Raw genomic sequence first — 240,108 nt, forward strand, 5'->3', positions numbered from 1 at the left:
AATTATATTAGGTTTGATTTTCTCTTTTTCACTTCAAACTTTTCTTTTAAAATAAAAAAATAAAAAAATATATTAGATAAGATGAAGATTTAAAGATAAAAATAAAAAATTTAAATTAAAAGATGATAAAGATAAAAAATAATAAGATAAGAAAATTAAAAGATAACAGAAATAAAAGATTAAGATAAAAAAGATAAATAATAACATGCTAAAAATATTTCTTTTTAATATTTTCTCAATCTTTTTTTCTTTTAATCTATCATTTTCATATTTGCAAACAATAAATAATAAAAATATCAATTCTTATCATTTAAACTAAAGATAATTGTTAAATAAATATTTTTAAAGATATTTCAATATACTTTTATTATAAAAATATAGCTCGCATCATATTTAGTAATTATCATTATCATTGTAGCAGATTAAAAACACTTTTTCTCCTCGCGATTTTTCTCCACCACGCAGTCACACGACACACCATAGTGACACAGCCTCGACCCACCACCGCAAAACAAAACACGACTACACGACTCACACTCACACAGTCACGCTACACACCATAACGGCACAGCCTCGGCCCACCACACAAAGTACATCTCTTCTCTCCCTAGAATTTATTTTTATCTTATTTTTATTGAGACTGATGAAGAAGACTCAAGTTACTTCAAATATGAAATCATTTGTTTTTGGAGATGTTTAAATTTCATATTTTAGATTTATTGCTTGAATTTTCTTTTGTTAAAACATTATATATTTTATTGATATAATTGACTAATTATTGAGATCTTATTTACATTTGTATTGAACTTAATTTGATTATATTGTATTTTTATTAAAATTGAAATTCTTTTAAAACTAGACCCACGGACCGGCCCATTTGATTCGTGGAGTCCGTGGGGTGAGGGCGAACCAATTTATTTAATCCGTGTAAGAAGCGAGACAGACTGGCCTGGTCCGCTACCAATGCAGGTTTATGCGGACAGACCTTACGCAAGGTAAGCCGACTCGCTTACCCACCCCTATCCAAGTGGGCATTACCCAGCCCACAGGTAGCTCTTTATGAGTTTAATAGGTTTTCCAACAAGTTCTTATAGAAGGAAAAAAAAAACTAATTTAGAAATTTCTCAATTCCCAAATAAAATTTTCAAAGGTTAAGGTGTATAAATCAAGTTTATATGGAAGGAACTTGATTTATTTTTCTCTTGTAAATGTCTGAAAATTTACCCAAAATTCTGAAAAAAATAAATTACCCAAATTGTATCTTACAGCTTGCAATAAAAATACCAATCATCCTTACTTGTAGTGTTTAGTTAGAGAGAAAAAAAAGTGAAAAGGAGGTTTTATAAATTTTTCATGTTTGGTTCAAAACTTAGGTACAAGGGAGATATAAACCCTCTTACTCAATATTGAATCAAACAGGGCATTCATTACCATGCTGGATGTCTTTATTTTATTCGATTGGTAGCAAGAGTTACAAGGATAACGGGGTATTAATCTTGATTTTGTTTTTTAACTGAAACTTTAGGAGTGAAACTAATGAAATCGAAGATGTACACCGGTCAAATTTATCATCAGTGTAAACAGTATCGATTGCACACCAATTACCAAATATCTTCGTATCACCACCCGTTAGAAATCATGATTATGAATTCAAAGCAATACATTTACACACCAAATTATAAACTAAATTTATTGAAAAGACATTGTAGTCTCTAGAATTATTATTCATCAATCATTTTATCTTTTGTTTTTAATTTCAAGACTAAAATTACTATCATTTAATCACATAAAGAATTAAAACAACAGTCACTTGGTAAATTCAGGACTAAATTGATAGAAGCTTGTTCGGTCCTATTTATTTTGAAAAAAATAATTATAAATTTTTATCAGTTTTCTTGGATAACTTTCAAAAAATAAGTGATTTTTCTCGTAATCAATCCCTACCTATTCTAGTGCATTTTGGTTCAACATACTTTTTTAAAGCAATGAGTGATTATTTCCCAATCCCAAACATTAACAAGCACTTATATAGTGCATTACTCAATTCAAATGACTTGATACCAGCAATATCTGACTCTAAATGATCTTCATATAAAATTCAATATGCTATCAAACGAGGTTTTGAAACCTAGTTTCATGGAATTATCTCAATCATACAATCTTGACTCTAGATGATCTCTCTAAATTGTTTGCAGTTTCCGGCTTTAAACTTTTGGAAAACTCAGTACTGCAGCTATATCAGTCTTGAAGTAGGAAAGCTCTGATGGTTAGCCCTCTTCAAATCTTATTCAAATGAAACCCCTTTTTGTGGTACAACCCGAAGGAAAAACAGAAACAGCTTTAAAAAAAACAAACTTCATCTTTCTTCTAATCAATGAAGAAGCACAAACCCCCAATTTGGCCTCGAAAGATTACCATATGACCTCAATTTGGTACTGGTAAATGGTAATTTCAGGGCTATTTTGAAGCAAAAAATCACTATCAAATTAATGCAGTAGTAATAATCCTTACCAAATTCAAATTCTGAAAATCATCAAGGCACCAGAATAGCTTTTTTTTTTCTTCCTAAGAAACCCAGTCAATCTTACGCATCAAGCAGAATTTCAAAATTCAATATCCTAAAGTACAGAACACAGTAATTTTCCAACAGCTCAACCAAACATAAACACATGAACTGAAAAAACAGAGCAACCCAAAATCACATTTCATTCATCCATTCATCAACCCATTACCATCCATCAAAATCATAAAAATCACAATCCATCAAGATAAACAAACCAAAACTCGGGAACGATATTCGAACATTGTAATCATAAAAAAAACGGATTATTTACTACCGCGTCTTTCAAAACTATCCAAACACACAGACAAGCTAATCGACTTTGAACACACCATGCCACATGAGATGTGCAAGTGAAAATTGATCCATAAAGAAACTTACAAATGTAGAAAGGGGGCAAAAGAAAAGAAAAAAACGAGGTCGCGTTGATGGTGGAAGAAATGAAGAGGTAGATCAGACGGGGCTGAGAAGCTGGGAAAGTGGGGGCTTGGGGTCAGAGTTCATACCGATGATGATGACCAAAGGGATGAAACCATAGTGAGTGATGACCTTCGCTTTTCGCATTGCCCATGTCGTCCACTCCTTCAGGCACTCGCTCGCAGATCGATCTTCCGCGGCCTTCGATCCCTTTGAACTCTTACCCTTCGCCTTCAGAGAAACCCTTGACGCCATTGAAATTTCCCCCCCTTTTTTTTCTCTCCCTCCAAAATGGTCTATTTGGTGGAAACCATAAACCCTAATTATAGCCGCTGTGTCGTATACGTCGCACGACTTGTCGGTTTACCGTGATTATTTTAAACCAAGCATAACCCTTTGATAAACGACAATAGGAATTGCCTCGTTTAAAAGCTTAATTTTTTTTTTATATTAAAAAACTTGCACTTTTTTTAGACGAAAAAACACATTTGCACTAAACTCTCTCTCCCGGAAATATACATCTATAATTCTGTATCAAATTTTCTACTCCTATAAACTAATAATTCTAAATTTTTTTAAGTAATAATTCTAAATCCTGTAACACTTTTTTGTGTGTATGAAAGTAACACTCTCCTACTAATTTTTCTATTTGTGGTGAATATGAAATATGTTTTATATTTTTAATACATTCAATATCTTTACTTTTTACTTACATTTTATTTCTAAAGTGGAAAATTGACAATATAAAAGTGTCTCATGTATTGTGAAAGTAATCAATTTTAACATCATTAATCAACAAAAAAAAAAGTTGTTGTTGATATAACTTTTAAAATAATTAAAGAATGACCACATGTTTTATAACTATTAATTATTATAAAAATAAAAAAATTATTATAGATGATAATTTATGCTCAAATAATAATTTATATTCGTTTACTTTGCACATACAATATGTCAACCACCAACTATTTACTCTAGATTAAATTTCTTGTTGTTATTATAAGTTTAGTGATGAGTTGTTTTATTTGATCGACAAATGACAAGTTGATTTTGGTAGTTATTTTTCGCACTCCAATGATAATCCAAAATGCAAAATTACATTCCTTTACATTTTGTAGAAGTTTCTCCAAAATATAAAGATATACATTTTGGGAAAGACCTTTAATTTTACATTTCAGATTAGATGCATGAATCAATATGGGAGGTAGAGGAAGTAATTGCCGTTGATCTGATAGAGTGGGCTGCAACGGAGTCCAATAGAAGGGAATAGTATTTTATTAAAGGGCTGCAACGTAAGGGTATTTTCGGTTTTCTCTGAATATGTTGGGTGTAGGAAGAAAATGGCTTTGTTACAAATGATGTTTCAGCTAATGGCTGGGATGGGTTGTTTGGTAAAATGAGAGAGATATTTCTCTTTCTTCCATAAAACCCAAAACCCTACTTCTCCTGTCATATTATCTTCATCTCTACTTCCTTTCACTTCTCCAACTTACTTCCTCTCCTAAACTTCATTTCATTTCATTTCCAGAAGCTCTAATTGCGGTACGTTTCTCACATCTATATCCAATCACTCTTCTCTTTCCCTTCCATTTTTCTCCTTTCACACTTTCTTCACAGACCGCCACAACACTTAACTTTCGTCCGAATTCAACGAATTCCAGCGTTTGATTGATCGCCATAACAACCAATTACATCTTCTCCGCAAATTCATTTCAGCGTCAGTTCCGAACTCTAATTTCGACTCTCTTCCTATTTTTCTTTTGGCGCAGATGAGGAGCACTGAACACTGAGGGTGATGGAAGACTATGATAGTTACATAGCACAGAGTGATAGAGGTGAAAATGGAGTGATAGTGGCATCGCGTGCTTTCCCGCACGACGAATTTCGCCCCCGTGGTGGAAAAGTACTGTCGCGAGTTGCTGCTGTTGCGGCTGCAAGAAATGGTTCTTCGACTTCAAGTTACGATATAGCTGTGACGAGGAATGTTAAGAAAAAGCAAAAGCGTAAGGGTCTTCGGGAACTGTTTACAACCGATTACATTGTGAACAGCGTGTTACGGAAGGATGGTCCTACACTTGGTCAGGAATTTGATTTTCTTCCTTCAGGTGCGTTTCGAATGGTTTATAGTTATTCTACTTAGCGCTGAACACTAATTCCTCTGTTTCTTTTATTGTATAAGATAGTTGTGGAACCATGGTATTAGATAGGGGCAAAAGGTAGTAGTCCTTTTTGGTGTTGAATGCTGATCGGATTCAGTGGATTTTTTTAGTTGTTAAAAATACTGTGCATTACAACACGAGCAGTGCAGTATGCAGTTTAAAAAGTCTAGAAATCAAGTTTTTAGAATAGATTACATTTGACCTTCTTAGAGGTTTACGAAGCCTATGCAAACAACCCTTCCAGTCTCAAATTTAAACTTGGCCATTCTAGGATTTTTTGGTTGGCAAATACTCATTCCTCTTCTTCCATTTCTATTATTATTCTGAGAATTTCTTTAATTCATTTTAGTCTTTTGCTTCTCACTGTTATAATTTTTATAACTAGCCTTATTTTGTCCATTTCCTCTTTTGATTGATTAGGACCCAAATATTTCACTTCTGCTTGTCAAGAGGACCAAGGATCCTTCAAAAGGAGGAAGGTGACTTTTAGTGTTCCACAAGAAAGTTTTTTTATGTTTCTTTTTACATTCCTTTGCATTTGTCACAAGTCCTCTTTCTTCAGGTTCCCAACAGTGCATTTCAAAGTCTCGCCAATTGTAATATGAAAGCACCTGTGAAGAAACATGGCATTGGCAAAGGCCTGATGACAGTTTGGAGGGAAACAAATCCTGATGCTGGAGACCTTCCATTTGGTTTTGGCGTTTCTGGCCAAGAAGTTCCTCTAATCTCAAATTCTATAGGACAGAAACCAGTCCGTAAGAACAACAGGTCATGGAAAACCGTAAACAGGAATGTAAGTTATCGAAACCCATAATATTATGCACACTTTTATCTTCTTCCTATTTATAATACATGAATGAGCATGGTAGTTTTTGTTTATGATAGTAGATCTCATTTTTTTCCCCGAACAGGGAATGCCAAAAAATAAAACGCAGAATAAGAGAAATAAGTCGCAGGACAAGAGGAAACTTACCATGCAAAGAAGAGTGGTAATTGAAAATTTTGAATGTGCATTTTTGTGCTTACTGTTGAATGGTTTGGCAAGTTTTTTGAGTTTCTCTTATCTGGCAGGGGGAATTGAACCTAAATGTGACTCAGAATCAGTCACCAAAGGAAAAATGTGAACTAGCTTTGGATAGTGCAATATCTGAGGAGGGGGTTGATCGATTTTCAATGTTATTTGATGATGAAGAGCTAGAGCTGAGGGAGTTACAAGAAGGAACCAATCTGTTTATGTGTTCTGATCATCTTGCTGGCAGTGGAATGGTTGGCTGCTCACTTTGTAAAGGTAATTTTGGAAGGGACCAAAATTGACCTGTATTCTGTGTTATATTCAAATGAGTAATGTTTGTGAAGCTCAAATGTTCTGATTAATGTCAGTCATTGTTGTATGTGGCTTTTTACAGATGTGCTAGTGAAGTTTCCGCCAGATATTGTCAAGATGAAGAAACCTATCCATTTGCAACCTTGGGACTCGTCTCCGGAAATTGTGAAGAAATTATTTAAGGTGCATATAACCAATCAGTTATGACTTGGAAGATCTGACTATGTTAATGACATGTATTTGCTCATTGTTATATATTGGTACTTGCCTTATGTGCATATGTGTTTCTACACTCATCGACTAAAGTTTCTCTTCTATAACATAAATTTTTACTACTCAAATAGCTTAAAGTTTCACCTATGTTGTTCTTTGTCAGTATTATATGGTGACAGACCCAAAATCCAGCATAGCTTCTTGTGGATTGCATACTGGTCAATGCAGAGGAAAGGTTGCCATGCTAGAAAAAATGTAAAATTTAATCAACACACTTGTAAAAGTAAAGTAAATGAAAGACGTAGTAGTTTATACAAAAAAAATATAAATATAATAATTTGTCAAGCAAATTTGCACAGCATTGGTTTGCTTTCTTTATGATTCTCCTGGTGATGGTTTCTCTCATAGCTCAACCTTCCCATCACCATCTCATTCTCTGCCTCCTTTTGAAAGTTCCATTGCAGCCATGGATAAAAAGGTAAAATCACTAATCACATGAAATGCAACAAGCCATGATCTGTTAATAATTTGGATGGTACGAAGACAAAAGGGAATTTTGGAGAGGTATGTGAATATTTCAAGTGAGTTCGAAACTCATTGGAGTTGGGCACCCTACACCTCTGTTGCAGCCTGTCTTTGAAAGATGTGACAGGTGTTGTAGGTGGAACTAAACTGTTTTCAGACACGGACATGACCAAAACACATAGAACACCTAAAAAAAGTACAAGGCTATTGATGGTAAAGGAGGGGATATGAGGGATTCCACTACTAGGATCACATGGTGTGTTTTGCTCCTGCCACTGAAAACTAGCCATGCCTGGAAATTTTTATGCTGGGGAGCATCAAATCCGCCGTAGGAGGAGGTTTTGCTCACCTCCTGTTATTGTACTCTCTTATGTGCTGTATGAGACCATGACTAGTTCTCCTCTTTTGAATCCCTCCTACCATTATTGTTTTAGCAGAACCTGCCTAAGGTTAGAGGTCAACATTCTTGCTTTTTATATTTTGTTTAGGCTTCTGGAATTTAAACACGTGACTAATATAATAGGTTATATAATGTGAAAGTGAAGGAAATTCTTCCTAATTCTAGCACTCTGTTATTTTTCGGACAAATCATTACGGGTTTTTGTTTTAACTTGGACAAATTATTACTGATGTTTGGATTTTCTTAGTTACCCTGCTGGATTTATTGTTATGGGACAGAAAGAAGTTATTTCTTAGATTAGCTAACATTATCATTGTGAAGCTGTACTGAAGTTACTATCTTGCTTAATTTGTTATTCTTTGGAAACCTTTTTTTCTATTGCAAAGAACTTCAAATTGACATAGAACTACTTTATTTTGGCAGGTTTTCCACTTCATTTATACATATGCTATAATTGTTGATATTTGCCCGTTCACTCTTGATGAGTTTGTTCAAGCATTTCATGATAAGGTAATATGCCATCTTTGACCCATGCTTGTATTTTGGAAGCATTTCCAGTTTTCTTGTTTAATTTTAATCTTATCTGAGTCATGTCAAATTGTAAGTTACATCCAAAATGTCTCTCACCTTACTGCATGTGTTTTCCAGGACTCAATGTTACTTGGCAAGATTCATGTGGCCCTTCTCACACTTCTTCTATCCGACATTGAAGTGGAGATTACTAATGGGTTTTCACCTCATTTAAATAAATCGTGTAACTTTCTTGCATTGCTTCACTCGGTGAGTTGCTGGGTTTCCTTACCTCATTTTGGGAGGTTATGGATTATTACATGCTTCTTGTCTTCTACATTTAATACAGAATGACCAACAATCTAACATTTATCTATTTTAGCTGAGGTACAAATTCATTGCATGTTTATTTTAATAATGATTTGTCAGGTTGAAAGTCAAGAATATTCCCTGGACTTCTGGAGAAGATCTTTAAATTCTCTTACTTGGATTGAAATACTCCGTCAAGTGCTGGTTGCTTCTGGATTTGGTTCAAAACAAGGTTCCTTACGTAGAGAGGTCCTTAACAAGGTATTCTGAAGTCCAAACAAGCCTATTCTAGATCTGACTTGACTTGAACATGTTTATATTATTACGTGTGTATGTATTTACATAAGATCAAAAATTGTAGATGCTTTTGATTAGTGTATATTTTTGTATAAGCTGCCTTGTGATATGACATATCGTAAGTGGTGCACATCTGTTTTCTTGTATGTCTACTTTGGCAGATTTTGAGGTAAAATAATATTTGAATCATATATGTCATTCTCATGTAACTGAAGGCGTATGCAAGATATTTACTTAGTCATGGCAAAAGTAGGTTTAAAAAATGTCAGTGATGTTACACTGAGATAGTTAGAAGAAATAACTATAAATAGGAAGAGGGGTTGAGAGGAGTTAGTCAGTAGGTGAGTTATCATTGTGGTCAGGGGGGTCCTGAATCTCTCGAACATCCAGGGAATTTTTTTTATTTAATAACACTACGTTTTTTGTGTGCTTAATCTGAACCAGTTTCTATCCGATTACCATATTTCTCTGTTTGGATTTAATTCTGATCCATTGACAGTGTAAAAAGTTCCTATTTTATCACTGAAACATTTAGTGTGACCTTTTTTTTAAAAAAAAAAAACTGTTAACAATGAAGGCATGTATCTTTATCTCAAAAAATGCAACCATGTATATAGACGTAGGTAGTTATTAGGAATGAGAATAAATAGTCAGCATTTTCTAGTGCAAAATTTAATCTTAAATGACAAGAGATGCTCGAAGGAGATCTTGTTAATTTTTGTTGTTCAGTTACTTTCAATATGCTTTTCTTGGATGTCAGTCCAAGTTTTCAGTTATTCCATGTTTTGGTTTTAAGGTTTAGCCTTATATGCTTTTTTTCTATAGGAATTGAATCTTCTTGTAAACTATGGTCTATGCCCTGGCACCTTGAAGAGTGAGTTGTTTAACATCTTGTCAGAGAGAGGAAACATTGGATGCAAAGTAGCTGAGATGGCAAAGTCAATGCAGGTAACTAACTAACTGTTGTTATCTGAATCATTTTATTTGGATTATAATCTTTCTCTATATATCACTGGTGAAATTAACTGTATTTTTATACTATGTAGATTGCTGAATTAAACCTTGCGAGCACAACAGAGGGACTCGAGTCTTTAATATGTTCCACGCTTTCAAGTGATATTACTTTATTTGAAAAGATTTCATCAACTGCATACCGATTGCGTATGAGCAGTGTTACGAAGGATGGTGACGAATCTGATTCAGATACAGAGGACTCTGGTAGTGTTGATGATGAATTTAATGTTGCTGATACATGTAGCAGTGGTGATGATTTTGAAAGTGATTCAATAAACTCCAGTAAAAGAAAATTGAAGCGTGCAAACAGTCATAAAAATAATATGCTGAAAGTATACACTGAAATTGATGAGAGCCATCCAGGAGAAGCGTGGTTATTAGGACTGATGGAGAGTGAATATTCAGACTTGAACATTGAAGAAAAATTGAATGCATTGGCATCTTTAACTGATCTTGTTTCATCTGGATCTAGCATCAGGATGAAGGTAAAATACAAAACTTCTAGGCGAAGGTTGGCCTTAAGTTATATCCCCCCCCCCCCTTTCTCTCTTAAATTATAGTGGAATCTTGAATTGATAAAAATAAAGTTAAAGGCCTTGGATTGTCTCCGTTCCTCTTGATTCCCCTGCCAACTCCCAAACATCCCCTAAGATGTTTTATGAAGTGGTCTTATCATATTAAGTTCCAAATTATCTTTTTTGTACAGGATTCAACCAAAGTTACAGCTGATTGCAATTCTGGCATCCAATTACGAGGGTCTGGAGCTAAAATAAAGAGATCAGCAGTAAAGAAACCTGGGCCACTTTGGAACCAGAAAGTACACTTGAATTCTGATCCCTGTGCAGTTGATTCCTCATCATTAATCTCAAGATTCCATACTCATGAAGCTTCCTTTGGAAAGGGAAAAGTTTCCTTTATTTCACACCCCATTCAATCAGTGTTTTTGGGATCTGATCGTCGGTACAATAGATACTGGCTTTTCTTGGGTCCTTGTAATGTAGATGATCCAGGCCACAGGAGGATATACTTTGAATCTTCTGAAGATGGTCACTGGGAGGTTATTGATACTGAGGAGGTGAATTTCTTTGGTTTTCTTATTTTGTGTAAGAGAAGATATTTAGTTACATATATTGGAAACATGGAAGAGTAAACAATCAAAAATGCATATGTAATATGTTTATTGGTCTAGTGTGTCTATTTTATGCATTACTGTTTTAGTGTTAATAATTTTTTGCATATGGTTAACCTGTATGTATGCAGGCCTTGTGTGCCTTGTTGTCAGTTCTGGATGATAGAGGAAAAAGGGAGGCTCTTCTTATTGAATCTTTGGAAAGGAGACGGACATCACTATGCAGATCTATGTCCAGGATTAATGCTAATAGTACTGGAATGGGTTCTATGTCACATTCTGATCAATCTGAACTGGATATGGTCAAAGATGACAGTTATTCTCCCGCATCTGATGTAGACAACCTGAACCTGACTGAGACTGCAGAAGACTCGCTGCCGTCTGCTGGGGCTGTGGTAATTGAAGCTGGAAAGAAAGGAGAGGAACAAATTCAAAAATGGATCCGTGTTCAAGAATATGATTCTTGGATTTGGAATTCCTTTTATTTAGATCTCAATGTTGTAAAATATGGTAAAAGGTCTTATCTGGACTCTCTTGCCAGATGTAAGAGTTGTCATGATCTATACTGGAGAGATGAGAGACACTGTAAAATTTGCCATATGACATTTGAGCTTGATTTTGATCTAGAAGAAAGATATGCAATCCACATAGCCACATGCAGGGAGAAAGAAGACAGCAATACATTTCCTGATCATAAAGTGCTATCATCACAGATTCAATCACTGAAAGCTGCAGTTTATGCTATTGAGGTGAGTTGTTATTCATTTGCTTCAATTTTCGTCATGCATTGCATACTGGCATTGATGTCTTATTTTGTTATATTAGTCCTTTTAGGGCACAAATGCAATGCTAGGGGTTTGTGCGGGGAAATTGATACTTCATTCTTTGCGCCACTTGGTTTTGTTTGAACAGGGATGCTCTGTTCTAGAAAAATATTTTACTTATGTTTCTTCTAATCCAATATAAGCATGATATTAAATTGACACTTGTTGAAGATCAAAATATAATATTCTGATTCTATTAATAATAGTGGTTTATAGGAGAACATAATCTTTGATTTAGAGGAAACAAAATATCCTCTATTTATGTATAATTAATGTAATTCACCTATATAAACACACATCCGCCATGTACTCTGACAAAGTTTTCAGTCCAATTATCCCTCTATTTCTCCTATTTTAAACATACTTAAATGTGATACCCTATCTCTTTATCTGCTCCAACTTTCTGATATTTTATGTTGCAAACTTAGCGTGGTTTACATGGTTATTTTTAAGCATGTGGGCATTTTGAAGATTAATTAACTTTTCCATGACGTATACCACTGTTTGTACAGTCTGTTATGCCTGAAGATGCCATGGTTGGTGCTTGGAGGAAATCTGCTCATAAGCTATGGGTAAAACGGCTCAGACGCACCTCAACTTTAGTGGAGCTTTTGCAGGTTTTTGTTTTAACTTTCTGTTTTAAGTGTTTGAAATTCTATTGGTCTTAATTAACTCAATCTATTTTCTTATGAATTTGTAATTTTATAGGTTCTTACTGATTTTGTTGGTGCCATCAATAAGGATTGGTTGTATCAATGCAAATTTCTGGATGGGGTGGTTGAAGAAATCATTGCATCTTTTGCATCTATGCCCCATACACCATCTGCCCTTGCTCTGTGGTTAGTGAAGTTAGATGCCATAATTGCTCCCTACCTGGACAGAGTCCATCTTCAGAAGAAACAGGGAACCAGTAAGAGTTTAAGAAATAATAAATCACATGGCATGAGATACTTATTCAGGCTGTTATAGTTTGTTTTGGTTACAGAGTTTCACTTAGTTTAGTTTTTTGGTCATCTGCTTGAAAATTAAGGATATATGCCCAACGGTCTTCTGATTGTTGTTTTTATCCCTCTCCGCCCACTATCCTGATATTTTAAAGGCGGTAAACTATAACAGGATGAAACCTCCTTTAAAATTGTCAAGTTCCAATTGTGTACCCTTTCGGTGTGATTTTTTTTTTACTTGGAAAAATTACTGACTCGACTATATTCCAAGTTGCCAAATTGTTTTTGGTTGTTTGGAGCTTAAAAATAAGAAGTTAGGTGATAATTGTGTGCTTTCATGTTTTCAACTTAGCGTGGTCTTAAGATATATACTTGGTTCTCTCTTTCAGGTCAACATGGTGCTTGGCGATAGGTGCACTTTTACGTTTGTTGAAGGGCATGCGAATTGAAATGAAGGAACTACCTGTTCCGCTCCTTGATCAGAGATTCATGTGCTGGCTTCACTTGGTTCTGAATTTCTAGAACGACTACAATTTGGCCGAGGCTTTTTTTTTAATCCTCCCCTCCCCGATTTATACAGGCAATCTTGTTGGTCAGATGTATAGGTTTACATTTTTTCTATATAAAAAAATACTAGGTAGCTCGAGTTTTTTGGTGCGTAATGCCACTTGGTTTCTACAAGGTCGCCCATTTTTCTTGCTTCATGATGTCTGGTCTTCTCGTTCGAGAAATCAATTTTGTCTTTGTATCTTACAGAATAATAATGTCGTACTGATTGAAAATAATTTGTATTATGAGAGGATAGAGTTTTAGGCCGTCTATAAAGTTAAACTGACTGGCAATGTACAATTTGCTTTGCTTTAAATACCCTAAAAATAGAGCAAGTAAACTGCCTACCTTTCGGATTGTTTGACCGGGATCCAGTTTTGTTAGTAGTAGTAATTTAATTTTGTACAGTTTGCATTATAAAATAAGATTAAATGTAAATGATCTCTCAAGAAAAAAATATTCAAATCAATGAGAAAACATTATAAAGCTAAGTGAAAAAGTAATGTAAACAAGCAAAAAAAAAAAAGTGGAGAAAAATTATTTAATGAGTGGGGGAAAATTATGTGCATGAGCGAGAAAATGATAGAAAAATCATTCGAATAAGCAAAAAAAAAATAAAATTCAAATAACCAAGTTAATTGGTAAAAAAAAATGGTGAGTGAAGAATTCGGTAAAAAGATAATTTAAATTAGTGAAAAATCATTTAAATTGACAAAAAAAATAAAGCAATAAAAAACCATAAATATGCAAAGAAACTTAAATGATTCAATTATTATAAGGACAGCAAAATATCCTAGTAAACTTATATATGAATTATAATAAATTTATTTTGATTAATGATTACTATTAATACAAAGATTTTTGTTAATTAAAAGTATAAATAATACTGATAGTAATTAATAGTATATAAAAAAGTAATTATTATATTTAAATTATTTTATATCATTGCAGTCATTTTTCTCAATTATTAATCACAAATCTCCACATGTAATAGTAAGATTGTTAAGCTTTTATAATAACAATCCTATTTTTTTATCTATTAAACTTCAATTAAAAATGATCCTAAATAACTTTTGAAACAATTATTACAAAAATAATTTTCATTATATGACAATTCATAATTAAATAAAGTTTAAATTTTTTTATATTGCCAATATATTCTGATTAAATTTATAATTTATGAGTAGCAGTTTTAAAAAGAAGAGGTTGTAGATGGAGAATGCTTAATTATAATATAAAGATCATTATTTGATTTGCTGACATAGACCCAACAGTATCTACCCTTACAGAATTCGATCTACGTCCGACGCCCTCCTTCCTTTCCACCGTATTTTTAAAAGAAAAATGATACATGAATACCTCATGCTAGTAAACATTTAGAGAGAAAGGAATAAAATGAAAAGAAATATAAATGTAATTTTCAATATAATACAACAATTCTTCAAAAAAAAAAAAGGAAAAGAAAATAACGAAGAGAAAGAAAAAATGAGAAGGGTTAATAGAATATTTGCACCGTGCTAGTGTGCAAAAATCAGAACTCAAAAGAGGCTGTCCAAAATTCACAACTCATAAAAGGGCATGTTGATGAAGCTTTTCTATCATTATTCATAAATACTCTGAAATCACGTGTATGGATGAATATTCTCAAAGCAATAATTTTAAGTACTTTAATATGCCCACGAACCATGATAAGGTCAACAGCCAATACCAAAACAAAAATGTGGCTAATATTAATGTAGATTGACAGCTATTTCAATCCTTACTGCATTTACAGCAAACGTGGCACGTGTGCCCCCAAGTTGATAATTAACAAGGAAAAAGCCCTTACATTAAAAACAAAAAAGAATAGCGAAATTCAATAGTTTCTATATTTCTCTATCAAAGCCTACTGAAATAATACCCAGAAGAATATACGTCCCAAGTCAAGAAACATCAACATCTGCCAGCATGAGCTTTAGACAGTCTGCTTCCTCGTTTTCAAAATGGAACAAAGAAAGGGAAAAGATGAAAAGAGCCATCAGCATATCAGTGCAACTGCCTCACTGTGACACTGCATCCATGCCTGCAACACAAACAGACTGGTATTTTAAGAAAGTTTTATTAAGTATACGAATATTAATTGAAATACACTATTATAAGTACTTTCCCTTCCCATTCTTAAAAAAGATAATCAGAAAAAGCAACGCTATATTAATATACAACTCTTGCATAGGAATATATGATTAAAAATACAATCCAGATTTAGACTAGCAATATGACAACTTTTCTCTAACAAATGACTCGGCCAACTAAGCTGCTTGATAAGATCAATCAATGTTTGAAGGGCCAAAAACAACTAATAAGTTTCACCATTTAGCTTAGTCAAATAAATTTACCAATACCACTACCAGTAATGATTAAACACTAAGCAAACTATAGCAAGTCCATAGTATGAAACTATACTAAAAAAGCTTAAATGATTTGAAAATTTTTATTATCATACTAATTAAATGAAATGCTCAGAATTTGGAATAGGCCTTTCAAAACTGAACGTGAATGGATTTTACCAGCAGGTAGTGCACCTCAACTCACTCTACGTTGAAAATGTTTTTCTGCTCCTTATTCGTACTGATGATATTGAGACTAATGTTGATGCATTGAGATTCAAAGTTTAAAGAGTTTCTTATCTTCCAGGATTTTACTACCGAGAAAGCCATATATCTGTAAGCAATTACAATTTGAATTCATAAAGCATTAAGCAATAAAAGAATATTTGATTGCTAAATGCCTCCCTATTCTTAACAATGCAAGCAAAATGCTAAACCATTAGATGGATGGATACAAGAATGACTTCACTAATAATAATTAATACCACATTTACATCCCTACGGTCAGAAGCTGCTATTCTTAGCCATAGAAAAGTACAAAATCTTGTTGCCTAGAAACATGCTTTGTTCTAAGGCAGGTTAAATAATCAAAATGAAATTATATCCAGTTTCCACAAAGATATTATTCAACTACAGCTTCCAGCAGTGAAACAATCAAATTTCCCAAACTCATCCTTATGGAAGAAAGTTCCATTAGATGCAATTACTGAATGTCAGCCCATGCAATACTGTCATCTGGGTATGGAGCAAGAACCAAAATCAAAACAGAATGAATAAAAATTTCAAATTAACATGAAAATAAAATATATCTATGACCAGCGCAAATGATTACACCTTATGATGTATCTCACTACTACCGTTAAGAATTTTTTGTTCATTTCACCAAATTTATATACCGTCAATTCCCAATTATGCTCTTGAAAGGGATACTCATGTAAATATTAACAACATGAAAGTGAATTTAAACTGAAACAAGGACAGAAACACTTAAGTCAGAATAGATACCGATACTAGCTGTATTATGTTAAAGCAGAGACTGCTTCATATCCATCTGACTCAATAGCTTCTACCACTGATATGTCGCCTGTCCTTGCAATTTTCCCTTTGTCCTGATTTTTTTAAGAAGAAAAAGAGAAGTCCATTCATGTTATTTCATATCATATACATAATACATATACACATTCAGTTTCCCATACACTGTCTAGAGCTGCTTTCTAAGAAAGAAAAACAATATTCTATCAGAAGGCTTATAAATGTCTATACATATACAGAAATGGGATGACATCAACAAAGACTTTTACACTAGAGCTCAGCTTGAATAAACTTCTTCACAAATCACAAATCACAAATCCATAATACTTATAGCAGAAGACATTGTGAGGTAAAATGAGTTAAACTTCTCTGATAAATTAACACCAAGTTATGCCTTTTAGCTTTTGGAAAAGTTAGATGAGATGAGAGAGCATGTTAGTGTCAACTACTTTCTTTAGGAAATCTACTTCTTCAAGCTCATCCTTCACTTGAATTGATAGGACTAGCACCTTAATTCCAGTAATGAAAAGTGAAAACCCATGTATCATACATATTACAAATTCAAAACTTGCAATGATATTGAAGATCAACAGTAAGTTACCATAACATGGACATGTGTAGGATTCAAAAGATCCAGAATCCGTCTATAATGAGTTATCATCAACAAGGACTTTTCTGGGGTGAGAATCCTATTAACTGCATTCGCAACATCCCTGAGCGCATCAACATCCAAACCAGAATCAATTTCATCCAAAATAGCCAAGTCCGCCCCCAAAACCGCAAGCTGCAAGATTTCATTGCGCTTGCGTTCACCGCCACTAAACCCTTGGTTCACATTCCTATTGAGAAAGTCAGGCTTCATGTTAACAAGCTGAAGCTTCTCCATCAGGTAAGGTAAAAACTGCACCGCAAAACAATCCCAATCATAACATGCAATGACGAGGAGATATAAGGTTGCAGTCATGGATTCGAATCCCCTAATGACATTTCTAACAAAACTAACAAACTAACATTTACCGATTTAAAAAAAAAAACACGCAATGACGAAAAATGACCTCATAACGATAGATGAGAAACATACTAAAGTCCTATTTGGATAAACTTCTTCACAACACTTAAATGACTTGAATTTATCCCATCAACTTATATAATACCTCGATTGGTCCAACCTCATCTCGACCAAGTTTTTTCATTCGAGCATTGTAGGCCATGGCGAGAAACAGATCAATGGAAACACCGGGGATTTCAACAGGGGATTGAAAACTCATGAAGAGACCCGCAAGAGACCTTTCTTCAGGTTCCATCTCAAGCAAATTCTCCCCCTTGAAAACAACACTGCCTCCGGTTACTTCATAATCTGGGTGCCCCACAAGAACCTGCATGCAGTTCAATTACTTAAAAATCCTTTTTTTTTCTTTTCAATTGAATGAGAGAGGATAGGGTAAGTGAGTGAGAAACCTTGGCGAAAGTGCTTTTGCCGGAACCGTTTTTCCCCATGATGGCGTGGACCTCTCCTTGGTTGATGGTGAGGTTAACGCCGTGGAGAATGTCAACGTTGGATTCGACAATCTTGGCCCTCAAGTCATTGACTTGGAGGAGGGGAGTGGCGGCGCTGGCCACGCAAACGCGGTGGTTGACGCGGCGGAGGGTGGGTTTTGGGGATCGTCGGAGAGGATTAACGGTGGGAGAAGGGTGGGTGGGAAGGGATAACGCCATCGCTGCACTGATACGTAGAAAATCCCTTTTCTTTTGCTATGATTGTTTTCAATGTTTTTGTTTTCGTTCTACTCATTCCTCCCATTTTATTTTCTTCAAGTAGTCTTTCACCCATTCCAATTAATTTTAATTGGGTTGGACTAGATTTATCTTTTAATTTTTAGTAATCATTTTAATTGGGTTAAAATTAAGTTGCATCATCAAGTTGAGTAATTAAAAAAAATACTTATTTTGGTGTGAAAGTATAATATGATAATAAATTGATGAAAAATTTAAATTTAATATTTAAATGTGAAAAATTAAAAAAAAAGCGTCTTAGTTGTATGTTTTGTATATTTAAAGATTAAATTTAATTTTTTTATATATTAATTTATCATCTTTTCATATTTTTAAAGACTAAAATGAGTATTAATTAAAAAAGTTATCATTTCTTTGATTTTTAATTAGAAAATACTGACTCAATTAGTTGGATTATCGGGTTGAATAATTAAATTTTTAATTATTGTTTCGTTTAATTTTAATTTAACCTGATTAAATTTAATTGAGTATGGTTGAATTTATCTTTTAATTTTTAACAATCTAATCTTAATTGATGGGCTTATTTGGTTGAATAATTATAAATTTGTGTTATTTAAAATATTTTTTTTAATAATCTAACATATTTATTGATTTTGTTGATAATTAATTTTTATAAAAAAATATTAGTCATTTTTAATAAAATTTTCCTATGGATCAATTTTTTTATCTACACAACTTAATCTAAAACTTTGTTTAAAAAATTTAAACATACTTTTACTCATATCAATGAAATGTTAGTCTTCAAAATGCAATTGTTTACCCTAAAGAAATGTATCTGTTAACGTTCAAAATAAATTATATCTCTATATCAAAGGTGCAAGAGTTAAATTCTTTAATAATTAACTTTTTTTAAAATTCAATTATGCTTTAAACTACTCAGCAACGTGATCAACTTGAGCCGCTCAATAAAATTTAGAAATACAAAGCGGATCTACTCAGCGTTGGCTTATAACAGGTTTTAAAATGTAAACGTTATAACTAATAATTCTTAAAAATCACATTCGAAACATAAAATATCATATTCAAAACATAGAACCAAATTCTGTTAAATATTTAGTCCATAAAATATCATATTCAAAACGTTATATTTCTTTCGTCCTAAATGTAAGACAGTTTTTTGAAGTTTCATTTTTCTAATTATTTCTTGCATTAATTCTTTTTATTTATCCAAATTATGTTTAATACTTAGTCCATAAATAATAAATAATATGAATTGTCATTTTCTTTCTCTTATATGAGAATTTGAGAAGATGACTAATAAAAAAATTGTTTTAAAACTCCATTTTTATTGTTTTCTTTCCATACAATAATTACACAAGTAGAAAAGTAATTAGATGAAAAAAGTTATATAATTAGTCCTTGTAATTTATAAAATATTACAATTACAAATAAATTTGATATCATTAACTAAATTTTCTAAATTTGTTATAAATTCCTTACTTTTAGCGACACGGGGGAGTAAAACTAATTTGAAGATGTCCTAATTAAAGGCCCTGCATCTTCATCCCACTTCATTTTAGTACTATTTTTATTAATCAGTACTCCAAACACATTTAAATCTCAGAGAAATTAATTTATGAATTTTTCTAAAACGAATGTTTTTCTTACCAGGCTACAACTTTGTAAAAAACAACAATATCAAATAAAAATTACTAATAAAGTAAATAGAATTCCGTTTAAGCGTAGAATAGATAAATATCATATAATATAATTTTTAAGTTAAAAAATATTTTTTTGTGCTTATAAAATTACAAAAGTATAAATTTGGTTCGTATAAAAAAATTTGTTTATTTTTTATGTGTCACTTTCTCGTAAACTTGGTTGTTTCAGTCTTAGAGGGTTATAAATCCCCACAAAATGAAAAAAAAGAGCCGCCGCCGCAAATTTTCAAATTTCTCTTGGATGCTTAAACTGGTGAGGTTGCAGTTGCCTATGTGATTCGTTCACTCAATAGTTAGAGTAAGATATTCAAAAAATTATTGCTACGCAAGTAAGAAAAATAAACAACGAGCATGAACAAATTATAAGATCCTTGACCCAAACTAAATGGGGTTCTAAAAATAAAGTTCTAAGATTTAAAAAAAATGCATGTTTTCACCGCAGGTCCATTGATCAGTATTAAACGATTTCCTATGTTTATCAGAAGCAAATAAGCATGTTTGGGTCTTGTCTTATGAATTGTGATTAATTATGGAAGAAATTAAATCAGTGATGAGTGGTGTTACTTATATGGCCTGGATGGGGCATCAACGTTCAAGATTAGAGAAAAAGGAAGAGAGGTTTGAAACTTCGCCGCAGTTTTTTTTGTAATTTATGGGTTTTTTTTTTAACTCCCACAAATTGAAAGAAAAGTAACAAATAATTGGACTAATAAGAAAGTCACACCTAGATAAGAGAATTAACCAAATCTAACTCCAAATAAAAAAATAATATATTTTAATTTTACATAGAAAAAACTAAATACAAAATTTTACAAAAATAAATTTCATACTTTAGTAGTTTTATAAATATGAAAACATATTTTAGTAAAATTTATATATTTATACTTTTTAGTAATATAAAAATATTTATATTGGAATCTATTATTTATTGTTATTTAGGGTTTAGGGAGAATGTGATGTAAAAGGAATTTGATTAATATAAAAGTATTTCATATTGGTATTCAACTACAATATACTATATAATTGAAAATAATTAAATTTAAAGTTGAATTTTGACTGATTTCTAATTAGTTAATAATGTAAATATTCATAATAATATATCAAAATTAAATTCATATAAACATACGTAAGAAACAAGATATACATATAAATAGGATTTTAATAAATAATATTTTTAGGACATTAATTGAGAAATTAAAAGAAAAAATATTTATTTTATAAATCATAAAAGAGGATAAAAAAAATCATGAACAACATAATAAAATCTCATAGTTTTTAGTAAATTTTAATTAATAAAAAAAGTGTATTTCATTAAAAAAAAGTGTAATTAGTATGATATTATTATTCCTCTGAATATAATCATCACAAATATTTGTAAATATTACGTATGATATGGAGATGTAGAATGAGTGTAATAGTATCACTAATGTGTAAACAGGAGAATGGCTGAATCGGCGACAGTAGGGTTTATGATTCTGCTGAATAAATTGGCAACTACACGGCTTTTATGCCAATGGAATATATATTGTGGGATAAACACAGTGCTGTGCAAGCTATTCATGATGTCAGATATGTTCTCAATCTCAGACCAACTAGGAGCAACCCTCTCTTCAGAGGATGTTATCAAATCTACTTACGAAAAGCATGATTTGGTGTACTAAATAATAATATATCATGTATTAACATTATTGATATGCTGCTATTGAATATTTTAATTGTACTGCCAAAATACAATTAATATGAACATTGTGTTTAGTTTAGGAAGAAAAAATGAAATAGAAAAAAGTAAAGAGAAAAAGGGAGGAAAAAGTAAAAAGAGACATTTTTTTAAATTGTTTGGTAGGAAAAAAAGAAGAAGAAAGAAAAGCAAAACTTTTCTTTGTTTAGTTAAATAGAAAGTGAAAAGATAGAAAACAAGCATCAATATAACATATGATTATCCCTGATTAGGGAAAGAAATGTGACAAATAATCTGTTTGTAAAAATATATCCTTATCTATCTATCTATATATATATATATATATATATATATATATATATATTTATATTTATATTTGGAAGGCTATGCTTTTGTGTTTAATTTTTATGCAATGTGAATATAAAAAATATATATTTTCAACCAATAAAATATTATTGAATATATTTTTTAAAATAATTATTAAAAAATTAATAAACTCATTTATGGATCTAGTATGGTTTGAAACTTATAATAATTTGAAAGAATTTTTTGTCACAGTGAACTAAAATCATTGAATGATTGATTTCTTCGAGAGTAATAATATATGAATTATCATTTATTTTAAATATCTCATTAATATCTTTTATTTATTTATTTCTTCTTATCATATTATAAATTCTATTAAATTTTGTATTTTTATGGATGTCCAAATATCTTTCTTTAGGGTTTAAGGGTTATAAGATTTTTTGTATATAAGAAATTCTTTTTACTTACAAAAATCAGGTATCATCATTAAAATTAATATTTGATTTAGTGATTGAGGGACATTGTATCTCCTACAAAATTAAATAAATGTATAGGCTTGAGAAGTAGATTTTGTTTTTCAAACGTGTGCATGAGAATGGATAGTCTATTATCCTATTTGAATCTTTCTCATCATTCTCAAACCAAACTAATTTGTTTTTATCAGATAGGACTTGACTTTGACGAGACAAAATACTTCTAAAAAGTTAAATAGTTTGTTTTTAATGAATTCATTTTTCTTTAAAATTGAAAGAAAGTGACTTCTAACCATCCTTATTACCGAGCATTTGAAAAGTTTTAGTCATGAACATTGAAAAATGTTTTTGATTACTTTAATACATAAATACTACTTTTTATACTTTTAACGCAATAAAACTTTTTAAATTATTGTTTCTTTAAGATATTGATTAACATTTATTTGAAATAAAAAACTCTCTTAATGATATTTTTCAAATACATAACTTTTGATTGAAACTCCTGACAAAATTGGCTCAAGTGAGTTGATTCGTTTTATTTTAACTAATTTCTATGTATTGTTATTATAATTTTTTTTTACATTATCAAACAGATAAAATATTTCATTGATATAATTATTATAAAATTTAACTAACATAACATAAATGATATTTTATGATTAATTAATAATGTAGATTTTTTTTTACATTATCAATATATACCATTTACTATTTAGTCATATTACCACATTTGTGGTGCACTTAAATGTTCTAATTTAGACCATACCTTTTTTTCACATAGGAGATAATTTTATTTAAGTTGAAAAAATTATAACATGGTAGTAAATTGTGTTCTCCTTACAAATATAATATCTTGAAGGAGAAAACTAATCCGTTTTGTTAGGTTAAGTGAGAGACGAATGCACTAATTTAATAATTCATTAATTTTGTATAGAAGGTTTTTCACAACAAGTAAAGGGCAAGCACGCAATTGGTGTTGTCCCATAAATATAGATTCTGACGCAACAGGGAGGGTCCATTGGTGGTGGGACAAATACTCAAATCAGATACTACTGCTGTGCTGATATTTTCATTTGTAATTAATTGTGTTATTTTTTCATTGATAATAATGAATTCTATTTTGTTTCTAGAACAATAGTAATACTATTCGTAGGAGTAGTAAAAGAGTCTCCGCCTTTTATAATTGACTAGTAAGATTGTGATATTCTTTCATTTCACCTATTTTTATTCCGTGTTTCAAAAGAGGGACTCCTATTTTGTTTCAGACAAAGTTTTGTTGCAAAGCAAAAAACTACGAGGAGCTTTCCTCCATACGAATCCAAGGAGGAGAGAGGAGACACAGACACAAAGGAAACGGAAAAAGCAACACACACAAAAAAGGTTCAGATTCGATCTCTTGTTTTTTTCTTCCATTCATATCTGTTTTATTTATTTTTTCTTTCTTTCGGCAATTGCATCTCATCAAACTCTTTTTTTCCTTCTTACCATCTTCATTTCCGCACTTGCTTACTCCTCAATTCTCTTTTTTTCTTCGGGATCTCAGGTGGGTTTCCGTTATTTCTCAATTTGGACGCATATTTTTGCTTTATTCTCTTGAATCTGCACGCTCTATTGAAGATTCGTTCTAACTCTTAATTTCATTGCAGCAAAGCTGCATTTTTTTTCATGTTATTAGCTAGATCAGAAACATGTCAATGCCCCAATTGTTAATTTTCTTGTTTTCCTTCTGGATTTTGCATGCAAGTGGTTGTTTAATTTGGTTGTGGTGGCTATTCAACTTTTTTTTCTCTGCATTTCTGAAGCATTATTTTCTTATTTGAGATGTTTGTGGGAATTGAGCTTGAAAATAATGTTATATGCTAGGTTGAATTTTGGTGAGAATAAAATGCATTTGATTCTCTTTTAACATGATGGTTGGTTGCAGGTCTGTGCCTCCTCTTATATGTAATAGATAGTTTCTGAAACAAAAGAAAAAAATAAAATAAAAATAAAAGGACCACATGGATTATGAAAACAACAGTTGGATTTGGGAGGGGGTAAACTACTACCCGCGTGTGTTTGGTGGTCTAATGGTTACAGCAGCCTTGCTGGGCTTGTCAACCAGCTACTTTGGTGGGATTGGGGTTCCATATTTGTCACTGCCATGTTCCTGGTCTAATTTGGGGATTTTTCACAAGAAGAAATCGGGGAAGAGGCGCATTCGGGTGTACATGGATGGCTGTTTTGATCTGATGCATTATGGCCATGCCAATGCACTCAGGCAAGCCAAGGCTCTAGGAGATGAACTGGTTGTGGGTCTTGTGAGTGATGAGGAGATCGTGGCCAATAAAGGGCCACCCGTTTTGTCCATGGAGGAGAGGTATAGATATTTGATGTTGTATAGACTTTTTTATTCTAAAGTGATGTATATTTGCCTCTTCTCTTGTATTACCGATTCTGAAAACTGAATTATGGAAGTGAAGTTTTTATATGAAAATCTATTTATCTTCCAGGCTGGCCCTTGTCAGTGGATTGAAGTGGGTGGATGAGGTCATAACTGATGCTCCTTATGCAATTACCGAGCAATTCTTGAATCGTCTCTTTCATGAATACAAGATTGACTATGTCATACATGGCGATGATCCTTGCCTGCTTCCAGATGGAACAGATGCATATGCTGCAGCAAAGAAAGCTGGTCGTTACAAGCAAATTAAACGTACTGAAGGAGTTTCCAGTACAGATATCGTAGGTACTAAGCTTCCATGTTGATAATTGATACCTTGATACTCCCCAATGATTTTCATAAATCATTGTCAAGCTAATAATATGCATTTGATCTAACTATGTATCAATACAGGAAGAATACTGTCTTCTTTAAGAGATCAAAAAAATTGTGACGATCATAATGGCACTGAGGTAAAACCTCAAGAAGAAAACCAGTCACAGGCTTCCCACATAGCCCAATTCCTACCAACTTCTCGACGTATTGTCCAGTTTTCAAATGGCAAGGTATATTTTGGTTGCTTGTGTCATGTCTATTCTTTTAAAGAAATGGTGTATATTTGGTTCATAATTCTAGAAACCAACTTATTCTCTGGTGAATATTTATTTAGATATATTATTGATGTTTCTTTAAGAGCTATGCTAAGCCATGCCAAGATTTACATGGCTTTGCTTAATGCAACAAACAATGGTTCAAAATTTATGGGACAATTAGTGGGTTCCAGTTGAAAATAGTTAGAGGCAATTTGTCTTCTTCATTACAGTTTGCAGAACTTTTTCATGCGATGATCCATTGTCACTTCATCTTATTTTAGGGTCCTGGACCAAATTCACGTATTGTATACATTGATGGAGCATTTGATCTCTTCCATGCAGGCCATGTTGAGGTACACTGTTAAGTTTTGTATTGGGTCATTTGGGTGTGATTTATTATCTACTCAGTTGAATGCTAAAGTTCATGATCAAACAGGCGGGCCACGTTTTACTTATTTGTTGTGCTATAATTGTGTTTCATTTATTTTTCCATGTTCTTTCAGATACTTAAGAGGGCTAGGGAGCTTGGAGACTTTCTTCTAGTTGGTATCCACTCAGATGAGACAGTGAGGTATATGATTTATTATTGTGCAAAGTTGATTTTATGGGTATTATCCAGTGGTATTAACCACAGATAAGAAACTAACAACTCTTCTGCAGTGAGCATAGAGGAAATCACTATCCAATTATGCATCTGCATGAGCGTAGCCTTAGTGTGTTAGCTTGCCGTTATGTTGATGAAGTTATTATTGGTTCACCTTGGGAAATTACAAACGATATGGTAAGTCTCTGATTCTACATTTTTTTGGGTTTCATTGAAGTAACTTCGCCATTTAATTTGAAATTGTTCTTGGTGCATTGGCTAATATTAACTGTGGTTTCATGAAACTTCATCTCCACCTTTTCTCTTGTATATTTGTTGAACGCATACATTGCAAATACATCTTTTTTTTGGATAATTTGAATCGATTGGATATTTTCATTATCATGAGGTTTAATTTTTTTAACACGTTTGTTGCTTCATCTTAAGTGTTCTTGATCATAATTTGAATCCATTGGATATTTTCTTTATGATGAGGTTTATTTTTTGGAATCAAACAGATCACCACTTTCAATATCTCAGTAGTTGTGCATGGTACTGTTTCTGAGAAGTCATTAAATGTAAGCGTGCTGTACTTTTACTGTTTACTTGGGATACAATATCATTTTCCTATTTTTGGCATATTACTGAACAAGTTGTAATATGCAGTGTGAACTAGATCCATATGAGATCCCTAAGAGCATGGGAATATTCCGCTTGCTCGAAAGCCCAAAAGATATTACTACTGCCACAGTTGCCCAAAGGATAATGGCTAATCATGAAGCTTATGTGGTAATTTCTTTAACGCAACCTTTTTTTTTTCTTCCGTTTTTGCTTTCTCAATATTTGAGCAACCTTCAAATTTTGTTGATATGGTTAATCGGTTATTCTAATATCTAAGGCCAATATCAAATTTGTCAAAGGTGCTGTTAATTTTATAATCCTTCACAATTTACATAGTTTCCCTATCAAGTTAAAGATTTATTAAACATCTATATCTGAAAGTGTACTCCACTTGCTGGAATCTGATGTGATCAACCCAAGAGTTATTCCATACTGCTGAAGCATTTGAAAGGGTTATATGTATGCTTTACATTCACCCTTTTGGATCTTTTTTTCTTTTATCTTTTCAGTCAAAATTGTGATAGATTTTTCAGCTGTAAAGATGAAATAATTGTCTGCTTCCTATTACTGTCTGATGCAGAAACGCAATGCTAAGAAAACTAGGAGTGAGCAGAGATACTATGAAGAGAAAAAATACGTCTCTGGAGACTAGAGTGTATATAATGATCTTTTACATTAGTTCGGTACTGCTCTTCAAGCTTGACCCTGTCACAGAGATGCTACCACTATAGTATTAATTGAATCTATACACCCTTTGTGAAGGACATTAGTACAGGGTATGTATAACATAGGAGTGGCGATAACTCGGGAATACCGATGTACTTTAATGTCCTGACGTTTTATTTCTGTTTTCTGAAAGGCAACCATGTGGTTTGCTCACCAGTTTTATGCCATTTGGTTTTTGCTGTGGTTTTGATGTTTTTAGTGTACTCCAATTAGAGATTCCTTACTCTTATAGTATGTATTGTGACTATCAGAAGTTATACGCATCAGAAGTACTTTAATTGTTTTGACGTTTTATTTGATTTGGAGTGTGGATCTATTCTGAAGCTTTTGTTTTTGACATGAAAATCACACGCTAACATGCATACAAAAGGCACGAACCAACACATACACGGCGATAATAACAATAGCAATGACAGAGTTACTGATGATAATAGCAATGATAATATATAATATATAACAATGACAATTAATCATAGTGGAAGCGAGAACATTAATATTTATTGGTAAAAATAACAACATAAAATGACAAAACAAGGAAAAACAGAATTTAAATAGAGTTCCTTATGGTTATCTTTTTTCCTTTTACCAAAGCCTAAAATCTCTCTCAATAATTTCAGTCTAGTGATCTGTGTCATCGTAATTTCAATCATGGATTTAGTAGTTTACAGTTTAGCACACTAAAAACAAAACAGAGCTCCACTTCGGCACAATGACAGTTACTGTAGTAATAAATTGGCTTTTCTTATCCAGATCATTCCTTTGCAGCAATTCAAAGATGGCGACAACAAGACATTATATACATTAATTTCTTTTCTTTGTTACACTTGGATGGCCTCTTCCAAGTAGAGATTCCCATACCGCAAAAGCAAGCTAAATACTAGTTTGGTCCACTAGGTTCTAGTCTAGTACCCCTTTATCCCAAATAGGAGAAAACCTCGCTTAACAGCAAAGAAAATAGTGGTATATACTATCAAAATAAAAAACAAAACAAATTTCAGCGGGTCCATGTAATGGGAGTTGAGGTGTTGTGAGGAAGCTTTGGTAACAAGCAGTGTTGCTGGAACCCCTCTGTTATTCCATCGTGTGTCGTTGGGTAGTGAATGCTTGATGTTGAAGTTTTAGCGTCAGTGTCAGTGTCAGTGTCAGTGTCATCTTCTTGTTCAATATCCATCATCATGGATCCCACACCTTCTCCTTCTCCCATTTCATCAGCTTCCATCAACTCGACATTTGTGTTGAGAGAATCATCAACAGCGGAGAACTGGTAAGAAGGTGAAGGTACCCAAGGCACAAGAGCCAATTCATCATCATTTTCCTCCTCACGTGATTCTAACTCTGTCACGCGCTCACATTGTTTGGACCACAGATATTGATCTGCAATTAGAATCATGCTATCTCAATTAAGAAGACTAATAATAAATAAGATGACACAAGTAAATTAGATAAAAATGAGTTTTACATCCTCAATTTTCGGTCAAAAAATAACCCTAATCACTGTATTTTAAACGATATCTTTGGTATTCATGGTCCTCTTGGAAAATTAGGTCAGTCTTCCGCAACTCACGTTCAAGTTAAATAAGGTTGTCATACAATTCCGACAAAATAAACAACGTCAGAAACATCAATTGGGTAACAATTCTCGCTAGAACAAATAATTACGGTCCTTGTATTTTTCATAATTGGTGAATTTCTGTTACGATCCATCTAATATATTTGGCCCCCAAGAGGATCATTTCAGTAGCTAAGAAATGGAACGGTTATGATGTTTACAAATAGACCTTTTTTGGTTGTTAGAATAAATATCTCAGGTAGATTCTAGAATATTATTTTTAGAATTCTGTTAGCAATTGCTGGTGCTCTGCTTATATATCCCTGTAATTCCATTGAGAGAGTAATGAAGAAACAGAAATATTTTTTTCATCTCTTTATAGTCATAGAATGATAGGAGTAAAAGTAGAGTTTCACCTATCAATTTCATCCCTCAGTCTAGTATGCTAAGTATCAAATTAATCTATTATAAAGAGTGGACCTAACTACAATAGGAATTAAGATAAATTTTAAGTGAAAATTTAGAAACGTAAAACACATTTGATTTGATGGAATAAAAGACTTACTGTTCCTAATTCCTTTCATAAGGTCAGAATCGAGAGTGAGAGAGAAAGAGGAAGGGGAATGGACGAGAGGCTTGAAGAGAACGAGAGCTCTCTCCTCGTTAGGTAACGGTTCGTCCTCTTCCAAAATTGGCGGCAACTCAGCGTCCTGAAACGGTAACAAACGGAATCGATTAGTAAATAATGACAAACAAGTTTGGTTGGTTGTTGATGGCGAAGAATAGAGAGAGGAAGTACTAACGAGACGGCGAATCTTGGTTGCCGGAGAAGCGAGAGGGAAATCGTCGTTAAGTTCATCGACGCCTCCTTTCCTCTTCAGTAACCGGTGCAGCGCCATGGAGATGTGAAGCTAAGGAATCGAATGAGCCAACGAAGACGATGGAGAAGTTGGTGTGTGTTGTGATTTTTATGTTGAATTGAAGAAAGAAGGGAAGGAGTATTTATTGAGTGGGGTCTAGATTTTTCTGGAATTCTTCAGTGCTAAATCTTGCATCCCCAAACCTTCCACACACCTCTTAAACCACGTGTCATAATCTTCACTAATTCTTTTGAAAATTTTATTAACCCGTGCATTTTACCTTATCTATCTATAACAATTAATAAAAATAATTATTCTCTTGTGTATAGATTTCTTATTCTTAAATTATCCTTTAATATATATAAAAAGTTTTGAAAAAAATTTAGATAATTTTATATATATTTAATTTTCTATTTATTAAATCTTTTAGTGATTAAATAAAATTATAATTTGAATTTAAAATATTTATATATCTTTCATTTTAATTTGATGGGATCAATCATTTTCATATAAGCCTCATATATATATATATATATAAAGATAACGATGATCATAATGATAATAAATTTAAGATATATTAATCATTTTCATATATATATATATATATATTTAGAAATAATTCATCTAAATATTTTTTAATAAAATATATAAGAATAATTATGTAATTTAACTTTTCTTAGTTTATCGTTACATATTAATTATTAATATTATCATGTATGTAAATGAGTAACATCAATTTTTGTTTTGTATTATCAATAAAAAAATATTTTATGTTGTGATAAAAAAATATTTTCATATTTTGATTATATTTTTTCATTATTTTGTAAAAAAGAAATATAACTTAATAATAAATTATAAGGATGTGAGTCTTTTTGTGGGACGAACACAGACAAAGGTGTTGGATTGGAAAGAATAAGTGTTTTATTAGGTGCTTGTAGAGGGAAGACTAGAGTGAAAATGAATCTTATGTATAATGGATTTGCAGTTAAAATCATTGTGATGCGCATTCCAATGCATATCTAAAGAATAAAAGTAAAATTAAGAATTTACTCTTGGTTGCTAGTAGGAATAGGTGGCCACAGGAGGCTTACCTGAAGGTGCCCAGACACCAGGTTCATACCTTGTTCCCTCACTCCACACACACAAAAACGTGGAGCAAACTCACATCTAAATTGCTCAAATACAACTGAGCCACTTTTCCATCATCGTGTCATTACATCACTAATGCAGCTTCTTTTTTCTACTTCTTATTCTTTCCTAGGTAAAGGTAAAAGAAAATTTTCAATGCATTTTTTATTTTTTATTTACTGATCAAACGATTTCTTTTCCAGCATACTAGGAACAGGATTATATATATAGCTGATAATAACAAGGAAGCAGGATTTTCATCTGGAATGCGCAAGAGGATAATGGAAGAATAACTAAGCATGGGATACATATTGGCGTCCAGAAACTGAGCATACTGTTGTATTGCAATATCTCTTCCAGGGAGGTCAGGAGTGAGAAAATCATATGGTGAAGGCTTGCTGGTGTCTACAAGAGGCTCCCATCTGTATCCAGGACAATCCGGCAAGGTAACTCTGAAAGGTAAATGACTCATATTCAAAGCAATGTAAATTTCTCCCTTCACTGAGTCTACCTGGGTTCAAGTTCATGCCAAACAAGGGTATTAGTCACTAATGGAGAGTACTCGATAATAGAACGTACAGGATCTAACATTTTCGTTAAGACAAAAGAACTCAAAGTAAATGAAGCAACTGAGGATTAAAAGTTCTCTACTGATGCTAATCTGAGCGTTGCATTGACAACTTTGCATGAGAAGGTATTGGTTTATGTCTAGGAGCAGCTAAACCTATATTTTATACCATAGGGCAATATATATATATATATATATATCATATTTAATTATTTGGCCTTTCAAATTCAAAACCCAGGCTTAGAATAAATGCTTCTTTACTTGTGTTCAAATTGGTACCAGGGACGTAACAAACAATCATAATGGGAATTCTAACTTTTCTTGACTCAACATATATATTCTGCCAATCTTAATGTCCAGGAGACTGCTAACCTTAAAATCTTTGTCGTTATAACAACAACCCCATAATGCTTATTCCTCAACCTAGCTAGGATGCACATGCTACCACTGTCAGATGCAGAGTTTCTTGGTTTAAGTAGAGGCTCAAAGTTTAGTTACTGGTAATTCCATATTTTTAGGCGAACATTATAAGAAATGGAACCTAACATGTGATTCTTGTAGCTTTTCAACAGGAAAAGAATTCTTATATCCACATGGAAATATGGGCAACAAAATTATTGTACCATGGTAAAAGCCACAAAACGGCTGGTTTCAGACCACAAGAAAACACAAGGTACTTACCGGTGGAACTTAGTCATAAGGCGACAAAATCTGAAGAAGTCTGATGAGGATTCTTCCTTTTTGTCCCATCGGAAGTAATTAAGCTGCAAAATGGTTGAAGTTAATAGAATTGACAATGTGGTGGGATGTGCAATGGAACTTTCTAGTAGATAAGAGGATCACATAATTATCGTGGCAATAGGTATTGTTATTTCCCCCTTTTGTGTGTCCATATTCATCGCCCATATATATCATTGGAACTCCCTGATATGATAAACTAAAAGTCAGTAAACAGAACTCTTGCTGTTAAATCTTTAAATAAAGAATAATTTGATCAATTTAACAATGCCAACACAGCACAACAGCATTGAACTAAAGTAGTTTTACATATTCATTGCTTCTCCGTCTGCCTAATAAAAGTCACATTATAGTTAAAAGTCCAACTGATGACCAGTGTTAATTGGACTCTACCTGGGAAACCATGAGAGAAAGAAAAAAATTTCGCATTTGTGGTTTCCTCAATTTCTTCACTGAGGTACTGACAAACTCCCCCTCCTACATTAGTAACGGAAATGGGATTAAAATTCAATACGAAGGTCTTGTTAACTCATTTAACTTTACATAACAATTCTAATACTTTGGGTGAAAACAATTTTAAGGAATCAGAAAGTGCTCCATGTCCCCCATAAAGACTAAGCCCAGGAATGCATACACACACACATGGGAGAAAATAGAAGAAAACTGACAACGACAGTCAAGGCTCTACAGAATATGATGTACAAGACAAAGATATCAGGCAGGAAATGAGGTGAATGCAAGTATGTTGGACTAAAGCCTAGCGCACAATCTAAAAATATTTTTCTTTCAAGAAGCCAGTAGCCACGTTATACTTTTCATAATTTTTTTTTTATCAGCAGAAGTATATATATAGAACATTAAAATTAGTACAAGGGGTACTGTTGTATATACATCCTAGCATTTGCAAGGTGCAGAACTATGGTGACCTAATACAAGCTAACCAACCTGAATCAGCAAACCAAAGATCTGGCTAACCGCTAGGTACCCAACCAGCCAAAATTCTATAACCTGAATTATACTTTTCATAATAATGTCGGTGAGTGAAAAAGAGGAAATAATCATGAAAAAGTTTGGAGGATTCCGGTGAAGTTTTATAATGAAGGGAGCACACTGGACAAGTTTGTGTCAGTGAGTGTGAAATTTGTGACTTAAAAGAAAAAGTTCTCTTAGCTCCATAAATTCTTTTTATTCATTCCCTGTGAACAGTTTTGACTTACATATTACCATCTACATGAATCTAGCACGTCCAATTCATAACCATTGAATATTTGGGTGTAGATATTGCCATGAATATTATAATATTAATGATATTCAGGTTGGAGAAAAGAAATAATCATGAAAGGAAGTACTTCCATTCAGTAGAAAGAAAACTGAAAGGGAAATAACTTTAAATGCAACTCTGAAGCAGGTTTCTAAACATCTACCTGTCCGCAGTTCCAGCTATTATTATGATTTTCTCCATCATTATTGTCTTCTCCATTTGACAAATTATTCTTGTTGTTATAGGTCACCAAATCAGCTAGAGTGAACCCATCATGAGCACATATAAAGTTAATACTATGCCATGGTTTTCTTCCTCCTCCCTGTGCCAAAGATATAGAATAAAGTCATGTCTACTAAAATAAAGAATGAAGTAGAAGAAAATATGATATCAACAAAAGACCTAAAGCTTCATAATTAGCTGAAACAAATATTAATATCCTGAGAATAAAATATAATTGAGCAAGCTCAAAAGCAGTCAAACAGGATGTTCACTGTATAAAGTTGAAGTCAACAACAGGACCCATTCAGACAATTAATGATTTTGACAATAAAAATGATAGCATTAATAAGAATAGATGTGGGAGTTTATACATAAAAAAAACTACTATTGTAGTATAACATGAGACGGAAGATAACCCTGATATAAATTAGGACTCCCACAAAGGCATTCAGCAAAAGCTCCAGCAAAGCCATCTGTACCCTTGATAAACTGGCGCACCGTGTCTCTATACTGCAAAATGCAAGAATTGCACATTAGATTTTGATAGTTCATGCACATCACCACCAGTGCATGTTATATTCAGAAAATTGGTGAGCATACAACAGTCAATATTTAGTTGAAGAGATTAACATACATTGAAAGCAGAAGAAGGGAGCATGTAGAGGGGGGAAAACATTTAGTCGAAGGTAAACAGTTCATAGACTTTGGTTAAATTCTGAACAATTTAGCTTGCATGAAGGGAATCAAGAAAAATTTAGTTACATGTGTACATATGACCACTTGTCTAGTTGTCCTAGTAACTACAAACATTGCAGACTGGTCAAGAAAAGGAGAAAATTCATTGCAGTTTAGTCAGACAAATTAATTGACTGCTTTTATGCCAAGTCCATAGTCCAACAGTTCTTTTCAAGATTGAACATTTGAAGAAGTCACCACTACCATGTAGTTTACAGTGATCCACTTATTAAATAGCAGATCCCATCATAAATTACAATTCTAGAAAGAAATAGTGAAGACAAATATAAACTACATGCAAAGTTTAACTCCATTCCAATGTTGACAAGTTTATATAATTCAAAACCAGGTAATTTTCAATAAAAATGAAACCTGATGCAATTATTCTTACACTTTCACTTAAATAGACTACAGGATACATATGATATGCTGATGTCAAACGGAAGCAATTTTGATATTTCAGTGTTGTGTTATCGAGTTCTCTTTTTCCAAATCACAGTTCCATTTCAAACTGCGTTACTACATCCTCTTGTCGCAGAATAATAATGGGGTTAAGAATCCAACAGTTATGTCTGCACTGACCTTCCCATTCCATTCTGACCAAATACCCCAGTGAGGGAAAGTGCCAACTTGATAGAGGCCACCAGCATCCCAGGCTTCAGCTATAAGCTATAAAGAGATAAATTAAGAAACTCTGCATATTAGCTAACTGCTTCCAAATGAGGGAAAAACTAATCTATATAACATATAATGATTACAATGACCAATCAAAATATTTTTAAGGGAAGTCGAAGTCAAGCCGGCGACTTGTGTTAGGCACTCAATCTGAGGCAGATAGTAAACAGCACCTAGAAGGAAATACCACCTTAAAAATTTACTTGTGACTATTCAAGTTCCAAAGGTGAGATAAGGCAATAAACACCAAAACTAAGCACCTATTGCAAATAATAACAGCTCAATAACCTAAATAACTTCTATGACCGTTTACCCATCTCTTTTAAAATTACTCAATCAAGCATATACATCAATTCAGATCAGTGGACTTTTACTTGTAACTATCCAAGTTCCAAAGGTGATGTAAATAGCCACTGAATGTAAGTGCCATTGCAAAACACAGCTCTATCACCTAATTAACTTTTCTGACCAAGTTTAGTCCATCTTTTTAAATTATTTAATCATCTATTTAGATTAGAAGAATCTTTAAGCAACTATTGAAATTAAATTGTTTAAAATTTTCCTTACCAAATCTTTGGGGTACTTGATGAATTTCTTCCATTAGCATAATGATTCTGCTGTTTCCCGTACTTCTTTTCTCCTAAGTGACCTTATTCCTTGTATTGTCTACTGCCCCTTAACAATGCCAACTTTTTTCGTTGTTTCACTGAAAACAATTTATACTAATCACATAATTTAACCATAAAACATGGACATGACCAACAAGGCACACTGATCTTTCCTTTCATTATTTCTTTCAACAGAAATGTCAGAATTCATCTTTTCTTTTTAGAAACGAGAATTATCAAAGCAATCTAGCCACTCTACCGTTGAAAGTTTCAATCCCAGATCAAACCCCAAAATCAAGCCTCACTTATATAGAAGAAAACTTAATGCATATGCTTTAAACCCCTTTATCTGCCAGGTAAACAGACAAATCATATATGATGTACAATCCCGTTTAACTTACAGAAGATCTCAATTTCCAACAAAGTTTGTACTATCATTTTCGTGAAATTTGTTTATTTCATGAAAATTGCCATAAAAAATTCTTTCATTTCAAAATTTACTTTGATATACTTTGAAAATTATTCAATGTATGTCCTCAAACTGATAACAGATAAAGCTTCACAAATGATTTAAAAGAATTAAGTTGAAATACCTTCACTCCACAAAGTATAGGATCGTTACTGATCAAGTCAATCAATGGTGGGCTGCTTAGAGGGGCTCCTGTTGTCAGCAAGTCACCTTCTATTGGAGCACCAAATGCATTAGCTCCATCCCAGAGACTGATAACAACCAGGGAGAGGAAATAAGAACAGTAAGATGTATCAGTCTACAGAAAAAATTGAGAAATAATGAGGGGGTTGGGGTAGGGGTGCCATTCTAGTGAGGGATAGTTCTGTCCATTCAAGTCATTTGGAAGGTGCAGGAAGCAATTGAGGAAGTGCAGGAAGTAAAAGTCATGGTTCTAATGCAACCCAAGCCCATTGTTTTTATGTTCACTTGTTATCAAAGAGAGGCATCTTCTTGCGGGCATTTTTGTTAGGACACCCAACAGATTTTCAAAATGCTAAAAATATCCTTATGGGTATTTTTGGTTATAAATAACAGGTTTCGTTTTTCATTTCTGAAGGATCTTTTTTTCCTTAAAATCTCACTCCCTTAGTATAATTTGTTTCCATTAGTCTCCTATCTCAAGCACTTGTTGTCTCTTACAATGTATGTCAAAAAATTATGCTTGAAATAGGAGACTATCCGTATATCGATAATAACACACATACCCTTATGTCGAATACTCATATGTTTTTTTTTTTAAATTATGCATCTCTTTTTCTCCGACAATGAAAACCTACCCAACTTCACCGTATATTTATAAATAACACACATACACTATCAGAGACAACAAATGCTTGAAATAGGAGACTAACAGAAGCAAATTACACCAAGGGAGTGGGATTTTAAGGAAAAAAAAAATCCTGCAAAAATGAAAAAACAAAACCTGTTATTTATAATCAAAAAGGGTATTTTTGATATTTTAAAAATCTGTTAGGTGTTTCAACAAAAAATACTAGGTGCCCCAAGCAGATGCCCCTATTTGATAGCAACTGAACATGAAAACAAAGGTTTTTTTTTTGCATATGCCCCCCTATTTGAAATAGGAGACTAACGGCATTTTTTTTTTTTTGATGAGTTTGAACGATCCCATGTCACCACGACGAAAGGAGTTTTTAATGCATTGTGTCCCATTTCTATGTTCCTAATGAATCTTCACGTGAAAACTTATCCCTCTCTCAATTCTATTCTATAATTTTATTTTTTTTGAAGCAACCAAAGGTCACATTTTATATATTTCTTAACATGTGAAAAAGTTTAGCAACACCTGAGTTTTATTCAATTCTGTAGCTAATACAAATAAGAAATGATATTCTCTTACGAAGTTATTATCCTCTCAATATTCAAATCCGTATAATATGTTTCTATTCAAATATAAATTAGTTTTTAAAAAATAACTGACATATTTTTTATCTTTGATTTTAATTTCGAACGTGACAGACTTTTCACACCAAAAGACTAAAAATATGTTTACTCATATAATATTTAAACAATTTTATACAGATACTTTTATTTTACTTTTACACATCTCTATAAAATATTTTTTAATCAATCATTTCACTTTTATTTTATTTTCTTAAACCAAAGATATCATAATATTAAAACCGCTTTATTATTATTCCAGCAATTTGCAGACAAACGAGACGGAACAGATCTGGAAATAAAGAAGGAGGAACAATGTGAAACCTCCCACCAATACAACATGACATAATTAATATATAATCTTATTATTTATGTAATTACGGGTTGAATTTCTGACTCTTATAGTTGAAAAAATATTTACTAAGAAAAAATATTAATTTCTTAAACAAATCTTAATAACTCCAAAGATTAGTGATTAACTTTTTTTGTTAACGAAAAAAAGAAAAAGAAAGTGAAGTCTCCCCTAGCGTGGATGATCATAGTTATTAATTTGTGATCCTCTGGTGTGGTGCACCAAACTGATGAGGGATGGATGAGTTATCATAGCATGACGCGCAGATCGAGCAGCGTGTTACCGAAACAGCCCACTCCTCCGGTGGTGGTGCACCGTGCACCACACGTATCTACACAACAGTGGGTCCACGAATCTGTACTTGCTGAGCGTCCTTCCATTTTTTACCCGACACTAACCTCTGCTCTCTGCATGCTCCGTGCTCTCCTGCGCAAAACTACTATCTTTTCTTCTGCATGCCATCACACTTTTTCATTTTCTATTAAAGTCATATTTCTTAATTATATAAAAAAAAACAAGTATAATTCTCTGTAATAATTCAATATAAAAATAATTCATGACGTGAATTAATCAGAAATTATTATTTTTATAATCTTTAAGGGAAATATTTTAAAATTAATAAACTTAATATGCATGATATTTTATTATTGGACCATGGTGTAAAAATTATTTTTTACTCTGTATGTATTATTTATTTTTTGTTTCATTTTTGTATGTATTATAAAAATAATAAATAGTAGTAGTATTTACGTAATAGATCTTATTGTTAAAAACAAACCGAATCCTTTGTTGATCCTCATATTCAAATCAACTTAGTGGTGGGAAATGCTGCGTAATCACGGATTAAGAGATTATTCTTATACATGTAAACATAGAAATATAACATTCTTATATTGGTTATAAGTTTTAAAAATTTATTTTCATGTATTTTTTATTCCTGTGATATCATAATTTTCTTTTTAATATATTTTTTCATGTTTCTATTCCCATAAAAACATGAAAAGTCATTCTCTAATATGCATGTAACTTCTATTTTTTTATTTATTTCATTTAAATTTTTTTAATTAGAAAAAAATAACCCTAGGAATATTAAAAGAAAAAAATATTATGTACTAATAGTCATTCAATCAAAAATTATCATAATAAATTTAATGGCTTTTAAATGAATTATTTTAAAATAATTAAATCAATAATTTATAATTAAATATTTATACATGTCATAGACATTAAACTTATGTTAAAATATAACCAAACCATTTTTAAATATATCAAAGAATAATATGATTCCTGAAAATATAATTTCTAAAATGCAATATCATATCATCATGTGAAATAAATGTTTCCCGCAAATAAAAAAGTTTTCACGTGGTGAGTATTGTAATGTATTTTGGTAAGTGATAAGAGAGTGATTTGCGGCAGCGGATCCGTAAAAAAAGAAGAGTAAGGTTTAATTTGAAGCAATGGAAAAGTAAAGTTTTTGAGAGAGGAGCGGGTGAAGAAATCACGGATCCCATGTGAAGTGACTTAGAAGACTTGACCGGTAAATCCGAATATTTTTCTCCCACTTTTTAAACTTGAGTTGCTTTCTCAACAGGTCTAGAAATAATAATCACTGTTCTACTTCTAGCATAAAATTAAATTTCATAGAAACTCGTGTGGTAGAAATTGTGTTAAAAAACCCGACAAGCCAACCAAAACAGAATATGTTATTATGAATCCATGTGAGAATGGCCATTTTTTCAGTATCCGCATGCATACGGAAAAGTACTACGGCGTTTTCAGAGAAACTCCGGCCGTGCACTAACTTTCTTTTGCTTTTGTACGGTCACAGTATCTTTCCTTTTTAATTTTCAGCTAAACTAATTACTTTTGGTTGAATAAAAGTTTAATTTCTTTTTTAAAAATTTATTTCAATATACATTTCTGTATTTTAAGACACGAAATAAAAAGGAAAATATTATTATTTTAAAATTAAAAATATTTGTGTTTAATATATATGGTCTTTGTAAAATAATTTTATATTATATTTCAATCATAAATCCTATTTGATAAAACTTTTAAAATAATTTTAAGAAAAACTAATAAATTTATTATTCAATATAAGGTATAACAGAATAAAGTATAAATTACTTTACAATATCATTGTACTAGTATTGAATCAAATCTTTGAAATAAGGTCTTGAATTAAGAGGGAAAATCCCACCAATACTTTTTGACGTAAATTAATTATTAATAAAATTAATAAATATTTATATTAATATGATGGCAATAAAAAAATTAAAGACTCAAATTTTACTGATTTTTTTTTATGAATAAAAAGTTCAAGTGTGTTGGATGTAGCGACTTCATTCATATTAGAGTAGGTCTCAAAACATCAATCTCATATCACAGGTCGATCGCCTACATGCCCCTGTTAATATGAACATCATCCGTACCAACTGAACTATTTGTAAGCAAATCCAACAATACTAAATTTTGTTTTTATATGTACAATGTATCGAATTTCTCACCAACAAAAATATACTAATTTTACCCTTTAAAGTGGAGCAAAATTTAGAGGAGTCAGCTCTATATATTATTATCTTACTTATTGTTGTTGGAAAATATTAAGATTGTGATTTAACATAATCATACAGAGAAATTGAATATACATTTTGGAGCTAATCTTTGGATATGCTTTAAATAGCATAGTATTGTTAATCCTTGAATTTTTTTTAATTTTTACTTATCTTTCTGTGGAAATCTAAATTAGTCAGAATCTTTTTTACTAATAAATTGAAGGGTAAGAAAAAAAATATTATTTACGGGTAATAATTACAAAGTTATATGAATATACATTACTTGTAATTTAATGTAATTAATAGTATTATTTTACACATCGAAATGAACGCGTATGTAACTAATATTATTGAGTGTGTACTAATGTTATATTAAACTTCGACAGTTTTTTTTTTTTTGTATTTTTTCCCAACTTGAACAAAGGTTTTCACAGTATTTTTGCTATTTTTTTTTTTTACTTTTTTGTATGATATTTTTAATTTGAGTGTGATGTTTGAAGTATAAATTAAAACTATTAGAATTTTATTTTATTTAAACTAAATGTTTTACTTACTCATGAGCTAAAATGGTGAAAATAATTAAAATAATTAAATATTCTAGGATAAAAAGAATTATTGGGAAGATAATATGTGACATGAGATTAAATAGAAAAAATATATGTTCTAAAAAAACAAAAAAAATGAAAAGATATAGAGATTATCATCTGAAAAATAATTAACATATTTATCGATACAAATTTATTGGATTTAATGATGTATAAAATCTAAAAAATATTATGTGTAAACATAATTTTACATACCAGGAATTTAGGATTTTTTTATACATACTATAGGAAATTAATATTTTTAGTATAATTTGTTTGGAGAAATAAGATCGATCTATTTCAGTAATTTTTATGTCTAAGTGTTAGTCTCATGAAATTTAATTATGAGAATAGCTTTGCAGAAGAAAAAAAATTTAGGATACATATGTAAAGTAATTTATACAGTAACTTTTTTCTCTCTCTCAAACTATTTTTTAAAAGTAATTTTCTTTATCTTACCAACTAAAAATATGAAAGTTACATGTATATATTATGAATCCTTTGTATTTCTTTTTAAATCCTTACAATAAAACTATTGACAAAATCTGGAGGTAAAATAGGGTAATAGATAGAGATGAATAATTTAAAAAATTATATTTGTAGATAAAAATAAAAGGGTAATAATTTAGATTATTAAGAATATTGATCATGTGATCGTGTTCCAGTGACAATGAAATTGGAATCATACTACAAGGATGCTCGGAGAAGTGACAAAACATTGAAAATTGTTCAATTCAATTTGTTTGTTGAGAAACAAAGTAATTCGCTCATTGTTTAACAAGGATATTTAAGTTTTATACTAGCCAACATGTATTTGATTTGATTCCCAATTTTTTTTTTTCGTTTTCTGATTATAAATGATATAATATAAGCATGTTTTCAGTTTTAAAAAAAAATTAATCATGCTTAATAGAGATTGTGAAAATCTCATTCACTAAATTATTTATTTTACTTTTATCATATAAAAGTAGATACACAATTGATAATTAATTAAAATTATATAAAAATACACATTTAAAAGTAATTATTATTACCATAGTAGGAAAAGTACGGTATATTTTACATAAAGATTGATTTTTATTTATTTTATGGTTAAAGTGAATTTCCGTTGTTTGATATAAATTGAATACAATAAAAAAAAACTTAATTTAAACGATTGAAATTATTTATCTTTGATTGTTATTATTAATAAAAAAAAAAACCTTGTACGCAGACACTTTATTATTTAATTTTAGGAATAAAAAAATATTGAGATTTTGGGAAAGATAAAGGCAGTTAAGGTTAGTGATTGGGTTGGGGAAAAAGACAATAATTCTTTCTTTCTCCTAACCTAAGCGGAGGAGTAGTAGTAGTAGTATTAGTATCAATTCCCATTCTCATTCATTTCTCCCACACTGTTCTATTTTCAAAACTCTTTCCATAGCACTTGCTTCACTCTCTCTCTCTCTCTCTCGCGACCAGCAGGAGGTGCCATGGCGGGTGCGATGGGTATGAAGGTCGACAAGATTCGCCAAATCGTGCGTCTCAAGCAGCTGATGACTCGCTGGAAGCACATCAGCCTCCGCCGCCGCTCCTCCGACGAGCCCTCCGCCGTGCGACGCCCTCCCTCCGGCTTCATCTTCGTGTACGTGGGCCCCGAACGCACTCGCTTCGCCATCCCCGCGCGCTTCCTCAACCTTGCTCTCTTCGAGGGCCTCCTCAAACAAACCGAAGAAGAGTTCGGACTCCGAGGTAACGGCGGTTTGGTCCTCCCTTGCCAAGTCCCGTTCTTCTCTAACGTCGTCAAGTACCTCCACAAGGACGAACACAAGTACGGAAGTCTCTCTCTTCAAGACTTCGTTAACATGCTTTCCGCCTCCTCCTCCGATTCCTGTAAGGAAAACGTCGCCGTTTTTGCTCCTCTGCTCCAGAAAGCAGAGGTTTGACATTCTCGATTGCCATTCCGATTCAGATTTCCCCTGTTTTCGTTTCTTAGCCTCTCTGAATTTTGTAAATGAACTCAGGAATTTGTAAAATCTCTTTTTTGCCCCCTTGTAATGGAATGGGTTTTTTTGGTTCTACTCATCCTTGGATCCATTCCCCCAAAAATTTTAGTGGGTGGGTTTCAGTGAGATGTCTTTGAACTAGTCCTTAGGCTTTTTGGGTTATCTTTCACTATTTGTTACAACGGATGCCCAGTTTCATGATGATGATCAATTTTTAGTGATCAATGAAGAATTTTACGGTAACTATGGATCTGTGTTTATACTTATACTCTCCATTTGTGTTTGTTTTTTTAAATGTTGTATATCATTTGTTTGCAATTTATTTCAGCTTAATTGATGGTATCAGTTTTGAATCTTGAATACGCAGTTATAATAAATATTTAGGAGAAAAATTTGGTCATATATAGTTTTTTTTTTACTCGAGTAAATTTTGTTTTGTTGTTGAGATTCTGGAGAATAGTCGTGGCCTCTTGGGTAATATTGTCTTGCATGAAGAATAGAGATTTATTTTTGGAACATAGATGTGGTCTCAACAAAATGAAATTACAAAAATATTAGTCGTTCTAACTAACATTGTTATAGTTTTAGATATTAAATTGATTGATGCCTTTATTTTTGAAGAACACAAGTTTTTTGTTCTATCGTTCACAATGATTCAATCGAATTCAAATAAGATTGGCTTTTTATGAAGAATAGTTTTATCCGATTATTTCAATAAAATTTATCTTCTCTGGAAAATACAAATGTGGTATTCATTATCTTCTCTGGAGAATACAAATGTGGTGTTCAGAGATGGTGGTATCAGCAAAAAGTTTTACAAAAACTTGTAACAACGAAAAAAAGTTTTAGAAAATAAAATTTCTAACCAACATTTTTGTGGTTTTAGAAATTAAATTGATTAATACTTTTACTTTCAAGAACACGCAATTTTTTCCTCTCTTGAGTGACATTTGCTGCGTCAGTATACCATTTGTGGGTAGAGAAACTATAGATGTTTTTGCAATTAGAATAAATAGTCATGGAGTTAGCAAAGTAAACACGTTTCTTTCTCTAATCTAACGTGCATTTTGAAAATTAGAAGAGGAAGAGCCTTGTTTTAGTGAAGTGAATAAAATCAAAATGAGCTGTACATGGAAAAGTCTAATCTGTCATTCTGTATGATATTTGAGCAACTAGACCCACTTTCGTGTTTTTTAATACTACTCAACCTGATTTGTTGCCATTCTTATTATTAGAGTCTAAACAGGCACAAAGAGATTCTGTGAAAAATTTCACATTGAATTTTAGCAATGGAATCTCATCTTTCTGTTATTTTATCTAATTTTAGAATTGTATACTGAGGCCTATTCAACCTTACCTATCAACCCTTAGATTCCGCAGATATCAACGAAACACCGCTACTTTATTTTTTTCCCTTTTCTTTTTGTTTCTTATAAGAGAAAATGTTGGGCATGTGTCAGTCGTTGGCGTGAGAGATTCCAATGATCTTTCTAGTTTTAAAATAAAAGTGTTTTCTTCTCCTTTAGCTTAAATTGATCAGATTCCAATTAAGTTTTTTCCACATGATTACACAGGTGATGAATTTGATCAGATTCTCATTCTTTTGTTTGGGCTCTTGAAATTTGTTGGCCCTTGCAAGATAGGGATATGGATTTTGAGCCAGTTCTCATTTACAACCCTCAAAATTTGTATTTTATCAATGGGTCTTGTCATTGCATGTAGATATGGCAAGAAAATCCGTATTCGTGGATATCCATCCGAATTCGTTCTGATTTTAACTGATAATATCCGAGTTGACCAGTTATAAGTTTGGGTTCAGATTTTTCCATATAACCAAAAGTCGGATATTACATATGGTTATCTTAATTTATACAAAATTGGTTTGTTTTAATTTAATCGGTTAACATTTTGAATATGCTAGTGTATTACATGTTTGGAGAAACAAACTTATCACTCTTAATAATTTTTATCTAACTCAAATAAAGTTCTTTCATAAAAAGTAAATTGTTAAAAAAAAACAATAAGAACATATGAGACCATACACAATCCGAAAGTAGCTAATGATGCAAATTGTATAATTTTACTAAAATGACATTATGTTAGGTATCATCTTAACAATTATTGGTGTATTTAAAAATATAGTATCTAATATTGACATAATTTAGTAATTAATTTTTTTTAAGAGGATGAGTTAGACGATCATATCAAATTGTTCTTTATTAAATCTAACGCGTGTCCAGCCTAATTCTTGATCATAATATGAACTTTTAATTAAAAAAAATAGTTTAACAATAAAAATATACTATACATATGTTTAAAGCATATATTTATATCATTTCTTTTTTCAAAAATAATTTTCTTTTGAAATGCAAGAAAAGAAAACAGACAAACAGTTGCAAAATCTTCAACCGAACAAAAGCAAAATATTAGAAAAATATCATAAAATCCAAACCCATAATTAAGCCTTATTAATATTGTTAAGCTACCAAATCAGCCCTAAATATATTTTAAGTTCTTGTAAATATAAAAGTTTCTTTTGTTCGTTATAAAATTTCTCCTAATTAATTTCTATAACATTTTAAAACAATTTTTTTTTTAGTTTTTCTCTTCTTTTCTTCTTCATGACATTTTTTTTTAAACAAAACTCGAATCCAAAATCTTATTTATCAAAATTGAACTCATGAACAATTGAATAAATAACTTGTTGGTTTAGTCTTTTCCTTTAGTAGGTATATAATATATATTTTATGTTAAAGTGACTAACTCAAAATCAAATCATCTTTTACCATCTCAATTAAATGACATCAAGTGCGAACAATCCTTTTATCTATTTTTTCTTTGTTTTTTTTTTCTTCCTTTCAGAAAACCTTCACCAACCTAAAACCCTTATTTGCTAATTTAGAAGTGATATTTAGTCTTTTCCACATCTATTTGATGCTGACTTTTCATCTAGGGTACGAGGAGTCTAAGGAGAGTGTATATGCGATAAGTCTATTTTGTAATGCCACGATATTGATGACCATCAGTCTATCACCTTTAGTTTGAGTGCAATTGATGCAATACTGTGCCTGGTGTGGGATTTTACACATTTATTCATTAAGCCTTTTCATATGGGTATGCGCACAAACTGCAGGGCTATGTTTCACTTGGCTTTTGCCTTTGACAAGAACATAACGCTCACAAAATATAGGGAATTAAGCCTTTCAATGTCTCTTTTTGTATTTATGTGTTTTGGTTGTTCTTAACCACTCTACTGCTAGGGGAGTTGGGCTTTTATATTTTGCATCTTTTATTTTTTACCACTCCTGTATTTTTTTTTCTGTGGATTTTAGTGACAAACATATTAAATTTTGTTGCAATTGCTAACATGACTCCTCTTAGTCACGTTAGTAGTTTTGTTATTGTTGATAGCCAGAGCTAAGAAACTAAAATTGTATTTTTTTATTCAAATTTGAAAAAATAAAATATTTTCTTCTATGAATTTGGGGGACCAAAATCAAATTCATCCCAAATTTCTGGGACTAAAATCAAAATTTGACCAAAAATATACATATTTCAATTGGTATGATCAGACTAGGATAATGTTTACTAAGAGGGTTGAGGATATTGTCAAGGAATTGAGAGCAAGAAAATTCTAACATCTCAAATTTGTAAAAAAATTCAAAGAAAAATTATAAAAAAAGGAAAAAACGGATTGAGGTGAAAATGAAAAAGAAAAACACCATAATCCTATTTAGACATCTAATGCTAATTTAAGGCCCAAGTTAACTTAGGACTACCCGACATTGAGGAGGTCCAATTCAAGTTAAGGTTCTGATTACAAAATGGTAGTTGTTATTCTCATCTCATAGATTGCATTCTCACCTCCCACATGCTTCTAAATTTTTATTATTTCAAAACTATCCTTTTAATGAAAATACTTTTTCATTATTTAAAATGGATGCAAAACAATACACAAGGGAAATATGTATTTCCCTTATATATTTTATACGATGAAAACATATTTTCGTGGTGTAGCTTTTTTATCTTTACTTACACAACAAAAATATATTTCCATTTTGTTAAATTTTTAGGAATAGAAAAAATTAATTAATTGTAGGTGTAAATTATTTTTTAAGCTAATCAAATTAATGGTGACACACGTTACCTTTTTAATTGAAATTTGAATTAATGACGACATAAGTTATCTTTTTTAATCATAATCAAATCAATTATGATATAAATTTAGTGTCATGTTTAATTTGGTTACCATTAATAAATTTATTTTTTTATAATAATTAATTTAATTACTTTTATAAATGATAATGTATATGATACTTATTACAATTAAAAAGGACAAATTGTATCTTAACTAATTTATTTTTTAGTTTAAAAAAATATAATTCATATCACCATTAATTTGATTAGTTTAACTTATATCTATAATTAATTGTATTTTTCTGCAAAATTAACAAAACAGAAATGTATTTTGTCGTGTAAAAGGAGGTGGAATAAAATACTCATTATAAATATGTTTCTGTTGCATAAAGTATACAATTAAAACGTATTTATGTTGTATAAATATATAACAAAAACTATTTCTGTTAAAAAAATATTTTTAGAATGAATTTTTTATTTTACATACATGGGGTGAGAATAGAAAATTTGGGAGTGAGAATAACATTTCCCTTACACAATTCCAGATTGCTACCACTAATAACGGATGAGGGAGACGAGAAATTTGGATAATAGACAATTGATATCCACTTTTTATATGAAGACTTATGCTCATAAATGATATCATATCCTTTCATTATTAAAGGACAATAGGAAGTTGAATTATCCCATCAACAAGTCATCTTTTAAAAAAAAATAGAAAGTGATATGTCAACCGTTATTGTTAAGTAACGAGAGTAGAAAAACTTTTGTATATTTTGAGAAAGAAAAGACAAATTTTATAATCATACTTTCATATGATATAGATATTTTGTTGAATTAATCTTTGATTTCTTCTTACCCACATTAAATATATTTTTGTGTAAAAATTCTGGTATCGTTTTTCTTTTTGCTACATTTAACTTTTTTGCCTAAACAATGTTTATTGTGTTTAAAAAATAAAACAAAATTTAGTCTATTAATTCCCAACCTACGATTTAAAACACTTGATCAAAAGTTAAAGAAGAGACATTTTAAAATTTTATTATTCTTATTGATTACTATTAAACAATTATTTTGGTGGCAATTACTAACAAACAAGTACAAATACAAATAATTATATTGTACCAAGAAACACAAACAATCATACGCTTTTATTGAGCACCAAAAAAATCACACGCTTTTATTAATATTAAATAATTTGACAGATAAGGAATTCCGTTGTTCTTAAATAAGGTACTATATAATTCAAAACTGTAAATAAAAAGAATTAAATATGAGGATTTAGGAGAAAGTAATCAATGTGATCATTCCGACCTTGATTCCCGTCATCTTTATCATATACTGATCAAACTTAAGAGCAAAGCATGGAAGGTTGGATAGTGCTGTCATAATTATTTGGCAAAGACTAATTTTTAAGGATGAATAAAATAACATAGACTAAAGAATAATTAGGGCAGTGGGCAACTCCCCTTCCTTTTTTTTTTTTTTTCTAAAAACAAAAATATTTTTTTCCGCATCAAAATATGATCAGTAACACCGTGATGGAAAATCAACATATATATATATATTGAGGAGACCAACAAAAGAATCAATTCCTCTAGTTAAGTTATGAACAATAGAATTTGCTTGTCACAGTGCAAGATTTGTTAAACTAAGTAAATGTTTTTGGCACTGAGATGGAAATACTTGAAACACACTAAAAGGGGGAAAATTAAATAGTATAATAGAAAAAAATTTAGTCTTTTAAAAGTTTTTCACAAACAAATATTAATGGAATATGAATTTCGTCCAAGGGATTCAAAATCATGTTGTGCTTCAAAATTTGTTCATAAAACTTGAATACAGTAATGTAGAAGTAACTTACAAAAAAAAAATACAAAGATTTTACATTGGTTTACTCTAACTCTTGGGTTACATTTAGTTGTCCTTCAAACCTTAAAGAGTTCCACTAATAAATTCTTTGATTACAATTAAGTATTTTTCTATATCACTTCTTGCTATGAGGAGTACTCTCTAGGTCACTCCTAATACTATCCTTAATTTCCCCTAATATTAAAACTCAAGTATCCTTTATTATTAAGTCACTTTTGACTCTTACAAACAATAAATGTTTGATAGAAAATATATTATAATCACTCAAAGAGTGATTACACAATAGACTCAAATATAGTGAAACTCGCTAACTTAGCAAAGCTAAGATTCACTTAATTTGCTCAAGTTTTCTTCGTCCGGTAAACTAACAACGTTACAACACTTTATTTGTTTTATCTCATATTATTCTCTTGTGTTTCAACAACTTTAATACGAACATCAATCTTCAAGTTTTATGTAGACTTCAGAGCTTTGATCCGTTGAGAGATCCCAACTGAATGCTATCGTGCAAAGATAGATTGGAGACCATAAACACTTTATGTAGCATATCTTCAGAGAAGTACAATATGTTAGTGTCGTCTAGTGTTTAAAGCTGACTTTCAGCATACAAATTGAAAGAAACGTTAACATCATGAGACTAAAGGAATTAAGAATGTTAAGACAAGACAATTTAAATCTTCCTTTTTGTGTGCTATGCCACGAGTTTCTTACTGAACCTATTGACATTATTTTCTGATGATTATTTTTAGTATTTGATAATTGAGTAACTGTTCCATTGCTTTTGTACTACGAGCCAAGTGCTAAAACACTTGTCTTCTCATGATTGGACATTAAGCAATATCATCCAAAGTCTTTTTGTTTATGATTTTCTGTTTGTATCTCATAGAGATAGATGAACCTGTAGCTTAAGCATGAAAGGTTAATACATAAAATTTATACTTTGTTAACATCAAAATCTTAGGAATTTAATTGTTTAGTTTAGTCCAATGTGACTTGGACGCAACCAAACTTAATAATCTCCCACTTCTCGATGATTACAAACAATATAAATTTTGATGCCTAAAGAGTAAGACGATGAGATAAAGATTAGAGTATAAGAGCAGTTTAGATTGTACTTTGCACACCACTTACTGTTGGTTTGTGTATTTGAGGAATATAACTTTGATATACAACAAACTTGTTAAACATCACAACATGAGGAGATCTTTCAAAGACATAATTCGAGCAGATATTGCATAATTAGGACAAATACGTCATCAGAATGAATGGGCAAATTATGTGAGGATAAATGAGACTTTGCTTGAGTTCATTATCTTACGCATGTATTAGAGAATATGTATTAATCAAAAAATACATAGTATATGTAGAGAAATAAAAAAAACATGAAAAACACACATATGTGAACACCAAAGCACCTGTTTTATAAAAAAACATATAAGTACAAGTGTTGTATAAATCAAAATTCCTATTCTACTTTCTCCCCTTTTGTCATTATCAAGAGACATGGGTTTGAAGAGAAAAAGGAAATGACTTTGGACATCATGGTCAACCTTCAATGGACGGAGGTTGATGGATAACTAGTGGTGACTTTTGTGGTGAAGGTAGAGGCACATGCCCAAGATTTGCAATGGTTGAAGGTGCAGGAGTAGTGGTTGGAGGAGGCGAAAGTGGTTGGACAGAGGGAGGCAACCTCTGTTGTATTAGCATGTTTATGTTAAAGAGCACAAAGTCGTTGAAGGACTTGAGTGAGAACTCTAGTGTGTTCTTGATCGGTAGATTGATTTCCATGCTTTTAGCAAGGAACCTTTCTTTCATAGTTTTTTCCCAGGTTGGCTTGTTGAAAATGCAACAATTCTTGTATTCTCTCTTCGGATACACCCGTAGGAGCAAAGACAGTCAAGAGAGTTATCTCACGAAGAGTGTTGAAAGTATTGACTGTGGCCAAGGCATCTTCAATGATGGGTTGAGGTTGTGAAGTGACTTCAACAAAGTTAGATTTTTTAATTATGTATGTTATATAATCACTAAATTAATAAGCAATTAATACAATATATTAATGTGAAAATAATGCACTAAAATTAAATTTTATTTGTTAAATGCTTTTTTTAACTTTCTTTTAATTTCAGTTTAAGATCATAATATATGTATCTCTAAAAGACAATCTTGTTAAGAGAACATCTTTGGTACAATATATCCTTCCAACATTAATTTTTCATACACTATATTTAAATTTGAAATCTTACTTTTAAAAAAATAAAATTTGGATATTTATAATAGGTAAAAAAATAAAAACCAAAATCAAGTATTTCTTATTTACCATTGTTATAGACTAGTTGGAAACAAAACATTTTTTTTAGTTTTAAATTAAAAATAAAAATAGTTAAAAGAGGTAAATAACTACCACACTGAAAGAGTTATCTTTCCCTTCTAATAACTATATTTGAGTAGTTCTTTTTTCTAATAACGGTTTGATTGAAAGGTGATTTTTAGAATTAATTAAGATAAATTAAATATTCTATTTCCATTATTAAACAATAATTTTAAATAAGTTTGTTTTACCGATTCTCCTACTTTTTTGACATGATAAATATAAAATGTGTTTTGTACTTTCAAAATTTTAAATAATAAAATATTAAGAAAAATATAACATATATTATTATTAAATTTATGACCTATTACTAATAGACATGTGTCACTATCTTTTATTTTTTTATGAATTATTTTTTGATAAGTTGGACCCCAGAACTCATCATAACTAAAATATACTTTAAGAGTGAAAATATGTTTTTAAAAAGACTTACAAATTATTAACAAGATGCTTACATTAATTAAAAAAAATTAAACCCACATCTTGAAATATGAGCACGCATTTTCCATTTTTCATTTCCCTGCCTAGAATATATTGTCTCAATGAAAACGTGAAAAGTGGCTTCGTAGGTATGATTCGGAGATACGGAATCGGGTCCCACACCTATACACTGTACTGGGGAGAGACTGAGATATTACATGCAACAGATCATATACCCTTCATTTAGATGACTTTAAAAGTCTTCTTAGATCATCCAACGACGGGAAACAATTATATTTCCCAAGTGTCATTTGACGCAAGAAAACAACCGACCTTAAAAAATTTCACACTGCTGCATACAGCCAAGGCTTAGTAGACAATCTTATCCGATTTGTCCTCTAGTTTGGAATATTTTTTTAAGAGATTTTGCATTTCTTAATTATTGTATTTTTAGTAAATTTTCAAAAACATTTTTCTGATATTTCTCCATTACAAAATATTAATAAAAAATATACCACCACGTGTTATTATTTTTACATAATATAATTTTAAAATATAGAGACATTGATTGTCAAACTTAGTGAGATGGCTTACAGGTAAATGATTTAGGTAATTTACACGGGATCCTAACTTTATTTTTTTTTATTAAATAAATATACTGTATAATAATAATAACTCAATGGATGCAATTTTGAGAAAAGACTTAAATTCTATTTTTCATATAATACATCTTTAAAAGAAAATAAGAAACTTTAAATAAGATTAATCGATAATTAATTTTAAAATCAAAATCTCACGATCCGATTGAGAAACCAAAAACTCTAAAAATTAAAAAAATAATAAATACAGTCTATAATGGTATGTTTAGATGGAAGAAGAAAAAAAATTAGGAAGGAAGAAAACAGGATGTATTTTTTTTTATTAGATCGGAGAGAAAGAAAAAAAATTAAAAAAAAGATCGACTTGTAGAAATAAAATTTTGAAATTTTTTATTTCCTCTCAGTTTTTCTCTCAAGCATGGTTTAGACTGTGTGCTAATTTGTCCTGAGCAGAGGGTTCGTATGATCAATAAAATATCATGTCATACAAAAAATAAATGCGTTTTCTACTGCGAGTTGTCTGATATTGCACCTTCACCAACCGTTGATCGTTTTCATTTGTATATTTATATGTATATGTATATGCGCCAAAGTGCACCGCTTCATCACTATCACCATCCCAAAAACTGCATGTGCTTCTGTTCGTTTTCCAAATCTCCTCTTTGTTTCTGAATCTTCCCTTCGCTGTTGCAGAGATGGCTTCGCGGTGCTGGCCTTCTGATGCTGAGGTGCTTGTTTTGTGCTTATTTATATTCTGATCTGCTCCTTAAATTAATTCGTCCTCATTTTTGCGTAACTTAATTTTCTTCTACGCCCTGAAGCTGTTTCTGTTTCTTCACTGAACTCTGTTTCTTGTTTTTGCATCGTTTAGTTTGCATATTGCAATTGGCATATTCAGCTGGAAGTTTATATTTGTGTTGTACGCATCATTAAATCAATGATAACGTACTTGCCTGTCTTTTCCCACTCAATGTTTCTTTAGTTGCGTAGGGATCGGTAACTGCACATCATTTCCGCATTTACCTTGGTCTAGATGGCAAGAGTGTTTGGATCGGTTTTGGATATTATATTATTCTATTAATAATAAAATTGATTGATCGTGAGCAAGGGATTTCTGGTGAATCCTCTCCATTGTGGCTCAACCTAGGATCATGTGTAGCATGACTGTATTGTGCTAACAACTTATTTAATTCATAATGTTTTGAGCCTTTCGAAAGTTGACGAATGGAATGTTACAATGGAAGTGGAAAATAACTGACAAATGTTAAAGAGAACCTGAACAGTTGGAGTGGAAGAAGAATTGCCTTTTGATCAACTATTCCTCTTTCCAATACTGTTTGATACTCTTGTGATTGATCTACTTGTAATCTACAGCTAAATGAATTGAGAGAGAGAGTTTCGAAAATAGTGGATCTGAATAAAGAGGAAGTTCGAGTTGTGGTATCTCCCTATCGAATATGTCCTTTGGGGGCACACATTGATCATCAGGTATTTTAATATCTCTTTCTGTTATGTTATTGCAAAAGAAACTCAATGGGTTGGTCTTGAGCAATATGTACTAGATCGGTGGTGCTGGGCAGATAAATTTCACCTTTTCAGTTGCCAGGCATTATTCTCACAATTTTCATTTGAAATTTGAAGGAGTTCTCTTGCAATTTCTTTTGGTATTTGCAGGGTGGGACCGTTGCAGCTATGACAATCAATAAGGGAATACTTCTGGGGTTTGCTCCTTCTGGCAGTAATCAGGTAAAGTTGACTTCTTTCATGCTCATAAAGTCATAATTAACTTCTTTCCTGTTTTCACTTTATATGCTTCCTACGCTCACAGACTCATTATTCATGATACCTTCATTTGTCTGATGAATGATCTCTGGGACTTTTATTTTAGGTTGTAATTCGTTCTGGACAGTTTGAGGGAGAAGTTAAGTTCAGGTCTGTGGTCAATGATTATAGAGCTTGCTGTTTCTTAATTTTTTTAAAAATTTCTATTCCATTTCTTATAAAATTATCTTGAGTGAATGCATGCCAGATGCATTTATTTAGATTTGTTGTTAGGAACCAAGAATTGAAATGGCAAAGAAAAGAAAGAATTTTATTAAATAGGATGAAAAGAACAAAAAATAGGAGAGAAAATTCTCCTCCAAGGGTTTCCCCTTCACAAAGGATTTCTCCTTTCTCCTATCCTTCTTCCCCTATTTATATTTAATAAACCCCTCTGACAAACTAACCCCTTAACTAACTAATCAATATCCTAACTGTAGTAATCCCCTCTTCCTCACAGTCCTAACATGTGTGCCACCTCTGACCAAATCATTAGGATTACAATACATGCTTCATAATGGTTAATGAAGATGAAATATAAATGCTAACTCTTACTAATTGACAAATGATGTGAAGTTTCACCATCATTACGTATATGGCTGAATGATGGGCTCTCTAAGTAGTAGTTGGTATATGATTTCAACTGCCATTCTTTATTTCTTCTTTGAGTTACATAGTAGGTGCGAGTACCTGGGTAGGGGAGGGGATAGCCAGTCTGATGGAGGATCAAACCTCCAATGTCATCATCACACCCAAATCTTCAAGATTTAGGGCTAGTGTCGATTGAGCTATGACATGCATTTCTAATGTCATTCTGATCTTGGGCTATTCTTGTTTTTATTGCAAAATTTTGTTATCTAGAACATTATATAATTTGCCCAGTTTTGAGTTATAAAGTGATTGATATTTGATAGAGTTGATGAGATTCAGCAGCCAAAAGATAAGAGTTTGGACAAAGATTCATCAGAGCTACAGGAACAATGTAACTGGGGGCGTTATGCTAGAGGAGCCGTATATGCACTACAGAGTAGAGGAAACAATCTTTCTAAGGTCAGATATAATGCCAGAGGTTCACCTTTCTGTTCATCACTTGATTATGCTGAGTTTGTGCTATATGTATATCAGATGGATAGCAGCTCTATATGATAATATAGTTTAACTTGCACTTTCACTTTGATTATGAGAATGATGGTACAAGACAACTTTTAAGTTGAATATTTATGCTCTGCAGTTTAGTTTACTTAGGGCTTAAAAATTGTTAACTAAAAGGCATAATTACCCCCAAGTTCGATGTTCTGTACATTTTGGGGAAAGGGATCCATCCATTCTGTATTGATATTATCTAAGTATGAACCTTAGTAGCAAGAGGTTATTGTCAACTTCCCTATGAGTTCTTTGGTGAAACTCTAAAATCAACTAGCAAATCAGACTGAAGCTATTTTTTCATAATTATTATTTTTACTGTGCTTATAATTTTAAAAATTCGTTATGTTTGTAGTTAAAATTAATTCTGTGAAATTTTATTATTCAACAATCCAAAAACAGTGAAATTTGGATGATTAGACTTTCTATGCTAATCCTTAAATTTGGGACACCACTACAAGCAAAAAAGACTTGGTAGAGAAAACTGAAGAGGCAATAGTCTGCCCACTTTAGGCTCCCTCGCTATCACTTTCCCTAATGCCTGATCTTGCATAAAACAACCAACATGAAAGAAGTTAACATTACAATTGTTGTCCATCAGTTGTCCTATTGAAATTAACTTCAAAACAAGTCCAAGGAACACTAACACGTCTCAAAAGGAGGGATTAATGTCTTCAACAGAAGTAATAGAAAGAGTATTACCATCAACAATTTGAATATTTTGGTGTCATTGTAAGTGCGAACATTGTTCAAATGTTCAGGGAACTAGTCATGTGATTAAAGACCACAGAATCAACAAATCAGTGTCGAGATAAGATGGCATTGGACTTACCTCGAATGCCAAGGCAGAAAGAGCAGATAGTACCAGTTGCTGCACACTCTCCACAGTCAAAGTTCCTGCACTGGAGGTTGCATGAGTAGAGGTTGGGCCCATTGAAGTAGTAGTGGTCTGAAAGGTTCTCCTTTGAACAAAAAAGCTTCATTAGAAATTGATCTTGTTTGCTGAATTCATAGAATTGTTGAACAACAATAAGAGAGTTTTGGAAACATCAACATGTAAAATAGTGGAACGATCAACCTACAATTATAATCCTAAATAGAGAGACTTCCTTGATGGTAAGTAGCTATGCCCCTATTTGGATAAACTTCTTCATAAGCACTTATAGAAGAAGAAATTAAGACGATAAAATGTATTAAACTCCTCCCATAAGTTAAAATCAACTTATACATGTTAGCTTTTGGAGAAGTTAGATGAGAAAACTTTTATAAATGTTTAAGTGCATAAGTTGATTTTAACTTATAGGAAAAACTTGATTCATTTTACCTTATTATTTTCTTTTTCGATAAGTGTTTATGAAGAAGTTTATCCAAATAGAGCCATGTCAAGCTCCAATTGAATTCGTTTTGCAGCATTGTCCTGGTTGTAAGTGCTTTTGGTAATCCCACATATCTTTAGAGGTAGAAAAAGGACCCAAGGGTGCTTCAATGGAAGTGAGGATCCAAGTTACAATCTAGGCATCCTTGATCTGCCATGCCTCTAGTGTATTGTCTGCTGGAGCAGTTGAAGTCCCATCTAGATGGCCCCACAAGCCTTTTCCTTTCACAAACATCTTGAATTGAAACTTCAAGGCTCCATAGTTTTTGCCACTAAAGTGGACACAAGGGTTCTCTGTTGCCATAAGGAACCTACAACAACAAACAAGAATCGGGATCAAAACCAGAAAACCACGAATAGCAAGAACTAGAAATTGTCCCCATTGAGCACAAGACGAGTTGTATCAAGAACCACAAACCACAACTAGGAATCACGAACTAAACAATAAACGAGAATTAGGGATTGCGAACCAGATAACCAAGACACTGTTGAACGACAAAAAACCAAAAAATTGCAAACGAACAACATCATTGTTGTCACAAAACCAAAAATGCACAAGATAGTAGGCAAGGAACAAGGAAGAGTGATACCCGTTGCTGGAAGGTGTACAACTCTGTCATAGAAGGAGGGCTAAAGTCTCAAGGTAGGAGATCCGTGATACCATGTCGAGAAATTTTGGCTTGATGCCTTCTTTGATTCTATTCTCCTCTATAAATAGTCCAGATTGATTTTCAACTCTTAATGACAAATTCATTCTAATCCCTGATTCGGACAACCTAATTAGGAATTCTAAATGTATAAAATTAATAGGCTGATTATATTTCTAATTGTTACAACATATAATATAAACAAGAATAATAATGGGTTCCCTGGCTAACAATGTGATCTACTCTCCTCATTTGTGCCTCCGGCTCCATTAGTCTTCTTTGCACATATCCAAACCATCTTAACTAATTTTCAGATATCAATATCTCCTTGTACACAATCATTTGTATTCTATCCTTTCTTGAACGACCACTTATCCATCTTATTTTTTGCTACTCCCACTTTTTTCTCTTATCCTTTTAAAGTATGACATTCACTATTATAGAGTATAGTTGGTTGTATAGCTGGCCAACTGAATTATACAAAAGAAAGAAAATAGCTTGAAATAACCAAGGGATTATTAAGATTTTCTGTAATCAGAAAGTACTGGAAGATGTATTATGTTTGTAGGTTGCTTATTTTTGTTCAGGACTTCATGGAAGCAATACAGTTTGTGATATTTTAGTTGGCTGCTTTTTCAACATGCTTTCAGATTTTAAGCATTGCACAAGGTTGTCATGTTTAGCAAAGTTTGGGGTCATTAGATCCTATGTCTGGGGTCCTGTTATGAGATGTTATTTTGGCACATCCCATTTTTTTTTAATTGTTTTAAAGTTTAGATTAGTTTTTTTTTTTTTTTTTTAAAACATCAGCCGTAGCAACTAAAAGTTAAATTATTGGGGAAAGAATATTTATTGCACTTTTGTATTTCTGATGTAATAAATACTTTCCTTCCCAATAAAACCTTTTTGTTGTTGTTGTTCTTCAAGTAAGATTATTGATGATGACATTTGATTTACTAGAAAACAAAATGGAACTTACCTCTGTCATCTTGATCTTGTATAGGACTGGTTCTCGGGTAAATGTTAGATGGGTGCAACTGTAAATATCTTTTCTCCAATCTCATGGCCAGAAAATAAGAAACTGCTTGTGTTGTATTTCTGGTTTTCTTGCAATGAAGATCACTGCATGCAATTTCTTTCTGTTATTTCAAAATGTATTCCCACCCATCCTTTTTACAATGTTTCCAGGGTATCATTGGATACATATGTGGTTCTGAAGGTCTGGACAGTTCGGGTTTAAGCTCTTCTGCTGCAGTAAGATAGTGACTTCTCCCTGTCTACTTTCTCTTAATTCGGTCGTTAAAATTATGAGTATGACGGACTTGTAATAATTGAAAAAAAATTCATCAGAAGAAGATCTAGCTAGTTTAGCTTCTTGAGCAAAATTCACTTTCAAGCATGGTATGGGGATATTGGAACAGAAGATGAACTAGGAGAGGAGAGCAATTTTTGTTGTCAATGTTATCTGCTTTCTTTTGTGCATCCATGTGCACTTTAATTCCTAGTAGTAACAAAATAAATGATGATTGAAGAAATGATTATTATTTATTTATTTGACTGTAGCTTTATTAAAAATAAAAATACTTTTATAACCCTGAATTACTAATAATACCTTAATTACAGCCAGATCCCAATATATTATTCGACTCTCCAAATAATGTTAATATCTGTTAATCTGATCCTATGCTCATTTTCTTTTTGTTGTTTTTTAATAAGCTGTTCATTTTGGTTTCTTTTGAAAAACACCTTGATAGATCCTTGTTGGCAACTGCCCATGTCTTCTGACTTTCTCTGGGTATTTCAACTTTCATTGTTTGGCAGGTTGGAGTAGCTTGCCTCATGGCTTTGCAATATGCAAATGATTTAGTAATATCTCCCACAGAAAATATTGATTATGATAGGTAAGTCTATCCAAGTCCTTGGAGACAGTCACTATGCATTCTTCTTGAACCATGGGCAAATGTATTTTTTTTATCGGCCAATGTTAGTTGCTAGTTTGTTAGTTTTTGTCAATGGGAGGGATTCAAACCCACGACCTCTCCCTGCCCCCTTTTCCCTTCAACCACCAAGTCAATCACCACGGACAAATGTATGAATCAGTGCTGTCAAAGGCATCAGAATTTCTTAAGTAATTGAAAGCATTTGATAAGGTGTACTAAATGCTCCTTAACCAATATCCAGTGCACTCTTTAGCATTGCCCCTTTTAATTTTACTTTGAATGTCACGTCTTCATCAATACAAAACAGTCAAATATTTTAACAGTCTTCATCCCCCCTGCCCCCCAACATTATTGTTTGCATATTTCTGTTATCAAGGCTTTGGTGCTTTTCAGCTGTTTGTAAGAAAAAGGGAAATATTTTCCTTCTAATCTCTGCTTCTCACAATCTTGTTACACGTCTTTGCAAGCTAGTTACTCACTATGCTGGAGAGTAAAATGATTCTAAAATGTTACTATTGAAGTTGAAAAGTTAAGATGCTACCAAAGCTCAAAATCGAAGTTGAAAAGTTAAGATGCCACCAAAGCTTAAAAGGAATTAGATCCTCATCCTTTCATTCATTGCGATCATAGATATGCTACTGAGTCATTTCTTAATTGTCTGGTGATATTAGATCAGTCCTCTAATGTTACTTTTGTCTTTATAGGTTGATTGAGAACGAATATTTGGGTCTGAAAAATGGCATAATGGACCAATCAGCTATATTACTTTCAAGCCATGGTTGTTTGATGTGCATGAATTGCAAGGTAATACCTGGATTAATGTGTTGTTATCACAAGTTCTTAATGTATTTTGATTTTTTGAAGCATACCCATCAGTAACAGAACTAGATTTGGTATCTGGCATGTTGATCATGTGCCCTTTTGTCACTCAAGCTTCTTATTGTGTCCATATATTTGTTTATGCATCTTTTTCACCTATATGGAGGGTGGTAATGAGAGAGTATGTGTTTGAAAAGCAATCGAACAGTGTAGGTCATTGTAAAATATACAAGGGAAACTAGACTGGCTCACCTCCCCACTTTCCCCCAAGAAATAAATTGCCGATGATATCATTTACCAAATCCTCAGTGGCAATGTTTATATATTCCTCTAAGTTCCTTGACCCTAAAGCCTTCTATTTTTTTGGAAGAGTAGGGGACTTGCTAAATGATGGGGCAATTGAATTTATCAGCCAAAACACTTCAAAATTCTGCCACTAACTTGTAGCATAAGTTGTCATCTTACAAATATAAAGAATTGCTTGTTCCACAAACTTGTATTAATTGCTAGATCTGTTTCATGTAGGCATTGATTTTTGATACGTCCTTAATTCAGATACATGAAAGTTGAAAAATATTTTTGTTTGCTTGGATAAGGATGAGCTGGATATCTTTGAAGATGTAAATAACTAGTTTATTTTGTTGATTTTGTTTTACTGTTGTTTTGCTTAAAACTTTTCTGTGGCATTTAGCTTGTCATATTAAGCTGTTTTAGGAAAAAAAAAAATGTTGCACTGAGGTTTAAATCTATGATGCCATGCATACTAGCCTCCACCCCCCCCCCCCCCCCCCCCCACTAGGCTGACCCTAGTGGGTTTATTTCTATCCTACTTTAGATAGGGGGACATGTCAGCATAATTAATAAATTAAATATTTAGCACAATTATTAATTAACGCCATTATTAAATAATGGTGTTAATTAATAATTATGCTACAAATAATTTCTCCCTGTTATTGTTGTCCTTCCTCTATTTTCATGTGTTAGTTTGCACATGCAGACCAAAGATTATAAGCTTGTTTACCGACCAAAGGTTCTAGAATACAACGAGAGTGGGGAACCAAAAGCAACCAGAATATTGTTGGCACTTTCAGGGTTGAAGCAAGCTTTGATGAATAACCCTGGATATAACAAGCGAGTTGCAGAGTGTCGAGAGGCTGCACAAATTCTTCTTGAGTAAGTTTTTCTTTTTTCTTCTTTTGCAAATTTATTACTATTGTCATTCATTTTTTTTTAATAAGAACTTGTCTTTACATGCATTGCAAAATATTTGACATTTCTAAATTTTTAGTGTCTAACTCTAAAGAGCTGTTGCCAAATGCCAAACTTTACACTTACAAAAGGGTGTCAATAAACTGAGCAAGAGGATGGAAGTGGTATTACCAAAATGGATAAAATAACTTTTACTCCTCATTAATCTCAATTAGATCTCTCACGAATCAATTTTTGATGTTGTCAAATTTGCATCAGTTTAGTTTATTAAAAGATGAGGCTGAGCCTTGACGCAATGGTAAGGTTGCTGCCTTGTGACCTAAAAGTCACGAGTTCAAATCCTAGAACAGTCTTTCTGTTTGTGGGGGCAAGGCTGCATACATTTACCTTACCCAAACCCCACTACGTTGGAGCATTGTGTACTGGGTCGCTTAGTTTATTAAAGGATGCATGGTAGAAATTTTAATTGCAATAATAACTAAATCCACATATAAGACATTAGCAAGGTAATCAAGTTAGCTCTTCTGTGATTGATATTTCAAGAAGATATTTGGTAAAGAGAAGGAAAATAATTATAAAACAAGCAAAATAAGTTGGGTTTAATATTTTTAAAACAAGCTAAACCAAAACTTAAAATTTGGCTCATTTAAATAAATGAGTTAAGCTTGAACATCATTTTTTATTTTTATGCAAGTCAAACTAGACTTTTAAATTTTGTCTTAGTAATTTTTACTCATTTGGGTTTTGGTCCCTATACTCCCCCTCCCCAAGGTATAGGTCCATACAGTTTCCTATTATTAAGGTTTTGCTCCCTTTGAAACCAATTTACAATTAGAACTAAATTGATGTATATGAATTTGGAGAGATAATCAACGCCCAGGAAGTTTATATTATTTTTTATTCATTCTGCAGAGCATCTGGAGATTACAAAACAGAGCCCATCCTATCTAATGGTCAGTATCTTTCCTTCTCACTGTGAACCTAGTTATATCTTTTTTCAAATAGCTAACTGATCTAAGATATTTTTTTTTCCACTGAGCAGTTGATCCAGAAGTATATGAGGCTCACAAGGTATAAAGCATTGGCATGTTAAATTGATAAGTATGCAGATCTTTACAAAATTTGTGATATAATAATGCACAATTTATATTTTGGGTGATGGCACAATAAACATGAAATGTATAGCTAAATAAATAAGTTTCTTTGTTCAAGGAATATGATTTTGAAAATTGTATAACTGTAGAAAAGTAATAAATGCACTGATATTTTCTTTCTATGAATCTATGCACTACAACAACAACATCAAAAGCCTTGTCCTAGTAGGTGAGTCTGGCTACATGGATTACCCAATGTTATTTTGCTCGGTCAAAGACTAAAAATTTAGAAATATTATTTACCATGAGATCTATCCCAACCAATTCCTCCGAAGTCCTTATTGGCCTCCCTCTTCTCTTCTTCACTGGGCTATAATCATACAGTCCATTATTCTCATTGGTGCTTCCCTTGGCCTTCTTTGCATATGTCCAAACCACCTTAATCTACTTTTTGTCATCTTTTCTTCTATTGGTGCTACACCATTCACCAACCACTTCCCATATACAATCATTCCGTATCTTGTCTTTTATTGTATGTCCACACATCCATCTTAACATTCTCATTTCTGTCACTCCGATCTTTTTCTCTTGTGCATGTTATATCAACATTTGTAAGAAAGTATTATAGATTTTTTGCTATGCTAGTTAATTGAACCTGTTTACTTGTTCCAGCTTATTTACTGATGTTTAATGCTTCTTTCATATGTTGTATATTATAAATCCCGACTATGATTTTAGCATAATCAAGTACTCCTACATTTTGTTTGTGCAGCACAAATTAGAACCTGATCTAGCCAAAAGAGCAGAGCATTATTTCTCTGAGAATATGCGAGTTTTGAAAGGTATAATCAGTTGAATAGCTTAGATAGATCTCATCTTGAGGGTTTATGCCCTGCTCATTTAACCTTTTTTTTTTTTTCTATAAACATAATTTATTTAATTTTTAACCCAGGAGTTGAGGCTTGGGCGATGGGCAGGTTAAATGATTTTGGAATGCTTATTACAGCTTCTGGTCGGAGTTCCATTCAAAATTATGAATGTGGTATAACCTAAATCCCCAAATTCATTATTGGAATGTTTTGAAATTTCATCTTCTTGCTCTTCTAATATGAAAGTGACATGAAGTACAGGAAACCAAAATGGGGTAGAAAAACATATTTCTTATGCAGTTTTATAATTTTCCAATATCTGGCTGCACATATTTAAGTATATAGCCCTGAAAATTTACACACATGCACACACACAAAAAAAAATTGAGCGTGAAAACCAATAACATTTTACAGGGCTATATACTTAAATAGTGTTGAATTTTAAACTTGTGTTGTTCCCTTTAGTACTCCGAAACATTTTTCGTTCTGTCGTTTCCTTTTCTACGGCTCTATATTTTCCTCTGAACCTTTTCTTACTTGCTTTCCTAAAGCTTCCTTCCAAGCCCTTGGTACATGATGGAATGTTCACTATTGAATCCAGATTCTCTGCAAAGCAAAATATTTATTTTCTATTTTAGTTCTCCAAATTTAATTTTACCTTACCCCAAACTTTAGATTGGAGCTGTTGGTGTCCTATCATTTGCAGTATATCTGGATTGTATCGATAAACAGAAGACCATAATGAAACAGCTGATTTTTTAAGAGGAATCTAATAATTTAATCAAACGCATCATGAATAATTTTTCATCAGCTTTGATTTAAATCAATTGAAAATTTTTCATCAGTTTTTATTGTATGCGTGCTTTGAAAATAACATCTCCTAATACTTATGAGACACGAAACTTAACTTACACGTTATCCTTGGATAATTAGATGTTAGAGTAACTATTGATGATCATGTTGAATGATGATGTGTCTACAAGGTTGTGAACCACTGATTCAACTGTATGAGATCCTTTTGAGGGCTCCCGGTGTATTGGGAGCGCGCTTCAGTGGTGCTGGGTTTAGAGGGTGTTGCCTTGCATTTGTGGAGGCTGACCTTGCAACTGAAGCTGCATCATTTGTCAGGAGTGAATATCTCAAGGTACAGCCAGAGTTAGCAAGCCAAATAAGCAAAGACACTGCAGTTTTGATATGTGAATCTGGTGATTGTGCACGTGTAATTTAAACAGCATTGTTGCCGTTAATACTTCTATTTCATCATCTTTCTTATAAATAGCAATCGCAGCTGTCAATATCATTGTAATTCATCAAATCTTTTAGTTCTGTCCTTGTATTTCATGGCCTGGAATAAACTCACGTTACATTATTAGATTTGAAAGAGGTGTATTTTAGATGGTGAAATGTAGTTATAATCCTTAGATTATAAAATTAATATAATGGACCTTTAATAATTTTATAACTTATTATATATTTTAGAGTTTACTTTTGATATATTATCAGTGTAAAGCTCGGTTGGCTCTTAGGGCAGAAAAGTGCCAGAAACTTATTAAGAATTATATGGATTCTTTGAAGGGGTTCAACCCCGATGTTTCTTTATTAAAAAGGATGGAGAGGTATTGTGTGAAAGGTATGGTTGTATGAAGAGGGTGAGGTAGTGGTCCAGCAGAGACCTGAGGCCTCTAAGTAAAAGCAACCTAGAAAAAAAAAAATTTGTAGTCTAATAGATGATGGTACGCAATTCACAACTTTATATGTCGTAGATGTGTGACAAAATTAATGTAATCCATATTTTCTATATATATCTTAATTATTTTACTAATTTATTTTAAGGGTAGTATTGTAATTTAAGTTTTAATTTAATAAAATAAAATAAAAGTATGCATTTAATTAGCTTTTTTAAGTTATATTTTTCATTCTTTAGTTCTTTGAAAAATTGTAGCACTTGCGTACATGTTTACAAAATCTTTTCTAGAAGTCTATCACGTAAAAATCACATCTTTAGTTTTTTTTTATTTAATAAAACTTAATTGACTTAACTACCAAGCACGATCAACTAACAAGACATGATTGCTCCAATTTAACGAGTGATTTCAAGCAAAATTATCTTCTTGAGAATTTTATACTCAACTCAAGAGAAGAAATAATTCACTGAAAACTACAATAACATTTAAATTATTAGAGAGAAACTAAACTTCTTTAATTTATTGTTATAACAGTTTAAATATAAATAAAATAAAATCTTGCTTATTAACATGTGACTAAAGTAATATATTGAATATGTTATATTATCTATCATGGAATGAATATTTTCTTATGAAATGAAGCAGGGAATTTTTTTTCCTCTGTGAAGTAGGAGAATTTACAAAAATATATACTTGATGCATGATTTATTGTAAAAATTGAAATGGTAGGAGAATGTTATTTTATCTACCATGACATCTTCATCTACAACACCATAAAAGAATCCTATTTGAACATATTTCAATGGATAAATCAAGTCTCTGGTTAATGTACCAATATACTCTAAATTTTAGTCTCTCTATCTTTTTAAGCTAGCCTGTAATTCATTAAATATGAACTTCACTTATGACTATTATTATTGTGCATGGTATCATGTTAATTTCTAATATAAAAGTTTGCATCGCATTTGCTCTTTTACATAGGTTTTCATCTTATTATTTCATAAGTTATCAGGAAAAAAAAGTATAAACCAAAATGACTTGTGCCTACGCAGGGTTCCTTACTAGTTTCTTCAAAAGAAGGGCCAACCATCAATCTCACCAAAGATGTGAGATTTTATAGTTCTTTGACACTCATCGAAATAATAATAAAAACCAACTTGTATTTCATTTGTCATTTAACAGCCTAATGATCCGTGAAAACCCAAACTATTGATCATTATATTCAAGCAATGGAACAAGGTAAATTCATTAGTTATTCCACTTAAAGTAGAAACACCTCACTGTTATATATATTGTTCTCTCATCGGGTTAGCATATAGTAAAATACTCCGCTCTTATTTGACGGTTCAAGTTAGGAAAGGCTATCCTGATTAGATATGAGGAGAACTATTGTGACAGTCTGATTAATTAGTGGAGAACCTTGGTTGGTTTATGGTCGATCTGTGAGAAATTGATAATCATCGTGTAGGTTCTAATGAGTCCAAGATTGGCCAGAATGTACCAAATCTAGTTAATTTTTTTATCAGAAAATGTTATTTGTTGTTAGAATACTAGTTTTGTTTTTTGTTAGTAGAGTGCTATGATAAAGAAAAAACAATTAAAATTGATTGGTTGGAACTTGGAATGGTGAAAGGTATGCACCCATGAAAGTTCTCTGCTAGATGCCTAGATCTATACCTAGCCCTATCTTTCATTCCTTTTGACCTGCCTTTATCTACGATGTAACTTCAACATTCAAGTGATTTTTGATCTTATGAATTTCCCTACCATTGTCTCTCCATCCTTATTATGCTTGTAATTTATATGCATAGATCAGTCTTATCTCTTACATTATTAAGTAGTCTTGAATCATATGATCTCTATTAATTTTTACATAACAAACAATTAATTATCATGAACTTTTTTAAAATTTAAAAATCTAAATAGATATCAAGTAAAAATTGACAAGAATTATAAACAAGTTATAATCTTGAACTATTTAATAGTTTCTTGTTCCTGATATAGTTTTATTTTGTGTTTAGGCATTTTTGGCCTCCCACTCCCACCCATTAATAAAATAAAAATAAAAATGGAATGGAATGCAGCTAATTATAGCAAGAACAGAGCGACAAGAAAATAGTATAAGAGAATATTTGAAATAATGATGAAATTACAGGTCACGTGCTACTACAACACAAACCCTCCCATCTTTCTTTCTGAGCTCTGCCAACTTCTCATATTTCTGAGTTCTCTTCCTTACTTGTCAGTTGGCACTGTAGTATCTCATATAAATCAGAGCCTTAAAGCAAAACCACCCTTCATTAATCTCAGTTTTCTCTCTACCTTTTCTTCTTTCCACAAAAATGGTTCCATCCCAGTTATCCAAGTAGGGACTCCTGTTCTTTTCTTGCACCTTTGTCCTCAACTTGTTAACATTCCCGTTTCTCCCTCAACATAGGAGTTGAAACCACTGGAATCACTGTCTCTGTGGTTCGCTTCTTGCTTCATCTTTTTAATTCCAAACACTTTATTTAACAACACACTCTCTAATTCCTCTTTATTTGCAATTGCAGAACAAAGAGTGCAGCAGAACATAGAACATGTGAGTCAAGCTTCTGTTCAGGTACTATTGCTTTTCACATTTATATATGATGTGTTTGGGAGAAATAAAAAAAAAAATGTAATGAAATTTTGGAATGACAGTGCCTCTATTGAGATATGGCAAGTACTGTGGACTTCTGTATAGTGGGTGCCCCGGGGAAAAACCTTGTGATGGCCTTGATGCTTGTTGTATATATCATGATAAATGTGTCCAAGCCAAAAACAGTGAGTCCTATTTTTATACTTCCTTATTTATTGTATTCAAACATTTTACACTAAATCACATCTGATATCTAATAAATAATTTACCTGATGTGGTTAAATTTTATCAAACATATTTGTGAAAATAAACACACACACATATATATATATATATGTATATATATATATATATATAAAATTTAAACTCTTTACTTAGATGAAACGTTTTAGTTGGATGTAGCAGTCAGTGGTTCAGAAAAGGACATATGTACAGCTCTGACTTAGGAGCAAAGGAAGGAAGTCATGTGGATGTGGTCTTATTTACCGTGTTTCTCTTGTGATTCTTCCAATAATTTTCATTAAATTTCGGTCATTATTAACAAAGAAAGAAGTGTGTTAAAGAATATTTTCCTGCCACTCCTCTTGGCTGAAACGGAGATGAAACCTAGGTCTAGAGTTAAAAAAACTTCAAATTTGTAAATTCTGACCGGAATTATTATATTAAAAATATATATAAGTGTTAAAAAAACTTTAGAAAACTATCCATCGATCCTTGGGTATGCGCTGTAAATGTTAATTTTTTTCCCAAGTGACATATGATAAGTGTCTCACTTATCAAAGACAAATCTCATTTGATAACTATCTTTCATTGATTTTTTTATTTATTATAAGCTGAAAATCAAACATGAATTCTATAATATTAATTTATTTACTCAGCAATGACCTTTGTCACAACAAAACATTATCTTTTTTTCTTACTTTCTAATATTTTGATGAAATCAAATTCTTCTTCAATAATTGTTAACTACTGTTATTCTAAAAAATAATAAAGTGAGTAACTTGATTCATTTCAGTTCAATAATATTTTATAACATAACTAATACAACATTTTTGTAAAATTTTTAGATTATTTATCAATTTTTATTATATTTTTTAAGGGCCATTTTTATTATAAACTAATGGTTATTAGTGATATGTAATATGACAATCGACATTTATATATAATTTTAGATCTTTTAAAAAAAGAATGATCAGTTTATCTTCTGTGTTAATATACTTGTACTGAATGTTCTTGATTTGTTTTGAAAACACTTAATTATAGATATTTATATTTTTAAAGTAAATTTTAATTTTGAAAAATCCCCCGCCTCCATCAGGTATCCTCGGTTTGGATTGAAGAAAAAAAAAACAGGAAAGAAAAATTTAAAAATTTGAATTGAGAAAAAAAATGAAATACAAGAAAATTTTCAATTTTTTGTCTCTATAAACTATTTTTTTTTCTTCAATCAAATAAAAAAAAACATTAGTATTTATATTTCTTTTTCCATACTTCCGTCCAAACATACCATAATATCATGTCGTGTTTGGAGTTTTTGGTCAACAAATTTGGTGTATTTGGTGAGTTTTTGGCAAATCCATCTCCATTTCAATAGCTTAATTTTTTAATCATTAAACCTCATGTTATTGTTTACAATAATCTTTTTTTGAACAACAATGTTTAGAATAAATTAGTTTTTCCTTTTAATATTATGGGACATGAAAATTTAGTAAAAAAAGTTAAAAAAAACGATTCCATTGAAGACTGATGTTAAATATCTAAAGTAAAAACATTTATGAAAAAGAATATTTACTTGTTAATAATTTTAATTTTCTATTCTTAAGCCTAAATATCATTGAATTTTGGTAGGCTGTTGTCCATTGATGATTGGCACGATGTGGTCCTTCCTTAGTTTTTCAGCATCTTCTAAACATTGTCTTCTCTACTCTGAAACCGATCCTTCTCCAACCAACACTTTCACAGGACTACGCTCCAATTGAATTAGATCTTACTCAAGCTTCTCTCTTTTCTACCTAATCTCTCTCTTCCGAGCTTCCCTTAACCACAACCTCGGAAGAAACCAGCAACATTAGTACATAGAACACCAACATGGGTTCCAATCCCTTGTCTGCATTGACTTCAACAAAGCCCACACCAATCCCAACCCAAGACCACGACGACCAAGACTCTCCTTCATCAAAATGTCTTCTTTCCTTCAACACCGACTCTTGTTCTTCAACCCCATCTTCCTCTTCCCACAAAGCCCTCTTCATCACTCTCATCCTCATCACCTCTATTGCCTTATCAACATCCTTCGCCTTCGCCTTTCTCTACTTCTCTTCAAAACCACCACCTTCTCCTCTCCTCGTGGCTCGTCCTCTGTCCAAACTCAAACGCCCCGTCGTCCTCTTAGTCTCCTCCGACGGCTTCCGATTCGGTTACCAATTCAAAACCCCAACACCCCACATTTCCCGTTTGATCGCTAACGGAACCGAAGCCGAAGCCGGTTTGATTCCCGTTTTTCCCTCTCTCACTTTCCCCAACCACTACTCCATCGCCACTGGCCTCTACCCTGCTTACCACGGCATCATTAATAACCACTTCACCGATCCACTCTCTGGGGAACCCTTTTACATGGGTAACAGCCATGACCCCAAGTGGTGGCTCGGGGAACCCTTGTGGGAAACTGTGGTAAAAAACGGCTTAAAGGCTGCAACTTATTTCTGGCCTGGTTCTGAGGTAAATAAGGGTCCTTGGTCTTGTCCTTTCAATTATTGCAGGCACTATAATTCTTCTGTTGCGTTTGAGGATAGGGTTGATGCGGTTTTGGGGTACTTTGATTTGCCTAGTGATCAGATTCCTGATTTCATGACTCTTTACTTTGAGGACCCTGATCATCAGGGTCATAAGGTTGGTGCTGATGATCCTCAGATCACTGAGGCTGTTGCTAGGATTGATAGAATGATGGGGAGGTTGATTAGGGGTTTGGAGGAAAGAGGGGTTTTTGAGGATGTTAGTGTTATTATGGTTGGTGATCATGGAATGGTTGGTACTTGTGATAAGAAGTTGATCTTCCTTGATGATTTGGCTCCTTGGATTGATGTTCCTAAAGATTGGGTTGTGACGCATACTCCTGTGCTTGCAATTCGTCCACCTTCTGGTAATGATCCGGCTGATGTTGTCGCTAAGATGAATGAAGGGTTGAGCTCGGGGAAGGTTGACAATGGGAAGTTTTTGAGGGTGTATTTGAAGGAGGATCTGCCTAGTCGGCTTCATTATGCCGCGAGTGATCGGATTGCGCCGATAATTGGGTTGATTGAGGAAGGTTTCAAGGTTGAGCAGAAGAGAACCAAGCGCCAAGAGTGTGGCGGTTCGCACGGTTATGACAATGCGGTTTTCTCCATGAGGACTATTTTTATTGGACATGGTCCTCGATTTGCTAGAGGGAGGAAGATACCGTCGTTTGAGAATGTTGAGATTTATAATTTGATTACTTCTATTCTCAAGATAAAGGGAGCACCTAATAATGGCTCTGCCTCATTTGCTGAGTCCGTTCTACTATCTGCTGCATAAGCGACAAGACCGTGAGCTTTTATTGGTGGACAGCATTGCAGATGTCGAACTCTAGTGAGTAAAATATTTGATCGCTAAGCTGTATGATAAATAATGTGCTCTCTAGGAGTGACGCTCGGATCAGAAAGTATAGGTGTCATATACCTTTGCATGCGATCGCTGAAATTAGTCTATATGTAATAAAGGTAGTTCCATTTTTGTTTGTTATGAGCAGCACAAGTAGAGGGAAAGCTTAGCTTTAACAATGTGTATTTTGGGTCTGTAAGTAGTATACGATCACATGATATATATGTTCTTGAGATTGAGTGAGATCCCCATTTGGATCTCTAATCACATATCATAAATTGCCTACCAACAAGGATCCATGGATTTGAACACTACGCTGTTTCCATCTTTCAGTTGTTTTAATTTCTCGATTCTCATATTTGCTGGTTGATCTTTTTTTCTTATAACTTCATTTGCACATCAATGCACATTGTCTTTATTAAGTTTAAAATTCATTAACTCCTGTCTGCATAAATTTCTGAAATAGGCGTGTAGCTCTGATAGCTAATGTAGACCGTGTACTGCTACACTAGCCTGCGGCTGCGAGTCCATTTTTCTTTGTTCATTTAAAATATTAGGGAATCCTCTGTTTGTTTCCATCAAACCTCATCCAAGTTGTTTTCTAACTCGTGTATTTAAGTGCTAGTTTCTGCATTGGCAGACCACCTTAGTAGAAAAGGAGAGAACATTTGAACTTGGCAGTATATGGTTTTTGAGTTGACTCTCATTCTCAACATCATTGTCACTGTGCATATAGAGGGTGAAGCTTTGGTTGCTTATCAAAATTGATTATATAGATATGGATATTGACTTATTTCCTGCTTAATAAACAAAGCCTTAACTTCAGTCATTATCAGCAAAGCTGAACTTTCATGCAGATGCAGAAAACAGACCTTCCTAATGGATCGTGAGACCTAGAATTAACTGGGATGTAAATGGAGTGTCCCTTTATCATCTTCTACACGTGGCTCCCTTATCAACTTTGGCATTTGTTCAATAAATAGTGTTTCTAATATAGCATAGCATATCACTGAATAACAGAACATTCTTTCTGGTTCAGTTAAATATATATTTCATAACTTGAATGGAAATCTCGGACATGGTATGTTAGGCATTAGCTATGGGATGTGGTGATCAAATGTAGGAATTGAATGATATGGGAATCAAATTTCTCTCTGGGTTTAGGCTTGATGGCAATGATTGCCGAATAGAGGATTATACATAAAGAGGTTGAGACGATTAAAAATTGTATGCTTTGTTATGAATTGTTTTGATCAGTAAATTTCTGGGGTGCGTAGCTTCTGGTCATAGTATTGGTGGTGTCAACATAGTTGAGATTACGTCTATTATGTTCTAGTTTGGCTACTCCTTTTGATTTAAAAAAAATTGTGATCGAAGTCATTACTATTCTAAAATCACACAGGATAAGGCTATTAGGCACAATCAGGTCCTAAAGTTAGGTGAAGTGTAAAACATTAATCAATTTAATCCTTAAAATCAACATTATTGGTTAATTTTGTACTGATTTAGTTTAGCGATAATTGATTTTGAACTGTTACATGTTATTACGGTGTGTGTTTAAATTGATTTAAATGACATATTTACATTGAAATGTGCATTTTGCATTGAAAAGTACAAGAATATATTTTCTAACTTTAAAACAAATAGAAGCTGAATTATTGATATAACACAAGCAAATTTAGTGTCTAAACTACGTCGGTGTAGAACCAAAATCATGCCAAAGGCTTCTTTTGATGCTGAAGCTAATAGTACAGTAGTAGTATTTATTTACGCCAGTATTGACTTCTTGGACGCAGGAGCCAAACATAAGCTTAGTTTCCAACTTTAATAATTATCAATAAATTTGGTCTTTTAAATAAGCACTACGGATCAATTTAGTTCTTAATATCGTTAAATCAATCAAATTAATTCCTGAATTTGATAATTATCAATATATTTGATTCGTGGTGTTAAGAATTAGATTGATGAATATATATCTAATTGACTGATAATTGTTAAAAGAAAAGGTTAAATTACTTTTTAGCAACGTTAAAGGAAAAAATAGATTGATAGTTATATTAAAAGAGTTTAATAAGTATGTATTGTAAGTACAAAAGTTTTTATACTATCAGTCAATTAAAGTCATTATTTGTACATTAATAAATTTATTATATATAATAGTTTGTAATAAAATAACAGTATAAAAAATATCGTAAATATATATACTATTTTCTCTTATCAAAATTGAAGATTCATTTTGCTTTTTTCACGGCATGAAGGATCAAAATGAGTAATGATATTAATTTCGGGACGAAATGATTGCTTACTGTTTATGTAAATGATAAAGCTATCAGATACATTAATTTACTCATACTTGTCTACTCGCAACATGTGAACCACGTGTTTCTAGAATATTATATAGTATAACGATCAAAATCAAATTACAGCTGCTATGTACTTCTTTTAATATTAGTGTCTGCCCAGTTAATTTCTCTCCCCTTGAGTTTGCTGATTGTTGATTCCACAATCTGCACCACAAAACTGAGAGGTCAGCAATGCATACACGCGGGTTCCAAGTACAGAAATGGCAGCCTGTGATATCATATCATTTGAGTTAGAGTTATTTTATTTTTATAATTTTTTACTATTATATTATTCATCTTATTTTATATTTTCTTCTCTGATATTCTTAATCTTTTTTAATTGCGGAAAAAAGTCTAACAGATCTTAATAAAAAAAATCTCTTTCAATAATTTTTTAGTACACATAATCTATGCCTTGTATCTTTTAAAATAAATCACTTAGGATCTATTTTTTGTGAAAGTAAAATGGTAGAAACAAATAAAAGGAAACAAATAAATTGACAATTTTTTTAATTATGATAGAAATGTGAAAAAAAATATTATATATATAAAAGAATGTAGTTAAGAAACTATTATTTATATAATTTTGCTAGTGCCTACACAATGGGTACTATAAAGGTGTTTAGGTTTTTTTTTTCTTTCAAAAAATACTTTCTCTACTATTTTTTTTCCTGAGCATGAGAGGAAAGCATTTTTAGATGGGTTTTAATAAAATATATCTTTCCTTCTCATTTTGGAACAATCCCAAAATATCACTTTTCCTTCTATGAGAGAAAACCCAACTTTTGGTCTTCCGTTCCTTCTCCTTTCATGTCTTTCCTTACCTTTTCAATAAAAATAAACACAAAAAAATATTGGTACTTTAATTTATTGTTTGTGTGATTTTAGTTTTTTTTTTAACTAAATAGGAATGTTTTCTTAAAATTATTTATAAAAAAAATGTAAAATGCTTTATTAGTTTGGAATAACTTTTACCATCTGACGCATCATCTTATTTTTAGGGTAAACATAATTTTCTCTCAGTTATAGAAGCAAATATTTTCTCTGTTCTTCATAATCTCGGGGCACAACTCCAATCGCATTTTTTTAATTATTTAATGGACTCAACTTTTTGTATTTGTGTTTATAGCCGGCGTGTGATACAGGTATACGATAATATACAGGTGAACTTAATTCAGTTAAGCTTGATCTGTGTTGGCCTGCAAAACATAAATGGATTAGATTGGAATTGTTGGCACGCAAAGTTGACACGTTAAAAATTAAGATAGGTTGCGTGTTTTTTAGAGATCACATTTTCTTTATGAAAAATAACTTAAGTACCCTGTTTAATTACTTAATAAGACCCATGTAAAATTCACTTATTACGGTTTATTTGTTTAAGCCTACAGGTGATTTTGAAAAGAGAGAAATAGGTGAGAAAGATATTAGAACATAAGTGTGATGAAATTTTCATTAAAAATTAAAAAAAATTAAGTATTATATAATTGAAAAATATTTATAAATTTAAGTATTAAGATTTTAAATTAAATTGTGATGTTAAATTCACTTATATAATTATTTGTGATTTATTAATAAAAATATTTTTAATATTTACTCTCTTAATTTTTTTTAAAAAAATGATTTTTGTAGGAAAAACAGAGAAAAGAAGACAATTATAAATAATTATAAAAGATAAAATAAATAATAAATTGATACTAATTTTATTTATTTTATTCTTTTAAATTTTATTATTTTTTATTATCATTTTTAATAAAGTTGATATAATTTTCTGTTCGAGAAAATATTAGATTATTTTTTATCTCACTAAAAAAAATTATAGATCTGCCACTAATTATAAAAATTCACTTATTTTTTTACTAATTCTCTCTTCTACTCTTAAAGACAAATATATCTTTATAATATGATATTGATATTTTTTTTATCCAAATAACTTAAAAATGTACTTATTTTTTTACTCGTTCTCTCTTCTACTCTATTTTCTTCTCAAAATCTTTCATAATCTAAAAGTGTTAATTATGAAAAATCTGTAGGAAAGACAGTAACAAGTTAGAGATAATGTGATGCAGACCTTCCTTTTCCTACTGCAAGTATTAATTTGTTGGTTTCTTTTGTTGTTGGACACCATAGGTTTGCTTTTATTCTTACCAATGTAACACTGTATAAAATGCGGCAGTGCCTGGGTATCTCTGTTGGGCTAATGATTGTATTGGTCCATGCTGTAATCATAGAGACTGTGTCAGTTCAATCACCATGGATTAAGTCATGCAGTAGGGATCTAACAAGAAATACTACAATAAAATCTCTCTTGTCCTCTTCTTTTACTTATCTTAATACTGCATTCAGAACTGACCCACCACCTCGAGTCACAATCTAGCCAGGATCACTATATTTCATATTTCTTTTTACTTCCCTTGGCTGATTGATCAATAGGTTAATTCAGCAATATAGGGTATTATTCCTCTAAACTCGAATGATTTTGTTTTCCTTTCTCTAAGAATATCTTAATCTTGATCAGAATCTAGTCTCTTAGCATACTATTGTTTTTAATTTCTTTGTTGATACTTTGTTAACCGATTGGTAAGTGTATCAATTTTATTATAAGTAGTAAAGTATTCAAAAGTTTGAGTGTTGAATTCATACAGACTTTAATTGTACTTAAGTGATGCAAATCCAATTATTAAACAATAAAAAAAAAGAAAACAAAGACAATGAATTGTAAATGTCAAATTTTGAATAAGGTAGAGCAAAAAGATAATAAGAAAAAATAAATAATAGTTTAAATGTGAAAAGATATAATCAGAATGCAATAATGTTGGGGGCCTAGTATGCCAAAACTACTTATAATATAATTGATTTTCTCTATTTTATGAAATTCTTGTTTGCACCTGCATCTACTGAATTATCTTATCTCTGGTTTCCTGCATGAAAGGCCTAGTTTATTTATCCTTTTTCCCAAATTTCTTTGCAAAGATCAAATAACAAACCGCATTAAGATAAGAGATGCAAAAATTCGTGGGCAAAATAAATGTCAATCTATTTCTAGCAATGAATTCACTAAGATATATTTTCCAATTCTTTAGAAAATAATCATTTTTCAATGCATTACCCTCTAAATATTATATGAGTGATCAGACCATAATAGCATGAAAGCACAGAGAAGAATAATAGAAACAAGATTGCATTAAATAGATAATAGGAAAGAATTACATTACAAAATTTTTGGTCTCTAGACTCCCAACAAAAGGGGTTTTAGCTTCTCATAGCCATACGAGACTTTACACTTTAGAGTTAATGGAAGAAGGTGATAGATGACTAATAACAAGAAAAGGAGAAATAGCTAAGGAAAGAGGATTTCCCCTAAGGGGTAGACTCAATGTGTGGGTTCTGAGATTGTCTGTCTTTTCCTTCTGCTTTCTCTTCCTTATATAGGCACTAGGTAGCTTACTTTTTACGCTGATTTCACACTAAGAGCGTCTTTGGGCTTCTTCGTGGGCCTTATGCGCGCTAAGCTTGCGGTGCAGGCTAAGCCTGCATTGCGCGCTAAGCTTGTAGTGTGCGCTTAGCCTATAGTGTGCTAAGCCTGCAGTGTGGGCTAAGCCTATGAAGTGTGCGCTTAGCGAGCGTCCGATTCTTCCAACTTTTTCTTTAAAAATTTTTTCTTCTAGTTTTTGCATTATTTTTTCTTCAAAACACTTGAAATCTTTTTTTTTTGAATTCTGTTAATAAAAAATAATAAAGATATTAATTTCTTCATTATTTCATTAAAAATAATAATAAAATAAAGAAATTATGATCATTTTTAATCAAAATTAACTATCAAATTAACTTATATTTCACGGTTATCATACTTCTCATGCAACTGAGAGTGTAATTGAGAATATTATATTAGCTTACGGAGGCCAAACCAAGATTTCAAATATATCTTGACGGTGATTCTAAGCATTATGTAATTTTCTGAAGCACATCATTTCCTGATACTAATAGTTGCGTCATAATTGAAACTCTTGTTACCCGTCGTCCACACATGTAAAAGTAGAGTGGCAATTAATTTACATGATACTCGAGCTTTTACCATTTCAGGACCAAGTTCGGCATCATACCGTGCTAATTGAAAGTACCAAAAGTGGGTTTCAAGTGATAATTCAATCCATTCGAGCTGCATGCCCCACCATTCAATTTGCATACAGAGCACCTAGTTCTGTTTGATAATTAAGCCAGCAATGTTCTTTACAAAGTGAACTGTGCTTAGTCGAGTAGGATAAAGGAAAATGTTATTGTGATGAATGATGATAACAACCTTACAGTTTGATCAAAGTTCCTTAAATTAAAATGGGGTTTCTTTACTCTTTGTTTTCTATCCTTCTTTTGTAGTTTTAGGTGGGGGCTATTCAATGAAACTGCCCATTAAAAAAGCGTTTTATAATAGCTTGTGCACTAAGAAAGGTTATTGATGATGTACCCTCCGGGTCATATGTTGACCAACTCCTTTTTCATATGTGGACCGACTCCGTAAGGTAAAAATGATCCACACTTTGATTTTATCTTAAAATCACTCTAATATTATAATGTAATTATTTAGGGTGTAGATTGAAGATCTCGGGATAATACTTACGTCAATTACGGAAAATCATCTCTAAAATATCACAATCCAATTGAATGTCATAAAAAATATATAACTTAACACTTGACCTAGACATCGGACTTATTACACTTAACACTTGAATGCTCTGGATTAAGATTCTTGTGTGGCACGATCTAATTACAATAACATAAGACAAAAAAGAAAGATGGCTTTGATGCTATGGGAACTTGTATGAAATTATTCAGGGTTTTTGGCTATGATTGATAATGATAGCATAGTTGATTAAACTTAGAGAGTGTCTTGAAAAGATTCAATAATGTTGGAGGGTGATCTACCAAATCATACTCCACAAAGCCACCAATTGGAAGACAAAGGAACGTGGGCCAAAAAGTATAAGTGCCACTTACTTGGCTGCGATATACAGGACAAAACACCATGCATGCTTTTGAGTTTTGACAGGATGACACTGAAATCAAATACTACGTCCCTAAAGTACTGTTTAAAGAACGCCTTAATCCTTTACGTACGTGACATATAATTTTTTTTCCCTTTCCATGTCTCTCTTCTTTTGTCAAAGTATATACATATCTTGAAGTGTGAAATCATTATTTTTGTTTTAAAAATTAGTACGTAGGCCTTTTTATTTCCAACTAATTAATACATACGTGCAATATTTCGTATAACAAAAACATTGGGAGCCTTATCCGGTTATCCCCATGTGTAATAATCCCAAAAGAAAAATGAATTAAGTGATAATATTAATATATGTTTAGAATTAAAATGTCGGTATGTAATTAAATTTAGGAATGGAATGAAACAACTAAAAATTTCTTAGACTTTGTTTGATATTTTCTTAGTATCAAGTATTAATATTACAGCCCTATATACTTTTAGAAACTAAAATGGTATTTTACCTAATTTTAGGGTGATTAAGTATAAGAAAGAAAAAGGAAAGAATATTAAGAAAGTAAAAAAAATAATAAAATATAGCAAATGATGTGATAGGAAAAAAATTAAAAAAGATTAATTCCTGCACCTAAGTAGAAGGGTATTGATCCGCAACTTTTGTTTTATTTGTTTTAATATGAACAAAAGTGAGTACATCAAGAAGGAGGCGCGTTTGGACGGTCCTGTACACGTTTGATTGGTGCTTATTAATCTACCCAACTCAATTGACACGGAAGAAAAACTAGAGAACAATGTGATTGGGGGGATTAGTTAATATTAAACGAAAAAAACAATGGAATTGACTAGGTTAAAAATACGGCATAATTGTGAACAGATTACATATAGCTGATATAGGTGGTCACATGTAGATTCGAAAAGCATGGAGCTATATATACTGGTCTTGTTGTTTTGTTTGAATGGTTTCCAGACGCAGTATTAAAAAGATGATTAACACGTGATCAAGTTTAAAGCCAAATTGAAGCATATCCTCAGCCTTCCAGATATATTAATTACTTGAAGCAGGTGCAGTCCAATTAAATATGTAAAGGATTTGATTAAAATGCACTAGTACTTCATTATTGAATTAATTATTCGAACCACTTCCAAAGACGTAACAAGGGATTCAATATTCATTATTGTTGTTGTTGTGGCAAAGGAATGTGTCGAATTGGCAATTGGGGGAAATGGAGTGAATCAACAGCCTCGCCGTGTGCTCCTGTTTAACGACGGCACCGTCCATCTCCACCAAAGCAGCACCCACAATCCGGTCGTAGTCGCCGCCGCCGCCGGCGACGAAGGCGACGAGGGCTGCCTGGACGGGGCCCAAGCTGGGATTAAACGCGGCGGATTCCATGTAGGAGCCTTTAAAAACATTACCATGGCAGTCGAGAAGGGCGACGCCGGAGGGGGACCCACTGTAGGGTGCATGGGATTTGTTGGCGGCCTCGAGAGCCGCAATTTTCAACTTGTGATTGGGCACGTGGGCGTTGAGATAGTGTTGGAGGGTTAGGGTGTTGTGGTGGGGTTCCAAGAGAAGGGGAGCTTCAAGGGGGAGAAGGTCGTGGGGACCGAACCTGTGAGGGAGGAAGTCAGAGAGTGCCCTGAATTCTGCTGTGGCCTCCGAGGTTACCAGGATTTTCACGTCGGCGGCGGCGCGGAGTTCTTGGAGGAATTGGCGGCAGTGCCCGCAGGGGGCGGCGGAGACGGCCAGGGACACCAGGTGGGGCTCCGCATTCAGGGAGAGGTTGGTGATGAGGAACTGTTCGGCGTGGACGGAGTGGTGGAGGGGGAGCCCAGGGAACTCCAGGTTGACGCCGACGAAGATGCGGCCGGAGGGGGCCAGGCCCACGGCGGCCACGGAGAACTTGGAGATGGGGGGTCGGGCGAGGGGCTGGGCGGCGGGGACCAGGGTGGGGAGGAGTTCCGGGAGGGTCACGGCGGCGGACTCCGCCAGGGCAAGGGCTTCCGATGCTTCGATTACGAACTTAGAGGGTGGTGGATCCATTGAAAAATGAAGTCTGAGCCCAACCAACAACAATCATTCCATTTATACTAGATAGGGATCCTTTTGCTACCGACAAGGGGGTAACACACGCTTCGCTACCCATCCCATGCCCAAACACATTCTTAATTTTTGGTTAGTCATTATATTTTCACAATCAAAAATTTTAAAATTCAATTAATAACTTTTTTAATTATATTATATCATCAATCAAATTAATTACTTATTTTTTCTCTCTCTCAAATTATAAATAATTCAATGTTGTCTAAAAATTATTTTTCTTTCTTCATTATTTTACTAATCACGGTAATAAATGATTCGTGAATTACTTATAATTCTAACATATTTTTAACATCTATCATTTCTCGCTTTATAAATCTTATTATATGTATATTTTTTTCTCTTTTTTTTTTTTATTCTCATTAGGTGGTTAACATATTAAGTATTTCACCAAGTATTTTCCTTTTACTTTCGCCCGTTTAACACTTCTAGCTCTCTCCCTATTATAAATATTATATACATTCACAATGTAATTTTTTTATACTATTATCTAAATACAAATGGTTATAAAAAAATGTTGTTTTTCATACTATTTAATATATAATATAATTAATAAAATATATTTATTATTTCGTTGCAAAGAACTCATTAAATTTACAACTTATTTGAATTAAATTTATGACATAAACATCTGTTAAAATTTGAAAGAGATTGTTAAAATAACTTATAATATGTCTATAATTTTGTTTTCGGTTTATTTCAATAAGCTCTCCATCATAATTTATAAAAAGACTTAATTACAACTTATATAAAAACAATTTAATTTTCTTTCCTCTTCAATTATAAAGATACTTATACGTAATTGCTTACATGATAATGAGCTTGATCTCTCAAAACACATTTTACCTGTTTTTTGTTACTAGCTCTATTTTAAAAAAGAAAATGTAGTGGTATCCCCAATAAAAAATATCGAAATGTGTTGACGAAGCATGTGCTCCAGCTATGCGTTTAACTTACAATCGAATGGACTTGACACTCATTTCGTGCATGTGGTAAGTAAAGGAATCTTAAAGGAAGTGTTCGTGAAAACGATAGGAGCAAAATGTTCTAATATGAACATAATATTTTAGTAGAAAAAATTATCTAATATGTCAAATACTTTGGGGTTATAATGTTTGTTTTGGTGGTGAGTGAAGAAGGCAAAATAGAAAGGTTATGGATTTCAATTTTCATACAAACAAAAAATTAATAATTAATAGTTAACATTTTTTCACGAAAAAACATGTCAAATACTTTTAGTGATCTGATTGAGTGAGTCTTAGTGTAAATGTGCAAGCTTTACATCAACTGTAATCAAGATTATATTATTTTCTTATCAACTGAAAGCTTAAAATATGTGCTATGTTCATAAAATGTATTTTTTTTTTATAGAAAAGATGTTCATGTGGAAATGTGGTGTACCCAATAAAAGTATTAAAAAGTGATGAGATGATGTGTCACTGCTAGCATATGCATTAAACTTATAATCTTATAATCAAGTAGGAGTTGACATTCATTTGATGTGGTTAGGTAAAGGAATCTTAGAAGTATTCATGTACTTACACGATTGAAGAAAAATATTATCGTAATAAAGTTATTTTGACGCGATTACTTTATTGTATGGTGAAAAAGGCCAAGCCCAATCAAGAGATTTCCAAGCCCATTCTTACTGGGACTGAAATGTCAGTGTCTTGACACTTTTAAGGATTCAAATGAATATTTATCTTAAAAAAAATTTAAGAGCAAATAAAAGGTTGTATGAAGAAAAGACACCATGTAAAAGCTTATTATATAAAAAATGATTCCTAGAAACTCATGATACCTGGGAAGACAAAGGGAGAGAAGAAAAAACTATGAGCCATGATATTTTGTGATAAGAAAAAAAAAAGATAACGAGCTTTAATAAAATATATAAAATTGTGAGATGTCTAGATATATCATTACCCTTAATTTTTCTATTTGTGGAATCAAAGAACACGTGTATCTTCGTTACTTGTACGGCCAAAGCCATAGACCAACAAAGAAAAAGAAAAGAAAATATTACTATTCCAAATCTAAACATAATAACTTGTAAATTTAGATATCCCAAGGGTAATAATGCGACGTTATTCCAAGTCTCAAGCTGGAATAATTTTATGGCCATTGATCATGTTCTTCATGGATTCAAATCGAGGAGCCTTTTCACCGAACTTGGTGCTGCCATAGAGCTTCAAATAGTCCCCATAACGGAAATTGCTTGGGTACAAGAGCTTAGGAGCTGGTGAAATAATGGCATCTCCAATGGGGTTATAGAAGGTGGCAATGGAGATTCTGCTTCCATTATTGTCAGGCATGACCCTATGCACAACACTTCTATATAAGCCATTGCTCAACACTTCCACTTGATCACCCGTGTTCACAAAAATGGCATTGTTCTTGGAAGGTGGAATCTCTACCCATTTGCCATCTTTGAAGAATTCCAGACCCGGCACCTCGTCATCTTGGAGCAGTAGAATGATGCCACCCGCATCTGTGTGCTCTCTAAGTCCCCTCACAAGTTCTGGACGTGGACATTGAGGGTACTTGGCCACTTTTGTTCCCACAGCTGGACCCTCACCATTTCCAGAAAATGCTTTCTTAATGTAATCCTTCTCCAAACCAAGATTTTCACTCATGAGCTCAGATAACTTCTCTCCCAGCTTCAGGAGCTGTGCAATGTACTCATCCATTGTTTGGCTGCATTTAATTACATACACACTTACATATCAGTTCAAAATATGTTAACAACACACTCTCTAATAAAACATTCTTTCTTGTACGGTGAAATTCATGTGGGTTTATTCGTTCCTAGACTAGTGAAACTCACATGATTTTCAACCAATACAAGAAAGTGGATCGGAAAGAGGATGTTAATGACCGTGTTGCCAGGATTCCTAATTAATATAAGTTTTGTATGTCTTAGGACTTGTAGTTTGCTTGTGTGTGAGAAATAAAGAGGTCTAGTACTGCTATTCTATAGGTGCCACACATGAATCAACAAGGGTTGGGTCTAGCAGAACCGCATAAGGGGTTAGTTTCCACCACATGGTAAATCAAAGTTTGAATTTATGTTTGGAGAAATATTCACATTTAGTGTTTAACTGTGTCTCAATCAAAATTATCTCTAAAGGAGAATACATGTAGGTAAAAAAAAAGAAAAAGGAACATATATGGATTGACTTACCAAAGCTCCTGAGAGATGTTTGAAATTTCATTGATGTTAGAGGTGGGGCGATGCCAAATGAAGAAGGTACTTTCCCAATCTATATCAGAGGTGTTCTGCTGTTTCTCCAACCTCTTGGCTATCTCAGACTGGTAGAAGCTTTCCTTCAGGTTTTCCTCATAGTATGCATTGATCAACTGCTTCACCTTCCCCATCAGTTGTGTGTCAATTTCATGGTTCTCAACCTGCATATGCAAATGCGTTAAGGAAGAAAATTAATTGAGAAATGATGAAGAAGAAAAACAAAGGGACAACATATATAATTTTTATTCTCTATACCATACCATAAAGCAGCCCCATTTTTCACAAGCTTCGTGCAATAGGGCCATTGTGTCACCCCTCTTGTCCCCATTGAGCTTACTAAAATCTATCACAGGGATCTCCATCTTTGTACTAGACTAGATACTTAGTGTTTCTTTGTTGAAGGTTTGTTACAGAGGATGGGTATATATAGGGCGAGAAAGATCTAAATCCACGTCAAAAATTGTAAGAGAAAAGGCTAGCTAGCTAGAATGGCGCAAAAGCTATTTCACTGCCATAATGTGATCATGTACAATTTTTTATTCTTATGTTCCAATGGTCAACCGAATTTCCCTTGTACACAAAGTTTTTTTTTTTCTTTTCTCCACCTTACTTTAAGTCCAATTTTAGTCGTGATAATTGATTTACATATAAAAATATCTTAACTAACTAATACTTTCAACTAAAAGCCAATTTAAGCCATTATGGGTCGCCTGCTTCTTTCTCTGGTAAATCAATAAATCCACTGTATATACATTACAAAAACTAGGGGCAGTATCATCGAAAAGGTTGCATTCAAAGAGGAAAAATGTAGAAAAGGGAATGTGGGTCGAGCGAATCGAACCAGTGGGCGGTTTTGGCTGGATGCTGTTGGAACATGATTATGATGAATTACTCACTCACTCAAGCGCCCATGTACCTTATTTTATTCAGAGTTTTCGATTCAAGGTAGTTTAACTATCCCTGTACATGCATCATGCATGACATAATAACTGAAAGATCCAATTAGTAGTTCCAGGACTTTTTGTTTACTAACTTAAAAGACAAACATGTTAATTTAATTATGAGAGTTTTGTCTGCAACTTTTGGCTGGCGCCGCACATAGAAAATGAAGATAATTATATAAGAAATTAAGAACCAGGTTTCCAAATTCCATCTTCAATCTCGACAGGAACTGCGGATATACAAATTTTTAAAAAACTCTCGAGAAAATGATGAATTTTGTACTTTGATATAAGGTACACTTATTGATGAACCAGGGGAGAGAAGGAAGGTCACTCTTATGTTTGAATACCCGCTAACAAACTAAAAACTAAAAATTCACATATATTCACTGCTCTAAAGATCACAATAGAGAGATCTCGAGAGAGTATTCAGTTTTACAATTGTATGAAATTGTTTGCACTCGAGTATGAACATTATTTATAACTATTTCACATCGTGTTACTGTTAATAACACCAATTAAAATGAGTGTTACAATGTTGAATAGACTACAAAAGAAGTATCATTTTGACTTTCTGGTATTATAACACTAATAAGCATCTGTTTGATTCAGTTTTTGGTTTTAAAAACTGATTTCTCAAACAGTTTTATGCTACTTGTCGGTTATTTTCTCATCCAAACTCAATTTTAATTTTTTAGTTTTTAAAAATTGAAAACTGTTTTTAAAAAGGCAAAACTAACAGACCCTAATTAAGTCTTGGCATCCATAACATTGGAATCACTTCTTACAAACCTTCACTTAGAGCTTTTCTAAAATTCATGATTATACAAAGTGAGTTTAAGCACTAAATTCATCAAGAATATTTAACACAATCTACACTATACTTCAATCATGCTCTTACAACACTACAAAAACACAAAAGTTTCAAGCAGTGAATTTGCACGAAATATGCTCAACTAAATTAGTTTATTTTGTCAATAAAACCTAGAAACGCGGCACCATAATTTTAAAAGCTAGTCAATGGCAAGTTTTCGATATTATATTGAGGATAAAATATAAATATGTTGAGTAGCTTTAAACTCGATCCGTTTATCATCTATCCTTGAACTTTGTTCAATTCTGGGTTAGTGTCTTTGCAAGTAATGTTTTTCTTTATCCGTAGTCAAACTTTGAATTGGATAACTTGTTTATGACCAACTATAGTTAATCTCGTGATTAATATTCCCACGCAAGGAAGGAAAAACTAGCAAACTTGAGAGTTTGTTTAAGGATTTATCCTGGAAGTATCATCTACTAATCATAATCTTATTTAAGTAGAATATAATTATCATGAACGATAAAATTTTATTTTTGTACCAATTTATTCATACACTTTTGTGATAAAATTTGTCTAAGGATTACATAAAATTATTTTGTGCATTGATGAATAAAATAATTTCCGTTTGGTACAATAAAATTATTCATGCATGCATTTTTCCCCTTCTAGAATCCTTGAAATAACATTGTGCAGGCTCCACTGGTGTCCCTTGACAGTTGCTGTGAGCAATGCCTACAAATGGAATCCGCTGGAACTGCTCATCGTTTAGGCAACCTCTCTCCAGCTTAATGTCAGTCTTAAATCCAACAAGCGCAACAAATCGGTGTTTGGTTTTCTCATCAAATGTTGTAAAGCCAGTCTAAGTCAAGTTAGCAACTCGTCTTTCAAATCATTCATGATTCTACGTATCAGTATTTTGATTATCATTTAATTGATATAAGCTTCATCCTTTAAAAAACCCCTGACTTATTCATTATTGGATGAGATTTTAATCATTAAAATTATCTAATTTACTATATTAAAAATACTATACTCTAATATTTAAAAATAATGGATGGATGAGATATATTTAAGGGCACTCTCATGTTAAATTTCGTAAATACATATAGATATTCTAACTATTGTCAGCGACAGAAATAGTAAATCAACAATTACATCATAAATCCAAAATCAATAAAACATGTGACTCTAATGATAATGTTGACATATGTTTAAGAATAATAACAGTTAGTAATTAAATTTAAAAGCTTATTTGATTGTTTAGGAGTAATTTATACTTTGTTAACAAATTATCTGTCACGTATTTCTAATATTTTTTATTAATGGAGTTTAGTTTAGTTTATATACACTATTATTTTTCTTATTTATAGAATTTTGACTTGCCATCCCATTACATTAATGAATAAGATAGTTTATATATCTTTAATAATAACGATGGTAATCATTATTTCCCCCCGAATAAAACTCAACTTTGGAATTTATGTTAAAGGGGAATTTTTGAATATACAGTAAATCCGAAAATATTAAGCAAAAAAGCGCAGTGTACGTGTGTCCTTGCATTATTTAGACACATCTGGGCTTTTCAGTGACACACACAGGATTGTGCATGGCACTTGGCCATCCTTTCCTTGCGTTCGAATTTGAACCCTCCTTTTCCAATACATCGAACATCGAACATCGAGGACCATTCGGTACTTTCCCGCTTGCACTCCACAGCCCCTCTGTCGCATCTTTCTTCCGCGTCCAGCGCCAAACACGACGGTGCTGCTAACTCCCAGCCGTGTCGTTTCAGCACTTCCTCCATTGCTCTCTCTCTCTCTCTCTCTCAGTCTGGGAGATGAGGTTTACGTCACCTGCACTTCTCAGCCTTCTCATTCTCTGCCATCTGCTTCTCTCTCTTCCCTCTTTTACTTTCTCTCTCCTCGCCGATGACGCCGACCCGGAGACGGAGCTTCTCCTCGCCGGAGACAATGCAACCGCCTTCCTTAATGCCTCGCTTGCGAGATACGACGATGGTAGCTTCGCCAACATGATTGATCGGGCTCTCGAAAGAGAGTTCCCCGATAATGAGCAGAACGAAGGTTCGCAGATCTAGCTTCTCTCACTTTCTGTTTTTAATGTTCAAGAGTTTCTGAATTTTTTCGCTTAATTCGGTTCCTAAAACTCCTCGGATCGTGGTTTTCTATGTCCTTGCAATCTGAATTTTCCAAAATGCCGTTCAATTGGAGCTGCAATTTCCTGATTCGTCATGTGATATTGAGGCGCTACTGAATTTAAATTCTCTATTCTGTGAAATCTTCTTCTAGTAATGTGTGCTGTGATTAGAATCTTGCGTGATGCATGATGGGAGAAGAAACAATATTTCTAAATTTTACTCTATGATGGAAAACCGATGAAATGCTGTCGACTTCTAAACGTGGACTCGTTAGCATGAACTTGTTGAATCTTTGACGAATCACGTGTAGCATTGTGGAAAGTTTTATCAAACGAATGCAATTGGTGAACTTCCCTGACTCTTTTGCAGGTACTGATCCTGGTGGTTTCAACAACAGTGTTGCTGAACAGCAGGTATGTGGTGAATTGCTTTTAATGATATATTTATTCGCTTCCTCAATTTTTGGATTTTTAGAGGTGAAGCAACCCTGAGGTTGAGAGTGAGGGCAATAGAGTGTAGCACTCTAGCGACCTAATTCTGGTAGTATAGGTATCTAGTTTTAGGCTAGAGTTCAATCCGGTCAGGAATTAATAGTGTCTTTGGAGAACAGTCCACTCCAACACAAACTGACGTTGAACCCAATGATACAACACTCTTGCTTTTTCATATGCTCCCTTGGAAAGTGTAGATGTCTGTTTTGGAGGCTCCAAATGGAAATCCAAACACACACAAAGTATGTTGATGATATTAAGTTAGAAGAGCATTAAGCTGATTCAAGGACGGAAGTTACGATTGTTCAAATTTCACTCATGATGTGTCAACTTTGTGTTTTAGATTCTCTGGGATAATGAGTTTTAGGGTGGGGACCTGAGTCTTGGTCACTTCCTTTTTTCATAACTATCGTTTCTTCTGATTTTTGTTGGATTTTATATATGTGACATATTATTTGTCCTTGAAAAGACTTGTTATCTAATGTCCTTCTCATGATATATTTAATGTATCAGGCTGTTTTGGAAACTGTTGCCAGAGTTAAGCCCAAGAAAAATGATAGCAAAGAGGAAAAGTATGCACCTTTTTCTTGTAGAATCAAATGGATTGTTGTTGTTTTTTTCAAGAGGGAACCTTTTAAAAATTTAATGCAAGCACCCTAACTATGTCCAGTATTTATGACATTTGTTAAGCTTTTTATCAGGTCATTTCAGTTCCATGATGTTTTCAATTTGGATAATGAGAATAGGGCAGAGGATATGCCAACTTTAATAGATCGAAAGGTATGCCTGATTCAGGCTCTTGAAGTTTAGGTCTTTCAAACACAGTGCAATAATATTCTGTTACCGTTTCATTTGCCTTTCAAAAAAAATAAAAAAATTCTGTTACCACTTACTACCACATCATCACAATATGCATGAAACCACTCTTCTCAGATGTGAATTTAATTTTTTTTATTTTTCTAATTGTTTCAACTTCAGGACAATGTCTTTATCATTTCCAATCTCAAGTCAAAGTATCCAGTTCTTCAATTAGACTTGAGGTTTACTTACTGTTCCTATCCTTTTTTCTTTCATGTATGAGTGGCTGCAACTACTAACTAGTCAGTCTGCTTATCCTTTTTTTATGCCATATTTTCAGATTGATATCAGATCTCGTAGTTGTCATTGTCTCTGCAACCTGTGGTGGCATTGCCTTTGCTTGTGCTGGACAACCGGTTTGATTACAAACATTGCTTTATTGTTTTCAGTAGATATCTCTACCATATACCTCTTAAAAGTGGGGTCATCCATACATTCCAACTTGCAGGTGATGACTGGATATCTGCTAGCAGGATCAATCATTGGACCTGGAGGTTTGAGTTTTGTTAGTGAAATGGTCCAAGTATGTTACCCTTATAGTTCTTTTATTATGTTCCCTAATGATTCTTTTCCCTTTCTTTTTACCTAGCCATGTTATTTCCAGAAATAAAACCATTGTGTGAATGAGATCATGATGTCATGGATAATCTCTTTCTATATGACATTGAAATGAAGTGATCATTTAAATGTCATCTATTTTATCTCCTAGTAATCTCACTTATTGTGTTCATTCCTTGCAGGTTGAGACAGTTGCTCAATTTGGTGTCATCTTTTTGCTCTTTGCATTGGGCTTAGAGTTTTCAACAACAAAGGTTGCTTGCATACTAATTTATTCCTTTTAGCTTAAACTTGTGTATTTTTTGCTCAGTCATATATAATGTATATCTTTCTTTCATGCTTGCAGCTTCGAGTTGTTCGGGCAGTGGCTATTCTTGGAGGCCTACTCCAAATTTTCTTATTTATGTGCTTGTGTGGAATAACAGCTTCAGTATGCCTTTTACTTCTACAAATAGTTTACAAAAATTTAATTCGTATACTTTGCTAGTTTGCAGCCATATCATTCAAAACATCTTGTTATCCGTTATACCACAAACTCATGATACCCATAACGTTTACTCTTTGTTTCACTTCTGAAAAGATTTTCTGATTTATGTATGGAGCATGATGAATTAATATAACTTTCTCCTAATATGAGACCTGTCTTGAACAATGAACTAAATAATTGAAATCTCAAAGGAATATTGTGAGAATTGGCAAGAAAAAAGAGTATGTTGGCACAATACTTTTATGTATATGAGATCAAACTAGATAAAAAAAATTGATGGGAAGGAACTTAAAAATTTCCTAGTTTGATACAGTAATCTTACTGTTTCAATTTAGAGTTATTTGTCAATACCTTTCTCCATTTCCCTGATAATTGTGTTTAAGTTTTTTTATTTACAGATCAAATTGATATCATGCTGAGACTTTGATATTAACATGGATCGTTTTTCCAATTATACATTATAATTTTGCTCCCCTCTCCCCCCGCCCCCTAACCCACAGGTCACACACAACACAGGTTTAGATCTTTGGTATATCAGTGACTTGCATTTGTCTAATGTATTATGGGTCAGTTGACCCTGTTATCATTATTTTTTTTTTATACAGTGCCATAAGACACTGTTAAAATGGTTTGCTTGGAACATGGTTTGATTTAGAGGCATTCTATGAGTGAAACAATTGATGTTGTCTTATACTCTTATTTATTACAAAAGTTTTCCAATTTGGTGTCAGTGAATTTCTGATAAATGCACCTAAATCCTACTTGCAGTTATGTGGTGGTAAATCATCTGAAGGAATATTTGTTGGTGCATTTCTATCCATGTCTTCAACAGCTGTGGTAATTTCCCAATCGCACTGTTAGATGTTTTCTGTTATCCTTTTTCTATATGTACATCTCAAGTATGCCTACAAGCCTACAACTTTGTTGGACAATGAACTTGTTATGTGTTTTAATGTTTATCTGCAGGCATATAGTATTTTAAGTAACTTATGCCTGCACTTTAATAATTGCAATCATTGCCTGGTTGCACTTGTATTAGATTTGGTGATTCAAATTTCTATATTCTGTACAGCCGTCATAGTGTTTCAGCTAAGTGTTAATTAAATTGCTGATGTGAATATTGCAATCCTCTAGTAAGATTTATTTCATCAGAAAAAGGAAATGAAAATTATGGCTAGAATGTTATGAAGGATACAGTTCTATTTAGTGTTTGATTGAGGAGATATTCGTGTGCAATGCACTAGAAGTTGAGTGAAGTTTTCTTGTAGATGAAAAATCTAAAGTACTAAGCTCTTTCTATGATCACTTCTTTTCTAAATGTTATCATTCTTTCCTCATTACTGTTATGTTATTTTGTTTTCATTCTTCTTTGATCCATAGGTCTTGAAATTCTTAATGGAAAGGAATAGTGTCAATGCCCTTCATGGTCAGGTTATAATTGGAACCCTGATACTGCAGGTATGTACTATTATTTTTGTATTAATGAATGCACATGTATGACTGAAACATTACTGCTGCCACTTGTGCAAAAAGACTAGAGACTAATGTTATCAATGACACTGATATTCCTTGTTAATTTTTTTTCCTCACATTTGTCTTTTAATGAAATGTTTGAAATTATTGGTTCTTTTCAGGATTGTGCTGTTGGATTGCTCTTTGCACTGATTCCTGTTTTGGGTGGAACATCAGGTGTTCTTCAGGGAGTAGTATCCATGACTAAGTCGTAAGTTAATCGTAGGATGGGTTGTCCCTCATTTATGCTATCTCTCCCTAGTTTATGAAGATCTATGACATATATTAAGCCCCAAGGTTTTCCAGTGCAGCTGGATAGTATTCTTGTCTTGTCTTTCCATTATGTCTAATTCAACATATATTTTGTGGATTAACAAAAGATATTCTGCTCGTAGTTTTGATTGTTTGCTTGTAATGAGATTTTAAGATGAAGATGCAAGTGAAATGAGAAATTTTGGTGTGCTTGACCCCTTTTAGCCATTAACGAGCATGATATATAAACATTAAGTTCTACTACACTTGTAGATTTTATCAAAAGAAACATTATAGTGCATGGATTTTCCTGGTCTTTTATTTTAATATCACTATTATGATATTATTAAAGTCTTCTATAAAAAATTATAAAACGTTTATAACTATAATTATAAAAAAGATTATTATTAAGGTGTACATATAAAAGAGTACACAAATTCGTCCTTTGCAAAGGCACAACAAAAATAGAAAGAAAAATAAACAAACTTGTGAATAGAATTAAGCTCTTTGTTCCTTTTGCATTCTCGGGATGGTTGGAAGACTTCCTTGAAGAGACCATGAGATGAGGACCAGATGAATGTCATAAAAAAAAATCGTATTCTATCCCAGAAAATCTAAATGAAAATAACAGCATATATACTCCACTTCCTAGTTGAATTTCTTCATCCTACTTGGTTGTATGCTTGTTTCAGCCGTTTATTCTTTCTGATTTACTATTTCTGTTGTTTCAGGTTGGTGATCTTAATTGCCTTTTTGGCCATTTTGACAATATTATCTCATACTTGTGTGCCATGGCTCCTTAAGCTTATGATCAGCTTATCCTCTCAGGTGAAGATAGACCTTGTGCTCTGTTGTTAAATGTTTGTTTATCCATTAGGTTTTAACTGATTTTTTTTTTTATTTTGGTGCAGACCAATGAACTTTATCAATTGGCATCAGTGGCATTCTGCCTACTTGTTGCTTGGGTGTGTCCTTTATCAAGTCTTAATCTTCATTACTTGGCAAACCTTGTCTTCTGTCAAGTCTGTTTTATTATCTACACTGTATAATAACCTTAATCTTGGACAAGTTCATGGTTGTTTTCTCTTGATTTGTAGCCTTAATCTTGGACAAGTCTGGTTGTTTTCTCTTGATTTGTAATATGCACCAAACTTTATTTCTCTAAATCTGAGGGATTGCTTAAATGCATCCATGCCTGAAACTTATTTATACATACATTTATAAAGTCCAGACAACTTGTATTGCTTAAATGCATGCATGCCTGACACTTATTTATACATACATTTATAAAGTCCAAACAACTTGTGTTCCTTCAACAAAATGTTTTAATAATTTGTTGTTCCATTTCAGTGTAGCGATAAGCTGGGTTTAAGCCTTGAACTAGGTTCCTTTGCTGCGGGAGTGATGATATCAACAACAGATCTTGGTCAACATACACTTGAACAAGTAAGACATTATCCTAGAACACATGTTCTTTGTAGTTGCTATTTTTACTACATAATGTTTTTTGGGAGTTTTTAAAAGTTTTCCAATGGTGTAGTTTGTATTAACTCTCCAACCCAACACTTGAGGAGTACCCTTTGCTTGTTATTTATCATGTTCTTTTTTTTTTCTTGGTGGGTATTCGATTGTTCTTTGTTTTGTTAAGTGTGTTTTAATGGAGTAGGATGTTTGAGTATTCTGTTTCATACTGCTTTGTATTTTCATCATGGATGCCTGTAAAGTGGGGGTGGTCCACCCAAATGAATTTCAAGGAATCTTCTTGAAGCACATGCACATAAGTTTTGAGATGATTTATGTTTTGCTATAGTTATCTGAGCTTACTCAATGTTAATATTTATAGGTCGAGCCAATTCGCAACTTTTTTGCTGCTCTGTTCTTGGCCAGCATTGGGATGCTTATACATGTCCATTTCCTTTGGAATCATGTTGACATTTTACTGGCAGCTGTTATATTGGTGATCATTATAAAAACAATTGTAGCTACATCTGTTGTCAAGGGGTTTGGATACAATAACAAGACTTCAGTACTCGTAAGATTTGACAACAGTTAATACAATTACATCTGCTTGTTGATTACATCATACATTTCATTAACGGAGGAGCCTTAGGTTATTCCACATGCGTAGGTTGGGATGTCCCTGGCACAAATTGGGGAATTTGCCTTTGTTCTTCTCAGCCGCGCTTCAAATCTTCATTTAGTTGAGGTATGTGTTTCATTTTGAGACAAACATTTTAGCTAGTTTGTTGTGCTTATGCTTATGAAGACAGTGAAATTTATCTTTCTGCATTTTAGAAAACAATTTTAATGCAAATATGGATATATATTTTATTAAAAAAATATGCAGTTTTCTGGCAGTGCTTATTATCATTTTTAATGTGAATGTAATTGCATTGTTTCTGCAGCTACTATTAAGTACATAAATTGAATGTCTGATTCTTAATGCAGGGAAAGTTGTATTTATTGCTCCTTGGAACAACAGCTCTTAGTCTGGTATGTATGCACTGTTTTATAGAATACCTTAATAATTATACGTAGTAAACTACTCCTTCCATTCTACTTTATATGATATTTTAGCAAATAAAAAATGTTCCAAATTAGTTGTTGTTTTACAAAACCAATGATAGGAGTTGTTGTTACCGAGTATTAAATGAGAAAAAAAATCTAGTTAATTAGAGACATAAAGAGTATATTGGGAAGTTGCATAATATATTTTATGAAATTCAAAATATTAATTGCATTTCTTAATACCCTGCCAAAATCTTAAACGTTATATGAAGTGGAACGGAGGTAGTAATCAATCACACAACAATGTTGAAATGCTAGTCTTTTAAGCAATCTGGTGTGGTTGATCATCTTTATTTGTCCTGTTTGCATACACATGTACAAACAGGGTATCATATCACTGGTAAATCTGAGTGAAGTTTAAGCAGGCTATCACAAGTAAAAAACATTGGGCCTTCCTATGCAAAATTATTGTGCACAGTTTTGAATGTTATAGCCAGTTTCATGGGTAATGTTGATTTGTTGAGTATTAAGCGCTCAACTATTTGTAGAGATTTTGAAGCTTACACAAACAGAAATTGTGCAGGTGACTACACCTTTGCTCTTCAAGCTAATTCCTGCTGTTGTGCATCTTGGGGTATTGTTGCGGTGGTTCCCGCCTGATAGTGCGGCAGAGGTAACTTACAGCTTTAGGAACTGAAATGATTAAAAAAAAAATTATAGGTTCTTGTTGTTTCAATTTCTTGAGGATTCTGAATATGTTTTTACTCTCAGATTGCATTTAAAGGGGACAGCTTTCGAGCGGACAGTGCTAAGCGTATTCCTTTAATGGTTCAAGGCTCTCATGATTCATGATATTAAAATATATTATGAAGCAGAAATGAAATTTGCGGCTTTACTTGACGGCTTCTCGTACTAAGCAGGGCAGGTGTTTAAGAGTGCAAATAAGGTTACTAAATGAAAATATTTTTCATCGCAAAATACTTTATATACTGTCTGCTTTCGGAACACGCACTGGAATAGTAAATGCAAATAGCAAACGCAGGCCAACGGGAACCAGGAGTTTAAACCGGATCCATCCACTAACCTAGTAACTTGGGCCATGTTATTATCTTGAATGGCCTATTTTTTGTGTATAAAGGAATGTGTAGTTGCAGTTGGTAGTGTAATTCATTTTAGAAGCAATCCTCTTGAATGTTTCCCCATTTATTTTATCCAAAAATTTTGGGTTGGTTAAAGTTTTGAATGTGCAAGTTCTCCCTGTACAAGTGTAGACGTTAAGGCAGTCATCAAATTCAAATGTACCATGTTCATAAACTTTTGAATGATTAGTGAAAGCGAAAGCGGAAGGTAATTCTTTTTTTGATATATATGAAGCGGAAGGTAAATTGATTTGCCGTTCATTTCTTCTAATTGATTGTTAAATACGTTGTATTTTTGTGCAGCAAACTTCATCGGTTTTTGAGAGTAACCGGCAATCTGTTTGAAGTTTGTTGGAATAATGTCCGAGTCCAACATCCTAAATTTCTAGCTAGGGTAACAATTTTTATTACGAAAGAGGGAACTAGGGATGGTATAAAAAATTAGGTGTAAAAATATTGTTGTATTAAAGTAGATTTACTGTTCACACTTTAGTTTTAATGGCATTAGTTTTTGGGTATATAGACTGAAGCTTATTATGTTAACATTTTTTTTTGTTTGAAAAATTATTCATGTCTGTTACTTGATTGTTTGGAAGGGATTTCTATGATCCTGTAGTTTGAAAAATGTTAGCCTGAGTCAAAGGAACATATTGTCGATTTTTAAATTAAAAATTATTTATCATTATTTTTTAAAGTTATTTTTTACATCATGTCACATTATCAATCAATTAGAAACATTGGTTATAGGTGTAACAGGTAGTTATAGTAAATTTAATAAAATTTTCATATATGACAATGATTCAACAATAGTATTTTTTTTTTGCACCTTTAATATATAAACAATTTTTTTTCTTCTTTTTGATATTACTCTTTTTGGTAGGCTCTTATTTTTAATATGATTTAGATAATGCATACAGCTAAAAATAATACTACATTTGCATGTGTGGTGTATGTAGCTAGATCTTTCAGTTGTCTGTCTGCTCTCTCCTTTAATTTTAGCCTGTAATAGATAGATATTAGATAGATAAACATTTAAATCCCGTGAACGTGCTGATAAAGAGGGACAGTGAGAGCATGGTGATCATCAGCCATGCATTCAAATTTTACGGACATGACAAAACGCATTGCAGGAAGTTTAACATAACCGGAAAGGGTTTGGTTAGATGTTTTTGGCATCTTAAATCCCCTGTTTATGATATATAGAGCATATAAAAATGTGCTGTCATATCGGTAGTATATATAAGAATGAATGGTGGCGAGCACGGTGACGTTGGTCTCTTCCAAATGCAATCGCTGTTCAGCAGGTTGCATGTTTGTTCATTGTTGATTCAGAATTCAACATCAACCAAAAGGGAATCATACGTACCTCAATGAGTGGTCCCCTTCATTTATTTCTGAATAGTGAATACTCATGGCAGGAACCAGGAGGACATTGCTAGTCAGAAACCCTGGTCGTACGTGGATGCCTCCCATTGGCCCATATTATATATACGTGCTTTCTAACTGGGTAGGCGAAGTAATTTTGAAACCGGCGTGGGCTCGTGGTATCAACTTCTTGGTGTGTTTGTGTTGTATGAGCTAGGGCAGTGAATGAGATATGTGTTAAATACTACCATATTCAAAATGACACTAACAGAAGGAGGAACCAGGTATGCGTCCGTGGAGAACATGACAGCATTTATTTTCCCCCAAGAAAAATGGTGGTCCTTGTATAATATGCCTTTATCCATCTCATATATGTTCAAGATAATTCCATAAGAGCTGTACTACGCTACCCCGAGATGGCGCCAATCACTTTGTCTTCGATCCTTTCACTTGTGCTTACTAGGTTAATTATTAATTTAAACTATTGTTATTATTACATATATAAAGTTTATTTTCTTAGTTTCTTATATTATTAATATTAGTTATAGGACTCTGAATGTCATCCATGACAACTATATGACTCTAGTTTCTAAGAAATTGATGGAAGGTTTAATTCCATATTTTATTAGGAAACTTTTATTATTTTGTAAATTTTATTATTCAAGTTTTTAATTTTTGTGTATTTTGTCGTTGAAGACATGTCACTCAAAAAGTTACGTTTTTTTTTATAAAAAAAACTGTATTGTTTTGTTATTAATATGATAGTAAAGTTTACAAAATTAAAAATTTGGGTGGTAATGTTCACAAATAATAAGCTTGGATGGTAAAATGCACCAAAAATAAAAATAAAAACTTGAGTGATAAAATTTGTTAAAAAAAATTGAAAGATAAAATTTATAAAATAATAATATTAAATGATAAAATGTACGATTAAACATAAACATAGACCTAATTAGTTAGGTTATAACACTGTGCTTATACGTACTTACATTGTTACACGTATGCTCATCCATCATAGCTGGTTTATAGTTTATAGTGTTTTCTATCAAGTAAATGGTGAGAGGTTCTTATTCCTGGTACTTGTAAAGTTCGGATATCTTTAACTAGAAATCAGTTATTAATTTTTTGAGATATTGAGATTTATTATTTAAGGAACTAAGATAAAAAAGTAGTTTTAAAATAATTTTTTTAAAATTTTTTTTTAATAAACATATAAGATTTGTTTCATAAAATAAACAAAAAAATATTTTTTTAAGTAAAAACAGTTTAGACAAATATACTAAAAAAAATTACTTATTTTATTAAAATATGGGTGTACATTTTCAACAAATAAGTTTAAATAAACTCACTCTAACATTTTTTTATAAGTGTTTTTCATACATGAGTTATTGAATCTTGATTTTTTTTTTTTGGATACATTGAATCTTGTTATATTCTTATTTAAGAAAAAAAATCATTTGTCAACCATGTATATGAGTAAAATAGATATATAGTTAACAATATTATATTTAAAGTGAAATAGTTTGAAATATTTATGTATAGTTGCGTGATTAAAAATAATGTCTCATCTTTCACAACAATAACTATACATAAATAATTAATTGTGTATATTATTAATTGAAAAAGTTTCAATAACATTGATTAAAGAAGAAAGTACTGTTTTGATTTAATAAAAACGATTGAAAGGATATATCATAAAATAAAATAAAAAAATTAATTCAGTAAAAAATTATAAAATATATAACACTTGTACAAAAAAAAAAACATTTTATCAAAAAATTGAAGAAAAAATTATTATAAACATGGACCTAGCTTTTATTTCATCTCTTTTCTATTCCATTTTTCTTCTTTTTCACTTATTTTTTTTCCTTTTTCATCACATCACGTCTATAAAAAAAATTGCTTTCCTTTTCTTTTTGTTTGTATCTCTTTTTCGTTCCACATACATAAACCCTAAAACATTGATCATTTTCCTGGAAGAAATGAGCAGGTTTAACGGTCCAACAAGGAAAGAACTGAGAACTTAAAAAAGTAAAAATACAAACTTCACCGAAATTATGACACTCAACACGATGCTTCCCTCACTTAACCTTAATAATCAAATTATTACATGTCTCTTACATTTTTTTTAAATTAAAAAATGTTATTACATTAAAAAAAAATCAACAACTAGAAAAAATATAATTTTCTTATTTAAGCTGGAACAATTATTAATATTTTATTTTTCAATCAAAGAAATAAAAATAGACGAATGTATTGATAATCCATATCTGCTGTCAAACAAAATATGAGTTTTTCAAACTTTTTGTTAGTGAGGTTGACGTTATTTATCAATAAAGAAAATCTTGTATATTAAATTGTACATATTCTAAGTAAATTAATATTAACTATTTTTTTATGTCACTTAAATATTTCATCTGTCCAATTAATAATATATAATTTACAAAGAAGTTTATAGTGCACACAGATTCATAGAAATCTCTCCATCAATTTCAAGCTCTAGTATGAATCAAGGATTTTCTTCGTTCTTCGGAAATTGGAATTGGTAGACTGAATGCATTATTAATTTGTGCCTTGTTGCATATAAATGTAAGTTACTATCATATATATATATATATATATATATATATATATATATAATATGCCGCCGAAACTTCGGTTGGATTCTCGTAAATATTCTTGAGAAGTATTACTTCGAAGTCTATGCTAACGAATCAATCTGGGAAATTCAAAGAAAAAGTACACATCCATATTCGTATCCAAGAAATTCTTTCTCTCAACAACTCTTGAATGGATCTGAACAAAATTAACACAAAGTGATAGGAACTTTCCGGACAGAGAAAGTCCTAGAAGGGTTAGATTGGCATATATTATCTACAGAATCTTGTGGACGCGCTTTATTTCCCTCATATCCTTATCCTCATATTTATAATCAAAATGTGGCAGGATATGTGCTTCAGTTTCTAGTCACACAAATATACATTAATATTCTATCATGAAGACTTAATACTTTATACTTTCATATAGTACCATACTTTTTGTGACCAAATATAGTACTATTAGTTTAATTAGTTAATGAGAAAATAAATGAAAGTAACAGTCCAACATCTAGTCATGCCTGCCGTGCGATTGAAGTAGAAACGATATGCTTAAATATTAAAAAATTCGGATTGCTAACTTATTTTAAATTTTTTACCAAGTTGTTTGCACTTTCCTATCAAAAGTATAAAACCCAGAAAAACAAATCAGGTTGAAAATGTCAAAATGAATAGTCAGCCGATTGTTTGTTTTAGAATAATTAATGACAGTCATATCGTACATAAGATAGGCGAGTTCTGTCAAGTCAATAAAACAATTTCTAGGAAAAGCATTATTACTAAAATTATGGAACAGCTAGCATATTATTAAGTTAGAACTTAGAAGGCGTAGAGAAATTAAGAATCAGTAAAAATAATTTGACTTAAGGCCATGCATACCTTTACAATTTTACCTTACAAGAAATGCTACTATATATCTTATTAATTAGTTAGGATGAATCTTTTGATTTTTTGTTTAATGAACCCGTAGCTTTAATTGTGTTTTTCCCTGCCAAGTGAAATTTAATCAAATGATCACTTATATATGCTATAATAAGAGCATTATCAAATCCAACCAACTAAGCTCACACGTAGCTTTAGGAATATAAACCTTGAACAAGCTGGTATAACTCCTTTTGGACTTGTTGAATTTCAAGGTTCTTTACAAATTTATTAATGGAAACATGCATATAATTAATAGAGTTGAGAAATTTGTCAAACTGGAAGAGATCTAGCCAAGGTAATAATTTCTTCCAAATAAAAGCAGATTCAAAATTTGACTTATTTAGGAATTTCATACTACGTTTTATTCATTTATTTTACTTAATTTCTGGGCCCGCGATTCTACGATGACGACAAAAATGTCCGTGTTCACAATGTGGGGGGCCATATGCTTTCTTTCTTCTGAATAGCATCAGTCTCTTTCTGCACATCTGCATCATCTTGAATGTGAATTGTGATGTGAGAGGAGACATATGGTATATAGTGCCAATGCAGATATATTGGGGTATAGATAAATTAAATGTGCGTGAGAGGGATCGCGCTTCTGGTCACTTCCAAACAGCTTATTTATTCATTACATTACAAAAAACAAATTAAAGTTGTAACTTATTATACTCAGAAATCTTAATGACTGTAATGTTGCAGCAAGAAAACAACATATCCGAAAATGCTTCACCAAAGTTTGTGGCTAAGTACGTATTCAAAATTCCAAACTTATAATCGTATATTATTTATTTTATAGCTCTCCAATCTATTTTTAGTCTTAAAACCCCTCAAATTATATAAAATAAAATAAAAATCTATTGATCACCATCCACTTTTTAGAGAAAAATCCCATTGTTTTGGACTGAATCATGGTTAAGCCCAAAATACCCGGGTCTAACCAACCTAACCCTGAAGCAGGCACCTCATGTACTCAAAGCTGCACTAATTCACAGGAGGAAGTTAGATGTATCAAGCAGTTGAGCTACTCTTATCATGCTTGTTATCCACTTTCACTTCAATCTTATAACAAAACTGATTTTTGGACATTTAATGTACTATATATTTGACACCCAGTTAAAGAGATAAAATATATATGATAAATAATGATTTAATAGAAAGAAAGAGAGAAAAATAAAGAGTACTGATAAGGTATTATTAAAAAAATCATCAACTCATCTTACAAATAAAATGCACATGTTCATAACTTGTTCTTTCCTATACCGTGTTACTTAAAACAAACCTTTACTTTGAGTATTGAAATGGAAAAGTTTTAAATTGTGGTGGTACGCGATCTTTAATATTGTGAAAAATTACCGACAAATGCGGCTGCAATCATATAATCGCGAAGATTCTAAATTTTTTTATGTTGCTGCCAAAATTGATGGCAAAACATTTTTTAAAACCTTGATTGATGTGGTTGTCTAAAAACTCAATTCTTCCACTGTGCTGCTTGGGAGCTACTGAAAGAAAAACAGCACCACACTTACGAAAGATATCCAAATTAAACCATTATTGAAGAAACTAATATATGGTTCGATCTATTGTTAAACACTCAAATCAACTCCACATGCTAAATTATGTTAAATTAAGAAAACTACCATGATCTAGAACCTAGTGTTCAAGTTCAACTTGCCGTGCTATGCTCGTTCCCCTTTCATTTCTGTTTATGGGGGGAAAAAATCCTCGTGTGAGACAAAACAACGGAAAAGTGCTTTTTGAAATTACTAACAGGCAGAATAATATCTGAACTAAAGCCACACGCCAGCTTTAAGACACCAGTAGTAATGAATCTGCAAAATCTTCTTCCAGAATCAAAATTCGCCTCATATCCAAACCCCTATTTTTTTATGACAGCCTTATCAAAACCTTTATTATATACATAATTCGTATGCACTGTACAATTATTTAATGAGATAAACAAAATTGATAAATGATTATACTTATTAAATAATAATATAATAAATTAATAAATAATAATTGCAATTCTTTAATTTTATATTAAAATATGAATTTTAGATAGGATGCCAATTTGTATTAATTTGAGTAAAAAGAGGAGTTTTATCTAAGGGCAAAAAAACCTCATGTGTTGTGTTTTTTTTTTCAGGTAAACTTTGATGACCTTTTCTATCTTAACCAGTTACAAAACGAATTTAGAATGCAACTTAATTATGCTTGGCTTGGTTTTTCAGAGGTTTTGCCTAATGATATTTTGCTCATTTTACTAACTTTAGTTCTCTATTCAGAGGGAAAAGTTGTGCCCTATTCGCCATCCCATGCTTTTCTTTGGTCTATTTAGATAATGTGCGGGGTGCCCCTTTTAGTTTCATATATAGGTGTTTTGAACTTGATAAATCTCAGATCGTGCACATGCATGGTTCAAGGTTAAGAGGGATAATGTTCAACTAATGCTCTATTTCTAATTAGTGTTTGATCTTTTATCTTGTATTTATTTATCTTGATAAATCTCAGATCGTGAACATGTTTGAACTTGATAAAAAGATCTTTTTCTTATTAGTGTTTCATCTTTTATCTTGTATTTATTTATCTTTAATCTCTAATTTAGCTATATGAGACTTATGTAAATGGATTAGAGTATTCCTTCCACTTTGTTTATTTAATAAAGTTTTTCCTTATAAAAAAATTGTATCGAAATGTTTGATATTACATTTCATCAACATTATTGGCTTTTTCTATGGTTAATTATACTTTATCTTTCATTGAGTTCTTTGCTCAAAATATGATGACAAAGTTAGTTAACAAACATATTTAAAGATACTCTTGATAATGGTTTAGGCACTAAGTGAAGGTGCTATATTTGATTATAGAAAAAGGCAGAAAAGAAAAAACTTAATTACTGAAGTCTAAAAACACAATATTTAATCAAATTAATTCAATTCATTTGATGTGAATTATCTCATTACGTAACCTAACCCAGTGAACACACTAGCTAACTGGAATTTGGATCCCACAGAGATTTGCATATAAATTTGTTGTATAATATTAGTCAACTGCTTTATGTATATATATGATGGTGTATTATATATCTTGAAGGGATCTGATCATTCCATAGATCATTAGGGACTAATAACGACTACTCACGACCATTACTGCAAAGAACAATGTGTTTCTTTGACCATAAGATCTTCTACACCAGTTGACACCTGACAACAGATAAATTAAAGGGTACATGGCAGTTTAAGTCACGCTGATAATTGGCCCAGGCAGAAATGGAGCAGAAGGGGATGGTTTGTTTTGTTCCTGCAGGGTCTTTGCCTTGGGGGCTGCGAGAGTGAGATCCAGATTAAGAACTGCAGGTTGATGTTCTTCACTTGGTTGACTTTGATTAGAGCAATTATCAAATGTTTCTTGCTTATAATCTGATGATTTGGTTTCTTGTTGAAAGTAGGTTATACGCCCTAGCAACGACAAAGTGGCATCATCATTATTATTCTTAACTTCACATTTAGACTCATCATTTTGATGAGCCGAAACTGAATTAGAACCTGCTTTGTTGCTACCAACCTGCCACAATAATTCAACGACAAAGGAAAAGGAAAAAAAGAAAAAGTAAATTACTTTTCAGTGTAAAGAGAAACATATATCATTCAATGTGAAATCAGGTAGCTAATAAAAGCATCATATATGAATTAATTTGATATGCATACCAAGTCAAAGAGACTTGAACGTCGCTTCTTCTTATCCATAGTGGCCAATCGAAGAAAGTACTTTTGAGCATGGCTTGCCACTTGTGTTGGGGTTCTTGTAGTCACAAAGTTTCTTGAGATTCCCCTCCAGTCACCCTTTCCCAGCTTCTCAAGTCCAACAAGGAATATTCTGTGTTCCTCTTCTGTCCATGGCACTCCTGATAATTAAGTTTGCATTAAAAAAAATGCATAACAACAATGTTAGATTATATATATACATATAATGAAATGGTAGTTACTAGATAGGAATGAAGGAAAAGTACTTCAACAATAATAATCAAAGATTTTCCAAAAAGTCAGGATAAAAGATACTAGCTAGTGCATATATAATTTCTTGTATTAATAATTTCAAATCATATATCAACAAATTCATATAATATCTAAAAATAATGGGGAAGGGGGGGGGGGGGGGGGGGGGACTGCTTATTTTGTACAGACATATATTATAGATTGAAACTACAAAGAAACGTAATAACTACTATTATCTTCCTGAAGAAAAAGTGTGGATATACCTTTCTTCCTCTCTTGGGCTCGAGCTAAGAGACCATCTGAGAGATACCCAAAAGAGGTTCGGTCAGAATTTTCATCAATGGTTATTCTTGATGAAGAGAATGAGGAAGATGATGATGAGGGTAAGGAGTCCATGCTAAAGCTTTTCTTGATGGTAACACAAGTAGTGTCTAATTGCACGCCGAAGAGGCGAAGTCCAACGAAAGATGTGCCTCTCAAAGATGTGCAAGTCCTTGAATTATGGCCTATGGTTCCACAATGTGAGCACTTCCTCCCCATTATTAACTATTCTCACTTCAACAAAGATTATTTTCTCACCCCTCCCCCCTCAAATCAAAACCAAACTGTGATATGTATGTGTATATGTGAGAGTGTGTGTGTGTGTGGGAGAGAGAGAGAGAGCAGAAAAAATGGATTGGTTTGATGGTATATATGATGATGGAGAGTAAGGTGTGGGGTTAATGACAATGGAGTCACACCCACGGAAGTTGATTGGATAGATATAGTTTATTGTTTGATATTTTTATAAACATTTTCCTATTTTCCTTTTTTTTGTAAAAAAGATCATAAAGATAGGAATACCTTATCTTATTTTGAGCATTTATGTCCTCTGGGACTATAAAGTATACAGCTACCCTGCAAATTATTTTAAAGAGTGGATATAATATAATATACCAGAGTCATTAAGGGAACTGCATATATACCACATTCTATATTGTTTAAATTCTACATAAATATCTACTAACGAACAGTACTTTTTTGGTAGATGTAACTTACATATATGCATATATATACATGTAATTGATTACTTGTATTTTTTAATTAGACCCATGTATATACTAATTTATTCTTGTTCAACCCAGGAATATTGAATTAATGTGTAAAAACAAGACCGTCAAGAATTTCTCTCCATAGGTAGGTCTATGTATGACTTGAGAAAAAAAATATATCATAAGAAAGGAGGACTTTGAAAGTTGTGTCGGTCAACTAAAATTTCTTTCGAAGGAAGTTGCTAAACGTACATCAAATTCACGTTGTTATTTAAATAACGTGAAGTGAACGTGATAAGAAAATTTCTGACTTTCTCCAGCTAAATCTATAGAAACCGTATTTGTGGTAAGCTACTAGTGCCGGGTGGTAAGAGTTGAATTCAGGTAGTAAAGGGCAGCGAGGTATATATAGTCTATATAGTTTTTTTTTGGCCTAATTAATTTGGTGTTATATTGAAGACTATTTAAACTGAAACATTAATAGTATAATTTATTTATAATTTATAATATAAAATAGTATTTGAAATAATTTAATTAATTATTATAATATATAACCTAAGTTAACTTATAGTTGAAATTCGATAGAATTATAAAATATAATTTTTTTTTTTTTTTACCTCAACTCATACATTACAACACCCGTTTTCACGTTTCTAGTCAATAAATTCAAGGTTATACTGTTCAAAGTCTAAACATCAAACCATTTTGTGGGGTGACCTCTTTTTTCAAACATTTGATAGTAGAGTGGACTAACTTCTTTGCAAGATAGAAGAGTACTTATGATTATCGTTTTTATGTTACTGTGATGCAATTTATTAACTTCTTAGTCCTTGTAATGGTTTACTAATTAGATATGCAAGAGATAGAATGTGAAGCTCTTATTGTGTATTATTTCATACAATTCACGTATCATGAGAGAATTCGAGTTGAAGTGTGACAGAAAATAATAAGGATTAATGTCTATTAGGTTTCTATACACTCCACATATATATTTATTATTATAATTATATATGTAAACTAATGTGTGGGTAATTAACCATGTTTTTACCTATCATGTACGTGATTACTTTATTTATCATAGATAAATTTTACATATACTCAAACTTAGTTCGAGTCAATTACATTATAACACTATATTTAAAAGAGTCTATCTATCTATGCATAGAAAGAAGAAAAGATGAAAAAATAGAAAATAAAAAAGTGTTAAATATGATAAATAATATATGATAAGTGTATCTTTTAGGTTGGATCATTTTCAGATCCCTTTAACTTTACTTCTACGCATTTCATGCTCGAAGGCTATATACCTTCCCAATCAGATCCTTATTTGATCCTCATATCCAAGCCTTCATGTATTTTGTGTTTGAGGTTTGCGGACTGTGTATCTTCTAGGTCGGATTGTTATTTGTTCTTTTTAGCTCAGTTCCTCTGACTTGGCTCCTAATCCAATCTAGTCTTATCAAATTTAAGCTCGACCTACTTATTTTCAGAGATTTAAATGTGTCATAAAACTGATATGGACATAATTAGATTCCAATAATCAAAGAATATAATAAAACATTTTGAAATGTCATAATACCTTGATCGATGAATATCACATAGGATATACGCTTTAAGTAAGGATAAAAAGGTCGTCACCTTAATCTAAGATGACAAACAATACACTTCACTTGAGTGTTTTAGATTAGGTCATCTTCATTACGAGAAAACATTTTCCGGAACAATAAAAACTAGGAAAGATAGAAAAAAAACAAAAATATAATTAAAAAAACATGATAAATTAATAATATAATAAGTCTCTTTAAAAATATGATGCAAGTCTCTTTTGCCATGAATGTACCCTTGGCCATAATTAGATTTAGAATCACTCGATTAAAAAAGTGATGATTGATGAGGATATTCCTGTTGATCAATAGGGTAATATATCATTAAGTTTGCATATCAAAACAGAAAATTTGGATAATTATGTTCATCTAGCTACCTAGCTAGTGATTATCATTATTTTATAGCGAGGCCAATTAAGCTGTTAAGAATTTCAGTCCAGATCATGAATTAATAATACAATTTGAGTTGAAGGCAAGTTGAAGGTTTCTTTAAGCTAATTTCAATTTATGTGACAGACGATACATCCATATATGTGGTCATCTAAAACTGAGACTTATTTGGCATTATCATAGAAAGGAATCTTCTTGAATATTGTTACGATGCTTAATTATTTTAGAGAATTTTACAAAATACATTTCAAATTCTTTCAAACTAATAAATATTGTTTTTAATTAAAAGGATTTTAAGATTTAAATAATAAATTAATAGCACACTCTAAAAATATTGATAATTATCATAATTTTAACAGAAAATTGATTGTCGATCTAAAATATTATAATTTCTCTCAAATCATGGTCAAAATATTAGTTAATATTCTTTAAATGGTGTATTTAGTTACTATAAATATAAATTAGCAAAACTATTTTTGCTCCACACAGAATATGTATACTTTCTATCATACCTTTTCATGTGTACTAAACATGCACGATGCTTTATGTATTTTTAATATAAACGATCTATATCTTGTTAGATCGATTTTAAAAAATGAAGCTTCGTTAATTGATTGGCTAATTAATTATAGGTATTAGTTTTATAACCATTAATTAGTTCCACTGACACTCAAACGCCAAAAGGCATGCATATGAAATTTGAGAGCAATATGTGGGCACCAGTGCGCCACTAGAATGAGTTGCATCCAGTAACGAAGTGTTTAATCAAAATTTAGTTCATGATTTCTTGAAGTACAAAGAGCACTTTTTACATTCCGCTTTCCGATCGAATACGATTGATATAGAATATAATTTTAGTGAAAGTACGATACTAATCCATGTGCATGCATAAATGTAGCTTGTGTTAAGAATATTATTAAACTATCCTATTCCGATACGGCATGGATGCATCTCCACCTCATTTTACCAAATTGGGCTATCCACTTTATCACTGATAATTAGTATCTTTGGGTATCCACAGAGGAAGAAGCACTACTCACAAACATATATTGGATTTGGAAAAGGACAAATGGTAAAGAACGGGGCAGGTTAGTTCACAGGTCAAAATCAGCCAAGGATATAGAGAATATATACGTGAAAATACTAATCAAGAATATTTAATATACCAATTGTTTTTAATTAATTAAAAGAATATTAAATATTTTTGTATTTTTTATAATAAGTTGTTTTCTTTTTATTGATTTTTTTTTTATTTTCTTAATATATAATGTGCGCACACTCTTTGATTCAAGATATGTTTAGATGTGTCTCTTAATTAGTTAAGAACAATTCAATCGGCACAATTTATATATTGTGTCTTTCTCCTCATTGCAAAAACAAAATGTCATTAATTATTATCAAATAAAGATTTGACATCATATTAAATCTACTTGTATAACTTTTGTTTAATGAAAAATAATCAATTTTGTATTATACTAACATTTGTTAATAATATATGTTAATTCTCTGTATCAATATAAATATTTGTTAATTTGATATTTATTATATTATTAAAGTAGAGTCACAATGTTTATGTTAACATTTTAATTATCATTAAAGAAATATTAGAATAAGGTACTCGCGCGTACTCTAAAGTCTAATCCAACACATAATGTACTTTTTTTTTTCCAAATATCTCCAAATCCTCTAATATTGGAAGGGATGGATTTTGATCCTCTATCATCTAAATATTTAAACCAAACAAATCCTTTTAAAGTGTTCTTCACTTGCCCTTCGTATCATTACATTATCTTAGTCGTTACCTTTTTCATGTAAATTTTATGATAATTAAATCGCCAGTAATTAATTACTTTTTTCGATCATGACCAATCGTATTATTTTATCTGAGAAAATTATATAGCACTGTGCCACTCTAGCTGAAAAGATAGATTAATATTGCATCACTAAAATTGATCCGGTAGTAGAATAAAGGTTTTTTTAACTGAATATCCAATGCACAGGCACTTCATTCTCCAAAAACAATTAATCCAAGTCATATTTAATTTCCAATGGATGCATAAGATACTAGGTAGGAGTAGCCCTACAACTTTTCACCAAATGATGGCACCACTTGGTAGAGGCGAAGGATCACGATAATATATACTTTATGTTTGTTATATTAACAATCACCAAAAGCGGCTTTCTAATTTTTCAAAGAGGTACTCTTCCGAGTAATCGCTTTCTTTAAAGTCAAAAGCAACATGGAAAATTAAGCAACAATGATTGTGCAAATGAGGAAACTATGGGTCTTCGATCTATTCGGCACTCCACCCATTTGCGCATTTCATACAATATGAAATTTCATTTTTGCAATCATTTCAATAGTTTATAGCTAGTGAGTTCATCATATCGCCTAATATCAGTGAGCAATTATTAGTCACCCTTGAATAGCATAATCATAGTTTACGTGAGTAATTATCACCAAGATACCAGCTGATTAAAAAAAATCACTAATATATCAATGAATACTTAAAATGCACAAGTGAGATTCTTCTCTCTCTCTCTCTCTTCCTTTATAAACTAAATTTGGACATTGATGTATGAGTAAAATTAACCAAAAATGATTTATAAAAATGGTATAGCACAACTCATCATCTTTGAAAAAAAATTAACATATATAAAAGAAGATTATATATGAGCTAGGATAAACATTAAAAAAAATGTTGAATTTTATAACACAACTCACATCATTGAAAAACATAAAAGAAGCTTATAAACAGTAAGTTTTTCTGTTTTAGCTAGGATAAACAATAAAAAAGAATTACTAACAAGTAAAACAAGACAAATTAAAAGTCGTGAGATAAAATAGACTAGTGCAAATGACAGATTGAAAAACACTGTAGATAAATAACAAGTCCCCGCGTTCCTTATCGTATATCTAGCTTTCTATTATATTACAGCTCATTCTAAATTGATAATTTATCTGCGATCGACCACTTATCGATTAGTCTAAAGAGAAAGATGGAAACAGCTCTGCATAATTGACTAGTAAAATTAACACAGAAATATAGAATGCATACGTTTCCATCTGTTTATTATTTCCCAAAGATTCCTCATGTTTCAAGGATTTAAAATCAGTTAATTTGTCACTCTCTTCTATAAATAACCAATTATTTGTTCCGGGTTCAATCAATGGACTTGAGAATTATATATGGATGGGAATGATAAGTAAGTACTCCACACCTTACGTGCATATTTGTCCAGAGTAACTTTTAAGTAAAAAAAAAATTAAAATGTATGTTTCCTTATATCAAACGTATAAAATCTTATCTACAGCTTCGTATAGAGAATATATGTAAAAAAACCTAGCTAGAAAGGTAACAAATAAGAGAACTGAAATGGTTTATAAGGCCAGGCCAGCTGTTATCAACTGATTCTAGAACTTCATTTCACACGTTGTGATAACCATCACATAATTAAAAATAAAATCTCTATTAGATTTGTAAGAGCAATCAATCGACCCAGTGATGCACTGTACGGACATTTTCACAAATTAAACATCCTTTTCCGACACCAACTTTGCTGTTTGAGTGTGGAAGAGCTGGTGAAGTATCTGTTTTTTTAATTTGTTGTTCCCATACGTTCATTCTTTACAGAAATACCTATCACATTCAAACGTTAGGTTTCTTATGTGATTATCAACTAGTATATGCTATCTGTTCTCATTAGACAGTCTAATCAGGTTCAAGAAATAAGAAAAATCTTTCCTCTACTCCCTAGCTAGTAATTATATCTTTGGAAGACAATGACATTATATTCTTTCTACGAAATTATCAAGATGGCAATAAGCATGCATGGCAGCCTAGTGATTGCATTGATGCTTACTTTTTTTGGGTTTAGTGGTGTTGAGTGGAAAATTTTGCAATTTTCATCAAAACTTGGGTTTCAGATGTCGATTCGGAGAAGAGAATGACTTTTATGAAGATTTTTGAGTGATTAGTTAATTTTAGTTATAAAAAAAAAAAAAAGGCAACTTGGTGATTGATTTGCAAACAAAAAGGAAAGAATTGAAAAGAAAGGAGAAAAAGAATAAAATAAAATTGAAATGGTATATATAATTGGAAGTAAAATGATTGATAACTTGCTTGAAACCCGTTTAAGCTTTCGATGAGTGTTGTATATATTGGGCACTGTACCAGTTTCAATAAAGGTTTCCAACAACTTTTGTTTTTAAATAATAATGTTAAATTGTTAATTTTTAATTTATATTAGGGAGAGTTTCAAATCTATAATTTTTCATTATCTTTCTTTCTTCCGATGTCAAATCAATCTTATAATTTTTTTTAATAATTTATATATTATACAAATTGATACTGTACTATTTAACTTCTAATCGCTATATATAATCATTTTCAACGGTCATAACCATTGATCTTTTTTTTATATTTTTTTTATCTTCATTCTGAATCATTGATGACTTTTATATAGTTTTTATGGGTTTTTTTTCTTGAAATCTCAATTGTAATAACAATTCTGTCAAAGAAAAATGTATTTCGACACTTGATCGAAATAATTTTTACATTAACATCTGGCAAGGATGAAAAAGGTAGGATAGGATAATTTATTCCATTTTATTTAAATCATACTTTGTGCCAAACATAAGATAAGATTATCCTGTTAGTTTACCCTATATTGTTGCACAATTAAAAATTATTCCTTAGGGGAAAGTTGAGTTGAGGAGTCTTTTAAGTTAGGATATAGACAATTTTTATAACTTCTCTATGCTACATAATTATTCTTCATATTTTCACCATACTCACATATTGTTATTATCATACTTATTGTCCTTTCCCTATCCTTGTCACCACTAGCTACACCTAACTTGGCACACTTCACTATGCCACAAAATATCAAATTTTACTCAATTTTTTTTAAAAAAAAAAACATTTTTTTAAATACCATAGTGAAATCTTTCAAATTTCATCAATTTTTTAGGTTTTGAATTTTTTATCTCACACACACTGCACCAACTCATTCTGATGTCATCACAGTACCAGCGCACACAATATGAACTTTTACCGTGTCATGAAGCCAACCATTGACTGATCAGAATAGTTGAAACTACTTCAGCATCATACCAAAACTTGCAAGCACTCACACATCGGCCCTCAAACCACAAACAAGGAGTATCATGCAACCTAGAAACACCAAAAGCTGTGATCAACCACATATAGGAAGCAATTGAAGCTTTGTGAGATTTGATGTAAATAACTGAAATTACTTTCTTTTTAGTTCTCGCCTTAAATATGCATTGAGTTATATGCTTGATTAATTCTCCAAGAATTGATGGACTTGTTTTAGTGAGATTTGGGAGAGGTGTAAGGGGGTGAAAATTTTGAAGAAACTGTTTATAATATTCGGAGCTATTGAAGGAAAGAGAAAATAGGTTAAACATGATGAATTTATTGACTTATATGATAATTATTTTAAAATTTATATGAATAATGATTTTTTTTATTTTTTATTTGGACCACAGTGAGAAACTATTTTATGTTAACTATTAAGTAAATTTAATAAAAAAAAATAGAAAATGGAGGTACAATGAATAATTAAGGGAGGTATGTTTAAAAAATTGCCTTTTCCGACTGTTTCGGATGAACCAATTACTGATGCACGAGACTTGTCCTCATGGGAGCCCAAGTTGAACCATATTGGTGGACCCCATTGGACTGAAGTTGATAAAGGGAAATATAAACGCTGCCTTCGTCCAAAATTTTTTTTACACACCTTTTTTATTTGTTGCAACATCTTTTAATTATTTTGATTGTTTTTATAAGTTATTCCTCTCTAATTTTTAAAGTGAGTCACAAATCAATTTCCAAAATTTAGTTTCCAAATATTTAATAGTTTTTTAAATTATATTTCAGAAGACTGTTTAAAAATCTTTTTGGAAGTTTAACTACCAAATGTACAACAGCATACTCATCTTGTTAAATAAGAACTCCTAACCAAAATAAAATAAGGTATTTGTTATATCCACTTTGCTTATCTCCTCCCCTTTTTTAAGTAAATAGGGGAGTGTATATTTTGGAAAACAAATTAAAAAGGAGAATGAATAAGCAAAGAAAGAAAATGGATATAGTAACTGCTTAAAATAAAGTCGATCTGTTAAACTCAGGAAAAGTTAATTTTATCATTCTACAATTTTTTTTTGTGACTGTCATTTTACAAATTTTGTTCACGGGTAAATAGTGTGTACATAATCCCTGTTTTTTTTTTTTTTTTTACCTACAAATGTTATTTTTTAACTTTTTGTTAATAGGAAAGATCCAACTTCCCACCAAATTCTTGTTTTCTTTTTTTTCCAACCACTTAATCAACCTTATAACTAATAACTGCTTACTAATGTTGTTTTGGCAGTGTTGTGGTGCACTAAAATTCCAAACAGAATTGCTTTTCTGGTATGGAGATCCCTTAAGAATCGGCTACCAACAAAGGATAATTTGTTGAAACGTGATGTTATTGATGTAAATTCTGACCAGACTTGTGTTTTGTGCAACAATTATATCGAATCAGCTCTTCATCTTTTCCTCCCATGTGAAGTAGTTACAAATCTGTGGCTATCCCCTTCATTTTCAGTGGCCCTTCATGAGAACCTGGAAGGTCATTTCTGGCAGTTTGTTGGAATAGAGAGTTTCATGATACTCTTCATAACTTCTCCCGGATTGGAATGTATCGTTTGGAGAAGAATCTGTGATTGGCTGCTGATGCGTTAGTAAAGATATCCGAGGTAATTGTTATTTTGGAATGTACCGGTTGTGATAAAAGAGTGTTTTTTAATACATGTAGTTTTGAAGTCTAGGCACTCTTTTGGGGAGTTTTAATTTTTTTCTCTGATTTGGTTACCTTGTATTTACCATTAAAGTGAGTTAATGCTGCATCAAGGTTGTATGTACTGCTCTTTCGGTACTTCTGGTACCCATATCTTCAATAATTTCTTCGTTCATATTAAAAAAAAAACTAATGTTCTTTTTTCTTGGTACAAGCTTACTTTTTTTTTTGCTGAATACATTCATTATCTCGAAATTCGTTTTTTTTCAAATCAGTAGTTCAAAACATTATTAGAATACAATTATGGGGTACTGAAATAAAATTAGCTTCCTATCAAAAAAAAAGAAAAAAAATAGCTGGTGAGCGATTTTACTTTTATCAACTCACCTGTCTAACCATTTTGATAAATATTAACAAATAACAACATTATGTTTCTAAATTTAATTTATTTTTGTCTATAAAAGGTTCTCCATATTTGATGGTTTTAACCCATCTCAGACCTCGATATATGTACATGTCAACAATTGGATACATTAAATTATCCTCAGTGTCAGGTAAGTATTAACAAGTCAACACGTTATATATCAACATAAGCTAGTAACTTGGGGGCTTTGTCCAAGGCCTAAAGGGCCCATTAGTTTTCAATTATGCAAAAATCAATTCTAAAATGCAGTTGAACCCAAAACATTAGTTGCTTTAAATTTTTCAACTTTCCAACATAATTTCCAAACACACCATTTCATGTCACACTATGTGAAGATCGGTGCCTTGGTTAGTTGAGTTGAGGCAATCTTGTTCCATTGAGTGATTGACACACCTTCAAAACAGTTTCACGAAATTAGCATTAAATTGGGAAGAAAGGGTTTAACCAAAACTGGAATGTTTTTCTGTACAATTAACACGAGTTCGAATTGCGCACCTCTCCTCTCCACAAAACCGAAGACAACATTTACAGCATTGATATAAAAATCTAGGAGGAAAAACTCGAAGCTTTTTACAAATGAAGAATCTGCAAGAAGCTTTGAACTAGTTCTACACTAATGTTCTTGGGAAATGGAAATGTGATAGGCAATCAGATGAGAATGTCACCTTCCAGCATCCTGAGCACCTATATGAGAAAGTATAAACAATGAGTGAGGGATGAATATGGGTTCCGGATAAGAAAAATTAGAAAGGCAAAATGCATGTGAATAAATTTTCCAACCTGAGACATTCGTGGCCTTAAATGAGGATCGCGTCCGATGCACAAAGAGGAACATTGCAGCATGCGATAAACCTCTTGATCAACATAGCAGTTCCTTAAGCTCGGATCTACTAGTTTGTAAATGGCTTGTTTTTCAAGCAATGGGCGTGCCTATGCAGACATTTGAACCACAAGCAATAATTTTAAGTGTTTGTCTTGAAACATCATAAGAAAAATTGAAAACTATAATATGTAGTAAACATTTTCAGATGAAATCTTACCCATTCACTTAGGCATTGCTGGCCCTTGGGCCGATTTATATCTACTGCTTTCCGTCCTGTGACAAGCTCCAGTAATACTATCCCAAACGAGTACACGTCAGCTTTTTCAGTAATTTGACCACTTTGAGCATATTCTGGCGCCAAATACCTATGAATAACCAAGGTTTACATCATCATTTTTTACAACTAATCAAAAGAAAATGGGAAAAATGAAATTGGCACTACCCAAATGTTCCTATCACCCTGGTTTCCACACCCATGTCTCCATCTGGCTGCCACCTTGCTAGTCCAAAATCTCCTACCTAAAATTAATTAAGACATTTCATATTATAAAACATACCTAAAAGCATAGTTATGAACATATGGCTTCATAGATAAGCAATCTTTAAACAGAAGTAAGTAATTGCTCTAAACAGCATATGAAACCATTATGTGAACACTCATTAGTCCATTTTTGAAATTGAAGAATGAGACGTACTAAAGCCTCGAAATCATGAGTGAGAAGAATATTGTTTGGCCGCATGTCACGGTGCACAATACAACCCACTCTACATTCTTCATGAAGGTATCTCAAGCCACGAGCTGCTCCAACTGCAATCTTTTGCCTAGCAGACCATTCCAGTACATTCTGCTTTCGTCCTGCAAATTCAAATGATCCCTTAAATGTTTTTTTATTTTTTTTTCTATATAAATCAATGGGTTTTCATGCACTATCAGTGTAAAGATTAACCAATAAAAAATAATAGGTATGACTTTTAAGATAGTTATTATCAAAGTCAATAAATTTATGATACATGACAATCTATGATTAAATGATAGTATAAAAAATCTTTACACTGTTAGTGTATTCTAAATGAATTTGACAAATGAACAAATATGGAAAAAGTGCATTGATGACACTAGTACTTCATGAGATATTTGATTGCTGCACATTCACAGTAGGACAGCCATTCAAAAGACATTTTATGAAGATTATGATGACAATCCCTCGATCAAGGTAGAATAAGGATCATTGGAGAGACAAATTTTTCATTAGGGAGTATAATGGTAATTAACATGTCAGATTATTTCAGCTGCAAAGATATGTAGTATGGGTAAAAAACATTTAAGGATTCAAAGGAATTTACTGTAGAGATGAGAATCCAGAGAGCCATTGCAGATGTATTCATAAACTAGCAATCTTCTTCCATCATCCACACAGAACCCAATTAACATCACAACATTGCGATGTTGTGCACAGCTTAAGACCTCTACTTCTGAGCAAAACTCTTTATCTCCTTGAGTACTGGCTAATTTGTACTGCTTGACAGCAATGACTTGCCCATCAGGCAGGACACCGCGGTGTACAGAACCAAAACCACCTTCTGCCAAGAAGTTTGCTTGTGAAAAACCACCTGTGGCAAGTTGCAATTCAGAAAATGTAAACCACCTTGGTGGATTGCCAAACACAGGGGCCTTGTGCTGACAAATGGAGCACAATGGGGGAGGTCCAGGGGCTGAAGTTTTAGCCAGTGAAATTGCTTCTCTAACACTTTTGCTTAAGTTCACATCAAGTTTACAGTTAAGCATTCCTAGGATAGGATCTTGATCCAACTTTGAGAATTTCTGAAGCAAAGCTTCATAGGCAGTAGCTAAAGTCTTGTCACTGGATCTTTGCATGTTGTTCTCATGTCTTGAGAAATCACCATCCATGCAAATTACATTTGCAATCCATGGCTGAAAATATGAACTCTTGGATGACATACTTAGCTTTTCGCTCTCAGAGTCAGACTCGATATCCTCCAGGTTTGTCAGTCCCTCATGAACAAAGGTAAAACCTCTCTTTTGTCTTTCATTATTGTCAGAGCGGAAAAATGGTGAAGTTGCAGGATCTGAGCTTGATATGGATGATGTTCCAATATCAGTTGCAGTCAGTAGTGGTGACCCTTGCTCAGGACTACTAGCAGGAGTAACAGCTGGACCTCTAATTATATCTGCATGTTCAGAGTTGTCTTTGAAGTTCTTTGTAAGTGTCAATGGACAAGCCATGTTTAGTTCCATCTTAGACGAACTGTTCAAATTCAAGCGCAGAATCTTTGGCCTAGACCGCTTCATAATTACAATATTGCAATGCAGCTGTTCCATGCAGTATTTCTTTTCATGCTTCAATTTTCTGCAATTGTGGAAGAATAGATAATTGTTGTTCAGTCCATAAGTAACTAAGGTAATTTCACAGCAGGAACAGCCTTATATCAATGGCATTGCATATTAAGTTATTAATAAACACAGCAAAGATGTATTAAACAACACAGCCTTTAACATAGAAAGTGAAAATACAAAAGTATTCATTATTATATACATTACTTGTCCAATATAACCCAGCTTGACTGGACTCTCTTGGCTTCAGCAGAAACAGCTCCGCATAAAGAACCAGAAAGAATCTTCACTCTGATTTTTATCTGTGTAAATATTTGACAGTTTAGAAAAGCTGAACACTAGACAAAGCAAAAAAATAAATAAGAAAAGGAATGTTCAAACCTTCTCTGGATCATAAAAATCATGGAGTTGAAGTACTAATTGAGAACAGGAATTTGTAATAACTTCTTTCTGATCTGAAATGGTTCCTAAACTGGATCTCCAATGACTCGAGGCACAATCAGTAGTAAATCTTGAAAGTCCCCATACCCTCTTGTCTGCAAAAATGCACAGATTATAGTCAATCATGACATGAACCTCCCTACTAGAATGAGTAGAAAAGGTTTCTGGATTGTTCAGATCTCAAGCAACTCTAAGGTCCTAAAGCCTCACATATTTGAAAGTTCAAAACTGAATTGTTTAAAATGTGCTGTTCTTAACTTCTTTTTTAATCTCAGCTTTATAAAGTCATTAAGTGTGACATAAATTGAGTAAAGTAATTAACAGCCTAAGCAACTGGAGAAAAATTGAAAGAAAAGAACCAATACTTGAGGAAAGAGTCGGAATGAGAACCAACAGCTTAATGCAATCCCCTGGCTGAACAACATGAGTCAAAGCCCACACCAAAGCAGTCCTTGAAATATCTCTAGAAGCTTTCACTGCAACCACAACCACTTTACCGGTGCTTTCTGAGGTACCCATCTCTTCTTCATGCTCATGACGACCCTTTTGGCTGCTCATCTCAAATTCTCAACTTGCAACCGCAAAAGCCATCTGAATCAGCCAAAATATTACAACTTTGCAGCAATGAGCAGTGACAACAAACAGCCTCGGAAACCAAGGTTCTTCTTTTGTGTCGCCCAGAGCCAGAAGAGAAAAAGTAGAAGGCTACACACACTTCAAGGCACTTTAGTTAAACAACCTTCCAGTTAAAGCACACACAGCACAAGTGAAAATCCACGCTTTAACAGGGAGCGACACCACAAACAAAACAGGTACAGAAGAAAGGACAGTGCTTGTTACACTACATTTCATAAAATTACAAACCGAGGATGCCCATTTCACGTTGAATGCGTGAGGCTATGGAAACAGATTCCGTTACCCCATCTCGTATTATTACCATTTTGCTCTGACAGTGTGTGCATAATGATTGAGACACGAAGGGGCTTTGAAAAATTGAAATTAAAAAAGGGGGGGGGGGATAATTTCAATTAAGTAAGGACACGAAGAAATGGACAGTTTTTAGGTGAGAGTGTAGAGACAAATCCTGTTCACTAATCCCAAAACTGAATGAAAAAGGTTCATGTCATATTAATCATGTTAACCACTGAATTGTTAGTCCCCTTCTTAGGAACCCACAAAAGTTCAAGCCATTTTCAATTACCGAAAATTATGAGAATGAAAAAGGCAATGCATGATGAATGAGCAGTGTAAAATGTCACTTGAACCGAGGGAAATGGATGTTAAAAGTAGTACTAGTATTAGTATATTATTGGCAAGTGATATTTACACAGGTTTTACTTAGAAATCACTATCCATAGTTGTCAATGATGACATGACATGTGGATTTTTTTACTAGTGGTGTGGTACCAGTACCATTCTTGTGCAAGTTACAAGGCATTGAACTGAAGTCTCTTTGAAAGTTCCAATTACTACTATTAAGATTATTTAATTTGGAAATATGAATAATTATATTGGGCACGAAATTACACTGCACGTCAATCCCCACTCAACATTTGGCACAACAAGGTGCAATAGTAAAATACTACAAATCTAGGAAGAGCTGAATTGAAAATGTTGCTTTCATAAGTGGGAAGGTGCCAATTGTTTATAATCATTAACCGGAGAAAACTTTTCTCTACTGAATACAAATAGATAGGATGGACTAAGGCCACGATTGACTATATGCCCATTTTGTTTGCTATGTATATAATGAGCCAACAAAAGATATGTACTAACTTGAAAGTGAAAGGGTGATGTTATAATAAGGCATATGCATCTTTAATGGACGATATCTGCACTGCGGTTTATACCAATCAGGTTAGACTTGGCACAAACTTTGTTTCAGGCGAGCTATGTGTTCTCACACGTAATAATGCTTTATCGCGAGTTCATTTATGATACTGTGCACTGTCGATTATCAATTGTTATTCTTCCAATCCAAACAAATCATAGTAGTAATATGTTTTCTTTTCCCTTTCGTCAACAGACTTACAATTTATAAAGATCGACCTCCGAAAGATACCAAAAATAAATTAAAGATATAGTCATTTAATAATTATAAAGAAGGTAATAGGTAATACTTGTTTAAGTAGGGTATTAAAGTATGCATGCTAATAATAGATTCGAACCCATGTGCAGGTAAATAACAACTTTTAGTGTCCATATTCATACTTAAAAACCTATAACACATATTTTAATGTAATATTTTTTAACAAATTAATAAAATAGAAAAATCATTTTAGTATAAAACCTTTTTACGTAAAATTTTGATAGGATTTGATCATTTTACTACATCATGTTATTCATTAATATGATGTAGTGACATGGTAAATTTCTAAATTAATGTATAAACATAATTTTATGTGTGCACAATTTTAGGGTAGATGGATACTTTTAGTGTTCAAACGTGTACTCATGCTTGCAAAATTTTATCAATAATTACCTATATACTTGAAACAATCTAATAGGTAAAAACTTATCCACTCTAAATGATTTTTACGGATTCATTGAGTCTATATCTTATTTTCATCCATAGTTTCAATGCGAATCTCCACCTCAACCAGCCATTTCTCTAACAATATATTCATATTATTGCTCTAGCTAGTCATCTATAAGTGCTTTCCTTTATATAAATCAGGTGCATACCCACCCGTTGGCCGCCCAATTTTTCTTAAAATCAAAATTATTATTTGATTTAGTTAGGAATGCTTCAATTTGCCCATAATTGTTTCTCTTGAATTATATAAAGGGATGTTACCTACGAACTTATGATAGTTATATTAAAATATTTACTCTTAATTTAGTAGCATAGTACTGAAATATTGTTAAAAGAATCTTATCCACCAGAACCTGAAATACATGATAATCATGATGTTTATTAATAGTAGTATTATAAGAATTATTCTTATATATTTAGGAAAGAAATCGAGTACTTGTGTGTGTGTGTGTATATATATATATATATATATATATATAGAGAGAGAGAGAGAGAGAGAGAGAGGAGGGATTAAATTAATAATTTAATTCCATTTAATAGATAGAGTTGTAAGTAAAGGAGGTAAAATTTAATGATAATTAACTGATACGATATTTAAAGTATTTATTGTTAAAAAAACAAAATTTAAAGATTGGTTATGATAAAATTAAAATTCAAAATGTCTAATTTTTAAGAAAAAATAATAATCAACACTGAAATAAAATTAAAATTTAATAGTTTATTTTAAAAATATAAGTTTAAATATTAAATATACTCCTTGTATGGCATGGCCAGAATCCATGGTTGCTTTCTTTTATGCTTGGAAAACGTCGAGTAAAATTGTATATGTCTGCATGTTAGTCACACATGGGATGGGTAACATGGCACAGTTGTTGAGGTTGTCGCTTTCCTTACAGCTGATCAGAATTCAGAACCGGTGGAATCAGAACTTGGAAGCGAAATTTTTTTTTAACAGAAAAGCAACCATATTTTGTATTGGTTTTTTAAAATATGACTTATGATTAACATGGTGTTTGTTTGTGAGAAAAGAAAAGTGAAATAGAGTAGAACAAAAAAAATATAACAATTCATTTACAATTATGCATTTTAACCCCTTAAGTTAGTTCAATTAATTAAGTTTAGGGACATGAATTGTAAATAATATGCAAATTTCATCTCCAATAGCGCATTCAGCTCCTTTTCTATTTAATTTCTCATCCCTTCTCCTTTTTATGAGACATTGACCTATTATGACCCTTGTTAGGGCAAGGTAGTATGAGCCTTGTTCAAGGTTTTGGTAATTAAGTGCTAGAAATCCATGGAATATATCATTTCGTGTGAAGCTTAATGCTACTGTATCCTGGATCATGAGGCTTTTATTCTGCACAGTTGAAGTCCTTATAGCAGAAACGAATTTATTTGTGTAATAAACCGAGATGCCTACTTCCCTTTTTATATGAATCATGGAATTCCTAGCACAATTCAGGCTTATAGGTCATATATATATATATAAGAAATTAAAAAAATATATTTATTATGAAAATCATAAGAATTTTAAAAAGTTAAAAATAATGTAATTTTGTGTATTTTAATAAAAAAAAATATTTTTCTTTTCTCATTATTGACATTTGTCATAATGAAAATCGTTTACACATTTAAATTGTGTCATTAAACTCATAATGTATGAGCATTGGGAAGTTATGAAACCAATTTATAAAATGTTTAATATGGTTGAACTACACATTTATAATGAAATTAGGATTTTATACCATTTTTTAGTAAATTCCATTAAAGATCTCTTAAGATCTGTCTTTAACGGTAGATCTCGTTTTAATATTTTAAAGAATTTTTTATAGGTACCACATGAATTCATTTTTAAATTATTTTTTTTCTTTCTCCACCTGAAAGGTACACTTCCTTCTCCTAAGACACTTCTTCCTTCTCCTTCCTCCCTCCCCCTTCCCTCTACAATGATGACCTCCTCCTCCCTTGTTGGGAAAAACTAAAGTTTCACATCACTTAAAAATAAAGTCAAATTAAAATATATAAGTGAAGGACAACTCTCACTCCTTAAGTTAGTTTTTGAAATTGAGTTAGGCCTAAACTCACATTCTAAGAGTCTAAGATGATATGAGAGTGTATTCATGTAAAAACTGATTTGTTTGTAACTAACTAAACTAATCTATATCTTTAATATCCCTCTCTCCTCATACGTTGTGACCCTCTTTTCCCTCCGTCAACCTATCTATATAAGTCAGGGGCAATCCTTATTCTTTGAGCTAGTTGTTGGGGTTATGTTGGTAATTTTTTTAACATTATGTAGAAATCTCCATGTTCTTCTAAGAGAATTTATTCTCCATCCTAAAGATTTCTGCACTATTTTTATTACAAGATCTTTGTAAGATCATATCTTGAGCACAAGATATTTATTCAAGATCTGACATTAAAAATACTTTTATGGATAACTGAAAAAATATTGTAAATCATTCGACCTGAAATGTGAGTAAGAAATGTCATCTTATTAAACATATATGAATGCAGGATAAAAGTCATGATAACTTTTTTGTACTATTGTACACCGAGGATTAGCATTCATATATTACTTTTCACCAATTTTGCCTTTCATTTTGTGATGATGATATATATGTTAATCTAGGAGCGAACCTTCATCACAGGAGATGTAGCGTCTAGGGCTCTAGGCACAGTCATATGATTTTTTTTTATGTGCGTTTATATTTAATATACTAATATATAATAGAGGTGTAAGGTTACAACCCTGTAGTTTGACAAGTGGTGTGAAGGACACTTGCTTGTGTGATTTGTAAAGAGATTTTTTGTTTTCAATTTTCATAATGTTATAGGATTAGATTTCATACAATATACAAATATAGTAAGTTTTAAATGTTCCATTGTGATTTAAGGAGTATATTTATATGTTAGATTGGATTAATTTTTCGTCATGTTGGTGTTTAATACTCACTCTGTTATGACCATGAATTTTGAAAAAGTTTTACATGAAGATTTATTAACATTTTCTGTATCATTTCATAAAAAAAAAAAAATTGCTTTCTGTATCATCGGGTGAGACTCGATAACATTAGAAAGTGAGAATACGGTTTAATTTTTGTGGTAGCTACAACGTTATAACACATACTTCAGTGTTGTTAACGCAAGAGCAATGTGAAAAGGCTATAAATAGCATTCCAACTTAGACGCAAACAGGTTGGTTAACTTGATGATCTAACACTCACTTGTAATGGAACAGAAGCAGGGAGATACAATAATAAAACTAAATTTGAGAAATGTTTTGAAAATCGAAACAGGGCTTTATTTTTGTAATGGAAAATGGGGAACAAAACAATGCATCCACAAACAATGAATAACCCTATAATTGGTATGTGCTGGAGAGAAATTGTGTGAGAGAATGTACTCTAACAAGCCGTAGTGTTGGAGTGGAGTCTTGATTATGGTTCGATCCAAGTCCAAAACTACCACCACGCCTCCGCCCATTTTTTCAAACACGCACCTCAGATACCTACCTGAAAAGGGTATGGTGCCACAATGCTTTTTTTTCATCAACCCCAATCAATCATCTTAATATATTTAAATAGTTTCAATATCATTTAAATCTTTTAAATAAAATAATAAAGTATTCAAATTATATTTTTAAAAGATAAATAATCAATTCAAATCTTTTTAAAAAATAAAGAATTAAATTAGAAAAATAAAAGACTTAATAACCTATAATTTTTATAATAAAAAAATATGATTCTTATCACAGGAGAATCCAACATTCTCAACTTTCTTTTATCGAAATAAAATCAATATAAAATAAGGATATACATGAGAATCTTAATTTTTTGGGGGGGAATAGAAGGTACCTGATTTTTTTTTCTTATTATCTTCTAACAAATATATGAATTTATATTCTTATCTCCATATTTTTTAGAATCTGATAACATTCCCTTAAATAAACGTCTCCTAAGTTAAATTACTTAATTTTTTGAGACAAAAATTACTCAAATTAATCTTAATTATTTTAATATTTTAAATAGGTTCCTAAATTATTAATTTTTAAATTGAGTATTTGATCATTTAATTTTTTTCAGCGGAGTTTCTAAACTTTTCAAAACTGCCATAAATTATCACTTGCTTACTGTTTGAAGAAATTTAGTTTTTAGTTAAGGGACTAATTAATTGAGTGTTTGACTAATTTAACCTTTGAAATACTCGCAATTACTATACTTTTAAAATTATTAGAAATGTTGTTCTCGTAAATCTTTCAAGTTTAATCATATCAATGAAATTTGTGAATTTCACGACAAACCGAGAGCATCACGCATGTCTTATGCAATGTTCTCGTGTGTTCCATTCCATTCCAGGTCGCTGTCAATAACTTTAACGTATAAAAGGTGCAAAAGGTTTGTCGCTTAAACCAGTGATAATAATTTTACCAAATATACAAAGGAGCTTATGACAATATTAAATTGCGTCATGACTAGGAAACTGTCTCTATGGGTTAAGTTGAGTGGAAAACAACAGTGTTAGTAAGAAGTCATTGCCAGATATCCACCGATAAAAGCAATTGACGTTTGGACTTTGGAGGCATTAGTCACATTGATTGACAAAAACCATCTAACTGAATATATTTTTAGAAAATCAATTTTTTTCAAAGTTCTAGAGTACGCATATTGATATTGATTATTAATTCATCTAGTTGAAATTTCTCTGTAAAAAGGAATCATCTAGTTGAAACATTGTAAATAATAAATGTTTTTATCTCTGTTAAATACGCTACGACAAAAAAATACTGACAATTTTATATCAGATAAAGCTTTCTTAATATAATGTCTGTCTATTAAAAATTAAGTTGTTTATTATAAACTTTGAGTTTATAGTAATAATAATATGACATGTTGCTATCTAAAAAAAATGGCACGCTATACTAACATATAATTCTGTTAATATATATTATTAGTCTATAAAGTTTTAGTGTAATGCATCGTAGGATATATCAGTGCATGCCTTCAAATATATACCCATACATTTCAATAATTAAGCCACGCATTCCCAATGACGCTATATTTTTCATTTTAGATGCGCATTATACATAACTTAGTTGATGTGATTAAAGTAAACATTGTCATGGAACGAGGCCTACACCTGGATAGAATGGACACTTGGAACATACTCTGTAAAGCTAAATGCAAACATTTCGTGAAGGCTTCTTTCAAATTATTTAGTATTAAGGTTTGGTGAAGATGAGAAAGAATATTGGTGAATTAATGAATAATAGATGAAATAGAAAAACCGAAAGCAATGTGTATGAAGATGATTAGGAAGGCATGATTAATGATTGGAGTCAAATGAAAGGCAAGCAACCTACCATTTTTTAACTTCTAAGGTCCATCTTGATAAACAGATGCCCACGTCTAAAACGCGAGTAATTACACAAACTACAAAATGAGAGAATAGAAAGAAAAAAAAAGGACCCTTCGAATAAAAGATCCTATGACAGGTGTGCACGCACAATAGGGTTTGGAGTCAAAGGGAAAATGATGGGGCCATCGAAGGCCACAGCCCTGGTCAGAGAGGCCGAAGGTAGACGCATCCCGCAAATTACGAACCTTTTAGATTTTGTTAGGTATTCATGATGACTGAAATCATTTTTAGTAAAAAAGAAAGAAAGAAAGAAAGAAAAAACTAATTAACAGAGGAGAAAATTATGTTCAAGTGGAAGAAAAAAATTAGAGAAATAGCAGTCATACATTTTGAAACACATTTTTTAAATATACTTTAGTTATTAATTACATAAACATTCTAGAGAAAAATATATAAAAATAGATATTTTAGTTTTTTTACTCTTAAAAAACTTTCATTCTATTTTCTCTCCTAAAATGGAGACATTATTGCAAACTTGAGTTTCACATTTTTTTTTATTCATTCTTTTGTCTCCTGTTAAAGCCAAACGAGCGAGGGAAGGATTAAAATTAAGAGTATTTTGCTTCCTTTCACTTTTTCTTTATAACAAAATAATCATATTATATTAAATATGTAGTTGTGAAATATATATATATATATATATATATATATATATATATATATATACTTTTTATGGTTTTTTTAATTTATTTATAATTTTATTCATTTTAGAGTAATTTGAAATAATTCTTTTTTACATAGTTTTTATTATGTATTTTTTTATAATATAATTGTTCTAAACATGATCTAGGTTTGGTACTGGCCTAATTAATCTCAACCAAACTCAACATCCAACTTAATGTCTACCTATTTTGGTATCAACATCATAGTTGATATCTCATATATGACTGAAACTTGATTACTTTAAGCATTTAAGTGTATTATTGACATAAAAATGCGTTTATCTCGACGAAATTATATGTAGCGTGAACCACATGAAAAAAAAAAGGATTAAATTTAAGACTACTTGGCATCCTCCCTTCATTTGTCTTTCACTTTTTTGTGTGTAACAATCATGTTATATAAACATTTACTTGATATATATATGAGTTTTAATATATTTATAATTTTATTAATTTTAGATTAATTTGAAATAAATTTTCCGGCATATTGTTTCCTATGTAACTTTTTAAAGTAATATATCTGTTCTAAACATGATCTAGGTCTAAACTTATTGACCTAATCTTGATGAAACTCAACTTTTAACTTGGTCGTCTTCCTATTTTGGTATTAACAGCCTAGTTTAGGTCTCATATATGACTGGCAATTAATTTTGAGTGCATTATTTGAGACAAGTAAAAACTGTCTCAACGAAGTTAGACGTGGCATGAACCACTCACCTTCTACTGATCCTTCTTATAGTCTCTTTGATAGTAGATGAATAATTGATATAAGAAAATCATTCAACACACCACCTCTCAAACACAAGTCACTTGTTTTTTTAGTTAGAATATATAAGTAAGTCATAATTAAAAATATCTTAAAATATATCAACAGGTTAAAGTATTCAACTTAAAAAATAAGTGACTATATTAATAAATATTTATAAGATTTATCAATACACATACTTGTTTTTAATTAGAATACGATAGCAAGTTATATATATATATATATATATATATATATATATATATTAAATTTTAATTAAAATATATAAAGAAGTCAAATAAAATTAATGAAATACAAACATTTGATAATATTTAAATGTAAGAGTAAATATGAACGTGGCTCTTAAAAACCAAGCCAATTCATTTCTCAAACACTTATAATTTTTCCATGAGCGGAACAGCGTCGCTTTGGAGAAACGACGTCGCCCGGAGGCAAGGGCGCGGTTAAAAAAAAAAAGACAAAAAGGGTCGAGGTTAAATTCTGTTGGTACGGAAAGAAAGCGTCGGTAGTGGCTAACCGCAAGTTAAAATTCGGAAGAGAAAGAAAGAAAGAGAGACAAGAAACAGAACAGAGACAAAAGAATCGAAGTGCTTCGTATATAAGCCATTAAAGGGCTTATATTTCTTTCTTGGTGGGTGGAGGAGGCTTCTTTGAAGTGAGTTGATCATTTCATCAGAGCGAGGCTTCCATGTTCACCACAGCCATGCCAGAATCCAATGATTCCGTTTCCGTTGACATGGAGAAGATCTACCTCGGTGGAAAGGTCGCTCCCACACCCATTTCATTCACCTTCTCTTCTTTTTCTTTTCTTTTTTTTGCTTTCAAGTTTCAATTTTTTTCTGGGGATGGATCGAGTTCCAGTATTTCTCAATTGGGTTGCATTATTTATATACTCTGCTGGTTCATGGGTTGCATTATTTATGCTGCATTTTCGGTTTCTGGATTTTTCTGTTGCTGAATGAAAAAGGAGATGTACTATTGCCAATGACAATTTTCTTTTGGGGGCTCTAATTGTTTTGCATAACGGAGCATTTGATGGGGCAACTGTTTTGCTAGTGGGATCTTTGTTGGAAAAAATAGAAAAAAAATGAATAAGAAAAGTTGTTTACTCTTGAAAATTCATGGGATTGGCTTCGTTTTATATACTCTGCTTGTTTACTTTCTTTATGTTCTCTCCTGGAATATTTTTTTTATCATATCTTCTGAATATTTGAACACAGAAAATAGGGGATCTGCTGTGCATTCCTCGTTTTTCATTTGGCTGTAGTTTTGAAATTTTGGGGATGAAATTTATCATTTTGGTATTCGAGGCGATTTGGGTGATGTAGGTAGTTTTGTTTGTTTTTATTTTTTTAGTTTTTCTGGTTTATAGGAATACACCCATTAGTTATTAGATGCGTTTCAGTCATTCTTTTGCTTTTAAAAGCCAAAGATACTCTTCACTTTTTCACTGTCTCCCCCCTTATTAATATTATTATTATTATTATTATTATTATTATCTTGAGCATACAATGATTGGAATCTGGAATGACTTGTTTCACTTTTCGGTTCAGATAGTGATATTAATGTGTTGTTGTTGCTTGTTGGTTTGGGTTGCCCAAAAAAGGAGTAAGGGCACATGGGGAACCATGTTAGGGGCCAAATAGCTTGAAAAAGGTTCACTTGTGAATTTTAACATTACTCAAATGGAGTGTATACTAAATAAAGGATATCCTTTGCTTTAGGGGAAGGTTCTTTTCATTCCTAAAATTTCCAATTTCAATTTTGGTACCCTTTTCTCATTCTTCCTGTGTTTAAGCTACATTCATTTTGGATTGCCATTTCAGGAGCATCATATTCGAACTGGCTGTGGTACTGTGTCTGTCATAGTCTATGGCGATCCTGACAAGCCAGCTCTGATCACTTATCCAGATTTGGCTCTAAACTGTAAGTGCAGCCAATTTATTTTCTTTTATCTACTTTCACTTGTTTCAACATTATATTTTCTTTTTACCTTCTGTTATAGAATTTGTCTGAGTTTCTCTTTAGGTTACATTAATGATTGCATTGTACATGTGTGTATCTGGAAATATGATTCAATATTTACTTCTGTGTATTGGGGCAGATATGTCATGCTTCCAAGGACTATTTTTCTGTCCAGAAGCAGCTTCTTTACTGCTTCACAACTTTTGCATATATCATATCAGTCCTCCTGGACATGAGGTTTGTAAGTTGGTTGATTTGAATGTGTTTTTTATTGCATTTAGAACTGAATATTATTATTCACATAGTTTTCCCTCTGGAACTTCCACAAGAGTTCTTGCAGTTGGGAGCAGCTGCAATTTGTGTCAAGGATCCTGTTCCTTCTGCTGAAGACTTAGCAGATCAAATAATTGAGGTCCTCAACTATTTTGGGTAATTAGAATATAATTACAACGTTGATACTTTATATTTTGGGGGGTGGTTAGCTTTTGTCTCTCAGAAATCTTTCTTTTATATGAACAAAGCCTATTTAAGTTGATCTCTTGCTTTGCTTCTATTTTGAATAACCCAAGATTTCGGGAATTGGGAGTTGAATAACAGTCCTTTTTTTCCTGGTGAAATCCAATGTTTTTGGTATATTATTAATGGCATGAACTATTTTCTTGTCCAGGCTTGGTGCAGTGATGTGTATGGGAGTGACAGCTGGTGCTTATATCCTTACTCTTTTTGCTGTATGTACCCCCATCATTAACTTTGAAAGGAAAACTGTGCTATATAATTGATGCTTTGCAGTCTTATGATCAACTTATGAAGTCAGTTCTTTCTTGATTCATTTCTCTGGTATGTTTTTACAGATGAAATATAGGGAGCGTGTTCTTGGTTTAATACTTGTATCTCCCTTATGCAAAGCACCTTCTTGGACGGAATGGTTTTATAACAAGGTTCGTTTTAATTTCTTGCATATTTTCCTTTTATGAATTCTCTGATATGATAACATAGTCAACCACTTGTAAAAATTTCAGGTGATGTCAAATTTGTTATATTTCTATGGTATGTGTGGCTTGCTGAAAGAGTGTTTGCTTCAGCGATATTTCAGCAAGGTATTATTATGATGCAACTATGAAAGTTTCTAAGGTCTGCTGTATTCCCTCTTCATTTCACATGTTGAGTTTTCTCAGTCTGTTTTAACAGGAAGTTCGTGGTAACGTTGAAGTTGCAGAATCAGAGATAGTTCAAGCTTGCAGAAAAGTTAGTGCTAAGCTAATTTAGTTTCTTCACCCTGTACTGCTCTATAGCTATTAGCTGGAATGTGACTGCTATTCCTTTTCTCACTCTTTCCTTGTTCGTTGTATTCACCTTGCTTTGCATTGGTTCTTTGTCATGTTTCTTTTCCAGCTGCTGGATGAGAGAAAGAGAACAAATGTCTTACGGTTTCTTGAAGCAATTAATCAGTAAATCTCCTACATATTTGCTTCCCCATTTCTAATTTTGTGTGTGGTTGATGTAAATGTAGTATTAGTATGTGAAATGGAGAATTTATGTGCTACAACTTTGTTTTGCCAAATTGTAGGAGGCTTGACATTTCAGATGGATTGAAAAGATTAAAATGTCGTACACTTATTTTTGTTGGGGACAGTTCTCCTTTCCATTCAGAGGCTCTATACATGACTTCAAAACTGGATAGGAGATATAGTGCCTTGGTTGAGGTATGTGTAATGTGTAAGGGTGTAGATGTGTAGCATGCATGTATATATGACAAGAAAGCATAGCAAATAGGGATATGGATAAACGTTCAGGTGAACATTTGCAAAATTGATTTAATTCAATACAAAAGTTACATAAAATTGCTTTTTAATTCAATTAATTTTAGATTCAGAATCAATTTTTCAACGTGAGACCGAACATGCATTGTTTACCTAAAATTATGTTATAACATGATTTTAGATAATTCAAGGCAAATCCAAACATGCATTGAAACGGGTTTTCATTTTGCAGGTCCAGGCTTGTGGATCAATGGTTACAGAGGAACAACCACATGCAATGCTGATACCTATGGAGTACTTTTTCATGGGGTATGGGTTGTATAGACCAACCCAGTTCAGTGACAGCCCAAGAAGCCCACTAAGCCCATCTTGCATCTCTCCAGAGCTCCTTTCTCCAGAAAGCATGGGATTGAAGCTGAAGCCTATAAAGACCCGTGTTTCACTGCAAGTTTGAAAATAATAAGCCCTTGATTTTTGTAATTGAAAGCAGTTTTTTTCTTCAAAATTTTTTTATTGTTAAAGAGGGGAGGGAGGGATAGACAAAGAAGTTGTAAGAGGGGTTGTAGATAGAAAAGAAGAAAAGGGCATGGACAGAATACGTGAAATATAATATAAAAACTATAGGGAGGAAAAGTTGCCTTGATTCATTTGTAAGTCTATCTTCAATAAAGGAATCATTGAGCTGTATCACGTGGACTCTTAATTTATTTATGATTTGTTAAGGCACACACAGGATCTTTTCCTCCACTTGGATATCTTGCATATTTACTACATTCATGCAATCGTAAATCAAGATATGATTGGAGGGTTTAATTTTTTAGAAATGTATTTTAAGTCTGATTTACCAAAATAAAATACTATTAATAATCCGATCTTGATCTAACAATTTAATCAATGTGTGAATGTGGAGAATTGAGATCCCATTTGCAGCTGACTGTATCTGAGTTTTGACTTAATTTTAATCTTATTTTGCGGATTAAGTTAACCTAAAAGTTTGTGCATAAAATAATGATGGCACCATCCAAAGCAAGTAAACACGCTGTAACGAATATTTTAACCCCGACTTCATTGCCTCCCTATTAAACCGCCCTATTGGTCTATAGTTTGTGTATTAGTAGCAATTTTAAACTTAACGTGGAAAATTGCATAATACTACATGATGTAATAATATTTTATGATGGTTCAAAAGGAATAAATAAAATATCAAACCATATTACTTGTTAACTTGCACTTTATTGGTAGAAAATAAGCTGGAGCCCATTACTAAGCTATCTCAACTTATGATATTAAGTTTATTTCCGCTTGCGCAGGCATTGAATTTAGTCGCCATTCATACTAAATCACTCAATTGATCATATCAAGGTAATACTTTAATCATGAAAAGTGATGACTAGGTAGTGTGGTAAGGTGCTGTTTTTTTTATATTTTCGGATTAGAAAATGAGTCGGAAGAAAAAGATGTTTTGCTCACTAGTTTTGTCTATTTTATTTATATATTTAAATAATATTTATTTTAAGGTATAACATTACATTTTTAAGAATATCATCTCTCGAAATACTATAATTAAAGATGTTATTTCTATGTAAATTCAAAAATATATTTAGTTATATTTTAATAGAAATATTTTTTTAAATTGAAAAATGATTGAAATAAATATTAAGAGTATAAATAGAAGTTATAATTGGATTCGAAAATAAATTTCTATATTCTCATGCGAATATAGCTTTTTCATCCTTAACCATGAGAATAAAATGAAAAAGTTATTTTTCGGATATGAATAATGTCCAAGAATAAATTTTTAAAGCTCATAATAGACATAAGACTACTGCATTCGCACATGCACATTTCTAATAATGAAATTTTAAACCAAGAAACAAACACCCTCGTAAGGTATTTATAAAAAAAGTAAAATAAAAAATATTAATTTGGAGTAATTTTGTAATGTTAAAACCACCCTGATATTTAATTTCTGTTTACATGTATCTTATTAATTAATAGAAGTAACACACCAAAATTTTAATCTTATTGTGGACCGAGAGTTAATTACTCTTCAAATTTATTGCATTTATGTATTTTACAATTTTTTTGGGGCAATTAACAACTTCATTAATACTCGAGGAAATGAATGATCAATATTTGATTGATAAGTTGATTAGGAGCAATCTCATAATTGCACTTTCAATTGGCTCCGAGAACTTGCATCTCTACAACATAGCACAATTTTTCAAAGAAAACATTACTAATGCCGAGCTTTGCATTGAAATGCTTATTGGTTAAATTTTTGCCACTAATCACGTGATTACATGGAGGATCTGGGAGAGTGGAGTTACTTTCTAATATTTATTTAATAAAAAAAATACAAACTTAGCAGACCAGTTCAGATCAAGGACAGGTGAGGTGAGGTCAAACTTAGATCTTCTGAGCTGGCCATGGTGCCCCTGCCATCACTGCCTCAATCTCCCGCATTTCCCTTGGACACTTGGTCATATTGTAGCAACCAGTGGCAGTAACAAGCTGAATACATCATAAAGGAATAAACAAAGTAATATCAAATAAGCTCATCTACCAGAATAGCCATGCACTTTTATAATGATACAGTGTTTGATCACAAGAAAGGGTGAAGAGTTTAAAGTTAATCACCCTGCAGGAGACATTTCAAACGAGAAACTTGCTTTTATATGAAAGTAAGAAAAATAAATATTGACTGTTAAGTATTACTCATGAATGGTCAAGTATATTTTGAGAGGGGACCTGCTAACCTACTCCCCTACTTGCCTTTTAGGAGTATGTTAGCAATATACAACTTTGGATTTGATCTACTTCTAGAGGTGTAACTCGTTTAATATACTCCTAAAAATTATTAGATTAAACAAGTTACACCTTTAGAAGTATATCAAATCCAAAGTGGTATATTGCTAGCATACTCCTAAAAGGCAAGTAGGGGAGTAGGTTAGCAGTCCCCCTCTCAAAATATAGTATTGAATAAGTGTATGTTGGGGCAAATAATACTAGGTTGAGAAAGAAAAAAACATTAACGGCATATAGAAATACAACAACAACAACAATAACAACGCCTTATCCCACTAGGTGGGGTCGGCTACATGGATCAACTTCCGCCATAATGTTCTATCAAGTACCATACTTCTATCCAAATCATTAAGTTCGAGATCCTTTTTGATAACCTCTCTTATAGTCTTTTTGGGTCTTCCTCTGCCTCGAATTGTTTGTCTTCTCTCCATCTGGTCTACTCTCCTCACTACAGAGTCTACCGGTCTTCTCTCTACATGCCCAAACCACCTAAGTCTATTTTCCACCATCTTCTCTACAATAGGCGCTACTCCAACCCTCTCTCTAATAGCTTCGTTTCTAATTTTATCCTGTCGAGTCTTACCACACATCCACCGCAACATCCTCATCTCCGCTACACCTACTTTATTCTCATGTAAATGGAATACCACATCACTATTAACGGCATATAGAAATGATAAAATAAAAACTAAGTTATCCTTAATAAGTTCAGTAAATGGAATACCACATCACTCTCAATTCGGACTCCACCAAAACCTTTAAACCTATTAATTGCTTCCTGATTTAAGAACTTGGAAGTTTCTGGACTATTCATGGCAGGAAGTAGCAAAGCATCAATAAAGTAGCATCCAGGCTCCACAGTGATAACCTACAAGTGTATAAATAATAGGTAATAGGTATCAGGGGATCATACCAAAGATAAGAAATGAGGAAAATGTGCATTGTATTAAGTGTATTAAGAAATGAGGAAAACAAATCTGAGCAGTATGAGAGTGCTCAGTCTCTCCAAGATCAAGAGTCCAACTCCAACCAAATTCCCGCTTGCCTTTCTTCCTCTATTACTCTTCCCTCTCTATAATCACTTCTCTCCTAATTGCCTTACGTGTCAGTGAGGCAGTTAGTTTCCTATTCTTCATCCCTAATTTGATTAGGTGCATCATATTTATTATTCTTCATTTTCCTATAAACACGCTTAATCTCAGCTTTCTATTTTGGGCCATATTAAATTATTAATAAACAAGGTTACCTCATCATCAAAATTGTATTTATAGTTCATAAAATAGAGCATTAACTAATAGAGATCAAAGGAGAAGACCCCAAACTCAACTGAAGCAACCAGGGTTCACAAATTGCAATAATCATTATGATTTTAGCTTTATGTGTTACCACAAGTACAAGATAGGTAACCATTATTCTATTGAAGATTTCAGCCAAAAAAATTGGGTAAACCCACACTTTAGTCCATGAGATTGTAATCACCGATCAATTTAGTCTCCAACTTTACAAACCCTCACTTTAGCTCCTATCTTTATAAAACATTATTTAATTTAGTCCTTAATGTCAGTGAAAAATGAGTAAAGTGAAAAGCATTTTGCAAAGTTAGGAGACTAAAGAGATCAATGCTTGCAATCTCAGGGACTCGAGATAGGATTTAGCTGAACTAAATCCTTTGGCAATAACTTTAAAGCAACTTAGATGGTTCAATACCAGAATAATTTAACACTCAAAATAAATCAGGGAGTTTTAGGTGCATCCTAATTGTGCCAATTTTAATGTAGTATAACTCAAAGCAAAACATCAACTACTATTTATGCTTCATATCAGTTGCTACTTAAAAAAAGCTCTGATTACTGAGAAAATCCATAACTGACCATTCCTTCCCGGAGATCTCTGATTGTCCGCAAAGATTTTAATCCAGGTTCCTTTCTTCTTTCCAGGCCCTGCAAATCAGAACAAAGTTCCCAAGACATTATATGAAAAAGAAGTTGCCGATACAAGATTGGTTATACAAGCCAATGAAGCCATTAATTAAAGGAGAAGAGGAGCAGATGAAACTCACAAATACCTTTAAGTAGCCTCCAGGGTCATGTGTGTCAATACCAAGGAAATGCCCCAGACCATGTGGCATAAAAGCAGCACCCAAGCGTGAAGCCATCATGTCATCAACATCACTACACCAAAATCCACAAATATGCAACTTCATAAAAGATTCTACTATCCTAGAGATTGTATCAAGATGAAAGTTTCCCACTCAAAATAGAAAATACAATCTATGTTACCCCAATATAACATGTCCCCTCTTCAGTGACTCCAGAATCACTTTTTCTGCTAATCTGCAATTTTAGAAAGGATATGAGCAGAAACAAGGCAAAATAACGCAACACTTATTCCTATTAAAAAAATAACTTAGTACAAATATTAGACAACAGTGTTTTTGGTTTCACAATGAAGTCTAATGATGGCTATCAGACTAGATTTACTCTTAGGTTCCTATATTCAAGACAATGACTGTAATTTCTCAATCAAGCTGCAGACAGCAAAATAAATACATGTGACAGCATGTGCCTAGGCTACAATTCTGTTATATTCCAATCCATCAACTAAGTTAAATAGTCAAGATACTTCTCTCAAGTAAAGCACTAATATAATATACTTGTTCACAGCTATTAGCACTTGAAAGCTGAAACCAAATATGGCAGACAATTTAGTTGCTTAAAAAATGATACTTGTACTCAATCATACATGTGCATATCAACCCAGTTTATTCCAGGTTTCATTGCAGATATAACGGCATTATGAGCATCTAGCACAGCCTGCAGAACATGGAAAGCAAGAGTAAATAATTGTTGAAAGAAATGCTATAAAAGTCAAGTCATTGAGGTATATGAAAGGTACATTGGTTGAACCATACTAACATGCACATGAACGCCTAGAGTTAGTTGAGCCCTTACAAAAAATTATTACATTTGTTTGTTAGGGATACACTGCAAATATTTGTACTGGTGCAATTTTCCCATTAAGTAAAGAACATAAAATTTGATTTTCCTTTGATAAAAAAGGTTTTATAAGAAAGCACTTACACTATATATAAGAGATTGATCACTTGTAAACTTTCCATTCACCTGCACCACAAAATTAAAGTTGAGTATAAAATTATTGTTCTAGTTAGTCATTAGTAAGATAGTGCTTGACACAGCCTTTTTTGGCTTCTTTTCTCCACAAATATAGAAACCCCTCCAGCTAGCTTCTACAGAAGCTCCATTTTTATTTTTTTTTACTTTTCCTTCATTAAAAAAAGTCTACTTTTATTTTCTAGACCTAATTTAAAATTGGGTTTAAACCACCTTTTCCTTTTAAGGAGAAGAGAAACACAAAAACTATGTCAAACACTACCTAAATACTAATACCTGGCTGGCACACACACACAAAAAAAAGTCTGGCTTATTATAAAAATAACAATGAGACTACAACAATATAACAAATAAACACATGAACAGGCAAAGGAACCAAGTGATGTGCAGTTTTAGCATAGGCATGCCTGATGATTCAGTGAAATTGCTCAAAATGGCAATGCAAGTAACAGGGAAACTAAGTAAAAATACAAAAAATAATTATTTATGTGAAGACTCACAGGGAAAGAACAAGTTATGTCAGATCCATAGAAATGGTACTCAGCTCCCATATCAAACAGCGCCATGTCTCCATCTTCCAAAATCTACAGAAAAGTCATGGTTTAAGAAAGAAGCTTGAGCATCTCAAAAAGGTAAATAACATTGATCATCCAATTCAAAACTATAACTTCATCTTATTCTGTCTCTTAAGGAATGAAGTTTTCAATATTTAATATGTTGATTAGCCATATCTTAAGTCACCAAATACCACAAATAGTTTACTTTTTTTCCTGTTTTCAAAGATTTTTTCATCATTTTTTTTTCCATATTCCTATTTTTACATATTCCAGAACCAATTACTTTTCCTACTAGTGAAAGAAAAAATACTGATGGCTAGGCTTGGTGTTGATTAATTTCAAGTTTCAATGTAGGAAATCATAAATAAGTATACAGCTAACACAGCAATTGTGCCCAATGCAATTTCCCAGAGGTGGAATGCACCAAACAAGTAAAAAAAGTCACATCACCAATCTATAAAGATGAATTGAAACCATCAACATTATGATAGCCAATCAACCACATTGGCTGCAATGATAATGACCTTCAAAGGGCCTTCCAAAAAAAAAAATGACCTTCAAAGGTAAAAAAAGAATAATAATGATAAGAAAAAGTTCTCCTATACCATACCTTGTCATTAGGAGCTGCTGCATGGCCATAATGAAGAACAGCACTGCATTAATACATACATGTTAGCCAGCCCACTTTATGATGAAGGTAGCTACTATTTAAAAACCAACACACACACACATATAAACATTATACATGGTATGGCAGTAGCCTATATAGTACAATATTACAAACAGTCAGATAGCAAGCCAGCAACATATCAAACATAATTACACACGCATAATATGTGTGTGTGTGTGTGTCATACATGGTATGGCGGTATGTAGTACAAAATTACAGACAGCAAGCCAGAAACATATCAAACATATTTTTTCTTTCAGCAAGCCAAGAAGTCAATCTTACAAAGGAGCATCGAGTAAAGTTTTATTAAACCAAAAGTATCTGAGAACCACATTTATTGTGACGAAAATGGTTACAATAACAGAATTCAGAAATGTATACCTATTATCACCAGTAGCACAAATACATGTATAGGAGCAATGCCGGCATCCACCATACATGTAGGTGTGGTGAAGAAAAATGCTTTCAAGCTGATACTCCTTCATGCCCACTTTAGTTTTTCTCATAACCTGTTTCATTGTAATGCATATTGCAACTATTACAAAAGGATTTTCACAAAACATGTGTATAAAGCCATTCATACTTCATCATTGAGATTATAAATTCTCCTACTAATAGATAATGTAACCGTGTAAAAACACCCTCATATGGTCCTAACTCAACTAAATAAATCCAGATAATTTCAGTGAAAAATGGGTCAATAACCAGGTTAAGTAAAGGGAAATAGTACTATTTTCTATATGTTCAGATCTATACTTTAGTTATTTTCCTTACTCTTATTATCTAAGAAAAATTCATCATTAATGGAAAGCTAAAAGATACTTCCAAGTTTCCAAAATCACTTCCCTTTTACAACTAAAACAAAACAAACAGCCTCAAATTAGGAAGATACTAAAAATTAAACCATCACAATTGCAATATCTATAGCCTATTTCCTCTTAATACATTCCCATAAGCTTCAAAGGACATTTTCATAAATGTTCAAATTAAGTACTCAAGAAACAAGCATAGCTTTGTCATTTTAAGATTAGTTACCTCAACATGAGCTTCAGAGCTTATATCATTGGCATACTGAATAAGAGCAATTTCCAGCTCTGACTTGATGACACGGCATTCAGTCAATATAGGATGCAAAGTAGTCAAATCCTTGTCAAACTTATCAATGCCCTAATGAAATAAAATTATCAATATACAATACAAGTAGTTCTGAGAATGAGTTTTCTAATAGAGGTAGGGTAATTGGTAAGTATTAGCACGTCATCACAAATAACACAATAGTATCGGTACAGAAGACATTTTATGCAATGACAGTTTGGGGTCAGAAATAATACATATCCAACAAATCACTCACTGTCCTGGTAAAAAGAAAAATGGATCTAGTGAAGGGTTAAGAACCTGAAACTGTGCTGGTTTAGAGTAATTATCGCTATCTGTATTAAGGCCATGCAAGAGAAACAGCAAAGGTTTCCCGGAACACTGGTAATGTTGTTGCAATACACTTTCAATTTCATCTGAGAAGCAACACGTGGTAACCATGTAGTGTTCCTGCAAAGGAGGATGCATAAATGTGAAGCACTAAACAATAACATACACTACATGCAAATTAAATCCGTTAAAAAATTGATGAGTGGGAGTGGGAGGGTGACCTTAAAGTAGGAGAGTGGCTTAATCTCCCCCAACCAAACAGCATACTCAGAAGGTAACCTAGGAGCAAATAGGATAGAATTCCCAGTTGCAACGTCCTTCAAAAACCAATAGCAAGCATAAATCAAAATCACTAACTTATATACTTTAAAATGATCGAGCTTGTGAGCACAATACAATAATAATTAAACTATGAACCAATTAGATAAAACTTTTAAAACAATTATTAGAAAAGTAATCAACCATAATTATCTGAATTTATGAAAAGCAATACATTTAGCGTGCATTTAAAATAAAGAGAAGAAAAGAACGAGAACGAACAATAGCTGCATAGAATCCAGGCTCTATGACTCCAAACAAGTAAGCGAAGTAACTCTCTTGCCTGCGAAGCGTGGGAAGCAAATCGAATTAGGGATCGATAAATTGAAATGGCGAGGATTATGATTAGGATACCTGAAGAGCTCCAAGTGATCGGTGTCGTAACGCGTTTGCTCCTCGCCACCTTGAAGGAGGACGAAGCCATGGAGAGAACGAGAAGAGTCGGAGAGGTGTTGACGAAGGGATGTGAGAAGCTTCTCCCTGTTTTTGACATGTAGCTCCATCCACAACTTAGGATGCTCATCCCTCATACCCTTGCTAACAAATCAATATATGCTAGGTAATGTAATAAGCAGAAACGGAGGTGCAAATAGCACTCCCAAACAATGCTATAGCAGAACATAACACGGTCCATCATCATACGAGCGCCTACATAAAACATCAACTGTATCCTTCTCATTCAATTACACTAATTTATGCAGTCAAATCCTAATTGTCCCCACCTCATTCATTCAAATGTTAATGTCAGCAGCACCAAATTTCTCAATTGAAACAATCTTTCATCCAAATATTTATTTAACAAACATTTATCACATGAAAAATTATACTATAACGGTTTTAATTCAATAAATTACTTGTGATGAAAAACAACAAGGAATAAACATCACATAGATTTACATCAATGGACTTTCAGCACACCATTTAAAGTAAATTGATATTGGTTTTTTCATTTGTATAGTACCCAATTTTTTCATATCTATTCAATGTAAGACTTTTTCTATTTATATCCTATAAGAAACTTCATCTTCCCATTTGTACTTCAACTGTGTTTAGATACATAGTTTGAAAAATCCTTTCACAAATTACAGCACCTGGATATATTACTAGATAACTACTTTTAACACGAGCACATCCAACAATCCGAATTGTTTTAAACATAAAATCAGAAGGACAATCATTTTCATTAATTTTAGAGCAAAATTCTCTACCTATTGGCTTCTCAATTTGTATGTTTAAATGGGGGTGTTAGAAAGGGTATGAAAAAATAATTATCATTTTAATTAATATTTTTTAACATTAGGAATGATAAAATGAAATATTTTTGTTAAATTTATATAAAGTTTTTTTGGTCCTGATATAAATTTTATAGTTTAAATTAGTATAATTTTCCCCTTCCTTTAAACTCTTTGTTGAGTCCACATTGCATTTTAATAAAGCCCACTGACACTAGAATGCCAAAAATAAGACGAGAAAATCGACCCAAGGAAAATAAAATAAGGCAAAAGAAACTAGATATGCTTGCTGAGAAAACAAAACATTGGAGATATTAAGACAAAGTACATGGGAGTTCTTAGAGTATGAATGCTCTTGCCTCTTGCTCAAGGAGGAAAATGCATTCGAGAAAAAGAATGCATTTCAACAAGAGTAAATAACTTTTCTCTCTTGAGAAATATTTAGATTATATTTTTCTTTTCTTTTATGAATTTCATGATGGAAAATGGAATCATTAATATTGTTTTGATAAAAATATTCTTTTAAATATATTAGTAAGCATTTTTAGTATTACTTAACATTTTGTTATTCTACAGTGAAAAAATAGAATATAATACGAGCACTTTATTACCAAAACAACGTCATCTTTTAAAATTTATAATTTATGTAATAAAATAGTCATTTCATTGAAAAGCTGGCCAAATTGGTATATTAAATTTTTTATAAATTAAAAAAATATTTGATTTGTCAACTTTCATGGTAACTTTGTCATTTTTATTAATTTATTTTTAATTCTATCAATTTTACAATAAATTTAATCTTCAACTTTAGAATGAATAGATTATTTGGTTATAAAATTGTCAAACTAAATATATAACCTATTTTTTTATAAAAAAATATTACAAAATGATTCCTTTTATAAATAAGCATTTATATGCTATAAGTATGCATTTAATTTCATGTTATAAACTTATATTCTTTAGAATATGTTGACATATCAATTAACGTGATTTTATATAATTTTTTACACATTTGGTTCATGTTGAAGAAGTGATTTTTGTTTCAAAATTGATTGGGTTTAAGAGTTTTTAGATAGCTTTTGCATCTGAATTTAAAAAAATTACACTAATTTTTATTATTAACTTGCTTTTATAACAAAAACATTAACATAAATTACAAAACTTCAAAATTAATTTTATCAATATTCATCTAAACACGTGTGAAGAGTTTGAATTTCATTTTATCTTTTTAAAATCATTTTAAATATAAAATGTTTTTTAGTTTTTTAAAATATTTTAAAATGTTGATTTTAATCTCTATAGAAATTTATACTATTTTAATCTTATATTTAATCAATAACACATGTTTTTAGTTTCTAATAAAAGACTAAAATTATATTACTTTTGATAAATGTACTATTAAAAATTGTATTACTTTTCGGTTCCTAATGAACAACTAAATGTAATATTTGAAATATTTTGAAGAAAAACATATTTTATCCTTAATATAAATGTCTTTAAAACCTAAAAAATATTTAAATTTTTTTATAGATTATAAGCATTTTGCCTTATAATAATTTTGTTGGAACCGTTTATAATATTTATAGATGACAAAATTCTATTTAACATAACAGCAGTTTCAATTTTAAACTTATCAGTGTTTATATTTTTTAATAACTAAAATAAAATAAAATACAACGCATTTTCAATCTCTATCACACGACCGTCAGAAGCAAACTCCGCAAAATGAGAAAAGTTCAGTACATCAGTATCTTGTATTGCGTCAGAATCCGTGTTCTACATCATCTCAATCATTGGAGGGCTTTTTTGTTTTTAATTTTTCGGGAGAAATGTTGTTATTTTAAGTATATTTATTAGGAAATAAAAATTATTTAATAAAAACTGTCTATTTCATTTTATGTAGAATAGTTGCAAAAATTAATTTATTTGATATAGTTTATTTTTAAATTTTATTGAATATTTTCAGAACATTAATTAGTATTTATTTCATAAAGCTTCAATTTTAATATGAAAAGAATTTAATAAAATAAATAACAATATATCTTTTTAAGAGTATTCTGAATATTAAATGAAATTATTTTTATCTTCATAACATAAAATATATTAATATTATTTATAAATAATACACTGAAAATCGATTGAAAAGATATAAAATTATTAAATTTAATAATTTCTTATAAATTCAATCACTGTTTACGCACCCTTTAGTAGGAATAAAAGTGAGGTGAAAGTAAGAAGAGGTAAGTCCCTCAACACATAAAATGCACCAAAAAATAAGGTCGAAGGGTGCTAAAATGAACAGTAACAATGAGAGGAACATTAAAAGTTACCGAATAAAAAAATTGCGCAGCATCCACCCGCGTGTTTTCAACTTTTCATAAGATGAAAATTTGCAGAATCAGTTTTTATTTTTTTTTAGAAAGCATAATCAGTTATATAATTATTTATTTATTCAAACGCCACCCCTCCCTCCTAATTCTTATTCTTATGTAATAATAATAATACAAAATTATCATAATTAAAAATAATATTAATCCTAGAAATAATAAAAATAAAATGAAATAATAATAGTAATAACAATAAATAAAAATATTGAAAATAAAATAATGAAAATATTTTCTACCTACCTAACCACTTTATTCAAATATTTCATCTCTTTTATCTTTTTTTATTTTTTATTTTTACCAAACAATCTTAGTATTTTCACTCTCTTTATACTTTTTTCATTATTTTTATTTTTTTTCTTTTCTCACATTTTATTTATTTATTTTTACTTCTATGACAAAAAGGACGTTAATTTACAAATAATCTCTGCCAAAAACAAAAAAGATGAGATTTGCATCTTCCTCGAAAATCCAAATGTTTTTCATGGGTCCATATTTGACGAAGCAACAGAAAATGAAATGAGACACTGAGATCGCTGAAGAAGAAGTTCAGGCACCAACACTGTGACCACGTCCTAAAGAAGAAATACTAATTTATTTATTTTTTTCGTTAAATTTAAAATAAAAATTTATTGCTAAGGAAAATTTCTTAAACATACATTAGTAACATTACCCAACAGCAACCAAGGATGGCAATGTTTTTTTTTTTTTAAACTGTAGGGATGGCATGTAAAACTCATTATGTATTGAAAATGGATAAAAGACAAGCATATTGTTTGATTTCAGAGAAAATATATGGAGATAAGTAAGATGTAGAAAAATAAAATAAAAAATTGCATCATGCTAAAATGGTTGTAGGTAAAAACACACGAGACAGAAAATAAAATGGTAGAATCTATGTGATTTACTTTCCCCCTCTAGGAAGGACAAAATAAGAGAAACTATGATTAAATTAAGAATTTTGCTAGTCTAAAAATTACTATTATAAATATATATTTTCTCTTCTCTTAATTTTTTAATCAAATAAAAGAGTGTTACATTTATGTTTTTCTTCTCATGTTTTGCTCCCCTTCATTCAACAATGTAAGTTTTTTTTTTCAATTTTTTCATTGTTTTCTCATTTGCTTTTTAATTAAACATAATAGTAGAAAGGATTTAAAAACACAGGCAAGGGGGTGCAAGAAAGAGGGCCACGCGAAACATTTTAGATGTGATCTTAAAGACGTTGAAGCATTAATGATTGAGTCAAAATGGGTCACATTTATCGCCTTACAGTTAAAGCAATAACTATTGAGAAACTAACCCAAGAAATAATGTATAATCCGTACCGTATATATTTGGATAAATAATTTAATTAAGTATTTATTTAATAAATTAATCACATAACATATTATATTATAACTTTCACCATAAAAATTATTTTAAAAATTTTCAACAACTTTATAAAAAAAATCTTAAAAACATAAGTTATTTTTACAAATATATAACAATAGATAAGGAATATCTTCTGCTTGGTCTCCACTTTTTTTTAGAGATATTTATCCTCAAATATCATGAGAATCTTATACATTATTCTATGTGAGTGATGCCTAAATTTATAGTTTTCAATTTGTTGAAACAATGCCTGAAAACTGAAAAACTATTCACTACTCATCTTCTGATATTTGGTAATTGCACACTCTTGTCTTTTGGTTCCCATTATCATGGTGTTACATATAAAAAAATTTGATTTCCATTATCTCACCATTCCTAATGTAACTCTTACCTCTCCCATAAAATTTAACTATTACCTTTGTCACACTTACCTGAAATCTCCTTCCAATTACTACTTAAGTGATGGTTTTATTTTGCTTTTAACCTTTTGTCTTTTTCTTTTGTTAATTTTTTCAAATTCAACTCATTCCCATTTCTTGATTTTTTTCATATTATGTGGTTTTAGGTTGAGAGATTTAAGAACAATTGATGAATCATCAAATTCAAAGAGGTTTATGAGATTTTGGGATAATTTTGCTTTTTAATTTCAAAATTTTGAGTTTTTTTTTTATTCCAAGTTGTTGTAAAGGGAGGATTGCATAACTAATTCTCTTTTGCTCCATTTTTTTTTAATTCTCTTTATTGTCTGATAAAAATTGTTTAATGTCAGATGAATTCATTTAAAGATATTTTTAAGGTTTTCAAAAGAAACAAAGATTATAAAAATCACAAAAGATGTCTCAGGTTAATGAATATTTATCACACAACACACTTAATAAATATCAAGCAACAAAGTCATTATTCCTTATAACATGTTAACACACAAAATATACCGTACAAATCCCAAAAGAAAAGAAAAAAAGTATTTATATAATAATAATCTTCCTTTCCAAAGAAAAAAGAAAGACATAATAACCAAAGTCTTTGCAAGAAACATGCTTCCACCAAGCCACCTCCTATTTAGGAATTCTTCTCATGTCTTTGTTCCCATTCCACCTAGCACGACACTTGACCTCCCATCATTTACTTACCAACACCTCATAGATGTATATAGTGTTACGCGCAACAATAGTTATATCATATGGGTTTTTCTTAGTTTATACCTTGAAGTTTTTTCAATTTATTTCTAGGTATTTAGAAAAGGTTGCTTAACATAATTATTAATACCAAAAATTGTAACTATTACTGTATATAAAGCGTAATTGTGTAAGTAGAAGCTCTCTTTTGAATTCAATACCAAATTAAGTGAAATGACTCAAATGAGAAAAAAAAACATGTAGTTGGTAAAAAGTAAATTAATATATATCCAATTTTGATCAATAAAAACGCAAAATTGGATAATATAAAAATGCGCTTTATGTTCAAAAACAGTATGTGAATAATCAAATACAGGTTTAATGAGTTAGGAAATGATTGTCTTTGGTACAACTGATACACAATCCAATGGTAACCTTTTGGTCACTTTATTTACAAGATGACTTTGTCTTTCAACTTTTTTGAAACCTCTTATTGTAACTTGCAGAAACACAAGCATTGTTACACATGTGTGTATGCATTTCTATTGTACTATTATATTTTATTATACAAAAAATTATATATTGAAATAATATCTTTTATTATATGTAAATTGGTGTGCATATTATTTTTAGTTTAATATGTTTTGTAATGTGTAAATAATTTTACTTCTTATATCTCTTATTTGTTATGATAATATGATAAATTAATATATTATATTTGTAAAAACATATTTATTTATACATATTTGACCAAACCATTTATGATACATACTTGAATATCATTCTATTTGATAAATGTATTTATAAAATATTGAAATGATAACATTATTATGTCATGTGTTGAATATTTTTCTTCTTAATTTGATATTTAATTATATTTGCTCTTACGATATATATATTTCAATTCTATGGATTTTGTTATATATTTTAAAATAAGATATATGATAAAGAAAAAATAAGAAAAATTAATAAATATATAAAAAATCCGTGTAAAAAATAAAATTATATATACACTACAAAACATATTACACTAAAACTAATATATACATCAATTTATATATAATAAAGAGATATTATTTTAATATATAAATTTTTGTAGAATAAAATATAATAATATAAGAAAAATGCGGATACACTAATGCGCTTGTGTTTCCGCGAAAAGAAGTTGGATATAGGCTTTCTCAAACAAGCAACGGTGCGTACGTAGTTGAGAACTTAACATGTACAGAGTCAGTGTCAGAGACAAATTAAATGGTATGCGTGTCCGTGCAAATTTGAAGGCCATACTTGGACTTTTATTTTAAAATTAATTTATATTCTCAAAAACGTGTGTACGAACGCGGTAGGAATCTGCAGTGCATGTAAAATAAACATATGCAAATGGATATACTACTACTACTACTTCAAACTTTAAATACTATATAATATAAATGGAATATTATAATGACATAAAAATGGAGGATACGGAAGGTAGGGTGGGGAAAAAAAATAGAAAGTTGAATATTAATATGACAAGGCCAATGCAAGTCAGTGTATTTAACGTCCGACCTACTCAATATTCTGTACTTATCTCTCTGTTAGACATAATACCCTATCATGATTAGAACAAAGATTCCTTCGAGCCGTGTCACCATTGGAACTACATCTTCCATGAATTCCTTTCCAATTGTTAACACAGAGAGTAATGTAGAAAAGGATATAAGGAAATTAAGATGGAAAATAGTAAGATATAAAACCTTTTTTTTCATATGATATCATTTAATATCTTTATACCTAAATGTTACCAGACTAACTATTGAGATATAAACATTATTGAAATAATTTTTATCTTTCCTAACAAAATCTTCTATAAGCGCTACCAAAAAATTAAACTTTTATCATCACACTTAAGAAATATAATTATCTACCATGTTGGATCTCGTTAGTCTTTCAGATACTAAAACATTTTAATCTCATAAAAATATAAAAACATTTTATACTTACCATTTAAAGACAGTAGAAAAATGTTAAGGAGGATTTAGATTTTTTCTTACCTATATCTGTATGGATAATCAAAATAATATCTCTTTCCTTGTCTTGAAAAAATATTATCTCTTTATAATTTTTAGTTTGTTTTATATTATTTATTCCTTCGAAAAATAAAATGTTTTTTTTTCAAATTTATCTTTATCTTTTAGTATTTTCATTTAGTGAAATGAGGAAACATTGATACTGTAAGAAGATAATGAATGTAATCAAATTTTTTTTTCAAATGAAAATATTTAATATTTAATCTCCAAAAAAAATTATAACACATAATAATTTTAACACTACAAAATATTAATCAATAATTCTTTTAAAAATACTGAAATACCTGTTGAAATAAGCATTCTTGATCATATTGGTGATATACAAAACTCATACCTACTGTTAGTCCATTTTGTTGTTGCAATATATCACTTTTAAACTATAAATTCAAATTTTTATTATTGAAAACGAAATAATCTCTTCATGATCATCCTTGGGGCCTGATTCGTTTGTTTGACGTTTTCTTTAGTGATTTGTGCCCAATATTATCTACAACTATTCTTCTTATTTGTGGCCATCTCTTGAGACACTTGTATTCAGTTTTAGTTACAAATTATCAACAATAATCTTTTGTCTATAAAGGAAATAAATAATCTATATGCAAAAACTCATTATCAAGTGACTACATGTTTTCCTCATTTTGCTTACATGTTTTATGAATTTCTATATTGAATCAAATTAATTTTTTAATTAAATATTTAATAAAAATAATAATTTTCTCAGTTAATTTAAATACTACTCAAATTTATTAAATAAAAGTAAATATCATACGATATCTATAAGTTATTTTCAAAATAATATATTAATTAAATTAATTTTTAATATTTTAATTTAAAAAATAAAATTTAAATGCATGAATCTCTTACATTTTAATCTTTATTTTAATATTCGTAAAATAATATTAAAATTTTTTAAATCAATTTTTTTCCATATTTCACGAATATTTCCAAATACCTATAATGTATGTGATATATCAATTTCTATAATTTGGTATTTTTATATAGAAGCTATACAAAAGTTTTTAACGTGTTTAAATTAATTTTAATAGTTATTTTACATATATTATTTTTATAAAATTCATTTTACATTATTTATTTTTAAATAATAAAATTAAATAATATTTTTTTCAAAATATATCAATTTTCAAAATATAAATATGAGTGTAAACAAAAATTGTAAAACTTTACCCTGCAAAATGTTACCAGATAATGAAATGGTTGATAGTTATCCAAATTGATTAGAGATCAATAATTGGAAGTTTGTTAGATGAATAGATGTACTTAGAGTGTAGTTAGTCGGCTGTAGTTTATTTATGTACTTTACTCGCTTGGACTAACACTTATATATAAGCGATGACTCCCATGTTGTGTTATATTTAGTTGAATGAAATTAACATTTTCTCATTCTACCACAAATTTTAATGTTTCCCTTAAAAAATTTCTCTTGATACCACTTAACATGGTATTGGAATACTTCTTTAAGAGGCTTTTTCACACTATGCAATAATTTCTTTGCAATTTCATAGATTTCCTAATTGCTACCGTTTTCTCTCTTGCTCCCACGTACTATTAGCTAATATCACGAATCTGTGTGTGGTTTCATGACCTTACTTCTTGCACCTAAACATAAAACAAGTGCTATTATTGTTTTTACAGCTTTCACTTAACATGGTATCATTTTTGGTCTCAAGCAATGACCATATATGCTGCTATTATGACTCAATTTGTAGTTCACCAATGAAACCTTAGCAAAGCCAGACATTAAGGATCGGATTCCTCTTTTGTTACATATATATAGGATCAATACAACACGTTTTTTTTTTTTTTTTGCCTTAATCAATATTTAGATCAATTGATAGCTAGCTTAGATCAGCACTTGTATATAAGCGATGTCTCTCATCTATTTTGGGTTATAAATTACTCGATAATCAGCTGAATGTAATTAGATTTCTTTCATTCTACCACCAATTGGAGACTTGGAGTGATTCCTTTCATGATATCTCTGTCTCAGTACCATTTTAATGCAAAATTTATTTCTCTTCTAGGTTCTTTTGGGCGATGAATTGAAATTATATTTCAAAATAGTAATTCCATTTTGGGATATAATTCGAATTTGTTCAAAATCATAATTGTTATATTTGGGTTGTAAAAAAAAAAAAACTAGATCAATTCCATCGTGCAAAGCACGGTCATAGAAAAAAGTAAGAGAGGGAGCAAGTGCAGCAAAAGTAAAAGAAAAATAAAAAAACAGCAATTGCAGCCAACAATAAAAAATGAGAAAAATAAAGTGATCTATATTGCACAAGAAATCAACACATGCAAGTGTGATCGGTGACCGGACAGTTTCTAGAATAATATAGGTAAGAGCATATAATTTTAGTTCTAAGTTAAATTTCAATTCTATTTCGACACATCTAGTAATTTTAGGATAGTTATGCATAAGATTATATTGGATTTAGGTAAAAAATTATAAATCTACATGTGAATCTCACAACAATAATATTGAAAATAGGATAAAAAATAACAATTGATGGTACAAGTAACATGGTAATGCATGGTAGGTGACAATCACAATAAAAATGATAACAATAGTAAAAATGATAGTGGTGAGATGAGATGAGATTTTGTTGTTGATGATAATAATAATATTTAATGGTAGAAGTAACAGTGATAATAGTGAATAATAATTAGTTAATAGTAATAAAAATTTGATTGTAACGATAATGGTGATGGTCAAATAAAAAAAAGACCAATTTTACAGTATGAAAGTGAGGTTAAAAATTATGATTCAAATGGTATAAATAAAGAAATGAAATATTTGCTTTAATTATACTAAAATCCCATTGAAGTAGTTTTTAGAATTGTAATTTCAACTTTAAAGAATTCTAGATAATTAATTATATTTTCATTGTTTAATTCCATTTTGAAACTCCGATTCCATGTGCTTAACATATACTTGCATAAATTACAAAAAATTTCAGCCACGCATATAATTGCCTACGTGCGTGCTCTTTTTTATGCTCTTTTTTCTTCTTTCTTTTCAGTTTTAGAGTTGATCTGGACGAATGACCATCAATAAAATTGTGAAGAGTAATACTACAAATTTTATGCAGAAAGAATGAAATGCGACGGAGGGACTATAGGACCCTCGCTGAATTTTGCTACCCTAAATTTTGTCCCTTTAAATGGGAAATTAAGAAGAAAATGACATTGACTTTTGGTAGGAGTTCTTTCTCTTTCTCTATTAAATAATCAGGTAAAATAGTGAGATGTATCTTTCTATTTTATTTTTTACCTTTTTATTTTAGTTCATTACTTATTACAGTTTCTTGTTTTCTTTAAATTTTCCAAACATCTTGTATTTCATTAAATTCTAGACATGAAAATCTCAAAACAAATGCTAATCACTGAATGCAAAAAAAGAGAGTAAATAAGAGAGAAATAAATAATTACATATATTTGTATGATATTTAAAAAACATATTTCTATTTTTTATTTATTTTGTACGGAATATTTACGTACTGATTAATTAGCCAAGCAGTATACAGCAAATTAAACAGCTTGCAACATGTATTTTTAATTAATTAATTTATTTCAAATATATGTCCTTTTAGTTTTTATTAGTTCAAGTGAATAACGTTCACATCAAGTGACATGATCCTGGGCCTTCACTTTGAGTTGACACTCTTAGCTGTTAACAATTAAGAAAAGATCCCCTATCTCACGTACTCGTGGATTTTCTAGACTTTAGAAAAAGTACTTGGTGTCGGAGGAGAGAGCCAAGTGAAGTAGTCTTGTAAACTTCCTTCATGGACAATAGACTACTAGTCATTTTCACACATCTTCATATTTCAAAGTGATATATTTTTAGTTTAAGTGACAAGTTCGCCATCTAGATCTTCTTATTTCTTCTATAGAGATAATGTTTTTGTCATCTATTTATTATGTAGGTTCTAACCGAAAGCCTAAGGGTTATATTGTTTTATAATTTATTCAGCAAATTAAGATAGACCACTCTCAATGCTATCCAGCCAATAATGCTGAATTTAATTTGGAGAAATGAAATGACTATACTAAGAAAACATAGATGTAATTGTCTAGAACTACAACACCACCATATATGAAAAAAAAATAACGAATTTCCATATCTTGTGAGCCCTTTGTTCGATACTTGTCTGTCTCTACCCTACAGGCTGAAGTCGCCGCACAGTCGTCATATGATCCCTCCAGTCACGTTCTCTTTCTTGCATTAAGATTCACAATAATAACTGCAGATCTAGGGTTGATCTTCTCTAGCACATGGATATTCATCATGTCTAGCTTCACGTCCTTTAATTTGTTTATAGGGGAGCATATTCTTCTCATCATTTCCTATCCTATCACCTTAACTGCTTTCCCCTTTTCTTTTTCTTTTTTTCCAATCTTATTAGCCTGATCGATGCTTGTTAATAGTTCAAGTGACCAGTTAGTTGAAATCCACAAAAACAACATGATCTCGACAAATATCTTATATTCCTAACTTCTAAACCTTGTTGTGCATGCATATGATACAAGGCAAAACTTACTTATACAAATTATATATACAAGCAGATAATATTGATCCGATGATAAGATTATACAAACAGATCCAACTAATAAATATATAATAGGTTACATTATTATTTGGTCCGATTTGTATCTTTTAATCTTTATAGTTGAAAAATAGTTTTTTTTTTAGTTTATATAGTATATATTTTAATTTCTTTTGTTTTTATAGTTTAAAAGTGATATTTTTAGTTGTTATAATTTATATTTTAATTTTATTTTAGTTCTTATAATTTGAAAGTAATTTTTTTAATCCTTATAATTTATATTTTAATTACCTTTTAGTTTTTATTACAAAATATATATAAAATAATTAGTTACAAATTAATTATAGATTATCAACTATTTTTTTATTACAAATTATCTTATAATAAATTAGTTATGAATTATTTATTAACATTTTTATAGTTAATTATAATCGATAATATTACTCATATTTTAATATTAAAGATTAAGAAAGAATTAAAATATAAAATATCGAGATTAAAAAGATTATTTTCAAACTCTAAAAACTAAAAAAAATTAAAATACAAATTATAAAAACTAAAATAATAACTTTTAAACTATAGAGACTAAAAAAAAATTAAAATATAAATTATAAAAACTAAAAAATTAATTTAAAACTATAAAAATTATAAAATATAAATGATAAAAATATAGGATTGAAATGAGTAATTAAATTTATACTGGTATATATAATGAGAGAGAGTGCGGGAGAGTAATAGAGTAATAATCGGAGAGCAAAGATAATGCACACTGTTTTATATATGGTGCGCACGCACTTCTAGCGTACCTAACCATTTTATTAAGTCAAATCATACTTAAGTAATTAACCTTGGATGCAGATGACAATTATTCACTTAAGTTCCTTGCATTTAATTATTAGCATGGGTTCTAGAGCTTAGTTATAGTATGATTGGACTATAAATAGGATACTATTAGTAATTAAATAAAATTTGTTTTTGCGCATTATTTGTTAATTTATACATTTCGAAAGAATCCAACCATAGATTACCTTCTTACTTTCCTTAATTATTAGTTGAATGATCATAAGGCGTCAAATCGGCTCTTGATAATAATGATAAGTTCATACGATTGTGCTATTTATCAAGAATATGTGTCTGTGTTGGATGCAACTTAATTATTTTAGATGAATTAAGCTATAGCAAATTAAAAATTCCGAATTTTTAATTTTGATGCAAATATATTGGCTGTAAGTAATATATAAAAATTAATTAATTAGTCATACACTAGCTCAAATATTATAATCGAGTTTTTTTTTTCTCCTTTTTGAGTTAAATTTAAATCTAATGCAAATATTTTAGTATGATTAAAAGGAAATTAATGGAAACATGTAGCAGTAGGTGAATGAATATAGAATAGCATGGTCATTGTCTTATTATTATTATGTGTTAATTCCAATGTATATGTAGGAGAGTTTGTTCATATGCGATATTTCATTTCATATCTCATATAGTAGTGTGACCATTAGCTAATTGGCCGTTCTCTTTAACCGAAAAGATAACCTTACAAATCAACCAATCATTACATAAATCGCTTCTAATTATGCACACAACTATCTTAAGCTGTTGAATGAAAGTGAAATGATGTTAAAAACTTAGAAAGTAGTCGTTAAATTCTGTTGTTTGTTATTGTTGGCTCTTTCTCTCATGTGCCCCTCAGTCAAATGCGTACGGCTCTAGTGGTAGGGTCAGAAGATCTCGGAAGAGCTTCTCTTTTATCCAGTTAAGCTGCTCTTGCACATCAAAATCTTGTTCAATCTTTTCAATTACTTGATATATCTCTGTCAATTGTCAGGCCATTAAAACTTAACTACTCTAGGAAATCCTGAAATGTACTACAACATATTCAGATGTTAATGAAATCAATGGTTAATTTGGTATTGATTCCCAAAGGAATTTTCGTACTTTTCTTCTTCTTCTTTTTTTATAATTATTCATACATATATATAGATTGAGAGATGAAAATTCTTATTTGAGAGCTCAACCACTTTTAATTTAATAAACAACAAAACCGCCTATAAAATATAGTCACATTACAAATGGTATTAAAACACTTCTCTATTAAACCGACATATAAAGAGGAAGAGGGAACTATAATGGCAAGAAATCCAACCCCCCAAAACAACAACCATATATTTTCCGTGTGATCTGGCATCATGTACAGTTGTCACAAGTCACGTCTCTCTGTGTTAAAACCTCCAAGGTAAAGCTCCGATTTGCTATCAATAGTTTAATATTTCTATATAATTTTTTTAATGTTTTTTTGCATAAGCTCAAAGCCTATAAATAGAGCGGGTTTCCACACTCTCAATCAACGGCTTCCTTTTTCAGCTTTCTCTAGTTTCTCTCTTGCATCCTTTTCTCACTACTTGCTCTCTCACTAACATAAGCTTTTTTTGCTTCCTATAAAGGCCACTCGGCAATCCAAGGATTATCATTTTTAATTTTGCACTACTGTTGACGTATACTTTATTTTTCTTTCCCAACTTATCACATCTCTCAATTTCTTTCTCTTTCCGTTACCCTTTAATTTTCTCATCAACCCCCTTTTTTTCTCTGAAAGAGTTTTAAGTAGTTATTAATTATGGGTATCAAGATTGAGCAAGAGCAACCTAGTGTGGAGCTTTCAAGAATTGCAGTTTCAGAAACTCATGGAGAACACTCCCCCTATTTTGCTGGGTGGAAAGCCTATGATGAGAACCCTTATGATGAATTAACAAACTCCTCCGGAGTTATACAAATGGGATTGGCAGAAAATCAAGTAATTAATTAACACACACACACACACACACACACACACACACACACACACACACACACACACACACACACACATATATATATATATATATATATTTGAATATATATAGTATAAGAGTAGATGAATTATTTATAGAGTGCATCTTACTAATCTTCTTATATTAATTGTACCCATCAGGTTTCATTTGATTTGCTGGAAAAATACTTGGAGGAACACTCAGAGGCCTCAACATGGGGAAAAGGAGCTCCTGGTTTCAGAGAGAACGCTTTGTTCCAAGACTATCATGGACTTAAATCATTCAGAACAGCAATGGCAAGCTTCATGGAACAAATAAGAGGAGGGAGAGCGAAATTTGACCCAGATAGAGTGGTACTCACTGCAGGCGCAACTGCAGCCAATGAACTCTTAACCTTCATTCTTGCTAACCCAGGAGATGCTCTACTTGTTCCAACCCCTTACTATCCAGGGTAAGAACTGATTAATTATACCTTAAAAAAAATTATATACATGGTCTCACGTACGTAAAGTTTTAACGTGATCAAAGTCTTAAACTAAGATATATATGGGTCTTTTGTTTTACAGATTTGATAGAGATTTAAGGTGGAGAACTGGGGTGAACATAGTTCCAATCCATTGTGACAGCTCCAACAACTTCCAAATCACTCCTCAAGCTTTGGAGGCTGCATACAAAGAAGCAGAAGCAAAGAACACAAAAGTGAGAGGAGTGTTGATCACAAACCCATCAAACCCCTTAGGTGCAACAATTCAACGCACGGTTCTGGAGGAGCTTCTTGACTTCGTGACTCGCAAGAACATCCAACTTGTCTCAGATGAAATCTACTCAGGCTCGGTGTTTTCCTCCTCCGAGTTCGTGAGTGTAGCAGAAATCCTCGAAGCTCGCCAATACAAGAACGCAGAAAGGGTTCACATTGTTTATAGCCTCTCCAAAGACCTTGGTCTTCCTGGTTTCAGAGTTGGAACTATTTATTCATACAATGATAAGGTTGTGACCACAGCGAGAAGGATGTCGAGTTTCACCTTAATATCCTCACAGACACAGCACCTTTTGGCTTCTATGTTGTCTGATAAGAAGTTCACTGAAAACTACATTGAGACCAACAGACAGAGGCTGAAGAAGAGGTACCAAATGATTATTGAAGGGTTGGAAAGTGTTGGCATAGAGTGTTTGAAAGGGAATGCAGGGTTGTTTTGCTGGATGAATCTGAGTCCACTGTTGGAGAAGCAAACTAGGGAAGGAGAATTGGAGCTTTGGAATGTGATTTTGCATGAAGTGAAACTCAACATCTCTCCAGGGTCTTCTTGCCATTGTTCTGAACCCGGTTGGTTCAGGGTGTGCTTTGCAAATATGAGTGAGCAGACGCTGGAGGTGGCATTGGAGAGAATACGTAACTTCATGGAACGAATGAAGAAAGAGTAATAATGGCACTACTGTGCGTGATAAGTTCTATTAATGCTGTTGTTGTTATAGTACTATATTGTTTTTTTTTTTTTTTTAAATGGTTCTGGCCATTTTGATAAATTCTTTATTTTTGGGTAACAACAAAACCCAAAACTCATGTAAGGAAAAAACACATGTATACTGTAGAAGAGCATATTCACTGCCTCAAGTAGTGAAGCGTCCTAGTTGTTGTTTGCTTGCTTAACTCAAGCAAGTTAATTACTTAATTAGAAACTCCTTTTGTATGATTAAAGTGAATCTATCTATTAATGAAAAATGTTGTCTCCAAATTATGTATACTCTTAGTTAGCTCTCACACCATTTCTCTTTATGCTTAAACTTATTTTACTATTGACTCGGTGATAACTTGAAACTTAATAACTTAATTTTAATTTATAACACATGTTGAATTTATAAAAAAAATGATCTATTGAATTTTCACAAGATGCATCGTGAGTGAGAAGTAAAGAAGAATTTAAAGTCCTATTTAAAGTGGTAAAAAAACTGCAACAAAACACTTAAGTTTTCCTTAGTATCATAGTAACTATTTATTTTAACGCTGTTTGTGTGTACAAGTCTATTTAACTAAAGTTGTTCATAAAAACATCACAGTACATTGACTATTGTTTTTTTGGACAACAAACTTTCAATTATATAACAATTTTTACACAGTTTTTAACATTTTTTTTTAGTAGTTCTTTTCTTGCATAGAGTTTATTATAAAATTCTATTGTATATTAGATAAAAGTCCTCTTAATTAGATAGCTGCGGAGTGATCAAAGGTTTATACACACGTGTGCGCGTATGTTTGCGCGCAACAGCTAGCAAACCAACCTTGTATACATAGCTGTTATCTTCTTGTCAATATTTGCATCATTTAAAAAAGGAAACTTGTCATTCAACTCTCATGTCAAAGTCTACGTGTTATTGTCATGCTTATTATATGTGGAATTATGGATAATCTGACTTGATTATGGATACTTAATTGGATAAACATATAATACTTTGCTTTATGGGTGTGCGCGTGATGTTCCAAACAATTAATTAATGGTCTACTACTCCATATACCGTCCGATTGAGATCCCACAATTAGGCTAGCGATTGACTCACTTAAAGCTTGATTATGTTATTATTCTCACCACCAAACTTTGAGCTAACAATATCAACTCCTTATTGTATACGACATGACTAGCAGCGGTGACCTCTTTCATTTACGGAAAATTTACATTTGATATTAAACTATACTATATGATTTTACTCCTCCAAAACTCTTACCCTTAGTTTCTACACTTGTAGTGGAGAAATGATAGATTTATAACTATGACGCAAGAGCTGACAACACCAAGTTTAGCATGAGACACGTTATTCGTAATTAGTTGGACCTGGTCTAACGCATGTTCTATTTATTATAGAAAGGTGTACGTGTATATAATACCGTCAACATTTGTAATTTTCGCACATACTTCATTAATGAGGCATTGGGGGCTTCCTTAATCATTTTAGTGATTACTTTTAAGAGAATGATTTGATTTTGATAATGTTCTATTTACATCTCAACTTCTCAAATATATATATATATATATTGAACTGAATGTTTTGCATATAATAGGAGAATATTCGATATGATAAAATATCTTTATAATTTGTTTGTTACTTGGTTAAACTTTTCAAAATTTAACAATATATTAGATTTTAATTGAAAACTTTAATAATTTAATCTCAATCATTATTAATTTTTCTCATATTTTTACATAAAATAATGTTATAGATGAGTTATATATATATATATATAACACTTGATCATTTCTTGTTTACTAGAGAATAATAAATATATGTGATCAAATTAAAAAATAGGTTAATGACTCTAATATATCAGTTAATTTGCTTCTCATATCTCTCTTATCTCTTTCTTTATTTTTACATCATATATATAATTAAATTTTGCATTTATCGTTTCTCTGTTTTCTATTTCTGTTCCTGTATAAGCATAGATGGATCATATAAATGTGAACATAACAACAATGATAACAATTTACAAGAGAAGAGCTGTGTTGTACGTTCTGGCTGATATTTTCTCAACACCTAAAACAAAACTTGCGATTTCTGGATTCCTTTTGGATAGATGTTCAATCATATATCACTAATTAGATTACAGTTCCCAGAAAGTCTGAAAAAACACTATTCGGTGGCATGCTGATGCTGCAAACGCAATGATATCCTACGAACATGTGACAAACAGAAGCCACACAGATAAGCCCGTACGTTTTGCTCGTGAAGGTGAGCAAGAAGCTGTCTTTCAAGCGTGCATGAAAATTATACACCTCTAGTCTCAGGAGACCTACTTTTTTTTCTTTTTTCTTTTTAATTTAGTGCTAGTTTTTTTTAATATATATACATTTCCCTTCCTAAACTTTTTTTTTTCAAAACTTTGATCATTTCAGCATTTCTTCTTCTTAAACTTTAGTTGTTTTAGAATTTTAATATGTAATTGTTTTTTTTCAGTTATACCCTTATATATATGGCTGTGTAATTTGTAATTAAAGAGATAAACTAATGACTAAATTTATTTGATTTTCACAAGATATTTATAATGTGATATTAATGTTACTTCTTAGCTGGATTCAAAGGAACAATATCTCATCATAAACGGATCCTTCAGTGAATTCTAAATAATTATAATAATTAGAGTAAGTTATAAATAAGTAATTAAAAATAACATAGAAATTAATTTGTAAAACAATAAATGAAGACATTTTAATCTACGTGAAAAATCTATGTGAAAAAATATTTAATCTAAAATATTAAAAATTCTTATAAATTATATTATTTTTCTTAATCTACCAAAAAAAAATCTTAAACAACACAAATTTAAGAATACATCAAGAAATAAATTTGCAATATAAAATAAATATATTCCTTACCAAAATTAATTCACGCATTTATATCTTTTTCTTAAAAAAAACTTCATTAGATGTAATTATAAATTTAAAAGTTTTTGTTATAAGATAGAAATGATATATTTGTTTCTATCAATAAAATCTCCTGGTAAATTAGAAGCTAAAATATAAGCAAATCTTTCTTTGATTTTCCCATGTAGAAGCATTTGTTCCAAAATTAAAACAATAACACCATTTTGACCAACACTTTTCCAATCTACTTCCCATCAAACGAGGCAATGATGAATAATGGTTTCATAAGTTCCATCATCGTCGAAAAATGACTTTTGAAAATTGGCATTTTTGCTTGTTGCAATTTGAGACATAATAGCAGAGTCATCCTTGTGATAATCACTGCCTCAATTCCTTTCTTCACGAATATTTCTCAAATACCATATCGATCGCTAATCCTAAAATAACACCATAAATGGACTCGAGGTCATCATCAAAGGCAGTCTCAAAGGTCTCGGTGATTAGATATTTTTCCATTTCAGTTATTATGAAAACAATTTCCTTGAAGACCATGAGCATAAATTCCTAAAGGATAAGCATAAGGCAAAGACTTCTTGATTGACATGTTCATCTATTGACCTTTTAGCATAATTCTAAATGGTGTCCTTTGGTTAATTCCTTTACCTACCGTTGAATGAAATAAAGGGGCTAGAAAGGGAGTTCTTCCAAAGTCGAGCACTTGATAACCCACTTATATAGCTTTTAAATTTATCCCCGAACCTACTTGTTATTGGCACACTTTTACAAGGCAAAAGCTTTTTACCATTACTTGTCCCTAAATAGGGCATGTCCTACCCTACTCAAAATGCCTTAACTTGTTTGAGTTTCTTGATAATATCTTTTCATTATTGATTCCATCAATTGTTTTGTTATAAGCTTATCAAAGAGAACTCTATATCTAGGACAACGTATGATTTTGTGGTAAACCTTATTTTTCTCAGATAAAAACGCGGAAAATGTTCCTAGCTTGGGGAATAAATCTGTTTTTCATTTATCTTAAAATTAGTGCTATTAAACCTAGCTCTCCTCAATCGATTGAACCAATTGGAGTGAGATCAATCTGGTACATAACTAGTTCGGTTGAATTATTAGATTTGATATGTGTCATTAACTCAATAGTGACATCATTAAACCAACCTTAAATTAGGGTAACCTATGAGCAAACTGCAGTTTACAACCTTGCTGAACTCGTCCAAGTGTTTTTGCACTCTTCAAGACATCACTTAAATTGTAGGCTTATTACACTCTTCAAATTGTAGGTGTTATAAAACTTAGACTAATGTATTACTTAGTGGGAGTATTAAGTAATTGGTCAGACAATTAATTATTTGTTGAGCTGTATGAATCCATATAAATTATTTTAATATAAATAGAAAACAATGTGTATAACAAGAAAGAAAGATCGATCGATGAATATTAAGAGTGTCGTTATCATTTTAAGAGAATTATTGTTACATTGCATCACAAATCACATCAATATATTACTTGTCACATTTTTTCTATCTTTCTCGAAATATAAACGCCTGGGAAATTTTCAAGAGTCATTTTTCGTTTAGATATTGAATGGTTATTGCCTTATTGGACATTTCCAACAAATGATCCTTTAACAAAAAAATATATAATTTTTGGGTTTTTTTTATTGTTGGATTATGTTATTTGTATCTTCTACTTCTGATCTTTTATGTCACACCTTGCACTAAGCTTAATTACATATGTTAAGAAAGTTCTTTTGATTTATCAAAAAATAAATAATAAAAATTATTTTAGGGTAAATGAATCTTATGCTAATCTATAAGCCAGGTAGATTTGTTCTTCAATGAACAACATTTTTCCCGTATCAATATTCATATAATTCGTTCAACCCATTATTTGACTTATTACGAGTTCAGTCATTGCATATTATTCAATATCCATGACTATTTTAGTTCAACAAGAATTAGTTCCTATAGAAACTTCAATATTATCCATCATTTTTAGAATATTTTGAATTGTAATTGCATGAATGGGTTTACACGGCAATTTATACACAAATGCTCCACCAATATGGCAATTTATTTAGGTTATAAAGTTTATATATATATATATATATATATATATATATATATATATACACACACACTATAATAAGCTAAAATTTTATTTAAGGAGTATCATGATGGATCCTAGAAACAAACTTTCTAACATACTCTGTCTATTTGGTTAACATTTGTGAAAAAAAAAACAAAATCGTGATACAGAAATATTAAATATAATATAATAATACTCATAAAATTTATCATTTTTAATAGATTTCAAACAATAAAAGAGAATATATTTAAAATAATATTTCTAACATTTCTCTATCGTTATAGATTTATATATTTGAAACTTGATTTCAAACGAGGTAACATAAATATTTGGGATGGTCTCTCTTCGGCTCTTCCCATAATCTTTAAATGATCCTCGTGATGTTCTCTAATATGATATTCAAACTTTAGTTCTTTAACATTTTGTTTCTTGGGCGTTATTTGATTGTATACCCTTGTTCTCTTAATTTCATTCACATACTGAAATTATGTTATCCTATTTTTTTATTTATAAAATGGCTAAATAAAACCTTATTATTTAGGTTTATATAGTAGTCCCTTAGGTTGAATTTCTAACAGCTTTTTTAGGATGCTTTTGAGGCACTGTCAGATAAGACTAAGAATGCCACCTACTTCGTATCCTTTGGGAGAAAAAAATATTCTTAAGCCACATTAGCCAACGCATTTTACATATGCCATTCTAATTATCTCGTTCACACGTGTGATTAATAACGTTAACCGAACGCTCGAATGCCGTCAGTTTGTTTGCTTACCAAAAGGCAAACATGTTAACACTGAGCAGGAAAATTAGAATATGCCGACATTGAGATCGGAAAGAAGGATATATATAAATTCATTCTTTTAGATGGTCAAAAAAGAATAAACACAGGAATATCGGAATAAGTCAATATAAAGTGAATGAGTGAAAATATGAGTCCAAATACATAAAAATAATCGGTGAAAGGAAAATCCATTTCAAACATGATCGAGCTAGCTAGGCTATTTGTTTATTTATTTATTTGTAATTCACACTTTCTAATACAATGTGAAAGACGCAATGAAAAACTAATTTTTTTGAATTATGCATACATAGAAATTAATAGAAACGCACATATATAATTAAGGCTTGATAGCAGCTTTTCTCCCCAATAGAAAAGTCGGTGGTAGGCACAAATGCGGTGCAAATGAGATTACGTGAAAGTTCAATGCACGAGAAAAAGCTTATTTGTTCCATAATGCAGAAAGACGCCGAATGGGGAATGCCATGGAGGTGTATCCATTTTAATTAGTTCACATTTGATTGCATTATTAAATCTTAGGTCACATTCGTTTGTTTGTTTACCAAAAGGCAAAACTTGTTTACACGGGCTTGTACAAAAGGAGGAGGCCACATTTTGAATAACAGAAACTAAAAGATTATTTTTGTTTTTTATTCGGTCAATAACTTTTTGTTTATTTTGTATTTTAGGAATAATTATATAACTGTTGATAACAAATTTTTTAACAATTAAAATTTGATTGTTTATTCTATATTTTAAAAATAATTTTATAATTATTGATAAGACGATTGTCAACAATAAAAAATTGTTAATATATTTTGATTTTTTTAGTAACTACCCATGATATTTGTATCGTAGATCCCACAAATATTATTAAAGAATATACAAATATTTTTATAAATGGGTAGTAGATGTGTAATAAGGTAAAGATTTTTACATTCAACTGAAAGGGTAACGGATGATTATTATTCATACTCATCCTGTCCCGTGTAATTTTTAATTTTTCTCTAAGGACAATTTTATTCAAAATATGATTAGACATTAAATGCAAGTACTTTCTTTAATATGAATTCAAACCTTGATTGGTTATGTTATGAGAGATTAGTCCCGTTTGCTAAATCCAATTTCTATTTGTTACTTTTTTTAATTTTGATTACTCTCATTTGTTAAATGTACATAATTATTCACTTATTCATACGTGAAAACTATGGATCTGTGGTATATAAAGGCAAGGCTTTTGTTATATCCATTCCATTTATTTTTGAATTACACTCTTTTTTAATTCAAATTACTCAAATAGGCTTTCCCTCTCAAATACTTTTCTCTCCCTCACATTTATTTTTTCAGTTCAACAACCGACTCCCTCTCTCATCACACTCCCTTTGTCCTTCCCCCTTCGGTCTCTTTGTTTGGGTCTTCCTTTGTTCATCAATATTGCAGAAAGTGGATTTTGGAATAATAATTATGCATGAATCTTATCTCTCTCTCTCTCTCTCTCTCTATATATATATATATATATGATAATAAAAACTATTTTTGGGTCCCAATAGCAATTCTCGGGCATTACTTTGCACACTCCAAATTGCTGGTACATCTTTCACAAGATAGAATTCTAATATTATTTTTCCGTAAAACTGATACAAATTGTGAATTCATAAGTTCATTATGGATTGATAATTCATATGTAGGAATCGAACCTGTGACTTTTGTGTTATTAATATAATACTTTAAGCAACTGAGTTAATAATTCAATTATATTATACAATAATTAATGTCATTATATATAACATTAAAATTTCTAATGTATATTTAATGCACATGTAAATTTACATAATAAATTTTATGACAATTAATTTTGATCTAATAATTAATTTTTTTACATATATAAATCTTTATGAAACTTATAATTTTTATTGAAAATTTATATATGTAAAAAAGTACAATATTAGATCAAAATTAATTGTAATAAAGCCAAAAAATACATTAGTAAATTTATGTTAATAATATATTTTTTTACATATATAAATTGTTATTAAACCTATGATTTTTATTTGCAAATTATATATGTAAACAAATTAATTATTAGATCAAAATTAATTGTTATTATGTAAATTTATATGTGCATTAAATATATATTAGAAATTTTAGTTTTATATATAATAACATTAATTATTTTAGAACATAATTGACCTATTAGTTTAGCTGGTAAGAGCATCATTCTAATAACGCGAAAGTCACAAGTTTAATTTCTAAATGGATTATTAATTTTAAATTAATTTGTAAAACATATTTTTGAATTTTGTTTAAAAAAATTGTATGAGCCACTTATAGAATCCATACCCAATCTGTAAGCTCAATAAGGATTGCCGAGCTGTAATGGGCTTATGGATTTGCAATCCGTATCAGCTTTACAGAAAGGTAATAATGGAATTGTCCATCTTATGCAGGGTGTATCAGCAATTTGCAGGGTGTGCAAAGCAATGCCCGCAATTCCCTTGGGTATATTTCTATGGGCTTAAATCGCGGACTGTACTTAGGCCATGTGGCCCAAAAATAGTTCATACCAAACTTAAAATTGGAGAAGACGAAACAATTTAGAAAAGAAAAATGAAAATAGTAGAAAAGAAGGCATTAGGTTAAGAGTGAAGGCAGTGAGCGAAAGAGAGCATAGTAATACTTACTGAGTGCTTACAGTTGCTGCGTCGCAAGGTACCGGCGGCGACGGAGAACTATCTTCTCAATTTTCGATCACTGCATTGGTTCTGTTGTCAAGGTAACACTGTTCCCGAAACCCTTATTTGCGTTCACTACGCTTGAGATATTATTCCATTTTGCATTTCCTCTTCAGATCTCGTTCTCTTCTTTTGCCGATCTTCTTCTCTCATACTATGACCCCTTCCATTTCTTCCCTTAAACTCACATTTTTACATGACTTCCAATTTTTATTTATTTATTGTCTGTAACGCGAAATGGTTGATAATTTAGGGTTTTGACTTGATACGCAGAGCCCATTTTTCGTTTTACTCTCTCAGAAACTGGAGCTCTTATTGCTTGAGTTGTACTTTTAATCAGTTATTGATTATTGATAATACTTTGATTGCTGGAACATTTGTTTTTGGTTGGCGGGTACGTTTAGATTACTTTGTTGTAATGAGGGGTGATGAACAACTAAAACCTTTAGGTTTTATGCGATTAATTGAAGTTCTTTACATTCAATACCAACGAATAGCTCCGTCTTAAACCCTTTCTAGGTTACTGATAAAACATCATCTGCCAAGCGAATTACCCCTCCTAATTTAGAAATAGAGATGGACGAAGCAACAACAATCTTTGTCGAAGCCCATGTTGTGTTCTGGATATTACTTGAAGATTATTCCTTTTGCTCTTAATTTTTATTTTTGTGACTATTATCAATGTGAGTATAAGAATTTATGGCATTCCAAATAATAACAATGGATCGGGAGTGTTATATATTGTTGAACTTGTGCCTTATTCTACGTTGGCCTTTTTCTTTTGGTCCAGGGTTTTGTTCTTCCTGACTTGCATACTTGATGGCTTCAAAGTTGCAGAAGTTGCAGGCCACAGCATCTCAAGCGTCTCAATTTGTATGCAGTCGTGGAACTAACTACTACAAGCAATTGCTGGAACAGAACAAGCAACACATTCAGGAGCCTCCTACAGTAGAGAAATGCAACCTGTTGGCAAAGCAATTGTTTTACACTCGCCTTGCTAGGTTATATATTGTCCAACTCACCCCTCCCCCCCAAATAATGTTTTGTCTGGCTGGATTCACCATATGAAATTTGCTAATTGAATATTTGTATATGCTTGTTGACAATCATTTACTGATTAATGTTTTTGACATACTTTAATATGCACTTGGATGTTTCCAGTCATGTCTAATAACTTTCTAGTCATTTAAAGACTAGGGATGAAGTCCTGGAAGGTGTTCTTAATGATCCATGTTAGGGATATATACAAGTTTTATGTTGATTACTGAGTGTCTAACACAACCCTTTTCCTTTGCCTGGACCTTGGACTGGTGCTGAGACCATGGATAGAGTTAATGCCCTAAAATAGTATAGTAAGGAAAAGGATCCTCCTTCATTTCCTTGGTCATGGGAGATGTTGTGGAGCTTCAATGGGAGTTTATTTTCATTGTGTTGGAAGTGGGATAAGAGGAGTTCTCTTGCATATTTTCAATAAACTGCTATCTGATGTGTCTCCTATGGTCTTATGGGTTCAGGCTATATATAATTCCAAGATCATAGGGTTATAATAGACTAAGTGTATGCATGGTATAGATAACTTTCGGGAAATAATTGCTTATCTTTCAAAAGCTCTCTCCTAAAGCTGACAAAAGTAAGTAATTATTCTTCCAAAATAAGTTGAACCAAATATGCACAATGTCAGTTGATCAGCTGATTACCAGGAACATAGGTTGGGTAAGTTTCACACCTAGGATTTGGCATGAAAGGTTGGTTGGGTCATTCTGGCTGGGGAGGGGGGGCGCTTGAAAAATGAAGTGGACAGTTTATGAAGCAATAAAGCATCTTAATTTGTGCAAGGTTAGTGTTTGCTAGTTACTAAAAAATGATCATGTAATCAACAATTCACCATTAATCCTTTCTTGAAGTGTTAGTTTGATTCAGCCCAGGAATCTGTTTAGACAATAGACGCATAAAAATTAGGATTGGATAGCAAGGGAAATATGGGGATAGGTTGGGTAGGTATGGGGGATAGGTGTTTGTGTGGATGGAGTCCACCTCAGAAAGAATTCATATGTAATCATAATTTTGATCTTGTGTTGCGAAGAATTGCAGAAATATATTGTGTATACTTTTGTGAATTTGTTCTAAACTGCTTGTAGGACTTTAGAACCAGCCGTACTCTTAAGTCTTAAGGTACCAAGTTAATGACTTTTGGACTGCCCATAATTAACTGGACCCCTAATTACAAATTTGGACTTTCTTTGGCTTCATTAGCTTGTCAAATACACTAAACTACTACTCTAGCAGTTATAGATTTGTACAATTAACAAGGTACACTGACTCAGTAAAATATCTTTGTACACTAATAAATATTTATCGTCTATGTCACAGTAGAAAAATGGGCATATTTTGGAAATTAAGTCTCATTGCATCAAATAATTTCCATAGATGCCCAGATGGGCATATGCTGATTGACACCTGGTGCTTGTTATCAGCATGTCAGTGGTCATTGGTGCAGTTTTGACCCTTTTATGCTCAATGTAGTAACATTTGGATTTTTTGGATTGCCTTCAAAAGTGCCTGCTACTGAATGTACATCAGTTGTGTTAGGTGCAATTTTATTACCTGCAGCAACTGCTCCAGAGGTTCCCAAACCCTTCATTGGGATCTGAACATAATGTGCTTAAGAAAAATACTGCCAAGTACAGACCACTGTTTTTTGCATTTTGTTGACATTTGTACTAGTATGTGTTGCCAAGTACAGACCACTGTTTTTTACATTTTGTTGACATTTGTACTAGTATGTGTTGTTGGCAATTTGTTGATTATGTGCTTCTGGAAGTGCATTAAATTTAGTCGTGACCTGAAAATAAACTCCCAAGTCCTAATGTAAACTTTTGGATTTTAAATTAAATTGGAATATTGTTATTAGAGAACTTTATTAATCAACAATCTGGTTGCCACTATATTTTGAAGTTTTTCCATGATTCATCTAGCATGGTTGCATGCCTTGAATTTGAGAAGCAGCTCATACTGTGTTTGTGAGGCATTAGAAGCACCATTGTTTAACCCTAGATCTTGTTAATTGGTGTATTCATGTTAATAATTCTGATTACAAAATAACCTAAGCTCATCAATTTCTGCTTACTTCAATGCCACAACAACATGCTGCTTGTAGTTTTTATGTGGAAGCCCACTTCTGTTTGGTACTACTGAAGCCAGTGCTGCCTCTCTAACTATGCTATCCATTTGTGTCAGTTTTTACTTTTCACCACGATCTTTTGTGAATTAGCTAAACAATGATATAACGAATTTTGAAAAACTTGTTCTGAATGGTCATATTTGTCTGTCTGTCTCTCTCTCTCCATATGGCAAAGTCTGTTCTATGTTAATTTAATTTTGGGTGTTTCTTGCTCCTACATATAACTCTAAAATCTTTTGCAGTATTCCGAGTCGTAATGAGTCCTTTTGGAAGGAACTTGATTATGCCAAGAATTTGTGGAAGAACAGGAAAGAGCTAAAGGTTGAAGATGCAGGAATTGCTGCTTTGTTTGGCCTCGAATGCTTTGCATGGTTTTGCGCTGGTGAGATTGTTGGCAGAGGATTTACTTTCACCGGTTACTATGTCTGATAATAACCACTTGGAAAGTGTAGATTTTATCAGGGCTAAACACTCCTAAAGCCAACTGCTCTGGTCATTTATACATTGTGTGGATTATGGCATTCTGCATGGCAATTTTTGTTATGATAAGCCTCAATAACCCCTTGTAGTTGAAAGCGGGATGAACCTTGTGATGTTCTCTTATTATGTTGGAAAGCTAGTGATGGTACTCCACGGTGATGATGCCTCCTGCAATTCTTTTAGAGTGTGTTTGGATGGAGGAATTATAAATTTTAAGAATTTCAAATACTTTAATTGAAATTCTTTTATTTTCAAAATTGTGTTTGGATAAAAAAAGTTAAAATTATGAGGGTAAAAAAAATGAATGAAAAAAAAGAAAGGATATGATTGGTGCGTTAGTTATACATGTTCCTTTACGCTTGGACCCGATCGATGTTTCACAATCTCATACGGTGTAAGAAGAGAATTTCAATTTTTCACCTTTTAGAAAGAAATTAAAATTTCATATTTTTAGTTGTTTAAAATTTTGTTTTAAAATTTTAAAATTTTAAATTCTTCACAAGAAAATATCCAAACAATGAATTTTAGATTATAGAAATTCAAATTTTTTGATAAATTATTTTTTTCAGTTAAAATTCTTTATCCAAACATACTTTTAATCTTTTTGTCATGTTTTTTTTTTGAAAAATTATATTGCTGTTTTTTCTCAAAATATTAAAACCAGAATAAAAGTTTATGTCCGAGAATAAAAGTTTATGTCCGAGAATTGATATCTTTTTCTCTTTGTAGATTTTTTTAACTACAATTTTGATTATAAATTATCGTGATACGCAAAATTGAAGGCAAGATATTTTGGACCGGAAGTGGTATTTTAGGAACACAATTTTTTACAGTCCTTCCATTGGTTGAGATTTATTAAATTCACATATTTATGAGTTTTACATCCTATTTAATGACTTTTTATGATTTTGTAATTTTTAATAAATGTAAATTGCCTAAAAGAATGTAACTAATAGAAGACAGTATTAAAAAATGTGTGTTAGAGTATGTTAAAATAACCTGGTGATGAGATACAAAGGATTAAAGCAGATCTACTTCATTGTTAGAGCGTGGTTAAGCTATGCAGTAAATTGTATTTGCTTGGTTCGAGCTTTAAAGTTAGAAATGTCATAATGTTTTATTTCAGAAGTTGAGATACCACAGCGCTATGAAATTAGCTTCAAGGGTGCTAGTAAAATTTCTTACACTTTTTTTTATCATTTCTTAAAAATATTAGAAATCATAAAATTATTAGAGATTCATTAAATAAAATGTGGAATTTATAATCTTTTGTAACTGCTGGCTAATATAAAAAATATATTCTTAAAAATGTGTTAGAGCTTGTGTTGTTAACCTTTTAATAATAATAATAATAATAATAATAATAATAATAATAATAGTAGCAGTAGTAGTGGCTGGAATAGTGTGGCGGGGAAGGGTGAATGATGGAGAAAATCAATTGGGCCCAACATCCTTTTTTAGTTAGGGATTTGATCTTCTGAAATTTTGAATGAAAGTGATTTTTTTAAAAAAATAAAAATGTTAATTGTTAATTTGTTACTGGGAGGAATTTTAACTCATAACCTTTTTTTTTCTTTCTCTTCAACCACTAACTTAATCTTATAACTCTCGAAAGTAAAAGATTTTACTAAAAAAATAATCTTTAGGATAACCAATTGAGGAACTTTCTTACACAATGACCACTCTTTCATGTTCGTTGAATGCCATAAGAAAATTCTAGAGATGAATTGAGGAGCATTTAGTCTTTAACTAGATTCGTTGAGCCTGTTAAATCAATCCAGATTGACACGTTAACTTATTAGTCTTGTGAGCGTGATTAAAAGTAATATTCTCTATTCACTCTTCGCATCAGTTAATCTATAAAAGTTGCGAGTGAAATTGAGGCAATAAAGTAAGGAAGACATTTTTGTTACTCAAGCAACAAGACCAATACAATATTCATAATTTCAGTATTCAAGTCAAGTCCCAATTGAGGCCACCTCTCCCAAATTAAAAAAAAAAAAAAGGAGGCAGTGACTCCTGATAGTGCGTAACATGTTTTTGCTCTCTGTGACTGTGATAAGGTATGCCAGCCGGCGAGGTTGCGCTAGGTTCTCCATTTAATACAAGTGTGTGTTTGATTTCAGAGGAATTAATTTTGGATAAATTTTTACATGTTTGATTTTACATTGGAGAAAAATTTAAAATTGATCACAAATAGAAACAATTATGAGTAATTTTTCGTTGAATTAAAAATTTTGTATTAAATTTTATTCCTAACTTGATTTTATAATAAAAACATTCAAACGTAAATCACGTTACTTTGAAATCAATTTTAATCAAAATTAATTTTACAAAATTAATTATATTCAAAATCAATTTGATCAACATTCATCGGATGGCTTACTAAATGATTTTAGCTTCTCTAAGAAAAAGGATTTTAATTTATGTATAACCTACTTTTAATATATTATGAGTGAAACTTATTTTAATTTTTTAATTTCCTTTTTCTATGAGTGTTGATGAAGAAACTTATTCAAACAAGACCAAAGTGACACTGACTAACAAAGGTAGTCATTAATTAAATCAATAACAAAAAGATTCTGAATTTGATGTCTTTGATTCTTTGTTATAGGTAATTACGTGTATATAAAGAGGCTAGTATCATGTCATGTCTTTAGAATAGCTCTTGCTTCTATTTTTCTCAAGTTTCTTACAATTTGATTTCGGTAAAGGTCCAATTGTCCAATTTTAACAGTTAGATAAAATCTACTTGGCACATTCCAAAAACCGTTAAACGCTTCAGACATACAAACAACAAGAGTCTCTCTCCTTCATTCTAATTTTGGGTTGTACAAGCTATGTTTAATCGTAGAAGCTCCAAGTCCTCAGAGTGGTATGGAACTTGATTCTGGGGTTGTATGGTTGTTTAATTATTGGGTAGATTACTGTGCTTGAAGCATTCCATTTTGACCCAGAATTCTTATTATGTTTGTTAATAATTGAAGTCATTGTGTACTGTTACATTAGTGAAGAAGGTTTTGGTGGTTATTTGAGTTTGATTTGCTATATTGTATATGCAGCAAAACCGCATTGACGCTTGCGGTTCCACGGATAAAGCTTTTGAAGAATAAGAGAGAAGCCAATGTGAAGCAGCTCCGGCGTGAATTGGCCCAATTGCTTCACTCTGGCCACAACCATGCTGCAAGAGTCCGGGTAATTTGGATATTGAATTTGAGTCTTCACTCTTAATATGTTTTTTTTTTCTTCTCAATCTATTACCTATTAATGAACTTTTCTTACCTTACAAATTTCATATTTTGTCATTTTATTTTTATTTTTGTTCTAATTTATCTGGTTATTAATGTTTTAAAATTTCCATATTTATAAATTTAGAGTTCAAAAAATTGACTTTTGACATGTGTTAATAAATTCATAGTTGATTCGCATAATTTATTTAAACAAATTACTTCTCGATTTCAAAAGTTTTTATTGACTTCTGTTTTGCATTCAGGTTGAACATGTAGTCAAGGAAGAGAAGACGATGGCAGCATATGATCTTATTAAGATATACTGTGACCTTATTGCAGCACGCATGCCGATGATTGAATCACAAAGGTATTTAAAATTCACCCAAATAACTTTAGCACGCGTTTTGAAGTCAACTATACGTATTCTTGTGATATTGTCTATGTTAGAGGGATGGTGAAATTGATTATCCTGGATTTTTTTATTTATTTATATATCTTACAATATTACAGCTGAGAAGTTATTGTAGTCATGAATGGGTCTGGATTAGAGACATAGTGCCAATTTGTTTTAAAGTTAGAATTGATTTTGATAGAGATGATTTCAAATCTATATGTTATATATAGAATTATATCCAAATTTTAACTATGATCAGAGTGTGGTGTGTCTGAGAGAGCATTGCTAATTTGCTATCAACCTTCTTCCATCCAAATTCATTTCAAATATATTGAAACGTGTGTATGGTGCGGAGAATTTATGTAAAATACAATTATTCATGTATATTTGCGATATAACACACGTCTTAAGGGAATACTACATGAAGGTTTTGCTTTCTGAAACTATTGATTGTCCATTGTCACTGTGTTGACTGTTGACCCTTTTTTCCCCTCTAGAAACTGCCCCATTGATTTGAAAGAAGCAATTTCAAGCGTAATATTTGCATCCCCAAGATGTTCAGATATTCCTGAGCTGGTAGTTGTGAAGAAGCATATTATGGCTAAATATGGACGAGAGTTTGTCTCAGCAGCTGTTGAATTACGCCCTGACTGTGGTGTAAATCGTTTGGCAAGTCTCTCTTGGGGAAGAAGGATCATGTTAAGAATAATTTGTCGTCATTTTTTTTCTTTCTAACTGATTATTGTCTTTTCAGTTGGTTGAAAAATTGTCTACCAGTGCACCCGATGGTCCTACCAAGATCAGAATACTGACTGCAATTGCTGAGGAACATAATGTCCAATGGCAACCGTCATTAGAAGAAAACCATGTGAATGCGTCTCAAGATTTTCTGGTAAGCTTAATTTGTTCATTATGGATGATCTTGACTCGATTTAATTTATATCATTATACAATACAAGTTTGTAGTGATTAATTTGCCACTATTTATATAAGGCTGGACCAAATACTCTTGAGAATGGGAAACCTCCACAAGTACAACTCCATGCTCCACCTGTTGGTGATGAAAAAGGACCTCCTAATTTACGTGCTTATGCTTCTTATCAACTTAAAGAGATGCACAATATTTCTTATGAGAAGAGTGCAAGTTTAAATTCTTCAGGTAACTCTTTTGGTCACTTGAGAAATCTTGTTTTAAGGTGGTAACTATATAGCCGAATATTTGGGGTTCTTTAATTTGTTACAGGCACTGGAAGTCAAGAAATGAATTTTGGAAACTTGTATTCTGAAAACACGAGTTCTTTTCAAATGGGTAGACAGAATTGGAACATTGAATTCAAGGATGCTACCTCTGCTGCACATGCAGCTGCGGAATCTGCAGAACGTGCTAGCATGGCTGCAAGAGCAGCTGCTGAACTTTCTAGCCGTGGAAAGTTAACAAGGCAGTGTTCAAGTGAATGGCTGAGTTCTTCTGTTGGTGAATTACCTCAAAAATATGCCTTCCATGCTACCGAACATCTTTCTGCTGGTTATGTTAATAGCACATTCCGAAGAAGCAGTTTTGAGATACACAATGAACAAGCTAATGTAAGAGAACAACATAATCAGGTGGGATCAACCAATGAACATCGCACGAACAGTAATGAGAATGTGGCGAAACTGTACCAGTCAGCTTCATTGACATCTCATAATGCTTTTCGCGAAGATAAACCATTTGGCAATGTTTATGGAGTGGCTGATATATATCCAAATGATGATAATCCTCAGGCAAACCAGAAATCAAGCACATGGGACTCAAATGCACACTTTTATTCTGATACTAGTAGGTCTGAGGATGGACTTCCTAAACGAAATTCAGTCACTCTTGCCGGTTCTGCTAGTGGATTGTCTAGAAGGATGTTAGCTCCTTCAAAAACTGGTACATGTTTAATTTTGAAGGATGATTCTTTGTCCAAGGCTTCTAAGACTTCTGGTGCAAGTTCTGGGCATGGATCAGCAGAGCATGCAGCATCTAAGCCAAATTCAGAACCTAAAAGTGAGGAAATTATAATATTATCTGCAATGGTGCAAGCTTCCTCTTCTCTTACTACAACAATGACACCAGATAAGGAAGAGGCTTCAAAATCTTTAAATTCTAATCAAGATATTCCCTCTAAGGAGAAGGCCAGTCATGTTCATCCAAAGCTACCTGACTATGATACCTTTGCTGCCCAATTTCTGCCTCGTAAGAAGGGTCTTCAATAAAATTCCATGTGCTTGCTTATGATAACATAGGATTCTTGTGTAGTCTTAGCACGCTTTGCTGAAATTGTGGAGAAAAAACATTGAGTGGTGTTAATCCTATTTATGTTAACACACAAGACTTCCATTCCAAAACCTTAATATATTGCAGTAAAGACTTCTTAGAAACTTAATATTGTATTAGTAATTGTGGCTACGGACTGTAATTTAAAATCTTAATCACACGTTTTTCATGTAACCTATTAAATAATGAGTAAGTTTGTTTATTTTTTTTTTTTATAAAAAATAACCTTAAGATAAATACTTTTATATAAGTACTTTTTCAAGAAGTAGATACAACTTGCTTTCTAAATAAAAAATTATTTTTTAAAAAACAGAAGAAATTTAGACAAATATATTAAAAAAATAGAAAATTATTTATTTTATTAAAATAAGTGTTTATTTTAACAAATAAATTTAAATAAATTGACCTAGCAACTGAACTCACTTAATTCATGTTTAAATATGATGAGACAATCAAGAAAATTTAACTTAATTAATTGAACAGGATATGTGAACTATTGTAAATTTTTCGTATTTTTTATTCTTATATATATAAAAAAAAATGAGAGAATCATTTATGTATTTGATTTATTTTTTTACCTTTTTTATATATAATTTTTTTAAGTTTAGAAGAATAGGTACTAACATTGAACTACGTGATTAATCCTTCGTTTGATAGAGGGGTTTAGAGTGGAAATTAAAGGGGAGGAGAAGAAATTAAAAAATTAGTATGAGTTTCCCACTTTTTATTCAATTATAATTCTCCTCTACCAGACTTACTACTCAAAAATTAAAATCACATGTCCTCCAAAGTGTCTTAGAAGAGCATAAGAAGTGGTGATGCACTCGCAAATATGGGTTTCCTTAAAGAAGCATCAAGATGGAAACACATTATCTTCGGCACCAAAAAAAAAAAAAAACTGAAACACAGAATTGATGAAGCATTCTTGGCATGAAAGATTCTAAAGAATTAAACAATTCATATTAATCAAAAACTTGTCTACACCCTTTCCTATGTTTTGGATGTTAGTGTTAGTCCCATTGTATTTCACGCATTCCGTTAATACAGACTATTAAAGAACGGTGAATAGCCCAAAATATATAATGCAGTGCCGAGAGTTTAGTTTCTAATGCTTACTCTCTCACTCTTGTGGTTATGAAACCACATATCTACTTTGAACATCCTTGAAATTCAGGTATGCCACCCTTTTCAACCCTTTCTTTTGTATATGCCACATTGTCACCTCAATGTTTCTCATGCATGACTTAAATACTGGGAACGACACCTATGTTTATAAAATAAAGATTTCCATATATATGAAACCCCTGTCAAAGCTGTTTTCCAATTACAAGATGGTGTAAAATGGCAACAATTAACCAAAGGACGACCACAACATGAAATTTTGGAATTAAATACCAAGTCTAATCATAACATGTATTAACTAAAAGTAGTTTTATAAAATAAAGTATTTTTAATTAGTATCGTTAGTACATTGGTTAAGAAATTAAAAAGAAAAATTATTTATTATGTAAATCATAGAAAAACATAAAAGAGATAATGTGCAGTGTAATTTTCTGCCTCCCAATATAAATATTTCTATTCTAAATTCCTTAACCAATTCTCTTAAGATACTATTAACATTTGGATCTCTCATACAAATGATTGCTTTGAATAACTTATTTTTATTCATAATCAGTCATATAATTGGTTTTACATATAACTTATTATATAAGTAATTTATTCATAATTGGTTATATATTTATATTTTAAAAATAACAATATCTAATTATATGAAATTATTTAAAATTATTTATGGTCATAGTTATAATACATGTGTATAATCTAATTATTTATTAGTTATAGTGACGTAAATATCCAAAAACAAGAGCACCTCTAACCACAACATGAAATTTTGGTATTCATAACATGTAGTAGGACCATTTTTTTTTAATGATTTGAGGACTTCATAACGTAAGTGCGTTGCAGAGAAATGGACAATATATCAAAGCCAGAAGTGTGCCCCAATCCAGTAATATTGCAGAGTGAGGGGTTAGTGAAGGTAAAATCAAACATTTCTTAGCATTATTTGTCCCACATAACCGAAGGATGCAGCAATTATGTGGCAGTATATATTGGAGACCGGCGTTTACCCGCGAGAAGTGGAGATCCTCAAAGAGCTAAGAAATGCAACTGCAGAGCATCCTCTGTAATTATTCTTTGTACCATGATTCTACTTCTAAACCTAATAAGCATGACATGAACAAAATAAATTTTGATATGTTCACATACATGATCACTTCAAAATATTCGTGTGATACAGTAGTACATGTACATGTGTATACAGGAAGTTCTCAAACAAAAACAATAGGAAGGCATCATTACTTCATTCTTTTTATTGATTTGACTTTCACTATTATTTCATTTTTTTTTCTCTGTAATGTTATTTTCATTCTTAAGGGGCTTCATGGGTGCTGCACCTGATTCGGGGCAGCTAATGGCGTTTCTCTTGAAGCTTTTAAATGCTAAAAAGACAATTGAAGTGAGAGTTTTTACTGGATACTCTCTTCTCCTCACTGCACTCACCATTCCTAATGATGGAAAGGTTAGTAATACTATATGCTCCCTGCTTATCTCCGATTTGTATTTTTTATTTTATGTTATTAACTCCATTTATCTCCCTAATGTAGATTATTGCTATGGATCTAGACAGAAAAGCTTATGAGATAGGACTACCATTCATTAAAAAGCCTGGTCTAGAACACAAGATTGACTTCATAGAGTCTCAAGCTTTACCAGTCCTTGATAAACTCCTAGAAGATGTAAGCATGCATCTCTACAGCACTATTGTCCCTATCACGTTTCATATCAGATGCGTGAGTGTGCATCTTAATTAGCAATAGAAATAGGTAGGTTTGTAAGTAAAATACCTGTCTACACATTAAATTAACGCAATGTGGGGAGGAACTGTTTCCTTGCCTGAAAAGGCATTTTCGGAATCGAAACGAGAATGGAGACGATTATCACTTGTTTCAACAAAGCCATTTCAAATGATTGTCGTGTCGAAATTGCTTTTGTTTCAATAGGTGACGGAGTCATTATCTGCAGACGTCTTCGCTGATATGATATGACCAATAAATTTAAGCCACTCCAGAAAATTAATAAAATTACATTTCCTTACCAATCTTTTTTTGATCAAGCACCGAAAACGTACATCAACTTAATTATGTAGAATTGTTGCAACTTAATTGAGTTTGCATTAAATACAAGAAAGAGATATACCATCTATAATGTCTTAATTAACATAAATACTCCAAGCAGATACATGTGATTTATATCAAAATTTAATCTTTCAACCACGAATACTCCTCCTTTTTTCTGATTGAAACAAAAAATAATTCTCCTTTTTATAAGATTAAGAACTAAATTAAAAGTTTAGCTTATTGTTTTTACAGAACAAATCTGAATGTCTTTTGTAAAAATCATTTCTTTACAAAAGTATCCTTAATTATAAGTTATTTTTTCGAGTTTATAAAATAGTAGATAAGATACACTAATGTCTTAAAAGTCTTTATAAAAATATATTAAAATAAACAACTTCCTAAATATATAACAAACAACTATCAATCTAATTTCACATCCAATTTGCAGTGTGGTAGCTAAAGTTGACTAGTTGGTAATCACATGTACAAGGTTGAATACTAATTCATGAATCTTTGTAATTGAATTAAAATGTGTAATATATCAAAGTTAAAGTTAAATTATTTAGGTAGAATACGAATTTGATTTTTAACGGAAATAACTCTTGATTAGATTTCGGTTGAATTTCGAACTAATCGAGAGATTAAGACAAAAAATAATTAAAGTGTGTAAAACAAAAGTTGTATAGAAAAAAAAATTAGAGCAAAATAAAGGTGAGTTAAAAATTACCATAAAACCATAAAAATTGTCATTTAGTAATTTATATTACCATTGCTTAATATAAGATCCAAATTAAAAGTATAGTTTGATTCTTTTTATAAAATTAAATGTAAAATGCTTCTAGCATTAATTATTTATCACAAAATGTCCTTAATTCAAGTTAGTTCTAGAATGATGAATTATAAGAGAAACATAGTCTATTAATGTTTGTTAGTTTTGTTCATGAGGATAGTTTTAAGGGAAAAAAAATATTAATTTAAGATAAATTTAATACTCTTAACTAATTTAACCAATGTTTTTAATCATGATAAAGTAGTTAATTAAATATTATAATAAAGATGAGAGGTAGTATATCAACTATTAATTTAAGATAAATTTAATGCTCTTTAACCAATATTCTTAATCCTGGTGAAGTAGTTAATTAAATCTTATAAAACTATTTTAAAAGATTTTTTTACTTATAATGGTCATATTTAATTTAAGCAAAATTTCGAAAAACACTTGTGGTCTCATATTAATTTTTTCTTACATAGGTCCTCATATTAATAAAAAGACAAATTACTTGATTAAGCAAACTACTAAATTTGAATTTTATAAATTAAAAAATAGGTACTGATTTGTAAGTAAATTTACTTATTTGACTCATTAATCAAAATTTAAAATGACTTATAAACATTGGAAATAAAATAAATAAATAATTAAAAAAAAACGTTGCCACTTAGAGTATTGGTCTAGCACACGTCTAGGACCATGTTGTACTCATCAAATCATTAAAATGTCTCTCAAGGTAAAGCTGCCAAAAGCCTTTGTTTGCTGTACAATGCCGTATGGATATGAATGTCATGGTGGGGACATAAAAGACGTTACAACTCAAAAAAAAAAAAAAACGTTGTAGAAAAAAAAAAACTGATAGAGTCAACAAACATGAACCGAGTTACTTCATGAGATCCTAAACAATAAAAATTCTAGAAACAAAATAAATAAAAGGGTAAATTCCCTACTGAAGCAAAATTCTGGATTCGAATTTTATAAATTAAAAAAAAAGGTAGGGATAAGAAGAATTTTACTTTTAAAGCAAGTTTAATTACCTAACTCATTAGATAAATTTTAAGATGACATCCAAAATAAGTGAGTTAGTTGACAAGTCCTTCAAAATATAAGGATAAAGATTCCAAATTTTTTTTAATTATATAAGAAACACACTACACACACTCCCCTCAATTGTTTGTTGAAGAGGTGAAGGAATGGAGGTTGGAGGTTGCAACGTGCAACCGCCTCTTAGCACTTCTTTTTAAATGGCCGAAGAGGAGAGGCATTGTAAGTCGAAGAGAAAAGAAGGCTTAACAAAGCACAGAATGTCCTCTAATCCAGTAATACTGCAGAGTGTGAACTTGACCAAGGTTTGTTGTTTATACATTATTTTGGCAAGCCTTTTCCTTGGATTCAATTTCACTATTTGTTTAACCCAACAATGTTGTGCATGTCAGTATATACTGGAGACCAGCGTTTATCCACGAGAAGAAGAGACTCTCAAAGAGCTAAGGAAAGCCACTGCAGGCCACCCTTGGTAATTATTCTTTCTACCACAGTTCTAGCTTAAGACATATTTACATTATAAACATGGAAGCAGTCTAACACAAAGGAAAGGGTCCGTGTTCATCATTTAAACATTAAATGACTTCGTTTCATAAATTTGATTGCCAAATCTAACATTATTAGTAAACTTTGCTTATGTAATAATACCATTTTCATTCACTAGGGGCTTTATGGGCGCTGCTCCCGATGCGGGTCAGCTAATGACCTTGCTCTTGAAGTTGTTGAATGCTAAGAAGACAATTGAAGTGGGAGTTTTTACTGGGTACTCTCTTCTCCTCACTGCACTTACCATTCCAGATGATGGAAAGGTTTGCATTTTCTTATTGTTATTTGGTACAATTAATATATCCGTTTTATATATGTTACCAACTCCATTTGTGTGTGTGGAGTAGATTATAGCCCTGGATCCAGACAGAGAAGCTTATGAGATAGGATTACCGTTCATTAAAAAGGCTGGTGTAGAGCACAAGATCGACTTCATAGAGTCTCCAGCTCTACCGGTTCTTGATAAACTCTTAGAAGATGTGAGCATGATCCTTCGTAAATACATTCATGTTATTAACATAACAATGTCAAATTACAAGAAAAAGACATAAAAAGTACCTATAATAATCAAGACCATAATATTATCATGTTAGTACGTAAGAGGATTTAAGTCCCTTGCTAATTTGTTCTACTTTATAGTTGCTTTTTGTTTGATATTTCAAGCGTATTACAGGCTAGTGAATCTGTATTTTGTTTTGTTGCAGCCTTCAAATAAGGAAAGTTTTGACTTTGCCTTCGTTGATGCCGATAAAGATAACTATTGGAATTACCACGAGAGGCTTCTTAAACTGGTAAAGATTGGTGGGTTAATCATCTATGATAACACTCTCTGGGGTGGAACTGTTGCCTGGCCTGAAGAGGATGTTCCTGTACCAAAAAGGAAATTCAGGCAGGCTACACTGGCTTTCAACAAAGCAATTGCTGATGATTCTCGTGTTGAAATTTCTGTTGTTTCAATAGGTGATGGCTTCACTATCTGCAGGCGTGCTCATTGAACATCATCTGCCAATGTTGTATTAAGATTCAAGTTAATTTCATGTACTATGTTTTCGTGTTTTATTTTTCTCTCTTTTGGGAGTGGGGGGTTTACTAAATTTACGTGATAACTTGTGGTATAATTTGATTTACCTCCGACTCTGGGGCCTATGCCCTATGGTGTGACTCTAATGTGAAACTGGGCGTGTCGCTATTTATTTACTAGTACTAAATAAAATAAAATGTTGTGTCTATATTCCATTGATTGAATGTTTTGTTTCAATGAATGTTGCGCTGCTCGCACAGATGTTAGGTAACGCAGGAATTAGTTTAAGGCGAACACTCAAATTAGTTTATAACATCTATGACATTTAATATCTAAAAAGAAAAACCAATCATTGAATAAAACGAGACACTTTAATCCTTACATTAACTAGATAAAGGACTAAAAATATCTCAGAATTATAATTTTGAGAGACTATTTGATGACTTTTTTCAGAGATTAAATTGAGTTGTTCAGAGCTCCAGATAGCCAACAACCAATCACTAACTTAGGTAGGTAATAATGCCATTATATATGCAAGGATAGAAGAAATTTACAATTGAAAGTTTGAAACGCACAGAACACTATTCGAACGGTAAACTAAATTTCATAAATCGCAAACCACTAAGGAAACATGGAACTAGGTAAAAGTCGTGGTAGATCCTTTCCAAAGGTGAACTACTTTCATACATCACAAATGTTTCTTTGGAAAGGCAAACCAAGTAGAAAAGATTCTTCCATAAAATGTAATTAAAGTTTTTTTTTTTTGCTTTTCACAATTTCTTATTTTACTAATAACCTTCTAGCCTTTGTTGTTGTGACAAGAAATAAAGATGGATGAACCGTGCGGAGGTACTGATGCTCACTGCTTTCTCTTCTTTCATTAAATATAACATTTAACAGTCAGTAATCCTTAGACATCAGGAGCATAATATTTTTTACACTAGCAAAGATATTTCTTATTTCACCCTAAATTGGATGGCAAATATAGTTGTAACGTCTATTTCAACCGGTGAAGTTTAGTTACAAGAGCAGAAAAATCTAGCAAAAATATACACCCTAAATTTGTTAGGTGTATATTATTATAAATGACTACTATGTGGCAGGGATGGAGAATAAATTTCAACGATGACATACTCTATAAGAAACATTCTTCTCGTCCAAAACTGCAATTCTTTGGAAGAAAAGAAACCAGTGCGTAGAATGGTTGAATTGAATTAACCGATGACTACATAAGTGCAACATGGAATTTGAATTTGAAGTAGATTACAAACTAAGGATATAATACCCATTCATGTCAAGTACACCATTTATAAAAAACGGGACAAATTTCCACAAAGCATCAAATCCAATCCATCATACTCATCATGCATGAGCTGCTATGTTATAACATTCATACAGGAAAAAAAAAATCTGTAATCGCATAAAAACATTGATGGAATGTTTATCTGGAAACATAGCAGAACCTAATACCTGACCAAAATAGCACAGTAATGATCATTTTAGTGAAAGTAACCAAGAACCTGGCCACCTACATTCTTCCTAATGGCCTCTTCATGATCCAAAATACCATCAGGAGTTGTAATGACAACATAACCCCACTGCACACACAGAAAGAGAACAGCACAATCGTAATTTTACTCTGATTAATTTTTTTTATTTCTTTTGTTCTTGAAACACAAATTACAACTAGCAATTGATAAAATCAGCATTCAGAATTCATTCAAATTAAACATTAACGAACCTGATGTGTTGGAAGAGTCTGCAATCTATAGGCTTCAATATCCCTTGCCTTAAGGTCCTTTCGGTGCGAAAGGGCCTTGCAATCGTTAATCCTACCTTGTAGTTCAACTCTTATCCTCCCCACTCTATGCGGATCATAGACTTGAAAGTCCTTGATATACCCTATCAGGAGTTTATGCCAAATTAGCTACACTAGCAGTGGCACTGTAGTGGTAATTATCAGAATGTTAGATAATTTTAGTTAGGTTTATGGCCTTTCGTTTTCATCCAACTAAGCAAGGAGATATTCCACATACAGAAATTCAAACTCAGAAAATGCTCCCCCTAATGGAAAATAACAATACCAGTAACCAAATCAGTAATGGAAGTCCTCCAAAGTCCAAGCACATAAATAAAGCAGAGAAAGAAAGAGACGATATATAATGGGATGGATTTCAGAGACTAAAACCATTTATTTACAAAGGGGATTCATTGTTGCCCAGATTTGAAACTCTCAGGCAATTAAAAGGGGCTTCGAATTTTCGAAAAAGATTGGGTAAAATCAGTGAAAGGAAAATTACCATGGTGTTTCATGATTTGGAGAAAGGAAGACATAACAGTGGAGATTGGCTTGAGTTCCACCAAAGCTTTCCCTCTCCTCTCTGCATTCACCATACTCCTCAACGCATCATTCAGTATCCTCCTCCCCATCTCTCTCTAGGGTTTTCGAAATACTCTACAGTGGATTTTAAGTTTTAATTTTAACATGCAAGGGCATATTCGACATTTCGTATGCGTCAAAACACTCTTCTTTCTCTCTGTGTTGAAATCAATTTGGGAATTCCGATGGGGATGATGGAGGACCCTCCAGCTTTGGTGTTGGCGGAGATTCTAAGTCGTTTAACGGACACGACGGATATGGCGCGGTGCAGGGTGGTGTCGAAGAGCCTAAAAACAGCGTCGTAAGAGGTGTGGTGGTTGAACCTGGTGTGTTCCATGTCCCTCCCGCTACCTCAAGTCCCGTTCGGCGGAGACCAAGCACCTCGTCACCCCCTTCAATACCGTCTTTACAAGCCTCGTGCGCCTCTCCGGCAACCTCGAATCCGTGTCGCTCAGCGTCGACCGCGCCCTCAGCGGCGTCTCCTTCGAAGACGTGGAGGACGAGGCCGACGATTTCTACCTCACCGACATAAACTTCATCAGAGAGTGGCTTCCCTCTGTTTCTGACGCTCTCAAATCCTTCTCCGTCTCCGATTTCTGGGTCCAGTCTTGTTGGCGCCGATCCGAAGCTCTCTCCCTCATCTCTTCCACGTGTTAGCTTCTCAATTCTCAATTCTCAATTTCCCTTTTTTCTTCTTTTACAATATGCAGTTTCTTACGTCTATTTAGAATAGTATTGAAAGAACCTAATCGTATGTTTTGGTATGGTAAAAGAAAATTGAGGGAAGTAATAAAGGATCCATTTGTTAAGGTGGAAAGAAAATAAGAGAAAAGATAAAAATTTGAAAGTTGAATTAAAGAGAAAATGAAAGAAAGGAAAATTTTGAACTTTTGTTTCAAGAAGACAATTTTTCTCTCTCTTTCTCTTTTATTTTCTCTCCAATCAAGCACAAGGAAATACAGTGCTATTCTGTTTTCTTTTCTCCATATTAAACATACCAAAACTGTGGAAATTTGAATGAAGGAAAGAGTAATGAATTTTTGTTTTTTAGTAGTCTAACACTTTTCTTTTCACCTTCTCTTCAATCATGCAAAATAATGTGTTGTATTCCTCTTATTTTCATTCCTTCCATCCAAACATACCATAATTGTGTCTAACTTTTGTCGTTTTACTTTTTGTCTTCCTGGTCTCTCAAGGAAATGTGTGATGTTTTCTGCAGGTCATAATCTTGTGAAATTGGTTGTGAGGAACGCATGGTTATCCGTGGATGGTTTGTGTTTGATGCCAACGTTGACATATTTGACCCTTGAGTTTGTGAGACTAGATGATGAGGACTTAAGCCGGATTAATGCTTGTTTCCCTAACTTGACACAACTCAATCTTATTGGGGTTGGTGGACTAAAGGAGACTAGATGATGAGGACTTAAGCAGGATTAATGCTTGTTTCCCTAACTTGACACAACTCAATCTTATTGGGGTTGGTGGACTTAAGGAGCCTAAGATTAATCTCTTACACCTCACCACTTGTCAATGGTCAGTCTCAAATGCCCCACTTTCTTTGATTGTATGTGAACCTTGCCTTGTTGATTTTAATCTCAGATGCATCAAACCAAGGTTGGTTGTCCTTGAAGCCCCTTTGCTGTCCAATTTTAGTCTCTCCCTTGAGAATACTGATGAGCTCAGGTTGAAAAATTGTGCTAATATGCAATGCCTTCAGCTTAGTGTAGAATGCCTCTCTCTTCATTTTTTGTTTAGCATGTTTTGCCACTGCAGCACGGTGAAGAGACTTACCTTGGATTTGGTGGGAAGAACAGAACAGGTTGATGTGGCAGAGTTTGGGATTACTTTGTTGGATTGTTTTCCAAACATAACATATCTTAATTTAGGTCCTGGAGCTTGGCATGTGATGGAGAATTCTTTCAGCTGGGGAGGTTTGAAAGATGGGATTGGGATGAAGATGATAAAAGAACTTATAGCACATCTAGTGGTCCATGAAATGGGGTTACCCTTGCATTTATTTCCTCTGTTTTGGATAAAAGCACTGAATTATCTGATGTTTCACTGCTCATCCACCGTGATGTTAATTCATATCTTGCTGGCAGCCTGATCTCTGTATGCAGAAGCAAATTCCCAAGAGTTAGATTGAGATGGGGAATATGGAAAGAAGGAATCAAAGATACTTGGGTCTCTGATGGCATCTAGTTCGGAGACTGCTTTCTTGTTTATGAAAAGGGTAGTCGTCTTTGATTTGTTGTATTGTAGGTTTATGAATAGACAAGTGGTGTTAAGGACATTGGCAGATTTTAAATATTTTTTGTTGAAGCAACTCCAAGAAGGAAGAATAGATATCAGATGTTATAAACTACCCAAAATATTGATAAAAAAATACTTCCCAAATGTATTGGCAAACTAGAGAAAGTTGGAAGAAACTAGATGAGGGATCAGAAAGGGGAGTATGAACTATGATTGCATTGGTATCAGCCTGATTCTAATCGTGTATATATTTCTTTTTAATTGTAGATACTTACATTTTTTTTAGAATTACATAAATTTTAATCATGTATATATTTCTTTTTAATTGTAGATATTATAGTCATAAATGGTTAAATGAAGATTCTAATCGAGTTCCTCCACATCAAGACATGGAACTCACTCGTGAAAGATTAAAATGCTTCAAGAGGTTCTTCCTTGATGTGGATGTAAGGAGAAAAGTGAATATTGAGTTTGCCAACTTCTCGGATGGAAGAGAAGATTTTGATAATCTTGATTCTTTAAATGATAGAGGTCAAATGGATCCAAAAGTTTGGTGGCTAGTTCATGGCATTAATGCTCCAATACTTCAAAAGATTGTTCTTAAGCTACTTGCGCAACCTTGTTCATCTTCTTGTTGTGAAAGGAATTGGAGTACATATTCATTTATCCATTCTTTAAAGAGAAACAAGATGACACCACATAGAGCTGAAGATTTAGTATTTGTTCATAGCAACCTACGACTTCTCTCAAGGAATACTCCACAATATCATCAAGAGGAAACTAAAATGTGGGATGTAGCTGGAGAAGATTTTGGGTCACTTGATGATTATGGTATTCTTGAAATTGCTAGTTTGTCTTTAGATGAACCAGAGTTAGAGGGTGTCTTTTTCAATGATGATTGCTAGTTTGTGAAATTCTTGAAGACTTGAAGTTGTTAATTCATCATCTTGCTTTATAATTTTTTTTTTTTGTAAAAAAACAAAGCGTACAAATTGTATAATGAGGTCTCTTAGTATTTTTTGTGACTCATTATCATAGGAAAAGTTCTTTTGAGATGATGATGAATATATAAATCTTGATTTTCAATTTAAATCTTTTATGCATATCGCTCATATTTAATTTTATGTAATTTTATTTTATTTAATTATATATATATATATATATATATATATATATAACCGTGTCTGTATCCTACATTTTCAACATTTCAAGTGTCCACGTGTCTGTGTCGTATCCGGTGTCCGTGTTAATGTCGGTGTTTCATAGGTATCAGGAAAAGTTTTTTCAAACTGCGTTGGCAAAGTGGATGCAGTTGGAAGAAACCAGACAATTCATCACTCATCATAAATAGCATTCTTCTTTGGATTTGTGTTGAACTTTGGGTCACCTTGTGAATAGTTGTTTTTTCCCTCAAATTTCTTTGTATAGATCATTAGGAATTGTTGTTGTATTTCTTTGTATAGATCTTTGTCCTGCGCTTTTTTTAGCACATGTATATTTTTGCATTATTCATCGCTGTTGTTTCATTTCATGACTTTTATATTTGGAGATCTGTTAAAAAATAAATATTTATTTTATGAAGCAGACATTTTTTTTGAAAAAAAAAATCGAACACATAATTATGGCCTCATTCATTGAACAGAATGAGTTTATAAATGACATGGGGTTGGCCTCGTTACAAAATGGTCTTCACACCATGTTTTACATTGAAAGGACATATTGGAAAGGCTAGATTTATATAGGCTATCAGCCAAGTTTTTCATGGGTGAAAGGACAGAGTCTAATCTAAGGGCTGCAGAAGTCATGTTGTCAATCAAACCAACCTGTTGCTCACAAGTCATTTTAGCAGCACAATATGTATGCTTACAGATTTGGTTATTTTCCCTTAATGGTATAAACTTGTTTCATGTTTGCATAATCTACAAGGGAAGTTGTTATTGTAGCCTGCCTACCTTCATTGTCACTGTCTCACACTCTTAACTTTTTTCTTGCTAGAAGAATTCAACCCCCTATCTTAAATGCTCTCTTACTTTGTCGCTAAATAAATGTATGGACAAATATGAAGTACCAGGAAGAGATATGGGATACAAATAATTTTGTAGACATTTTTCTTTTGGCTCTTATTGTTCTTCAAATAGTTTTTAGTACTAAAGCTTTTATTAGATCCAAAGAGACTCATTCCTTTCGTATTGCTAATAAATATTTTTTTCCTTGACGTTTACTAGCCATTGGAATGGTTTTTGCCAAGAAAAATTAAGTGGTCACAGCTTTCGATTAAGAAATTTCTTTTTTATTCTAGAATATTTTTAGAGTGTGTTTGGATGGGAGAATTTAAAATTCTGAAAAATTTTAAATTTTAAGAATTTTAAATATTTCAATTGAAATTTTTTTATTTTTAAAATTTTGTGTTTAGATAAAAAAAATTAAAGTTACGAAGATAAAAAGAAATGAATGAAAAAAAAGAGAATATATGATTGATGTGGTAGTTATACGTGTTCCTCTGCGCTCACACACCCTGATCGATGTTCTACAAGGTGGGATGGTATTTTTGGGTTTCAATTTCTCATATTTTAGAAAGAAATTGAAATTTTAGATTTTTAGTTGTTTAAAATTCTAAAATTTTAATTTATTAAAAAAAAAACATTTAAACAATGAATTCTAGAATATAGAAATTCAAATTCTCTATAAATTACTTTTCTGAGTTAAAATTCTCTATTCAAACACAATTTTAGTAATTACTTGTTTGCTGCCAATAAATTCTCTCAAGTTTAGTGTTGTCTTAGTATCCTAAATATAAAGCAATGATTCCAGCTAGAGTTCCCAAAATGAACGGTTTGGACCCAGCTAAATAGAAATAACAATTAAAATATATTTTTCATCATTATAAATTAAAAATAATGTTTTTTTATCTTTATAAAATTTTTAATAATTTTTTTGTTTTCATAAAATTAAAATATATATTCTTTTATTTGGAGTGAAATTTGATTGTATCCAAACCTATATTTATAATCTTTTACATTCGTTATCTACTATGTAAAAAAGTTATACACAACTTTTTGTTGAGTCAATTCGACTCAGCGTGGGTTTTGAGTAGGATTTGCTAATTCCGATCCCGACTTCGCTTGGCAGAGAAATTTATATCCAACTTAAATTAAATTAGTTATATCAGTATATGCGAGTTCAAATTTACTTGCCACACTTAGGTTTAAATTTTCTATGACCATGAGTGTATTAATGTAAATGAGTGTTTATCAGATGAAGACCTATAGGATATGTTTGATTTACTAAAATATAAGTGAGAAAAAAATATGAGTGAGAACAAAATATAAAATTATTTGTTATTTATTTGATTTTAAAAATGATTACAGGACAAAAAGAAATTAATGAATAAACACACCTTATGACTATAATGGACCAATCTCAAAATGAGAAAAACCGATTGAAAAATATGGATATAAATTTTAATACTAATATTTAACAGAGATTTAATAATTTTAAGTTTTAGAGGATTTAATTGTTGAATTTTTAAAATTACAATAACTTAATAAAAATATAAGAGTGAAATACACTCCGCTACCTCATGCTGTATCTAAAAAGGACAGAGACTCTAGACTTGCTCAAATATTACACTCCACCACATTTATATCAATTCAGTAAGAATTTTTAACCAATGCTAACGGAATATTTTAATTAATCAAAGTTAACAAGTTAATCAGCATTAACAACAATCTTAAATATTTTACACCCACCCTGTTTTTTTTTATTAACAACTATAATCACTCTGTACAAAATTTAATTATATTTAAAGTTTCTCATCCCTTCTTAAGAAAGTTATTATATGGGGATTGAATTCATATATATTCTCATTCAACCTATTTGTTCTATTCTACCAAATGAATTATTATTAGTGTATTTTTTTGACATAGTTATTATTAGTGCGTTAAAAACTCAAATTAGCACATTATTGTTAGTATTGTTAGCTTTTAAAACATAAAAGGTTAAATTGAAAAATTAAAACATAAAAAACCAAATAAATATTTTAGTTTAATATTATTATGTTTATTTATATTGTTACCTTTGTTCGCATATATAAGGATTTTTTATATTTTATTGTTTATCTTTATTTATAAGATTTTTTTAGCTGTTTGATATACTAAATATTTAGTTTTTATAATATCCTTAATTAATTATCATCTTTTATTAAGATTGAAGAATAAAAATAATTACATTAATTAATTAGAAAAAAAATAATTAAGTATTTTTTTAAAGAAAATAATATAAATTAATGATAAATTTAATATGATGTACTGAATTAATTATTGTGTTAAAGAAATGTAAATGAGATGAAAGATGAATGTCCACAGAGACGGATCCCTTGGGGAAAGTTGCAAACGTACGCTTTTTATTTTGCTAAAAAAAAAAAGCGAAGGAAGATACATACATAGAGAGAGACAGAGTGGGTAGTAACGTCACTGACACTGGTGGTCAAGTGGCGCAGAATATCACATTGGGAAAGACTGAACAACAGCAGGAATGGAATTACTTCCGGCTGGTACACCTCCGATCTCGAAGAAACAAGGATTCCGATCCCTGAAGCTCGTCAACGTCGACATGGACCAACTCCTCTCCGACCAACCCGTCGGCGTCGACTACGGCATACTCGACAATGGCCTTCGCTACTACGTTCGCTGCAATTCCAAACCTCGCATGCGAGCTGCTCTCGCTCTCGCCGTCAGGGCCGGGTAACCCTTAGCCTAACCTAACCTAACCTAATTCTCCATTTCTATATTATAAATTATTATTCATTCAATTCAATGCTGAATCGCTGATTGTGAATTCGGTCACGGCAGGTCAGTTCTCGAAGAAGAGGATGAACGCGGAGTTGCTCACATTGTTGAGCACCTCGCTTTCAGTGCCACCAAGAAATACACCAATCACGACATCATCAAGTTCCTCGAGAGTATCGGAGCCGAATTCGGTGCTTGTCAGAACGCCGTGACCTCCGCCGACGACACCGTTTACGAGCTCCTCGTTCCGGTCGACAAGCCGGAGCTGTTGTCTCGGGCCATTTCGGTTTTGGCCGAGTTCAGTTCAGAGGTATCGTATCGACTACGCAGAATTCTATTTAATGCTCTGTTTGGATAACTCTGTTTTATTATTCTAGTTTTTATGATTAGATTGTTCTGCGTCTGTAGATTCGAGTCTCGAAGGATGATTTGGAGAAGGAAAGAGGAGCTGTCATGGAAGAGTACAGAGGAAGCAGAAATGCCACGGGGAGGCTGCAGGATGCTCATTGGATATTGATGATGGAAGGTTCAAAGGTGCCTGTATCCAACACTTGCTACTTGCTATTATTAGTCAATGTTAATTAAAATGGTTAGAACATGTACCTTTGAGTTTGAGAATTTTTTTTTATATCAATTGATGTTAGTATTTCTCAAAGTTTGTAATGAATTGCAGTATGCTGAAAGGTTGCCAATTGGACTAGAGAGAGTGATTCGAACAGTTTCTTCTGAGACTGTGAAACATTTTTACAAGAAGTGGTACCATTTATGCAATATGGCAGTGATAGCAGTTGGAGATTTTTCTGATACACAGGTGCTTTGGTTTTTTTTGTCTCTTCTTATGTTTGTATGGGAATTATAACAGTTTTGTTTGGTCGTTCTGTAATTGCTCTCCTTACAATTGCAGGGTGTAGTTGAGTTGATAAAGACTCATTTTGGCCAGAAAATTCCAGATCCTGATCCTCCACTTATACCAACAATCCAGGTTCCATCACATGATGAGCCACGTTTTTCATGTTTTGTTGAATCGGAAGCTGCCGGGGTAAGTAAGTAACGAACCATTAACTTTTAGTGTAAGTTACATGATTTTTGTTAGTAATTTTATCTTCCTGGGAAAATAACACTTTACTTTGGGTTTTCCTAATAACAGTCTGCAGTGATGATCAGTTATAAGATACCAACGGATGAGCTTAAAACAGTAAAAGACTACTGTAATTTACTTGCAGAATCCATGTTCCTCTATGCCTTAAACCAGAGGTTCTTTAAAATAGCACGTAGAAATGATCCACCCTATTTCTCCTGTTCTGCTGCTGCTGATGTTCTAGTCCGTCCATTAAAGGCCAATATAATGACTTCATCTTGTAAAAGAAAAGGAACTATCGAAGCGTTGGAATCAATGTTAATAGAGGTATTATTTTCATCTTGACCTAAGTTGCATTTTCTTCATCTTTCTCTCTGTCCATTTTCTTCTTTCAGTTTCCTTCTTTTCTCCCCTTTTATTTTGATATTTATGACAGCTATATTTTAGGTTGCAAGGGTAAGACTTCATGGCTTTTCAGAGCGTGAAATATCTGTAGTTCGTGCCCTGTTGATGTCAGAGATTGAATCTGCTTATTTGGAGCGTGATCAAATTCAATCTACCAGCTTGAGAGATGAATATTTACAAGTATTTTTTTTCATATTAAAATGGCTCATAACAAACTATGGGTGATTTGGAGATAACTTTCTCTTTGTTCATGCAGCATTTTCTCCACAATGAACCTGTTGTTGGAATTGAGTATGAAGCTCAACTCCAAAAGACTCTTCTACCACGTGAGTTGATATATCTTCTGCTTTTTTCTTTTGATATCAAATTTCTGGATAAATCAAGTTTGGGAGGCCTTATAATTGAGCTTATAGTAGTTATTTATATCCATTAGATATATCAACATTAGAGGTCTCTAAGTGTTCAGAGAAATTAAGGACATCGTGTAGCTGTGTCATAAAGACTATTGAGCCCCAACCATTTGCCGTGCTTGATGATCTGAAAAATGTTGTTAAGAAAGTCAATCTTCTTGAGGAAGAGGGTAGAATCTCTCCTTGGGACGATGAACATGTTCCAGAAGAAATTGTCACTACAAAGCCAAATATGGGGTGAGTTCAATTTGATCATGAATGTCTTTCTCTATTTTGTACATTACATTTTCATTGGCCAATGTAGTTCTTTGCTCTTTGATTCAACCATGTATGTTTTAGGCAGACTTTGCAACTTTATCCTATTATGAAAGAGTGGTTGGCAATGACATGTTTCTTTCTGTTCTTCCTATGAACTAACACTTACAGTTTTAGTCGTTATCAAAAGATCATACAAATGTGTAAAGAATTAAGCTTTGATGGTTCTTTTTAACTCCTCCTACTTGGATGCATTTAGAGAAAATAAAGGAAGTTCCTTTTCCTTGATAAATGTCATAGTTATTTGGCCATATTTTCCCTTCATTTTAATCCTCCCTGCCCATATGGTTATAATAACAAGAATTCCAAATGAGTTTAAGAATGATTAGAGAAAACTGAAAACACTTCCTTACTTTCTTTTCCATGTAGTACTCAATTGATTATGCCTTTTGGTCTTTTTATTTACTTTTCCATTTAACCCTGTTTCATTAAAATCTTGATTTTTCTAAGTATTAATAACCAATATCATCTGTTTAACCAGCTGGTACTCCATATGTAATGAAGGGTTTAGTATACCAGTTATTTTTTTTTTCGAAAAGCTACTATACCAGTTATTAAACCATCATATGGATCAAATTTCTATCTTTAGGAGCTTCTGGAATGTGACCTCTTCTGTGCAATGATTATTATGACTAGTCTGGTTTTTCTTCCTGTTAAATTTATGTTTAGGAAATCACATTCTAATGATCTAATCTCATTCCCTCCCCCGTCTTCAAATTAGGCATGTTGTGCAGGAATTGAAATATTCAAATATTGGAGCTACTGAACTGATTCTGTCAAATGGCATGCGGATCTGCTATAAGCATACGGACTTTCTTGATGACCAGGTTCCAAACCTCATAGGCATTGCTTATAAAAATTTTCATGGTCATAGTTCATACATATTTCTTGAATAGACACTGACCAACTTCTGTATCAATCTGGTTACAGTATCAAATGACAACTTGCTTCGAATTTGTTAAATTATATGATGTGACCCTAATAGAGTATAATTAAGATGTTTTTATTTATTGGCAAATGTTAGTTTGTTACAATGTTAGTTTTGTTAGCTATAATTAAGATATTGTGTAAACCACTATTTTTGTCCCTAAAAGTATATAGCATTGCCACATTAGTATCTGAAACTAAGAAAATTTCAAATATGTCTATGAAAGGGCAATCCGTCAATCACATTTGTCCAAAATCAAAAAAAATGTTAACATATGCTTAGGGACCAAAATGACATTATGTGGTTTAGTTTAGGGACTTGGATGAAAAAAATTGAAACTTTCAGGTACTTATTTGGAATTTCCTTAGTTTCAGGGACTATTTTGACAATGCTATACACTTGCAAGGACTATAATGGTGGTTGTTTACTCTAAGATACTCAAATCTAGGGTTTTTCATAGTCGATCTAATCCAACACAAATCACAAATTCCAAAGCAAAACACCCAAAACAAACAATTGATATTTTTTTTTTTGGATTGGAGTGGTTTTAGATTTGTATTTTGAAGTTTTAATCCAAACAAATTTATGTGCATTATTGCATGAGGTTGTGCACAAAAATACCTAACCAATTTTATTTTTTTTATTGGGTGGATTAGTTTTTAGTTTCTATCTGAAAATTGATCTAATCCCAATCAAACTGAATTTATATGCTGATGGGCCATTCACCCATGTACATAGAGGAGAGAAACAAAAAAATGGGCCTTACAGTAGCAAAGGCGCATAAGAGAAGAGGAGAAAAAAGGGACAAGCATGGAAATTTGATGGAAGAAGTGAAAAAGTAGAGGAATCGGTTGAAAGAGATAGGGAAATGCATAATAGAATGGATGGCTGGAAAGAGGAGATTAGGGGAAGAGAATTGGAGGATGAAAAATGTAATGATGAGGAAAATCATATGTGGGAAGGGTGGAATATGAGGAGGCATAGGAACATTTTAGGGTTGTCAAGGTTGCCTTGACCTAGGGAGGATTGTGCACTATCTTATAGTGTCCATTCCAATTTTTTTATTGAGCTTTCTTGTTTGGTTTCTATCTGCTTTATTCTGTACTTTCTGGTATATTCTTTGGTTTATCAGAGATTTTTATGAGCTGTAAGGGGTTGAGCTCCATTCCTTGAAGCTGAATACTATCCCGAAATTTGGTTTCTATTATATACGTAATTGCATGTGTGTATGTGTGCATGAAAAAGAAAAGGGAAAGAAGTAATTCGAATCAAAATAAAATAAAATCAGAGCTTCTTATGCTGCCTGTAGTTCAAGAGATTTGCGTATCCTGTCTTTTACTAATTCAAAATTGGAATTAGCATACACATGCATTATGATTAAGCATCTGCTGATACTCATACTCCCATGAGTGGTGTCTCATTATTAATGGCGATGTTAGAATTTTAGCATGAATAAGTATATCAGTTCTAATCTATAGATGTGTTTTAACAGGTTATCTTCACAGGGTATTCATATGGGGGCTTATCTGAACTCCCAGAGAATGAGTACTTCTCTTGTTCGATGGGACCGACTATTGCTGGGGAAATTGGTGTGTTTGGTTATAGACCATCTGTCCTAATGGATATGCTTGCTGGCAAGAGAGCTGAAGTCGGTACCAAGATTGGTGCATATATGAGAACTTTTTATGGTGATTGTTCACCTTCAGACCTAGAAACTGCTTTGCAGGTATATTTGATATAATTAGCAAAATTTTGAGAAAACATTTTTTGTTTATGCTTTTAATTACAAAATTGACACCTTATTTTCAATTTGTTTCTTGTTTTCAAATATTTGTACAGGAAACAATGAAAACAACTTTATTTTTTCTGTTTCCTATACAATGCTTTGAAAACAGGAAACAAATTGAAAACAGTGTATCAGTTATGTTATTAAAAGTGAAAAAGAAAATTAAAACAAGAAAAAACAGAAGTAAGCAGGCCCTAATATTTCTTTTCTTTACTCTGTTTTCTATTCTGTATTCACAACACAAACATGCACGCATCAATTCCACTATTTTATGTTGTGCTTATCTTCTTTCTACCTATTCTGATGTCATTCATTTATTTCTTTACTTTCCAGCTTGTTTATCAGCTGTTTACGACAAATTTAACACCAGGTGAAGAAGATGTCAAAATAGTCATGCAAATGGCTGAAGAAGCAGTATCTGCTCAAGATAGGGATCCATATACTGCTTTTACAAACCGTGTAAAGGAGCTTAACTATGGAAACTCTTATTTCTTCCGGGTATGACTTCTGACATCAATTAAGTCATTGGCTGAATGATCTACTTTTGACTTTCATCATATTGTCTGTTTTGCAGCCTATTAGAAAAAGTGACTTACAAAAGGTTGATCCACGGAAAGCTTGTGAATTCTTCAGTACATGTTTCAAAGATCCATCAGCATTTACTGTTGTGATTGTTGGGAACATTGACCCCACTATTGCGATGCCCTTGATATTGCAGTACCTGGTGAGTATGAATCCATTAAACAAAAGCCAGGAGACCTTGAATTATTCTATTCTATACCTATTGATTTCTTTCCATGCAGGGTGGAATACCAAAACCTCCTGAACCTGTTATGCATTTTAACCGTGATGAACTGAAAGGATTACCTTTCACTTTTCCGACATCAATCCATAGGTACATCAATGCACTGTGTTTACAAACAAAAGGTGTTATGATAATTGTTGTATTGTGTTGAGACGACAGGAAAAGATGTGAAAATTTTATTAGGCTCTCAAATGAACTTTACTATGTTTTTCAAAAGAAAAAAAAATTAGACCATGCTTAGGCATCGTATCTTGGAAAAGACTGTATTTTCACTTCTCTTTTGCATCTTCTTGACAATCCAGATGTTACAAACATTTTTCTACATTACCAATTGTGCATGGATGCTGATACACTTTCGAAAATAAACCATATTGTGCTTGTAGAGAAGTAGTTCGGAGTCCCATGGTAGAAGCACAGTGCTTGGTGCAGATATGCTTTCCTGTGGAGCTGAAGAATGGGACCATGGTGTGTTATCCCCCCCCCCCCCCCAGTTTCTCAATTTATGTATAAAATTATAAATATAAAAACATTTATAATCTGTGTTTGGTCCTGTATGGGGGTTGGGGGCTTGATTTGGCAGGTGGAAGAGATTCACTTTGTTGGGTTCTTGAGCAAGCTTCTTGAAACAAAAATAATGCAGGTTCTCCGTTTCAAGCATGGGCAGGTGTATATGCTTTACTATCTTTTTCTTTCAGTTGTCATATGATGATTTTAGCCTTTATCATCATATATGGTATTCTACTATTTCTAAGGCTTTACATCTGTCCATCAGATATACTCTGTAGGTGTTTCAGTATTTCTCGGTGGTAATAAACCCTCAAGAATAGGTGACATTCGTGGAGACATTAGCATAAATTTCTCCTGTGATCCAGAGATATCTTCCAAGCTGGCAAGCTTCCTTCATATGTAAAATAAGTGAACTTTTCAATATGTAACTTTGTGAAAATTACTGTCTTGTAAATCTTTTACAGGTAGATATTGCTTTGGATGAAATGTTACGTCTTCAAGAGGAAGGGCCTTCAGAACAGGATGTTTCAACCATACTTGAAATTGAGCAACGAGCTCATGAGAATGGACTGCAGGTTAGTTGGTCTCTTGAAGTTTGTCTTGTTAGCATCGTAGCCTTTTACTATGCAGTCAATGGAACAAAATAGAGAGACCAAAACATACGAATTTGTATAACCCTCAATTCTCAACTGTAAACAATGATAAAAGTTATAAGCTCCTTTTTTCTTATTTGCTCGTCTTTTAGGAAAATTATTACTGGCTGGATAGGATTTTGCACAGCTATCAATCAAGAGTCTATTCTGGTGACGTTGGCACTTCTTTTGAGGTTAGTGACTATTACATTGTCTTTGTTTTTGTATTTTCCATTTCAATAAATTGAGATGCCATCTGTCATGAGGATTACTATTTGCATTTTGGTTTTCCTCAAACTATCAGAAAGGAATTAATTCTAACTTGTAGTTCTAGTGCATTGCTTTATGGCCAGTGTTTAGTTTGAAATGAAATTTAGCATGAATATATGTAAAAAAAATCTATCTCTTTTAATTGATTTTGATTTTGATAATTGAATGTGACATTGAGATGTTGCTTGCAAGGTATGATCTAATAGTAAATAATCATTCTTCCCCCCCCCCCCCCCCCCCCTAATCATATTACAAAATCAATCAAAATTGTACCATGGATCCTGACATAAGCTGCGTATTTTCAATTAACTGATGAACTGTTTGTATGTTGCAAATTATGATGATATCATAGTTTATGGAATCATGTCTGCTCAATTTCATATAAGTGTTATTAATTGCGCAATTGTCTCTCCTGCAGATTCAAGATGAAGGGCGATCAAAAGTTAGATCATCCCTTACAACGTTGACTGCACAGTTGGCACTAAAAAGAATATTGCCTTTTCCTTGCAAAAACAAGTATACTGTTGTGATTCTAATGCCCAAGGCTTCTCCTTTTCAATTACTGAAATCAGTATTCCAATCTGCTCGAACTAACTATGGCAGAGAAGCAAAGGTCAGTTATATACAAGCATACTGTAGGTAGAATATGCCTAGATTTTTTTTTTGATCGGCAAACATATAATATATATTGATAAATTGAGTACCAGAGGTACTAAAGTACAGCTATATAAATGCCCTTACTCTGGTTCCAATACAGACTAAATGGAGTCTGGTGAGGAACCACAGCCAGGCCATACTATGGTATTAAATGCTACTATTAATCTATGATTATGTCCTCTACTGATACATAAACCCTTGTCTAAGGTTACTAGACCACCGGTTAAAATGAGTTACAAAATCCTTCTTCAAATTTCTGAGCCATGTCCACATGAGGAAAGCTGCCTCATCCATCATTTTGCTGTTGTCAAAAGAGTCGTTGGAGAATATTATGTCATTCCTTTACTTCCAAATAGTCCAGGTCACAGCCAGCCACCAACATTTCCACCGATTAATCCTTAATCCGTCAGCCACTATCAATCCATGTTGGAGGAAATGTAGAATATGCCTAGATGTATGGGAAACAACCATATTAATAGATTACAGTTTTTTGTGACAGATTTTGGCAGGAGTTACTGGCCTGGCAGTTTTGGCATTCAGTTTGTGGAGACGTGCTCAAAATAATAGCAGACATTTGCTTAGCAGAGGCGCGAATTAGAAGTTTTCCAACACTCATGATTCTTTATTTCACTGAAGACACAAAACGTACATAACATTGTGAGAGTAGGTTTTGTAATATATTGGTTAGTGATGACTTAGGAGGCAAATTAGGCTTGAAATGAAACATATGTACATTGATTTGTGCTGGAGAGAATTGTATCGTGCAGCTTCTCTTGCTTTTTTACAAAAGGAACGGGAAACCGGATGGTGGTGCGGCATTGCTTCCATAACCCTGGTTATTTTTCTAATCTTTCAGAAAGCAGTAGTTCTGGTTGACATAGTTCCTGAACAAGTCTGCAGAATAAGAGGGTTGGTGATTCAAGGCACGTTGGCGCTGCATCTGTATGCCCTTTATTATTATTATTTTTTCTCTTTCTTTTTTACCTTTTCACAAGTGTGGGAAAAGAGCAGAAACTTATTTGTTAACTTTTAGGAGCTGTATACCTTTTTTACCCTTTATTGGTTTTGATTTTGACAGAATTAACTATATAGAAAAATTGATGTTTTAAATTCGTTTTGAAATAAATGATTTTGGAAAAAGGTGTTAAAAAATTCATTTGTGTTTAGAAATTATATTTTAATATGTTTAGAAAAATACTCCCGTCTAAATAGTAAAATAAAGTAATTTATAGTATAAATATGGATATGCATATTTTTAAAGAAAATGAGTTTCGAATTTAGTAACTTAAAATATAAAATTAATATGATGCCTTGTCACAAAAGAATTACTTGCTATAATTAATATAAAATTAAAAAGATTTAAATATGTTTCTCAGTTTTTGGTCTCTAATAAAAAAAATTATTTTGTTTTTGGTTTCTAAAGCATTATCTAAATAATTTTATTTCACATTTCAAAGTTTTACTTAAATAAATATAGGGACTAGAAATAAAATAAAAAAAAGTTATTAGAGAACAAAGAGTTTTAAAAAATTATTAGAGTTAAAAAACAATTCAAAAATTGTCCCGAAAATCAAAAACATTTAAGCCAATTAAAAATTATACTTTTGTCAAAATGTTATTGGATATCAATATGAAGTTTTATAATGATAATTCATGCTAATTAAATTCTTTTAAATCTACAATTTTTCTTTTCAACTAATAATTTAAGTGAAAAAAGAAGCTTAAATATACTTTTAAAATTTAGGCAGTGTTTTGATATTCGAGTTTTATCGCAACGACTAAATATTTTTAGTTAAATAAAATAACTTAAGACAAAGTGTAACATTTTAGACGGATTAGCTATTAAGTGATATTAAATTTTAAATTATTTATATTTAATTAATTATTATCCGCCTCACCGTTATTAACTTACATAAACTATTTGTATGAATTAAGACGATATAATATAAGAAAGAGTTTTAGTTTTTTTCTCAGGCCCGTAGATTGCACCCATTAGGCCCATTAGGGTTTTATACTTTGTATTATATGTGAAAACCCCTCTCTGGAGTTTAGTTCCAGTGTCTCCGTCTCTTCCTCCTCTCTCCGCATAGCTGCGTTTTCCGAATCGAAAGGTATGATCTCTGCCCAAAGGGAAACTCTTCGTATTTTATATGTTTCGTTCAAAACAAACCGAATCTTAGTATTTTTTATGTACACAGGTGACGTTAGTAAGTAACAATGGTGGAGAAGGCCAAGGGTAGGAAGGAGGAGGTTGTCACTCGAGAGTACACCATCAACCTCCACAAACGCTTGCATGGCTGGTAATCCTCCACAACCCTTCTTTCAAACCTATTTAGGGTTCTGACTCTTTATTCATATTTTATATCTGTAATTTTATTATTGAGATACCTTACTGGATTTTGTATGCATAAACAGCACATTTAAGAAGAAGGCTCCTAAAGCAATTAAGGAGATAAGGAAGTTTGCTCAGAAAGCGATGGGGACGAATGATGTAAGAGTGGATGTGAAGCTCAACAAGGCTGTGTGGAGCCAGGGGATCCGGAGCGTCCCAAGGAGGATTAGGGTTCGCATTGCTCGCAAGAGGAACGACGATGAGGATGCAAAGGAAGAGCTCTATTCCCTTGTTACTGTCGTCGAAATCCCCAAGGAGGAGCTCAAAGGTTTGGAAACCAAGGTTATTGATGATGAAGATTGATTATGTGTTGGTTATATATCTGTTTTTTTTATAGTTGATGTGGATTTGCGAATATCTTTTATTTTGTTGAGACATTGGAGATATGTAGTTTGATAATTGTTTGCCTTCCTCTGTTTTGATTCTTAGAAAGGTTAAAAGGCATCAATGCATGCTTTTGAGTTTAGACACTCTTTTTCCTTCTTTTTTTGTTGCTGTGGATAATGAGGAAAATAATTTCTTCTTAAAAGAACAGGATGTAACAAAATTTGGTAAAGGAGTAGTTTAAGCCTTTTGAGGTACTACTACTACTATCTTTTAATGTTTGAAGGCAAACCTAGAAACCGGTGGAATGAATGAATCTACATGAATAAAATAAAAGAGAATTTTATCCTATGATTAGGATACGAAACATTTGTCCATTGTTATAGGACTAAGATATGGATGTTTATGAGTTTTATTATTTGCTTTTAACAGTAGTGAAGCTATGTCTTTGGGTGTTGAACTCCGCTGTGTTGGTTGGGGAAGCAGTACTTCGATCCAATGATTTGTGGGTGTTTACCCAAGGCAAGCTAACTTGTTATGCATCATTTTTTGGGAATTGATTTTTGAAAGTTTTAAAAGCTAAAGTTGATGACACGGTGAGATGTGGATCATGAATTTAGAGAGTTTCAGTAGCATTCCTTGCAACTTTGTCAAGGAGTAGTAACAATCTACTGGCATGTTTGAAAATTCTTTAAAATCATGGTGGTTACATGAAAATCATGATTTTCGAAAGCAACTATATGTAGCTTTACATTTGCTATGGTTTAATAATTCATTTTGGTTCATCTCACCGTCACCCCCAAACATGCCATACATCTACATAAACATAAAGTTTCTCAGTGGTCCTGATTTGCATCACAGCAGCGTCATTGATGCTAATGAATGCAAAGATAGCTGCAATTTGGTTCTCACTGTGCCTGCAAACCAAGTTCCCTTCATCTCAAATCAGAGAGCAAAATCCACCCAAAAAAGTATGGACATTGTGCTGTGTGCACAAGTGTACTTAAGCTAATGCAGTGTCGTGTCTTTGTTGATTTACCCCCATGGCAATCGTTTCAGACTTTCAGTAACTCTTTACGGTACATGTACACTGATTCGTTTCGATTGTTAGGTTCAACTCTTACATCCCTCGTAGGTATAGGTTATGCAGAAAAGGGAAAATACCATAACAGTATGAGATGAATCTGACAAAAACTGTTATTCCAAAATTTGGCCTGATTTTCTTTCATCGCCTTTTTACCCTTACACTATGTTTAAGAAGAGAGGAAAGGGAGTTCAGAAAATACGAATAAAGACATTTTTTGTTTAATTAAAGAAAAAAGTACTTTTAAAAGATTTATTTTATTAATTTTCTCATTTTTAATTTAAATTTCTCTGTTTTAAAGTTCTAATTTTGACATAATTTGTGAGAACTCTAATTTTGTGTGAAAAATTGAATAATTTAGTTGCAATAATCTTACTACAAATATTGCTTCTATAAAATATTGCCCAACTAACAATTTTTCCCCTTTTTTCTAACATAATACGTGATGTGTGAGTGTGAGAGACATACATAATTTATAAAACATTATCGTATGAGTTTTATTTTTATACGACCAAGCAGCGAATTAATTGATATAGGATTTTGTTCGAACTTAATAAGTGATTTTGACTTTTTATGTATTATGATTGTAAAATTCTCAAACCTCTATTTTTTATTTTCTACTATTGTAATTTCTGAATTATTTTTCTATTGTAACTTTTGAATTATTATATTATGATTTTTTAACTTTTCATTTTTTAGTATTTTATATTTATAGAAATAGATAGACTAGAAATAACATTTTTCTTATCTCAATGACACCAAAAATAAAAATATTGAAAGACGGTTATTGACATAATTTATAAAGTAATTATTATAAAAGTAAATATATTTAATGTATGTGTTAATTTTGTGTTAGATGAAACTTGAAAGTATAAAAAAACCTTTTGTAAGACTATTTAATCATATCTATCTATATTATTTAAACATAATGATAGTTTTATTGTTATTGTTCCTCATAACAATTAAGTATTTTCAGTTAACTCTATATTATTATAAAGCAATTTGAGTAGTTCTTCGTAAGTTAATTTTTACTTTAAATGAATTGAATAATAATAAGGTTTAATACTTGTGTTATTTTTTATTTTAGTTTTTGTACTTAATAATTCTCTGTTTTAGATTTTATAGGAGCAATATTTTTATATTTTAATTCTATTATTTGTTTATCGGTGATGTAAAGCACAAGGTATAAAGGGAAAAAAAAAAACGCAGATATAATTCTATAGGTGTTGTATCGTATGTATTGTGCTTTAATTGAATTTTGAGTTAATACGCAAAAAAAAGTTTTACCGAAATAAAATTATGATTCTAATTAGAGAACAGAGCACTTTTAAAATTGTATGTTAGTTTTGTCCAAGTATTTTCTAAAAAAAAAAAATAGTCCAAGTATAAAATGTAAAACTTTGTTCGAATAGAGTTAAATATTTAAGGACTTCAAAAAGAAAAAAAGTTAAATATTTAAGTTTTTTAGGCACAGAGATTAAAATGAATAAATGAGGTAGCCAGGCATAGGAGCAAGTGATTAATTAAACCTAACAGCACTAAAAAAATACTTAAAAATGTTGGAGCAAGAGAATCGTTGAATAACAAAATTTTCCTAGAAACGTTTTCTAATCGGTCGCAGAGAAATGAAAAAGCTGGCAAGGAAGTTGCACAATGAAGAAGACGAAAACTTATCTCTTCCGGTTCACGACGGAGACTCTCGTCCCTTGGACCCTCAAGGTACGTACGATCGATCTTCCTCAACTAACTATTTTCGATTACACAAAATTAAAAGATTTCATTTTGTTTCATGAATTCGAATTGGGTCATGTAATTAATTAATTAGTGAAGATTTAAATTTTGATGCACAGAGCAAGAAGAGCTGGTTCGTTCTCTTGAAAGGAGTCAAGCTCAGCAGAGTCGCTTATGGAGGGTACATTCACGACACAATGCTACCTAATTTGATTCAAATCTACTGTAACATATTGGGCTCATCATTAACCTTAATTTTTTTTTTGTTGTTGTTGTTATATAGACGGTATTTGCAGCTCTATTCTTCTGTTACATCGTGTTTCTTTTGTACTCCATCTTCCAGCAGGCTTCATCTCCGTGGGAACTGGTATGTTTCAAGAGTCTTATAGGATTTGATAATTATTCTGTTTTCTGTTGTAACAATTAAACCAATTCTCGTGATAAAGTGTAATGGTAATCTGTGTGTCATGTATTTTTGAAGAAGATAAGCTGCTCCACAGTGCTTTTGCTATGTGGAAGCGTTTGTGTTTTACTCTTTTCCAGACTTATTACATTGAAATATTTTAGCTCTTTTTTTTATTATTTTCTGAATTTTATAACATTGAATGTGCTGTGCCTTTTGTTGTTCTTGATAAACAGCGGTATCACGCTTACTTCATGGAGGAGATCTACTCGTGGATGATTATATTTGCAGGTTCACTTCTCTTGTCAGGATTTCTGCTTCCTATTTTATGTTGTGAACTTTTTCCTTGATTCTTGTTGTATTATCCTTATGCCGTATGGTTGTGGATTTTAGTCACTTCATATTCTGTTTGCACCCTTTGCCCTCAGTATCTGCTTGTTATCCACATATCACAAATTATGAGGACCATTTCTGTAAACTTATTTGATTGAATAACTTCTACAGACTGGGTGGCTGTTTTAGCATGCTCATTTGCCATCATAGGATTGCTTGACCAGTCAATGCATCGCAGGAGATGGATCCATTACTCATGGTACACTGCCGTTATTCTGGCAATCTTCTGGCTATATTACATGTTGAGGTAAAGTTACTAGATAAGCTGATAAGCACTGATTGATGCATTTTATATGCTCCATACAGGATTCTGCATATTGGTAAATATAGAAAAGTGAAATGAAACATATTATAAAACTCTGGACATTGGTATTTAGTTTGGATTTTCTAGCTACTTGAATCAACAGGCTCTACTATTGGGCCCAAATAAATAAAGCGGATATACAATAAAAGAAGCTTGTACACATTCCACGCAAGTAATATGGTAAGGAGGAACAAACAAATGTTTACAACTGCTTCATGCACACTCTTCAGTTATGTTTTCTGCTATCTCTAGGTGCTTCTCATCTTTTACTGTTAAATAATAATAAATTTTTGGTAGGTTGCCAAAGTTCCGTTGGGATGTTATATGGCTACCATTTGGTCCTCTTGGGTAGGTCATACCTCACATCTGCTTTGTTTTGTTTTATTTTGTGAGCATTAACTAAATAAGTGCATGGTTTTGTTACTATGCTGCAGTGCATCTGCAATCTGCCTCTATGTGGATCATTTACTAACTGAGTCATCAGAAGAGGTAAGAAAGCTTCGTGGATACATGTATACCTCCAAAGCAAGCTAGAAAGATGTTCTGCCTAAGTGATGGAGGAATGTACATGAGAAGCATTTTGGAGCATAATGACCAGGTAAATTATAAAGTATTTTCCATCTATCTTATGGATTGAGCCAATATCCTTGTCAGCCAACAGCACAAAACAGAGATAATTTCTTTTGTGGATCCAGTTACTCTTTTTTCGTTTTTCCTTTGGTTGGATAAAGGCAGTTGACGAAGATAGGAACAGCCACCAGATTAGAGACCAGCTAATAGGAGTTAAGGTGAAATTTGGAGGTAATTTGTTTTTGTGAGAACTAGTAAAAGTTTTAGATCCTGTATTTGAGAATAGTTTAGCATTTATTGGTTAGCGAGTAAATCAGTTCTCTATCAATCAATGTTTCAATGAATAGTTTAGCATTTGCATTTGGAAAATTGCGTTGAGATGTGTATTACTTTTTTATTTCCTATCCCCACACTCTTTCTTTGGGAAATGATATTTACAAGGTAAGGATCAAGTAACTATACAATGCAGTTTATTTGGTGTTTTTTGGTTTGGTGGTGAAAAAATTAAATATTGTAGAATTGATTTTGGTAGAGTAAAAGCTACTCCTACTTGTGTCAACTCTATCAAATTTTTTTTGCATCATAATTGATTCTCTCGTAATTTTGAAAACAATTCAAATATTCAAAATTTGGTCAAAATCAAGGTTATCTATCATAATTTTGGGGACTATTCTCCGGAATTGCTTTTGGGATGGGAGCATGAAAGCGATAAACTTATTCCACGAGTATCTTCACATGGCTTGCCAAAGTTCCGTCTTATTGTTTCTAAAAAATACTTGATTAACTTGTAAATTTGTTTTACCAAAATAAGTTTTAGGTAAGCAAATGTATTTTACTAATTTGTAAAACAGTTTTTCAGATATTATTTAAATGACATGAGACATACCTTTTTTTCATTTTAAGTAGCGTCAAATTTTAATAAAATTCTCCCTTTATACTATTTTTTATGTTTTCTATAAGTATATTACTTATGAAATATTAATCTTTAAATAAAAAATTATTTGAATACTAATTATACACGGTGTGAAGTTCAATATTTTAATGTTCAGACAACAGAGGTAATAAGATAACGAATAAGGATATTTGTATACTAACAACAGAACGAAGTTCTGTCAAATGCATAATCCAGATGCCTGTGCTTGTTTGCCGGATCAATTCGACCATTCAATAAGGGAAAATGCAGAAGAAACTATATGTTGCTTCTGCCTGGACCTCGATTCAATTTTGTCAAGCGTAGAACATCCATAATCCATACTGAATACAATATGTGACGAGTAAACAGAAATATTGATTGCCGGACCTTTGCAGAGCAGAGTTTGTAAACGAATGAAAACAACCAGCATGAAAGTGGAGGATAAAGAAATGAAATAACTATCAAAACCCAGCATCCTTCCAAAATAAATTAGTTTGGCAAAGAGGAATCCCCAATAAGGCTACTATTGGTGTTGCCATCACACACAAAAAAAAATATGCTATATTTAAATACTACATTTCCATTGTCAACTTAACTACTTGGTGCAATAGATTCGTAAAAACCACTTGTAATCATAGATCTGCTCTGCCAGGATATCGTGGGAAGGGAATCACATCTCTAATATTTTCCAGGCCAGTGGCAAAGAGAATCATCCTTTCAAAGCCAAGGCCAAATCCGGCATGTTTCACTGTTCCATACCGCCTCAGATCAAGGTACCACTCATATGGCTCAACAGGCAAACCCATCTCCTTTATTCTGCAATTTAAATACAATATTAACATGGAAAACAATACAAGGAAAGAAATTAAGAAAAGACAAAGTAAATAGATATATAAACCTTGTCTGGATGACATCATAACGTTCTTCCCTTTGGCTTCCACCAATTAGCTCTCCAACCTTCAATTACATTTGCATGCTTCTATTATGCCATGCATTACAAACATGATGAAAACAAAATATACAGAACACATACCTTGGGTACAAGCACATCCATAGCAGCCACTGTCTTTAAGTCATCATTGAGCCGCATGTAGAATGCTTTGATATCTTTTGGATAGTTATATACAATGACGGGCTTCTGAAACTTTACCTCTGTTAGGTATCTGCATAACATCATACCCCCAAGATATCACACAACACAAATAAAAAAAGAACAGGAACTAGATAAAAAAGCAAATTTAAATTAAGCATACCTTTCATGCTCAGATGCTAAGTCAATTCCCCATTTCACTTCATTTTCAAATTTCTTACCATTCTTCACAGCATCTTCTAGTATTTCCACTGCTTCTGTATATGTAACTCGAATAAAGGGAGTGGAAGCAACCAATTTCAAACGGTCAATGCAACCTTTATCAAACTTATCAGCCATAAACTCCATATCCTCAAGGCAGTTGTCAAGTAACCACTGACACATAAATTTCACATATGCCTCGGCACAGTTCATATCATCCTACACAAAAAATACAAAACCATGAACTTCATTTCTACCACAGCAAAAGCACCAAACATTATAAGCAGGGGAAAAGTAGGCAGCTCAACATTGCACTAAAAATTTAACAAGTTCATTGGCCTAACCAAAAAAAATATTTGTATCAACATTCAGCTGATAAGCATACCACTACCAACAACAAATATCACATTTGAATATAATCACGATCACGCTCGAGTGAGTTCAAGTTTCATATACCTTCAACTCTGCAAAAGCAATCTCAGGTTCAACCATCCAAAACTCGGCCAAATGCCTGGAAGTGTGAGAATTCTCCGCGCGAAATGTGGGGCCAAAGGTATACACACTACTCAGAGCACAAGCATAAGACTCGACTTGAAGCTGACCTGAAACCGTCAAAAACGCTTGACGTGCAAAGAAATCTTTACCATAATCCACCTTTCCATCATCCTTTTTAGGAATCCCAGGCTTAAGCTTAGACCACTCCTCCACCTTAGCCAAACTCTCCTTCGCCTTCTTAAGCTGATCCACAGCAGCACCAATCTCCTGCTTACTCGCCTTGGCAGCTTTCAACTGAGACACAACCTCCCCTTTCTCCTGAACAACAACCCTAGCCGCCTCCACATCCGCTTCCGACGGAGGTGGATTCTGCAACAACTCCTTCTCCAATCTCTCCGCCTCACTCAGCAAAGTGGTCACCTGAAACATCTCACCCGCACCCTCGCAATCACTTGTGGTAACAATGGGCGTGTGCACGTATAGAAACCCTTCCTTGTTGAAAAATGTATGTGTAGCATACGCAAGAGCATTTCTAATTCTAGCCACCGCAGATATCTGCAATCACAAACAACATAACTAATATTTCTAATTGATCGAATTTCATTATAATAATAACTAGCTTATAAACTGTCAATCAATCAGCAATCGCGTTAGGTCTAACAAACTATTAGTGTCGTGTTTGGTTTGGTGGTAAAAAAACCATGGCGAATTTCTCAGAATATCAAGTAATGCAACGAAAGGACGATAATGACGGCAATTTAAAACCTTGATAACAAAAGAAAAGTACCGTGTTGGTTCTGGAACGAAGGTGAACGAAATCTCTGAGGAACTCGAGAGTGAGTCTCATTTTGGGCAGAGGATACTTGGCGGGATCGACGGGACCGACGTGGAGGACCTTATCGGCGCGGAGTTCGATCTTCTGTCTGGTGCCAGCGGGAGGGAGTTTGAGGTGGCCGTCGACGACGACGCATGTTCCGGTGGGAACGAGTTGGCCGAGTTCGCCCAGCGCGGCTTCGACGATGACCTGGAGGTTGCCGGCGCAGCTTCCGTCGTTGATTTCCAGGAACGCGAAAGCGTCCTTGTCGGCTTTGCGTCCCGTCTTCACCCAGCCGCCGACGCGCGCCTTCCTGCCGGCGAGGCCCGAGCCGCCGTCGGTGCGGGAGATGATGGATCGGATGGGGACGCGGTCGGAGAAATTAGCTTTGGGAACCTCGTCGAGGGTGATGGCGGCGAGTTGATCCGTCGGCGGAGAAGATGCGTCTGCCATTGGTGCTGACGCTGACGGCGGCGGCGGCGGGAAGCAGTGCCGCGCAAGGAAATGGTATTACAAATACAAAGTGAACCCTAAAATGGAGTGTGAAATTCTTCTGATGTGTCAACTGCTATTACTGCCTTTTATTCTTTTGGGTGTTGATGGGGAATATTAATTCGACAGTTTTAATTTTAAGATTCAATTAGGCACGTGATCATTTGAAGGCTTGACGCGTTTTATCAAAGCCAACTTCAAGATTTTATTTTTTGGCACCTCATTGCTTGATGCAAAAGCAAATATTTAATTCATTATAAAAAAATAAATATTAGTCAAGGTTATTTTTATTTTTTATATAGAAAAAAAAGTTTAGGTTGAATAGAGCATTTTTTTAGGCTCAAATAACACTTTTCATATTCTTACCAATTGTTTTATTAAAACAAAAAGATTCTTACTAATCTAACATATTATTTTTGTCTTGGTCATGGTTATTATATTTATAATTTTAAGTATTATTTTTTGTTTTTATCACAAATAGATCAGACACTTTTCTATTGAAAGGTCATCGATTATGTTGAATAATTTTTCTGTCATAACTTATACACTTTTTTCATCTATATGAGATCAAACAAAATGATACCTACAAAAAATACTCAAATGCTCTCGTTAGGGTTCAAAGTTATTGATGATATAAGTGAATACTTCAAAGTGAAATTAGTCTTTTTACTTGGGGGCTCCTCCCTTTATATATTGACCTAATTGAGTCTTGAGTTTATGTGTATGCATGTTGTGATTACTAGCTAGGCAATACACCTTTAGGTACTTTTGACCAAGTAATTACCTTTTAAGTGGATTTATTAACTATAATCGTGATCGAATGGTATTTGTCACTTGTATATGTTGAAGGTCGAAACATGTTTGTACGAAATACGTTAGCATATGGCCAAAAGGGTACTCGGCTTCATAGGGTATGTTGCACTAGAAGTCCACATAGTCGTCTTCTCAGTTTGGCCGAATACTTATCTGGTATTTTTTTTTTCTTTTTTGACAACGGTCAATTTTTATTTAACAATAACAGAAAAGTTACAAAATAAGCCGATAAGCACTGTTTGAGGCATTTTATATGCTCCATACCGGATTTTGCATATTGGTAAATATAGAAAAGTGAAATGAAACATATTATAAAACTCTGAAAACATTGGCATTCAGTTTGGATTTTCTAGCTACTTGAATCAACAGGCTCTACTATTGGGCCCAAATACATAAAGCGGATATACGATAAAAGAAGCTTGTACACATTCTACTCAAGTAATATGGTAAGGAGGAACAAACAAATGTTTACAACTGCTTCATTCACAGTCTTCAATTAAGTTTTCTGCTATCTCTAGGTGCTTCTCATCTTTTACTGTTAAATAATAATAATTTTTTTGGTAGGTTGCCGAAGTTCCGTTGGGATGTTATATGGCTACCATTTGGTCCTCTTGGGTAGGGCATACCTCACATCTGTTTTGTTTTGTTTTATTTCGTAAGCATTAACTAAATAAGTGCATGGTTTTGTTACTATGCTGCAGTGCATCTGCAATCTGCCTCTATGTGGATCATTTGAGTCATCAGAAGAGGTAAGAAAGCTTCGTGGATACATGTATACCTCCAAAGCAAGCTAGAGAGATGTTCTGCCTAAGTGATGGAGGAATGTACATGAGAAGCATTTTGGAGCATAATGACCAGGTAAATTATAAAGTATTTTCCATCTATCTTATGGATTGAGCCTAATATCCTTGTCAGCCAACAGCACAAAACAGAGATAATTTCTTTTGAGATCCAGTTACTCTTTTTTCGTTTTTCCTTTGGTTGGATAAAAGCAGTTGACGAAGATAGGAACAGTCACCAGATTAGAGACCAGCTAATAGGAGTTAAGGTCACATTTGGAGGTAATTTGTTTTTGTGAGAACTAGTAAGAGCTTTAGATCCTGTATTGAGAATAGTTTAGCATTTACTGGTTATCGAGTAAATCACTTCTCTATCAATCAATGATTCAAAGAATAGTTTATCATTTGCTTTTGGAAAATTGCGTTGAGATGTGTATTAGTTTTTTATTTCCTATCCTCCAAACTCCCTTTCTTTGGGAAATGATATTTACAAGGTAAGGCAAGGATCAAGTAACTATACAATGCATTTTATTTGGTAAGGATCAAACTCCTACTTGCTTCAATTCTACCATGATTTTTTTTTTTATAATCATAATCCATTCTGCTGTGATTTTGAAAACAATCCAAACATTTAAAATCAAGGTTGATCCATTTCGGTCTAGCATAATTTTCAAGACTATTAAATTTAAAACACACACTTAGTCCTTATTCCTCTCAAGTCGATTTAGGGATGGGGGCATGATAGCGATAAACTTAGTCCGCTAGTATCTTCACTTGACTTACCAAAGTTCAGTCTTATTGTTTCTCCAAAATAAGTTTTTGGTAAACAAATGTATTTTACTAATTTGTAAAACAGTTTTTCAGATATTATTTAAAATGGCATGAGATTACATCTTTTATTTCATTTTTAAGTAGCGTCAAATTTTAATAAAATTCTCCCTTTATACTATTTTTTAGGTTTTCTATGAGTATATTATTTATTTTAATTTCAATGAAATATTCATCTTTAAATAAAAAATCATGTAAATACAAATTATACACGCTGTGGAACTGGATATTTTAATGTTCAGACAACAAAAGTGTATTTAGATGACGAATAAGGATATTTGTACACTAGCAACGAAGGAAGTTCTGTAAAACGCATAATCAAGATGCATGTGTTTGTTCGTCCATCCAATAAGGGAAAATCCATAAGAAACTATATGCTGTTTCTGCCTAGGCATCGATTCAATTTTGTCAAACGTAGAAGAACATATCCATACTGAATACAATATGTGACGAGTAAATAGAAATATTGATTGCAGGAGGTCCTTTGCATAGCAGAGTTGTAAACGAATGAAAACAACCAGCATAAAAGTGCAGAATAAAAAAAAATGAAATAACTATCAGCATCCTTTCAAAATAAATTAGTTGGGCAAAGAGGAATCCCCAAGCTTACTATTGGTGCTGACGATGGCGGAGAAATTAGCTTTGGGGACAATTACTAAAACAACTCAAAATAACATTTTATTAATAAGTAAACCATGCAACATAACTAAACAACTTTGATTGTAGTACTCTAATAGCATGTAAAAAATATTACAAATCACTAAAAACAATATTACTTATGTTAACGAATTGCCAAATATATATCTATCCCATATCACACGAGTACCCGAATCGGATACCTGCAAGTTCTTTCAATATTTGCAGGCATTTGTGAATATTTATTAAAAAAATGTTTTTTAGAAACTAAGTTCTTAAAAATAATGACTTTGCACAACGATTATTCTTATCCAAATAGTTCTTTAGAAACTAAGTTTAAATGATACATTACTTCAATCCGATAAATCTAAACAAAAGTCAATAAACTTAAATAATTCAAATTCCATAAATTCAACCCAAAATTATCAAGGTATAATAATCCAATCTCACGGGTCTAAAAAAAGTCGATAAATTAAAATACTCCCATTCTATACATTTGAACTAGGATACTTACATAATTTTATCATAACAAATATTTAATAGGTAATCACAGGACAAGTACCTTAATATATGCCGTTGCCATTGCCCTCATTTATCAACAAACATGGATATTCCGTTTTAATTACCCGCAGGTGCTTATTTAATGAGATATTTTTATTCGTTAAATTTTATTCAGGAACCCATGTAAGTATAAATATTTTTGTCATCTTTAGGTCAAACAAATTTCCTATTTTATATATATATATATATATATATATATATATATATATTATAAATTAAAATATAAAACAACGTAAAGAGTAGTACTCTTACTTTCCTCACTCTTTCAATATTATTTTTCTTCTTTGATTTAGATGTGCATTTTACACAAGTAGCATTTTTTTTTGTCTTTGAATCATCTCAAACTACTTTTTTTAATATTTATTTATATATTAATTCTTTTTATTTTTTTCGATCTTTCTTTCTAATCTTCATCTAAAAAAGTTTTGATAATTTTCTTGTAGGCATTATAATTATATGCTTTAGTCGGGGACCTAACTATTTTACTTGATAAATAATGATCAGGGACCCACACTATAGCAAACAATCAGTTGGTCGCCACGTGGAGGAGTGAAGAAGGGGCAAAGCAAATTCCGTTAACTTGCTTTGTTTGTTTTCTGAATTTCCCAATACCCATCACAGTTCACGGTACGCGTTCTCGCTAGATCTCTCCCTATTTCTGTTTCATATTTAATAATCTAATTCCCCCTCCCCCCCCCAAAAAAAAACCCTAATTTTTCAACGGTGTTAGTTCATCTCCACTTTTCTTCAACACCATCTTTCTCTTTCTTTTTATTTTTATATTTTTGTCAATTGTTCGATTCTTTTGGTGTTCCAGGGAGATCGATTGATACCGTCCCGTTGATTTTCCAATTCGACGAATAAGGGTATCACATCTCTTAATCAACCATGTTTACCCGAATTTTTGGTAAACCTAAACCGGAAGTCAATACTCTAACCGCTTTAGACGAGTTAAATGACGTAAGTTGAATTTGGATGTTCCAATTGGGGAATTCTTCTTTTTTTTTTCCTACCCGATATTGCTGAGTGCATTGTGCATGGTTGATGAATATAACTGTTCTTTCTTCAAATTATGCGTTTCACATATTCAAAGTAGTTTTATTGTTTTTCTTAATTGATAAGCAATGTTATTGTCTTTGGAAGCTGGAACTATTAAAAAACGAATTTCCTATGTACTCCATATGTCAATTAAGAATTTATTCTTGCGTGTAATTTTTTTTTTACAGCATTAGAATAATGCTATTTTCAATTTGGAGGTGTAGAAAGCCATAATTTTATCTTTCACGTGTCCTTTTATAAAGCTTTTGTCATGTTAGTGTTATGGAAATTGCTTGATCTTAAAACTATGTGAATAAACTACAGATATTCACATAGTTGTTGGAGAGTGAAGACACAGCCTCAGTAGCCAAGTTCTGCTTTTAGTATCTTATTTTTTCTTATTCAATCTTGTGTTCTATTCTGAAACTTTGTATCTTCTCTGTTCTGTAACTTTGCGTAGTTTTTCTGAACATTCTTAGATCATGCAAAGATCAATGTGCGCAAAGTTTATTGGTTGTTTTCTTCAGTAATTTACAGTTTGAGGAAAGTTTTTTTTTCCCATTCTGAATGTTTTGCCTCTTGAATTCTGTAGAAACTTGAAATGTTAGAGAAAAAGGAGAAAGTACTCCTAAAAAAGGCTGCAGCAGAAGTTGAAAAAGCCAAAGAATTCACTAGGGCAAAGAATAAAAGGGGTAAGTATCAAAACTCATTTATGTTTGTTCTAGAGAATATCATTGAGACATCAATGCTGCCCTCCTTCCTATTTGACTTATATTTGTGTGACTGCTGAGATTTTGAAATTTGAAACCATGTTTTGGCCTAAATTTTGTGTTATGATAGTTTCATCAAGAATAACATGTCAAGCTTCTCAATAAGACTTGGATTCCATTATATGATTGGATGATCCCTTCTAATTTGAAGGGGACTACCTTCGGAGGAAATGGCCATTTCATTCCACCAAGGTTGATTACATTTACCTTATACTCATTATTTTCTTTAAATGATCCTTTAGTATTATGCCACTTCTGGGCACCATTGTTAGGGTACCAGGACCATCTCTGACATTGAACAATTAATTTTTGTTATATTCCTTTATCTAAGTTAGTGTGCAATGGAATATGAATTCCAGTCTTGCCTGTGCAAAACATTTTAGTGGGTAGTATTATTTTATCAGGAGAAGTGCAATCTCACTGTAATTTTGGATGAGTTGCAATTGCACCCATCCTTAACTACAAATAGTAGCAATTAACTATTTAGACACTGAGACATTAGGCATTAAGCTTTTATCTCTTCTTCCTGTTAATTTTAACTGTGTAGCTTAGTCAAGGTTATCAAAATTGAGTTTCAATGTTGGAATGGAAGAGGGGTGTAGGATTGTAATGCAAATAGTAACTAAGATCTAAATAATATGCAAAATTATATATATGTATGTTTTTATGTGTGCATATATATGCATAAAAAATTACATAAATTAGAAAAGTAACCTCTAAATCTCACCAGACATTAAACTAAATTGAAAAATCAGCCTTTTTCCTTGACAACAAAACACATCATCGTGTAGCAAACTTTAGAACCCGAAGAGAGAGGGAGAACAAAGGAGAGAGCATTCAGCCTCAAACAGAGGAGTCTGAGAAGAGAAACAAACCAAAGAGATAGGGGCAAGCTAAAAGAGTGAGGGAAGAACCAGAAAAGGTCAACAGTTAGAGAAGAACCAGAGAAGAGTGTCAAAGAATGACAGCGGAGGAGAGTTGAGGGTTGCACAAACACTACACAATTTAGGGAATCAAACAAAAAAAAAAAGCTTTCTTTCTAAAGGATTGTATGAGCCAACCCAGATCGTTCACTTTTGCAAACTGATTTTTGGAGTGCAGTAATCCTATGATTCCACGACTTGGAGCAATGATCCAACACAAGTGAACCATAGAATGCTTTCTGGTGGGAATACAAGTCACTTGGGAGGTCAAAACGCATTGGACCACACAATCCTATGTGTGGGAGGCGATTTTGACAACAATGAGCTTAGTGGCAATTTTCAAATGAGAGGCACATCTGCCCATGCCAGATTAATTTTAAAAAAGAAATACTCATCCATTTATTATTTTGTTCAACTTTTCATATTATATATAAAAAAAAAAAATCAGGAATGGAGTTGCAAAGCTTGAGTGTGAAACTCCGCTAAATTGTTCAACAGGGTTCTATCCCCATTATTCTTTCCATTTATAGTACACATTATACTGAATTTATATGGATAAGCTTATATGCATTTTTTCAGAAAAAAATTTACACATCTTTAGGAATCCATTAATATGGGAGCTGGTTCATGAATCAATGATGTATTAATCCATTGTGACATTGTTTTTAAATTTCTGTTTTATGCAGCGGCAATACAATGTTTGAAGAGGAAGAGGCTATATGAACAGCAAATAGAGCAACTTGGCAATTTCCAGTTGCGTATTCATGACCAGGTGTGAATGCATTTTATATTCAGCATTCATGACAGGGGATTTGAAACTGAACCAGTCATTTGAATCGTTAAAATGAAAAGTTTTAGGTTGAGTATAAAAATGTAGAAATTATCATATTAATAATTATTGAACTAAAAATAGTATTGAGTATTGTAATATTAGTATGATTTTATAAAATATACTGCCTTACAGTGAATAGGTAAAAGGGGAAGGAAGAAGTGAAACTTCTCATGATAAGTAGTAAGCCAAACTGATTGCATTACAAGCTCTTATTTGTGTCAACATTGGACCAAAGCAGGAAAAGAAAAACTGAGTTTTGGTTTTAAATTGGGAACTAAATAATCAAATGATATAAAGAAAGTTTTTAAAAAATTTCAAAAGAAAATAAAAGGGACCTGTTCTATCTGTCCCGTGAGCCATGACTAGTTCACATGGGTCAGCTTGTTCAGGACTGGTGTTTCCATTTTTTATTTGTTTTTTTATATTTTATTTTTGAGGATTGGATGGATCCGTTCCCGGTTTTTCTAGTCCTAGCAGCCATTCTGCTCTAGTTCTGACAAATGAGTATGATAATGATTCAGTGTTTGGAGCATCATTTATATCTCAAGCTGATAATTTGTGTTGCAGATGATAATGTTGGAAGGTGCCAAGGCTACCACTGAAACTGTTGATGCATTGAGAACTGGAGCCGCTGCTATGAGGGCTATGCAAAAAGAAACGTATGTATATTAGTGATTTCATCCTTAATATGCTCTTCTATATTTTACATCTTTGTTTTAGGCTTGTTTTAAAAACTGGCAAGTTTACCGTATTTTTTATGATGTGAAAATTTTCACGGATATACAGTTGTATTGTTTAATGCATCTTAATGAGCTGCTGATTGTGACATTGTTGAGTTTCGGTATTTATTTTTCAGGAATATTGATGATGTTGACAAGACTATGGACGAGATCAACGAACAGACAGAGAACATGAAACAAATTCAGGAAGCATTGTCTACTCCAATCGGAGCAGCTGCTGACTTTGATGAGGTCATTTTCTCAAATTTTAACTTTATTTGTACTCTATGCAAATGAGAAATTTTTATCTTTTTAGTTATTGAGCATAACTACAAAGTATGTGACATATCTGGGCATCATTCTGAAATCTGAATTTGTTTGCCATTCAGGATGAATTGGAAGCAGAACTTGAAGAGCTAGAGGGTGCTGAATTGGAAGAACAGCTTCTTCAGCCTGCAACTACAGCTCCAGCTGCTCCAGTGCATGTTCCAGCTGGGTGGCAACCCACTCGCCCTGTGTCTTCGAAGCCCACTGCCGAGGAAGATGAATTGGCAGCTTTGCAGGCTGAGATGGCACTTTGAGCAAGTCCCTTTTCTCAGATGCGACACTATTGATTTATGCTATCTATTCATTAATCTGTTCTAGTTTGTTGGTATTGCAATTAAGGTGGCAGTTGAGTGAATTTGTGTGTGCACCAGTTTCATGTTAAATATCAACCTTTGCACAGTTGAGTTCACTTGTATAATAATAGTTTGGAATGAATTCCCTAAAGTTGCTTGTCAGGAAAAGTTTGACGATCTTATTTTATGCAGTTTTTATTGATTTTGCAGCTGGCTTTGATTAGGCCAGAACTTTACAGGCATTGATGTTCATTATAAGTGGCCTCTTTTAAAATCAAAGAGTGACACAGAGAATTCTGCCCCCTCTCTTTCTTGCTTACCTATGAAATTATTAAACAGACAAGAGGATGTATATAAAGGTTATAAAAATTCAATAGCCCTTCAAAACTTATACTTTCTCCTGGAATGTTTTAGTTTAAATGTTATTCAGACTGATCAGTGGATAATCTAAGACTTAAGTCACAGTGGAGAGTAACGAATGAAAAATGATTGATCTAGGAGAGGCAATGCTTGAGTTATTAATTATTTTAGTTTATTGGAAAATCACCAGTGCCATTCAAGCAGGGAAAAATATTTTTTAGTCCCGAAATAAAAATGCAATATTATTTCAGGCTGCTTAGACGGAAAAGCAAGTTTGAAGTTTGAACAATGAACCAGAATTGACATGTAGTGTGTTTGTGTCCAGCTGGATTGGGATTCAGAGAAAATTAATTAAAAAGTTGATTGAAAAGTATGCTCATATTTAAGAAGAATCACAGCTGGACGAGGGAATTTAAAATTATTTAAAATTCTTAAATATTTTAAATTTTAAGAATTTTAAATACTTGAATTGAAATTCTTTTATTTTTAAAATTTTGTATTTGGATAAAAAAAAATTAAAATTGTGAGGATGAAAGAAAATGAATGCGAAGAGAAGATATAGTTCAAGGCATGGTTCAGACCCTCCGACTCCGGTGATTGATCTTCCGTGGAAGAAAGGATAAATGTTACAAAGAAAATACGTGAATATTTTGAAATATTCTTCTATCAAGAAGAGAATTTCAATTTCTCATATTTCAGAAGGAAATTAAAATTTCACATTTTTAGTTGTTTAAAATTTCAAAAATTTAAATTTTTCATAAAAAAATATCCAAACAATAAATTTTAGATTAAAAAAATTTAAATTTTTTTATAAATTACTTTTCTTAGTTAAAATTTTTTATCTCTGAAAGTTTTGGCTTGGGTGCTTTAGGCGGAAGGTAAATGCACAAGCATCAACATGCTGGTGGTGTTCTGTTGATATTTGTACATGGAATAAGATCGTCTTCTTTCATTAATACGTAACATTTTTTACCGGATGAGGTTAGTTACATAGTATTACAAAAGGCTATAGTACTCTTCGCGATTTATTACGAGATTGGCTTTAATAATTTTCTCAAATTTCCTTTGTGATTTCTTTCTTTAGTACTCTTTTTTCATAAGACTAAAAATTATAGTATGATTTACTTTCTTCACCAGTGTGCCTAGTGTGCTGTACAGGTTTAAATCACCTCAAGTTTTTATCTTCTTAATAAGCATCACACTAATTTTTGCATAATTATTTCATAGATAATGATAAAAAAAATTGCACAATTATTTCATAATCTGTACTTTTTTTTGTGTTTCGACATTTATACACTTGTAAGATATGATGTATGATACTATTGATGTAGACCTATAATGTCTATATTAATAGTTTAATTTTTGTTGGAAAGATTAACTCCCTTACAAATTACTTGCCTCCAGTTTTTAAAAGTATAAAATTAATAAAATTTTAATTAATATCAATTCTTTTGAAAAAAATAGATTAATTAGATAAATTGAAAGAATTTTTTAATATTGTAATAATTTTAATAAATTATTTTGAAAAACATAAATCTTAAAATAAATAAACGTCAATAGATCTATGGAGTCACCTTATCTTTACTTATTTTGATGGAAGTAAACAAAAGAAAAAGAATTATCAAGGGAGTGACAAATTCATTGCATATAGAAGAACAAATATTATGAGAAGGAGAAAATATCTTATTTTGACGAATTCAACTTATGTTTATGTAATTATACTAATGAGAATTTTTTTTAAAAGGTAACGAAAAATGTTAGGATCATACTTTTAGACATTCTTATTAGTTAGAATTTATTGAAACTTATAAAATTGGGAGAAAAAAATAATTAAATAACATAATTATAATAAATTTTGGTAGTTTTTAATAAATTTTTACTTATAAGAGAAAGTATTTTTTTAAAAAAAAAATTGTTAGTGTGTTGCTAATATTTTTATTGTGTTAATATAGTTAGTTCTTATTACACGCCTTTATTAATCAAGGTTTCTTTTACTTTACTAAGGATGTATTAGAAATAACTGCAAAAATTAGATTATTTTCATAATCGATTATATGTATAATCAATTATTATTATTATAATCAATTGAAATCAGAATCAGTTTTCATTTGAGTAAATTAACTGAAAAGTTGTTTGAAGATAAAGAAGAGTCTAGGTTAAATCTTTACAAAAGAATGTCTGCATCAAACTGTGCTAAGAAGTGAGAACTCACGAAAATGTAGGACAAGTAAACCAGCTTCACTGAGGACTTGACTTAAGAGGCCTCATTAAGACTGACCCGTCTCTTTTGTCATTGTTCAACTTACTAGAAATCTGCTTAACGCCATATAAGCACTTAATTGGGTGGCAAGACTATTGTTCATTGTGTTTCTTTTTATGATTGACCTTGTGACACTAAATTAGAATACTCACTGAATTCAAATCTTAATCTCTGTCTCAGCAACATTATAAGTTTGACTTCATACATCTGGATTACCAATCAAGTTGTTTCCACTATTTATATTTGAAAAATGGCGCTGCCTTTAGAAAGCACTATACTCTGTCCTTTGAAATTTGTAGCAGAGTGATTAAGATTGCAGATCAGATCATTTCCTGACGAAGTAATGTTTGTGTATTTTGGTTTAACCTTAGTAATTTAAGACTGGTGAAAAGAAATTAAACGTCAATTTCATTTTAGGAAATATATTTATTATATTTCTTTTCCTTTGAAGGTATAAGGTTGATACGGTGTTAAAGAGAAGATAATAGAAATTATTGATTCAAATTTCTTCACAAACAAGAATTAACAAACTAATAACTAATGTTTTCTGATAAAAAAAATATTTCCTTTTCTTTTTAATAAAAAATACTTTTTATTAAATAAATTTTTTTTCAAATTAAATAAAATTTTTATTTATTACAAATAATAAAACTCTTCCTCTAAATAGTTAACACAACTCTATATACAACATTTGATGGATAATTAACTTTTTATCATATGTTCATCACACATAATAAAAAATCTCCAGGTCTTTAAATTATATTGGCATAATTAATTAAATTCATGATTATATTATAGTTGATTGAATAATATTCAAACAAAAGTTAAAATTAGTTAATTGCTCAACTTTAGAACATAAGGTAAAAATGGTAAGAAATGAGAGAATAATTAATCTTGAATAATATATATATATATATATATATATATATATATAAAAGGATTTGTTAACTTATACATCATTATTTGTTAGTATGAGTGTGTTAATAAGTTATATGACGGTCATGTTGGTGGTGATTGTAACAATAGTGGTGGTTATGTTGACGATTTTAATGTAAATTAAAATTTTAAAATATTTAATTTTTTGTTTGGTAAATTTTATAAAAAAAATTATGATTATATAAGATTTTAATTTAAATTTGAAATATTTTAATCTTAAACATTTATGCTCACGTCCATATATATATATATGTATGAATTTAAAAAGTTACTTCAAAGGATATAACTTAGTTAGTTGAGGAAAATATCTGAATTGTTATAAATTCTAATATTTGTTTACCATCCGGATAAAAAAAATTTAAAATTTAGTATTGAAATTTGAAAATTAAAAATCACACAAATTTAAATATAAAATCATGAAATTGAAAGCTAATTTTTTTAAGTTTGAAATATCAAAAACATATAACTCACCATAATGCCAAATATCAACTAATTTCATTTCTTTTGTTCTCAAACCAATATTCCCATTCTCGTTTCTTGATAATTTTCAAAGTGGGGTCTCATCCAAAGGACTGTAAATTGTGAAGACAGAGATTGAGGAAAACCATAAATAATCAACAAGAGTGATGACAAAATCTTCAGTCGTACGAAGAAGGGAACATATCTCTCGCATACCCATTTCATGGGAAGTTTTCATTTTGTTTTGGTTTCTTTGTCTACGTTCGACTCCACACAGTCATTTGCATTCCTCAAAATATGTCTTGTCATATACAATTTAGGGGTGACTACATCACGGCATTGATGACCCTCGATCAATAATTAAATGATCCCTAGACAATTAAAAATATATTCATCAATGACGTAACAAAAATTAATTGTATTATTCTTTAATTTAAGGAATCTTAATATTTTATTTAAAATATTAAGTTATTTATGTGTCATTAATTATTAGCCAGATAATAAATAACGTGATAATCTTAAATCGTCTAATAATTTTTCCAATTTTAAGAATTAGAAAATAAAGTCGACAAATTGTTTTATTTGATGATTAATTTTGTGCGGATGTTCCCGCTAAATGAGGTCCGAGATGCATGATATTTAACATAGGTGAATCAAATGATATAAATTAACAAAACGTACGTTAATACTTTATGTGTACATTGACTCCTATTAGTATAAATATCTTATTAAAATGATGCATTTATTTATGCAACAAGCAACTGCATATGAATTAATATTCCGGAAGCCATAGGCACGAGACCGATTCAAGTGAAAAACAACAAAAACAAAAAAGTAACTTTTGCAGTAAACGACTAAACGTAAGCTTATGTGAAAGAAATCATGCAGGCTTCTTTTTCACCATATTATATTATATGTCATAACGGCGAAAAAGACACACACACACTATCACGATTCATGTATGTAGTTGTTATTGTCAGATGGGGACCCCTTCATTTGTTTTCTTCTCCGCTTAGAAATTGTTCAAGAGCCAACGCAACTTTCGTGACCACTGACCACTGAGATTGTCACATTCATGAACCTTTGAATGTTAGTTTAAGGTCTCTACATCGTGACATAAAAGAGATTTTAATTCCTCTAAAAAGTAAAAAGGCAATAGATAGAATTCTTGACTAAATGTAACTTCAGTGATCCTTCCTATCATCGATCATGTTTGAAATTCATCTGCAAAAGCTCACTTAACTAATTTAATCAAATTCAAATCACAGTCCACATTTAAAGGGTATTTAATTACTAGTAATAATACTATATATAGTCAATAATAATGAAATCAATCCATGCCACTTTGACTTAATTGTCTCTCTTTCTCTTTTCTGTTGTGTTTGGAGCATAGAGAGAGCCAAATGATGGGGCAACTTCGCTGCTATTTTCTAGAGAAACAAACCCGTTATCCTCATACACAAAATCAAGCAAAAATGATTCATCTTCACCAAACCATTGGGTCCCATTCTCATTCTCCTCTTTTACCAAGGAAGCTGAAACTGCTTCATTGGATAGTGGTACACTACAACTGCTTCCAAGACCTGAAACATCTGATCCTAAAGGCAATGGTGTTTGCTCCAAACCCAAGACATGATACTCAGCTGAGTTCTCATGATCATCAAAGACACTGCAGTCTTCAACTTGAGGCTGAGAAGTGGGAGTTGAGAAAACAGTATTGCCAGTGGCATTGGTGTTTGCTGCCAAAAACATTTTCTTTAACTTAGTGTTCCAATGGTTTTTCACATCATTGTCTGTTCTCCCAGGTAGCTGAGCAGCTATAAGGGACCACCTAACCCCAAAAACCACAGCTAGCATTTTCACTTGTTGATATAAGGAATGAACAAGCAAAACAAAAAGCATTCTATCTAAAATATTAATTTTACTTGTAAGTCTCATATATCACACCAAAATATTAAGTGAGGGTATTAGTATGCCAATGGTTACATGATTTTGAGAGAGTACCATATATATACATAATTTCTCTTTACTTAATTATAATTTTGGCTTGCTAGTTAAGGATATAGAAGGAACTTGCCTGGTTCCGATGGTGGCATAAAGGGAGCAGATAAATTGGTCTTCCTCATGTGTGAAGCCTCCATGCTTGATATGAGGCCTGAGATAGTTCAGCCATCTCAGACGACAACTCTTTCCACAGCGCTTAAGGCCTAAAATTAAAGAAAGAAAACAAACACAAAACATTAAATAGGCTAAGCTAAGATGAGGAATATAGAATACCTAACAAACTATAATATTCATTAAGAATTGTTCTAAAACAAGAGGAAGAAAAGGATAAATTAAATTAACCTGCTTTTTGTGGGAGAGTTATCCAGTTACCAGGCGTGGCATGTTTCTTGAGATAGTTTTTGAGAGTTTCGTCTTCTTCAGGAGACCAACGCCCTCTTTTCACGTTAGCTTTGTCACAACAAGGAGCTCTTCCCATGGCCAGCAAAAGTAATTAGCACAGTCCACAAAATATAATATGGTTTTAAGAAGAAAGAAAAGCATACAAAACACTAGACTAGAATGGATAGGGAAGTTGGAACATTTGAAAAAGTTTGACTTTGTCTGACTGACACAATACACTGATATTTGTTTTGTTTATCATGGTTCTGTCCTTTGTTGAAGCATGAAAAAGTGGAAGGGCAGGGACCAACGCTGGTTGTTCAGTTCTGCACACACAGAGCAACCAAAGATGAAGGAGGGAGAATTAACCCTACTAAGACCCAATTCCACCTGTCCTGTCCTATTCCTACAAGAATAGGAATATATAAGACACAAATTAATGAATGTCATAGATAAGAACCATGGAGAAAAATGGAATAGAAGAGAAAATTAATGTATGGATAATATTCTTTAAATACGAATAGCTAACTTCTAACACTATCTTTTGGAGGCTTTTTAATATAGCTTAAATGATGATTTTAGTCTTTTATTTTATTTTAAATATATTTTTTTCTTTATAATCTAGCTTTTTTATTTTTGTTCTAGTATATTATTTTTCTAGTTTTGATAAAATGTATTTGTTTTATTTTTTATTTTTAAAATAATTTTTTTATTGTTCAAAATATCTTTTTATCATTCAAAATGTTATCTAAAGTATTTTAAGGAAAAAAAATAAAACAAACATATTTTGCAAAAAATAAAATGAAATTTTTTTGCAATGACGTAAATAAGAAAACGCTAAATTACATAAAAGAAAAATATATTTAAGTCTTTTATTTATTTTGTACAATTTGATCATTTGTCTCTTAAAAAATTCACTTTTGATCCTTATTTTTATTTATTTTTTTATCAAAATCAAGTTCTTAAATTATTATTTTATTATGTAAGTAATTTATAATAGAATCAAATGTATAATTAAAAAATGTAGTTTTTTATATTGAACGAAGAAAAAAAAGATTTTTAATAAAATAAAATAAATGAATTTTATCATATTTTATTTTTGAACTACTCATCCAATTAGTGTAAAAAAAAAAACTACGCATCCAAGTAATGAAATTCTATGAACCGGATCTAATGAAATTCAGCCTTATTTTACCGAGTTTTGTCAAAGAGCAAGCAATGGTAAAAAAGCATGGGTTATATATATATATATATATATATATATATATATATATATATATATATATATATATATATACTTTCTTCTTTTAATATTTTTTACTTTATTTCCTCAGTCAGCATTCTAGTGCTTAACATTTGCCTATTTCAATATTGCCGTCGGTTAGATTGTACAAGTATATGATATATAATTCAGTTTGTATGCATTTTATTAATCAACCTTCTCAATTTCATCAAAGTTACATAATTCAATACAATACAAGACCAAGATATTTAATATTTATATACATTAGTAAAAACCGTGGTTACAAGATTCTACCAAAATGGTGTTATTATTAATAAATAAAATCGATAAATATTCTATATTATTAATATTAATAATAGAAATACTAGCATAAATATAAATTGTGATCTAGTTAAAATCGGCAATTAAGAAATATCATATTTCGAGAATATGATATTAACGAATCCAAAAGAGAAATTATTTTCAAGTTTAATACTGTAAACCAGAAACCTTTTAAAATAAATTAGCCCTTTCAAGTTTAAAATTTTTTTCTATCGTTTGAATATATTTGTGACAGATTATCAATGGAATCATGTTTCAAACCCCTTTTATTTCTTTATGTAGTTCCATCCATCCCCTTTTTGTGTGGTGTTGAATACATTTCAAGTTCTCAAAACACAGGCGCAATAATGAATTCTACACAACAAGAGTGTTTAGCATTGTTACATTTACAGAAGATAGAGTGGCTAGTGCTGGAAACAGGCCTCCACGTGTCACTCCTCCTGAGAATATCTAGAGCGAGATGGTTTAACATTTTAAGAAGGGTTTTTCATTACCAAAACCAAAATGGATCAAGGTCCAATCTTGGCTCCAACCCTTTCAATTCAAGCACTTGGATGATGCTGGAGTTTATTGCTTTGATTATCCAAAATAACCATTACAATTTACAACATTGATCACTTTGAGCCTTTGGCCATTTCCAAGAGGGACGGACCTATTTGGCCTATGATCATATGGATTTCTGGTTATGATATTGGCTGTGTTCTTAATCTGCTGCTACCGTCAAGGAGATCATGCTCTCAGCCTTTCTGATTTGGAACAGCAGAGAAACAATGAAACAAACCAGCAGTTATCCTATGCACTCATTTTTCACCGTAATCAGTTCGTGGCATGCATTTACTTTAAAAGAGTAGAATCTTTTTTCTATTAAAATGTATTTCAAGTTAACGGCAAACCATATCTAATAATGAACAGTACCAAGTAGGAACCGAAAAATAAATTGTAAAATCTATGGTCCGGAATCTTATTTGTTTGTTTTAAGAGCCATGCAACTTTTTGGGGTTGAAATTTGAAATTTTAATTTTAATTTGCAGTGTGTACAGGATGTCACACTTGATGAATAAATGTGAGACTTCACTTGAGCTTTTCTTGGCCATATGGTTTGTGTTGGGCGTTGTTTGGGTTTTTGACCCAAGTACGTTTTGGATCTTTTCATCAAACTCCAAAGCTCCATGTGCTCTGCATCATTCTCCTTGCTTGGAACGCAGTGTGCTACTCTTTCCCTTTCCTACGTACGGTTTGTGTTATTATGCTGCTGTGTGCCACTAATTAATTAGCACCCTCCTCCTCGGCTAGCTACAACATGAACATGACTTCTTCTGATGATGATTAAATTTCACAACTTCCAAGTTTGAGCTTGGCAGTGAAGACCCAGTAATTAAGTGGCACCATTAATGCATGTAGACAAAGTAACGCTACTCAAAATTCCACGATACACAAAAATGACAAGTGTATTTACTAGCCACTTATTTGTGTGTCAATTGGTTGTGTGAGTAAACACATGTATGGATGAAGGGACATCTATTCAATTATATATCGCTGAGTTCATTTCACTCGTTACAAAATTAATTGATATGAATGAGACATTCATAAGTGATCGGCAACAAGCAATCTAGAAAAGAAAAGAAACGAAGGATCGAGTGGGATGAAATTGATCTTTCTACTATTCATCTAAGCATAACAAATAATGTATTACAAAGAAATGTCGTCAAAGGAACCTGCAACATCATTGTCTAATTAAGAAGTTGGAGTTTATATATAAGAAGGCTACTTGTGTTGCACCAAATATATATACACTTTTTGTATGGTTACTCGTATTTATAAAAAAACCTGGATAACTTGAGTTGTTTGGCATGAGGCTCAAGGACTATAAGCAATAATATTTTAGTTTGTGTGTAGTGACAAAACAACTTTGCCAAAATCGAGATGTAATTTACTGTTCACAAATGTGTGTTAAGACTGTTGACCATAGCGTTAACCTTGGTCAATACGTGTGGCTTTGGGCTAAAATTGATCATTATTCGAATTGAGCTTAAACCAATATTATCACATTTGTTCAGATTTGGAGAAAAAAAAGATTCTTTTAATTCATCACATGTTATTTAAATTCTTACAGGTATTCTTATGCGGTCGACATCCATGAAGGTGATATAACTATATGACTTCTTTCTTCTTCTTTTTCTTTCAGATTCAGACAAAAAAAAAAACATTCCTTTTAATTCATCACAGTTTATTTAAATTCTTACGGGTATTTTTTCGCTTTATTCTTGCGGGTATTCTTTTATGGTCAACATCCATGAGGGAGATATTGTTGCAATGCATGTCCTAACTCTAAACAGGCTTTCAACAATCTAGGCATTGCTCACCAACACAAATTAACATTTGAGGTCTTAACACACAGCCAGCCTTATCCAATATCCATGAAAAAATCTCTTTGACTCAAGCCGAATTTTAACGCTTTTAAAATATTGTCGGGATGTACGTAAAAGTGTAAATCAGCCGAGCTATTTAACGTTTTTTTTTTTGTTTTACTTGTTAAATATTTGATTAAACTTGTATGTTCTAATAAATAAATAAAGTTTACTGGGTCCACAATTGCAGCCCAATATACCTGCGTTTACTGGTTTTAGATCCAATAGTTGACTTAAGGTCTAGGCCATACTACCACACAAAGCTAGCTTGTGTCCAAAAAATTATAGAAAAGGCTTTGGTTATTCATTTCAGCCTAAGAAACAACAGATATTAACGGCTGAAATTAGAGAGAATTTTAGGGGAAAAATCTTCACGCTAGAGCAACTGCTGTCTCTATATGTGAGTATTTCAAAAGGTCAAAATCACATATTATTTGGTCTTACACACTTTGAAGCCTTTTATTGATCATCCTTTATGTGAGTATCATCCTTTATTTAAATGTTTTATAAAATCTCATTTTCTCACTGAACCTAATTTTCCAAAGACTTTTGTATCTTCCCCTCTCCTCACCTCTAAAATTGAGTTACTGAGTTTTGATAATTAGACCTTGCTAGTCCTGTTGCCTTAATTATCTTTGGAAAAAAATTGCTAAATCTTAAAAAACTTGCACACCACATAGATAAACATTTGAAGATAATTTGAGGACACACGTACATGTCAAATTTTGGTTTGTGATTCAAGTTCTAGTGGTTTGCTATTTTTGTATACATTGAACAATAGGAAAAAGTTAACTACTTCCATTTAGAAAGAAAAAAAAAGAAAACGAAAGGGAGAGGCAAAGTTTAAAGGTAAACACGGTAAATTTGCTTTATTTATTATTATGCTTGTCTTATCTTAAGCGAAAATTAAAGATTACAATATCTAAGAAAATCTTAAAAGATAATCCACCAGAAAAACAATGCCTTTTATAACTAAAAGTTAAATGAATAATTTATAGAGCATTAGCAATTTTGATAACTTGCATATAGCAAGTTGATATTCTTGTGGAAGAACAATTTCCATAATAAAGTCATTCTCACAAACCCCCTAAATGGAAAAAAAAAGAAAAAAAAGAAAAGGGAATATGACTTCGTATGTGGTAGATAACTTATTCTCTTTTTTATTAATTGAAGAGGAAGTTCCCTATAGATTTTACAATTATAAAAAGAGAAAGAATAAGTGAATGGAAAAGAATGAATTGCAGTACAAATGATCAAACCTAAATTTTGACACATCATTGAGCATGTGAATTATTTAACAAAAGATTGTTTTAGTTTAATAAATAATTCAAAATTCAAACTTTAATTATATAATTATATTAAATACTAAAAAAAGAATTTCAATATTAACAGTAATTTTGTCTTATTCAAATAAGATTATCTCATACTAAAAATATTTGCATCTCATGAAAAGAAAGAAAAGAACCTAAACATTTACAAATCATATCCCAGGATTTAACAAACTGAGTTGACTCGGTAATTTTACTTTATTAAACTTAATATCATATGTTGGTTTTTAATTTAAAGAATAGGGGGGCGAAAATGATGGCTTGTACAGTAAATTCCACAGAGAGATGTGAAGGTATCAATCCAATCCAATCCAAAACACAAGAAAGTGGTTTTTATCTTAGTGGGCTTTTGTTTTTCGGATAATATCAAGGATATTAATATTCTCTTTGGTAATCTGTGATGGACTTGGATTAATATACACTTATACTGTATCATATTTTATTAGTCAATTCCATCAGAATCTTATCTCCATAGTGCAACAACCCCCATGATCTTGTCTGTTGTTGTTGAAGTGGTATTAATAATTCATTTCAAACAATATCTTTTCTTCTCTAAGCAAAAACCTGTTGGCACGGAACCAACAGTCTTCCCTCAACCCGGGGGATGCTACCAAGCTTTTCCTTCCAGTTTAACCCATTCCCTACTCCATGCATCCATTATTAGTAGGGGATTAAGAATTATTTTTTTATGATGATTTTAATATTCATATAAATTATTATAGTTTTGTACATATCCTAAAATAAGTTTGAGTAGACACCTAGGGCGCTGCTTTACTTGTACGTACAGGTTTGAGTAGAAATCTAGGAATTGGTTCTTCTAAAGTCAAGACCTTGTAGTTAAAATGATAAAATATAATGATAACCATTAGAAAATCAAAGATTAAAATTATAATTAACTTTAGACTGTGTTATATATGTATTTGATTTATCATAATTTTCGATCATTGATTTTCTAATCAGTGATTGCAAGTGTATTTTATTTTTTAAAATACATCCTATTGTGTTAAGAGAAGCCAAATTCAGAGATCTACGATGTTGTTTTACTACTGAGTGTTGACATTCATGGAGTTTTGTAAAAGATTAATAGCCCAAAATAATGATCCAAGGGTCTTCTCCTTGAGTAAAATAAGTACTTTTCTATTCACCCTGAAACTGAAAATATGAGGGAATGGATAAAGATACTCTTTGACATGAAGTTAGTAAGCACCAGATATACCGAGAATATTAGGGAGTGATAGCACACCTAAAATTATATGGTGAATACATATGATTAAGGATATATTTATCCCTTTTTTACCAATAAAATTAATATTAAAAATGCAAAACTTGGGTTCCACTAGTTAAGTTTGCCCCCCTTTTTTAAAAAAAGAAAAAATTGACTATTAAATGCTGTCTTAAACTCTTATTAATCCACTCCTTAGAATGGGTAGATTCAACAAACCAGGTCAAATTAATTCGGGCTCAGTGAGTTAGGATATTTCTGTCCTTCATACCAAAATATACAAATTACAAGCTGAGCAGTAGGTGAAGTCTTTACTTTTTTTTTGGGGGGGAGGGGGGGAATCCAACCGACAAGACTAAATAAGAAAAAAAATTGACTAGTCTCTCTCTATTGTATATTAATTTACCAGCAAAGATAAAATTAACTTTAATTATTTTTATAAGAAAATAATCTTCACTGATAGATTGAAAAATACTATTTAATGCAAAAGAAGAAAATCTCATTGACTTCTGATATTTACTCTCGTTTTCTTCTCCCCTTTTATGGGTTGATTTGTACGCAGTACTTAATAATATTCTGCATTTGTTATAAATTTTTAAAAGAAAAATGATCTTTTAATTGAAAAAATGTTGAGCTCTTTAAAAGGAACATGTACCAAAATGGGGGGACCATGTATCCTGAAATAGCTTATCAGGGCAAATGTTTGCATCAGCCGTTAATGTCAATTGAAGAAGGATGGTAGTTTGCTCCCTTCCATTCTTTTGACACGCAAGCTTTCGATACAAACTCCAAATCTCTTTCAAAGTGGACCTCATCTTAAAATACGATGATAAAATTAATCAAACACCCTCTGCTCTGCAACTGTAACTTCCAATATGTAATCTAAATTGTATGACTCTTTCAAATACTATAGACTCTACCAAATCTAACATTTTTTATAGTTACATAACACACAAACTCAGCATATTCTTTAGCGTAGCGTGATTCAGCAAATAGAATATATACGTGCAACTCCCAAAACGCTTGTGCAGTTTGTACACCTGGATTTTGCCTTGCAACTTGGCACTCCTGATTTCCAGGTCCTATTTCACCTTCGTTCTTTCTTGGTCATTCCAGTTAACCCTCGGAAATATTCTACTATATTAACATTAACCATATAAAGTTAAAAAATCAATAAATAAATAAAATTCTTTAAAAATCACGCTGCTAAGATTGCATTTGCACATGCCTCACCCGAAACAAAATAATGGCATATTATAGTCCGTCCCGTAGATAGCATTAAGGAAACATACAATTTAAGGATTAGTAAACGACAGAAGTCGGAAATTTCTGGATAACATATGAGAAAATATTTAAAATTTATACATGAATGAGATGAGATTAGTGATAATAAACACAGTAATTAACACGTGGGAATAATATAATTTCATCATCCGCAGCTACCTATACAAAAGCTTACGATCCTGATTCTTGCAAATCACTTCTTGATCGACCAAGAAAATAACCCCAAAAAAAGATTCTACTCTTTCTCTTAATTAACTTCTTCACCCATACCATACCTTACCTTGAGAATAAGCTATTTACAGAAACCACAAGTTGAGTTGATGCTCCTTCTTCCAAAATAAATCTTACTTTTCTTCTCCCCCGCATTCTATACACACCGAGGGAAGTGCAACAAAATGAAATCAGCGACTGACAAGCTCCGAAACCCACCCAACATCGGGAACCCCGATTTGACTCGATCCGGAACCCGACCCGTCCAGATGATTCTCTTTGCTCAGTTTTTCAAACATCCTCGCCCTTATGCTTCGTCCAGATTCCACCCTCTCCATAACAGGCTCCTCCTCGCAACAACTCTGATCCCACTGGTCAAAGTAGTTGACCCCACCGCGAGTCGGAGCCTGGGTCGGCGTTGTCGGAAGGCTGAAAAATCCGGGTCGGATCATGGGTCCTCTAGGAGACCCGAACCCGGAAGACCCCATAACATTCCACGAAGAAGGCAAGGACTTCACCTTCCCCAGTTGCAAGTTCCTTAGCGAAGCCACCATCTCATTAACACTCACAGTCATCGGCGACATCGGCGGAGACTCCACCGGCGACGAGGCCGAACCGGGAGAAGCCACAAACGGATGCGACTTTGCACACGACGACTCAATCGCGTGCCTCAAAGGAGACCCGTCGTAGGAATCAGCACTGCGCGGACTCTGCTGTGGCAAAACCCTAAGTTGATCCGGCGTGTGCGCGAAGAAACACACGCGGCGGCGACAACTGGTGCCATCCTTGCAAGGCTGAGTGCGGTAGCGCGCGGGGTGGAGCCAGCACTCGAAAACCCCGTGCGCGTACTCGCACGCGTCACCCTTCTTGCAACTCCCCTTGCGGAAATCGGGGCAAGCCGTGCCGGAGTAATGGTACTTCCGGGGATCACGGCGGCGTGCCTTCTCGCCGGGGTGGGCGTACGGACAGTCGGTCCAGTCATGCGACCTGCAACGTGCGCATCTCCGAACCTTGAACTCGAACATGCGGAAATGGTCGCAGGAGTAAGCGTCCACCGGGACTTCCGGTTCCCGAGACGGAACCTCCGAGTCTGACTCAGCATCGGTGGATTCGTAGTGCTGAAGTGCACTAAGTGCTTCTTGCATGGAGTACGGAGAGTAATCGGCATTGCCGGTGTATGGTGAGAAGATCTCCGGCGCCCACGGTGGCACGTGTACGGTTGGATTTGGGCGGTGGGTCTCCCCAAGCATCATGGTGTTTTTTGGTATTATTTGGATTCGATGGATGTTTACGCCTATTCCGCCATGGTTAGTGCCTCTTTATAAACTGCCTCGCTACATGCCATTAACCCTGGTTGGGTTTACTCTTACCATGGTTTACTTTCAAATCAATGAACTCCAACTCCATTGCGGTTAAAGTCAGTGCGGGCTTTCCTTCCCTCACCGCGCTGCTCTGTCACAGGCTCACAGTTTGCGTCCTCATTTGCCACGTACGTGAACAGCTGTTCATGCGCTGAAACCGTAGGCATGAGTCATTGGATTGTCACGTGCTCCTAATCACCACTTTTTATCTTCCAAAAAAAACAAGAATAGTGGAATATATGGACATAGTTGGCAGAAAAACCATGGGGTGATTAAAAACCGATGGGTAAAGGAAGTGTAGTCGTACGAGTTTAATGAATTTCTTTCGGAAAGTAACGCTTGCTATGATGACACTTGCAAATATTGTAGCATTATCCTGCTTTATTTTTATTTTTATTTTTTGCTTCCTTCGTTGATATTCATGCACTGTTATAATCATTCACGGTCATTTCGGGATTTCACTCTCTGTTATAATCATTTTTTTCAACACATTCATCAATTATCAATTACTAATAATGATGAAAACTACACATAACAAATTTGAATTTATTAAACAAAGAGTTAATGATCCAAATGTGAGAAGAACTGCTTTTCTAATTTGGACAGCCACAAAAATTAAGATATAATCATGATCGATTTTTACAAAACCTTGGTACATATAAACATATTTTGGTATTGGATATTTTGATAAATTCCCATTATGTGCATACAAACAAAAAGTAATAACATATAAGCAATTTTATGCTTTGAAGGAATCCTACACACAATATTTGTGACAACCGTCTATATATACAAAAGTATTCTTATAATCATACAAAATATTTATAAAAAAAAAACTTCCAGAAAAAAGGTAGTCTTTTCTTTTCAATGAGTTGACTATCACCCTCAATTTGGAAATTAATCTAACAATTATACAAATCTCGACAACCGATCAAAATAACTAGTGACACTAAAAAATTATAAAAAGAAAAAAATGTCTTTTTCTTAAGTTAACAGAAAAAATGTCTTTGTTTATAGTTGTTTATTATAGTTAAACATTTATTTATATTATAAAAAAATTAAAATACAATATATTTTACTTATTTTGAAAAATTAACTTTTTAAATACTTAAAATTTAAATATCTTATAAAAAAATTGTCCTAAATACTGTGGGAATTATTTTCACGTAAATACTTCCAGGATGGAAACTAGAGGGCATGATGGGCATATGAGATCAAGTCCAACACTTGACTTTCACATGAATAGTCACTTTGGTCCCTTACCTTATCGTTTCAATTTACCTCTCAATCGTCCATTTTGTCTTTATCATTAGGATAGATATTATTACTATTATTTATTTTTGTCTTTGTCTCGTGATGGCTGCTCTTATAATCGACTACGCGGACATTATGACTATTCGCCATGGGTAAGAACAAAGTTCGAATATTTGACAGCAGGTGAAATAGAATAAAATTATTTTTATGATTAAATTGTCAAAAATTAATTGATAATTTTTATCACATTTTAATATTTTATTTCATACTTTTAAGATGAAAAAAGTAAATGGTGTAGTTTTATTTTAGTCTATCTTATTTAAATAGTGATAATTAGTGCTACTTCATTTTATTAATCCTCGCATCACTGGTAGGAGGAAGTGGAGTTAAATCACTGCATCTGCTTTTAACCTTTTCTCCTTTCTCTTCTCTCCTTCTCATTGGACCTTATTCTGATTTTCATCCAGATCTGGTAAGATTTGTTTAGGTGAGAATAGAATAGGAAAAAAGAAAAATATAAATAATGATGTATTTTTTATTTAATTAAATATAAAATGAAAACTATTGATTTTAAAAAATGTTTTTCCTCTTTAATTCATATTTTATAAAAAAAATTCTTTCCCATTTTTTCTCTAAACCAATGAGAGGAATAAGGGTAAAATACAATATGTTTTTAGAAAAAGGCAATATCATCATAATTATTATTGGAAAGAAATAAAAGAATGAAGTGAATAGAATAATAATAATTTATCAACCAGGAAGAAGGAAGACCGTATCGTACTTAAGCTCTGGTGTTGTTTTTAGACGGGCTGCCTTAGTTGTCGTTTCCTTTTGGGGAGCCGTCATCAGCTCACGACAGAAAGAAAAACACCATAACCCATAAAAAAATGAAACGAAAGTTTAAGACAAAAATAAAAAGATAAAAAAGGTTATACATGTCTTTTTAATTAAATGTGTTTTATACATGGTAATTACACATGTCTTACGAGGCTTTCACTTATTACACTTAATATTCTTTCCTTTTTTAATCTCCATTTTTTCTTTGGTATAACTTTAGGCACGTCTAGCCGTCTCGCTTACACCTTTATTTTATACAAATTGCGTATGATATTTACTCATTGATTTTTTATTTTAATCATTATTATCAAGAAACAGAATGAACTAATAACGATAATATTATCAATCTATTATGTCATTATGAAATCCAATGAAATAGTCACGTATTTTATTTTTGTTAATTGTATTTTTTTATCGCTTAACACTTCACTTATATCGTCAAATTAACTGTTCAAAACAAATAATAAATTAAAAATAAAGTTTATCCAAAAGATAACATGAGATTGAGCATCAAAATCCTTGATAATATGATAAGTCACTATATTGTCAACATTATTATTAGATTATATAATTTAAGGATTTATTACCATCCTCATTTGACCCCTAGCCCATATAAAGCACAGGAGCAATAAGGATACACTCTTTTTTAATGAATGGATAAATTATATTTGTTTTTATTGTGTCTTTGATTCTTTTTCTACCTTTGAAGATATAGTAAGGCAATCAATAATGGATTCTTATGACAACAATCAACGATCATCATTTTTTTATTACATATATAACATTGAAAATAACTATGACCCACTATAACTATATACTATTATTAGCAAGATGGAAAACTACAAATATTATATAATCGAGAGTTTAAAATCGTTAACTTTTGAAAACTTGCATTGAAAATTAGTCTGAATGAGAAACTAAGGAAATAAATAACCAAAAAAATTAGTAGTTGAATTTTTGTCCTCTTCAAAAATGTTTTAAACTTTCTTTTGAGACCTCTTAGTCTTGCCCCTTGACCTTCACTCCTCCAACTTAGGCCCAGGGTCAATCCTAATATTTATTTAATTTTTTTAAAAAAAAAGATGAACAAGACATCAAAGTTGAAAAAAGCATCTCAATTATATCGACACTCTAATCCCAAAAGATCCCACACCAAGACTCAACCCAAATTTATTGATAAAATGAATCTGAATAAAATATGGGGGTCAATTCTAATACGAGTATTATGGTTTTGTCTTTAAAAATGTCTCAATGGATTAAAGAACGGAAAATATTTATAAACCTTGATCGATTTCTAAGTAATTTTTTGTGTATTGAACCATTATTTTAAAGTTTCATGAAAAATAACGTGCATTGGTGCATGTATATTTTATTGAAAAACCCGCAAGAAACCTTCTTATTATATGATGGTTTTTAAATTTATTACAGATATTTATGTATTGAAGATTTTGATGTAATACAATCAGCAGGAGAATAAATGTAAACATGCTGTAAATAAAGTTCAAATGCTTGACATGAGAAAAATATTAAAACAATTCAAAGAATGAGAAGCTTTCCGGTGAATTTCGGGTTCTAATCTTATGATATTTTTCTGAATCAATTACTGTTGCAAGAGCCATTTGCTACATTATTAAAGTATTTTTTGTTTATAAAAGAAAGTGAAAGAAAATAGAGAATAAATAAAAATAAAAATGAGATTAGTTTTAAGTTCTTTGGAAAAAAAAATTAACAACTACTTATTCTGTAGTAAAATAATATCATAATTATATATTGTACTTGTGGCCCATTTTTCAAAAAATATGGTGGTTTAATTGGAACTTAAAATTCTTGTAGCTCATAACAAATCATCGTTCGGATTGTAAGATGTCGTGCTCAGACGTGAATATTAGTAAAGCGACCATGCGCTCCGGTGGAGCATCAAATTTTGGTGACAGGGCTGGTTCGTTCGGAGGATATTAGAGCTGCCAAGGAAAGAAAATGATTGAAAGATTAATTAAAAAATGGAAATGATGGGATCGAATATTAATTGCAAAATCCTTCTTCTTATTTTGTTTGTTTCCCTAAATTTATTTTTTTATTTTTTTATTCATTATTTAAATTTTTTTATATTTTAAAATTTATTATCTGAGTTCCTAGAATTGATTTTAACAGATGATTAATCGTTAATCATTAAATTTTAAACATTGATTAAACTAGAAAATTAATTAATATTTTTTATAAAAATATAAGATTATAAAAATATAATAAATTTAAAAAATTGAATTTTAAACTATTTTTATATAAAATTAAATTTATATTAATATTATATTTTGCATAAAATTTTCATATAAATATTTGGGTATAGTGATAAAAGAGTGTGTTTTTTCACTCTAAGAATTATAGTTTTAATTCTTATATTTTAAGAAAATGTTGGCCAATTTTCTAATCTTATTAACCTTTAAACTTTAACCTCAAGAGTTATTCGGTTAGTCAACTGTTAAAATCAACTTTAAGGATTTAGATACTAAATTTTGAAATATATAAGAAGTCAGATAATAAATTAAAAAAACAGGGAGACCGATTTAATAAAAATAATGGGATGAATTTTACAATTTAACCAATATTTTTCTATCATTAAAATCGATCTCATCTAATCCTCGTACACCCTAGATGGAATTCTAATTTTGTAGTAATATTTTTAAAGAATGTGCTATGAAATTATACACAATAAGTAATTTAAAAAATATGTTTACAAAAGTACACGCAAGTAGGTCCATCCCTTATTAGAATTGCTAGTGAAATATATATTGTAAATCCCAAATTCTCAATACATAATTTTATATGTTAACTTGTGTGTGATTTTTTGTGGTTGGTAATTGTAATGTACTAAGCACTCGGAAATTATCCAAGAAAACTACCCTCCAATTGTAGATATTGGCACTGTCTCTCATTTGGAATCCAACACCAACTCCAAATCTCCAGTCCTTATCCAAATCATCGATCTACTTATAATCCAGTCCCAATTATCCCTGTTCCGTGAATACTAAGTCGTACTTAATATTGGTATCAATCAAAATGGATAAAGA

General features: G+C 32.0%; 28 protein-coding genes, 3 long non-coding RNA genes and 3 pseudogenes across 51 annotated transcripts; 20 read left to right on the plus strand and 14 right to left on the minus strand.

The window, feature by feature from the left end:
• Window positions 1-2,689: 2,689 nt before the first annotated feature.
• LOC100798528 (mitochondrial import receptor subunit TOM7-1) lies at window positions 2,690-3,339 on the minus strand. Its single transcript, XM_003525269.3, has one exon. The coding sequence runs from the start codon at window positions 3,230-3,232 to the stop codon at window positions 3,014-3,016; it is 219 nt and encodes a 72-aa protein (XP_003525317.1). The 5' UTR covers window positions 3,233-3,339; the 3' UTR covers window positions 2,690-3,013.
• Window positions 3,340-4,359: 1,020 nt separating this feature from the next.
• LOC100802783 (homeobox-DDT domain protein RLT3) lies at window positions 4,360-13,444 on the plus strand. Its single transcript, XM_006580430.4, has 17 exons — window positions 4,360-4,519; window positions 4,747-5,082; window positions 5,557-5,615; window positions 5,699-5,929; window positions 6,048-6,125; window positions 6,208-6,424; window positions 6,543-6,643; window positions 8,022-8,108; window positions 8,247-8,378; window positions 8,538-8,678; window positions 9,540-9,662; window positions 9,761-10,213; window positions 10,435-10,803; window positions 10,989-11,606; window positions 12,194-12,298; window positions 12,390-12,591; window positions 13,015-13,444. The coding sequence occupies exons 2-17, from the start codon at window positions 4,773-4,775 to the stop codon at window positions 13,035-13,037; spliced, it is 3,249 nt and encodes a 1,082-aa protein (XP_006580493.1). The 5' UTR covers window positions 4,360-4,519; window positions 4,747-4,772; the 3' UTR covers window positions 13,038-13,444.
• Window positions 13,445-14,815: 1,371 nt separating this feature from the next.
• Window positions 14,816-18,354, minus strand: LOC100798005 (ABC transporter I family member 6, chloroplastic-like). 2 transcript variants are annotated; one of them, XR_001388211.2, is made up of 6 exons: window positions 18,031-18,353; window positions 17,727-17,948; window positions 17,174-17,473; window positions 16,546-16,649; window positions 15,721-15,874; window positions 14,880-15,236 (listed from the first exon to the last, which is right to left on the minus strand). XR_001388211.2 is itself a non-coding variant. In NM_001255155.2 (5 exons), the coding sequence occupies exons 1-4, from the start codon at window positions 18,286-18,288 to the stop codon at window positions 16,560-16,562; spliced, it is 870 nt and encodes a 289-aa protein (NP_001242084.2). In that variant the 5' UTR covers window positions 18,289-18,354; the 3' UTR covers window positions 14,816-15,236; window positions 16,546-16,559. The 2 variants fall into 2 exon arrangements, 1 of the variants encoding a protein (NP_001242084.2); NM_001255155.2 differs by lacking the exon at window positions 15,721-15,874 and having other exon boundaries at window positions 14,816-15,236; window positions 18,031-18,354.
• Window positions 18,355-23,467: 5,113 nt separating this feature from the next.
• Window positions 23,468-27,726, plus strand: LOC100796401 (ethanolamine-phosphate cytidylyltransferase). Of its 2 annotated transcripts, none has more exons than XM_003525265.5 (10): window positions 23,468-23,864; window positions 24,409-24,843; window positions 24,977-25,212; window positions 25,321-25,472; window positions 25,781-25,852; window positions 26,003-26,070; window positions 26,160-26,280; window positions 26,601-26,660; window positions 26,749-26,871; window positions 27,284-27,726. In XM_003525265.5, the coding sequence occupies exons 2-10, from the start codon at window positions 24,485-24,487 to the stop codon at window positions 27,353-27,355; spliced, it is 1,263 nt and encodes a 420-aa protein (XP_003525313.1). In that variant the 5' UTR covers window positions 23,468-23,864; window positions 24,409-24,484; the 3' UTR covers window positions 27,356-27,726. The 2 variants fall into 2 exon arrangements, with proteins under 2 accessions (XP_003525313.1, XP_006580492.1); XM_006580429.4 differs by lacking the exon at window positions 23,468-23,864 and adding an exon at window positions 23,888-24,027.
• Window positions 27,727-28,156: 430 nt separating this feature from the next.
• On the minus strand, window positions 28,157-29,964 carry LOC100796930 (uncharacterized). The gene is made up of 3 exons (NM_001254967.3): window positions 29,782-29,964; window positions 29,544-29,688; window positions 28,157-28,803 (listed from the first exon to the last, which is right to left on the minus strand). Exons 1-3 carry the CDS (start codon window positions 29,875-29,877, stop codon window positions 28,424-28,426), a joined length of 621 nt encoding a protein of 206 aa, NP_001241896.2. The 5' UTR covers window positions 29,878-29,964; the 3' UTR covers window positions 28,157-28,423.
• Window positions 29,965-30,999: 1,035 nt separating this feature from the next.
• On the minus strand, window positions 31,000-36,562 carry LOC100801719 (isoamylase 1, chloroplastic). 3 transcript variants are annotated; one of them, XM_041015672.1, is made up of 9 exons: window positions 36,367-36,558; window positions 35,733-35,871; window positions 35,073-35,159; window positions 34,172-34,265; window positions 33,697-33,855; window positions 32,666-32,749; window positions 32,378-32,458; window positions 32,216-32,298; window positions 31,000-31,473 (listed from the first exon to the last, which is right to left on the minus strand). In XM_041015672.1, exons 3-9 carry the CDS (start codon window positions 35,138-35,140, stop codon window positions 31,347-31,349), a joined length of 696 nt encoding a protein of 231 aa, XP_040871606.1. In that variant the 5' UTR covers window positions 35,141-35,159; window positions 35,733-35,871; window positions 36,367-36,558; the 3' UTR covers window positions 31,000-31,346. The 3 variants fall into 3 exon arrangements, with proteins under 3 accessions (XP_040871606.1, XP_040871608.1, XP_040871607.1); XM_041015674.1 differs by having other exon boundaries at window positions 31,000-31,477; window positions 36,367-36,553; XM_041015673.1 differs by lacking the exon at window positions 35,733-35,871 and having other exon boundaries at window positions 36,367-36,562.
• Window positions 36,563-42,476: 5,914 nt separating this feature from the next.
• LOC100797463 (indole-3-acetic acid-induced protein ARG7) lies at window positions 42,477-43,425 on the plus strand. The gene has a single exon (XM_003525267.5). It carries the CDS (start codon window positions 42,649-42,651, stop codon window positions 43,099-43,101), a length of 453 nt encoding a protein of 150 aa, XP_003525315.1. The 5' UTR covers window positions 42,477-42,648; the 3' UTR covers window positions 43,102-43,425.
• A 9,615-nt stretch (window positions 43,426-53,040) lies between these two features.
• On the plus strand, window positions 53,041-64,855 carry LOC100795881 (galacturonokinase). The gene is made up of 14 exons (XM_003525264.4): window positions 53,041-53,285; window positions 53,932-54,045; window positions 54,232-54,303; window positions 54,446-54,489; window positions 55,293-55,428; window positions 58,732-58,797; window positions 59,365-59,444; window positions 60,188-60,287; window positions 61,300-61,475; window positions 62,424-62,464; window positions 62,554-62,582; window positions 63,378-63,447; window positions 63,558-63,647; window positions 64,458-64,855. The coding sequence occupies exons 1-14, from the start codon at window positions 53,253-53,255 to the stop codon at window positions 64,700-64,702; spliced, it is 1,296 nt and encodes a 431-aa protein (XP_003525312.1). The 5' UTR covers window positions 53,041-53,252; the 3' UTR covers window positions 64,703-64,855.
• On the minus strand, window positions 56,069-57,612 carry LOC106798750 (uncharacterized). 2 transcript variants are annotated; one of them, XR_001388498.3, is made up of 3 exons: window positions 57,487-57,612; window positions 56,604-57,207; window positions 56,069-56,483 (listed from the first exon to the last, which is right to left on the minus strand). It is a non-coding gene; the product is annotated as an uncharacterized lncRNA (long non-coding RNA). The 2 variants fall into 2 exon arrangements; XR_005891617.1 differs by having other exon boundaries at window positions 56,069-57,207.
• Window positions 64,856-67,342: 2,487 nt separating the features above from the next.
• Window positions 67,343-67,974, plus strand: LOC100801174 (uncharacterized). Its single transcript, XR_001388500.3, has 3 exons — window positions 67,343-67,628; window positions 67,712-67,761; window positions 67,842-67,974. It is a non-coding gene; the product is annotated as an uncharacterized lncRNA (long non-coding RNA).
• A 1,649-nt stretch (window positions 67,975-69,623) lies between these two features.
• Window positions 69,624-71,661, plus strand: LOC100800630 (venom phosphodiesterase 2). Its single transcript, XM_003524373.5, has one exon. The coding sequence runs from the start codon at window positions 69,868-69,870 to the stop codon at window positions 71,329-71,331; it is 1,464 nt and encodes a 487-aa protein (XP_003524421.1). The 5' UTR covers window positions 69,624-69,867; the 3' UTR covers window positions 71,332-71,661.
• Window positions 71,662-79,744: 8,083 nt separating this feature from the next.
• LOC100795350 (cytidine deaminase 1) lies at window positions 79,745-81,009 on the minus strand. Its single transcript, XM_003525263.5, has one exon. It carries the CDS (start codon window positions 80,771-80,773, stop codon window positions 79,892-79,894), a length of 882 nt encoding a protein of 293 aa, XP_003525311.2. The 5' UTR covers window positions 80,774-81,009; the 3' UTR covers window positions 79,745-79,891.
• A 1,735-nt stretch (window positions 81,010-82,744) lies between these two features.
• LOC100794816 (1-aminocyclopropane-1-carboxylate oxidase 1) lies at window positions 82,745-84,624 on the minus strand. The gene is made up of 3 exons (XM_003525262.5): window positions 84,335-84,624; window positions 84,012-84,235; window positions 82,745-83,524 (listed from the first exon to the last, which is right to left on the minus strand). The coding sequence occupies exons 1-3, from the start codon at window positions 84,434-84,436 to the stop codon at window positions 82,927-82,929; spliced, it is 924 nt and encodes a 307-aa protein (XP_003525310.1). The 5' UTR covers window positions 84,437-84,624; the 3' UTR covers window positions 82,745-82,926.
• A 2,766-nt stretch (window positions 84,625-87,390) lies between these two features.
• Window positions 87,391-96,022, plus strand: LOC100800102 (K(+) efflux antiporter 4). 3 transcript variants are annotated; one of them, XM_014775854.3, is made up of 20 exons: window positions 87,391-87,913; window positions 88,357-88,400; window positions 88,992-89,050; window positions 89,180-89,258; window positions 89,457-89,518; window positions 89,617-89,692; window positions 89,785-89,859; window positions 90,077-90,148; window positions 90,241-90,324; window positions 91,150-91,218; window positions 91,762-91,839; window positions 92,016-92,104; window positions 92,877-92,973; window positions 93,057-93,110; window positions 93,496-93,591; window positions 93,989-94,177; window positions 94,274-94,351; window positions 94,594-94,638; window positions 95,237-95,326; window positions 95,425-96,022. In XM_014775854.3, exons 1-20 carry the CDS (start codon window positions 87,670-87,672, stop codon window positions 95,503-95,505), a joined length of 1,761 nt encoding a protein of 586 aa, XP_014631340.1. In that variant the 5' UTR covers window positions 87,391-87,669; the 3' UTR covers window positions 95,506-96,022. The 3 variants fall into 3 exon arrangements, 2 of the variants coding, with proteins under 2 accessions (XP_014631340.1, XP_040871609.1); XM_041015675.1 differs by lacking the exon at window positions 95,425-96,022 and having other exon boundaries at window positions 93,989-94,193; XR_001388501.3 differs by lacking the exons at window positions 95,237-95,326; window positions 95,425-96,022 and having other exon boundaries at window positions 94,256-94,351; window positions 94,594-94,625.
• Window positions 96,023-103,595: 7,573 nt separating this feature from the next.
• LOC778093 (transcription factor MYBS3) lies at window positions 103,596-105,460 on the minus strand. Its single transcript, XM_003525261.5, has 3 exons — window positions 104,937-105,460; window positions 104,386-104,582; window positions 103,596-104,242 (listed from the first exon to the last, which is right to left on the minus strand). Exons 1-3 carry the CDS (start codon window positions 105,211-105,213, stop codon window positions 103,916-103,918), a joined length of 801 nt encoding a protein of 266 aa, XP_003525309.1. The 5' UTR covers window positions 105,214-105,460; the 3' UTR covers window positions 103,596-103,915.
• A 9,682-nt stretch (window positions 105,461-115,142) lies between these two features.
• Window positions 115,143-119,779, minus strand: LOC100305413 (protein kinase family protein). 3 transcript variants are annotated; one of them, XR_414141.4, is made up of 10 exons: window positions 118,915-119,643; window positions 118,490-118,644; window positions 118,316-118,410; window positions 117,100-118,124; window positions 116,451-116,611; window positions 116,198-116,274; window positions 115,973-116,120; window positions 115,713-115,862; window positions 115,428-115,616; window positions 115,143-115,325 (listed from the first exon to the last, which is right to left on the minus strand). XR_414141.4 is itself a non-coding variant. In NM_001349644.1 (9 exons), the coding sequence occupies exons 1-9, from the start codon at window positions 119,105-119,107 to the stop codon at window positions 115,581-115,583; spliced, it is 2,040 nt and encodes a 679-aa protein (NP_001336573.1). In that variant the 5' UTR covers window positions 119,108-119,779; the 3' UTR covers window positions 115,337-115,580. The 3 variants fall into 3 exon arrangements, 1 of the variants encoding a protein (NP_001336573.1); XR_005891281.1 differs by having other exon boundaries at window positions 118,944-119,582; NM_001349644.1 differs by lacking the exon at window positions 115,143-115,325 and having other exon boundaries at window positions 115,337-115,616; window positions 118,915-119,779.
• An 8,608-nt stretch (window positions 119,780-128,387) lies between these two features.
• Window positions 128,388-132,346, plus strand: LOC100793778 (protein NDL1). 2 transcript variants are annotated; one of them, XM_003525260.5, is made up of 11 exons: window positions 128,388-128,697; window positions 129,761-129,860; window positions 130,039-130,136; window positions 130,240-130,328; window positions 130,567-130,627; window positions 130,751-130,837; window positions 130,919-130,996; window positions 131,088-131,144; window positions 131,292-131,347; window positions 131,467-131,602; window positions 131,892-132,346. In XM_003525260.5, the coding sequence occupies exons 1-11, from the start codon at window positions 128,623-128,625 to the stop codon at window positions 132,111-132,113; spliced, it is 1,059 nt and encodes a 352-aa protein (XP_003525308.3). In that variant the 5' UTR covers window positions 128,388-128,622; the 3' UTR covers window positions 132,114-132,346. The 2 variants fall into 2 exon arrangements, with proteins under 2 accessions (XP_003525308.3, XP_040871610.1); XM_041015676.1 differs by lacking the exon at window positions 128,388-128,697 and adding an exon at window positions 128,732-129,664.
• Window positions 132,347-133,746: 1,400 nt separating this feature from the next.
• LOC100793240 (xaa-Pro dipeptidase-like) lies at window positions 133,747-141,101 on the minus strand. Its single transcript, NM_001254131.2, has 15 exons — window positions 140,923-141,101; window positions 140,791-140,851; window positions 140,472-140,567; window positions 140,221-140,370; window positions 139,861-139,992; window positions 139,207-139,334; window positions 138,766-138,808; window positions 138,099-138,182; window positions 137,548-137,589; window positions 137,210-137,280; window positions 136,747-136,800; window positions 136,533-136,638; window positions 136,339-136,407; window positions 135,192-135,335; window positions 133,747-134,173 (listed from the first exon to the last, which is right to left on the minus strand). The coding sequence occupies exons 1-15, from the start codon at window positions 141,096-141,098 to the stop codon at window positions 134,069-134,071; spliced, it is 1,461 nt and encodes a 486-aa protein (NP_001241060.2). The 5' UTR covers window positions 141,099-141,101; the 3' UTR covers window positions 133,747-134,068.
• Window positions 141,102-155,676: 14,575 nt separating this feature from the next.
• Window positions 155,677-157,847, plus strand: LOC100799562 (1-aminocyclopropane-1-carboxylate synthase 7). Its single transcript, XM_006580832.3, has 3 exons — window positions 155,677-156,107; window positions 156,285-156,574; window positions 156,690-157,847. The coding sequence occupies exons 1-3, from the start codon at window positions 155,931-155,933 to the stop codon at window positions 157,543-157,545; spliced, it is 1,323 nt and encodes a 440-aa protein (XP_006580895.1). The 5' UTR covers window positions 155,677-155,930; the 3' UTR covers window positions 157,546-157,847.
• Window positions 157,848-166,009: 8,162 nt separating this feature from the next.
• Window positions 166,010-169,945, plus strand: LOC100306205 (uncharacterized). Its single transcript, NM_001248462.2, is given in 3 exon segments — window positions 166,010-166,132; window positions 166,882-167,092; window positions 169,515-169,945. Coding segments are annotated over 2 exon segments (369 nt in total). The 5' UTR covers window positions 166,010-166,132; window positions 166,882-166,910; the 3' UTR covers window positions 169,702-169,945.
• Window positions 169,946-171,664: 1,719 nt separating this feature from the next.
• Window positions 171,665-175,880, plus strand: LOC100799050 (uncharacterized). Of its 3 annotated transcripts, none has more exons than XM_041015678.1 (7): window positions 171,665-171,815; window positions 172,815-172,947; window positions 173,246-173,349; window positions 173,874-174,045; window positions 174,131-174,268; window positions 174,370-174,535; window positions 174,620-175,880. In XM_041015678.1, the coding sequence occupies exons 1-7, from the start codon at window positions 171,787-171,789 to the stop codon at window positions 175,615-175,617; spliced, it is 1,740 nt and encodes a 579-aa protein (XP_040871612.1). In that variant the 5' UTR covers window positions 171,665-171,786; the 3' UTR covers window positions 175,618-175,880. The 3 variants fall into 3 exon arrangements, with proteins under 3 accessions (XP_040871612.1, XP_040871613.1, XP_040871611.1); XM_041015679.1 differs by lacking the exon at window positions 171,665-171,815 and adding an exon at window positions 172,214-172,671; XM_041015677.1 differs by lacking the exon at window positions 171,665-171,815 and adding an exon at window positions 172,214-172,627.
• A 2,053-nt stretch (window positions 175,881-177,933) lies between these two features.
• Window positions 177,934-178,775, plus strand: LOC121174918 (probable caffeoyl-CoA O-methyltransferase At4g26220; annotated as a pseudogene).
• A 1,988-nt stretch (window positions 178,776-180,763) lies between these two features.
• OMT5 (anthocyanin 3'-O-methyltransferase) lies at window positions 180,764-182,444 on the plus strand. Its single transcript, NM_001255526.2, has 5 exons — window positions 180,764-180,975; window positions 181,063-181,142; window positions 181,335-181,479; window positions 181,564-181,695; window positions 181,921-182,444. The coding sequence occupies exons 1-5, from the start codon at window positions 180,871-180,873 to the stop codon at window positions 182,209-182,211; spliced, it is 753 nt and encodes a 250-aa protein (NP_001242455.2). The 5' UTR covers window positions 180,764-180,870; the 3' UTR covers window positions 182,212-182,444.
• A 1,039-nt stretch (window positions 182,445-183,483) lies between these two features.
• Window positions 183,484-184,765, minus strand: LOC100792186 (40S ribosomal protein S15a-5). The gene is made up of 3 exons (XM_003525257.5): window positions 184,538-184,765; window positions 183,979-184,139; window positions 183,484-183,835 (listed from the first exon to the last, which is right to left on the minus strand). The coding sequence occupies exons 1-3, from the start codon at window positions 184,665-184,667 to the stop codon at window positions 183,737-183,739; spliced, it is 390 nt and encodes a 129-aa protein (XP_003525305.1). The 5' UTR covers window positions 184,668-184,765; the 3' UTR covers window positions 183,484-183,736.
• A 37-nt stretch (window positions 184,766-184,802) lies between these two features.
• LOC100791664 (F-box/LRR-repeat protein At4g29420-like) lies at window positions 184,803-187,176 on the plus strand (annotated as a pseudogene).
• A 4,071-nt stretch (window positions 187,177-191,247) lies between these two features.
• Window positions 191,248-200,602, plus strand: LOC100797999 (zinc protease PQQL-like). Of its 2 annotated transcripts, XM_006580427.4 has the most exons (21): window positions 191,248-191,612; window positions 191,721-191,967; window positions 192,066-192,191; window positions 192,331-192,468; window positions 192,562-192,696; window positions 192,805-193,062; window positions 193,183-193,320; window positions 193,397-193,466; window positions 193,574-193,787; window positions 194,587-194,692; window positions 196,286-196,519; window positions 196,913-197,077; window positions 197,154-197,303; window positions 197,383-197,474; window positions 197,768-197,849; window positions 197,965-198,048; window positions 198,157-198,273; window positions 198,356-198,466; window positions 198,637-198,717; window positions 199,212-199,406; window positions 199,950-200,602. In XM_006580427.4, the coding sequence occupies exons 1-21, from the start codon at window positions 191,404-191,406 to the stop codon at window positions 200,046-200,048; spliced, it is 3,051 nt and encodes a 1,016-aa protein (XP_006580490.2). In that variant the 5' UTR covers window positions 191,248-191,403; the 3' UTR covers window positions 200,049-200,602. The 2 variants fall into 2 exon arrangements, with proteins under 2 accessions (XP_006580490.2, XP_014631341.1); XM_014775855.3 differs by lacking the exons at window positions 191,248-191,612; window positions 191,721-191,967 and having other exon boundaries at window positions 192,105-192,246.
• An 898-nt stretch (window positions 200,603-201,500) lies between these two features.
• LOC100306335 (uncharacterized) lies at window positions 201,501-202,307 on the plus strand. The gene is made up of 3 exons (NM_001250275.2): window positions 201,501-201,561; window positions 201,649-201,750; window positions 201,866-202,307. Exons 2-3 carry the CDS (start codon window positions 201,668-201,670, stop codon window positions 202,143-202,145), a joined length of 363 nt encoding a protein of 120 aa, NP_001237204.1. The 5' UTR covers window positions 201,501-201,561; window positions 201,649-201,667; the 3' UTR covers window positions 202,146-202,307.
• A 2,000-nt stretch (window positions 202,308-204,307) lies between these two features.
• LOC100791130 (uncharacterized) lies at window positions 204,308-207,020 on the plus strand. Of its 4 annotated transcripts, none has more exons than XR_005891619.1 (8): window positions 204,308-204,969; window positions 205,101-205,162; window positions 205,265-205,348; window positions 205,621-205,675; window positions 205,889-206,024; window positions 206,379-206,429; window positions 206,516-206,679; window positions 206,777-207,020. XR_005891619.1 is itself a non-coding variant. In XM_003525255.5 (7 exons), exons 1-7 carry the CDS (start codon window positions 204,876-204,878, stop codon window positions 206,613-206,615), a joined length of 582 nt encoding a protein of 193 aa, XP_003525303.1. In that variant the 5' UTR covers window positions 204,310-204,875; the 3' UTR covers window positions 206,616-207,020. The 4 variants fall into 4 exon arrangements, 1 of the variants encoding a protein (XP_003525303.1); XR_414506.4 differs by having other exon boundaries at window positions 206,817-207,020; XR_414505.4 differs by having other exon boundaries at window positions 204,309-204,969; window positions 206,813-207,020.
• Window positions 207,021-208,019: 999 nt separating this feature from the next.
• LOC100790605 (asparagine--tRNA ligase, cytoplasmic 1) lies at window positions 208,020-210,806 on the minus strand. Its single transcript, XM_003525254.5, has 6 exons — window positions 210,138-210,806; window positions 209,312-209,905; window positions 208,818-209,074; window positions 208,598-208,727; window positions 208,463-208,521; window positions 208,020-208,380 (listed from the first exon to the last, which is right to left on the minus strand). The coding sequence occupies exons 1-6, from the start codon at window positions 210,615-210,617 to the stop codon at window positions 208,197-208,199; spliced, it is 1,704 nt and encodes a 567-aa protein (XP_003525302.1). The 5' UTR covers window positions 210,618-210,806; the 3' UTR covers window positions 208,020-208,196.
• A 403-nt stretch (window positions 210,807-211,209) lies between these two features.
• On the plus strand, window positions 211,210-212,667 carry LOC121174919 (uncharacterized). The gene is made up of 2 exons (XR_005891620.1): window positions 211,210-212,084; window positions 212,171-212,667. It is a non-coding gene; the product is annotated as an uncharacterized lncRNA (long non-coding RNA).
• Window positions 212,668-214,788: 2,121 nt separating this feature from the next.
• On the plus strand, window positions 214,789-219,343 carry LOC100789724 (vacuolar protein sorting-associated protein 32 homolog 2). Of its 5 annotated transcripts, none has more exons than XM_003525253.5 (7): window positions 214,789-214,900; window positions 215,091-215,233; window positions 215,904-216,003; window positions 217,691-217,776; window positions 218,404-218,495; window positions 218,693-218,807; window positions 218,945-219,343. In XM_003525253.5, the coding sequence occupies exons 2-7, from the start codon at window positions 215,162-215,164 to the stop codon at window positions 219,134-219,136; spliced, it is 657 nt and encodes a 218-aa protein (XP_003525301.1). In that variant the 5' UTR covers window positions 214,789-214,900; window positions 215,091-215,161; the 3' UTR covers window positions 219,137-219,343. The 5 variants fall into 5 exon arrangements, with proteins under 5 accessions (XP_003525301.1, XP_014631342.1, XP_014631343.1 ...); XM_014775857.3 differs by having other exon boundaries at window positions 214,891-214,998; XM_014775856.2 differs by having other exon boundaries at window positions 214,879-215,233.
• A 4,558-nt stretch (window positions 219,344-223,901) lies between these two features.
• Window positions 223,902-226,092, minus strand: LOC100797458 (transcription factor MYB80). The gene is made up of 2 exons (XM_014775859.3): window positions 225,537-226,092; window positions 223,902-225,397 (listed from the first exon to the last, which is right to left on the minus strand). The coding sequence occupies exon 2, from the start codon at window positions 225,126-225,128 to the stop codon at window positions 224,541-224,543; it is 588 nt and encodes a 195-aa protein (XP_014631345.1). The 5' UTR covers window positions 225,129-225,397; window positions 225,537-226,092; the 3' UTR covers window positions 223,902-224,540.
• Window positions 226,093-227,486: 1,394 nt separating this feature from the next.
• On the plus strand, window positions 227,487-228,409 carry LOC100796925 (uncharacterized; annotated as a pseudogene).
• Window positions 228,410-233,399: 4,990 nt separating this feature from the next.
• C3H9 (C3H-type zinc finger protein) lies at window positions 233,400-234,887 on the minus strand. The gene has a single exon (NM_001354917.1). The coding sequence runs from the start codon at window positions 234,842-234,844 to the stop codon at window positions 233,783-233,785; it is 1,062 nt and encodes a 353-aa protein (NP_001341846.1). The 5' UTR covers window positions 234,845-234,887; the 3' UTR covers window positions 233,400-233,782.
• Between the last annotated feature and the right edge of the window lie 5,221 nt (window positions 234,888-240,108).

This window comes from Glycine max, chromosome 5 (genome assembly GCF_000004515.6).
Source record: "Glycine max cultivar Williams 82 chromosome 5, Glycine_max_v4.0, whole genome shotgun sequence".
In the NCBI taxonomy this organism is placed as follows: Eukaryota; Viridiplantae; Streptophyta; class Magnoliopsida; order Fabales; family Fabaceae; genus Glycine; species Glycine max.

Coding starts and splice junctions, on each gene's coding strand:
- LOC100798528 (XM_003525269.3), bottom strand. CDS start 3,232: ATGGCGTCAAGGGTTTCTCTGAAGGCGAAGGGTAAGAGTTCAAAGGGA.
- LOC100802783 (XM_006580430.4), top strand. CDS start 4,773: ATGGAAGACTATGATAGTTACATAGCACAGAGTGATAGAGGTGAAAAT. Junction 5,083..5,556: donor ATTTGATTTTCTTCCTTCAG/GTGCGTTTCGAA, acceptor TTGATTGATTAG/GACCCAAATATTTCACTTCT. Junction 10,804..10,988: donor AGGTTATTGATACTGAGGAG/GTGAATTTCTTT, acceptor GTATGTATGCAG/GCCTTGTGTGCCTTGTTGTC.
- LOC100798005 (NM_001255155.2), bottom strand. CDS start 18,288: ATGGCGTTATCCCTTCCCACCCACCCTTCTCCCACCGTTAATCCTCTC. Junction 17,474..17,726: donor ATGAGGTTGGACCAATCGAG/GTATTATATAAG, acceptor TTTGCGGTGCAG/TTTTTACCTTACCTGATGGA. Junction 16,650..17,173: donor CTACACATGTCCATGTTATG/GTAACTTACTGT, acceptor TAAAAAAATCAG/GACAAAGGGAAAATTGCAAG.
- LOC100796401 (XM_003525265.5), top strand. CDS start 24,485: ATGGATTATGAAAACAACAGTTGGATTTGGGAGGGGGTAAACTACTAC. Junction 24,844..24,976: donor GTTTTGTCCATGGAGGAGAG/GTATAGATATTT, acceptor TTTATCTTCCAG/GCTGGCCCTTGTCAGTGGAT. Junction 26,661..26,748: donor TTTCTGAGAAGTCATTAAAT/GTAAGCGTGCTG, acceptor TGTAATATGCAG/TGTGAACTAGATCCATATGA.
- LOC100796930 (NM_001254967.3), bottom strand. CDS start 29,877: ATGGCGCTGCACCGGTTACTGAAGAGGAAAGGAGGCGTCGATGAACTT. Junction 29,689..29,781: donor CAACCAAGATTCGCCGTCTC/GTTAGTACTTCC, acceptor TTACCGTTTCAG/GACGCTGAGTTGCCGCCAAT. Junction 28,804..29,543: donor TATGAAAGGAATTAGGAACA/GTAAGTCTTTTA, acceptor TTCTAATTGCAG/ATCAATATCTGTGGTCCAAA.
- LOC100801719 (XM_041015673.1), bottom strand. CDS start 35,140: ATGCTGGTGGCCTCTATCAAGTTGGCACTTTCCCTCACTGGGGTATTT. Junction 34,266..35,072: donor GGTCAGAATGGAATGGGAAG/GTCAGTGCAGAC, acceptor TGCATTTTGCAG/TATAGAGACACGGTGCGCCA. Junction 31,474..32,215: donor CTTATGACTAAGTTCCACCG/GTAAGTACCTTG, acceptor GAACCCAGGTAG/ACTCAGTGAAGGGAGAAATT.
- LOC100797463 (XM_003525267.5), top strand. CDS start 42,649: ATGGCGGGTGCGATGGGTATGAAGGTCGACAAGATTCGCCAAATCGTG.
- LOC100795881 (XM_003525264.4), top strand. CDS start 53,253: ATGGCTTCGCGGTGCTGGCCTTCTGATGCTGAG. Junction 60,288..61,299: donor TGATGTGCATGAATTGCAAG/GTAATACCTGGA, acceptor TTGCACATGCAG/ACCAAAGATTATAAGCTTGT. Junction 62,583..63,377: donor AAGTATATGAGGCTCACAAG/GTATAAAGCATT, acceptor TTGTTTGTGCAG/CACAAATTAGAACCTGATCT.
- LOC100800630 (XM_003524373.5), top strand. CDS start 69,868: ATGGGTTCCAATCCCTTGTCTGCATTGACTTCAACAAAGCCCACACCA.
- LOC100795350 (XM_003525263.5), bottom strand. CDS start 80,773: ATGGATCCACCACCCTCTAAGTTCGTAATCGAAGCATCGGAAGCCCTT.
- LOC100794816 (XM_003525262.5), bottom strand. CDS start 84,436: ATGGAGATCCCTGTGATAGATTTTAGTAAGCTCAATGGGGACAAGAGG. Junction 84,236..84,334: donor AAAAATGGGGCTGCTTTATG/GTATGGTATAGA, acceptor TTGCATATGCAG/GTTGAGAACCATGAAATTGA. Junction 83,525..84,011: donor AACATCTCTCAGGAGCTTTG/GTAAGTCAATCC, acceptor AATTAAATGCAG/CCAAACAATGGATGAGTACA.
- LOC100800102 (XM_014775854.3), top strand. CDS start 87,670: ATGAGGTTTACGTCACCTGCACTTCTCAGCCTTCTCATTCTCTGCCAT. Junction 89,519..89,616: donor GTTCTTCAATTAGACTTGAG/GTTTACTTACTG, acceptor CCATATTTTCAG/ATTGATATCAGATCTCGTAG. Junction 90,325..91,149: donor TGTGTGGAATAACAGCTTCA/GTATGCCTTTTA, acceptor TCCTACTTGCAG/TTATGTGGTGGTAAATCATC.
- LOC778093 (XM_003525261.5), bottom strand. CDS start 105,213: ATGGGGAGGAAGTGCTCACATTGTGGAACCATAGGCCATAATTCAAGG. Junction 104,583..104,936: donor AGCCCAAGAGAGGAAGAAAG/GTATATCCACAC, acceptor CTTAATTATCAG/GAGTGCCATGGACAGAAGAG. Junction 104,243..104,385: donor GTTCAAGTCTCTTTGACTTG/GTATGCATATCA, acceptor TTATTGTGGCAG/GTTGGTAGCAACAAAGCAGG.
- LOC100305413 (NM_001349644.1), bottom strand. CDS start 119,107: ATGAGCAGCCAAAAGGGTCGTCATGAGCATGAAGAAGAGATGGGTACC. Junction 116,612..117,099: donor TCTGGATTCTCATCTCTACA/GTAAATTCCTTT, acceptor TTGAATTTGCAG/GACGAAAGCAGAATGTACTG. Junction 116,121..116,197: donor AGGGTGATAGGAACATTTGG/GTAGTGCCAATT, acceptor GGTTATTCATAG/GTATTTGGCGCCAGAATATG.
- LOC100793778 (XM_003525260.5), top strand. CDS start 128,623: ATGTTCACCACAGCCATGCCAGAATCCAATGATTCCGTTTCCGTTGAC. Junction 129,861..130,038: donor TCCAGATTTGGCTCTAAACT/GTAAGTGCAGCC, acceptor GTATTGGGGCAG/ATATGTCATGCTTCCAAGGA. Junction 130,137..130,239: donor TCAGTCCTCCTGGACATGAG/GTTTGTAAGTTG, acceptor GAGTTCTTGCAG/TTGGGAGCAGCTGCAATTTG.
- LOC100793240 (NM_001254131.2), bottom strand. CDS start 141,098: ATGAGGGATGAGCATCCTAAGTTGTGGATGGAGCTACATGTCAAAAAC. Junction 140,852..140,922: donor GATCACTTGGAGCTCTTCAG/GTATCCTAATCA, acceptor CACGCTTCGCAG/GCAAGAGAGTTACTTCGCTT. Junction 138,183..138,765: donor CAGCAGCTCCTAATGACAAG/GTATGGTATAGG, acceptor ACTTTTCTGTAG/ATTTTGGAAGATGGAGACAT.
- LOC100799562 (XM_006580832.3), top strand. CDS start 155,931: ATGGGTATCAAGATTGAGCAAGAGCAACCTAGTGTGGAGCTTTCAAGA. Junction 156,108..156,284: donor TGGGATTGGCAGAAAATCAA/GTAATTAATTAA, acceptor TGTACCCATCAG/GTTTCATTTGATTTGCTGGA. Junction 156,575..156,689: donor CCAACCCCTTACTATCCAGG/GTAAGAACTGAT, acceptor TTTGTTTTACAG/ATTTGATAGAGATTTAAGGT.
- LOC100799050 (XM_041015677.1), top strand. CDS start 172,593: ATGTTTAATCGTAGAAGCTCCAAGTCCTCAGAGTG. Junction 172,628..172,814: donor AGCTCCAAGTCCTCAGAGTG/GTATGGAACTTG, acceptor TTGTATATGCAG/CAAAACCGCATTGACGCTTG. Junction 174,046..174,130: donor ACTGTGGTGTAAATCGTTTG/GCAAGTCTCTCT, acceptor TTGTCTTTTCAG/TTGGTTGAAAAATTGTCTAC.
- OMT5 (NM_001255526.2), top strand. CDS start 180,871: ATGGCCGAAGAGGAGAGGCATTGTAAGTCGAAGAGAAAAGAAGGCTTA. Junction 180,976..181,062: donor AGAGTGTGAACTTGACCAAG/GTTTGTTGTTTA, acceptor TGTGCATGTCAG/TATATACTGGAGACCAGCGT. Junction 181,696..181,920: donor TTGATAAACTCTTAGAAGAT/GTGAGCATGATC, acceptor GTTTTGTTGCAG/CCTTCAAATAAGGAAAGTTT.
- LOC100792186 (XM_003525257.5), bottom strand. CDS start 184,667: ATGGGGAGGAGGATACTGAATGATGCGTTGAGGAGTATGGTGAATGCA. Junction 184,140..184,537: donor CCAAATCATGAAACACCATG/GTAATTTTCCTT, acceptor AACTCCTGATAG/GGTATATCAAGGACTTTCAA. Junction 183,836..183,978: donor AGACTCTTCCAACACATCAG/GTTCGTTAATGT, acceptor CTGTGTGTGCAG/TGGGGTTATGTTGTCATTAC.
- LOC100797999 (XM_006580427.4), top strand. CDS start 191,404: ATGGAATTACTTCCGGCTGGTACACCTCCGATCTCGAAGAAACAAGGA. Junction 192,469..192,561: donor GAGATTTTTCTGATACACAG/GTGCTTTGGTTT, acceptor TTACAATTGCAG/GGTGTAGTTGAGTTGATAAA. Junction 197,304..197,382: donor CCTTGATATTGCAGTACCTG/GTGAGTATGAAT, acceptor CTTTCCATGCAG/GGTGGAATACCAAAACCTCC.
- LOC100306335 (NM_001250275.2), top strand. CDS start 201,668: ATGGTGGAGAAGGCCAAGGGTAGGAAGGAGGAGGTTGTCACTCGAGAG. Junction 201,751..201,865: donor CACAAACGCTTGCATGGCTG/GTAATCCTCCAC, acceptor ATGCATAAACAG/CACATTTAAGAAGAAGGCTC.
- LOC100791130 (XM_003525255.5), top strand. CDS start 204,876: ATGAAAAAGCTGGCAAGGAAGTTGCACAATGAAGAAGACGAAAACTTA. Junction 206,025..206,378: donor TGGCTATATTACATGTTGAG/GTAAAGTTACTA, acceptor AATTTTTGGTAG/GTTGCCAAAGTTCCGTTGGG. Junction 206,430..206,515: donor CTACCATTTGGTCCTCTTGG/GTAGGTCATACC, acceptor ACTATGCTGCAG/TGCATCTGCAATCTGCCTCT.
- LOC100790605 (XM_003525254.5), bottom strand. CDS start 210,617: ATGGCAGACGCATCTTCTCCGCCGACGGATCAACTCGCCGCCATCACC. Junction 209,075..209,311: donor TTGCTTTTGCAGAGTTGAAG/GTATATGAAACT, acceptor TTTTTTGTGTAG/GATGATATGAACTGTGCCGA. Junction 208,522..208,597: donor TGGATGTGCTTGTACCCAAG/GTATGTGTTCTG, acceptor ATGTAATTGAAG/GTTGGAGAGCTAATTGGTGG.
- LOC100789724 (XM_003525253.5), top strand. CDS start 215,162: ATGTTTACCCGAATTTTTGGTAAACCTAAACCGGAAGTCAATACTCTA. Junction 215,234..215,903: donor CTTTAGACGAGTTAAATGAC/GTAAGTTGAATT, acceptor TGAATTCTGTAG/AAACTTGAAATGTTAGAGAA. Junction 218,808..218,944: donor CAGCTGCTGACTTTGATGAG/GTCATTTTCTCA, acceptor TTTGCCATTCAG/GATGAATTGGAAGCAGAACT.
- LOC100797458 (XM_014775859.3), bottom strand. CDS start 225,128: ATGAGACTTACAAGTAAAATTAATATTTTAGATAGAATGCTTTTTGTT.
- C3H9 (NM_001354917.1), bottom strand. CDS start 234,844: ATGATGCTTGGGGAGACCCACCGCCCAAATCCAACCGTACACGTGCCA.